Genomic DNA, 219,331 nt, shown 5'->3' on the forward strand with positions numbered 1-219,331 from the left:
GTTCCTTCCCCTCTCCTCCCCCCGCCAATCCTCACCAACTTTTGTTGTTGTTTATGTTCTTGCTGGTAGCCATTCTAACAGGAGTGGGGTGGAATCTTAACGTGGTTTTGATTGGTTTCTTAAGTATACTTTTAACAAGTCTTCCTTTTTTCTTCCCCTTTTGTTATTTTCAGTCTTTATTTTCTCCTTGTTTTTAGTTTCCCCTTCTCTTTTTTTGAAGGGGTATGGTTCTGCTATTTCCCATGCTTTTTTTTAATGGGGAGAGGATATATGAGATGAATCTGGTTGCTTCCCAGCTTTTCCATTGCCAGCATAGGATTCACTCTCTCTGATGAGTCACTTCCCTCTTTAACATCTTTCCCACTTCCATCTTTCATTCCCTTTGTCTTTTTGAAATTCCCTTCGTATCGTCCTGGCCCAGAAATCCAAGTGCTGTAATCTTAGTGGAGTTTCAAGAGGGAGTGAAGTTAAATTTATTTTAATAACCAGCAGGTGGCCTTACTTTTCAGCCACAGATAGACTGTCTGCTGAGATGTACCTCTGAGACTCAGTCTACAGCCTGTCTGCCTGTTCTCCATGTTTACATCTTTTCTTCTTAGTTCTCTTTTTTTTTTCTTTTTTTTGGACACCTGTGTCTCTTAGTCCCTGTGGTTCAAAGCACAGTGCTTGGACCACAGACAAAGATTGTGTATATTTAACCTTTTTTGCCTGGTGGCCATTTCCTTCACTTCTTGCTCTAAATTAGAGACTTTTGCCAACCAACCAGGTGTGCTATTTGTTCACCTTGAGAATGTTTTGATATTCAGAGAGGCATCTTTGAGTGTCTTAGTGTTTGGAGCACACTGTTGTCACATAATGAGCAGAGACTGGAGTTTCTGCAAGCTTTTCGGTACGTGGAATGGTTGTGTCTGGTAGACAGGGAATCCTGGGGTGTTTTGTTGGAATCCTGAGGCTAGACCCTGCCCTTGGTCCTCTCAGATGGTGTCTGTTTTCTTTTCCACCTCTCAAGCCCTTCGTCTGGAAGCATAAGATAAATGGCCTTGTGGGTCCTCATTTTCCAACAGTTTTATTCTTCACTCTGTACAAAAATAAAACAAAAACCAACAAAAGGAAAAATCCCACTGCACTTTGAATTTCATGCTTACCCATCTGTTTATATAGAGAGACCAGCTCACCAATATAAAAATAATCTCTTTTTCACTTTTTCTTATGTCATAGTCAATACACATGACTAATAATCTGTATAACTATGATTTATAATTTAATAAATATGCATTTCATTCAATTAATTGATAAACTTATTTGTAGACTTATTTTTGGACACTGAATATTGGTGTTATAATTTGCCTTCTCCCTATTAAAAGGTGCTTTAAAAATGCCTTTCGCTGCTTGTATACGTGCAACATTTTCTAAGGATTATTTGTTTATAGTGCAGCATGCTTAGTCATGTTACCACCATGTGATTAAATATAATTCTGTGCAAGTTGTTTAGCTGTATTTAGATATCGTATACTTTATCACACTGCAATTCTTAATACATTATTTTCGAAAACTGTGTCCCGTGCTAGGATTTTTTCATGCCTTATGAACTTGTGTATGTTCTTAAGTGTGTTGTGTCATCCTTAATTTAGTACACTGCTTTCGTACCCGTGTTTTACATGAAGCAATGACTTGCTGTATTGAATATCACCAGTGTATCTTTCTGGTTTTTAGGTTGTGGAAAATGCCCTTAAAGTCAATCCAGTATTAGGCCCACAAATGTTTCAACCAATTTTACCCTGTGTTTTCAGTGGTATTATGGAAGGAGAGGTGAGTTTTTCTCTTAAGCTCCTAAGGTTCTATTTTTAATTATTTTCCTTCATTGGAAAATAGTTTCTTCCTCATTGATACATGTGAAAAAGGAAGCTTTTCTTACCATTCGGATCATGTTAAATTATGTAAATTTTTAGGATACTTGTACACGTTTGACTTTCCTTCTGCACACACAAAAGTATAGAGTTCCTTTTTATATCTCATGTCTTTTACTCATACGCATGTGCATTTATAGACTTGTGATTTGTGGTAAAGCTTAGTGACTTCGTTCCAGTACCTGATTGCTGAGTGTACAGGGGAGTGGGGGTGGGTGGGGAGGGGGGCGCAATATAGTATTCTTGTGGACTGAATGTATGCAACCATGGCCAGTGGCTGTTTTCTACATCAGCTCTTAAGTAGATCCATGCAACTATGTATGTTAGGAGTAGTTAGAGTGATGTAAATATGCCACTGATGCATACACTTCCTTTCTCTTTATTGCTTATGTACACATGCAGTCCATATATAATCCACATAAATATATATGAACCAATGATCCACGCCTTACATGTATTTAGTAATTTGGCTAGAACTCAAACAATTGACAGTTCCTTCTAAAGAGAAGCAACATAAAGGAGAATGTTTTCATAATTCTGTTATTACTATATGAGTGTAGATTGTACTTGTATCTTAACACAATTTCACATGTGGTGTATTTTAATTGTACAGAGGTATCCTGAAGTGATGTCTACGTATCTTGGAGTTATCGGTCGAGTCCTGCTACAAAATGCTAGTTTCTTTTCTTCGCTTCTGAATGAGATGGCACATAAGTTTAATCAGGAGGTAAGAATCCACATGTTTAAGTTTAAAGAAATCTTTTAACACTGTGGTTGGGAAAATATATTTAAATTAGAAATAGTTGATGAAATAATGAGTCTTTACAAAAATTCTTTTGATGCATTTAAGGGTTTACATAATTTAGGTTGACCTGTTAGTAGGGATAGAAGAAAGAGGATTCTGTAAACCATAGTTGCAAATCTTCTTTTCTTTCTTGTTCTTCTTCCTCTTCCTCCTCCTCCTCTTCCATTTTCTCTTTTGCTCTCTTTTGTTTTTTCCTTTTTAAAATTTTTTTGTTTGTTTTGTTTTTGCTTTTTGACACAGGATCTTACTGTGTAGCGCAGGCCAGGCTTAAATTCTCAAGCTTCCTGCCTCTGGAGTGCTAGGATTATCGTTGTAATATTGAATATGATACTCAAATAGGCTTTCATATTTTCGTCCATTAATCTGCTAAGATTCATAAGATATAGAAAGTAAAATATTATTTGATTTATCTAGAGTGGAGACAATTTATGGAATCTTTCAATTTATTACCAAAACAAATATAACTAATTCTGGGAAATCCACAGTAAGCATGTATCAGGATTACAATGTGTATAGTTCTTATGGAACGTGAGTATTTAAATTAGGGATACCTTCCTTTGTTTTAACGAATAGCTAGGAGAATTCTTTTCATTATTTATTAATTTTAACTGCAATGATGTTAGATAGTTAAAAGAGTTTAATCAATTGTGTTTAGCAGATATTTTGAGTGATTCTAGTAATAGCAGTATACTCAATAATATAAATTTCATGTACTTTGCATGCATTATTTTAAATCTTTACAAAAATCCAGTGAGATACTAGTGTTTTTATTCCCATCTCATATGTGAGATATTTAGAGAGATTTGAGATTCAGTGACTTGGCTCAAGTTCATATGGGTCCTAAATAGTGGAGTTGGTACTCAAACCCTAGCAACCTAACTTCTGAGCCCAATACACCAGGGAACACATTTCACTGTCTCCCACCAGTCCTGGAACAGGCAGTTGTCCACTAGCCACTGGAGACACTTGATTTGACTAGCTCGTACTACTCTTTTAAGCGCAGAAATAATTTAAAAGGCAGTTTCATAATATTGTAAGCACTATGTTAGAGATGTGTCCAGTGTGCTCTGAAAACAAAGAAAAGCTGTCTACCACACTAACAAGGCTTTTTTGTGTTTTGGTGGTGGTGTGGCTTGCATTCAGGGTCGGGGACATGCCAGGCAAGTGCTTTCCAAGTTGACCCATGCTCCCTGACCCCAGGCATTTTTAATTATAGAACATACATTGCCATGTAGGTCCATGTCAGTATTGGGTCTGGTTAAATCTGAATGCTTTATTTATTAAATGACTTAAATGTAATTTACCCATTAATATTTCTGTTTGGGTTACTGTTAGCTTTAAAATACTATGTCATAATGTATTGAAATAATATTTCCTCTTGGGCAATTAAAATAGCCTAGCCTGGCTTATCATGTAATTCAAGTACTACATAAGGGCCGCTCCATTCACGCCTTAATAACTTTGAAGGCAGACAGATTTTAACATTTGAGTGACTTTGAGGATCACTACTGAGATCATTTACTAACTCACTGTTCTTTGCCCTAAACTTCCTCCCTCGCATGTTTTATTTTTGCTTTCTTTGCTCTCCTAATCTTAGACTTTTCTCTCCTTTTTAACTCAAATTGGTTTTGATTATTTACTTTGTAAATTTTAAAATTTTTTCTTTAATAAAGCTTCTTCCTGGGGGGGCTTAATCTTACCAGTTAGATTCATCAGATGTCCAGTCCATTCTAACATCTCTTGGCGCATAAGGATCGTGTCCCTTTGAGGGTCTTGGTTCTCTGCTCACTCGCTTACATCCCATTCAGACCCTTGCCCTCACTAGTTTGTGTTATATTCCCTCATTGTATTATCTAAGCACCGTGATCTTTACTGACTCTACCTCCGTGATATCAACTCTGGGCTGGTCATCAGCTCTGTCCTTAATTCGGAATATGAAATGTGCTCTTGTCCTCTTCTTTCATTTTAGCAAATGATTTGTTTGTACAGAGAGCCAGTAATAGAAATGTAAGGGAAATAATTTTATGCCTCCATCTTTAGGCTACTGGAGAAATTCAAATCCTGCCAAAGCTATTTCCCCTTCCTTCTGTTCCCACTATTTTATTGCTCCTGTGTTCATATTGCGTGGTGCTAGTGGCAAAAATGTGTTAATTTCTAGGCCGCTGCGCTCTTGTTCTGGATTAGCCGTTTGGTCTTCCAGATTGGACAGGTGGTTTCATGCCACATTCAACAAAGTTTGATAAGTTCTGAGTACGTTCCCTACCTTGGCCATACTCCAAAGTATAAGCGAAAAGAACTCTTAGTTCTCCCTTCTCTACCTTACTTTTTAGTCTCTGAGTGTACCTTTTATCATTCTCTTCATTTGCTGCTAGATTCATATTAAGTCAACTAGAACATTATACCAAGGCTCAGTGTACTGGAGAGTTTTTTGTTTGTTTCTTTGTCTGTTTTTGCACAACTGTGGAATGAAATCAGGGCCTCCCACTTAATAGTCAGGTGCTCTGCCAGTTGAAACACGCCACCAGTCCTTTTTTGTTTAGTTATTTTCCAGTTAGAGTGTCAAGGTTTTTTTTGTTTTTTTTAATCTCAAGGCCATCCTCAGATCGCGATCCTCCTACCTTCCACCTCCCAGGTTGCTAGAATTACTGACGCATGTCACCACACTTGGCTTTTTTTGATTGAGATGGGGGTCCGGCTGACTTTTGCTTGGGCTAGCCTTGAACCATGATCCCTGCCTCAAAAAAAAAAAAAAAAAAAAAAGGTAACTGGGATTATAGGGGTGAGCCACTGAGCACTGCCTGTATTGTAGTTTTGTGTAAGGATGGTCATGCCGGTTATTAAATGTAGGCATAAGTTCTGCTAATTAACAAACAATGTAAAAATAACCTTGCTAAGTGCTACGATTAATAGCATCAATTCTTCTATTAACAGTCATTTCAATTAAGTGCTGTAAAGAAATATTTTGTACAATGTAGAAATTCTATCAATTATAACTTGTAACTTAACATATCTTCTGATAGGCTGAAGAGTTTATAAACAGTCTGGAATACCTGTTTAAATACAGGAGTCAGTGCAAACTAAAATAATTTTTATTTCTAGAATGAGACAGCATTTATTATTTCAGCACAACCGCGGTGGTTGATTATTGCTAGTGATGTAAAGTTTGGACACAGAGGTGCTCAAGAGTTGAAACATTAAAAGTTGAAGGTTCTAAGTATATTTCATCAGAGTTTCAGCCAGTCATGGTCTAGTTAAGTTCCTGGCAAGAGTAAAGAATTTTTGCAAAATTGGTGAGAAGAAAAGTAAAACCACAACATGAATTCACAATGGACAGTTAAGTATCTCACCCAGTGTTCTGGAATTCAGAATGGAGCTTGTGGCATGAGCGTGTCTCCAGATTTTCATCTGTAAATGATCTGGTTTTAACTTGTTCCTTAAGCTTCCTTCCCCTGTTCCTGATGTGTTGAATTAGAGCTCCCTTGATGTCATTTTTCCAGATGCTATGCCTTTGGCCCTCTTCAGAAGTGGAGAAGAGGACCAAGAGGTTCTGATTTCTCCTTTATACCAATTTGGAGCCAGGTGTATTCTGAGCTCTGTGCCTCCTTTCTTCCTGGCTCAATGATTGCAGGGTAGTTAGTGAGATCCTGATCTTCTTGCACTGAATTGAGTCCCCTTGACAGGTACTTTGGCTTCAGAATTTTCTCTTCTTCCTAGTCACTTACCATTCTTTCTTCCACCTGCCATCTTCCAAAACCATGTTGCCATCTTTACCTTTTGGGAGTTTTTCTTTTTCTTATAGAGACTGTGAGAATTTTGCTTTTTATATTTTTCACGCTCATTGAGCGGAATTTCAGGAGAGAGCCAGCAATGCATATGTACGATACTGAAATGTTCTCCCACACTGTCAGTGTGATTCTAGGGTGATGACTTCCATTATAAATGTGCAAGAAGGTGTTTACAGCTGCATAATTTGAGTAATAATTACCCATTTCTAAGAAACTTGAGACTGAACTCAGCTAGTCCTTACTTATGTCCTTGTTTTCTAGAAGTATTGTTACCTTCTTTTCGACAATATCCTTTAACTTAATCTTTTTAAGTTGGAGTGGAAGGTAAGTGGGACATTTTGAGTTCACTGTGGCATCTCAGTGCAGCACATAGCTCAGGGAACTCAAGTATAAATAATGGTCTTGAACTAATACTCATTGCTTTCTTGACTGTTTATTAGAAATAATGTGCTGAAGCGTTTCTTGGAAAACGTGTGGGTACACTGCATAGAAAATAATGGGAATGGAAGGTTCACTGTATGTGATCAGATTTAAAAGGTACTACAGGTAGAAAAATGTTTTAAGCAAACCCATGAGATCTTTCAATCTACATGAGTAGTACGCTTGATCTGTTCACTCTGTAGATTCTGTGTCTGCAGGGAGAAAGACAAGAGGAAAGTAGGAAGGAAGGGGGTGGGGAGAGAAAGATCTCTTTTACTGGAAGTCATTTAATTGTAAATGTTCATCACATCTATAGAATACTTGGACAGCAATATCGAGCCTCGTGTTGGACTACAGAAATGAGCACCTTAGACTAGCCGAATGAACACATGAAATTAATCACCTCACTAATTCTGCATTATGTTGATTTGTTCTCACTTTATTTTTAATGTAGCAGATACACACATCATAGGCAATGATTCATTGAGGTTGCAACCTATCCTGTCTTTTGAGGGTGGTAGCAAATCAGTCCAACAAATTACAGGATATTGAACAATAGCCATTCCAACTGAATGAACCTGTAATCTAAGTACAGATTGACAGTTCTGAAAAATACACATACGTTTTCAATGTACCGGGAAGACTGCATTCATTGGTGATTTATTAAGTGAAGTTACTAAAATCACTCATTGGCTGCATACAGGTTTTCAGTAAGTCTCTTTGACTCTCATGATTAACTAGAGTCAGTTTTGGCCTTAGTCAGTTTAGTCCTGTACAGTTCAAGGTTTGCTGGAATTTCAGGTTTTCTATTGTTTGTGTCACTGTAATTGAACTTTAACCGTCACTTGGGAAGTCTCAGCCTTTGATGGTACTTACCTATGAGTAAATGGATTTCAAATACTTTGAGATGGCTCCTCCTCCTTTTTCAGATGGACCAGCTTTTGGGAAACATGATAGAAATGTGGGTAGATCGAATGGACCACATTACTCAGCCTGAAAGAAGAAAACTTTCAGCCTTGGCTTTGCTTTCTCTTCTGCCATCTGATAATAGGTGAGGAAGTGTTTTTTTCAAAATTGGTTTCTTTAAAGCATCAAAATGTAAACACAATTTTTAGGCATTGACAGTTGTGTGTTGCTGGACGGTATATATGGCTTCTATGCATGTGGATGCTGATTTTGTCAGTAGACAATGCTATGGCAGGTGTTGATCTGGATCTAGAAAGGAGTGTGTGGTATACTTACTCTTGAGTGGTGTGGGCTCCAGTTTCACTTGGTTGTATTGTGTTCGTTTTTAGAGTTACATTCATGTCTGAATTTCTATTTTTTTATAAGGACCATATTTAATTAGTCTTACTTTAGGTCTTCTTTTGTACGTAGATGTATTAAACAACTAATATTTCAAAGTCAATACCAATTCATAAAGTGCATTGTAAAGTATGGTAATCCAACAGTATTGTTAAATGAAGTTTTTAACCTTTTAATTGGATGATCTCTAATGATGCTTGCAAGTTTTTCTCTCCTTACACAGATGAAGTCAGTGACTATATTTTAGTGGTCTTGGGGTTTGAACTCAGTGCCTCACGCTTGCTAGGCTCGATAGGCAGCACTGTGCCTCTTGAGCCACTCCACCAGCCCTGTTTTGTGATGTTTTTTTTTTTTTTTTTTTTTTTTTTTCAAGATAGGGTCTCTCAAACTATTCACCCGGGCTGGCTTCGAACCTCCATCCTCCTTATCTTTACCTCCCAAGTAGCTAGGAGTACAGCTGTGAGCTACTGATGTCCGGCTCAGACCCTCTCTTATATGAATGCATTTCTAAGAATTTCAGATGTGAAAAAGTGTTCTTTGAGACAAAGCACTTTAAGAATTTTGGAATTTCACTTTTCTTCTTTTTTTCTCTCTTTAGATTCAATGAAGTCACTGGTGGGAAATATTTAACTTTAGTTGGCAGATTTAAAAAGGGATTAGGAAAACAGCTGGACGCTTATGTGTGATGGCTTGCTTTCTAGGAGAAATTGCCTCATGATAAAGTCTTTCGGGTATCAGATTTTCTTTTGGAAATTTAGTATGACTTAATAACTTTCTAATTCACTGTATACTTTTTATAATTTTTAAATGCTTAGACTAGTAGAATCAAAGTCAAAATTAGGTTCCAAAGAAGAGCAGTTGGGTATGGTTTGTAGTTAAGAAGAATGCAGAGGCAGTTGACAGTTACTGAATTATGGACTTGTTTTACTTGAATTCTGATTGGATAAAATTTTAGTTTCAGCTTTTAAAATAGAATGAGTCTTTTATGGTATTTTATTTGTGAATCCTTAACTCTTAAGATTTTAGTACCTTGTCTAGAGTAAAAATTAGTTCTCAAATTTTTATATGTAATCCACAAAAGAAAGCTGTTGATAACTTTTCTTGTAATACTTTTGTTGAATTCACTGACTGTACCAATTCCCACCCTTGAAAGGCAGTTCACTAGTTTTTAGTACATCTGAATAGTTGCAACCATCACCGCAATAAATTTTCGAACATTTCATCACCCCCCAAAAGAAGCTAGATGCTCTTTAGCAGTTACTCTTCACTTCATCCTTTCCTCCAGCCCCTGGGAACCTCTAATTTACTTTCTGTATGTACAGACTTGCCTGTCCTGGGCATTTCATATAAATGAAGTCGTACAATATGTGGTCTTTTGTGACTGGCTTCGTTGTCTTGGCCTCTTGTTCTCAAGGTTCGTGCATGTTGAAACATGTATTAGCACTTTCTCCTTTTGAGAGGAGAAATACTCCATCACAGAGAGATACCACATTTTGTTTAACCTTTCATCAAATGATGGGCCTTTTGAGCTGTTTATATTTGTTCACAGTTACTAACAAAATCTTATATGAATATCTGTGTACCTGGTTTTTTTTTAGGTAAGTGTTTCTGTGGTGTTGATGGGTCATGGTGACTGTGTTTAACCTTTTGAAGAACTGCCAGGCTTTTTCAGAGTGCCTGTACCATTTGATAATCCCAGCAGCATTGTATGAGGGTGTCAGTTTCTCTTTTGCCAATTGTTGTTGTTGTTGTTGTAATCTATAGTCATGCTTGTAGGTGTGAAGTGGTATCTCATTGTCTTAGTCCATTTTCTCTTTGACATACCAAAATACCTGAATATAAGGCCTTTGTAAGGCAGAGAGACTTTAAGTTGACAGTTTTGGAGGCTGAAGGTTCAAAATCTGTTGGCTCCCTCTATTTGGCCTCTGGTGAGGGCCTCATGGCACATTGCATCACAGTGCGGGGATTGTGTGCTGAAGAGACCATGTGGTGAGATAATAACCCAGACAGATTCAGGGGCCAGGGTTGCTGTTGGTGGGGGGGGGGGTTGTTGTTGTTTGTTTGTTTGTTGAGAGTTCAGCCCAGTGCCTTGTGAAATGTAGGCATGTGCACTGCCACTGAGATACATCTCTGGCCCATCAGAATTGCTCTGTTTTCAACTCATGATAGTGTTTTATAGCTTATGGGAACTAACTGGGGTTCCAGGAGAACTACATTGATCTGTTCCAAGGGCAGTACCCCAATGATCTCATCACCTTCCATTATACCCCCACCTCTTAAAAGTTCTACCACCTCTCAATATCACCCTGCTGAGGGCCAAACTTAACAGCTCATCAACCTTTGAGAGTAGACTTTTTTTTTTTTTTAACTTTTTGCGCTTTTATTTTATTCATATGTGCATACAATGTTTGGGTCATTTCTCACCCCTTCCCCCACCCCTTCCCTTCCCCCCCCCCCTTCCCCCCTACCCCATTGCTACCTGGCAGAAACTTTTGCCCTTATCTCTAATTTTGTTGAAGAGAGAAGTATAAGCAATAATAGGAAGGACCAGGGGTTTTTGCTAGTTGCGATAAGGATAGCTATACAGGGAGTTGACTCGCATTGATTTCCTGTGCATGTGTGTTACCTTCTAAGTTAGTTCTTCTTGAAGTAACCTTTTCTCTAGTTCCTGGTCCCCTTCTCCTATTGGCCTCAGTTGCTTTAAAGTATCGAGAGCAGACGTTTTAAACCATTTCTAAACCTTAGCACTCAACGGTGGTGGAATTATCTTTTAAAGTGGTTCTGCTGTCCCATTACTCAACTTTAGGAAGCTTACTTGGCACAAAGTCTTTTGCCTATTAGTTGATCGATTATTTTTTTTATCTGATTCTGAATAGGTTATCTGACTTCTTTGTATCTTTTTCTTTAACTGTAAAATGGGATTCATAATATTTTCATGGGTTTGTTGTTGGTGTTGATAATTCATGCTGAGAATTCAGGGAAGTTATATTCTTTGACATAGTGTTAACTGCTTTTATGCAGTTTATGTTAAGAGCTCAATAGATGTTTGTCGGTTTCACTGATGACATACTAGTTATTCAAGTTGACATTACTGTATCACTGTATTCCATGGAAAATACATACGTTTTACATTTGAAAAAACTCATGCATCTAATCAAAGGAAGTTTGTTCTTGAGTTAGTGCCCAAGGTTACTGTTGTGTTATCAGACTAGTTCTGCTGCATGGCGATGTCATTCTTATAGGGACATTGAAATTCTCTGCACATGTAGTGACAAATAGAGCTGGTTTCTTAGGATTTAACAGTTATAAAAATTAGTAAGTAATCTGTTTTGTGGGAGTTGAGTTTCTTGTATGTTGTTACCAGTTGTTCTGTTGTAGCTAAATCTGTGGTTTAAGTCAATTTGTGCACAGACAAGGGCAGAATTGTTTTCCTCCTGTGGTCATTTTGTTTAGTGTTTTCACTTAAGGATTATTTGTAAGGAATGTTGTCTGAAGGTTTTACTTATGAGGACTACTGCAGTATAAAAAGCTGGCTGGACATTTTAGGTCCAAGTATTTTAGCCTTTCATGGTAAGGAAAAACAGAAAGCAGAGAGGTTTGATGACAGAGACAGCAAAGGAAATTTCACCTTGGTATTTGGAAAGGATCCAGTTTTATGCCACCAGTATGAAAGGGAGATTGCCTGCTTATTCGGGTGATTTTGATGCAAATGTACTTCTTTTGCAGACCCGTTTTGTGTTTCATTTCTAATACAAAGTCACTGCATCCTGGAAACATGCAGCAGTACCAAAATACTCTCCTCTTCCTCTTCTGACATCGCCCCCAAGATACTAATAAAACAAATATGCATCAATAGCTTTAATTGCTGTTATGTGCCTCGTGTACCAACTATGCATTGAGGACTCCCCCCGCCTACCCACTTCACCTTTAGGATAGATTATTTGTTGTACCCTGGAATCTTATTTAAAAAAAAAGCAGGTTTTTGTCTTTGTCTCCTGTTCCAACTGTGTGGGATGGTTGCTGAATGTTTGTGCATTTGAGGTACATTCTCGTTTCTTTTCTCACATCTAGGAGCAATGCCCTGGAATTACGTTTTAGATTCTTTCAAAATCAGCAAATATTAGAATTTTTTTTATTATTATTTTCCATCATGTATAGGATTTTTGTTCTTAGGGAGGTGATTAAAACAGAAGTTAAAGTAGCTAATTTAAAGACACATGGTTCAGTTTTCAAGTTTCATTTCCTCAAGTTCCTAGGAACAATCAAGAAAATGTTACTTTGTACCATGAGTTACATTAGAACAAAAATTTTGTATATGGAAATGGAATAGGGTCTTGTGAGATATAAAGCTTCCCTCTTCATTTCTGTGTGGCTCATTTTTCTCACATATGAAATGGGTATAATAATAGTATCTTACCTCATAGGAACTGTGAATTACTATGCTTTGCAGTGTAGAACTGTGATGATTCTCCAGAAAGAATGTTGTTATCGGGTACTGCTTAAGAGTGTATGTAAAAATAGAATCTTCTTAAAATGACTGACATCAAGAAGTTAAAAATGTTCATGTAAAGTCACACAAGGGAGAATGATGGATTTCATTCCTTGAAAGTGTTCAAGTGTCAGGACATTGTTTGAAAGCTTCACGTTGTTCTTAAAGTTCAAAAGTCACAGGTATAGTTGAGAAATTTTAGGCTTCTTTTGCATAAAGTTCATTCTTTTCATTTTTATCAGTAACTTTGTAGCTAAAAATTTCTTAAGATCTTCTTGCTGACAGTTGAGCAAATAAGAGACTTTGATACCGTTTTGTGATTTTTACAAGAGCACCACGTCAGTTGTTTTTTATTTGAAAACATACCTTCAAACAGAAACTGGCATATTGACAGTAAGGCACATGAAGAAATTTTGTACAGAAATAATATTACTATAGTTTTCTTTAAAAATGATTTCAAACTTTCACAGACATTTCAAAAAACGGTACAGAAACACCCGTATATAACCTTTACCCAGAATCAACTGTTGTTAACTTTTGCTACGTTCATTTTATGATTTGCGTACACATGTGTCCTCTGCTGGAGAGAGTGTTCTTACCTGAACCATTTGTGTGTAAGTGTTTCACCCTTCGACATTTCATTTGTGTCTTTGTGGCCTCTTTACTCTGCAGTGTCATCTCAGTCTTTTCACTTCTCTTGTGATTAACCATTTTAAAGAATACAATTATGTTCTCTTTTCTTGTCTCTGTTTGGCCCTCTGTGTTGTTGCCTGACTCTTCCCCCAAGAGAATAGAATTGTTCTTCCTTTGGGATATGTTTGACATTTCCTTATGATTAGATTCAAGTTTTGCAGACTTAGTTCAAATATTGCTTAAATGATGTATCCTTCTTGAGAGATCACATCCAGAAGTATCCACCTGCTTCTCATTGATGATGATAATTATGATTAAGTTGATATGCAGTTTTTCCACTGTCTAGTTACTATATTTTTCCTTACAGTTGATAGGCATTCTATGTTGAGATGCTAATTGAAATGTGCCCCCTATATTGAAGAAGCTATGATTTTTAATTGTTTATTTTATCATTGTTTAAATTGTAAATTCCATTTCATGTTTTGATTTTCTTGATTTTAGGATTCATAAGTAACTTTTAAGATCCATAAGATCAACAACTGATAGTGTAAATCATTCTTTATGGGAATTAATCAAGATTGATTTATACACACATGCTGTATTAGTCAGCTTTCTGTTACAATAACCGAAAATCTGATAGAATGAATTTAAAAATAGCAAAGGTTTATCTCACATATATACAGCAAAGATTTATTTTGGCTCACAGTTTGAGTTTTCAGTTTATGGTTGGTGGCCCTATTGCTTTTGGGCCTGTGAAGAGGCAGTATGTATTGCTGTAGCACAGAGTGGAAAAAGCCCTCACCTGATGGCCCAAAGTGAAAGAGAGAGGAAGAGACCAGCATCTCACAGTTCCTTTCAAGGGCAGGCTTTCCCTAGGCCCCATCTTGTAAATGTTTCTACCATGTCCCAGTAGTGGCGTGCTGCGGATAATACTTTAGCACACGAGCCTCTGGAGACACTTACACAAACAATAGCAGATGCTGTTTATCTACATAGTTTTTGTTGCAGTGCTGGGGTTTGAACTCAGGGCCTCACGCTTTCTAGGCAGGCCCTCTACCATTTGAAGCACTCCGCCGGCCCTCTTTTGCCCGGGGTGTTTTCAAGATGGGGGCTCACGAACTATTTGCTCAGGCTCACGAACTATTTGCTCAGGCTGACCTTGAACCACAGTCCTCCTGATCTCTGTCTCCTGACTAGCTAGGAATACAAGTGTGAACCACCATCACCCAGCTAAGCTATTTACAAACATTTAAAAGACAACAATAGAGCAATTTTTCTTCTGTTTCTACAATTTCATTCTTACAAGAGCAGAATCTGAATTGAAAAGGAAGTAGGTGTGTTTCGATACCTGGAACATGAGATTATTTGAAGTCAAAGGCATGATAAAAGAAGGTTCATCACAAGGACAAGGAAGCAACAATCCATTGAATCCGTTTCCTGCAAAGAAATAGGGTAAAGCCCATTTAGGTGGGTGAAGATAGCGTTCAAAAATAGTTATAATGAGTGCTACAGTAGTTGTAATGAATAGTAGGAATCATTAAAGAGTTATGATAAACTGTTTTGGTATGTTATTACATTGCAAATCAGAATGTCAAAATTCCGACTGGAGATGGAGAAGATGTGAAGATTTAACAAAACACATGGCAGGATTTAACGCTCATGAGAAATGGGATGCTGTGAAGTGACAATACTTAGGCAAAGCTCAAGGAAATGTATGTTTCAGTCAGGGGAACAGGAAATTGGCAAACTCGAGTTCTAATCAAAACCTCCAGGTGCCATTTTTGCCACTAGTAAGTGGTGCCAGAATTCTCTACGTACTTCTACCCCTTTGATCTCTGAAGTCTTCCCTAGCAGTAATCACTTGTATCTTAAGAGCAGAAACCACCAGACGAACAGCAAAATTAAATGTTCTTTTGCTGGACATTGGAATTTTTACCACATCAACCTGGTAAGGTGTGCTGTTGAAAATTGGTGTGCTGTTTACAGTTACAGTTTTGAGTCTATTAATAGTTTCCAGTTACTGTTTAGAATATATTGTTCAGAGTTACTGTCTAGATAGTGTCGTATATAGCCTTACAGAGAACTGTTCAGAAGTAGTTGTTTTGATGCAGTCATTTTTAGTTTCCCTCATTTCTTACAACCTGAGAAAAACAGTATTCATTTTATTTTGTCATTTTTCCTTAGTATCGTTTCCTAAAAATTTTAGTTTTCCCCCTTAAATTTTATTTTGAATTTAATGGACTCTTTCCCTGACTTTTTCTTAATTCTTTACGCTGTATTATGCAGTTGAAGATTGCTTGGACCATGCTTTATTCCACTTTGTACATTTCTGAAAATAATAAACAAAGTGAACTTGAGAAACCTAGCCCCTACCTCTGATTAATGTCATTTCTGTCATTCGTTGCTTTCTGGTTTCTTTATCCGTAAAATACCAATAGTAGTAGTTAACCACAAAGGACAGTAGTGAGACTTTTATAAGTCATTTTAATAAAGATCTGCTATCTGGTATTCCCCCATGATGTTTTGTAGTCATAGAAGGATGGCTGGGGTATATGACATACTCAATATGGAAACAATTCATGTTATTATTATCTAAAGAAATTGTCTTGATGTAAAATAAAGCTGCATTAGTACAAAAGAGAGAGCCGGGCACCTGTGGCATCATAGCTACTCAGGACGCAGAGATCAGGAGGATCACAGTTCAAAGTCAGCCTGGGCAAGTATTCTGTGAGACCCTATCTCCAAAAAAACCCATCTCCCTCTCTCTCTCTCTCTCTCTCTCTCTCTCTCTCTCACACACACACACACACACACACACACACACACACACAATGCTGATGGAGTGGCTCAAGGTATAGGCCCTGAGTTCAACCCCAGTACTACAGAGAGAGAGAGAGAGAGAGACCGTTTATATAATTATATAAATGACCCCCCCATACTTTTAAGTTTATTCGGAGGGTGTTAGTATTTTCATTTATTTATTTGTTTGTTCGTTTTGTTTTGGCACTGCAGATTGAATCCAGGGCCTCACGCATGCTAAGCAAACACTCTGCAGCTGTGCTACACCAACAGTCCTGAGAGTAATAGTATTTGTGAAAGTCAGAATTAGAACACCTAAGTAGTCAGTCAGCCTTTCAAACAATACATAACATAAGCTATTTGTATTCAACGCTATAAAAAATTACATTAGACATGGGTTCATTTTTGTTGTAAAAGATTCCAACTCATGCATATGATTCAAGGACTTTTCCCACTCTTCCCAAGTTTGGATAACCTATGCTAGCAATAGGCCCTGTCACAATCCCAAGGCATACTGTATATGTTAAGTGCTAACTGGTAGTACTCAATATTTTTTATGCCCAAAAATACTTTGAAAAATTTTAAAAAGAGCACAGAGGATAATATAATAGCTGTTGTGTTCACTGGTTTAAGTTGTCGATTTTACCTGTTGTTTTTTAAAGGAGTAAGCAGTAAAGCTAAAGTGGCCAATATTCGCTCAAAACAAAATGAATATTTGTGACACTTAAAAATTCCTGGAAATTGTAGTACCTTATATTCTTATTTTATCTTGCTATTTGTACTCAAAAGTTCTCTGTTCTTGATGGCTAGAGCCTATTGATATTTAGATTTTGAGTATCTATTAATGTTTTCAAATATCCTTTTAAAGAGTTTTTAAAAAATTTTTGATTTGTAGGAAAAACTTTAGGTGTGTATACTAGGGGAATTCTAAATGCATTCTGAAAAAGAAGTTCCTGAGATTTCATTTTAACAATACTTTTGAAACAGATAAAATTACTTCCTGTCTCTCAGTTTCCTGTATCCATGGCAACCGTTGTTTTACACACTGACTGGAGAGGAACCAATGTGAAGAGTGGTGTTTCCTGAGCAAACTGTGACTTTCAAAAAAAAAAAAAGGAAAAGACGGAGTAGGGCTAGAGGTCAACAGTGACACAGAAAGTAATGGAGTTTAGCCATGTCGTTCTTCAGATTTAAAAAGAAAACCTTTACTCGAATCAGCCGAGTGTTAATATGAATTTCCTGTTCTTGGTAAGATTATTCATTTAAATACAGACACTTGACTGGAAGGAGAAATAGCTGAGTTTTATGAAAAACTGCAATTTAAAGAGAATTTGATTGTTGTGTAATGTGTTTGTAGTTTCATAAACTAATGTTATTTGGTATTAGACTTTAGGTTGATAAAGGAATAGATAGCCAAAGATTATCATCCATGCATCCTTTGTCACCTTTGTTCTAATGAATTGTAATAGTTTAATTTAGGAAACATTTTTAGTTCATTAAATTTGAATTATCATTTTGTCAGACAGTGGGGTAAATGGTCTAGAATGTATTCCAAAGGCTTATTGTTTTATACTGTCGCAAATAGTATGATTTATGATATTCGATTGGCTGGTCCTACTTTAAATGGACTACAGAAGTTTCATTGTAGGAACTTTCTGGTGATGTAAAGTTTTACTTTCCCTTTTTATAACCGATTCTGATAGGAACAGAAAAACCAAGAACAGGGCCTTTTGGATTACGATTTTCTCTACCTTGCTACCCCCCTTGTTATCTTGTATTTTTTATTCCATAAAGAGCTACTTGGCTGTTCCTCTGTTTGGCAGCGCTGCCCGGGGAGACAAATTCACTGTGTAACTTGGGCCTTTCACATATTCCTAAGAATTGTCCCAAACGTCCAGGATTTCTGTAGCTGACTAGAAATAGTATATTTCATATGAGTGAAACTGAGTTATCGGGGCTTAATTGTCTTTTAGCATTGTATTTGGATAATTCTAGTATTGTGTATGTACATCCAAAAGCCTTTGTTCAATTAGTACAATCCTGGAATACTGAAGGGACTTTCAAATCTTCCTAACTTATGTTTACATTCCAACTGTCTTTTGTTCCAAGGGGAGTGTTTAATCTAGTTTCGATTCAGTATTGAAAGCCACGAAAGTATCACCTCACCATCCTTGGGGTGTCTTAATTAGTATGATTGCTCTTCCATTCTTGATTTATCAGACAATAACATTTTGAGGATCTCAGACCCAGGCTTTCAACAACTCGGGAAATCTTGATTGTATGTAGAAAGTAATAATTTAACAAAAGTACCATCAAATGGTTTTGAAATACTTAAGACTCTTAAAAGACTTTCTTTGTCTTATAATCCTGTTGAAGCAATACAGTCCTTTGATTTTAAAGGATTGGTCAACTTGTGGTATGTCCTTCTGAAAAATGCAAGGATTAAAAATGTTGTTAGGGGCAGGTTTAGTGGAAGGAATAAAGCCTTGGGTCTTACATCATAATGATTTGGAAATTTTAAATTCTTGTTAAAAAATTTAATTTATCTTAAATTAGATAGTCGGCATTGAAAAACATGGGAGCATCTTTGAAGATCCTTAATCTGTCATTTCATAATCTTACAGACTTACATCCAAGGGTCCTTAAGCCATTGTCTTCATTGACTCATCTTCAGGCAAATTCTTATCCTTGGGAATGTAACTGCAAACTTTTGGGCCTTCGAGACTGGCTAGCATCTTCAGCCATTACTCTAAACATCTGTTGTCAGAATCCCCCATCCATGCGTGGCAGAGCATTACGTTATATTAAGTGAACTGACATAACAAATTGCATTACATCTTCGACAAATGTATCCAGAGCTTGGGCTGTAAAAATCTCTTCATGTTCATCACAAGACCACTGCGTTAATGATGGCCTGGCCTAAAGTAACCCCAGGTGGGAAAGATTTGGAAAACACTGAGACTGAGAGCGTTACCTTCTGGGATCGAATCCGTACTTCACCTGTCAGTAGATTTTTTCAAGAGAATACCTTTGGTAATCCGTTAGAGTCTACTGCAGTGCTACCTGTGCAAATACAGCTTACCTCTTCTGTTAACTTGAACTTGGAAAAAAACAGTGCTTTACCTATTGATGCTGCTTCAGTGCCAGGGAAAACATCTCTAATTTGTGCTCAAGAAGTTGAGAAGTTGAATGAGGCTTTTGACATTTTGCTAGCTTTTTTCATCTTAGCTTGTGTTTTCATCATTTTTTTGATCTACAAAGTCGTTCAATTTAAACAAAAACTAAAGACACCAGAAAACTCAGGGGAAAGTAGACTTGAGTATTACAGCTTTTATCAGTCAGCAAGGTATAATGTAACTGCCTCAGTTTGTAACACCTCTCCTAATTCTCTAGAAAGCCCTGCTTTGGAGCAGATTCAACTTCATAAACAAATCGTTCCTGAAAGCGCGGCACAGGTCATTCTCTTTGAGCATTCTGCTTTATAACACAAACTGTAGAACCAAGAGGAATAAATGAAATCGAAGCATTCTGATAGAATTATATACTTGACTTGGAAATGTGATGAATTATATGAGCTTCTCATTATTAAAATGTCTTTAGTAATTTGTGAAGTGTATTTATTGAGCAGATATTTTGTCTGAGTCTATAGTAAGTAATATTAGTGGCTAACATTTCTGTGTACCAAGCACTATGCTAAATATTTCAAATACCATGTTTAATAAACAGTCTTGTAAGGTAGTACTATCTACATTTAACAGATAAGGAAACATAGACCGAAGAGTTTAAGTAATTGTCCCAAATTCTCACAGCTTATGACATGTTGTAGGTCGGATTCTTTTCATTTCACACTCTGTTGCTGCCTTGGTGCCAGGATTATACTTGTGAAACAATGGATCTGCTTCATGTTCTCGGTAGAGCATGAAATCTACCAAGACACATGGTTACTGTACAGTGTGGTAAGTACTGTACTTGGTGGTGGTATTGTGTATTACTTGGAGGTGAGAGGTAGCCTTATGAATAAAGCAGCATCCGTTGGATTATGAGGGCTAACAGAGTGGCTCAAGTGATAGAGCGCCAGCCTAGCAAGTGTGAGGCCCTAAGTTCAAACCCCAGTACCGCACCCCCCCCCAGCAACTGGATTATGAAGAATAAATAATCCCAGTGAAGAGAGCTCAGTAACATCCTATCACGAGTTAGAGAAAAAGAATGTTGCTTTACAGGAAGTATAATTCAGTACAGGTAGAGCTGTGTGGGTTGTGATATGAGATTGGAATCTGGAGAGAGATATCAGCTGATGAAGGTTGTTATAATTTCATGCCTTACAGTGAATGGGTGGATCAAGAGCTACTTTGGGAGTGAAGCAAACTTCGTTAGTGACTGATGGAGGGTTGGAGGTGAGGGAGAAGTCAAAGATGTTTGGTTTTTGGCGTAGGCAGTTCTGTGCTGTTGTATTCACTGAGATAATTAAACATGGGCGGGGAAACATAATGAGTTCAGTTTTAGATAGATTGAATTTGAGATGCATATCAGATGTCCACATGGAAATATTAGCAAGCAGTAGCTCAAAAGAGAGCAGTCTTATCAGGTAAAGGCCAGTAATTATTCATCTTTTAGCATCCAGGACACTGGAAGTAAATGGTACCCTCTTTGCAGTTACCGCAAGCACTTAGGCCTTGCTTTTGAGAGACAGGCGAATGGGGAAGATTAAGACTTTGTAGAAGAGGGAAGAGATGTTGGTAGACTTGATTGAGAATATTTAATGTGTATGGTAATTGAAGTAAAGTGATATTTTTCCCTATTAGCATAAACTTATATTTACGTACCGACTGCAGAATATTAAGCGTATTGTAAAAGCGCATGAAGGTTAATAATGACCTGAACTACAAATGGGCACTTACAATTTCATGGTAAACATATGTATCATGTTTATATGTCTTCCCTCTTCCCCCAAATTTATATTTTTTTAGTAAAAGTTAATGCTATCCATATGAAATTAGTCTGAAGTAAGCTGAAGTGCTGTATCCAAGTGACAGTTTTAGTGTATAATGTGAAATGGAAATGCTTATGAGAAAGTGCCGTCTTGTCCATTATACCTAAAAAAAGACGGTGGTTCTCAAACTCAGAGTCACACCTTGTTAAAACACAGTTTAGGACCAGGTGTGAAAATACATGTCTATAATCCCAGCTACTTGGGAGGCAGAGGTAGGAGGCTCTCAGTCTGAGGCTGGCCAGGACAAACGCATAAGATCCCATCTGAAAAAGAAACTAAAACAACAAGAACTGGGAGCATGTATCAAGTGGTAGACTGCTTGCCTAGTAGCACAAGGCCTACAGTTTAATCCCCAGTACTGCCATAAACACAGAATTTATTATCCTGGTGCCCTCCGCTCCTCCATTCCAGAGTTCCTGTGGAGTAGATAGACCTGCTGAGAGTTTTCAGTTTAGCTTTCTGATGTCGCTGGTTTGGAGATCGTGTTGAGAAAAACAGAAAAGGAGCCAAGGAGTGACTTTGAGATGTATTGGGAAATTCTAAGCAAAAATCACACACACACTACAAGGAGTTTTCAAACAGAGGTGTATTAATTGTTTCATTAAGGAAGAAAATGTGGATCTTTTTTTTCACCTTTAGAGAACTCCCTTCCTTCCTTCCTCCCTCCCTCCCTCCCTCCCTTCCTTCCTTCCTTCCCTTTCTTTTTCTTTCTTCTTTTTTTTTAAGGGTATTGGGGTTTGAGCTCAGGGCCTTGCCCCTGCTAAGCAGGTGCTCTGCCACTTGAGCCATGATACAGCCCTTTTTGCTTTGGCTACTTTTGAGATAGGGTCTCACTTTATGTCTGGGCTGGCCTGGACCGTGATCCTCCTTATTTGTGCTTCCCAAATAGCCGGGATAAGAGGCTTACACTATCATGCCTAGCTGTTGATTGAGCTGGGGGGGAGGGTCTCACACATTTTTTGCTTGAGTTGGCCTCAAACTGGAGTCCTCCCGATGGCCACCTATTTAGTAGCTAGAAGTACAGGCATGAGCCACCATTCTAGTCAGAGATAGCTTGAGTAATATGTTTTGTTGTTAAGTCATCACAACTCTTACAGTCCTAATTGTTTTTCATTTAATTGGTTAAAGTAAATGTTTACTGGGAAAAAAAGCACATACAACACAAAAGTATATAAAGTAAAAGCCTCCCACCACCTAAATCATGTCCTGTTAAAGAATTTCATGTGGCTAGAACTGTGGTTAAAGAAGTAGAGCAGTTATCTAGCAAGCACAAGGCCCTTAGTTTAAATCTCAGTATGCTCCTCTCCCCCCCCCCCCCCCGCCACTGCAATAAATAAGTAAGTGAACAATACACAAACAAACAAATGAGATGTTCAGGAGCAACGTACCTTGCTGTAAGTTTGGAATACTCCATATAACACAGTATAATAGTCAATCATGGTATTTACCTTGATGTTAAAATGCCCAAATCCAAAGAAGGGCTTCGTAGGTAGTAGACAAACTTCAACAGAAATGAATGTTTTTATATATAACTTATATTGATTTAGACTCAGGTAGAAAACATCGGTCATATTAATATCAGTCTATATGTGGAGCTGTACTTGTACACAATAGTATCTATTAAGTGTTCATTTTCATATTTTATTAGGAGGTTTTGACTCTCAAAATTTTAGCCAACTCTCCTTTTACTGTTATATGGTATTTGCCCCATTGAAAAATGAAGGTATCATTGAAGTGATAGGTGCGTAGAATTTTTTGCTGTAATTTCTATATCCCATTCTTTTATTCTTTTTCTGTTTTTGTTAGTATATAATAATTGTAAAGGGGGTTTCATTGGAAGATTTCCATATACGCATACAATGTACCCCGGTTTGGTTCATCCACTCCGTTATTCTCCCTCTTCCCCCTCTCTTTTCTTAAAATTATTTCAGCCATGTTTCAGTGTTCCATATTCTAATACATAAACCATATTCGCTCTCTTTAACCTTCTTCATTTACCCTCCCCTCTCCTACTAGTACCCTCCTCTTCACACGAACCGTTTTACAAACATGGGGTCAGGGGAAGGGCTAAGGAAGAGTAATACAGGGGGTTATACTGATTGAAGTATAATATATTTACAGGTAAAATACCAAGGCAACACCCCACTGAACAATGAACAGCGACTTAAACAATGAAGGACAGGAATGTTTTCTATTTTGAACAGCCCAATCTTAAATGAGCTAAGTTAAAACCAAATAATATTGTAAATTAATATATCTAAAGAAGCTTACCTTTCTTTTGCTTTCTGTATTTCTCTTACCATTTATTACAAGTTATTCTCTGCCATTTATTAAAGATTCTTGATTAGAGCTCCTGCGAATAGACAGGCTCTAATTTGAAATGATTGTGTTTTTGAGAAAGATATTTTAACTACTGAATACATTTTTACCATTGAGCACTATAAGTAGTGGTTAAAATGCCAGGGAATTCCAGGAAAAGTCTTTTCCCCCTGTAGTAAAGGACAGATAGTGACCTGAACTGCCATTTATTTTTAGCATAAGGTGAAAGTGTTCAGCATTTATAATTCCAATGTGGGATTTCAAGAAGCATCTCTCTCTCTTCTGGAATAACTGGACATTTCTACCACTTTGCTATCAGAGATATTTTGGCATCAGTTACTAGTGAGGGCTTCAGTGGTAAGAAACAGAAGTTTCAACAGAAGTGACCAGGAAATAGAAGAAGGTCACAGGTGATGGAGGGGAAGGCCAGGCTAAAGAAGAGCAGGATTATATCATGGTCTTCTGGAAGAAAAGGATTGTCAGTGTTTTGACAGCTGGGGGCTAAATGGAGGGGAGTTAGGGTGGACACTTTGGGAGAGCGAGAGAATGTGTGGAACCTAGAAATAGTGAGGAAAGAGATTCTCTTAGACACCCTTTTTTGTTTTCTCTCAACTAGTTTGGACCTTTTCCATATATCATATTGTAGAGTTACTTTGTTGATCCATTCTGCTTTTATGGTGCTCTTTGCAGTCCACAATCTTGGACAGACTTTTATTTTCTTGGTTCCTATTTCCTGGTATAGTTTATTTTAGGAATCCTCCACATAGTAGAAGAATGTAGTTAGAACCAATCTCTACCAATGTTAATACATGACACATTATTTACAAACAACATTCAGAAAAACTGTTACTGATGTATAAATGGCCTATAAAAGTAGACACACCTGTGTATCCATCACTCAGGTCAAGAAATAGAGCATTCAAATATAACATGTATGTAGACATTTCCTGAATGTATGGAAGTATTTAAGCTTTGAAGCGAAGTTAGACCAACATGGAATTAGTACATTTTTATTCAGTTTTTTTTTTTTTTTAACCACAGCAACAGATAACAGTAAAATCTTCCCTGTGTATTTGTTTTTAGGTGGTGTAAAAGCAAGAGAAGAAAGCGAAGGGAATCTTTCACATGCTGCTGAGAAACAGCTTTAATGTTAGGCGTTTTCCTGAGTCCTGTTTGGACCTTGTTGCGGGCTCCAGCTCTTTTAATAGTCTTGTCTTCTGTCCCTGACCTACAGGCTGGAAAGACGTACATGTGGACTTGGAATGCCATGTGCTTCTTTGAGTAAGGCAGGAGAGTGGGCGTGTGAAACAAGACGGAAGGTGGTTCTGGTTGCTCTTCAACTTTATTTGTACCCGTCTCCCAAGAAAGTAACATTTTTTCCCCCAAAAAGCCCATTTCATTTCTCATTAAAATTCTTACATGGCTTCTCTGTCAGTGGACCTAGCTCTGAACCAGTAGGGTAGTAGGGAGGCACGTGAATCACTTTTCTCAGTTGTTTATCTACTTTCTTAATGATTTCACAGTTGTGGAAACCATAGTAATGAGGTCATAGTTCCATTGTTTTCTGTACTGATTTGTACTGTTTCAAGCATAATATTTTTAGTTTTTAAAAAAGTACCTTCTAACACCAGTCATCACTTTCTTGCTAGGCTTGTGTGGCTATATACTTTTAGCGTGGGAAGCCTTGTGGGTTAAAAGAGAAATAATCTTGGTCGAAGAAGCATCATTGAGAGGTAGATGGTACCATGTATCATGCCGCTGGCTGAGATGTGCCTTGTCGGTGTGCCTCTGACTCTTGAGGCATCACTGATGTAATAGAGGATATGGTATCTTAGTAGGAAGTAGTTTTCTTACCTGAATAATGTGGAGACCTATATATTGTCTTTCCTTTTTTCTGTTTGTCTCCGTTTCTTCCCATCTGTTGAGTTGGCAGTACATGTGCGTAAATTGTAGCCTGTTGTTAGCTTTAAAAAACTTAGTGCTTTTTGCCAGAAAATTTAGGCACTATTCATTTATCTAGCTTTAATGTGGAAGTTTACATTTTCTTTGAGGCACCGAGGTGCAGAAGATTTCATGTGCTGTTTTGCATGTGCTTTGTCTTTCAAAACCCCTTTTCCTCAATGACCTGCTTCTCACCCACAAAGACCTCTTGAACACCATCTTCTAGCGTCTGGGCCAAGCCAGCTCACTTATAGTTTTCTTCCTACTGTAAATACAACTAACAAGGTAAATGCAGGCAGGAGAATTCCCAGCAGATGGAAATCCCCAGGATAGAAAGTTTTTGAGGAAGAGAACTGGTGAAGTGGAGAGCAGTGAAGTTAGACAAGGCGAGAGACAGGCAGACAGATGGCCTGGTCACGCAGGACTGAATAGGCTAGGGTTGAGTGTTTGGATTTTGAAGTGTAGTGGAAAGTAATCAAAAGGATTAAACCTTTGTTTTAAAATGAGAAAGAAAGATATGTTCAGATTTTGCAAACGAGCACTGTTGTCTGCTTTATAGAGAATGGATTAGAGGAAGCTGTGAGTGGATGGCTCCCTGTTGGGAAAGTAATGAGGAGTTCCAACTAGAGACAGGGTTAATAGTACGAATATAGAGAAATAGCAGCAAGAATTTCCAAGCTAAATGTGGCAGAATTTGAAGATGAATTGGGTTTGGAAAGAGTAAATGAGGAGAAAGGTTAAAAACGGAATCCCAGGTTTTTGGCTTAATTCACTGGATCCAGCAGAGATGCTCTTACTCAGAAAAGGATAAATGGTAGTGAGCCTGAGTTTGGTTTTTTGATTTTGTTTTTGTTGGGAAGGCACTGCTAACTTTAATGTTGGCTGATTTAAGTTGAAGATGCTTGTAAGATTGCCAAGAGTAGATGAGAGAGGATGCAGGTGCAGTTAGGGTGCCTTGAGCCCAGAGAAAGGTTGTTCGGTGTGTAGGGGTGTGTAGGGGAAATTTGGCAGGGAGCCTGCGAAAGGAAAGCCTAAATTACCCATTTTTCCCTATAAGAAAGCTACCTGAGCCTTTTTCCTCAACTTGAATATATTATCCTACTACAGCTGTAACAAAGTAGTGAAATGTCTGTTTATATAAAGTTGTTAGTTTAATTACACATAATTTTTAAATAATCTAAAATGTTTCTTTACAAAACTATCTTTTTCTTCTCACTTCATGTTATAATTTTATTCAAATATTTCTTGCCAATATTTTTAAACTTTAATACTGTCTTTAGCTTTTAAACTTTAAAACTATTGTCTTCTGTTTTATTGACAGGTATCTTCTTACCAATTGCTGACATAAGTTTCTTCATCATTATCAGTCATGGTCCTCTATAATTATGTGCTATAGTTCGATAAGCACATTATCCTCATTTTGGTCTGAGCTGTGTGACATCGAGTTCCTTGCCAGGAACTTGCTTCTGAGCTACAAGAACTTTTTTATGTACCTTTAGTAACATTAGCACGGTTTGCTTTTTCATTTGTTCTGATGATACATTTATGGTTATCTATTATATAACTTTGTTCTCAACAACTTTCAACATTCACAATGGTGAAGTCATAATCACAACCTCGTAATTTTACCAAAACCTCTGTTAAATTTTTTTGTTATCCTTTTCAAAAAAAAAAAAAATAGAACTAGGTCTGGTGATGTGGTTCAAGTATACAGTGCCTGCCTAGCGAGTGCCGGGTCCTGAATTCAAACCCCAGTATCACTCTCACACACACACACACACAGACACACAGACACACACACACACACACACGAAGAACCAATTTTTCATGGGACTGTTACAGACATCCAAAATAAGTATTGGCTTTTGTGTTGCTGTTGTTTGTTTTGTTTTGTTTTGTCTTCCCCAGCCTAATGATTTTCCCAAACATTTCTGTATCAGTCAGTGATCACCTCCTTTTCATGAGCCTTAGGATGTCTTCACTGGGCAGTATTTCTTATAGCATGAATAAACTTTCTCTTGAAAATCACATAGGATGGCAGTTTCTGCTCATCCTAGTCCATATAGGCCATTTTAAATATCACTGATAGGTATGAAGATAATGCCTTTTTTTTCTTTTTGACAGAGGGAGGTTTATTATAAAACAAAATCTCAGGTAATTGGAGGACTGGTTTATTATATAAAAGCCTTTGTAAGGATCATTGTTGAGTTAAAAAAAAATCAACTTTCATTTTAAGATAGTGAATTTCCACTATGAATTTTTATCTTGTTTCCTTGTTATTTGTCAGGGGAACTTGATTTATGAAGGTACTTTCCCATGATTGTGGAAAGAATTGCTGTGTAGAAGATGCATGTTTCCATTTAAGTGAAAAAAAAATTTGCAGTCTTTGTCCTGGAAAATACCTAGAGTGGCGGGGGAGAGTAATTTGAGTATAAATGTCACTACTTTCATAGCTTCTGGTGCTGTGGAACTTCTGGAATAAGACTATAAATCAGCGTTTTCCCTCTTTTTTTGACTTTGAATAAACTACTCCTTTTAAAGAAGAGTAGAAGATTAAACAAAACTTAATTCTGTTAAGAAATACAAGCGGAGAAATATAGTTGGAGTATTTTATTTGATTGTGGCTTCTAGTGCCTAAAATATGTTTATTTTTTTTAACTTGCCCTAGCTTAGCTATTATAACTAAGGTATAATAATGCAAGAATGACTTCAAATATTGAAGTTGCGATTCTTTTTGTTTCTTCGGCCTACTACTCTGAAAAGCTGTTGCTTCATCAGCTTTCATTTTTATTCTGAAAAGTTAATTGAAAATTTTGTCTGTGTTTGGCCTGCCTATGTTCCTCCTAGAACCATGGACATGTAGACATTCTGTGAATGTGTGAGACCATCACTTATCGAGAGATAAGTGGGACTGCAGAACAGTCACTAGACAAATACCAATAAACTGGACATGGTGGCACCTGCCTGTAATCTCAGCACTTGGGGAGGTTGAGACTGGACAAGGCCAGCCAGGGGTACATACCCAAAAAAAGAAACTCAAAAAAGAAAAAGAAAAGAAATTAACAAAAAATTGGACAGATAGAAAGTGGAGACTAATTGACATTCCGTCTAATACTTATTATTTGGGCTAACCTAATAAGTATCAGAATAGTTCATTTACGTGTTTCTTTGTGGATTGATTATTTTGGCTTTCTGAGGGTGTTTAGTTCTCTAACCACCTGTGGTTTGGGTTCATAATGACGTAAGAGAAATAACTTTAAGCAAGTATTGTTTTTTAAATCAGGTGAGTAAACAGAAGAAAGACGGATCAGTTTTGTTTGTTACATGGCTTTGAAGAGAAAGGAAAAATTCACTGCATTGTTTTTGCAGTTCACATACTCTACAACTAAATTATTTTATACTCAGAAAATTCATAAAAGCCAGACCTTTAAGAAATACTAAGGCAAAATTTAAAACTGTAATTTTATTCATGTGCATTTGGCTGAAAAAGGAAAGTTAACTGAAAATTATGAAATTAGTTTAAATAGCCAAATGGTCTTTATTTGCAGGGTACGGAGGTGTTTCAAGCTCTTACTTGTTTAATGCTTGTAGATGTGTAAAATCACTTATCATGTAACAGGTGTCCCTTGGTATCCATTGGGATTGCTTCTAGGACCTGTGGATGCTCAAGTCCCTTATATAAAATGCTGTAGTATTTGCATTTAACCTATATACATCCTCCTCTGTACTTTAAATCCTCTCTAGACTATAAATATCTAGTGCAATAAATACTATAAAAAGTAAATGCTTTGTAAGTAGTTGTTATACTGTGTTGTTTAGAGAAGAATAACAATAAAAAAAAGTCTGCGTATTTGGTACAGATGCAACTTTTCCCCATATTTTCAATCTGCGCTTGGCTGAATCTATAGATGTGGAACCTGAAGGTGAAGAGAGCTGACTGAACATCAAGAACAAAGCAAGTCAGTGTTTAAAAAGACCTGCGTAGGGGCTTCGGGTATAGGTCAGTTGTAGAGCACTTGCCTAGCAGACCGAAGACCTTGTGTTTGTTCCTCAGCACTGATAAAAATGGCCCATGTTCTTTTTTGTGGCAGGTTGGTAATTCTTATCAATGGGAATAACATAAAATCAAACAAATGTATAAAACATCAAAAGTGAATGTGTGCAGAAAGAAGAAAATGTTTAGGTTACTAATGCTTTTCCTTCGGTTTTACTTTCATTCTCCAATCTTTTCTCCTCAATGTTAATCTTCCCTTGCCTTTTTTGAAATGAATATTTCAGAAATAGGCTTCCAATGTAGCCACCCACCTTCTGTTCCATTTTTGTGCCTCATGTCTACTGTAAAGCAATCAGTTTGTATCTACTATCTGTACACAACCCAGCTATCCATACCTGTAATTTAAAAAAGAAGTGAAAATAAAATTCTGGAAAGAAAACAAGAGAGGGTAGTTTTCCAGCTCTAGGGATAATTAATTTCTTTGATTACTTATTGATTGAGTTGTTCTCATTGTACATATACCTCATTATTATTATTCTCATTATCCTGTACCCTATATTATTGTTCTGCACACCCTGGATATACAGAGTATATATGTACATGCCCTGTATTATTATTATTTTTATCACTATATTTTCATTATCCTATCCCCTTGTAGGATATAGAAAACAAATGTAACACATGGTCTTTGCCTAAAGTTACTTATAATCCTAGGCAGAGCAAGCCTGAAAAAGGTAAAGATACTAGAAGAGAGTAACATGAAAGGCACCACATGAGTTTCATGTCAAGTGAGTAGTGCAGAGGTTTTATGCCACTGGAAATTCAGAGGATAGAGTGCTCTGGGATAGAGCATGGGATAGAGAGTGGTCAGGTCAGGCTTCGTGAGGGAAATGTGAATGAAGGAGAATACCGTGCAAAAGCACGTTGTGAGGAGCAGGGAATAAGCAGACACCTTGAGGCCAGGACCTGTTGTGTTCAGGAGGTAGAGACTTAACTGCTTGACACCAGTGAAAGAAAGAGTAATGTGTTATAACTTGGAAATGTAGGTTTATAAGAGCCTGCCAGGTCCAAGGTTCATGATAGCCCTTGAAAGTTCTCAAGGAGAGAGTGAAATTTAAAAGACTAAGGCAGGCATGCTATAATCCTAACACTCAGGAGGCTGAGGCAGAAGACTGTTCATTGCAGGCCCGACTGGACCACATAATGAGATCCTGTCTCAAAAACAGACACGGGGCTGGGGATTTAGATAAGAGGTAGAGCACTTGCTTAGCCTGCCCAAGGCCCTGGATACCAGAAAAACGAAATAAAACACACACACACACACAAACCTAAGAAAAACGAAAAAGAATTTTAAGAAACTGGAATAGTAAGCCTCCATTTACTTCCTTGAAGCCCTGAGTAAACAGGGTCCCATTTCTTTTGCATTGTGAAATGAAAAACTTTATATAAAAGTTGGGATTCCCTTATTTAGAAGGACAGTGAATCCTAGTACAATCAATGAACTATGAGTTAACTTGAAATTTTCAGCTTCTTAAGTGATAGAATGATGCTGTCCTTAGGGGCCAGTGATGAGAATTAGAACAAAAGGATTTGCCACTGCATTTCTAGGAGTGTCTAAGGAACAGGGTGTTCAGCTCTAATTGAGTGCCAGTTAATGAATCAGAAGCACAGCTACTGTTGAGAAAGATAGTTAAGATACTATAACTTGATTGAGAACAAAAACAATGAGCATCTGATTTTGTTGCTTAATTTCTTTGTCCTTCCCGCAGCGTTCTAGTCTGTAATGGGCTCCTGAAGTTACCCACAGTGTTTCTGTAGCTTTGTCCTTAGCCAAAGAACAGATAATGTTCACATCTGCAGCACACTTTTCTATGTGCATTCAAAGTTGTATGCAATAGACATTAAGCTACTTTAGTTTCTAAGTTCCCTCAGGTGACCATCTTTTTTTTTTTATCCCGCAGGGCCTGTCATGGTGTCTGACACATTTTCTGGGCCCACATAGTATTTACTAAAATGAATTAGTTCAACCAGTCATGTACTGACCAGACAGAGTTGGCATCAGTAATAGCTGGTATCCTGGTACAAGTGTTGGTGTCCCTGTTTATTGTTGGAGCGAGCTATTCTTCTGAAGTCTGCTCATGGGACCAAACCGAGATGGTAGCTTTTTTACCTGGAATAATTAGCAATCGATTGAATTTTTTTTTCCTTAAAATTTTATGTTGGTGTTTCTACTGGGTTGCTGTGTATGTAACTAGTATAGGGCCTAGCCCATCTTTTCAGGAACTCTAGATTCTGTGTCTTTCTAGTTACTGTGAATAGTCACCTCTTAGTAAGCAGTAGTTTGAGGGTTAAAGAGCTGAGTGAGCTCTAAGATTACGAGGCTGACCCTGGCTGCCCTCGGTTCTTCCACATTGTACGCTACATCAGATGTCAGTGGGAGAGTGGGAGTGGGGGAGGGACTACAGACCACAAGAAGATGACACACTGAGAAGAATTATAATAAAGTCCTGCTTGTGACTCCAACGTGTCATGCATTAAAAAGAAATAACCTGATGGTCTTCATCAAGAAGTAAAGTCAAAAAAATGTAAAGAAAATAATAGCTACTTCCTGGCTCATATTTCACGAGGTGATGTGTTTAAGGTTAGCTTTGAGCACAACATCTCTTCTTCCCTTTCTTCCTTTAAACCTGTGTCATTTAATTCTGGGTTTACAGCCCTCCTTAGGTTTTTGTTTTCCCTGCTATTTGGGAGGCACTTTCCCCAAACTGCTTAATGAGTAGTAATTAAGGTGCATCTCTTTGATGAGTGCGTTTTGAACTTGAGTGCTTTGAAGATTCTGTAATTCTCTGCTGATTGCAGAATATGGCATGGTTATTTCCCTTCCACTCATTGTCACTGATCGTCACTGATGCGCCTTCCTCCCTGGTGTCAGCTCTTCCCATTTCAAGCCAGTACGCATTCCTTTCTACTCTGGGCCATAGACTGTTCCCCCATCTCTTGAGCTTGAAATCTGTGTCATCCTTTCTGGCACTTACTAGATAACTCCAGGGTGAGGGTAGTTTTCCCTCTAATGGAGCCACTTCACTGTTAGCATTCATGCCACATAGTAAAACACAGCCACGCTTTGGTTGTCAAATAATCTGTTGGGAAAATCCATCATCAGTATTTTGAGAAAACACATAATACTTAACCATTCCATGGATTCCTTGTGAAGTTTCCAGTTTTCATAGAAGGTGTGAGATTTGTGCTTGGAGCCAAGGTGAGTAGAGAAGGCAGTGTATTGAGTGGATTGTCCCTAAATAATAGTAAAACAAACACCTAGTCAAGAGCCCTAGAAGTAAAAATGGAGAAGGCTTTTGTCTTCTGAGTCTAACTGATACCGGTGTTGACAGGCGGCAGACTGCTGTTAGGTTAAGAAGGAGTCCCGGGTCCTGCCAGCCTTAGCATGCTATGATGGCTTAATGGCGGCGAATCCTGCAGTGATGGGCAAATGGCTGCATCCCCTCTATGTGCCTGCCATCCCTGAGTCTAGCCGTCATTTACAGACGAGGAGACTGAGACCTACGGAAATGAACACAGGGATTACAGTTTGTGGCTGAACTTCTGGTGCAAAATTTTAACTTTCTGATGTTTCTAGTGTGTTTCTCACTGATCAAGAAAGATAGAGATGTATATGGGTTAGATGCTTTTTAGTTCTATGTAAAGGAAATTTAATGACATAAAAATAGATCTGTGTTACGCACAGATCGGAAGATACCGGAATGATATTTGCTGGTTATTATTAAGTCCATTTGATGATTTAGTTCTCTAAAACTTGATGATCACATTTCAATGTACAGACACAGAGTTTAGTCTTTACAAAGGAGGGAAGCGATCCAGGCTGTGCTGACCTTGGGAGTTACTTGACTGAACATTTTGAAAGTTAATGATGCATGTTAATGAAGTGTGAGAAACACAGTATGTCCCTTGCAGGAATGATGCCGTAAGTTCCCTGGAGGCAGTAGTTATAATTTATTCAGTTAGTTTTTGATTCATATGATATAATTTAGAGTGCCAGTCATGGGCTTTTACATTTTGAAAAGTCAGGCATATTAAGTTACAGTTTACACATACCAACGGTATACACTTTTGACAAATATCCACAACCATGTGACTACTGCCATGCTCAAGACATAGAACTTTATTTTTATATCACCCTAAAAATGTTCCCTTGTGTCCCTTGCCGGGATACCCCTATGAAATAATTTTGCCATTCACAAACATACGTGAGTCATACATATCCTTTTGAGTCTAGCGTACTTCTCTTACGGTAATGCTGTTGTTGAATGGGTAGTCGGTTCCTTTTTATTGCTGAGAGTATTCCACTCAGTAAAATGTTCCATGATTTCTTGATCCACTTACCAGTTGATGGACGTTTGGCTTGTAGCTCGGGACTATTATGAATAAAGCTACCATAAATATTCATACACAGATCTTAGAATACTTGTTTTGGTTTTAGGTAAATACCTAGGAGTAGGATTGTGTAGTTGTGTGGTGTGCATTCAACTTCATTTTAAAAATGGCAATATGTTTTCCAAAATGGATATTGCATTTTAAATTCTGTTAGTCACGTGTGAGAGTTCTTGTTGTTTCTCATCTTGCCCAGCAGTTGGTATAGTCAATCTTAATTTTACTTTCATTTAAAATCTCACTGTGATTGGAACTTGCACTTCCCTAGTGCCTAGTGATGTTGAACATCCTTTCAGGTTTGCATAGGATATCTGAATATCTCCTTTGGTGTAACGCCTATTCAAATTTTTGCCTGTTTCAAAGTGAGCTTACCTGTCTAACCAAGTTCTCAAGGTTCCTTGTATATCCAAGTCCTTTACAAAAAAATGTTTTTTTATAGACTATCACGCTTTTTTCTTTTTCTTGATAATATTTTCAGAAAAGCAAAGATTTTTTTATTAGCGCTTCTGTGTCTTTATTTTTGTGGTTATAAGATCAGTATAAGACTGTCCTAATAAACATTATTAAAATAATCTCTTTTCTGATCTACCCCTCTATGTTTAAACCTGCCAACAATCTTGTGAAAGACAAATTTGTAATATTGTGTCCAAAGGTAAAGTTTTTACCTTGAGAAATCTTTTTGTAAGTTTCTATTTCACAACTAAAATTTCTCTTCACGTTCAAAACACTACTTAGATTAAAGAAGGAGTTACTGCTTAAAAAAAATACCCCAGTTAACCTGTTTTGTTCTTCTTTTATTCTAGTGTTATCCAGGATAAATTCTGTGGGATTATAAATATCTCAGTGGAGGGCCTACATGATGTCATGACAGAAGACCCTGAAACAGGAACTTATAAGGAGTAAGTAGATCATATAATTGATCCTGTTTGGATTTGGAGAGTAATTAAATAAATGCTGCATGATTTTTGTTTACTATTACCATATAAATACAAGGTCCACACTTTGTAATTTTGTCTTGTACACCAAAAGTTTTTTTTATGATTATTTTGAATTTAAGATTTATTGTTTGATTTTTAGGGTCAGCTTTGTTATGTTGTGGTGATATTCTGAATGGGGCTTCTTTGATATAATCGTGGCTTTGTGATTTAACATTAGATTAAAAAGTATTTCAAGTGTATTTTAGCATATACGTTTCTTTTTTTAAAGATGTTTTGAGCATGTTTTTTGTTTCAACTTAAAAAGTGTACCTACCTATCTGAAGCTCTGAGGGAAATGGGATGAGTTGCTTTGTATTTTGGGGGTTGAAGCCTGTCTTACTGTATCTTTTAGGTGTTAGGGGGTCGTATGGTAATTCACTGATTCCAAGAATGATAGTTAAAATTATGTTCTTTGAGTAGATACTTAAGTCACGTTATCAGGAATACTGATAATCTCATCTTTATAGAACTATTAATTTGAACTTTCCTGTTTTGAAATTAATCATTGTGTGTGTTGATGGTTTGTAGAATTGCCAAACCTTTCCTTATTATTGCGGTTAATAAAGGGTATGTTTCATATAATGACATAACGATAAGCAAGGTTTCATGACATTCTAGACCACTTACCAAGCGGTCAACCAGCTAGGCAAGCAGTCAGCCTCTTGAATCACACCCCCAGCCCTTTTTTTGTTGTTGTTTTTTTATGTTTGAGAGAGAGTCTCCCCTGAGCTGGCCTGGGTCCTCCTGAGTAGCTGAGATTACAGGTGTAAGCTACCATCCCATTTACAGAAATGAATCAAAGGATTTCATGCTCCATGTGAATGAACACTTATTGGTTGATTATTAGCATGGAGGTGTTCGGTGACTTCTGCCCTGAATGTAGAGTACAGTAGTGGCTGTGTATAATCACATCTTTGTCCTTTCCGTTTTAAACTATTTATTGGTTACTCTTTGGTTAGCATTAATGTCATTATATTCACAGTACACACATTTTACCTTATTAGAAATCTATTAAGTCTCACTTGCCTTTTAATTAAAATGTGATTGCCTATCTTTAATATTTGGTAACAAAATGAGACTTGACTTTTACTTGGAGATTTTCCTGCAAGGGAGATTTTTAGCTTCGGACTCTTTAATCAATGTATTTGGGGGTAGTTAGGATCCAGCTCAGTGGTTGACAGCTTGCATACCCTGCTCAAGGCCCTGGGTTTGATCTCCAGCTCTGCCCCCGCCACAAAAAAAAAAAATTTTTTTTTTCATTATTATTTCCCTTTCTGAAACCCAAGTGAGTATAAACTACAGAATTGAAAAACAAAACAAAAAACTTGTTCTTTGAGTACTTTTTGGTCACTGTAAGAAAGAAGGGTTATATACATACCTATATATGTATATGTATAAACACACTACAAAATATACCCTGCACTGATGTGATTATCTTTTAACAAGGGAGGGCAGAACAAGGAAATTTTACTGTATAAGTACCTAACAGATTTTGCAGGGCAATGAAGAATCTGTGCAAATTGTAATGTGCTTTTATGGAGACCTGTGTTTATTGCAGTAAGACTTCAAGTCTGCGGCTGGTACAGAGGAGCCTGTTTTATTATCCAGTTCTGAAATACAAGCGGATCTAGACCTTTTCAGTACATTTCACTTTATTAGATAATCATTTGTGTTGATACGGGAATGCTGTATTTTCTTACTTTGCGCTAGAGCCCATTGGACAGCTACCTCCTTGTGGTATTGCTGCATTGTATGTCAAGGTAGATAAAAGCACTGTAGCTCTGAGATGTAGGCCATGTAGGGGTTAAGGTCTCTCTGATTTTCAGGACTTCTGATTTTCGGCCTAGGGTTCTTACGTGTTTGATTGCTGGGTCAGAAGCAGTTGCTCCCAAAACTGTTTTTTTTAATGGTGGGGAACTGGAGCGAAGGACACCCAAGTCTACTTAAAGAGTGAGCCTGATCTTGTTCCTCATATCAACACCTGTCCTTAATCCTAAATTAAAAGTTACTTAAATAGCTGAGTCAGGAATTGTCTTTCATCTATATTTGTTATGAAACATAAAGAAACCAAACTTTCTTTGCCATGGCTTATTAATTAGGAACCTCTGACTCTGATAGATTACTGAATTCTCCTGTTCTAAAGTAGGAGACAGTGGAGTTTGTTCCATCAGTGTTGATTCACTAGGCAGTATTCATTTCTTGCCTCGTTATAACCAGTGTTGACTGGATAGAAAGCTGTGTCTCTGTTATTTCTGCTCATATGGAGAGCAGTGGTGCAGATAATCAGTGCTATCGGGGACAAGTTCTTCGTAACACAGTAATGTCATTTGGAGCACAGATTATTACATAATTGTGGTTTAGTCATGCTACCGTTTGGATTATTCCATATGTAGTTCCAGGCATGGGAAGATTAGGGAAAAAGAAGTATTTTAAATTATTTGTAACATGATCCTTTCTAGAAAGATACAAATTATACACCTTGTTTTGTCAGTGATGTTTGGTTCAAAAGTTGCTGATAAATAAATTTCTTTTAGTTTACTATCTTAAATTACCAAGTAAGGTGCTCTAGAGTTTTGTTTCTTTGGGTTTTTTGGGTGTATTCCTCTTCAAAATGAGATGTCCTTTTATAATTAAGGAAGCTTTTTAAAACTATAAATCTAATGTATTTAGTCTATTCCTCACCTCTTAGTATAGAAGCATTCATATTTTCAGTGATGTTCAGGGCTTGTTTTTAGTACATTGTAGATACTTTTTATTTATTTAAAACATGGTTTTTTTTTTTAAATTGTAGTTGTATGTTGATGTCCCATCTTGAGTTACCAAAGGTAACAGATGATGAAGAACCACCCACAGAGCAAGATAAGAGGAAAAAGATGGTAAGTTGCAAAAGTAGCTTCTGAAGATTAAGAAAAACATGCACTGTCATTATTTTCTGTAGGTTTGAAAGTATTCAGTGATCTGTTTGTCTGTCCACCTCTATATCTATCCGTGCATCCTTTGTTGCAGAATTAATGTAAGGCATTTGGATTTTGAGCTTTGGAGTATACTCTGAAACAGGTAAGTTGTTTCCTTCCTAATATAGGAAGTTGATCTGAAATAACTGTCAGTTGTCTTAGCAGAGCAGAAGTTTTACTACCCTTTTTTTTTTTTTTTGGTGGTACTGGGGTTTTAGCTCAGAGTTTCTTACTGCTTGAGCCACTTAAGAAATACTGCTTATTTCTCTTCTCATTATTAAAAAAGAATACGACCCTGAAACTTCATTTAAGTTAAAATGCTTATTCTACTGTTTTGTGGGGATACACTGAAATTGCTTTCATTCCCTACTGCTTTATGGATCTCTTTGATGTCCTTTTCTGATCTTCATTAAGGCCATGATAAAACATGTCCTTAAGTTAATGGTTAGCTTGTTTTGAAAACCATTAATTCTCACTAGATCAAGCTAGTAAGAAAAAAAGAATAGGAAACATCTAAAATATCTGACCTTTCAAAATTATTTATAACCTGTAATTTTGCAGCACTTATTTTGACCGTGAATGCCAAATAGACACAGACTTTCTTCTCTTTTCTTTTGGAATCCTGTCTAGTCTCCTTGCTTTTGCACTTACTGCCTTCATTGTGCCTTCCTTCCTCATTTACAAAATGAAAACCGCAGTAGCATCTGCCTCGTAGACAGAGTACAGAAATGAATCTACAAAATGGTTTTGGAATAGTACTAGACACCTAGTAATTACTGTATGCTTTCATCATTTTTGTCTGGACAGTACATTCCGTTACTTGAATTATCTCGTGTTGACCCTCAGCATCTGGCTAATACTGCCCTGCTCTGATAGTCTTCTTCTGAACTAGATTTAATTCATTTCACATTATTTTTATGCCAGATATCATGTCCTAGCAACTAGCGTGGAGGAAAAGACTGTAGCAAATTAAACTGCCCAAATCTGATTTTCATGCTGCATATGATCTTCAGTATAGTAGATTGTTTTTCATCCTAGCTTTATTTTCAAGATGAGTGATATATCGTTGCAAAGACCAGTGTAAGAATAGTTTTATAAAAAGTTCCTGATGCAGTTTTGTGAGCCTAAATTTTATTTGAGAGCTGGTTATTTTATCCATACTGTTGTAGTATTGAATTGTAGAGCACCCATTATCATTTGAAATCATGCATTATAGTAGCTATTTGAAGTACATTGATCTTGTCAACTCTACTAAGATTTCTAGTGCCTTATTCTTAAGGACATGTTAAACATACCGCAGCAGTTTGTGAGGAAAGCTGAGTGCCTTAACCTTGAATAAATCTAATTATGAATATAGTGCTAATTTTCCAATGACCTTTAAACAAAAAAAAATTTATTTTCACTCATCTCTTCAGGGTAGTCAATATAAATCATATATTTTTTTGTTCAGTAGTCATATCATTCTTTTACTACAATGTCTTTAACATTAGATTCTTTTTTTATTTTTTCCAGAACTATATTGGCTATTTAGAAGGGAGGCAATTGCTGGTAGATGACGATGAACCACGGTTATTGATGATAACAGCAAAGATTTCTTTCTTACATTTTAAAAGGAAATTATTTACTAAGAAGAAAAACTGTAGCCATAGCTGCTTAATTCCAAGGTTAAATAAAGTGCCTGTTGTAATGAAGCTTACAGTCTAGTGTTTTGTTAGGCAATAAAGAAACATATATAGCCAAAACCAGTATCAAATAGTGTTAGGTTTATGAAGATTTAGATTTAAGTAGTAAACACTACTGTGCTTTTCTAACATGATTATAAAATTTGGAAGTTTTATGTGTTTCTTTTCCCTAGAATCATCTTTTACTGCCTAGTTTTGTTGTTTGTTTGTTTGTTTTGAGTACTTGGGTTTGAATTCAGGGCCTTGAGTCTGCTAGGCAAGTACTCTACCACTTGAGCCATGCCCTTATCCTTTTGTTTTTGCAATAGGGTCCCCTTAACTTTGCCTGCACAGGGCTCTAACCAGTGAGCCTCATGCTTACATCTCCCGAGTAGCTGGGATTATAAGTGTGTGCCACCACACATACCTTTAAAAAAAAAAAAAACCCTGCATTTTAATGAATCAACTAAATTGTGTAGTTGGGGTTTTGCCCCCATCTTAATTTATTGACATTAACTTTGCCTTTTTTTTTTATTAGACATACTTTTCTTTTTTCTTGCATCTTTGTTGAATGTCAGATGACTGTGCCTATGTGGACTTATTTCTGGATCTTATGTTCTTTTCCCTCGTTCTGTGTCTGTTTTTGTGCCAGTACCATGCTGCTTTAGTTACTATGACTTTGTATTTTAATTTGAAGTCCGGTTTTCTGATCTGTCCAACATTGCTCTTTTTACTCAGGACTGTTTTGGCTACTTGGAGTCTTTTGTGCTTCCGCGTGAACTTTAGGATTGATTTTTCTATTTCTGCGAAAAATGACATTGGAATTTTAAGGGGATTGCATTGATGTGTATGTAGATCACTTTGACTGACTCGTGAGCATGAGAGATCTTTCCATCTTCTAGTGTCTTCTTCACTTTCTTCAAGGTTTTATAGTTTTCATTGAAGAGGTCTTTCACCTCCTTTGTTAGGTTTATTCCTAGATATTTAATTCTGTTGAAGCATTTGTAAATGGGATTCTTTTCCTGCTTGCTTTCTCAACCTGTTTGTTGTCGGTATATAAAGAAAAGCTACTGATTTTTGTATATTGAATTTGTACCCTGCTAAATTTGTCAAAGGAGTTTATCAGATCTGGGAGGCTTGTTTCTGGTGGATTCTTTAGAGTCTTTTAGGGTCCTATCATCTGCGAATAGGGATAATTTCACTTCTCTCTTTCCTATGTGTATCCCACCCTGTTGGTTTTGTTTGTTTGTTTTGTTTTCTCTTACCATATTCTTCTGGCTAAGAATGTGAGCACTGTATTGAATAAGAGCAGAGAGCGTGAATACACTTGTTTTGTCCTGATTACAGAGGAAATACTTTCAGTTTTTCCCCTGTAGTCGGTGTTTGCTACAGGCTTATCACATGCAGCTACTATTTTGTTGAGATACATTCCTTCTATTCATGTGTTCTTCAGGGCTTTTAGCATGAAGGGATGTTGAATTCTGTCACAGGCCTTTTCTGCCTTTGTTGAGATGATCACGTCACTTTTGTCCTTTATTCTGTTTGCGTGGGGTGTTACATTTAGCGATTTCTGTATGTTGAACCATCTTTGCATCCCTGAAATGAGACCAAATAGACCATGGTGTATGATCGTTTTAATGTGTTGTTGAATTCGTTGTGCACACACTTAATTGATATTTTTCATCTGTGTTCATCAAGGATATTTTTTTTCTTTTATTATTCATATGTGCATACAAGGCTTGGGTCATTTCTCCCCCCTGCCCCCACCCCCTCCCTTACCACCCACTCCGCCCCCTCCCGCTCCCCCACCCCCTCAATACCCAGCAGAAACTATTTTGCCCTTATCTCTAATTTTGTTGTAGAGAGAGTATAAGCAATAATAGGAAGGAACAAGGGTTTTTGCTGGTTGAGATAAGGATAGCTATACAGGGCATTGACTCACATTGATTTCCTGTGCATGGGTGTTACCTTCTAGGTTAATTCTTTTTGATCTAACCTTTTCTCTAGTACCTGTTCCCCTTCTCCTATTGGCCTCAGTTGCTTTTAAGGTATCTGCTTTAGTTTCTCTGCGTTAAGGGCAACAAATGCTAGCTAGTTTTTTAGGTGTCTTACCTATCCTCACCCCTTCCTTGTGTGCTCTCGCTTTTATCATGTGCTCATAGTCCAATCCCCTTGTTGTGTTTGCCCTTGATCTAATGTCCACATATGAGGGAGAACATACGATTTTTGGTCTTTTGGGCCAGGCTAACCTCACTCAGAATGATGTTCTCCAATTCCATCCATTTACCAGCGAATGATAACATTTCGTTCTTCTTCATGGCTGCATAGAATTCCACTGTGTATAGATACCACATTTTCTTAATCCATTCGTCAGTGGTGGGGCATCTTGGCTGTTTCCATAACTTGGCTATTGTGAATAGTGCCGCAATAAACATGGATGTGCAGGTGCCTCTGGAGTAACCTGTGTCACAATCTTTTGGGCATATCCCCAAGAGTGGTATTGCTGGATCAAATGGTAGATCGATGTCCAGCTTTTTAAGTAGCCCCCAAATTTTTTTCCAGAGTGGTTGTACTAGTTTACATTCCCACCAACAGTGTAAGAGGGTTCCTTTTTCCCCGCATCCTCGCCAACACCTGTTGTTGGTGGTGTTGCTGATGATGGCTATTCTAACAGGGGTGAGGTGGAATCTTGAGTGTGGTTTTAATTTGCATTTCCTTTATTGCTAGAGATGGTGAGCATTTTTTCATGTGTTTTGTGGCCATTTGAATTTCTTCTTTTGAGAAAGTTCTGTTTAGTTCACATGCCCATTTCTTTATTGGTTCATTAGTTTTGGGAGAATTTAGTTTTTTAAGTTCCCTGTATATTCTGGTTATCAGTCCTTTGTCTGATGTATAGTTGGCAAATATTTTCTCCCACTCTGTGGGTGTTCTGTTCAGTTTAGAGACCATTTCTTTTGATGAACAGAAGCTTTTTAGCTTTATGTGGTCCCATTTATCTATGCTATCTCTTAGTTGCTGTGCTGCTGGGGTTTCATTGAGAAAGTTCTTTCCTATACCTACTAACTCCAGAGTATTTCCTACTCTTTCCTGTATCAACTTAAGAGTTTGTGGTCTGATATTAAGATCCTTGATCCATTTTGAGATAATCTTGGTATAGGGTGATATACATGGATCTAGTTTCAGTTTTTTGCAGACTGCTAACCAGTTTTCCCAGCAGTTTTTGTTGAAGAGGCTGCTATTTCTCCATCGTATATTTTTAGCTCCTTTGTCAAAGATAAGTTGCTTATCGTTGTGTGGCTTCATATCTGGATCCTCTGTTCTGTTCCACTGGTCTTCATGTCTGTTTTTGTGCCAGTACCGTGCTGTTTTTATTGTTATTGCTTTGTAATATAGTTTGAAGTCAGGTATTGTGATACCTCCTGCATTGTTCTTTTGACTGAGTATTGCCTTGGCTATTCGTGGCCTCTTGTGTTTCCATATAAATTTAACAGTAGATTTTTCAATCTCTTTAATGAATGTCATTGGAATTTTGATGGGAATTGCATTACACATGTAGATTACTTTGGGGAGTATCGACATTTTTACTATGTTGATTCTACCAATCCATGAGCATGGGAGATCTCTCCACTTTCTATAGTCTTCCTCAATCTCTTTCTTCAGAAGTGTATAGTTTTCCTAGTAGAGGTCTTTCACATCTTTTGTTAGGTTTACACCTAGGTATTTGATTTTTTGTTTGAGGCTATTGTAAATGGAATTGTTTTCATACATTCTTTTTCCGTTTGCTCATTGTTAGTGTATAGAAATGCTAATGATTTTTCTATGTTGATTTTATATCCTGCTACCTTACTGTAGCTATCGATGATGTCTAGAAGCTTCTGAGTAGAGTTTTTTGGGTCTTTAAGGTATAGGATCATGTCGTCTGCAAATAGGGATATTTTGACAGTTTCTTTACCTATTTGTATTCCTTTTATTCCTTCTTCTTGCCTAATTGCTCTGGCTAGGAATTCCAGTACTATGTTGAATAGGAGTGGAGATAGTGGGCATCCTTGTCTGGTTCCTGATTTTAGAGGGAATGGTTTCAGTTTTTCTCCGTTAAGTATAATGCTGGCTGTAGGTTTGTCATATATAGCTTTTATAATGTTGAGGAACTTTCCTTCTATTCCTACTTTTCTTAGAGCTTTTATCATGAAGTGATGTTGGATCTTATCAAAGGCTTTTTCTGCATCTATTGAGATGATCAAGTGGTTTTTGTCTTTGCTTCTGTTAATGTGGTTTATTACGTTTATTGATTTTCGTATGTTGAACCACCCCTGCATCCCTGGGATGAAGCCTACTTGGTCGCGGTGAATAATCTTTTTGAGGTGTTGCTGAATTCGGTTTGCCATTATTTTGTTGAGGATTTTTGCATCAATGTTCATTAAGGAGATTGGCCTATAGTTCTCCTTTTTGGAGGTGTCTTTGCCTGGTTTTGGGATAAGTGTAATACTGGCTTCATAAAATGTGTTTGGCAGTTTTCCTTCCCTTTCTATTTTGTGGAACAGTTTAAGGAGGGTTGGTATCAGTTCTTCTTTAAAGGTCTGATAGAATTCAGCAGGGAATCCATCAGGTCCTGAACTTTTCTTTTTGGGGAGACTCTTTCATCAAGGATATTGATATGTAATTTTCCTTGTTTTTGTCATGTCCTTATCCTGTTTTAGTGTCAGGGTAATACTGGCTTCATAGCATGAGTTGGGTAGTGTTCCTTGCGTTTCTATTTTAGGGAATAGTGTGAGGAACATTGTTGTTAGCTCTTCCTTAAAGGTCTGGTACAATTCAGCAGTGAATCCACCCGATCCCGGGCTTTTCTTTGTTTGGAGACTTTATTACTGTGTCATTTTATTACTTGTTATACAATCTCTTTAGATGGTTTACGAATTCTGGATTCAGTTTTAGTAGTCATATTCATCTGAAAATTTATTAGTATCTTCTCGATTTTCCATTCTATTAGAATGTGTGTGTTTTGTAAAGTATTCTCTAATGATCTTTGGAGTTTCTTCCACACCTTCCTTGCTTTTAAAGTTTCAGGACACTGGTTCTAATTCCCAGCAAAGTAAACTATGTGGTATCTCTTGTAGAGAGGTTGGTTGTCTGCTTCTGGGCTGCTTTCATTATAGAAGCTTCCATTCTTTGTTTACTGGGGAGCTTCTGCTGGCTGCAGGGAGCTCTATAGCCTGTGGGCTTGGCAGGTTCCCTCCTGCTCCTCAAGCCCCCCCCCAGTCTGTATCCCCCAGTCTGGCAGCAAGCATCCAAGCGTAGGGGTTATCCCCGAATGTGTCAGAGAGTGGAAAGAGCAAACAGAGCACTGAGTTCTGTACTGGCTATGGAAGAACTAAGGGATCTAGTCACTCTGCCTGCTGGCCTCAGTGCTGTCAGACCCTGCCCAGTATTTTACCTCCCTGTTGGGAAAAGGAAGCCGTGGAAATCACGTTTCACAATGCCTGGACGCCAGGTGCTCAGATTCACCTGGCAGCAAACACTGGGGGGAATGTAGTTCTTGGAGGCAGTTCTCAAGTGCTTTCAGACCCCACCCAACAGTTCACCTTGCTGTGTATGGGGAGTGAGGGGAATCTGTGGATATCAGGTGATTTGGAGGGTCTGGGCTCGGAGGCCCTCTGGCCCACCCTGACAACCAACACACAAGGCTAGGAGGCAGAACTTGGAAGCCAAATCTGTTACGTGTCATTGTTTCCTTTTTTTTTTGGTCAGAAATGTGATTTTGGGAACTTTTTTTTTTTTTTTTTAAGTAAGCCATTGTAGCTGTGTATTTCCAGGCAGAGTGTTTTTATTTATTTATATTGCAGTAGTAGGGGTTTGAACTCATACTCTAGGCAGGTGTCTGACTACTTGAGCATGCTTCCAATCCATTTTGCTTTAGATATTTTTCAGATAGGGCCTTGCACCTTGGGTTGGCCTCAAACTGCAATCCTCCTATCTCTGCTTCCCAAGTAGCTAGGATTATACATGTGAGCTACTGTGTCCAGCCCCTAAAGGCAGAAATCATGATAGAAAAATATCCTTTTGTGACACTGAGGATTGAATTCAGGGCCTCCTGCTTGCCAAGCACATCTCTACCACTTGACCCATGCCCTCAGGCTTATTTGGGGAATTTTTAATAAACAATTTCCATAATCATTTGTATTTGCTATGGGTTTGTTGAATCAGCTTTTTGGTTTTGGTAGATACATACCAGACTATATCATAATGTGTTTTAGGAGATGAACTATTTTCCCATTATCTGTCTCATGAGGTATATTCAAGTTGAAATACTGGTGTAATATTACAAACCAGTGAAAATAAAATATTGGGTGCATTATCATTTGAATGTGCTATCGCTTTGAAGTTACTGTTCACTTATGAGCTCTCCTGCTGGACTTTCAGTCATTTATAATGCATTCTTTAACTGTTGAGAAGCTCAAATATTCGTATCGCTAACAGTTTTAAATTTTAACTTAATCTTGTATATGGTCAACAGAATCTGCAGTCTCACTGAGCTTGGTTTTTAATGCAAGCACGTATGTGTAGGCCATGGCACCGGCAAACTTGGTGTCACAGACCAGTACTGGCTGTAGCATATCTAAGCACACTGGTGGTATGGTAGGTTAAGTTGAATTTTATTCAGTACATTCATAATCAGAGCGCTGGCAGAGTAGCTCAAGTGGTAGCGCTCCTGCCTAGCAAGTGTAAGGCCCTGAGATCAAATCCCAGTACTGCCAAACAAAGCACAAAAACAAAATTTATAATCAGTTCCTAAGTCTCATGCCAAATTAAAAAAATCTTGGAGCATGCCTTGTATAATGTTTAGTTTGGGTATTGTTTCCTGTTGTACCCTTGCCATATACAGCTCTAGGGAGATGGAGACAGGATGATCTTGAGTTCAAGGCCAGTCTGGAGGCTACATAGGAAGTTCAAGGTCAACCTGAAGTCCATAGCAAGACCCTGTCTCACAGAAATCCAAGGGAGAGGATGTAGCTCAGTGCTAAAGTACTTGCATACCATATGCCAGGGCCCAAGTTCAATCTCTAGCACTGCAAAAACCAGAGTAACTCAAAACCAGTGTCAAACTTACCCCCAATCTCAGAAAATACTGCCACAGTGGACAATTCAGTCTTAAAAATTGCAGAGTTGTGGGTGACATTAAAACAGCTCAAGAAGGTAGGAAATAATGAATTGAAATAATCCAACTGAGATGCAATAAAGACACAAATTGATAACCAGACATCCTCCTGAGATAGCAGTTCTTCCTGTGGTAGAGCTGAAACGTTAATCAAAAAATAGCTTGAGTTCTCAGAGGTTAAGAGCCTTCACAGCAGGTTACTTAATAGTATTAAAAAGATAGTGGAAAAGAAAATTCTATTGAAAATGCCTAGGGAACTAAGGAAAGTAATGGTCTCTGGGTTTTTGTTGAGAACTTCAAATTAGTTGCCGGCTGACATCAGTGTCGTCAGTTTGCATTGCAGAGCAGGCAGCCTCACCCTTGCCACTTATTTACTTGAATTCTTACTAATAAACACCTTAATCACAGAATTCAGCAACTCTGCCGGTGTTCACTTAGAAACTTTGGTAGTGTGGTATTGGCTGAATGTAAATAAAACCTTTAGGTCGATAGATGAAAAATCTGGCTCCACTTGGGTAACATGCTCAAGAACGTGAGACCACCTTCACAATGGCTTTTCCTCTTTTCGTTACTGCTTTTCTCTTTGGCTTAGTTTTCTCAGTAAATTCTCAGTAATGCTAATTGACTTTTTTTATTTTTTTGCTTTTTCTTTTTTTTTTTAATTATTCATTTATTCACATGTGCATACATTGTTCGGGTCATTTCTCCCTCCTGCCCACACCCCCCTTCCCTTTCAGGCAGAACCTGTTCCGTGCTTTTCTCCAGTTCCGTTGAAGAGTAGAAATAGCAATAATAAGAAAGACAGAGCATGTTTGCTAGTTGAGATAAGGACAGCTATGCAGAGAGATTCCTAGCATTGCTTCATGTACAAAATTCTCAATAATGCTGATTGTGACTTTTTAAACAAGGTATTTATGTTCCTGTGGAGGAAAAATTAAGTATCCTGTTTTGTACTGGCGGTTGAACTCAGGGCTTCCTGGTGACTAGACAGGTGCTCTACCACTTGAGCCGTGCCCCCACCCCATTTTGCTTTGTTGCCTTTGGGATAGGTTCTTATGTTTTTGTCTGGGATGATAGGTACACAACACCGCACCCAGCTATTGGTTGAGATGAGGTCTCACTAACTTTTTGTCCCAGCTGGCCCTAAACTGCCATCCTCCCTATCGTGAGGTTCCGTGCCGCACGATAAAAAAATTTGATGCTTTTCAAAAAATTGTTCTACATATGTAAGTTGCCATTCTGAAGACATTTAATAAAAATCAATAAATCATACAAGTAACCCATAGTAATTTAAAAAACACAAATAAATGATTTTGTAACATGAAATACCCTTTTGCCAAGGGAACTTTTACTAATATGGTACATATCCTTCCCAGTGTTTGATTTGCATATATATGATCTGGATGTATATCCAGAATTAGAAATACCATACATACCTTCTGTTCTCTTGCTCGATAGTTCTGAAATGTAGTAAATCTCTGAGCATATTTCCATGATCATCACTTTAGATTCACATTATTTCCTTAATTGGCTGCGTGTGATGACATTCCATTGAATGGATAGCCATCAGCCCTCTTTGTTGTTTGTTTGGGAGTACTGGGGTTTGAACTGAGGGCCTGGCACTTGCTAGGCGGTCACTCTACCACTTGAATCACTCCGCCAGCCCTTTTTCCTTGAGTTATGTTTTAGAAGGGGTCTAGCACTTTTTGTCCAGGCTTACCTAGACTGCAAGCCTCCCAATCTCTGCCACTCAGTAGCCAGGACTTGAGGTGCAAGTCACCGCAATCAGTTCCTTATGCCTTCCTTGAGCAGCAGTTCTTTTTTTTTTTTTGATGGCTTACAGAAATTTATTAAAATTGTTGACATTTAATGTTCTATCCCAGAGCGCCCATCCAACTCAAAGGGTAAGCTGCATGCTTGTTTGCAGCAGTTCCTAAAGTGTTGTTCAGAGACAACTGAGGGTTCCCACAACCCCTTCAAGACTATTAAATCAGGGCTGAATGCAGCTCAGAGGTAGAGCCCTTGTCTGTATGTGTGAGGCCTTGGATTTGATCACCAGCACCACAAAATAAATAAACCATACTCTTGAAATATGAAATAATGCCAAGATGATTTATTACTTTCATTGTGTGAGCATTTTGTACTGGTGGTGCAAATGCACTGTTGGGTGTCCAATGCTGGGTGTGGCTGCTGGCCCTTTAGAGTCATAATGGCGGTGACAGCACCTAGACTAGTAATCATCGTATTCTTCTTTGCCATACACTCGGGTTTTTTTTTTTTTAAAGCCAGTTTCATTTCACAATGTCCTTGATGAAATAGTGCAAATTGTTAGTTTTATTAATTCTCTACTTTTGAATACACACCTTTTAAATATTTTCTTGTCTCTGTGACAGTGGTTGTCTTGGGGAAAGTACTTTCATGGCTGAGTGGGGAGCTGAATTAACTGCCCTTTTCATGTAACTTCATTCAAATATGAAAGAAAGGCTGATTAAATTAATAAACATGACTATGTAGACATGGGTATTTGGCATTCTTTTTTTTCTTTTCTTTCTTTCTTTCTTTTTTTTTTTTTTTTAAACAAGCCCTGTTACTTTATGGAGAACAGTAATATCTGTTGCTAGTGTTAAAATTTGACCCTTCAAGTACAAATTAGAATTTTGGAAAAGTTCTGTCTTGTATCCCCATGAGTATTTTTCACATACAGTCAGCAGTGGTATTATGATTGTGATGTTTTGATAATGAAATGTCCCAGCATTTGGAAGAACTATGTAAATCAATGAACCCATATTTTCTGAGTGACCAGTATTGAATTCATGTTTTTTAAAAAAAAAAGTCATTCAAGGGTAAAAGATTTATTCAAAGGGTAAGATAGACTGACTGATGGATTTTAATGTAACAGAGAGAATGGAAATTTCATGATATGGTTTCAGATTCTTGTAACTGACCTTTAAGAAAATACTCCTTGTGAGTTGCAGAGCAGTTTCCAAGAAGAACATCCCAGCATGACTTACAAGTGCATTTAAAACATATAAGACAACGGTTTGAATGCTGAAATAGATTTGAGAATCCAGCTGTCTTATATGGATTCAAACATTACAGAGATCCTGGCGCAGGTGGCTCACACCAGTAATACTAGCTACTCAGGAGGCAGAGATCAGGTGGGTCAAGGTTCAAAGCCAGCCCAGGCAAACAGTTCATGAGACCCTATCTCCAAAAAAAACCCATCACAAAAAAGGGGCAGTGGAGCGGCTCAAGGTATAGGCCCTGAGTTCAAGCTTCAGTAATGCCAAAAAAAAAAAAAAAAAGAAAAGAAATCCATTACACACATTTGTAAAGCTGTAAAAACATTGCCGCTGTTCTCACCGCAGAGATAGTTTTGACTTATTTTTTTTCTGCAGAAATGCATTATTTTGATATGTAATGGTTTTACTGATAAAGTTTTCTGATTTCTAATCCAGTATATAGTGATAGATTTAACCCATATGAACAAATGTTTGCTGAAGTCACCAATAACTTTGAAGTGATATTTTTAAGGGTATTGAAGCTAAAATGTTTGAAAACTTCTGCTTGAGAACTTGTGCTATTAAGAGACATTGAGATTGTTCCCATTTGGAGGTTATAAGCAGCGTTGCAGTAAATATCATTGTGCATCTGTCTTTGTCCACTTCTAGTGTTTTGTCTGTAGGGAAAGTTCTTAGAAGTAGATACGATGGGCCGAAGAATATGGTTTTTTTCAATAGTGATAGATACCACCAAATTGCTTATTTATGTGCCTAGCAGTGTTAACATGCATTATTCCACATTCTGGTGAATAGGGTAAATAGAAAGTCGTATCTTATTCAGTGTACTTTCTTTTAATCATGAAGGAGGCTATAAGGCTTTTAGATGTTTGTAAGTTACCTGTGTTCCTTTGTTTGATAAATGGCTTGTTCATACCTCCCTCTCCCCATTTTTTTATTGGAAATTGTTGTTTGTTTGTTTGTGTTTTTAGTAAGAATTCTGTGGTAGATTTTATTTTCTAAGAATGGGCATAATAATCTCATCTATTCCCCATGATCTCAAAGTGTGACTTTGACACCCCTCCTCATTGACAAGTTCGGTCTAGTGTTCCTTTCCCTTGGTATTAGTCAGGCTTGCGAATACTTCATGACTTTCAAGTCTACATCGTGAGATAGAGTTTCCACTTGGCTCTCCAGGAACACCCGTTTTTTAGAAACCAGCCACCATACTGTAAGGACGCCCATGCATCCTCAAGGAGAAGTGGATCCTACTTTCCCCATTGAGGCTTCATGTCATAGCCAGCATTAGATGCTAGACACATGAGGTAATGACCCGTGGGATGGTTCCAGCCTCCAGAAGACTTGAATCACCTCCAGTTTTCAAGTCTTCCCAAGTGAAGCCCTAGCGGTCATGGAGCAGAGAGACAGTCCCATCTCACCCTGCCCTTAGGAAGTCCTGACCCATAGAATCCATGAGCATTAAGAAATGGTTATAATTTGAATGAGTGAATGAATAAAAAAGTATCAAACTAACCAGCCTGAGATTTAGAAGGCCACTAATTTTCAAGTGATGTGAGAAAGAGGGTGGAGTAGATTACTTTGCAGCAATGCGTCCACTTAGGGTGCTTTCATTTTTCACCTCTGTCATAGGAAAACAATGGATTTTCACCTTTGAATGATGAGGATGGTAAGGGAAGTCGGGAGGCCTCGTGGGGTTTCTGAGCTGAGTGATACTAACATGTTGTGCTATGCCCAAAGGCCAGTCTCAAGAGGAAAAGAAACACCAAAAAAGTATGAAAGAAGTCCATATTTCCTATATGCTTTCCCAAGTAAAAACACTTCGAGATAGAGAGGAGTTCTGATTTCATCAGCCTCTTATTTCTTTACATATATATTTATTTATATTAGCATGTAATTGTAGAGGAGGATACATTCTGATATTTACATACACGTTTACAATATATCTTAAATTTATGTCATTATGTGAGTTAGGGCTACTTTCTAAATACAAGCAATAGAGGAAAGATTGTGTGTGGGGGGCGGTGTGTGTGTGTGTAACTAGACTTTGAACTCAGGGCCCACACCTTCACCCATTCCACCAACCCTTTTTTGCATTGGGTGTTTTGGAGATAGGGTCTCGCAGAACTATCTGCCTGGGCTGGCTTCAAACTGTGATCCGCCTTTCTCTCCCTCTGAGTAGTTAGGATTACCGGCCTGAGCCAACTGTGTGGAAAATCTTTATTTAACAATGGTTCTCAACTGAGTGTTAGCTTGTCCCCCAACCCCTAGAACTTAGAAAATTGTGTGAAGTTTCTGTTTTTGTCACAGAGTAGGGGAGTGCTAGGGTTGTGAATGCGTAGAACCAAAGATGCATCTAAACATCCTACGGTATTTAAGACAGCGTCGCTCCCCGCCTCCCCCTAAGAATTATCCACACAAAATGTTTGATAATGCCAAGTTTGAGAAACTCTGAATTTAGTCAGTCATGTTTTATTAGTGTAATTTTGTTTGAACATAGATTTTTGTAAGTAGCTATTTGTTTTTTTTCACTGAGCAATGTCAGTAGTGTCGTCCAATAGCAGCTGGGCGGTAGAAGGGACTAGAAAACCATATGATAAGTGTAGTAGGCAGACTATAATCCTTTACATTCCCCAAGGATGTCTGTGTCCTCGTTCTTGGAACCTGTGGATGTGTTACATTACATGTGTCAAAGAACGAAATTTCAGCAAACTGACTTTTACTAAGTATCCTAAATCAGGTAGCATTCTGTCTATAAAATACACAGGTGCTCCTTTAGGAGTAGCAGAGCAGTTGTTTTTGTTTTTTTTCCCCGTAAGGTAGCTTCAGCAGGAACAATGAGACAGCATCGTATAAAAAACAGATTGGTTCATAGCAGATTACTTTCATTATGTGAGTTAATGGAGAGGAGGCTTCCTTATCCCACCATGTTGGGCTTACTGGGCCCCTTTTGATTGGTTGCTGTGAATCTTCTGCTTTTGGGAAAACCAGCCTGTTTTCAGTTCACGTAAGTAGCATGAGCGACTCCATTCTGGTTTGGTCTGATCTGTTGGAGCCTGGTGTAGGAACTCAGTCCAAAAGAGTGGTCTTTCTTAAACTGTCTTTAATAAACAAAAGAGTGGATTTAAACTTGTGGATCAGCTGATGGTAAAGGTCATTAGCCTAGATTGGGTACATTTGTAATCTGCCTTAGGAGGGAGGCAGAAGAGAGGAGGATCAGAGTTTTGCAATCTCAGAACTCACTTTTGCTGCTGTTCAAGATGGAGGAGAGTGGCTTCTAGAAGCTGGAGAAGAGAAGGAAATACTCTACTGTGTCCAGGAAAGCAGCCCTGCAACACCTTGATTTTATCCTCGTGAAACTGTAACCCATAGAATTGTAAGATAACAAATTTGTGTTGTTTTAAGCTTGTCGTGATGAGTTACAGCACCGAGGGGCAACTAGTACACTGGGGAATTTGGGTTTTATTTGTTAGGCATTAGGGAGTCATCAAAGAATTGTCATCAAAGGAGTGACATGGTCAGAATGATGGAAAGGATTCCACCATGAATTTGTTGACTTATCTACTATAACTGCATGAGTGACGATGGGCCACGAATCTTCAGATACCTAGCTATATGAATCTTCAAAACCTAGCTATATGAAGCTAGGTTTTGTATGAACCCTAAATCCCAAAATGTGAAGCACACATTTTTGTACTTGTATATACATTTCATGGCTAGAAGACTGTACCTTTTCTCTCTTGTCTTTCCCTTCATCCTAAAGTTACCTATTAAGAAAATCTTCATCTCATAAATCCTTAACCTACTTTATATGTGAATTTTATAGGGTGTGTGTGTGTGTGTGTGTGTGTGTGTGTGTGTGTGTGTGTGTGTCCTTTCAGAAAATGGCTACTAGGGAGCATGACAGATTGCTACACTGTAGGCTCTTTTGTTTCTTTTGTACATTTCCATAGATTCTAGAGTTGTGAACCATACAGGCTTTCTACTGGTCCTCAGCATCTGTCATCCCCACCAGTATATTCTTTCATAAAAGAGACAGATGTGAGTATTACATCTCTGAGGAGTGACAGAGTCAAGAGTATTTCTGGGTTTCAGTACTTGTCAGTTGAGTGTATTCGAGACTCACAAAGAAATCCTCTGACTTCCCGAAGTAGAAATAGTACAGGTTATTGTTATCTGACCACGTGAAAGAAAACTAGAAATTTAAGATTGAAAAACATATTCATCACCCAAAGATTGTTCTTTGTTTGGCGGTCCTGGGGTTTGAACTCAGGGCGCGGTGCTTCCTAGGCCAGCCCTCTACCACTTGAGCCACGCCCCTAGCCCTATCACATAAAGTTTTTAAACAACATTTTAAAGGGAAAACTTGCAGGTTTGAACCAGATGACATATGAAAATGAGATTATTATACATAAAACCATGTGGGCACAATTCAGTTATTCATAGCCTTAAGTCATTTTATTATCAAACAAGAAATGCAAATAATTGAACTCAGAAGGAGAGAAAAGAGTAAATCTTAGGAAAATAAAGAAAAGAGGATAATTTTTTAAAATGAGGCAGAAAAATCTAAAATCGACAAAAACACAGTTTTTCTTTTTGAAAGTATCAACAAAATAGGAAAGCATAATCAGTGTAATCAAGAGATAGGGAATGACTATAAATACGAAATCTTGTGGTTAGAATTATGTATTACATTTCAGCTTTGGGGGATTTTCTTGGGGATAAGATTATTTTATTAGATTTCAACTTATCAGAATGAACAGTTTTCTAATAAAATGTTAATTATCTCTCAATCAACTTAGGACCGGGTACAAATAGATTGATAACCATAGAAGAAATTTTTATACAGCCCCCCCATCCCAAAATAAAGCCCTCCCCCTCCCCCCATAATGTTTCTTGCTTGCCGATTACAAGCGGTTATATTGGAATACACAACAGTTTTGTAAATTTAATTTAATGCACTTAATTTGAAAAATAACCTTCTTCCAGCTTGCCTGCCTCCTCCCTTGCTTTCTTCCTTCCTTCCAAATTTTTAGGAGCAGATAATCCTAAACTAATTCAACTATGGTAGAACCTTAACAAAAAAAAAAAAAGGTAAAATAGAAAATTATAGATGGGTTTTCTTTATTTAAAAAAAAAAAGGCCGACTGTGCTTTGTGTGAAATGCTTAGGACCAAAAAGTGTTTCTGACTTCAGAATTTTTTTAATTTTATAATATTTGCATAGGCTTTACAGGTGGAGTGTTAGGAGTTTTGGGGTTGCGACTTTGAACTTATGGATACTGAGCCTATATTAGCAAAGTCATCCAGCATTCGAATGAAAACAGCCTTAGAGGAGTAAATTTTCAGCATGATAAAATAACTGTTTGAAACTAAGCACAAATATACCACTGGAGAGTCAGTGATCTAAGTGCCAGGGAATGCCATCCTCTGAAACAGACCCTCAGAAGAAGTACAGAAAGGGGAGGAGGGGTGGACATCTAAATCCACAGGCTTTAAGGAGTGATCTAGACAGATTGAAAGGTATGGCTTTAAACGTGGCTTCTGGAGAAGAGTAGGTAGGGATATGCCCTGTGTGTGTGTGTGAGCACTACATGGATACCATAGAACACTACTCAGACGTGAAGAAAAGTGAAATTCTGTCACTTTTAGGAAAGTAAAGTATTACTTCCTATAGTAAAGTATTTACCAAAGTAAAGTTTACTGACAGTGGGGATACTTTAAGAAACCCCTTTGAACAAATAGGTACAGTGCTTGTGGGACGGGGGAGAGTGACTGAAGGAGATGAAGGTGAGGGAATATGGTTGGTGGATTTCTTATACATGTGCCAGAGAGAGCAATAGAACCTCTTGCAGTTGTTTTAAGAGGGGTGGGGACGGGGACGAGGGGGGAGGGGAGATGATGGGGGCGATCTAACCAATGTAAAATCAGGAATTGTCACATTGAATCCCCCCTGTACAGCAAGTATATCCTAATACAAGTGAAGGGGGAAAAAAGAGTAGGATATGTCTTGCCTGTGTACTACATGCATACCATAGAATATTACTCAGCCACGAAAACACCTGAAATTCTGTGATTTTTTTGGATAATGGATGGAAGTGGAGATAATCATGCTCAGTGATGTAAATTCAGAAGTCAGATACTGCATCTTCTGACCTAAAGTGATGATGGTGATGACTAGTAATAATGATGATGATGATGATGACAATAATGATAACTGGATATGAATGTATATGGGGACTGTCTGTCTTGGGATCAGTAGGGGAAGAGGAAAGGACACTGAGGGGTGAAGAGGATGGAAGTAGGCTGCACACATACAAATGAAGCCAGCATAAAGGAACCCACCAACACTGCTTGAAAGAGTGGGGGAGAGGGAGAGAGGGAATGAGACTGTAACAGAGGGGGTGAACTTGTACGTGTGTATGGCATTACCACAATGACATCCCCTCGTGTTACTAATGCATGATAAAAAATAAAAGTGAGTTGGAGTGGTGTTCAGAGTCAGACTGAGAAGTGGACAGCAGATATCATTTCTGCTCGTATTCCATTGGCTGAGTATTGCGGTGTACCTGTGTGCCTAGGTAGAAGGGGAAAGTGAGCTGGTAAGCAGCTTGTAGCCTGTCACGTGAAGTTTCTGTTCAGCATGAGGAGACTGCGTGCAAGTGAACACAGGTGTAAGTATTGGCTTAAGAGACAAAAGTCATTAAGTCATTCAAACGATCGCTGAAGCCAGAAAAAGTCTAAGAAAATCAACAGATCAGCTGTGAAGAGAGCTTAATACATTACTCAATTAAATAATAACTGTATAAATGTGTTGCTGTTGTAGACCAGCAATGACGAGTCGGGAAAAGGAGACTACCTAAAGGACTCTTACAACTTTGGATCTTACTTACCCTGTGATCTGGAGAATCCTTTGGAATTCTGTAGACAAAAAAAATTCAGTCAAAAAGTAATAAACTTTTGGATAGTGGAGGAGCTGAACAATGATTTTAAAAAACAAAAACAAAGCAGACACGAACATTTTGTAGTGTGCATGCAGTAAAATAAAACTACCTTAAAAACGTCATGGTGAAACTAAAGAAAAAAGGAAGTCCCGAAAAGTTCCTAGCATGGTGTAAGTAATGATAAATAGGAATTAAGTTTATAGAGCTTAAAATTACCAGTCAGGTGTGGTGGTGAACACCTGTATGATCTCAGCACTCAGAGGTAGAGCTGGAGGATCTCAAGTTTGAGGTCAGCCTGGACACAAAGAGTCATCTGTTTTTTTTTTTTTACTTAGTCTGTTGTCTGTATATTTTTACGTCAATAAATGTGAATGAAAACACCTGTGGAGGTTTTATAGGTCTGCTTGAGACCGTAGTTCTCAAAAGTGTTCCACATTTTTTCTGTAGTAGTGTTTCTTATTGTTGGATGTGCATCAGAATCCCCTGGGGAACTAAATCAGTTAAAATCAGAATCTCACGGAGTGGGACTTAGGCTGATACAGTTTTTAAAAAGTTTCCCAAGTAGGAGGAGAACCACTGTAGGGGTGTGTGTGTGTGTGTGTGTGTGTGTGTGTGTGAGTGAGAGAGAGAGAGAGAGAGAGAGAGAGAGAGAGAGAGAGAGAGAGAGAGAGAGAGAGAGAGAGAGAGAGACATTGCTGCGGGGGATTCCCTTTCCTCTATCCTTGCTGTGAGTTTTAAATGAAATATACATGCAGGAGCTAGGCTATCTATCCTAGCACATGCCTTTTGTTTGGAGCTTAGTAGACGTGGGTACTGTATTTTAATTCTTAATTGCTCTGTGCAGATCACTGCATACTGAAACAAACATGAGGACGTTAAGCAAATGTTCTTTTGTTCATATCTGGGCTGCAAAGAATTATTTTAGCTAGTTGCTTACATTGTGTATTTTTATCAAGCTTGCTGTACAGAGATTTGAAGCACCTTGTAATGAAGGCGTAGTAAGAATAAAACTGAAACTAGAGTAAAAATATCCAGTAGTAATGATCTAAGACTCATGAGAAAATTTAATTCTGTCAGAAAACTCAGGTTCCAAGCTAATTGCTACATTGAAGTTTTAATTTTTGTCATTGAGACATGTGTATCTTTTTTATCTCATGAAGTCTGGGTCTTAGTGTTTCTAGACATAGCATGTAAACATGTTCCTTTACTTACAAGCTCATTGTGTACAAATTGTATTCCGCCCACCTAAAAGGACACCTCTGGTTTCACAGTGGGTGCTTGAACTCGTATTGTGTGCCCTGTTGATAAGGTGGAACCGGTTGGCATCGGCCAACCCACAATGCAACAAGTAGAGGTCAAAGAAGAGCATGTTTAAGTCAGAGAGATTTTATTCAAACTAAGGAACTTTTTGAAGACCACAGGGTTAAATACATTGTTCTAAGTAAATTTTCAGAGTTTTAGTCTGTTGACTATGTAGTATATTTATATTTAATCAGCCAAGTTTTGTACAAAGTTTATTATTTTGTTATTATTATTACTGGAATGATCTATATTTTTCTAGGTTAGAAAACACTAGTAAAACTCCTTCTGAAATAACTTTACAGTAAGTAATTTTTGAAAAGTTATCACAGGGTATATGAAGGTTTAAAAAATGACGAGTGACATGATAATGCCACATAACTTAAAGAACATGAAAGATGTTGAACTTCAGCTTCCCTGAGTTCCCCCTGGGTGAAACTGCTAATTAGTGCAGTGAAGTATAGTGCGAAACTTTGTTTCCAGGAACAGAAATCTCAAGGAAGAAGAAATACATATCCTGGTCCCTAATTACCACAGGAGTTAAAATCTTGGACCACCCTCAAAGACTGACGTTCCTGTGGGTCAAAAGCATTTGTCAAAAGGCTACAGTTACCGACAGAGGGAACTGATACACAGTTCACCAAAACCATTCTGGCTTAAAGTAACATTTTTTCAAACAAATAATAACCTTTGCACGTTAAAATCCAATATGTGGAGTTTTAAATTGAGTCGAGCTATTAAAACTTCATTTATCTGGCATTACCCTGAAGCTACAAAGTTTTGGATGATTACCTTTTGCAAGTGAGTGAAGCCTGGTAATATAAAGTTCCTAATTTTATCTAAACCATTCTATGTACATATTTTATAAATGACCATGTTCTTCCTTAGAGTGCAAGGGTCAGGGATAGCCATATGGAAATAATGGAAAGAGAACAAAACTAGGAATTTGGAGATCTGCATTCTAGTTCTGCTAGTGTCAGTAATTAACTTGAGAAAAACTTTGGATGCCACTTTAAAGTTTGGGGACATTAGATTTTCTCATTTCAAAAATTAACTTTCCAGGTTAGCTGCTTAGGAATTGTATAATTGAACATTTGTGTAAACTAATTGAGGGAAGCACTCGTATAATTCACGAGTCCATTTTGTAAAATAACCTTTTATTTTGGGATAATTTTAAGTTTAGAGAAAAGTAACAAAGATAGTAGAGCGTTTCCATAGGCCCTTCACCCAGTTTTCCCCTAATGTTAACATTTTATGTTACATTTATCAAACCTAAAAAACCGACGTTGGTATATATCTATCAACCAAATTCCAAATTTTAATTAGATTTCACCATTTTTTTTTTCACCAGTACCTTTATTCCAGGATGTGATCCAGAATACCACACATCGTGTTTAGCCTTGGTCCTTTTTTAATAGTTTTCTGTCTCTTCCCATTGGTGCTACAGTCTCAGTCGAGCCTATGCTGCCGTCCTTGTTTTTGTTTGTCACAGGTTTTTATCTCCTCCAATTTGTGCACCTAAGCACACGTAAGTGGAGATCGTCATACTTGTTAGAAACGTATGGGAAAGAAGAAACAATTTCTGGTTTCAAATTCTGTTATGAGTAATTTATTTGAATTTAGGCATACAGACGGCAGACAATTTTGATTCTTCACACACTTTTGCAAGCTAGTTCTCTGTAAGTCCCTCCTCCCAGCATATTCTTGTAGTTGAGGTTGCCAGATTACTGAGTTCTCTGGTTTGTGACCTGCTGTCCATGAAGAAGAATGGGGAAAAAAAACTTAAACAAAAGCGGATTAAAAATTGGCTTTGTCCTGTCTTGGCTATGATTGACGCATCTGCAAGCGGTGCCTACGTGTGTTATTTGATGACGCATTAGTGGTAGAGGACAAACCTTAGGCAAAATGCTGGATATGATGCAGTAGGCTCTAGAAATAATATAGAGTCACATTTAGTTGCTCAGTGAAAGGGAACACCATCCCCCAAAAGAGGGAAGATGATAATAAAGATGATGGGGGTTCAGACTCAGTTACAAAGGAGGTTTGTTGTTTCATTTCAGATGATGGAATTAACCTTTCTCTGAATCTTAAAAAAAAAATACACACACACACACATATACATATATATGTATGTATATATATGTATGTATATATATATATGTATGTATATATATATGTATGTATATATATATATGTATATATATATATATATATATATACATATATACACATTCATATGTATACATTAGGAGGGAAAACTCGGGAAGTCTTGTGTGTTAATGCAGTGGGTTCGAAGAGCCATTGCAGAATCACCGAGATTTTAAAAAACTACATGCAGTGCATCCCTTCTCTGGGAACGTAGCTTCTGAGTTGGGGACAAAGTACAATATATAGTTTGAAACTGATGAATAATTGCTGTTCTCCTGCTTGATTATGAACACTTCATAGTCATTGGTGTATTGTCAATATGTGAATATGTTCACAAGTTCATTGTAAAAAACAACAGATGTCCTCACTGCAAGTTAATAGCAGGGAAAAAAAAAAACAGGAGCAATTTTAGATCCCGTATAATGTACATTTTATGTACTATCACCAAAAGTACTTTGAATTGGTAAGTTTATTGAAAAAAATTTAAACTATATGTTTATCATCTTCCTGTCAAAATTACGTACTTATCTTTCTGCAATATAAATATCGTACTTACTGTCAAACTTAACACATGTATTAGTACCCTAGAGCTGCGTCACAATATACACAGACTAGTGGCTTCTCTAACAGAACTTTATTTCTCACGGTTCTGGAGGCTGGAAGTCTAAGGTGAAGGTGTTAGCAGGACTGGTTTCTCCTGACGCTTGCAGTTGGCCTCCTCCTTACTGTGTCCTCACAGTAAGGCCTTTTCTCTATGCATTCATCCCTGATGACTCTCTCTCCTTACTAAGGACATCAACTATATTGGATTAGGGACCTACCCTTGTGGCCACATTTAACCTTAATTGTCTCTTTTAAGGCAATTATCTGCAAATACAATCACTTTGGGGGTTAGGACTTCAGCAGATGAATTTACGGGGAATGCACAATTCAGTCCATAACACTGTAATTATGTAAAATTTGAGGGGTGGGGGATAGATAATTTCATTTAAAATAATTAAAAGCCAGGTGTGGTGGTACACATCTATAATCCTAGCAATGGGGAGACTAAGGCAGGAGAATCACACGTTCAAGTCCAGCCTTGGCTAACAATGAGACCCTGCCTCAGACAAGTAAGCAAAAAGAATCCCCCTCAACACCCATCCCCCCCCAAAAAGAGACATCATAAGGAAAACTATAGACCAATGTGCCTCCTGAATATAAATACAGAACTGTCTAGCAAAACCCTACCAAACTCAATCTAACAACATACAACCATATACCGTGACCAAGTGGGATTTATCCCAGGATTGCAAGACTGGTTTAATATCTGAAAATCCAACTTAATATGCCATATTCATAGAACCAGAGTACAACTTCATCAGCCATCGGTAGGGCATCTGTACAAAGTGTGGTAGAACCAATAAGCCACTACAGCAAGGTTGCACTACGTAAAAACGGTTAGGGAGAAGGCAAGGGTGTTGGGTACTTGGAGTCCATGATGCTGAAGAGTCCTATAACAGAATGTCAGGAGTCGAATGAAAATTAGGATAGGTGAGATAGCACTTAGTTGTTGAGTGAACTTTTGAGGCCGGTGGCGGTGATATAAAGACCACAGTGTCACTTGGGGGCTGTCTAATCTGGCTCTGTGAATCTGGCGCCCCAGTCCGGTGCTCGAGTGTAGGTTTATGTTGCTCTCTCATGTTCCAAATACTCAGGATTCAGGTGTTTGTGATGCCACAGTGGGTTGGTAGGTGACAGATCGCAAGTCACCTTTAATTTAAATTGAACTTTATACTTTGAGATAATCACGTGCAGTTATAAGAAATAACACAGAGAGATCCTGTGTGCCATTTACTCAGTTTCCCACAGAGCTAACGTAAGACCATGCTACAGTATTACAGCCGGGATCTTGGCATTAATAGAAGTCAAGATACAAAACATTTCCATCACGTCAAGAGTCCTTTATGTTGTTCTTGCCCTTTTGTGGTTGAACCCACTTCGCTCTCACCTCTGCTGTCTCCCCTTGGTATTTAAAATTGTTTTCTATCAATCAGCCGGACGAGGGTGCCTCATGCCGGTAATCCTGGCTTCTTTGGAAAGGCAGAGATCAGGAGGATTGTGGTTCGTGGCCTGCCTGGGCAAATAGTTTGTGAGCCCCTATCTCAAAAATACTCAACACAAAAAAGGGCTGGTGGAGTGACTTAAGTGGCAGCAGGACACCTGGCTCGCAAGCGTGAGGCCCTGAGTTCAAACGCCAGTATCACCAAATAAAAACCTAAAAAACTTGGACATTTCGGGTAGTGTGTATGAGACCAAATCTTACTCAGACCTGTTTTAGCTGATTCTGTCACTGCTCCAGCAAGGGAAGTGAGGGTGCCACATCATCACCAGCTGGGTGTACGTGACCAAGCTCCCCTCTCTGTCCAGACTGATTCCTCTCTCAGTTAGGGAGGAAAGCTCCCTGTTCCCGTCGTGGTCTACACCTACACTCTTAGGGGTGAGTGGGTTCAGTCAGTCCTTCCAACAGGCTGACGTGCGTGGGTGTTGGGCACAGCTGTCTCTTCCCTGGTCCTTTGGCTACTTTGTGGAAGCTTTTTTGTCATGCCCTCTGGCAGTTTCTGGTTGCTGGCTTCTTGAGCTTCAAGTCTAGGGTACGTGAGGCAAGAAGAAAGCCATGGAGCTCACCACCATGTTGTTCCCATGCTGAGGTCTCTATTATTTGCCACCTTCCCGCCTCTTTTGGGAGTCCTGTTGTATTTGTTTTAGATACAAGGCCCAGGGGTTGTGGTTGCCCTTAGCAAGATGAATTAGAATTTTACTCTGTTATTTAGGAGGTGAAAGAGCCTTAGCACATCCACCTTTGCGATATTTTTGTGCCAATAGAATTTACTCATTAGAAAACAAAGTATTTTGTCAAGAACATACCACCTGGTAATCCTAGTAGGCACTCTGTACTTTTTTTACACTAGCTCAGACAAAATTTATTATAAGTTAATGTGGTCACTGTTTATATAAAGGTAATAACAAAGTTCTTTGAAATGATTTCTGACTTCAGTGTCTCTTAATTCTGGTGACTGTAAGTACTGTTACGCCAGCTGTTCGCTAGTTAGAGGGAACTGGTGAACATCAGGTGTAAACTCACCTGCTTTTCACTCATATCATACATAGCAGATAGTTTCAGTTAAGATAATTCACGCTATTTCAACAAAGTCTATATTCTCTTTAGTAAGAGGTCTATTTTTAGTAATCGAAATAACAGTGAATCGTTGCTTCATGTTGTTTTTCAGTGTTCATCACAGTTTCTGTGCATGTGGTAGAATGATGCCTTCAGGCTTGTGGACATAGGCCTTTGTGTGTGTCTACAGACCTGCCTTGGTGGTCTTTCTCCTACCTGTCTCCCAGGGAAATGAGTACCGAAATTAATCCCTGCCTTGGTCATATGTGGGGCGTAATTTCAATTTCGTGGCACCTACATCTCTTTTTCTCAGTTGTGTTTTCCATTTGTGGTCATTGTTTTAAATGATGGTTAGATTGTTCCAGACAGCAGTTGTGATTATAATTCAGTGACGTTGGGCAAAACAAGCTCATGCACTTTAGTAAATAAAGCCTTGCAGATGTGCAGTATTATTACTAATGATACAAATAAACAGCTTACAGTAATGGTGTGTTAAATTTCAGTTATTAAATTACGAAGCATTGAAACAATGTTAGTGGTGACAACAGTGTCAGCAGCTAAAAACTGCTATGATCCTTTAAATTGGTCCAAAGCATGGGGAAAACAAGTTGACTGTATGTATGAGGAGGCATGAAATTGTCCATACCCTTTAGTCCAGTAGTAATTCTTCTGAAATAGAGAGAGCCAACCGAAGAAAATAAACTGAAATAGAGAAGAAAGGCTGTGCTGTGTGTTTCTGGTAGGCTGTTGGGCAAAATCATAGTTAAAATTGCATTTCAGCTTTACTGTGATCACTTTAACATGCCTGCAACAAAAATTATGGCATAGATTTAGAATTGTTAAAGCGTACTAAGATGGAATTTTTGTGATAATGTAAATGCGCTACTAATGTGTGGTGCGCGCAGGCCAAAAGCATAGGAAAGACTAAAAGATGCCAAAATGTTTTCTGTTGTTACTGTGTTACTGTTATCTTAGGGAGTAGAATTAACGTATTTTTGAAAATTTAATTGTAACTTTGTTTTCCCCGTACCCCAATGGGAAAGAAAAGGAAATTTAAAATTTTTTTCCAAAAGCATGTGGTAAACTCTTGGTTATCCACAGGTGTATGGTTCCATGGAGACCACCCTCGAGGAAAAATCACAAATGCTAAGGATGCTTAAAGTTCGGTACTCTAAAATTACTCAGATTTGCCTATACCATATGTACAGTAGGTCTGAGCATCCATAACTTGAAACTGCGTGGAGTAGGCTAAAGTAGTGCTGTACGGATTCATGCTGTGCACCAAAAACTTGATCTTATTTCATGCTCTTTATCTCAAATATTGCAGATGCTTGATTTTTCCCATGATGCCGCCCAACTTCCACTAAAGACATCCTGCTTTCAACAAATCTCAGATTTTCACTTTATCACTTCAGTTACATGCATGCGCTTTTTTGCCTTGGGAGGAGTTAACCTAACTTTTACCTGGCTTTTCGAGTGCTATTTGTTTTGTGGGGGTGGGGGCATATTTTCAGAAAATTAAAGGCAGGGAAACATCAACTTAAACACAGCTGAGGATGATGTGGGACCGACTGAGAGCGTCTCCGCATCAACTGAGCTGCGTAATGGGCGCACGGGAATTTAAAATTTTGTTTTTGAAATTTCTTTTGATTTTAATCTACTTTTTGACCATGCTTGGGCTTGGAAAACCACGCATAGTAACTCTGCGAATAAGGTGGGCTTAATGTATAAATCTAAATAGCGCAGCAGTCCAGGGAGGACAAACAGTGTCTCCTCTCTCGTCCCAAGAGCATCACTGGGTTGCTGCAGTAGGACCCCTGGTCTTCCTAAGGTGATTCGTGGACAGTTGAAGTGCTCTGTAGCATGTTCTCTTCCTCTGAGGATGCTTTCTACTAGATTTTCTTGCCTTAAACAGATGAGCCCTCAGAGCTTGACAAGCAGAACGTCTCCTGTTGAGAGGGCCCTAAGTCAGTCAGTCAGCTGACTGAAGCTTTCTACCAGGAGACTGTTTTAGAATCTGCTGTGAGGAGAGAGGCAGAAGTACTTTTGTTATTGTGGAGGATAACGAAAAAGAACCGTAGTCGGTCATATGTAGGAGGAACTTGTTTTGCTTCTCTGACACTGTTTGGCCCCTCTCTGTCCTGCAGCTGGCCCTGAAAGACCCTGTGCACACCGTGTCCCTGCAGCAGTTCACCTACGAGAAGCTGAAGGCGCAGCAAGAGGCTCTGGGAGAGCAAGGCTTCCAGTCCCTCATGGAGACCGTGGACACGGAGATTGTCACCCAGCTGCAGGAGTTTCTGCAAGGGTTCTAAGAGCGCATGCCGCGGGGCTGCCGCCCCGATCCGCAACCAGCTGCGTACCCCAGCCTGCTACCCCTATGTGAGAGCCTGCTGAGATGAAGGAGTCACTTGTGTATGAAGATGGAGAAGGAAAGACCACAGTTTTTTAGTACAGAATGTAAAGAGTAAATGTAAATCCCACATAACTAAAACTCACAGACCTATTCCTCAGAAGAATTTAATTTTATATCTGTGAGGGACCCCGTGTGTACTAGAGGAACACTTGCTGACAATAGCCGCTTGGCTTCCTGTCAAGAGAAGAAACTCTTGGATTACCTTTTAATCATGTACTCTTCACACTTGAGAAGATGAAGGTTAATGTCTGAGATGTTTTTCTGCAATCCAAATTATTAGAATTTGACTGCGTTATCGTTTTTTAAGCTAATGAAACAAGCTGAAAATGACAAAGCTGTTCAAATGATGCAATTAAAGGAACTTATGCATCGGGCAAAGTGTATAGCGACAGACCACATCACTGACACGATCTTGCAAGGGAGTTGTTTTCATCTGACATAGAAAGCACATTTTATCAGACAGATGCTTTTATTTTCATTCTAGCAATTTGGTAAGATGAACTAGTTAAAGGCACTTTTTTTTCTCACTTTATTTTCAGTGAATAAGTCCACAAATACACATTGTAAGGCTCCTCGTAGTGAACCTGAAGTACTGCAGTGCCAGGTGGGAGCCCTGTGGTCCTGGTTTGGTCCTCATTCCTTTGCCACTCCTAAAGGGCAGCAGCCCCGTGAGCACTGAGAAGAACCGGGAGCTCCCGGTCCCACCGTGCTGTGACAGCCCCACGTGGCTGAGACAGGCCTTTCACTACTTACCATCTCAGGTTCCTCAGTGCCGAGTGCCTCGGGGCCTCACTCACAGAATGACCTCAGAGGACCCAAGCAGAAGCCCCTAGGTGTGAACACCGATGTCACTTGTCTCCCTTCTTTTTCCCTCCATCGTGCAGTACGGAAAGGAAGAGGAGAGAATCAAGCCTTATCTTGTTTCACTTACCATTTACTGTAAGGAACCTTTTAAAGCATTTTTTAGGAAATACTCAAAAGCGAGATTGGGAAATGTCTCATCTTTCTGGGTAAATGTCTTATCACTAGGTAACTGCGGGAAACCCACTGCCCCTCTGTAAGCTGTGGAACTCAATGGGGTTATTTGACGTCTTCAGCAAGAGAAAGAAAATGCGGTTCAAATTAAATTTTCCAGAGATACCTCACCTTTCATCGACTCGTCTGATTATTTTTCTTGCTCCACAAAATAAAAAAATGAGTTCATAAAATTCGCCCAGTGAGTGGCTTTCTTTTATCCTCTAGCTGTGGTTCTGTGGTGGTAGGTGGCAGTACCGCAGGTAGGAACAGCTTAGTTACCCTTGTAATTATTCTTTGTTTAAAAACCGAACACTCCTTAGAAGTGCTAGTTCTTCACCACCACTACTGCTCGGTCCACAAGACCGACCTAAGAACAGTGTCTCCCTATCGACTTAATTATTTCCACTTGAAGTAGTCTCCCTACTGGCGAAATGAGAAATTCTCAGAGCTGGTCTAGTTCCTCAGTTATTATAGTAAAAAAAAAAATCACCTTTTTCAGTTCTTGACAGGTTTCATTATAGTGACACAGCAAATATTACTAGAACAGCTGCTTTGCAAGACATAAAAAGCTTATCTCAAGGGAAGAATGTGGGTCATCTTTTTAAACTCATAGGTTATAATAGGCTTTGTTAAAAGCGCAGAAGAATAATGCATGTATGTTGGGTTTTTATGTGCTCAGTTAAGACATACAATGTAATTATTGATGTGCGGGATTCGATTCATTAGCACAACTTTATAGCAAGCATATTAAGTTTTGGCCAAACAATTCAGCTCCCGCTACAAGGAATGCAAGGAATGATGGTTTCCATTCCGCGAGCATTCTCCTTTTCGGTTTGTTTTATATTCCAGAGGCTTCTCCCAACCTTCTGACAAAGGCCCGTGTGATGTCTCCCTTATGAACTGGCCCCTCCTCTCTCCTGTGAACTCTTACTAGATAAGCCACATCGTTACATGCTGAACACCTCTACAGTTTCTCCTGGAAACGTTTCACTTTTCGTCTTCATTTGACTTGCTCCTTTCTTCAACTAGTCTTTGTTAGTTCCTGTCTTTGCCATAGCGCTCGCCATCTCTGGGGTTAGAAACGGCACCTTCGTGAAGTCGTGCAGTGTAGTAGGAACTCGCCAACCTGCCAGCGCGGTGGAAGGAAACGGGTTCCAAGTGCAAGTGCAAGTGCGCGGTCAGAGCAGCGGGCAGGGAAGGAGGTTGGCTGCAAGATAAGTTGATGCCATCTGCGGATGACTTGTAGCCGTTTGAAGCCTGATCTCAAACCGCACGGTCCGGTACGGTTATTAAAACTAAATGGCACCGTACTGGAACTGGGCAGCCCCCTGACTCCAGACTTGTAGCTCTTTGAAATCAGTGACAAAATCCTCAGTGAGGTTTTGAAAATGTTGGCGCTCTAGCCTCACTACCAATTCCTAAATCCATGAGTTAAAATGGAAGCTCACCTACTTAGGGTGCAGGCTCCTCAGAACTTCTAAAGATCAAGCGAGTAGAAATTTAAGAGTTACTGGAGAGGAAGACAGATCCATGTCAGGAAAGAAATTTTTTCTTCCGCTAACTTTAGGGAAAAAGAACCCTACAGAAGCTTAGAACAGTAATACGTGACTCGCAGTATAGCTTCCATCTAGAGTCATCAGGCTGTTGACGTCTTGCCACGTTTACTTTCTCTGTGTATTTGTCTAAAGAGACATAAACACATGTATGGGCACAGGCATTTACTTTTGCTGAATCGTTTGGAAGTAATTTACAGACACTACGGAAGTTGTAACACTGCATTCATCCTCCAGTACTTCAGCATACATTTAAGAGTGACATTCCTTCTGCTTATCCCCTGATACCATACAGATATAGGCCCAAAAAGTAACATATAGCAGCAGTTCATATTCTGATTTTCTCAACTGCCCAAAAGATATCTTTTGTAAAAATTTTATTAGCATGAATTAATTGCACAAAATGATTAATTGTGGTATTTACATACATGTTGGATGAAATTCACCCATCTGTTTTACTCTAACACTCTGGTCTCCTTTGTAACAATTTTTAGGGGTTTCATTATGCTATTTTCATACATCTATCATGTTCACTCTCCATCACCCTCTCTCTCCCTCCTCCCCTCCCGATGGTTCCTCCCGTAAACAGTTCCCCTTTTACAATCTCTTTTTTTTTTTTTCTTCAGATGTGAAACGTGTTTTTCTTTTTTGGCAGTACTGGGGTTTGAACTCAGGGCTCCACACTTGCTTAGCAGGCAGTCTACCACTTGAGCCGCACAGCCAGTCCTACAGTTTTCTTTTTGTGTGATGCCCATTTGTTGTTAGATCCAGAGTCCCTTTAATGTTTATTAAATGCTGCATTGCATTGTTTAGGGTTTGGGGTTTTTTTTTTTTTTTTAGATATGACAGTTTATTTTTCTTCTTTTGTTGTAATGGTGTATGAACTGAGGACCTTTTGCTTGCTAAACAAGTGTTCTACCACTCGAGCCACATCTCAGCCCTCACTGGTTTTAAGTCTAAAATAGTCGTGTACGTGTGTGCGTGTGTGTATGTGTGTGTGTGTGTGTGTGTGTGTGTGTGTGCACGCGGGCTATGGCACTTGAATTCAGGACCTCAAGCACTCTACTACTTGAGCCATGCCCCCACCCCTTTTACTTTAGATTATTTTTCAGGTAGGGTCTTGTATTTTTGTGCAGGGTGGGTCTCAGATCACCATCCTCCTACAGTAGCCTGTGTAGCTGGGATGACAGGCACGAGCCACCCTACCTGGCTGTAATGTTCCTTATTGTGGAATTTCCTCACAATTCTATTCAGGAAAACCGTTTTGGCCCCAACACTACATCGGCAATGAGCACCATACTCAATGTGGCATCACACGAGGAAGCACATGTGAGGGGGTTTTTACCGAAGCTCCGATGGTTCAGCTCACCAGCGCCAGGCAGGCCTCCACTGTGAGGGTGCTTTTAAAAGAGAACGCCACAACGCGAGAAATTTCCAGCACTTTTTGGGTCAGAGCTCTTACCACCATCAGCTTCTGCATCTGTTCACTTATTACGGTTCTGCAGTTCTTCAAACCTAGAAAAAATAGGAAAACTGAGCTATTGCTGCAGGAGGATGCAGCTGTATTCTTGCTCACCTGACGTGGGTTCTTGTCACGTTGGAGACAGTAACCTAAAGGTGGGAATGAAAGCGAAAGTGAGCGAGGGCTGCATCGGGAAGTGTAATAAAGGCCTCTGGGTGGGGAAGCAGCAGCCCGGACCAAAACCGGTAGTGCAACGAGGCATGGAAATATTGGCCGGGATCATCAGTAAAACTTCCTAAATCTCGTTTAATTTCTTTAAATTCGCTTAATCTGAAGGGCACATGGACTCGCTCATGTCCAAATTCCCCACGGAGGTTCCTGTGCAGAGAACAGCCAAGGTCTGGGAGTCTAGTTTTCATTCCTCCAGCCATACTGGATGGTGCTTGGGGGGCCGGGAAGCTGGGGGGGGGGGGTGTCCGGGGCTGTGTGAAAGAAAAGCTGGACATAGGGAATCTTCGCCCATTTACCTTCCTTTGAAACAAGCCAAGCTGTAAGATGGCATTACAATTAATGCTTCCCCGTTCTGGCCATTTCTCCCGACCGGCACCCCCACCCTCCCCGGCAGAGGGTATAATGGGGCCAGGCCTGAGTGCGATAGAAGATGAGGATCTTCTTTCACAGACCTTCTGGGCCAGGGTCCTTCCGGTGTTTCCGCAGACAGGCAAGGTGGGATCCTTCGGTCACTCGGGCACCTTGGGCCCCCATCTAAAAGAGGGACAAGGAAGTTGGTCACCATGGGAATTTCCTTCTCTCGGGCATCCCCGGACAAGGAAAACCCCCCTACCTAGGAGAGGGCTTCCCACCCTCCATCGGCTTCTTTGTTGCCCACTGCGACTGAGTTCTAGGGAAAGACGTCTGGGTGTGTCCGGATTGAAGTTGCCTTTATCGGTGTGACTCGGACCATTCCTTTGCCTGTTCCCCTTTTGACGCGGGTATCTGGCTCTCTTCTAAGAGTGGAAGGCCCCTAATTCAAATACGACCCTATTTATAAAGGGCTGCCGGACGGCCAGAAGAGCCTGCACGGATAGAGGAAGGATCCTCAGGGGGCCTGTCGGTGGACTTTCCCTTCCCAGATAGTCTCGAAAAATGGGGGTCACTGCAAGGGACACACGAGTCATGTACTGGACAAAACGAGACAACGATAATGGTGGTTATTTCCACTGGGCAATCAGACTAGATCCCCCTCTTTCTCTGGGGGAAGACGGCAGGGACACGCTCAGCTCAATGCCGGGCATACGCGCAGTTCCAGGTCGGAGAGTCTCTCTGCCTGATGGGCCCAATCGGAAAGGGGACTGCACAAAGGGCGGGGGACTTCCCGGCGGCACAGTCGCGTGACGAGGCCTCACAGAGCAACGTGGAGGGACTCTTCCCAGGCCCGACTGAAAAAGGAAGCCCGTCGCTGTCTAGGACATGAGGGCGGCCACTCGTTCTGACCCACGGAAGGAGCGAGGAAAGGGGAACGGACGTGAACGCGCAGCCTCGGTGCTTCTCGGGGGTTCCAACCCCGCCCTCGTCGTGGCACACGGCCCTCGGGTGTAAAGCCCCGGCCGCCCCCATCTCTCGGCCTGCCGGCCTGCTAACCGTGGAGGGCTCGGGGGTCCCCCCACCCACCCCGGGTTCCCCAGGACAAGCCCTCCTTATCCAGAGAAAGCCAGGGAAGTGAGCAGCGGGGTGGGGGTTCTCCCCTGGGAGGAGAGTCCACAGGAGTGCCCGACGATCACGGTCACCTCCCAGGTGCTCTTCCCCGGTTTGGCGTGACTGATGCGGACCTTTCCACGTCCATCGGGGAGTCCCACGACTCAAGCCCCACGTCGGGCGCCAAGAATGATGCACAAGGGTGCAGCTAGTCTTGTTCTACAGAATTAAAGATAGGAAGGACAAGCAGCAGTAAAGGCTTTTGGGAGGAGCAGCAGAGGGGCGTGAGGGACACGGGCAGTCTGTCGAGGCCTCCGGGGGTTTTCCTTTTTATAGACGGGATGCTATCTTCCTCCTCTCCGCCTGTCTCCCCACTCGGCCCGAGGTGGTCGCTCAAGGTGTTGCCCAACTGCCAGCCATTGATGGGTTCCATCGTGAAGTCCGAGAGTTGCACAGTTTGGGGAGTTGCGTAGCCATTTGCGCAATGCTTTCTGGGCAGAAGACAATTCGTGGCAGTTCCTCAGTTGCCATCTTTTTTTTTTTTTCCTCAGTTGCCATCTTTAGGATGGTTTAAGCTGTCCCTTCCTTCACTATTGAAAGGTATGTTGAACCTGGTATGAGTTTCTTCAACCTTCTTAAGTCTCAAACTCCCTTCGAAAAACGTCTCTGTGTCTATATCGCCCTCTTTTTTTTTTTTAATTTAAAGTCAAAGAAGTTTTTGTAATACAATATAACCTGAATTTATTGAGGTTGTATACCTTTCTTATCACCAAAACGTCCTATTGTGATTTGGGAACTGCTGGCCAAGAGACAATGGAACAATGTTTTGTCATAGCTGGCTTGGGCCCAGAGGGTAGGAACATGCCAGACTTCTGTGCATTTTCTTTCAGTAGGGTTTAGGATGAGAAACAGTACATTATTAGCAGGCAAAATGAGAGCAAATAATCATTTCCTTAAATGTGAAGCTTTCATCTTGGTGTCTTGTTAGGACTGTGACTTCTGCTCAGAAAGCAGTTCTGCCCCAAACATAACCTGGTGTCCCATGAAGTGAGAAATGACTCATCTGGCTGCAGTCTCTGCTCCAGTTTTTCCCACCATGCTTGGCTGAGGTTGAGCTTCAGAGCCCTGGCAGTGAAGATCCTGCTACCCTGGATAGGGCTCCAGCCTCTGGTCTGTGTTTGTTGTTTTCTTCTCCTGGCATCAGGGACAACTTATGGTCTGAAGCACTTGGATACAACTCAATACTGCGTTATTGCTTACATTTTGTCTTGAAATCTTCCGTAGCCATAACAAATGGAGAGTCCCTGATTAGCCGAAGATCTTTAACGAGCTGGAAGATTTTGCTCTTTACTCCAGCTAATGCCAGCATCCAAGCCCTCTGGGCCCGTTAGAATTTAGTTAGGTGTGCTTTGAAGAATCCTCTGATCCAGGAAGGAAAGTATCAGTGTCTAGTCATACAGCCCTTTTCCCTTCAAAGTGAAACATTGATTTTTATGCCACTTTAATTTCCCAGCAGGGCGAAAATAGGATGCAAGGAACTGCAAAGAAAGCTATGAGTCCAGGGAGACTTAAAGCATTTCTGTCTGTTTGCCACTAGGCAGATAGCTTTAAAGTAGAAAGCAGGCCTTTTATCTAGATTTGTGTTTCGGGGTTTTTATTGCAAGGTGTTAGTGCAGGAAAGGCTGGAGAGGAGGCTGTGAGCAGAGCTGCAGTTTTTAGTTTTTCTCAATAGCTTTCACCCGAAGCCAGATCACCTTCTCATTTCAAAAGGAGTTAGGTCCTTTCCACAGTGCTCTCAGCTAGCCCCAGAGTGGTTTGGTTTTCTTTTGTAATGAAAGTTGCAGTTTAAGCTATGATATGGAAGAGCAAAACTTTTTGACTGACAGAGAAGTTGTAGCTCATAAAAATGTTCACTGAGCTCAGAAATGTATTGACAGCCAGCCAGGGAAGGAAGGTCTATGAACAAACCTGGCAGTAATCACAAACTGTGAGCTCTATTTAGTCAAGGAAGGCAGCTCTGTTTCTTTCTCTTTCAGATTGAAAACCACAAGTCTTGTGCTATATCTGGCAGTGAAATCAATACCCTCGTGCATCATTCTTGGCGCCCGACGTGGGGCTTGAGTCGTGGGACTCCCCGATGGACGTGGAAAGGTCCGCATCAGTCACGCCAAACCGGGGAAGAGCACCTGGGAGGTGACCGTGATCGTCGGGCACTCCTGTGGACTCTCCTCCCAGGGGAGACCCCCCACCCCGCTGCTCACTTCCCTGGCTTTCTCTGGATAAGGAGGGCTTGTCCTGGGGAACCCGGGGTGGGTGGGGGGACCCCCGAGCCCTCCACGGTTAGCAGGCCGGCAGGCCGAGAGATGGGGGCGGCTGGGGCTTTACACCCGAGGGCCGTGTGCCACGACGAGGGCGGGGTTGGAACCCCCGAGAAGCACCGAGGCTGCGCGTTCACGTCCGTTCCCCTTTCCTCGCTCCTTCCGTGGGTCAGAACGAGTGGCCGCCCTCATGTCCTAGACAGCGACGGGCTTCCTTTTTCAGTCGGGCCTGGGAAGAGTCCCTCCACGTTGCTCTGTGAGGCCTCGTCACGCGACTGTGCCGCCGGGAAGTCCCCCGCCCTTTGTGCAGTCCCCTTTCCGATTGGGCCCATCAGGCAGAGAGACTCTCCGACCTGGAACTGCGCGTATGCCCGGCATTGAGCTGAGCGTGTCCCTGCCGTCTTCCCCCAGAGAAAGAGGGGGATCTAGTCTGATTGCCCAGTGGAAATAACCACCATTATCGTTGTCTCGTTTTGTCCAGTACATGACTCGTGTGTCCCTTGCAGTGACCCCCATTTTTCGAGACTATCTGGGAAGGGAAAGTCCACCGACAGGCCCCCTGAGGATCCTTCCTCTATCCGTGCAGGCTCTTCTGGCCGTCCGGCAGCCCTTTATAAATAGGGTCGTATTTGAATTAGGGGCCTTCCACTCTTAGAAGAGAGCCAGATACCCGCGTCATAAGGGGAACAGGCAAAGGAATGGTCCGAGTCACACCGATAAAGGCAACTTCAATCCGGACACACCCAGACGTCTTTCCCTAGAACTCAGTCGCAGTGGGCAACAAAGAAGCCGATGGAGGGTGGGAAGCCCTCTCCTAGGTAGGGGGGTTTTCCTTGTCCGGAGATGCCCGAGAGAAGGAAATTCCCATGGTGACCAACTTCCTTGTCCCTCTTTTAGATGGGGGCCCAAGGTGCCCGAGTGACCGAAGGATCCCACCTTGCCTGTCTGCGGAAACACCGGAAGGACCCTGGCCCAGAAGGTCTGTGAAAGAAGATCCTCATCTTCTATCGCACTCAGGCCTGGCCCCATTATACCCTCTGCCGGGGAGGGTGGGGGTGCCGGTCGGGAGAAATGGCCAGAACGGGGAAGCATTAATTGTAATGCCATCTTACAGCTTGGCTTGTTTCAAAGGAAGGTAAATGGGCGAAGATTCCCTATGTCCAGCTTTTCTTTCACACAGCCCCGGACACCCCACCCCCCCCAGCTTCCCGGCCCCCCAAGCACCATCCAGTATGGCTGGAGGAATGAAAACTAGACTCCCAGACCTTGGCTGTTCTCTGCACAGGAACCTCCGTGGGGAATTTGGACATGAGCGAGTCCATGTGCCCTTCAGATTAAGCGAATTTAAAGAAATTAAACGAGATTTAGGAAGTTTTACTGATGATCCCGGCCAATATTTCCATGCCTCGTTGCACTACCGGTTTTGGTCCGGGCTGCTGCTTCCCCACCCAGAGGCCTTTATTACACTTCCCGATGCAGCCCTCGCTCACTTTCGCTTTCATTCCCACCTTTAGGTTACTGTCTCCAACGTGACAAGAACCCACGTCAGGTGAGCAAGAATACAGCTGCATCCTCCTGCAGCAATAGCTCAGTTTTCCTATTTTTTCTAGGTTTGAAGAACTGCAGAACCGTAATAAGTGAACAGATGCAGAAGCTGATGGTGGTAAGAGCTCTGACCCAAAAAGTGCTGGAAATTTCTCGCGTTGTGGCGTTCTCTTTTAAAAGCACCCTCACAGTGGAGGCCTGCCTGGCGCTGGTGAGCTGAACCATCGGAGCTTCGGTAAAAACCCCCTCACATGTGCTTCCTCGTGTGATGCCACATTGAGTATGGTGCTCATTGCCGATGTAGTGTTGGGGCCAAAACGGTTTTCCTGAATAGAATTGTGAGGAAATTCCACAATAAGGAACATTACAGCCAGGTAGGGTGGCTCGTGCCTGTCATCCCAGCTACACAGGCTACTGTAGGAGGATGGTGATCTGAGACCCACCCTGCACAAAAATACAAGACCCTACCTGAAAAATAATCTAAAGTAAAAGGGGTGGGGGCATGGCTCAAGTAGTAGAGTGCTTGAGGTCCTGAATTCAAGTGCCATAGCCCGCGTGCACACACACACACACACACACACACATACACACACGCACACACGTACACGACTATTTTAGACTTAAAACCAGTGAGGGCTGAGATGTGGCTCGAGTGGTAGAACACTTGTTTAGCAAGCAAAAGGTCCTCAGTTCATACACCATTACAACAAAAGAAGAAAAATAAACTGTCATATCTAAAAAAAAAAAAAAAACCCCAAACCCTAAACAATGCAATGCAGCATTTAATAAACATTAAAGGGACTCTGGATCTAACAACAAATGGGCATCACACAAAAAGAAAACTGTAGGACTGGCTGTGCGGCTCAAGTGGTAGACTGCCTGCTAAGCAAGTGTGGAGCCCTGAGTTCAAACCCCAGTACTGCCAAAAAAGAAAAACACGTTTCACATCTGAAGAAAAAAAAAAAAAGAGATTGTAAAAGGGGAACTGTTTACGGGAGGAACCATCGGGAGGGGAGGAGGGAGAGAGAGGGTGATGGAGAGTGAACATGATAGATGTATGAAAATAGCATAATGAAACCCCTAAAAATTGTTACAAAGGAGACCAGAGTGTTAGAGTAAAACAGATGGGTGAATTTCATCCAACATGTATGTAAATACCACAATTAATCATTTTGTGCAATTAATTCATGCTAATAAAATTTTTACAAAAGATATCTTTTGGGCAGTTGAGAAAATCAGAATATGAACTGCTGCTATATGTTACTTTTTGGGCCTATATCTGTATGGTATCAGGGGATAAGCAGAAGGAATGTCACTCTTAAATGTATGCTGAAGTACTGGAGGATGAATGCAGTGTTACAACTTCCGTAGTGTCTGTAAATTACTTCCAAACGATTCAGCAAAAGTAAATGCCTGTGCCCATACATGTGTTTATGTCTCTTTAGACAAATACACAGAGAAAGTAAACGTGGCAAGACGTCAACAGCCTGATGACTCTAGATGGAAGCTATACTGCGAGTCACGTATTACTGTTCTAAGCTTCTGTAGGGTTCTTTTTCCCTAAAGTTAGCGGAAGAAAAAATTTCTTTCCTGACATGGATCTGTCTTCCTCTCCAGTAACTCTTAAATTTCTACTCGCTTGATCTTTAGAAGTTCTGAGGAGCCTGCACCCTAAGTAGGTGAGCTTCCATTTTAACTCATGGATTTAGGAATTGGTAGTGAGGCTAGAGCGCCAACATTTTCAAAACCTCACTGAGGATTTTGTCACTGATTTCAAAGAGCTACAAGTCTGGAGTCAGGGGGCTGCCCAGTTCCAGTACGGTGCCATTTAGTTTTAATAACCGTACCGGACCGTGCGGTTTGAGATCAGGCTTCAAACGGCTACAAGTCATCCGCAGATGGCATCAACTTATCTTGCAGCCAACCTCCTTCCCTGCCCGCTGCTCTGACCGCGCACTTGCACTTGCACTTGGAACCCGTTTCCTTCCACCGCGCTGGCAGGTTGGCGAGTTCCTACTACACTGCACGACTTCACGAAGGTGCCGTTTCTAACCCCAGAGATGGCGAGCGCTATGGCAAAGACAGGAACTAACAAAGACTAGTTGAAGAAAGGAGCAAGTCAAATGAAGACGAAAAGTGAAACGTTTCCAGGAGAAACTGTAGAGGTGTTCAGCATGTAACGATGTGGCTTATCTAGTAAGAGTTCACAGGAGAGAGGAGGGGCCAGTTCATAAGGGAGACATCACACGGGCCTTTGTCAGAAGGTTGGGAGAAGCCTCTGGAATATAAAACAAACCGAAAAGGAGAATGCTCGCGGAATGGAAACCATCATTCCTTGCATTCCTTGTAGCGGGAGCTGAATTGTTTGGCCAAAACTTAATATGCTTGCTATAAAGTTGTGCTAATGAATCGAATCCCGCACATCAATAATTACATTGTATGTCTTAACTGAGCACATAAAAACCCAACATACATGCATTATTCTTCTGCGCTTTTAACAAAGCCTATTATAACCTATGAGTTTAAAAAGATGACCCACATTCTTCCCTTGAGATAAGCTTTTTATGTCTTGCAAAGCAGCTGTTCTAGTAATATTTGCTGTGTCACTATAATGAAACCTGTCAAGAACTGAAAAAGGTGATTTTTTTTTTTACTATAATAACTGAGGAACTAGACCAGCTCTGAGAATTTCTCATTTCGCCAGTAGGGAGACTACTTCAAGTGGAAATAATTAAGTCGATAGGGAGACACTGTTCTTAGGTCGGTCTTGTGGACCGAGCAGTAGTGGTGGTGAAGAACTAGCACTTCTAAGGAGTGTTCGGTTTTTAAACAAAGAATAATTACAAGGGTAACTAAGCTGTTCCTACCTGCGGTACTGCCACCTACCACCACAGAACCACAGCTAGAGGATAAAAGAAAGCCACTCACTGGGCGAATTTTATGAACTCATTTTTTTATTTTGTGGAGCAAGAAAAATAATCAGACGAGTCGATGAAAGGTGAGGTATCTCTGGAAAATTTAATTTGAACCGCATTTTCTTTCTCTTGCTGAAGACGTCAAATAACCCCATTGAGTTCCACAGCTTACAGAGGGGCAGTGGGTTTCCCGCAGTTACCTAGTGATAAGACATTTACCCAGAAAGATGAGACATTTCCCAATCTCGCTTTTGAGTATTTCCTAAAAAATGCTTTAAAAGGTTCCTTACAGTAAATGGTAAGTGAAACAAGATAAGGCTTGATTCTCTCCTCTTCCTTTCCGTACTGCACGATGGAGGGAAAAAGAAGGGAGACAAGTGACATCGGTGTTCACACCTAGGGGCTTCTGCTTGGGTCCTCTGAGGTCATTCTGTGAGTGAGGCCCCGAGGCACTCGGCACTGAGGAACCTGAGATGGTAAGTAGTGAAAGGCCTGTCTCAGCCACGTGGGGCTGTCACAGCACGGTGGGACCGGGAGCTCCCGGTTCTTCTCAGTGCTCACGGGGCTGCTGCCCTTTAGGAGTGGCAAAGGAATGAGGACCAAACCAGGACCACAGGGCTCCCACCTGGCACTGCAGTACTTCAGGTTCACTACGAGGAGCCTTACAATGTGTATTTGTGGACTTATTCACTGAAAATAAAGTGAGAAAAAAAAGTGCCTTTAACTAGTTCATCTTACCAAATTGCTAGAATGAAAATAAAAGCATCTGTCTGATAAAATGTGCTTTCTATGTCAGATGAAAACAACTCCCTTGCAAGATCGTGTCAGTGATGTGGTCTGTCGCTATACACTTTGCCCGATGCATAAGTTCCTTTAATTGCATCATTTGAACAGCTTTGTCATTTTCAGCTTGTTTCATTAGCTTAAAAAACGATAACGCAGTCAAATTCTAATAATTTGGATTGCAGAAAAACATCTCAGACATTAACCTTCATCTTCTCAAGTGTGAAGAGTACATGATTAAAAGGTAATCCAAGAGTTTCTTCTCTTGACAGGAAGCCAAGCGGCTATTGTCAGCAAGTGTTCCTCTAGTACACACGGGGTCCCTCACAGATATAAAATTAAATTCTTCTGAGGAATAGGTCTGTGAGTTTTAGTTATGTGGGATTTACATTTACTCTTTACATTCTGTACTAAAAAACTGTGGTCTTTCCTTCTCCATCTTCATACACAAGTGACTCCTTCATCTCAGCAGGCTCTCACATAGGGGTAGCAGGCTGGGGTACGCAGCTGGTTGCAGATCGGGGCGGCAGCCCCGCGGCATGCGCTCTTAGAACCCTTGCAGAAACTCCTGCAGCTGGGTGACAATCTCCGTGTCCACGGTCTCCATGAGGGACTGGAAGCCTTGCTCTCCCAGAGCCTCTTGCTGCGCCTTCAGCTTCTCGTAGGTGAACTGCTGCAGGGACACGGTGTGCACAGGGTCTTTCAGGGCCAGCTGCAGGACAGAGAGGGGCCAAACAGTGTCAGAGAAGCAAAACAAGTTCCTCCTACATATGACCGACTACGGTTCTTTTTCGTTATCCTCCACAATAACAAAAGTACTTCTGCCTCTCTCCTCACAGCAGATTCTAAAACAGTCTCCTGGTAGAAAGCTTCAGTCAGCTGACTGACTGACTTAGGGCCCTCTCAACAGGAGACGTTCTGCTTGTCAAGCTCTGAGGGCTCATCTGTTTAAGGCAAGAAAATCTAGTAGAAAGCATCCTCAGAGGAAGAGAACATGCTACAGAGCACTTCAACTGTCCACGAATCACCTTAGGAAGACCAGGGGTCCTACTGCAGCAACCCAGTGATGCTCTTGGGACGAGAGAGGAGACACTGTTTGTCCTCCCTGGACTGCTGCGCTATTTAGATTTATACATTAAGCCCACCTTATTCGCAGAGTTACTATGCGTGGTTTTCCAAGCCCAAGCATGGTCAAAAAGTAGATTAAAATCAAAAGAAATTTCAAAAACAAAATTTTAAATTCCCGTGCGCCCATTACGCAGCTCAGTTGATGCGGAGACGCTCTCAGTCGGTCCCACATCATCCTCAGCTGTGTTTAAGTTGATGTTTCCCTGCCTTTAATTTTCTGAAAATATGCCCCCACCCCCACAAAACAAATAGCACTCGAAAAGCCAGGTAAAAGTTAGGTTAACTCCTCCCAAGGCAAAAAAGCGCATGCATGTAACTGAAGTGATAAAGTGAAAATCTGAGATTTGTTGAAAGCAGGATGTCTTTAGTGGAAGTTGGGCGGCATCATGGGAAAAATCAAGCATCTGCAATATTTGAGATAAAGAGCATGAAATAAGATCAAGTTTTTGGTGCACAGCATGAATCCGTACAGCACTACTTTAGCCTACTCCACGCAGTTTCAAGTTATGGATGCTCAGACCTACTGTACATATGGTATAGGCAAATCTGAGTAATTTTAGAGTACCGAACTTTAAGCATCCTTAGCATTTGTGATTTTTCCTCGAGGGTGGTCTCCATGGAACCATACACCTGTGGATAACCAAGAGTTTACCACATGCTTTTGGAAAAAAATTTTAAATTTCCTTTTCTTTCCCATTGGGGTACGGGGAAAACAAAGTTACAATTAAATTTTCAAAAATACGTTAATTCTACTCCCTAAGATAACAGTAACACAGTAACAACAGAAAACATTTTGGCATCTTTTAGTCTTTCCTATGCTTTTGGCCTGCGCGCACCACACATTAGTAGCGCATTTACATTATCACAAAAATTCCATCTTAGTACGCTTTAACAATTCTAAATCTATGCCATAATTTTTGTTGCAGGCATGTTAAAGTGATCACAGTAAAGCTGAAATGCAATTTTAACTATGATTTTGCCCAACAGCCTACCAGAAACACACAGCACAGCCTTTCTTCTCTATTTCAGTTTATTTTCTTCGGTTGGCTCTCTCTATTTCAGAAGAATTACTACTGGACTAAAGGGTATGGACAATTTCATGCCTCCTCATACATACAGTCAACTTGTTTTCCCCATGCTTTGGACCAATTTAAAGGATCATAGCAGTTTTTAGCTGCTGACACTGTTGTCACCACTAACATTGTTTCAATGCTTCGTAATTTAATAACTGAAATTTAACACACCATTACTGTAAGCTGTTTATTTGTATCATTAGTAATAATACTGCACATCTGCAAGGCTTTATTTACTAAAGTGCATGAGCTTGTTTTGCCCAACGTCACTGAATTATAATCACAACTGCTGTCTGGAACAATCTAACCATCATTTAAAACAATGACCACAAATGGAAAACACAACTGAGAAAAAGAGATGTAGGTGCCACGAAATTGAAATTACGCCCCACATATGACCAAGGCAGGGATTAATTTCGGTACTCATTTCCCTGGGAGACAGGTAGGAGAAAGACCACCAAGGCAGGTCTGTAGACACACACAAAGGCCTATGTCCACAAGCCTGAAGGCATCATTCTACCACATGCACAGAAACTGTGATGAACACTGAAAAACAACATGAAGCAACGATTCACTGTTATTTCGATTACTAAAAATAGACCTCTTACTAAAGAGAATATAGACTTTGTTGAAATAGCGTGAATTATCTTAACTGAAACTATCTGCTATGTATGATATGAGTGAAAAGCAGGTGAGTTTACACCTGATGTTCACCAGTTCCCTCTAACTAGCGAACAGCTGGCGTAACAGTACTTACAGTCACCAGAATTAAGAGACACTGAAGTCAGAAATCATTTCAAAGAACTTTGTTATTACCTTTATATAAACAGTGACCACATTAACTTATAATAAATTTTGTCTGAGCTAGTGTAAAAAAAGTACAGAGTGCCTACTAGGATTACCAGGTGGTATGTTCTTGACAAAATACTTTGTTTTCTAATGAGTAAATTCTATTGGCACAAAAATATCGCAAAGGTGGATGTGCTAAGGCTCTTTCACCTCCTAAATAACAGAGTAAAATTCTAATTCATCTTGCTAAGGGCAACCACAACCCCTGGGCCTTGTATCTAAAACAAATACAACAGGACTCCCAAAAGAGGCGGGAAGGTGGCAAATAATAGAGACCTCAGCATGGGAACAACATGGTGGTGAGCTCCATGGCTTTCTTCTTGCCTCACGTACCCTAGACTTGAAGCTCAAGAAGCCAGCAACCAGAAACTGCCAGAGGGCATGACAAAAAAGCTTCCACAAAGTAGCCAAAGGACCAGGGAAGAGACAGCTGTGCCCAACACCCACGCACGTCAGCCTGTTGGAAGGACTGACTGAACCCACTCACCCCTAAGAGTGTAGGTGTAGACCACGACGGGAACAGGGAGCTTTCCTCCCTAACTGAGAGAGGAATCAGTCTGGACAGAGAGGGGAGCTTGGTCACGTACACCCAGCTGGTGATGATGTGGCACCCTCACTTCCCTTGCTGGAGCAGTGACAGAATCAGCTAAAACAGGTCTGAGTAAGATTTGGTCTCATACACACTACCCGAAATGTCCAAGTTTTTTAGGTTTTTATTTGGTGATACTGGCGTTTGAACTCAGGGCCTCACGCTTGCGAGCCAGGTGTCCTGCTGCCACTTAAGTCACTCCACCAGCCCTTTTTTGTGTTGAGTATTTTTGAGATAGGGGCTCACAAACTATTTGCCCAGGCAGGCCACGAACCACAATCCTCCTGATCTCTGCCTTTCCAAAGAAGCCAGGATTACCGGCATGAGGCACCCTCGTCCGGCTGATTGATAGAAAACAATTTTAAATACCAAGGGGAGACAGCAGAGGTGAGAGCGAAGTGGGTTCAACCACAAAAGGGCAAGAACAACATAAAGGACTCTTGACGTGATGGAAATGTTTTGTATCTTGACTTCTATTAATGCCAAGATCCCGGCTGTAATACTGTAGCATGGTCTTACGTTAGCTCTGTGGGAAACTGAGTAAATGGCACACAGGATCTCTCTGTGTTATTTCTTATAACTGCACGTGATTATCTCAAAGTATAAAGTTCAATTTAAATTAAAGGTGACTTGCGATCTGTCACCTACCAACCCACTGTGGCATCACAAACACCTGAATCCTGAGTATTTGGAACATGAGAGAGCAACATAAACCTACACTCGAGCACCGGACTGGGGCGCCAGATTCACAGAGCCAGATTAGACAGCCCCCAAGTGACACTGTGGTCTTTATATCACCGCCACCGGCCTCAAAAGTTCACTCAACAACTAAGTGCTATCTCACCTATCCTAATTTTCATTCGACTCCTGACATTCTGTTATAGGACTCTTCAGCATCATGGACTCCAAGTACCCAACACCCTTGCCTTCTCCCTAACCGTTTTTACGTAGTGCAACCTTGCTGTAGTGGCTTATTGGTTCTACCACACTTTGTACAGATGCCCTACCGATGGCTGATGAAGTTGTACTCTGGTTCTATGAATATGGCATATTAAGTTGGATTTTCAGATATTAAACCAGTCTTGCAATCCTGGGATAAATCCCACTTGGTCACGGTATATGGTTGTATGTTGTTAGATTGAGTTTGGTAGGGTTTTGCTAGACAGTTCTGTATTTATATTCAGGAGGCACATTGGTCTATAGTTTTCCTTATGATGTCTCTTTTTGGGGGGGGATGGGTGTTGAGGGGGATTCTTTTTGCTTACTTGTCTGAGGCAGGGTCTCATTGTTAGCCAAGGCTGGACTTGAACGTGTGATTCTCCTGCCTTAGTCTCCCCATTGCTAGGATTATAGATGTGTACCACCACACCTGGCTTTTAATTATTTTAAATGAAATTATCTATCCCCCACCCCTCAAATTTTACATAATTACAGTGTTATGGACTGAATTGTGCATTCCCCGTAAATTCATCTGCTGAAGTCCTAACCCCCAAAGTGATTGTATTTGCAGATAATTGCCTTAAAAGAGACAATTAAGGTTAAATGTGGCCACAAGGGTAGGTCCCTAATCCAATATAGTTGATGTCCTTAGTAAGGAGAGAGAGTCATCAGGGATGAATGCATAGAGAAAAGGCCTTACTGTGAGGACACAGTAAGGAGGAGGCCAACTGCAAGCGTCAGGAGAAACCAGTCCTGCTAACACCTTCACCTTAGACTTCCAGCCTCCAGAACCGTGAGAAATAAAGTTCTGTTAGAGAAGCCACTAGTCTGTGTATATTGTGACGCAGCTCTAGGGTACTAATACATGTGTTAAGTTTGACAGTAAGTACGATATTTATATTGCAGAAAGATAAGTACGTAATTTTGACAGGAAGATGATAAACATATAGTTTAAATTTTTTTCAATAAACTTACCAATTCAAAGTACTTTTGGTGATAGTACATAAAATGTACATTATACGGGATCTAAAATTGCTCCTGTTTTTTTTTTTCCCTGCTATTAACTTGCAGTGAGGACATCTGTTGTTTTTTACAATGAACTTGTGAACATATTCACATATTGACAATACACCAATGACTATGAAGTGTTCATAATCAAGCAGGAGAACAGCAATTATTCATCAGTTTCAAACTATATATTGTACTTTGTCCCCAACTCAGAAGCTACGTTCCCAGAGAAGGGATGCACTGCATGTAGTTTTTTAAAATCTCGGTGATTCTGCAATGGCTCTTCGAACCCACTGCATTAACACACAAGACTTCCCGAGTTTTCCCTCCTAATGTATACATATGAATGTGTATATATGTATATATATATATATATATATATACATATATATATATACATACATATATATATACATACATATATATATATACATACATATATATACATACATATATATGTATATGTGTGTGTGTGTGTATTTTTTTTTTAAGATTCAGAGAAAGGTTAATTCCATCATCTGAAATGAAACAACAAACCTCCTTTGTAACTGAGTCTGAACCCCCATCATCTTTATTATCATCTTCCCTCTTTTGGGGGATGGTGTTCCCTTTCACTGAGCAACTAAATGTGACTCTATATTATTTCTAGAGCCTACTGCATCATATCCAGCATTTTGCCTAAGGTTTGTCCTCTACCACTAATGCGTCATCAAATAACACACGTAGGCACCGCTTGCAGATGCGTCAATCATAGCCAAGACAGGACAAAGCCAATTTTTAATCCGCTTTTGTTTAAGTTTTTTTTCCCCATTCTTCTTCATGGACAGCAGGTCACAAACCAGAGAACTCAGTAATCTGGCAACCTCAACTACAAGAATATGCTGGGAGGAGGGACTTACAGAGAACTAGCTTGCAAAAGTGTGTGAAGAATCAAAATTGTCTGCCGTCTGTATGCCTAAATTCAAATAAATTACTCATAACAGAATTTGAAACCAGAAATTGTTTCTTCTTTCCCATACGTTTCTAACAAGTATGACGATCTCCACTTACGTGTGCTTAGGTGCACAAATTGGAGGAGATAAAAACCTGTGACAAACAAAAACAAGGACGGCAGCATAGGCTCGACTGAGACTGTAGCACCAATGGGAAGAGACAGAAAACTATTAAAAAAGGACCAAGGCTAAACACGATGTGTGGTATTCTGGATCACATCCTGGAATAAAGGTACTGGTGAAAAAAAAAATGGTGAAATCTAATTAAAATTTGGAATTTGGTTGATAGATATATACCAACGTCGGTTTTTTAGGTTTGATAAATGTAACATAAAATGTTAACATTAGGGGAAAACTGGGTGAAGGGCCTATGGAAACGCTCTACTATCTTTGTTACTTTTCTCTAAACTTAAAATTATCCCAAAATAAAAGGTTATTTTACAAAATGGACTCGTGAATTATACGAGTGCTTCCCTCAATTAGTTTACACAAATGTTCAATTATACAATTCCTAAGCAGCTAACCTGGAAAGTTAATTTTTGAAATGAGAAAATCTAATGTCCCCAAACTTTAAAGTGGCATCCAAAGTTTTTCTCAAGTTAATTACTGACACTAGCAGAACTAGAATGCAGATCTCCAAATTCCTAGTTTTGTTCTCTTTCCATTATTTCCATATGGCTATCCCTGACCCTTGCACTCTAAGGAAGAACATGGTCATTTATAAAATATGTACATAGAATGGTTTAGATAAAATTAGGAACTTTATATTACCAGGCTTCACTCACTTGCAAAAGGTAATCATCCAAAACTTTGTAGCTTCAGGGTAATGCCAGATAAATGAAGTTTTAATAGCTCGACTCAATTTAAAACTCCACATATTGGATTTTAACGTGCAAAGGTTATTATTTGTTTGAAAAAATGTTACTTTAAGCCAGAATGGTTTTGGTGAACTGTGTATCAGTTCCCTCTGTCGGTAACTGTAGCCTTTTGACAAATGCTTTTGACCCACAGGAACGTCAGTCTTTGAGGGTGGTCCAAGATTTTAACTCCTGTGGTAATTAGGGACCAGGATATGTATTTCTTCTTCCTTGAGATTTCTGTTCCTGGAAACAAAGTTTCGCACTATACTTCACTGCACTAATTAGCAGTTTCACCCAGGGGGAACTCAGGGAAGCTGAAGTTCAACATCTTTCATGTTCTTTAAGTTATGTGGCATTATCATGTCACTCGTCATTTTTTAAACCTTCATATACCCTGTGATAACTTTTCAAAAATTACTTACTGTAAAGTTATTTCAGAAGGAGTTTTACTAGTGTTTTCTAACCTAGAAAAATATAGATCATTCCAGTAATAATAATAACAAAATAATAAACTTTGTACAAAACTTGGCTGATTAAATATAAATATACTACATAGTCAACAGACTAAAACTCTGAAAATTTACTTAGAACAATGTATTTAACCCTGTGGTCTTCAAAAAGTTCCTTAGTTTGAATAAAATCTCTCTGACTTAAACATGCTCTTCTTTGACCTCTACTTGTTGCATTGTGGGTTGGCCGATGCCAACCGGTTCCACCTTATCAACAGGGCACACAATACGAGTTCAAGCACCCACTGTGAAACCAGAGGTGTCCTTTTAGGTGGGCGGAATACAATTTGTACACAATGAGCTTGTAAGTAAAGGAACATGTTTACATGCTATGTCTAGAAACACTAAGACCCAGACTTCATGAGATAAAAAAGATACACATGTCTCAATGACAAAAATTAAAACTTCAATGTAGCAATTAGCTTGGAACCTGAGTTTTCTGACAGAATTAAATTTTCTCATGAGTCTTAGATCATTACTACTGGATATTTTTACTCTAGTTTCAGTTTTATTCTTACTACGCCTTCATTACAAGGTGCTTCAAATCTCTGTACAGCAAGCTTGATAAAAATACACAATGTAAGCAACTAGCTAAAATAATTCTTTGCAGCCCAGATATGAACAAAAGAACATTTGCTTAACGTCCTCATGTTTGTTTCAGTATGCAGTGATCTGCACAGAGCAATTAAGAATTAAAATACAGTACCCACGTCTACTAAGCTCCAAACAAAAGGCATGTGCTAGGATAGATAGCCTAGCTCCTGCATGTATATTTCATTTAAAACTCACAGCAAGGATAGAGGAAAGGGAATCCCCCGCAGCAATGTCTCTCTCTCTCTCTCTCTCTCTCTCTCTCTCTCTCTCTCTCTCTCTCTCTCTCTCTCTCTCTCACTCACACACACACACACACACACACACACACACACCCCTACAGTGGTTCTCCTCCTACTTGGGAAACTTTTTAAAAACTGTATCAGCCTAAGTCCCACTCCGTGAGATTCTGATTTTAACTGATTTAGTTCCCCAGGGGATTCTGATGCACATCCAACAATAAGAAACACTACTACAGAAAAAATGTGGAACACTTTTGAGAACTACGGTCTCAAGCAGACCTATAAAACCTCCACAGGTGTTTTCATTCACATTTATTGACGTAAAAATATACAGACAACAGACTAAGTAAAAAAAAAAAAACAGATGACTCTTTGTGTCCAGGCTGACCTCAAACTTGAGATCCTCCAGCTCTACCTCTGAGTGCTGAGATCATACAGGTGTTCACCACCACACCTGACTGGTAATTTTAAGCTCTATAAACTTAATTCCTATTTATCATTACTTACACCATGCTAGGAACTTTTCGGGACTTCCTTTTTTCTTTAGTTTCACCATGACGTTTTTAAGGTAGTTTTATTTTACTGCATGCACACTACAAAATGTTCGTGTCTGCTTTGTTTTTGTTTTTTAAAATCATTGTTCAGCTCCTCCACTATCCAAAAGTTTATTACTTTTTGACTGAATTTTTTTTGTCTACAGAATTCCAAAGGATTCTCCAGATCACAGGGTAAGTAAGATCCAAAGTTGTAAGAGTCCTTTAGGTAGTCTCCTTTTCCCGACTCGTCATTGCTGGTCTACAACAGCAACACATTTATACAGTTATTATTTAATTGAGTAATGTATTAAGCTCTCTTCACAGCTGATCTGTTGATTTTCTTAGACTTTTTCTGGCTTCAGCGATCGTTTGAATGACTTAATGACTTTTGTCTCTTAAGCCAATACTTACACCTGTGTTCACTTGCACGCAGTCTCCTCATGCTGAACAGAAACTTCACGTGACAGGCTACAAGCTGCTTACCAGCTCACTTTCCCCTTCTACCTAGGCACACAGGTACACCGCAATACTCAGCCAATGGAATACGAGCAGAAATGATATCTGCTGTCCACTTCTCAGTCTGACTCTGAACACCACTCCAACTCACTTTTATTTTTTATCATGCATTAGTAACACGAGGGGATGTCATTGTGGTAATGCCATACACACGTACAAGTTCACCCCCTCTGTTACAGTCTCATTCCCTCTCTCCCTCTCCCCCACTCTTTCAAGCAGTGTTGGTGGGTTCCTTTATGCTGGCTTCATTTGTATGTGTGCAGCCTACTTCCATCCTCTTCACCCCTCAGTGTCCTTTCCTCTTCCCCTACTGATCCCAAGACAGACAGTCCCCATATACATTCATATCCAGTTATCATTATTGTCATCATCATCATCATCATTATTACTAGTCATCACCATCATCACTTTAGGTCAGAAGATGCAGTATCTGACTTCTGAATTTACATCACTGAGCATGATTATCTCCACTTCCATCCATTATCCAAAAAAATCACAGAATTTCAGGTGTTTTCGTGGCTGAGTAATATTCTATGGTATGCATGTAGTACACAGGCAAGACATATCCTACTCTTTTTTCCCCCTTCACTTGTATTAGGATATACTTGCTGTACAGGGGGGATTCAATGTGACAATTCCTGATTTTACATTGGTTAGATCGCCCCCATCATCTCCCCTCCCCCCTCGTCCCCGTCCCCACCCCTCTTAAAACAACTGCAAGAGGTTCTATTGCTCTCTCTGGCACATGTATAAGAAATCCACCAACCATATTCCCTCACCTTCATCTCCTTCAGTCACTCTCCCCCGTCCCACAAGCACTGTACCTATTTGTTCAAAGGGGTTTCTTAAAGTATCCCCACTGTCAGTAAACTTTACTTTGGTAAATACTTTACTATAGGAAGTAATACTTTACTTTCCTAAAAGTGACAGAATTTCACTTTTCTTCACGTCTGAGTAGTGTTCTATGGTATCCATGTAGTGCTCACACACACACACAGGGCATATCCCTACCTACTCTTCTCCAGAAGCCACGTTTAAAGCCATACCTTTCAATCTGTCTAGATCACTCCTTAAAGCCTGTGGATTTAGATGTCCACCCCTCCTCCCCTTTCTGTACTTCTTCTGAGGGTCTGTTTCAGAGGATGGCATTCCCTGGCACTTAGATCACTGACTCTCCAGTGGTATATTTGTGCTTAGTTTCAAACAGTTATTTTATCATGCTGAAAATTTACTCCTCTAAGGCTGTTTTCATTCGAATGCTGGATGACTTTGCTAATATAGGCTCAGTATCCATAAGTTCAAAGTCGCAACCCCAAAACTCCTAACACTCCACCTGTAAAGCCTATGCAAATATTATAAAATTAAAAAAATTCTGAAGTCAGAAACACTTTTTGGTCCTAAGCATTTCACACAAAGCACAGTCGGCCTTTTTTTTTTTAAATAAAGAAAACCCATCTATAATTTTCTATTTTACCTTTTTTTTTTTTTGTTAAGGTTCTACCATAGTTGAATTAGTTTAGGATTATCTGCTCCTAAAAATTTGGAAGGAAGGAAGAAAGCAAGGGAGGAGGCAGGCAAGCTGGAAGAAGGTTATTTTTCAAATTAAGTGCATTAAATTAAATTTACAAAACTGTTGTGTATTCCAATATAACCGCTTGTAATCGGCAAGCAAGAAACATTATGGGGGGAGGGGGAGGGCTTTATTTTGGGATGGGGGGGCTGTATAAAAATTTCTTCTATGGTTATCAATCTATTTGTACCCGGTCCTAAGTTGATTGAGAGATAATTAACATTTTATTAGAAAACTGTTCATTCTGATAAGTTGAAATCTAATAAAATAATCTTATCCCCAAGAAAATCCCCCAAAGCTGAAATGTAATACATAATTCTAACCACAAGATTTCGTATTTATAGTCATTCCCTATCTCTTGATTACACTGATTATGCTTTCCTATTTTGTTGATACTTTCAAAAAGAAAAACTGTGTTTTTGTCGATTTTAGATTTTTCTGCCTCATTTTAAAAAATTATCCTCTTTTCTTTATTTTCCTAAGATTTACTCTTTTCTCTCCTTCTGAGTTCAATTATTTGCATTTCTTGTTTGATAATAAAATGACTTAAGGCTATGAATAACTGAATTGTGCCCACATGGTTTTATGTATAATAATCTCATTTTCATATGTCATCTGGTTCAAACCTGCAAGTTTTCCCTTTAAAATGTTGTTTAAAAACTTTATGTGATAGGGCTAGGGGCGTGGCTCAAGTGGTAGAGGGCTGGCCTAGGAAGCACCGCGCCCTGAGTTCAAACCCCAGGACCGCCAAACAAAGAACAATCTTTGGGTGATGAATATGTTTTTCAATCTTAAATTTCTAGTTTTCTTTCACGTGGTCAGATAACAATAACCTGTACTATTTCTACTTCGGGAAGTCAGAGGATTTCTTTGTGAGTCTCGAATACACTCAACTGACAAGTACTGAAACCCAGAAATACTCTTGACTCTGTCACTCCTCAGAGATGTAATACTCACATCTGTCTCTTTTATGAAAGAATATACTGGTGGGGATGACAGATGCTGAGGACCAGTAGAAAGCCTGTATGGTTCACAACTCTAGAATCTATGGAAATGTACAAAAGAAACAAAAGAGCCTACAGTGTAGCAATCTGTCATGCTCCCTAGTAGCCATTTTCTGAAAGGACACACACACACACACACACACACACACACACACACACACACACACCCTATAAAATTCACATATAAAGTAGGTTAAGGATTTATGAGATGAAGATTTTCTTAATAGGTAACTTTAGGATGAAGGGAAAGACAAGAGAGAAAAGGTACAGTCTTCTAGCCATGAAATGTATATACAAGTACAAAAATGTGTGCTTCACATTTTGGGATTTAGGGTTCATACAAAACCTAGCTTCATATAGCTAGGTTTTGAAGATTCATATAGCTAGGTATCTGAAGATTCGTGGCCCATCGTCACTCATGCAGTTATAGTAGATAAGTCAACAAATTCATGGTGGAATCCTTTCCATCATTCTGACCATGTCACTCCTTTGATGACAATTCTTTGATGACTCCCTAATGCCTAACAAATAAAACCCAAATTCCCCAGTGTACTAGTTGCCCCTCGGTGCTGTAACTCATCACGACAAGCTTAAAACAACACAAATTTGTTATCTTACAATTCTATGGGTTACAGTTTCACGAGGATAAAATCAAGGTGTTGCAGGGCTGCTTTCCTGGACACAGTAGAGTATTTCCTTCTCTTCTCCAGCTTCTAGAAGCCACTCTCCTCCATCTTGAACAGCAGCAAAAGTGAGTTCTGAGATTGCAAAACTCTGATCCTCCTCTCTTCTGCCTCCCTCCTAAGGCAGATTACAAATGTACCCAATCTAGGCTAATGACCTTTACCATCAGCTGATCCACAAGTTTAAATCCACTCTTTTGTTTATTAAAGACAGTTTAAGAAAGACCACTCTTTTGGACTGAGTTCCTACACCAGGCTCCAACAGATCAGACCAAACCAGAATGGAGTCGCTCATGCTACTTACGTGAACTGAAAACAGGCTGGTTTTCCCAAAAGCAGAAGATTCACAGCAACCAATCAAAAGGGGCCCAGTAAGCCCAACATGGTGGGATAAGGAAGCCTCCTCTCCATTAACTCACATAATGAAAGTAATCTGCTATGAACCAATCTGTTTTTTATACGATGCTGTCTCATTGTTCCTGCTGAAGCTACCTTACGGGGAAAAAAAACAAAAACAACTGCTCTGCTACTCCTAAAGGAGCACCTGTGTATTTTATAGACAGAATGCTACCTGATTTAGGATACTTAGTAAAAGTCAGTTTGCTGAAATTTCGTTCTTTGACACATGTAATGTAACACATCCACAGGTTCCAAGAACGAGGACACAGACATCCTTGGGGAATGTAAAGGATTATAGTCTGCCTACTACACTTATCATATGGTTTTCTAGTCCCTTCTACCGCCCAGCTGCTATTGGACGACACTACTGACATTGCTCAGTGAAAAAAAACAAATAGCTACTTACAAAAATCTATGTTCAAACAAAATTACACTAATAAAACATGACTGACTAAATTCAGAGTTTCTCAAACTTGGCATTATCAAACATTTTGTGTGGATAATTCTTAGGGGGAGGCGGGGAGCGACGCTGTCTTAAATACCGTAGGATGTTTAGATGCATCTTTGGTTCTACGCATTCACAACCCTAGCACTCCCCTACTCTGTGACAAAAACAGAAACTTCACACAATTTTCTAAGTTCTAGGGGTTGGGGGACAAGCTAACACTCAGTTGAGAACCATTGTTAAATAAAGATTTTCCACACAGTTGGCTCAGGCCGGTAATCCTAACTACTCAGAGGGAGAGAAAGGCGGATCACAGTTTGAAGCCAGCCCAGGCAGATAGTTCTGCGAGACCCTATCTCCAAAACACCCAATGCAAAAAAGGGTTGGTGGAATGGGTGAAGGTGTGGGCCCTGAGTTCAAAGTCTAGTTACACACACACACACCGCCCCCCACACACAATCTTTCCTCTATTGCTTGTATTTAGAAAGTAGCCCTAACTCACATAATGACATAAATTTAAGATATATTGTAAACGTGTATGTAAATATCAGAATGTATCCTCCTCTACAATTACATGCTAATATAAATAAATATATATGTAAAGAAATAAGAGGCTGATGAAATCAGAACTCCTCTCTATCTCGAAGTGTTTTTACTTGGGAAAGCATATAGGAAATATGGACTTCTTTCATACTTTTTTGGTGTTTCTTTTCCTCTTGAGACTGGCCTTTGGGCATAGCACAACATGTTAGTATCACTCAGCTCAGAAACCCCACGAGGCCTCCCGACTTCCCTTACCATCCTCATCATTCAAAGGTGAAAATCCATTGTTTTCCTATGACAGAGGTGAAAAATGAAAGCACCCTAAGTGGACGCATTGCTGCAAAGTAATCTACTCCACCCTCTTTCTCACATCACTTGAAAATTAGTGGCCTTCTAAATCTCAGGCTGGTTAGTTTGATACTTTTTTATTCATTCACTCATTCAAATTATAACCATTTCTTAATGCTCATGGATTCTATGGGTCAGGACTTCCTAAGGGCAGGGTGAGATGGGACTGTCTCTCTGCTCCATGACCGCTAGGGCTTCACTTGGGAAGACTTGAAAACTGGAGGTGATTCAAGTCTTCTGGAGGCTGGAACCATCCCACGGGTCATTACCTCATGTGTCTAGCATCTAATGCTGGCTATGACATGAAGCCTCAATGGGGAAAGTAGGATCCACTTCTCCTTGAGGATGCATGGGCGTCCTTACAGTATGGTGGCTGGTTTCTAAAAAACGGGTGTTCCTGGAGAGCCAAGTGGAAACTCTATCTCACGATGTAGACTTGAAAGTCATGAAGTATTCGCAAGCCTGACTAATACCAAGGGAAAGGAACACTAGACCGAACTTGTCAATGAGGAGGGGTGTCAAAGTCACACTTTGAGATCATGGGGAATAGATGAGATTATTATGCCCATTCTTAGAAAATAAAATCTACCACAGAATTCTTACTAAAAACACAAACAAACAAACAACAATTTCCAATAAAAAAATGGGGAGAGGGAGGTATGAACAAGCCATTTATCAAACAAAGGAACACAGGTAACTTACAAACATCTAAAAGCCTTATAGCCTCCTTCATGATTAAAAGAAAGTACACTGAATAAGATACGACTTTCTATTTACCCTATTCACCAGAATGTGGAATAATGCATGTTAACACTGCTAGGCACATAAATAAGCAATTTGGTGGTATCTATCACTATTGAAAAAAACCATATTCTTCGGCCCATCGTATCTACTTCTAAGAACTTTCCCTACAGACAAAACACTAGAAGTGGACAAAGACAGATGCACAATGATATTTACTGCAACGCTGCTTATAACCTCCAAATGGGAACAATCTCAATGTCTCTTAATAGCACAAGTTCTCAAGCAGAAGTTTTCAAACATTTTAGCTTCAATACCCTTAAAAATATCACTTCAAAGTTATTGGTGACTTCAGCAAACATTTGTTCATATGGGTTAAATCTATCACTATATACTGGATTAGAAATCAGAAAACTTTATCAGTAAAACCATTACATATCAAAATAATGCATTTCTGCAGAAAAAAAATAAGTCAAAACTATCTCTGCGGTGAGAACAGCGGCAATGTTTTTACAGCTTTACAAATGTGTGTAATGGATTTCTTTTCTTTTTTTTTTTTTTTTTGGCATTACTGAAGCTTGAACTCAGGGCCTATACCTTGAGCCGCTCCACTGCCCCTTTTTTGTGATGGGTTTTTTTTGGAGATAGGGTCTCATGAACTGTTTGCCTGGGCTGGCTTTGAACCTTGACCCACCTGATCTCTGCCTCCTGAGTAGCTAGTATTACTGGTGTGAGCCACCTGCGCCAGGATCTCTGTAATGTTTGAATCCATATAAGACAGCTGGATTCTCAAATCTATTTCAGCATTCAAACCGTTGTCTTATATGTTTTAAATGCACTTGTAAGTCATGCTGGGATGTTCTTCTTGGAAACTGCTCTGCAACTCACAAGGAGTATTTTCTTAAAGGTCAGTTACAAGAATCTGAAACCATATCATGAAATTTCCATTCTCTCTGTTACATTAAAATCCATCAGTCAGTCTATCTTACCCTTTGAATAAATCTTTTACCCTTGAATGACTTTTTTTTTTAAAAAACATGAATTCAATACTGGTCACTCAGAAAATATGGGTTCATTGATTTACATAGTTCTTCCAAATGCTGGGACATTTCATTATCAAAACATCACAATCATAATACCACTGCTGACTGTATGTGAAAAATACTCATGGGGATACAAGACAGAACTTTTCCAAAATTCTAATTTGTACTTGAAGGGTCAAATTTTAACACTAGCAACAGATATTACTGTTCTCCATAAAGTAACAGGGCTTGTTTAAAAAAAAAAAAAAAAGAAAGAAAGAAAGAAAAGAAAAAAAAGAATGCCAAATACCCATGTCTACATAGTCATGTTTATTAATTTAATCAGCCTTTCTTTCATATTTGAATGAAGTTACATGAAAAGGGCAGTTAATTCAGCTCCCCACTCAGCCATGAAAGTACTTTCCCCAAGACAACCACTGTCACAGAGACAAGAAAATATTTAAAAGGTGTGTATTCAAAAGTAGAGAATTAATAAAACTAACAATTTGCACTATTTCATCAAGGACATTGTGAAATGAAACTGGCTTTAAAAAAAAAAAAACCCGAGTGTATGGCAAAGAAGAATACGATGATTACTAGTCTAGGTGCTGTCACCGCCATTATGACTCTAAAGGGCCAGCAGCCACACCCAGCATTGGACACCCAACAGTGCATTTGCACCACCAGTACAAAATGCTCACACAATGAAAGTAATAAATCATCTTGGCATTATTTCATATTTCAAGAGTATGGTTTATTTATTTTGTGGTGCTGGTGATCAAATCCAAGGCCTCACACATACAGACAAGGGCTCTACCTCTGAGCTGCATTCAGCCCTGATTTAATAGTCTTGAAGGGGTTGTGGGAACCCTCAGTTGTCTCTGAACAACACTTTAGGAACTGCTGCAAACAAGCATGCAGCTTACCCTTTGAGTTGGATGGGCGCTCTGGGATAGAACATTAAATGTCAACAATTTTAATAAATTTCTGTAAGCCATCAAAAAAAAAAAAAGAACTGCTGCTCAAGGAAGGCATAAGGAACTGATTGCGGTGACTTGCACCTCAAGTCCTGGCTACTGAGTGGCAGAGATTGGGAGGCTTGCAGTCTAGGTAAGCCTGGACAAAAAGTGCTAGACCCCTTCTAAAACATAACTCAAGGAAAAAGGGCTGGCGGAGTGATTCAAGTGGTAGAGTGACCGCCTAGCAAGTGCCAGGCCCTCAGTTCAAACCCCAGTACTCCCAAACAAACAACAAAGAGGGCTGATGGCTATCCATTCAATGGAATGTCATCACACGCAGCCAATTAAGGAAATAATGTGAATCTAAAGTGATGATCATGGAAATATGCTCAGAGATTTACTACATTTCAGAACTATCGAGCAAGAGAACAGAAGGTATGTATGGTATTTCTAATTCTGGATATACATCCAGATCATATATATGCAAATCAAACACTGGGAAGGATATGTACCATATTAGTAAAAGTTCCCTTGGCAAAAGGGTATTTCATGTTACAAAATCATTTATTTGTGTTTTTTAAATTACTATGGGTTACTTGTATGATTTATTGATTTTTATTAAATGTCTTCAGAATGGCAACTTACATATGTAGAACAATTTTTTGAAAAGCATCAAATTTTTTTATCGTGCGGCACGGAACCTCACGATAGGGAGGATGGCAGTTTAGGGCCAGCTGGGACAAAAAGTTAGTGAGACCTCATCTCAACCAATAGCTGGGTGCGGTGTTGTGTACCTATCATCCCAGACAAAAACATAAGAACCTATCCCAAAGGCAACAAAGCAAAATGGGGTGGGGGCACGGCTCAAGTGGTAGAGCACCTGTCTAGTCACCAGGAAGCCCTGAGTTCAACCGCCAGTACAAAACAGGATACTTAATTTTTCCTCCACAGGAACATAAATACCTTGTTTAAAAAGTCACAATCAGCATTATTGAGAATTTTGTACATGAAGCAATGCTAGGAATCTCTCTGCATAGCTGTCCTTATCTCAACTAGCAAACATGCTCTGTCTTTCTTATTATTGCTATTTCTACTCTTCAACGGAACTGGAGAAAAGCACGGAACAGGTTCTGCCTGAAAGGGAAGGGGGGTGTGGGCAGGAGGGAGAAATGACCCGAACAATGTATGCACATGTGAATAAATGAATAATTAAAAAAAAAAAGAAAAAGCAAAAAAATAAAAAAAGTCAATTAGCATTACTGAGAATTTACTGAGAAAACTAAGCCAAAGAGAAAAGCAGTAACGAAAAGAGGAAAAGCCATTGTGAAGGTGGTCTCACGTTCTTGAGCATGTTACCCAAGTGGAGCCAGATTTTTCATCTATCGACCTAAAGGTTTTATTTACATTCAGCCAATACCACACTACCAAAGTTTCTAAGTGAACACCGGCAGAGTTGCTGAATTCTGTGATTAAGGTGTTTATTAGTAAGAATTCAAGTAAATAAGTGGCAAGGGTGAGGCTGCCTGCTCTGCAATGCAAACTGACGACACTGATGTCAGCCGGCAACTAATTTGAAGTTCTCAACAAAAACCCAGAGACCATTACTTTCCTTAGTTCCCTAGGCATTTTCAATAGAATTTTCTTTTCCACTATCTTTTTAATACTATTAAGTAACCTGCTGTGAAGGCTCTTAACCTCTGAGAACTCAAGCTATTTTTTGATTAACGTTTCAGCTCTACCACAGGAAGAACTGCTATCTCAGGAGGATGTCTGGTTATCAATTTGTGTCTTTATTGCATCTCAGTTGGATTATTTCAATTCATTATTTCCTACCTTCTTGAGCTGTTTTAATGTCACCCACAACTCTGCAATTTTTAAGACTGAATTGTCCACTGTGGCAGTATTTTCTGAGATTGGGGGTAAGTTTGACACTGGTTTTGAGTTACTCTGGTTTTTGCAGTGCTAGAGATTGAACTTGGGCCCTGGCATATGGTATGCAAGTACTTTAGCACTGAGCTACATCCTCTCCCTTGGATTTCTGTGAGACAGGGTCTTGCTATGGACTTCAGGTTGACCTTGAACTTCCTATGTAGCCTCCAGACTGGCCTTGAACTCAAGATCATCCTGTCTCCATCTCCCTAGAGCTGTATATGGCAAGGGTACAACAGGAAACAATACCCAAACTAAACATTATACAAGGCATGCTCCAAGATTTTTTTAATTTGGCATGAGACTTAGGAACTGATTATAAATTTTGTTTTTGTGCTTTGTTTGGCAGTACTGGGATTTGATCTCAGGGCCTTACACTTGCTAGGCAGGAGCGCTACCACTTGAGCTACTCTGCCAGCGCTCTGATTATGAATGTACTGAATAAAATTCAACTTAACCTACCATACCACCAGTGTGCTTAGATATGCTACAGCCAGTACTGGTCTGTGACACCAAGTTTGCCGGTGCCATGGCCTACACATACGTGCTTGCATTAAAAACCAAGCTCAGTGAGACTGCAGATTCTGTTGACCATATACAAGATTAAGTTAAAATTTAAAACTGTTAGCGATACGAATATTTGAGCTTCTCAACAGTTAAAGAATGCATTATAAATGACTGAAAGTCCAGCAGGAGAGCTCATAAGTGAACAGTAACTTCAAAGCGATAGCACATTCAAATGATAATGCACCCAATATTTTATTTTCACTGGTTTGTAATATTACACCAGTATTTCAACTTGAATATACCTCATGAGACAGATAATGGGAAAATAGTTCATCTCCTAAAACACATTATGATATAGTCTGGTATGTATCTACCAAAACCAAAAAGCTGATTCAACAAACCCATAGCAAATACAAATGATTATGGAAATTGTTTATTAAAAATTCCCCAAATAAGCCTGAGGGCATGGGTCAAGTGGTAGAGATGTGCTTGGCAAGCAGGAGGCCCTGAATTCAATCCTCAGTGTCACAAAAGGATATTTTTCTATCATGATTTCTGCCTTTAGGGGCTGGACACAGTAGCTCACATGTATAATCCTAGCTACTTGGGAAGCAGAGATAGGAGGATTGCAGTTTGAGGCCAACCCAAGGTGCAAGGCCCTATCTGAAAAATATCTAAAGCAAAATGGATTGGAAGCATGCTCAAGTAGTCAGACACCTGCCTAGAGTATGAGTTCAAACCCCTACTACTGCAATATAAATAAATAAAAACACTCTGCCTGGAAATACACAGCTACAATGGCTTACTTAAAAAAAAAAAAAAAAAGTTCCCAAAATCACATTTCTGACCAAAAAAAAAAGGAAACAATGACACGTAACAGATTTGGCTTCCAAGTTCTGCCTCCTAGCCTTGTGTGTTGGTTGTCAGGGTGGGCCAGAGGGCCTCCGAGCCCAGACCCTCCAAATCACCTGATATCCACAGATTCCCCTCACTCCCCATACACAGCAAGGTGAACTGTTGGGTGGGGTCTGAAAGCACTTGAGAACTGCCTCCAAGAACTACATTCCCCCCAGTGTTTGCTGCCAGGTGAATCTGAGCACCTGGCGTCCAGGCATTGTGAAACGTGATTTCCACGGCTTCCTTTTCCCAACAGGGAGGTAAAATACTGGGCAGGGTCTGACAGCACTGAGGCCAGCAGGCAGAGTGACTAGATCCCTTAGTTCTTCCATAGCCAGTACAGAACTCAGTGCTCTGTTTGCTCTTTCCACTCTCTGACACATTCGGGGATAACCCCTACGCTTGGATGCTTGCTGCCAGACTGGGGGATACAGACTGGGGGGGGGCTTGAGGAGCAGGAGGGAACCTGCCAAGCCCACAGGCTATAGAGCTCCCTGCAGCCAGCAGAAGCTCCCCAGTAAACAAAGAATGGAAGCTTCTATAATGAAAGCAGCCCAGAAGCAGACAACCAACCTCTCTACAAGAGATACCACATAGTTTACTTTGCTGGGAATTAGAACCAGTGTCCTGAAACTTTAAAAGCAAGGAAGGTGTGGAAGAAACTCCAAAGATCATTAGAGAATACTTTACAAAACACACACATTCTAATAGAATGGAAAATCGAGAAGATACTAATAAATTTTCAGATGAATATGACTACTAAAACTGAATCCAGAATTCGTAAACCATCTAAAGAGATTGTATAACAAGTAATAAAATGACACAGTAATAAAGTCTCCAAACAAAGAAAAGCCCGGGATCGGGTGGATTCACTGCTGAATTGTACCAGACCTTTAAGGAAGAGCTAACAACAATGTTCCTCACACTATTCCCTAAAATAGAAACGCAAGGAACACTACCCAACTCATGCTATGAAGCCAGTATTACCCTGACACTAAAACAGGATAAGGACATGACAAAAACAAGGAAAATTACATATCAATATCCTTGATGAAAGAGTCTCCCCAAAAAGAAAAGTTCAGGACCTGATGGATTCCCTGCTGAATTCTATCAGACCTTTAAAGAAGAACTGATACCAACCCTCCTTAAACTGTTCCACAAAATAGAAAGGGAAGGAAAACTGCCAAACACATTTTATGAAGCCAGTATTACACTTATCCCAAAACCAGGCAAAGACACCTCCAAAAAGGAGAACTATAGGCCAATCTCCTTAATGAACATTGATGCAAAAATCCTCAACAAAATAATGGCAAACCGAATTCAGCAACACCTCAAAAAGATTATTCACCGCGACCAAGTAGGCTTCATCCCAGGGATGCAGGGGTGGTTCAACATACGAAAATCAATAAACGTAATAAACCACATTAACAGAAGCAAAGACAAAAACCACTTGATCATCTCAATAGATGCAGAAAAAGCCTTTGATAAGATCCAACATCACTTCATGATAAAAGCTCTAAGAAAAGTAGGAATAGAAGGAAAGTTCCTCAACATTATAAAAGCTATATATGACAAACCTACAGCCAGCATTATACTTAACGGAGAAAAACTGAAACCATTCCCTCTAAAATCAGGAACCAGACAAGGATGCCCACTATCTCCACTCCTATTCAACATAGTACTGGAATTCCTAGCCAGAGCAATTAGGCAAGAAGAAGGAATAAAAGGAATACAAATAGGTAAAGAAACTGTCAAAATATCCCTATTTGCAGACGACATGATCCTATACCTTAAAGACCCAAAAAACTCTACTCAGAAGCTTCTAGACATCATCGATAGCTACAGTAAGGTAGCAGGATATAAAATCAACATAGAAAAATCATTAGCATTTCTATACACTAACAATGAGCAAACGGAAAAAGAATGTATGAAAACAATTCCATTTACAATAGCCTCAAACAAAAAATCAAATACCTAGGTGTAAACCTAACAAAAGATGTGAAAGACCTCTACTAGGAAAACTATACACTTCTGAAGAAAGAGATTGAGGAAGACTATAGAAAGTGGAGAGATCTCCCATGCTCATGGATTGGTAGAATCAACATAGTAAAAATGTCGATACTCCCCAAAGTAATCTACATGTGTAATGCAATTCCCATCAAAATTCCAATGACATTCATTAAAGAGATTGAAAAATCTACTGTTAAATTTATATGGAAACACAAGAGGCCACGAATAGCCAAGGCAATACTCAGTCAAAAGAACAATGCAGGAGGTATCACAATACCTGACTTCAAACTATATTACAAAGCAATAACAATAAAAACAGCACGGTACTGGCACAAAAACAGACATGAAGACCAGTGGAACAGAACAGAGGATCCAGATATGAAGCCACACAACGATAAGCAACTTATCTTTGACAAAGGAGCTAAAAATATACGATGGAGAAATAGCAGCCTCTTCAACAAAAACTGCTGGGAAAACTGGTTAGCAGTCTGCAAAAAACTGAAACTAGATCCATGTATATCACCCTATACCAAGATTATCTCAAAATGGATCAAGGATCTTAATATCAGACCACAAACTCTTAAGTTGATACAGGAAAGAGTAGGAAATACTCTGGAGTTAGTAGGTATAGGAAAGAACTTTCTCAATGAAACCCCAGCAGCACAGCAACTAAGAGATAGCATAGATAAATGGGACCACATAAAGCTAAAAAGCTTCTGTTCATCAAAAGAAATGGTCTCTAAACTGAACAGAACACCCACAGAGTGGGAGAAAATATTTGCCAACTATACATCAGACAAAGGACTGATAACCAGAATATACAGGGAACTTAAAAAACTAAATTCTCCCAAAACTAATGAACCAATAAAGAAATGGGCATGTGAACTAAACAGAACTTTCTCAAAAGAAGAAATTCAAATGGCCACAAAACACATGAAAAAATGCTCACCATCTCTAGCAATAAAGGAAATGCAAATTAAAACCACACTCAAGATTCCACCTCACCCCTGTTAGAATAGCCATCATCAGCAACACCACCAACAACAGGTGTTGGCGAGGATGCGGGGAAAAAGGAACCCTCTTACACTGTTGGTGGGAATGTAAACTAGTACAACCACTCTGGAAAAAAATTTGGGGGCTACTTAAAAAGCTGGACATCGATCTACCATTTGATCCAGCAATACCACTCTTGGGGATATGCCCAAAAGATTGTGACACAGGTTACTCCAGAGGCACCTGCACATCCATGTTTATTGCGGCACTATTCACAATAGCCAAGTTATGGAAACAGCCAAGATGCCCCACCACTGACGAATGGATTAAGAAAATGTGGTATCTATACACAGTGGAATTCTATGCAGCCATGAAGAAGAACGAAATGTTATCATTCGCTGGTAAATGGATGGAATTGGAGAACATCATTCTGAGTGAGGTTAGCCTGGCCCAAAAGACCAAAAATCGTATGTTCTCCCTCATATGTGGACATTAGATCAAGGGCAAACACAACAAGGGGATTGGACTATGAGCACATGATAAAAGCGAGAGCACACAAGGAAGGGGTGAGGATAGGTAAGACACCTAAAAAACTAGCTAGCATTTGTTGCCCTTAACGCAGAGAAACTAAAGCAGATACCTTAAAAGCAACTGAGGCCAATAGGAGAAGGGGAACAGGTACTAGAGAAAAGGTTAGATCAAAAAGAATTAACCTAGAAGGTAACACCCATGCACAGGAAATCAATGTGAGTCAATGCCCTGTATAGCTATCCTTATCTCAACCAGCAAAAACCCTTGTTCCTTCCTATTATTGCTTATACTCTCTCTACAACAAAATTAGAGATAAGGGCAAAATAGTTTCTGCTGGGTATTGAGGGGGTGGGGGAGCGGGAGGGGGCGGAGTGGGTGGTAAGGGAGGGGGTGGGGGCAGGGGGGAGAAATGACCCAAGCCTTGTATGCACATATGAATAATAAAAGAAAAAAAATATCCTTGATGAACACAGATGAAAAATATCAATTAAGTGTGTGCACAACGAATTCAACAACACATTAAAACGATCATACACCATGGTCTATTTGGTCTCATTTCAGGGATGCAAAGATGGTTCAACATACAGAAATCGCTAAATGTAACACCCCACGCAAACAGAATAAAGGACAAAAGTGACGTGATCATCTCAACAAAGGCAGAAAAGGCCTGTGACAGAATTCAACATCCCTTCATGCTAAAAGCCCTGAAGAACACATGAATAGAAGGAATGTATCTCAACAAAATAGTAGCTGCATGTGATAAGCCTGTAGCAAACACCGACTACAGGGGAAAAACTGAAAGTATTTCCTCTGTAATCAGGACAAAACAAGTGTATTCACGCTCTCTGCTCTTATTCAATACAGTGCTCACATTCTTAGCCAGAAGAATATGGTAAGAGAAAACAAAACAAACAAACAAAACCAACAGGGTGGGATACACATAGGAAAGAGAGAAGTGAAATTATCCCTATTCGCAGATGATAGGACCCTAAAAGACTCTAAAGAATCCACCAGAAACAAGCCTCCCAGATCTGATAAACTCCTTTGACAAATTTAGCAGGGTACAAATTCAATATACAAAAATCAGTAGCTTTTCTTTATATACCGACAACAAACAGGTTGAGAAAGCAAGCAGGAAAAGAATCCCATTTACAAATGCTTCAACAGAATTAAATATCTAGGAATAAACCTAACAAAGGAGGTGAAAGACCTCTTCAATGAAAACTATAAAACCTTGAAGAAAGTGAAGAAGACACTAGAAGATGGAAAGATCTCTCATGCTCACGAGTCAGTCAAAGTGATCTACATACACATCAATGCAATCCCCTTAAAATTCCAATGTCATTTTTCGCAGAAATAGAAAAATCAATCCTAAAGTTCACGCGGAAGCACAAAAGACTCCAAGTAGCCAAAACAGTCCTGAGTAAAAAGAGCAATGTTGGACAGATCAGAAAACCGGACTTCAAATTAAAATACAAAGTCATAGTAACTAAAGCAGCATGGTACTGGCACAAAAACAGACACAGAACGAGGGAAAAGAACATAAGATCCAGAAATAAGTCCACATAGGCACAGTCATCTGACATTCAACAAAGATGCAAGAAAAAAGAAAAGTATGTCTAATAAAAAAAAAAGGCAAAGTTAATGTCAATAAATTAAGATGGGGGCAAAACCCCAACTACACAATTTAGTTGATTCATTAAAATGCAGGGTTTTTTTTTTTTTTAAAGGTATGTGTGGTGGCACACACTTATAATCCCAGCTACTCGGGAGATGTAAGCATGAGGCTCACTGGTTAGAGCCCTGTGCAGGCAAAGTTAAGGGGACCCTATTGCAAAAACAAAAGGATAAGGGCATGGCTCAAGTGGTAGAGTACTTGCCTAGCAGACTCAAGGCCCTGAATTCAAACCCAAGTACTCAAAACAAACAAACAAACAACAAAACTAGGCAGTAAAAGATGATTCTAGGGAAAAGAAACACATAAAACTTCCAAATTTTATAATCATGTTAGAAAAGCACAGTAGTGTTTACTACTTAAATCTAAATCTTCATAAACCTAACACTATTTGATACTGGTTTTGGCTATATATGTTTCTTTATTGCCTAACAAAACACTAGACTGTAAGCTTCATTACAACAGGCACTTTATTTAACCTTGGAATTAAGCAGCTATGGCTACAGTTTTTCTTCTTAGTAAATAATTTCCTTTTAAAATGTAAGAAAGAAATCTTTGCTGTTATCATCAATAACCGTGGTTCATCGTCATCTACCAGCAATTGCCTCCCTTCTAAATAGCCAATATAGTTCTGGAAAAAATAAAAAAAGAATCTAATGTTAAAGACATTGTAGTAAAAGAATGATATGACTACTGAACAAAAAAATATATGATTTATATTGACTACCCTGAAGAGATGAGTGAAAATAAATTTTTTTTTGTTTAAAGGTCATTGGAAAATTAGCACTATATTCATAATTAGATTTATTCAAGGTTAAGGCACTCAGCTTTCCTCACAAACTGCTGCGGTATGTTTAACATGTCCTTAAGAATAAGGCACTAGAAATCTTAGTAGAGTTGACAAGATCAATGTACTTCAAATAGCTACTATAATGCATGATTTCAAATGATAATGGGTGCTCTACAATTCAATACTACAACAGTATGGATAAAATAACCAGCTCTCAAATAAAATTTAGGCTCACAAAACTGCATCAGGAACTTTTTATAAAACTATTCTTACACTGGTCTTTGCAACGATATATCACTCATCTTGAAAATAAAGCTAGGATGAAAAACAATCTACTATACTGAAGATCATATGCAGCATGAAAATCAGATTTGGGCAGTTTAATTTGCTACAGTCTTTTCCTCCACGCTAGTTGCTAGGACATGATATCTGGCATAAAAATAATGTGAAATGAATTAAATCTAGTTCAGAAGAAGACTATCAGAGCAGGGCAGTATTAGCCAGATGCTGAGGGTCAACACGAGATAATTCAAGTAACGGAATGTACTGTCCAGACAAAAATGATGAAAGCATACAGTAATTACTAGGTGTCTAGTACTATTCCAAAACCATTTTGTAGATTCATTTCTGTACTCTGTCTACGAGGCAGATGCTACTGCGGTTTTCATTTTGTAAATGAGGAAGGAAGGCACAATGAAGGCAGTAAGTGCAAAAGCAAGGAGACTAGACAGGATTCCAAAAGAAAAGAGAAGAAAGTCTGTGTCTATTTGGCATTCACGGTCAAAATAAGTGCTGCAAAATTACAGGTTATAAATAATTTTGAAAGGTCAGATATTTTAGATGTTTCCTATTCTTTTTTTCTTACTAGCTTGATCTAGTGAGAATTAATGGTTTTCAAAACAAGCTAACCATTAACTTAAGGACATGTTTTATCATGGCCTTAATGAAGATCAGAAAAGGACATCAAAGAGATCCATAAAGCAGTAGGGAATGAAAGCAATTTCAGTGTATCCCCACAAAACAGTAGAATAAGCATTTTAACTTAAATGAAGTTTCAGGGTCGTATTCTTTTTTAATAATGAGAAGAGAAATAAGCAGTATTTCTTAAGTGGCTCAAGCAGTAAGAAACTCTGAGCTAAAACCCCAGTACCACCAAAAAAAAAAAAAAAGGGTAGTAAAACTTCTGCTCTGCTAAGACAACTGACAGTTATTTCAGATCAACTTCCTATATTAGGAAGGAAACAACTTACCTGTTTCAGAGTATACTCCAAAGCTCAAAATCCAAATGCCTTACATTAATTCTGCAACAAAGGATGCACGGATAGATATAGAGGTGGACAGACAAACAGATCACTGAATACTTTCAAACCTACAGAAAATAATGACAGTGCATGTTTTTCTTAATCTTCAGAAGCTACTTTTGCAACTTACCATCTTTTTCCTCTTATCTTGCTCTGTGGGTGGTTCTTCATCATCTGTTACCTTTGGTAACTCAAGATGGGACATCAACATACAACTACAATTTAAAAAAAAAAACCATGTTTTAAATAAATAAAAAGTATCTACAATGTACTAAAAACAAGCCCTGAACATCACTGAAAATATGAATGCTTCTATACTAAGAGGTGAGGAATAGACTAAATACATTAGATTTATAGTTTTAAAAAGCTTCCTTAATTATAAAAGGACATCTCATTTTGAAGAGGAATACACCCAAAAAACCCAAAGAAACAAAACTCTAGAGCACCTTACTTGGTAATTTAAGATAGTAAACTAAAAGAAATTTATTTATCAGCAACTTTTGAACCAAACATCACTGACAAAACAAGGTGTATAATTTGTATCTTTCTAGAAAGGATCATGTTACAAATAATTTAAAATACTTCTTTTTCCCTAATCTTCCCATGCCTGGAACTACATATGGAATAATCCAAACGGTAGCATGACTAAACCACAATTATGTAATAATCTGTGCTCCAAATGACATTACTGTGTTACGAAGAACTTGTCCCCGATAGCACTGATTATCTGCACCACTGCTCTCCATATGAGCAGAAATAACAGAGACACAGCTTTCTATCCAGTCAACACTGGTTATAACGAGGCAAGAAATGAATACTGCCTAGTGAATCAACACTGATGGAACAAACTCCACTGTCTCCTACTTTAGAACAGGAGAATTCAGTAATCTATCAGAGTCAGAGGTTCCTAATTAATAAGCCATGGCAAAGAAAGTTTGGTTTCTTTATGTTTCATAACAAATATAGATGAAAGACAATTCCTGACTCAGCTATTTAAGTAACTTTTAATTTAGGATTAAGGACAGGTGTTGATATGAGGAACAAGATCAGGCTCACTCTTTAAGTAGACTTGGGTGTCCTTCGCTCCAGTTCCCCACCATTAAAAAAAACAGTTTTGGGAGCAACTGCTTCTGACCCAGCAATCAAACACGTAAGAACCCTAGGCCGAAAATCAGAAGTCCTGAAAATCAGAGAGACCTTAACCCCTACATGGCCTACATCTCAGAGCTACAGTGCTTTTATCTACCTTGACATACAATGCAGCAATACCACAAGGAGGTAGCTGTCCAATGGGCTCTAGCGCAAAGTAAGAAAATACAGCATTCCCGTATCAACACAAATGATTATCTAATAAAGTGAAATGTACTGAAAAGGTCTAGATCCGCTTGTATTTCAGAACTGGATAATAAAACAGGCTCCTCTGTACCAGCCGCAGACTTGAAGTCTTACTGCAATAAACACAGGTCTCCATAAAAGCACATTACAATTTGCACAGATTCTTCATTGCCCTGCAAAATCTGTTAGGTACTTATACAGTAAAATTTCCTTGTTCTGCCCTCCCTTGTTAAAAGATAATCACATCAGTGCAGGGTATATTTTGTAGTGTGTTTATACATATACATATATAGGTATGTATATAACCCTTCTTTCTTACAGTGACCAAAAAGTACTCAAAGAACAAGTTTTTTGTTTTGTTTTTCAATTCTGTAGTTTATACTCACTTGGGTTTCAGAAAGGGAAATAATAATGAAAAAAAAAATTTTTTTTTTTTGTGGCGGGGGCAGAGCTGGAGATCAAACCCAGGGCCTTGAGCAGGGTATGCAAGCTGTCAACCACTGAGCTGGATCCTAACTACCCCCAAATACATTGATTAAAGAGTCCGAAGCTAAAAATCTCCCTTGCAGGAAAATCTCCAAGTAAAAGTCAAGTCTCATTTTGTTACCAAATATTAAAGATAGGCAATCACATTTTAATTAAAAGGCAAGTGAGACTTAATAGATTTCTAATAAGGTAAAATGTGTGTACTGTGAATATAATGACATTAATGCTAACCAAAGAGTAACCAATAAATAGTTTAAAACGGAAAGGACAAAGATGTGATTATACACAGCCACTACTGTACTCTACATTCAGGGCAGAAGTCACCGAACACCTCCATGCTAATAATCAACCAATAAGTGTTCATTCACATGGAGCATGAAATCCTTTGATTCATTTCTGTAAATGGGATGGTAGCTTACACCTGTAATCTCAGCTACTCAGGAGGACCCAGGCCAGCTCAGGGGAGACTCTCTCTCAAACATAAAAAAACAACAACAAAAAAAGGGCTGGGGGTGTGATTCAAGAGGCTGACTGCTTGCCTAGCTGGTTGACCGCTTGGTAAGTGGTCTAGAATGTCATGAAACCTTGCTTATCGTTATGTCATTATATGAAACATACCCTTTATTAACCGCAATAATAAGGAAAGGTTTGGCAATTCTACAAACCATCAACACACACAATGATTAATTTCAAAACAGGAAAGTTCAAATTAATAGTTCTATAAAGATGAGATTATCAGTATTCCTGATAACGTGACTTAAGTATCTACTCAAAGAACATAATTTTAACTATCATTCTTGGAATCAGTGAATTACCATACGACCCCCTAACACCTAAAAGATACAGTAAGACAGGCTTCAACCCCCAAAATACAAAGCAACTCATCCCATTTCCCTCAGAGCTTCAGATAGGTAGGTACACTTTTTAAGTTGAAACAAAAAACATGCTCAAAACATCTTTAAAAAAAGAAACGTATATGCTAAAATACACTTGAAATACTTTTTAATCTAATGTTAAATCACAAAGCCACGATTATATCAAAGAAGCCCCATTCAGAATATCACCACAACATAACAAAGCTGACCCTAAAAATCAAACAATAAATCTTAAATTCAAAATAATCATAAAAAAAACTTTTGGTGTACAAGACAAAATTACAAAGTGTGGACCTTGTATTTATATGGTAATAGTAAACAAAAATCATGCAGCATTTATTTAATTACTCTCCAAATCCAAACAGGATCAATTATATGATCTACTTACTCCTTATAAGTTCCTGTTTCAGGGTCTTCTGTCATGACATCATGTAGGCCCTCCACTGAGATATTTATAATCCCACAGAATTTATCCTGGATAACACTAGAATAAAAGAAGAACAAAACAGGTTAACTGGGGTATTTTTTTTAAGCAGTAACTCCTTCTTTAATCTAAGTAGTGTTTTGAACGTGAAGAGAAATTTTAGTTGTGAAATAGAAACTTACAAAAAGATTTCTCAAGGTAAAAACTTTACCTTTGGACACAATATTACAAATTTGTCTTTCACAAGATTGTTGGCAGGTTTAAACATAGAGGGGTAGATCAGAAAAGAGATTATTTTAATAATGTTTATTAGGACAGTCTTATACTGATCTTATAACCACAAAAATAAAGACACAGAAGCGCTAATAAAAAAATCTTTGCTTTTCTGAAAATATTATCAAGAAAAAGAAAAAAGCGTGATAGTCTATAAAAAAACATTTTTTTGTAAAGGACTTGGATATACAAGGAACCTTGAGAACTTGGTTAGACAGGTAAGCTCACTTTGAAACAGGCAAAAATTTGAATAGGCGTTACACCAAAGGAGATATTCAGATATCCTATGCAAACCTGAAAGGATGTTCAACATCACTAGGCACTAGGGAAGTGCAAGTTCCAATCACAGTGAGATTTTAAATGAAAGTAAAATTAAGATTGACTATACCAACTGCTGGGCAAGATGAGAAACAACAAGAACTCTCACACGTGACTAACAGAATTTAAAATGCAATATCCATTTTGGAAAACATATTGCCATTTTTAAAATGAAGTTGAATGCACACCACACAACTACACAATCCTACTCCTAGGTATTTACCTAAAACCAAAACAAGTATTCTAAGATCTGTGTATGAATATTTATGGTAGCTTTATTCATAATAGTCCCGAGCTACAAGCCAAACGTCCATCAACTGGTAAGTGGATCAAGAAATCATGGAACATTTTACTGAGTGGAATACTCTCAGCAATAAAAAGGAACCGACTACCCATTCAACAACAGCATTACCGTAAGAGAAGTACGCTAGACTCAAAAGGATATGTATGACTCACGTATGTTTGTGAATGGCAAAATTATTTCATAGGGGTATCCCGGCAAGGGACACAAGGGAACATTTTTAGGGTGATATAAAAATAAAGTTCTATGTCTTGAGCATGGCAGTAGTCACATGGTTGTGGATATTTGTCAAAAGTGTATACCGTTGGTATGTGTAAACTGTAACTTAATATGCCTGACTTTTCAAAATGTAAAAGCCCATGACTGGCACTCTAAATTATATCATATGAATCAAAAACTAACTGAATAAATTATAACTACTGCCTCCAGGGAACTTACGGCATCATTCCTGCAAGGGACATACTGTGTTTCTCACACTTCATTAACATGCATCATTAACTTTCAAAATGTTCAGTCAAGTAACTCCCAAGGTCAGCACAGCCTGGATCGCTTCCCTCCTTTGTAAAGACTAAACTCTGTGTCTGTACATTGAAATGTGATCATCAAGTTTTAGAGAACTAAATCATCAAATGGACTTAATAATAACCAGCAAATATCATTCCGGTATCTTCCGATCTGTGCGTAACACAGATCTATTTTTATGTCATTAAATTTCCTTTACATAGAACTAAAAAGCATCTAACCCATATACATCTCTATCTTTCTTGATCAGTGAGAAACACACTAGAAACATCAGAAAGTTAAAATTTTGCACCAGAAGTTCAGCCACAAACTGTAATCCCTGTGTTCATTTCCGTAGGTCTCAGTCTCCTCGTCTGTAAATGACGGCTAGACTCAGGGATGGCAGGCACATAGAGGGGATGCAGCCATTTGCCCATCACTGCAGGATTCGCCGCCATTAAGCCATCATAGCATGCTAAGGCTGGCAGGACCCGGGACTCCTTCTTAACCTAACAGCAGTCTGCCGCCTGTCAACACCGGTATCAGTTAGACTCAGAAGACAAAAGCCTTCTCCATTTTTACTTCTAGGGCTCTTGACTAGGTGTTTGTTTTACTATTATTTAGGGACAATCCACTCAATACACTGCCTTCTCTACTCACCTTGGCTCCAAGCACAAATCTCACACCTTCTATGAAAACTGGAAACTTCACAAGGAATCCATGGAATGGTTAAGTATTATGTGTTTTCTCAAAATACTGATGATGGATTTTCCCAACAGATTATTTGACAACCAAAGCGTGGCTGTGTTTTACTATGTGGCATGAATGCTAACAGTGAAGTGGCTCCATTAGAGGGAAAACTACCCTCACCCTGGAGTTATCTAGTAAGTGCCAGAAAGGATGACACAGATTTCAAGCTCAAGAGATGGGGGAACAGTCTATGGCCCAGAGTAGAAAGGAATGCGTACTGGCTTGAAATGGGAAGAGCTGACACCAGGGAGGAAGGCGCATCAGTGACGATCAGTGACAATGAGTGGAAGGGAAATAACCATGCCATATTCTGCAATCAGCAGAGAATTACAGAATCTTCAAAGCACTCAAGTTCAAAACGCACTCATCAAAGAGATGCACCTTAATTACTACTCATTAAGCAGTTTGGGGAAAGTGCCTCCCAAATAGCAGGGAAAACAAAAACCTAAGGAGGGCTGTAAACCCAGAATTAAATGACACAGGTTTAAAGGAAGAAAGGGAAGAAGAGATGTTGTGCTCAAAGCTAACCTTAAACACATCACCTCGTGAAATATGAGCCAGGAAGTAGCTATTATTTTCTTTACATTTTTTTGACTTTACTTCTTGATGAAGACCATCAGGTTATTTCTTTTTAATGCATGACACGTTGGAGTCACAAGCAGGACTTTATTATAATTCTTCTCAGTGTGTCATCTTCTTGTGGTCTGTAGTCCCTCCCCCACTCCCACTCTCCCACTGACATCTGATGTAGCGTACAATGTGGAAGAACCGAGGGCAGCCAGGGTCAGCCTCGTAATCTTAGAGCTCACTCAGCTCTTTAACCCTCAAACTACTGCTTACTAAGAGGTGACTATTCACAGTAACTAGAAAGACACAGAATCTAGAGTTCCTGAAAAGATGGGCTAGGCCCTATACTAGTTACATACACAGCAACCCAGTAGAAACACCAACATAAAATTTTAAGGAAAAAAAAATTCAATCGATTGCTAATTATTCCAGGTAAAAAAGCTACCATCTCGGTTTGGTCCCATGAGCAGACTTCAGAAGAATAGCTCGCTCCAACAATAAACAGGGACACCAACACTTGTACCAGGATACCAGCTATTACTGATGCCAACTCTGTCTGGTCAGTACATGACTGGTTGAACTAATTCATTTTAGTAAATACTATGTGGGCCCAGAAAATGTGTCAGACACCATGACAGGCCCTGCGGGATAAAAAAAAAAAGATGGTCACCTGAGGGAACTTAGAAACTAAAGTAGCTTAATGTCTATTGCATACAACTTTGAATGCACATAGAAAAGTGTGCTGCAGATGTGAACATTATCTGTTCTTTGGCTAAGGACAAAGCTACAGAAACACTGTGGGTAACTTCAGGAGCCCATTACAGACTAGAACGCTGCGGGAAGGACAAAGAAATTAAGCAACAAAATCAGATGCTCATTGTTTTTGTTCTCAATCAAGTTATAGTATCTTAACTATCTTTCTCAACAGTAGCTGTGCTTCTGATTCATTAACTGGCACTCAATTAGAGCTGAACACCCTGTTCCTTAGACACTCCTAGAAATGCAGTGGCAAATCCTTTTGTTCTAATTCTCATCACTGGCCCCTAAGGACAGCATCATTCTATCACTTAAGAAGCTGAAAATTTCAAGTTAACTCATAGTTCATTGATTGTACTAGGATTCACTGTCCTTCTAAATAAGGGAATCCCAACTTTTATATAAAGTTTTTCATTTCACAATGCAAAAGAAATGGGACCCTGTTTACTCAGGGCTTCAAGGAAGTAAATGGAGGCTTACTATTCCAGTTTCTTAAAATTCTTTTTCGTTTTTCTTAGGTTTGTGTGTGTGTGTGTGTTTTATTTCGTTTTTCTGGTATCCAGGGCCTTGGGCAGGCTAAGCAAGTGCTCTACCTCTTATCTAAATCCCCAGCCCCGTGTCTGTTTTTGAGACAGGATCTCATTATGTGGTCCAGTCGGGCCTGCAATGAACAGTCTTCTGCCTCAGCCTCCTGAGTGTTAGGATTATAGCATGCCTGCCTTAGTCTTTTAAATTTCACTCTCTCCTTGAGAACTTTCAAGGGCTATCATGAACCTTGGACCTGGCAGGCTCTTATAAACCTACATTTCCAAGTTATAACACATTACTCTTTCTTTCACTGGTGTCAAGCAGTTAAGTCTCTACCTCCTGAACACAACAGGTCCTGGCCTCAAGGTGTCTGCTTATTCCCTGCTCCTCACAACGTGCTTTTGCACGGTATTCTCCTTCATTCACATTTCCCTCACGAAGCCTGACCTGACCACTCTCTATCCCATGCTCTATCCCAGAGCACTCTATCCTCTGAATTTCCAGTGGCATAAAACCTCTGCACTACTCACTTGACATGAAACTCATGTGGTGCCTTTCATGTTACTCTCTTCTAGTATCTTTACCTTTTTCAGGCTTGCTCTGCCTAGGATTATAAGTAACTTTAGGCAAAGACCATGTGTTACATTTGTTTTCTATATCCTACAAGGGGATAGGATAATGAAAATATAGTGATAAAAATAATAATAATACAGGGCATGTACATATATACTCTGTATATCCAGGGTGTGCAGAACAATAATATAGGGTACAGGATAATGAGAATAATAATAATGAGGTATATGTACAATGAGAACAACTCAATCAATAAGTAATCAAAGAAATTAATTATCCCTAGAGCTGGAAAACTACCCTCTCTTGTTTTCTTTCCAGAATTTTATTTTCACTTCTTTTTTAAATTACAGGTATGGATAGCTGGGTTGTGTACAGATAGTAGATACAAACTGATTGCTTTACAGTAGACATGAGGCACAAAAATGGAACAGAAGGTGGGTGGCTACATTGGAAGCCTATTTCTGAAATATTCATTTCAAAAAAGGCAAGGGAAGATTAACATTGAGGAGAAAAGATTGGAGAATGAAAGTAAAACCGAAGGAAAAGCATTAGTAACCTAAACATTTTCTTCTTTCTGCACACATTCACTTTTGATGTTTTATACATTTGTTTGATTTTATGTTATTCCCATTGATAAGAATTACCAACCTGCCACAAAAAAGAACATGGGCCATTTTTATCAGTGCTGAGGAACAAACACAAGGTCTTCGGTCTGCTAGGCAAGTGCTCTACAACTGACCTATACCCGAAGCCCCTACGCAGGTCTTTTTAAACACTGACTTGCTTTGTTCTTGATGTTCAGTCAGCTCTCTTCACCTTCAGGTTCCACATCTATAGATTCAGCCAAGCGCAGATTGAAAATATGGGGAAAAGTTGCATCTGTACCAAATACGCAGACTTTTTTTTATTGTTATTCTTCTCTAAACAACACAGTATAACAACTACTTACAAAGCATTTACTTTTTATAGTATTTATTGCACTAGATATTTATAGTCTAGAGAGGATTTAAAGTACAGAGGAGGATGTATATAGGTTAAATGCAAATACTACAGCATTTTATATAAGGGACTTGAGCATCCACAGGTCCTAGAAGCAATCCCAATGGATACCAAGGGACACCTGTTACATGATAAGTGATTTTACACATCTACAAGCATTAAACAAGTAAGAGCTTGAAACACCTCCGTACCCTGCAAATAAAGACCATTTGGCTATTTAAACTAATTTCATAATTTTCAGTTAACTTTCCTTTTTCAGCCAAATGCACATGAATAAAATTACAGTTTTAAATTTTGCCTTAGTATTTCTTAAAGGTCTGGCTTTTATGAATTTTCTGAGTATAAAATAATTTAGTTGTAGAGTATGTGAACTGCAAAAACAATGCAGTGAATTTTTCCTTTCTCTTCAAAGCCATGTAACAAACAAAACTGATCCGTCTTTCTTCTGTTTACTCACCTGATTTAAAAAACAATACTTGCTTAAAGTTATTTCTCTTACGTCATTATGAACCCAAACCACAGGTGGTTAGAGAACTAAACACCCTCAGAAAGCCAAAATAATCAATCCACAAAGAAACACGTAAATGAACTATTCTGATACTTATTAGGTTAGCCCAAATAATAAGTATTAGACGGAATGTCAATTAGTCTCCACTTTCTATCTGTCCAATTTTTTGTTAATTTCTTTTCTTTTTCTTTTTTGAGTTTCTTTTTTTGGGTATGTACCCCTGGCTGGCCTTGTCCAGTCTCAACCTCCCCAAGTGCTGAGATTACAGGCAGGTGCCACCATGTCCAGTTTATTGGTATTTGTCTAGTGACTGTTCTGCAGTCCCACTTATCTCTCGATAAGTGATGGTCTCACACATTCACAGAATGTCTACATGTCCATGGTTCTAGGAGGAACATAGGCAGGCCAAACACAGACAAAATTTTCAATTAACTTTTCAGAATAAAAATGAAAGCTGATGAAGCAACAGCTTTTCAGAGTAGTAGGCCGAAGAAACAAAAAGAATCGCAACTTCAATATTTGAAGTCATTCTTGCATTATTATACCTTAGTTATAATAGCTAAGCTAGGGCAAGTTAAAAAAAATAAACATATTTTAGGCACTAGAAGCCACAATCAAATAAAATACTCCAACTATATTTCTCCGCTTGTATTTCTTAACAGAATTAAGTTTTGTTTAATCTTCTACTCTTCTTTAAAAGGAGTAGTTTATTCAAAGTCAAAAAAAGAGGGAAAACGCTGATTTATAGTCTTATTCCAGAAGTTCCACAGCACCAGAAGCTATGAAAGTAGTGACATTTATACTCAAATTACTCTCCCCCGCCACTCTAGGTATTTTCCAGGACAAAGACTGCAAATTTTTTTTTCACTTAAATGGAAACATGCATCTTCTACACAGCAATTCTTTCCACAATCATGGGAAAGTACCTTCATAAATCAAGTTCCCCTGACAAATAACAAGGAAACAAGATAAAAATTCATAGTGGAAATTCACTATCTTAAAATGAAAGTTGATTTTTTTTTAACTCAACAATGATCCTTACAAAGGCTTTTATATAATAAACCAGTCCTCCAATTACCTGAGATTTTGTTTTATAATAAACCTCCCTCTGTCAAAAAGAAAAAAAAGGCATTATCTTCATACCTATCAGTGATATTTAAAATGGCCTATATGGACTAGGATGAGCAGAAACTGCCATCCTATGTGATTTTCAAGAGAAAGTTTATTCATGCTATAAGAAATACTGCCCAGTGAAGACATCCTAAGGCTCATGAAAAGGAGGTGATCACTGACTGATACAGAAATGTTTGGGAAAATCATTAGGCTGGGGAAGACAAAACAAAACAAAACAAACAACAGCAACACAAAAGCCAATACTTATTTTGGATGTCTGTAACAGTCCCATGAAAAATTGGTTCTTCGTGTGTGTGTGTGTGTGTGTCTGTGTGTCTGTGTGTGTGTGTGTGTGAGAGTGATACTGGGGTTTGAATTCAGGACCCGGCACTCGCTAGGCAGGCACTGTATACTTGAACCACATCACCAGACCTAGTTCTATTTTTTTTTTTTTTGAAAAGGATAACAAAAAAATTTAACAGAGGTTTTGGTAAAATTACGAGGTTGTGATTATGACTTCACCATTGTGAATGTTGAAAGTTGTTGAGAACAAAGTTATATAATAGATAACCATAAATGTATCATCAGAACAAATGAAAAAGCAAACCGTGCTAATGTTACTAAAGGTACATAAAAAAGTTCTTGTAGCTCAGAAGCAAGTTCCTGGCAAGGAACTCGATGTCACACAGCTCAGACCAAAATGAGGATAATGTGCTTATCGAACTATAGCACATAATTATAGAGGACCATGACTGATAATGATGAAGAAACTTATGTCAGCAATTGGTAAGAAGATACCTGTCAATAAAACAGAAGACAATAGTTTTAAAGTTTAAAAGCTAAAGACAGTATTAAAGTTTAAAAATATTGGCAAGAAATATTTGAATAAAATTATAACATGAAGTGAGAAGAAAAAGATAGTTTTGTAAAGAAACATTTTAGATTATTTAAAAATTATGTGTAATTAAACTAACAACTTTATATAAACAGACATTTCACTACTTTGTTACAGCTGTAGTAGGATAATATATTCAAGTTGAGGAAAAAGGCTCAGGTAGCTTTCTTATAGGGAAAAATGGGTAATTTAGGCTTTCCTTTCGCAGGCTCCCTGCCAAATTTCCCCTACACACCCCTACACACCGAACAACCTTTCTCTGGGCTCAAGGCACCCTAACTGCACCTGCATCCTCTCTCATCTACTCTTGGCAATCTTACAAGCATCTTCAACTTAAATCAGCCAACATTAAAGTTAGCAGTGCCTTCCCAACAAAAACAAAATCAAAAAACCAAACTCAGGCTCACTACCATTTATCCTTTTCTGAGTAAGAGCATCTCTGCTGGATCCAGTGAATTAAGCCAAAAACCTGGGATTCCGTTTTTAACCTTTCTCCTCATTTACTCTTTCCAAACCCAATTCATCTTCAAATTCTGCCACATTTAGCTTGGAAATTCTTGCTGCTATTTCTCTATATTCGTACTATTAACCCTGTCTCTAGTTGGAACTCCTCATTACTTTCCCAACAGGGAGCCATCCACTCACAGCTTCCTCTAATCCATTCTCTATAAAGCAGACAACAGTGCTCGTTTGCAAAATCTGAACATATCTTTCTTTCTCATTTTAAAACAAAGGTTTAATCCTTTTGATTACTTTCCACTACACTTCAAAATCCAAACACTCAACCCTAGCCTATTCAGTCCTGCGTGACCAGGCCATCTGTCTGCCTGTCTCTCGCCTTGTCTAACTTCACTGCTCTCCACTTCACCAGTTCTCTTCCTCAAAAACTTTCTATCCTGGGGATTTCCATCTGCTGGGAATTCTCCTGCCTGCATTTACCTTGTTAGTTGTATTTACAGTAGGAAGAAAACTATAAGTGAGCTGGCTTGGCCCAGACGCTAGAAGATGGTGTTCAAGAGGTCTTTGTGGGTGAGAAGCAGGTCATTGAGGAAAAGGGGTTTTGAAAGACAAAGCACATGCAAAACAGCACATGAAATCTTCTGCACCTCGGTGCCTCAAAGAAAATGTAAACTTCCACATTAAAGCTAGATAAATGAATAGTGCCTAAATTTTCTGGCAAAAAGCACTAAGTTTTTTAAAGCTAACAACAGGCTACAATTTACGCACATGTACTGCCAACTCAACAGATGGGAAGAAACGGAGACAAACAGAAAAAAGGAAAGACAATATATAGGTCTCCACATTATTCAGGTAAGAAAACTACTTCCTACTAAGATACCATATCCTCTATTACATCAGTGATGCCTCAAGAGTCAGAGGCACACCGACAAGGCACATCTCAGCCAGCGGCATGATACATGGTACCATCTACCTCTCAATGATGCTTCTTCGACCAAGATTATTTCTCTTTTAACCCACAAGGCTTCCCACGCTAAAAGTATATAGCCACACAAGCCTAGCAAGAAAGTGATGACTGGTGTTAGAAGGTACTTTTTTAAAAACTAAAAATATTATGCTTGAAACAGTACAAATCAGTACAGAAAACAATGGAACTATGACCTCATTACTATGGTTTCCACAACTGTGAAATCATTAAGAAAGTAGATAAACAACTGAGAAAAGTGATTCACGTGCCTCCCTACTACCCTACTGGTTCAGAGCTAGGTCCACTGACAGAGAAGCCATGTAAGAATTTTAATGAGAAATGAAATGGGCTTTTTGGGGGAAAAAATGTTACTTTCTTGGGAGACGGGTACAAATAAAGTTGAAGAGCAACCAGAACCACCTTCCGTCTTGTTTCACACGCCCACTCTCCTGCCTTACTCAAAGAAGCACATGGCATTCCAAGTCCACATGTACGTCTTTCCAGCCTGTAGGTCAGGGACAGAAGACAAGACTATTAAAAGAGCTGGAGCCCGCAACAAGGTCCAAACAGGACTCAGGAAAACGCCTAACATTAAAGCTGTTTCTCAGCAGCATGTGAAAGATTCCCTTCGCTTTCTTCTCTTGCTTTTACACCACCTAAAAACAAATACACAGGGAAGATTTTACTGTTATCTGTTGCTGTGGTTAAAAAAAAAAAAAAACTGAATAAAAATGTACTAATTCCATGTTGGTCTAACTTCGCTTCAAAGCTTAAATACTTCCATACATTCAGGAAATGTCTACATACATGTTATATTTGAATGCTCTATTTCTTGACCTGAGTGATGGATACACAGGTGTGTCTACTTTTATAGGCCATTTATACATCAGTAACAGTTTTTCTGAATGTTGTTTGTAAATAATGTGTCATGTATTAACATTGGTAGAGATTGGTTCTAACTACATTCTTCTACTATGTGGAGGATTCCTAAAATAAACTATACCAGGAAATAGGAACCAAGAAAATAAAAGTCTGTCCAAGATTGTGGACTGCAAAGAGCACCATAAAAGCAGAATGGATCAACAAAGTAACTCTACAATATGATATATGGAAAAGGTCCAAACTAGTTGAGAGAAAACAAAAAAGGGTGTCTAAGAGAATCTCTTTCCTCACTATTTCTAGGTTCCACACATTCTCTCGCTCTCCCAAAGTGTCCACCCTAACTCCCCTCCATTTAGCCCCCAGCTGTCAAAACACTGACAATCCTTTTCTTCCAGAAGACCATGATATAATCCTGCTCTTCTTTAGCCTGGCCTTCCCCTCCATCACCTGTGACCTTCTTCTATTTCCTGGTCACTTCTGTTGAAACTTCTGTTTCTTACCACTGAAGCCCTCACTAGTAACTGATGCCAAAATATCTCTGATAGCAAAGTGGTAGAAATGTCCAGTTATTCCAGAAGAGAGAGAGATGCTTCTTGAAATCCCACATTGGAATTATAAATGCTGAACACTTTCACCTTATGCTAAAAATAAATGGCAGTTCAGGTCACTATCTGTCCTTTACTACAGGGGGAAAAGACTTTTCCTGGAATTCCCTGGCATTTTAACCACTACTTATAGTGCTCAATGGTAAAAATGTATTCAGTAGTTAAAATATCTTTCTCAAAAACACAATCATTTCAAATTAGAGCCTGTCTATTCGCAGGAGCTCTAATCAAGAATCTTTAATAAATGGCAGAGAATAACTTGTAATAAATGGTAAGAGAAATACAGAAAGCAAAAGAAAGGTAAGCTTCTTTAGATATATTAATTTACAATATTATTTGGTTTTAACTTAGCTCATTTAAGATTGGGCTGTTCAAAATAGAAAACATTCCTGTCCTTCATTGTTTAAGTCGCTGTTCATTGTTCAGTGGGGTGTTGCCTTGGTATTTTACCTGTAAATATATTATACTTCAATCAGTATAACCCCCTGTATTACTCTTCCTTAGCCCTTCCCCTGACCCCATGTTTGTAAAACGGTTCGTGTGAAGAGGAGGGTACTAGTAGGAGAGGGGAGGGTAAATGAAGAAGGTTAAAGAGAGCGAATATGGTTTATGTATTAGAATATGGAACACTGAAACATGGCTGAAATAATTTTAAGAAAAGAGAGGGGGAAGAGGGAGAATAACGGAGTGGATGAACCAAACCGGGGTACATTGTATGCGTATATGGAAATCTTCCAATGAAACCCCCTTTACAATTATTATATACTAACAAAAACAGAAAAAGAATAAAAGAATGGGATATAGAAATTACAGCAAAAAATTCTACGCACCTATCACTTCAATGATACCTTCATTTTTCAATGGGGCAAATACCATATAACAGTAAAAGGAGAGTTGGCTAAAATTTTGAGAGTCAAAACCTCCTAATAAAATATGAAAATGAACACTTAATAGATACTATTGTGTACAAGTACAGCTCCACATATAGACTGATATTAATATGACCGATGTTTTCTACCTGAGTCTAAATCAATATAAGTTATATATAAAAACATTCATTTCTGTTGAAGTTTGTCTACTACCTACGAAGCCCTTCTTTGGATTTGGGCATTTTAACATCAAGGTAAATACCATGATTGACTATTATACTGTGTTATATGGAGTATTCCAAACTTACAGCAAGGTACGTTGCTCCTGAACATCTCATTTGTTTGTTTGTGTATTGTTCACTTACTTATTTATTGCAGTGGCGGGGGGGGGGGGGGGAGAGGAGCATACTGAGATTTAAACTAAGGGCCTTGTGCTTGCTAGATAACTGCTCTACTTCTTTAACCACAGTTCTAGCCACATGAAATTCTTTAACAGGACATGATTTAGGTGGTGGGAGGCTTTTACTTTATATACTTTTGTGTTGTATGTGCTTTTTTTCCCAGTAAACATTTACTTTAACCAATTAAATGAAAAACAATTAGGACTGTAAGAGTTGTGATGACTTAACAACAAAACATATTACTCAAGCTATCTCTGACTAGAATGGTGGCTCATGCCTGTACTTCTAGCTACTAAATAGGTGGCCATCGGGAGGACTCCAGTTTGAGGCCAACTCAAGCAAAAAATGTGTGAGACCCTCCCCCCCAGCTCAATCAACAGCTAGGCATGATAGTGTAAGCCTCTTATCCCGGCTATTTGGGAAGCACAAATAAGGAGGATCACGGTCCAGGCCAGCCCAGACATAAAGTGAGACCCTATCTCAAAAGTAGCCAAAGCAAAAAGGGCTGTATCATGGCTCAAGTGGCAGAGCACCTGCTTAGCAGGGGCAAGGCCCTGAGCTCAAACCCCAATACCCTTAAAAAAAAAGAAGAAAGAAAAAGAAAGGGAAGGAAGGAAGGAAGGGAGGGAGGGAGGGAGGGAGGAAGGAAGGAAGGGAGTTCTCTAAAGGTGAAAAAAAAGATCCACATTTTCTTCCTTAATGAAACAATTAATACACCTCTGTTTGAAAACTCCTTGTAGTGTGTGTGTGATTTTTGCTTAGAATTTCCCAATACATCTCAAAGTCACTCCTTGGCTCCTTTTCTGTTTTTCTCAACACGATCTCCAAACCAGCGACATCAGAAAGCTAAACTGAAAACTCTCAGCAGGTCTATCTACTCCACAGGAACTCTGGAATGGAGGAGCGGAGGGCACCAGGATAATAAATTCTGTGTTTATGGCAGTACTGGGGATTAAACTGTAGGCCTTGTGCTACTAGGCAAGCAGTCTACCACTTGATACATGCTCCCAGTTCTTGTTGTTTTAGTTTCTTTTTCAGATGGGATCTTATGCGTTTGTCCTGGCCAGCCTCAGACTGAGAGCCTCCTACCTCTGCCTCCCAAGTAGCTGGGATTATAGACATGTATTTTCACACCTGGTCCTAAACTGTGTTTTAACAAGGTGTGACTCTGAGTTTGAGAACCACCGTCTTTTTTTAGGTATAATGGACAAGACGGCACTTTCTCATAAGCATTTCCATTTCACATTATACACTAAAACTGTCACTTGGATACAGCACTTCAGCTTACTTCAGACTAATTTCATATGGATAGCATTAACTTTTACTAAAAAAATATAAATTTGGGGGAAGAGGGAAGACATATAAACATGATACATATGTTTACCATGAAATTGTAAGTGCCCATTTGTAGTTCAGGTCATTATTAACCTTCATGCGCTTTTACAATACGCTTAATATTCTGCAGTCGGTACGTAAATATAAGTTTATGCTAATAGGGAAAAATATCACTTTACTTCAATTACCATACACATTAAATATTCTCAATCAAGTCTACCAACATCTCTTCCCTCTTCTACAAAGTCTTAATCTTCCCCATTCGCCTGTCTCTCAAAAGCAAGGCCTAAGTGCTTGCGGTAACTGCAAAGAGGGTACCATTTACTTCCAGTGTCCTGGATGCTAAAAGATGAATAATTACTGGCCTTTACCTGATAAGACTGCTCTCTTTTGAGCTACTGCTTGCTAATATTTCCATGTGGACATCTGATATGCATCTCAAATTCAATCTATCTAAAACTGAACTCATTATGTTTCCCCGCCCATGTTTAATTATCTCAGTGAATACAACAGCACAGAACTGCCTACGCCAAAAACCAAACATCTTTGACTTCTCCCTCACCTCCAACCCTCCATCAGTCACTAACGAAGTTTGCTTCACTCCCAAAGTAGCTCTTGATCCACCCATTCACTGTAAGGCATGAAATTATAACAACCTTCATCAGCTGATATCTCTCTCCAGATTCCAATCTCATATCACAACCCACACAGCTCTACCTGTACTGAATTATACTTCCTGTAAAGCAACATTCTTTTTCTCTAACTCGTGATAGGATGTTACTGAGCTCTCTTCACTGGGATTATTTATTCTTCATAATCCAGTTGCTGGGGGGGGGGTGCGGTACTGGGGTTTGAACTTAGGGCCTCACACTTGCTAGGCTGGCGCTCTATCACTTGAGCCACTCTGTTAGCCCTCATAATCCAACGGATGCTGCTTTATTCATAAGGCTACCTCTCACCTCCAAGTAATACACAATACCACCACCAAGCACAGTACTTACCACACTGTACAGTAACCATGTGTCTTGGTAGATTTCATGCTCTACCGAGAACATGAAGCAGATCCATTGTTTCACAAGTATAATCCTGGCACCAAGGCAGCAACAGAGTGTGAAATGAAAAGAATCCGACCTACAACATGTCATAAGCTGTGAGAATTTGGGACAATTACTTAAACTCTTCGGTCTATGTTTCCTTATCTGTTAAATGTAGATAGTACTACCTTACAAGACTGTTTATTAAACATGGTATTTGAAATATTTAGCATAGTGCTTGGTACACAGAAATGTTAGCCACTAATATTACTTACTATAGACTCAGACAAAATATCTGCTCAATAAATACACTTCACAAATTACTAAAGACATTTTAATAATGAGAAGCTCATATAATTCATCACATTTCCAAGTCAAGTATATAATTCTATCAGAATGCTTTGATTTCATTTATTCCTCTTGGTTCTACAGTTTGTGTTATAAAGCAGAATGCTCAAAGAGAATGACCTGTGCCGCGCTTTCAGGAACGATTTGTTTATGAAGTTGAATCTGCTCCAAAGCAGGGCTTTCTAGAGAATTAGGAGAGGTGTTACAAACTGAGGCAGTTACATTATACCTTGCTGACTGATAAAAGCTGTAATACTCAAGTCTACTTTCCCCTGAGTTTTCTGGTGTCTTTAGTTTTTGTTTAAATTGAACGACTTTGTAGATCAAAAAAATGATGAAAACACAAGCTAAGATGAAAAAAGCTAGCAAAATGTCAAAAGCCTCATTCAACTTCTCAACTTCTTGAGCACAAATTAGAGATGTTTTCCCTGGCACTGAAGCAGCATCAATAGGTAAAGCACTGTTTTTTTCCAAGTTCAAGTTAACAGAAGAGGTAAGCTGTATTTGCACAGGTAGCACTGCAGTAGACTCTAACGGATTACCAAAGGTATTCTCTTGAAAAAATCTACTGACAGGTGAAGTACGGATTCGATCCCAGAAGGTAACGCTCTCAGTCTCAGTGTTTTCCAAATCTTTCCCACCTGGGGTTACTTTAGGCCAGGCCATCATTAACGCAGTGGTCTTGTGATGAACATGAAGAGATTTTTACAGCCCAAGCTCTGGATACATTTGTCGAAGATGTAATGCAATTTGTTATGTCAGTTCACTTAATATAACGTAATGCTCTGCCACGCATGGATGGGGGATTCTGACAACAGATGTTTAGAGTAATGGCTGAAGATGCTAGCCAGTCTCGAAGGCCCAAAAGTTTGCAGTTACATTCCCAAGGATAAGAATTTGCCTGAAGATGAGTCAATGAAGACAATGGCTTAAGGACCCTTGGATGTAAGTCTGTAAGATTATGAAATGACAGATTAAGGATCTTCAAAGATGCTCCCATGTTTTTCAATGCCGACTATCTAATTTAAGATAAATTAAATTTTTTAACAAGAATTTAAAATTTCCAAATCATTATGATGTAAGACCCAAGGCTTTATTCCTTCCACTAAACCTGCCCCTAACAACATTTTTAATCCTTGCATTTTTCAGAAGGACATACCACAAGTTGACCAATCCTTTAAAATCAAAGGACTGTATTGCTTCAACAGGATTATAAGACAAAGAAAGTCTTTTAAGAGTCTTAAGTATTTCAAAACCATTTGATGGTACTTTTGTTAAATTATTACTTTCTACATACAATCAAGATTTCCCGAGTTGTTGAAAGCCTGGGTCTGAGATCCTCAAAATGTTATTGTCTGATAAATCAAGAATGGAAGAGCAATCATACTAATTAAGACACCCCAAGGATGGTGAGGTGATACTTTCGTGGCTTTCAATACTGAATCGAAACTAGATTAAACACTCCCCTTGGAACAAAAGACAGTTGGAATGTAAACATAAGTTAGGAAGATTTGAAAGTCCCTTCAGTATTCCAGGATTGTACTAATTGAACAAAGGCTTTTGGATGTACATACACAATACTAGAATTATCCAAATACAATGCTAAAAGACAATTAAGCCCCGATAACTCAGTTTCACTCATATGAAATATACTATTTCTAGTCAGCTACAGAAATCCTGGACGTTTGGGACAATTCTTAGGAATATGTGAAAGGCCCAAGTTACACAGTGAATTTGTCTCCCCGTGCAGCGCTGCCAAACAGAGGAACAGCCAAGTAGCTCTTTATGGAATAAAAAATACAAGATAACAAGGGGGGTAGCAAGGTAGAGAAAATCGTAATCCAAAAGGCCCTGTTCTTGGTTTTTCTGTTCCTATCAGAATCGGTTATAAAAAGGGAAAGTAAAACTTTACATCACCAGAAAGTTCCTACAATGAAACTTCTGTAGTCCATTTAAAGTAGGACCAGCCAATCGAATATCATAAATCATACTATTTGCGACAGTATAAAACAATAAGCCTTTGGAATACATTCTAGACCATTTACCCCACTGTCTGACAAAATGATAATTCAAATTTAATGAACTAAAAATGTTTCCTAAATTAAACTATTACAATTCATTAGAACAAAGGTGACAAAGGATGCATGGATGATAATCTTTGGCTATCTATTCCTTTATCAACCTAAAGTCTAATACCAAATAACATTAGTTTATGAAACTACAAACACATTACACAACAATCAAATTCTCTTTAAATTGCAGTTTTTCATAAAACTCAGCTATTTCTCCTTCCAGTCAAGTGTCTGTATTTAAATGAATAATCTTACCAAGAACAGGAAATTCATATTAACACTCGGCTGATTCGAGTAAAGGTTTTCTTTTTAAATCTGAAGAACGACATGGCTAAACTCCATTACTTTCTGTGTCACTGTTGACCTCTAGCCCTACTCCGTCTTTTCCTTTTTTTTTTTTTGAAAGTCACAGTTTGCTCAGGAAACACCACTCTTCACATTGGTTCCTCTCCAGTCAGTGTGTAAAACAACGGTTGCCATGGATACAGGAAACTGAGAGACAGGAAGTAATTTTATCTGTTTCAAAAGTATTGTTAAAATGAAATCTCAGGAACTTCTTTTTCAGAATGCATTTAGAATTCCCCTAGTATACACACCTAAAGTTTTTCCTACAAATCAAAAAATTTTTAAAAACTCTTTAAAAGGATATTTGAAAACATTAATAGATACTCAAAATCTAAATATCAATAGGCTCTAGCCATCAAGAACAGAGAACTTTTGAGTACAAATAGCAAGATAAAATAAGAATATAAGGTACTACAATTTCCAGGAATTTTTAAGTGTCACAAATATTCATTTTGTTTTGAGCGAATATTGGCCACTTTAGCTTTACTGCTTACTCCTTTAAAAAACAACAGGTAAAATCGACAACTTAAACCAGTGAACACAACAGCTATTATATTATCCTCTGTGCTCTTTTTAAAATTTTTCAAAGTATTTTTGGGCATAAAAAATATTGAGTACTACCAGTTAGCACTTAACATATACAGTATGCCTTGGGATTGTGACAGGGCCTATTGCTAGCATAGGTTATCCAAACTTGGGAAGAGTGGGAAAAGTCCTTGAATCATATGCATGAGTTGGAATCTTTTACAACAAAAATGAACCCATGTCTAATGTAATTTTTTATAGCGTTGAATACAAATAGCTTATGTTATGTATTGTTTGAAAGGCTGACTGACTACTTAGGTGTTCTAATTCTGACTTTCACAAATACTATTACTCTCAGGACTGTTGGTGTAGCACAGCTGCAGAGTGTTTGCTTAGCATGCGTGAGGCCCTGGATTCAATCTGCAGTGCCAAAACAAAACGAACAAACAAATAAATAAATGAAAATACTAACACCCTCCGAATAAACTTAAAAGTATGGGGGGGTCATTTATATAATTATATAAACGGTCTCTCTCTCTCTCTCTCTGTAGTACTGGGGTTGAACTCAGGGCCTATACCTTGAGCCACTCCATCAGCATTGTGTGTGTGTGTGTGTGTGTGTGTGTGTGTGTGTGAGAGAGAGAGAGAGAGAGAGAGAGAGAGAGAGAGAGAGAGAGAGGGAGATGGGTTTTTTTGGAGATAGGGTCTCACAGAATACTTGCCCGGGCTGACTTTGAACTGTGATCCTCCTGATCTCTGCGTCCTGAGTAGCTATGATGCCACAGGTGCCCGGCTCTCTCTTTTGTACTAATGCAGCTTTATTTTACATCAAGACAATTTCTTTAGATAATAATAACATGAATTGTTTCCATACTGAGTATGTCATATACCCCAGCCATCCTTCTATGACTACAAAACATCATGGGGGAATACCAGATAGCAGATCTTTATTAAAATGACTTATAAAAGTCTCACTACTGTCCTTTGTGGTTAACTACTACTATTGGTATTTTACGGATAAAGAAACCAGAAAGCAACGAATGACAGAAATGACATTAATCAGAGGTAGGGGCTAGGTTTCTCAAGTTCACTTTGTTTATTATTTTCAGAAATGTACTAAGTGGAATAAAGCATGGTCCAAGCAATCTTCAACTGCATAATACAGCGTAAAGAATTAAGAAAAAGTCAGGGAAAGAGTCCATTAAATTCAAAATAAAATTTAAGGGGGAAAACTAAAATTTTTAGGAAACGATACTAAGGAAAAATGACAAAATAAAATGAATACTGTTTTTCTCAGGTTGTAAGAAATGAGGGAAACTAAAAATGACTGCATCAAAACAACTACTTCTGAACAGTTCTCTGTAAGGCTATATACGACACTATCTAGACAGTAACTCTGAACAATATATTCTAAACAGTAACTGGAAACTATTAATAGACTCAAAACTGTAACTGTAAACAGCACACCAATTTTCAACAGCACACCTTACCAGGTTGATGTGGTAAAAATTCCAATGTCCAGCAAAAGAACGTTTAATTTTGCTGTTCGTCTGGTGGTTTCTGCTCTTAAGATACAAGTGATTACTGCTAGGGAAGACTTCAGAGATCAAAGGGGTAGAAGTACGTAGAGAATTCTGGCACCACTTACTAGTGGCAAAAATGGCACCTGGAGGTTTTGATTAGAACTCGAGTTTGCCAATTTCCTGTTCCCCTGACTGAAACATACATTTCCTTGAGCTTTGCCTAAGTATTGTCACTTCACAGCATCCCATTTCTCATGAGCGTTAAATCCTGCCATGTGTTTTGTTAAATCTTCACATCTTCTCCATCTCCAGTTGGAATTTTGACATTCTGATTTGCAATGTAATAACATACCAAAACAGTTTATCATAACTCTTTAATGATTCCTACTATTCATTACAACTACTGTAGCACTCATTATAACTATTTTTGAACGCTATCTTCACCCACCTAAATGGGCTTTACCCTATTTCTTTGCAGGAAACGGATTCAATGGATTGTTGCTTCCTTGTCCTTGTGATGAACCTTCTTTTATCATGCCTTTGACTTCAAATAATCTCATGTTCCAGGTATCGAAACACACCTACTTCCTTTTCAATTCAGATTCTGCTCTTGTAAGAATGAAATTGTAGAAACAGAAGAAAAATTGCTCTATTGTTGTCTTTTAAATGTTTGTAAATAGCTTAGCTGGGTGATGGTGGTTCACACTTGTATTCCTAGCTAGTCAGGAGACAGAGATCAGGAGGACTGTGGTTCAAGGTCAGCCTGAGCAAATAGTTCGTGAGCCTGAGCAAATAGTTCGTGAGCCCCCATCTTGAAAACACCCCGGGCAAAAGAGGGCCGGCGGAGTGCTTCAAATGGTAGAGGGCCTGCCTAGAAAGCGTGAGGCCCTGAGTTCAAACCCCAGCACTGCAACAAAAACTATGTAGATAAACAGCATCTGCTATTGTTTGTGTAAGTGTCTCCAGAGGCTCGTGTGCTAAAGTATTATCCGCAGCACGCCACTACTGGGACATGGTAGAAACATTTACAAGATGGGGCCTAGGGAAAGCCTGCCCTTGAAAGGAACTGTGAGATGCTGGTCTCTTCCTCTCTCTTTCACTTTGGGCCATCAGGTGAGGGCTTTTTCCACTCTGTGCTACAGCAATACATACTGCCTCTTCACAGGCCCAAAAGCAATAGGGCCACCAACCATAAACTGAAAACTCAAACTGTGAGCCAAAATAAATCTTTGCTGTATATATGTGAGATAAACCTTTGCTATTTTTAAATTCATTCTATCAGATTTTCGGTTATTGTAACAGAAAGCTGACTAATACAGCATGTGTGTATAAATCAATCTTGATTAATTCCCATAAAGAATGATTTACACTATCAGTTGTTGATCTTATGGATCTTAAAAGTTACTTATGAATCCTAAAATCAAGAAAATCAAAACATGAAATGGAATTTACAATTTAAACAATGATAAAATAAACAATTAAAAATCGTAGCTTCTTCAATATAGGGGGCACATTTCAATTAGCATCTCAACATAGAATGCCTATCAACTGTAAGGAAAAATATAGTAACTAGACAGTGGAAAAACTGCATATCAACTTAATCATAATTATCATCATCAATGAGAAGCAGGTGGATACTTCTGGATGTGATCTCTCAAGAAGGATACATCATTTAAGCAATATTTGAACTAAGTCTGCAAAACTTGAATCTAATCATAAGGAAATGTCAAACATATCCCAAAGGAAGAACAATTCTATTCTCTTGGGGGAAGAGTCAGGCAACAACACAGAGGGCCAAACAGAGACAAGAAAAGAGAACATAATTGTATTCTTTAAAATGGTTAATCACAAGAGAAGTGAAAAGACTGAGATGACACTGCAGAGTAAAGAGGCCACAAAGACACAAATGAAATGTCGAAGGGTGAAACACTTACACACAAATGGTTCAGGTAAGAACACTCTCTCCAGCAGAGGACACATGTGTACGCAAATCATAAAATGAACGTAGCAAAAGTTAACAACAGTTGATTCTGGGTAAAGGTTATATACGGGTGTTTCTGTACCGTTTTTTGAAATGTCTGTGAAAGTTTGAAATCATTTTTAAAGAAAACTATAGTAATATTATTTCTGTACAAAATTTCTTCATGTGCCTTACTGTCAATATGCCAGTTTCTGTTTGAAGGTATGTTTTCAAATAAAAAACAACTGACGTGGTGCTCTTGTAAAAATCACAAAACGGTATCAAAGTCTCTTATTTGCTCAACTGTCAGCAAGAAGATCTTAAGAAATTTTTAGCTACAAAGTTACTGATAAAAATGAAAAGAATGAACTTTATGCAAAAGAAGCCTAAAATTTCTCAACTATACCTGTGACTTTTGAACTTTAAGAACAACGTGAAGCTTTCAAACAATGTCCTGACACTTGAACACTTTCAAGGAATGAAATCCATCATTCTCCCTTGTGTGACTTTACATGAACATTTTTAACTTCTTGATGTCAGTCATTTTAAGAAGATTCTATTTTTACATACACTCTTAAGCAGTACCCGATAACAACATTCTTTCTGGAGAATCATCACAGTTCTACACTGCAAAGCATAGTAATTCACAGTTCCTATGAGGTAAGATACTATTATTATACCCATTTCATATGTGAGAAAAATGAGCCACACAGAAATGAAGAGGGAAGCTTTATATCTCACAAGACCCTATTCCATTTCCATATACAAAATTTTTGTTCTAATGTAACTCATGGTACAAAGTAACATTTTCTTGATTGTTCCTAGGAACTTGAGGAAATGAAACTTGAAAACTGAACCATGTGTCTTTAAATTAGCTACTTTAACTTCTGTTTTAATCACCTCCCTAAGAACAAAAATCCTATACATGATGGAAAATAATAATAAAAAAAATTCTAATATTTGCTGATTTTGAAAGAATCTAAAACGTAATTCCAGGGCATTGCTCCTAGATGTGAGAAAAGAAACGAGAATGTACCTCAAATGCACAAACATTCAGCAACCATCCCACACAGTTGGAACAGGAGACAAAGACAAAAACCTGCTTTTTTTTTAAATAAGATTCCAGGGTACAACAAATAATCTATCCTAAAGGTGAAGTGGGTAGGCGGGGGGAGTCCTCAATGCATAGTTGGTACACGAGGCACATAACAGCAATTAAAGCTATTGATGCATATTTGTTTTATTAGTATCTTGGGGGCGATGTCAGAAGAGGAAGAGGAGAGTATTTTGGTACTGCTGCATGTTTCCAGGATGCAGTGACTTTGTATTAGAAATGAAACACAAAACGGGTCTGCAAAAGAAGTACATTTGCATCAAAATCACCCGAATAAGCAGGCAATCTCCCTTTCATACTGGTGGCATAAAACTGGATCCTTTCCAAATACCAAGGTGAAATTTCCTTTGCTGTCTCTGTCATCAAACCTCTCTGCTTTCTGTTTTTCCTTACCATGAAAGGCTAAAATACTTGGACCTAAAATGTCCAGCCAGCTTTTTATACTGTAGTAGTCCTCATAAGTAAAACCTTCAGACAACATTCCTTACAAATAATCCTTAAGTGAAAACACTAAACAAAATGACCACAGGAGGAAAACAATTCTGCCCTTGTCTGTGCACAAATTGACTTAAACCACAGATTTAGCTACAACAGAACAACTGGTAACAACATACAAGAAACTCAACTCCCACAAAACAGATTACTTACTAATTTTTATAACTGTTAAATCCTAAGAAACCAGCTCTATTTGTCACTACATGTGCAGAGAATTTCAATGTCCCTATAAGAATGACATCGCCATGCAGCAGAACTAGTCTGATAACACAACAGTAACCTTGGGCACTAACTCAAGAACAAACTTCCTTTGATTAGATGCATGAGTTTTTTCAAATGTAAAACGTATGTATTTTCCATGGAATACAGTGATACAGTAATGTCAACTTGAATAACTAGTATGTCATCAGTGAAACCGACAAACATCTATTGAGCTCTTAACATAAACTGCATAAAAGCAGTTAACACTATGTCAAAGAATATAACTTCCCTGAATTCTCAGCATGAATTATCAACACCAACAACAAACCCATGAAAATATTATGAATCCCATTTTACAGTTAAAGAAAAAGATACAAAGAAGTCAGATAACCTATTCAGAATCAGATAAAAAAAATAATCGATCAACTAATAGGCAAAAGACTTTGTGCCAAGTAAGCTTCCTAAAGTTGAGTAATGGGACAGCAGAACCACTTTAAAAGATAATTCCACCACCGTTGAGTGCTAAGGTTTAGAAATGGTTTAAAACGTCTGCTCTCGATACTTTAAAGCAACTGAGGCCAATAGGAGAAGGGGACCAGGAACTAGAGAAAAGGTTACTTCAAGAAGAACTAACTTAGAAGGTAACACACATGCACAGGAAATCAATGCGAGTCAACTCCCTGTATAGCTATCCTTATCGCAACTAGCAAAAACCCCTGGTCCTTCCTATTATTGCTTATACTTCTCTCTTCAACAAAATTAGAGATAAGGGCAAAAGTTTCTGCCAGGTAGCAATGGGGTAGGGGGGAAGGGGGGGGGGGAAGGGAAGGGGTGGGGGAAGGGGTGAGAAATGACCCAAACATTGTATGCACATATGAATAAAATAAAAGCGCAAAAAGTTTAAAAAAAAAAAAAAAAAGTCTACTCTCAAAGGTTGATGAGCTGTTAAGTTTGGCCCTCAGCAGGGTGATATTGAGAGGTGGTAGAACTTTTAAGAGGTGGGGGTATAATGGAAGGTGATGAGATCATTGGGGTACTGCCCTTGGAACAGATCAATGTAGTTCTCCTGGAACCCCAGTTAGTTCCCATAAGCTATAAAACACTATCATGAGTTGAAAACAGAGCAATTCTGATGGGCCAGAGATGTATCTCAGTGGCAGTGCACATGCCTACATTTCACAAGGCACTGGGCTGAACTCTCAACAAACAAACAAACAACAACAACCCCCCCCCCCCACCAACAGCAACCCTGGCCCCTGAATCTGTCTGGGTTATTATCTCACCACATGGTCTCTTCAGCACACAATCCCCGCACTGTGATGCAATGTGCCATGAGGCCCTCACCAGAGGCCAAATAGAGGGAGCCAACAGATTTTGAACCTTCAGCCTCCAAAACTGTCAACTTAAAGTCTCTCTGCCTTACAAAGGCCTTATATTCAGGTATTTTGGTATGTCAAAGAGAAAATGGACTAAGACAATGAGATACCACTTCACACCTACAAGCATGACTATAGATTACAACAACAACAACAACAATTGGCAAAAGAGAAACTGACACCCTCATACAATGCTGCTGGGATTATCAAATGGTACAGGCACTCTGAAAAAGCCTGGCAGTTCTTCAAAAGGTTAAACACAGTCACCATGACCCATCAACACCACAGAAACACTTACCTAAAAAAAAACCAGGTACACAGATATTCATATAAGATTTTGTTAGTAACTGTGAACAAATATAAACAGCTCAAAAAGGCCCATCATTTGATGAAAGGTTAAACAAAATGTGGTATCTCTCTGTGATGGAGTATTTCTCCTCTCAAAAGGAGAAAGTGCTAATACATGTTTCAACATGCACGAACCTTGAGAACAAGAGGCCAAGACAACGAAGCCAGTCACAAAAGACCACATATTGTACGACTTCATTTATATGAAATGCCCAGGACAGGCAAGTCTGTACATACAGAAAGTAAATTAGAGGTTCCCAGGGGCTGGAGGAAAGGATGAAGTGAAGAGTAACTGCTAAAGAGCATCTAGCTTCTTTTGGGGGGTGATGAAATGTTCGAAAATTTATTGCGGTGATGGTTGCAACTATTCAGATGTACTAAAAACTAGTGAACTGCCTTTCAAGGGTGGGAATTGGTACAGTCAGTGAATTCAACAAAAGTATTACAAGAAAAGTTATCAACAGCTTTCTTTTGTGGATTGCATATAAAAATTTGAGAACTAATTTTTACTCTAGACAAGGTACTAAAATCTTAAGAGTTAAGGATTCACAAATAAAATACCATAAAAGACTCATTCTATTTTAAAAGCTGAAACTAAAATTTTATCCAATCAGAATTCAAGTAAAACAAGTCCATAATTCAGTAACTGTCAACTGCCTCTGCATTCTTCTTAACTACAAACCATACCCAACTGCTCTTCTTTGGAACCTAATTTTGACTTTGATTCTACTAGTCTAAGCATTTAAAAATTATAAAAAGTATACAGTGAATTAGAAAGTTATTAAGTCATACTAAATTTCCAAAAGAAAATCTGATACCCGAAAGACTTTATCATGAGGCAATTTCTCCTAGAAAGCAAGCCATCACACATAAGCGTCCAGCTGTTTTCCTAATCCCTTTTTAAATCTGCCAACTAAAGTTAAATATTTCCCACCAGTGACTTCATTGAATCTAAAGAGAGAAAAAAAGAAGAAAAGTGAAATTCCAAAATTCTTAAAGTGCTTTGTCTCAAAGAACACTTTTTCACATCTGAAATTCTTAGAAATGCATTCATATAAGAGAGGGTCTGAGCCGGACATCAGTAGCTCACAGCTGTACTCCTAGCTACTTGGGAGGTAAAGATAAGGAGGATGGAGGTTCGAAGCCAGCCCGGGTGAATAGTTTGAGAGACCCTATCTTGAAAAAAAAAAAAAAAAAAAATCACAAAACAGGGCTGGTGGAGTGGCTCAAGAGGCACAGTGCTGCCTATCGAGCCTAGCAAGCGTGAGGCACTGAGTTCAAACCCCAAGACCACTAAAATATAGTCACTGACTTCATCTGTGTAAGGAGAGAAAAACTTGCAAGCATCATTAGAGATCATCCAATTAAAAGGTTAAAAACTTCATTTAACAATACTGTTGGATTACCATACTTTACAATGCACTTTATGAATTGGTATTGACTTTGAAATATTAGTTGTTTAATACATCTACGTACAAAAGAAGACCTAAAGTAAGACTAATTAAATATGGTCCTTATAAAAAAATAGAAATTCAGACATGAATGTAACTCTAAAAACGAACACAATACAACCAAGTGAAACTGGAGCCCACACCACTCAAGAGTAAGTATACCACACACTCCTTTCTAGATCCAGATCAACACCTGCCATAGCATTGTCTACTGACAAAATCAGCATCCACATGCATAGAAGCCATATATACCGTCCAGCAACACACAACTGTCAATGCCTAAAAATTGTGTTTACATTTTGATGCTTTAAAGAAACCAATTTTGAAAAAAACACTTCCTCACCTATTATCAGATGGCAGAAGAGAAAGCAAAGCCAAGGCTGAAAGTTTTCTTCTTTCAGGCTGAGTAATGTGGTCCATTCGATCTACCCACATTTCTATCATGTTTCCCAAAAGCTGGTCCATCTGAAAAAGGAGGAGGAGCCATCTCAAAGTATTTGAAATCCATTTACTCATAGGTAAGTACCATCAAAGGCTGAGACTTCCCAAGTGACGGTTAAAGTTCAATTACAGTGACACAAACAATAGAAAACCTGAAATTCCAGCAAACCTTGAACTGTACAGGACTAAACTGACTAAGGCCAAAACTGACTCTAGTTAATCATGAGAGTCAAAGAGACTTACTGAAAACCTGTATGCAGCCAATGAGTGATTTTAGTAACTTCACTTAATAAATCACCAATGAATGCAGTCTTCCCGGTACATTGAAAACGTATGTGTATTTTTCAGAACTGTCAATCTGTACTTAGATTACAGGTTCATTCAGTTGGAATGGCTATTGTTCAATATCCTGTAATTTGTTGGACTGATTTGCTACCACCCTCAAAAGACAGGATAGGTTGCAACCTCAATGAATCATTGCCTATGATGTGTGTATCTGCTACATTAAAAATAAAGTGAGAACAAATCAACATAATGCAGAATTAGTGAGGTGATTAATTTCATGTGTTCATTCGGCTAGTCTAAGGTGCTCATTTCTGTAGTCCAACACGAGGCTCGATATTGCTGTCCAAGTATTCTATAGATGTGATGAACATTTACAATTAAATGACTTCCAGTAAAAGAGATCTTTCTCTCCCCACCCCCTTCCTTCCTACTTTCCTCTTGTCTTTCTCCCTGCAGACACAGAATCTACAGAGTGAACAGATCAAGCGTACTACTCATGTAGATTGAAAGATCTCATGGGTTTGCTTAAAACATTTTTCTACCTGTAGTACCTTTTAAATCTGATCACATACAGTGAACCTTCCATTCCCATTATTTTCTATGCAGTGTACCCACACGTTTTCCAAGAAACGCTTCAGCACATTATTTCTAATAAACAGTCAAGAAAGCAATGAGTATTAGTTCAAGACCATTATTTATACTTGAGTTCCCTGAGCTATGTGCTGCACTGAGATGCCACAGTGAACTCAAAATGTCCCACTTACCTTCCACTCCAACTTAAAAAGATTAAGTTAAAGGATATTGTCGAAAAGAAGGTAACAATACTTCTAGAAAACAAGGACATAAGTAAGGACTAGCTGAGTTCAGTCTCAAGTTTCTTAGAAATGGGTAATTATTACTCAAATTATGCAGCTGTAAACACCTTCTTGCACATTTATAATGGAAGTCATCACCCTAGAATCACACTGACAGTGTGGGAGAACATTTCAGTATCGTACATATGCATTGCTGGCTCTCTCCTGAAATTCCGCTCAATGAGCGTGAAAAATATAAAAAGCAAAATTCTCACAGTGTCTATAAGAAAAAGAAAAACTCCCAAAAGGTAAAGATGGCAACATGGTTTTGGAAGATGGCAGGTGGAAGAAAGAATGGTAAGTGACTAGGAAGAAGAGAAAATTCTGAAGCCAAAGTACCTGTCAAGGGGACTCAATTCAGTGCAAGAAGATCAGGATCTCACTAACTACCCTGCAATCATTGAGCCAGGAAGAAAGGAGGCACAGAGCTCAGAATACACCTGGCTCCAAATTGGTATAAAGGAGAAATCAGAACCTCTTGGTCCTCTTCTCCACTTCTGAAGAGGGCCAAAGGCATAGCATCTGGAAAAATGACATCAAGGGAGCTCTAATTCAACACATCAGGAACAGGGGAAGGAAGCTTAAAGAACAAGTTAAAACCAGATCATTTACAGATGAAAATCTGGAGACACGCTCATGCCACAAGCTCCATTCTGAATTCCAGAACACTGGGTGAGATACTTAACTGTCCATTGTGAATTCATGTTGTGATTTTGCAAAAATTCTTTACTCTTGCCAGGAACTTAACTAGACCATGACTGGCTGAAACTCTGATGAAATATACTTAGAACCTTCAACTTTTAATGTTTCAACTCTTGAGCACCTCTGTGTCCAAACTTTACATCACTAGCAATAATCAACCACCGCGGTTGTGCTGAAATAATAAATGCTGTCTCATTCTAGAAATAAAAATTATTTTAGTTTGCACGGACTCCTGTATTTAAACAGGTATTCCAGACTGTTTATAAACTCTTCAGCCTATCAGAAGATATGTTAAGTTACAAGTTATAATTGATAGAATTTCTACATTGTACAAAATATTTCTTTACAGCACTTAATTGAAATGACTGTTAATAGAAGAATTGATGCTATTAATCGTAGCACTTAGCAAGGTTATTTTTACATTGTTTGTTAATTAGCAGAACTTATGCCTACATTTAATAACCGGCATGACCATCCTTACACAAAACTACAATACAGGCAGTGCTCAGTGGCTCACCCCTATAATCCCAGTTACCTTTTTTTTTTTTTTTTTTGAGGCAGGGATCATGGTTCAAGGCTAGCCCAAGCAAAAGTCAGCCGGACCCCCATCTCAATCAAAAAAAAGCCAAGTGTGGTGACATGCGTCAGTAATTCTAGCAACCTGGGAGGTGGAAGGTAGGAGGATCGCGATCTGAGGATGGCCTTGAGATTAAAAAAAACAAAAAAAACCTTGACACTCTAACTGGAAAATAACTAAACAAAAAAGGACTGGAGGCGTGTTTCAACTGGCAGAGCACCTGACTATTAAGTGGGAGGCCCTGATTTCATTCCACAGTTGTGCAAAAACAGACAAAGAAACAAACAAAAAACTCTCCAGTACACTGAGCCTTGGTATAATGTTCTAGTTGACTTAATATGAATCTAGCAGCAAATGAAGAGAATGATAAAAGGTACACTCAGAGACTAAAAAGTAAGGTAGAGAAGGGAGAACTAAGAGTTCTTTTCGCTTATACTTTGGAGTATGGCCAAGGTAGGGAACGTACTCAGAACTTATCAAACTTTGTTGAATGTGGCATGAAACCACCTGTCCAATCTGGAAGACCAAACGGCTAATCCAGAACAAGAGCGCAGCGGCCTAGAAATTAACACATTTTTGCCACTAGCACCACGCAATATGAACTCAGGAGCAATAAAATAGTGGGAACAGAAGGAAGGGGAAATAGCTTTGGCAGGATTTGAATTTCTCCAGTAGCCTAAAGATGGAGGCATAAAATTATTTCCCTTACATTTCTATTACTGGCTCTCTGTACAAACAAATCATTTGCTAAAATGAAAGAAGAGGACAAGAGCACATTTCATATTCCGAATTAAGGACAGAGCTGATGACCAGCCCAGAGTTGATATCACGGAGGTAGAGTCAGTAAAGATCACGGTGCTTAGATAATACAATGAGGGAATATAACACAAACTAGTGAGGGCAAGGGTCTGAATGGGATGTAAGCGAGTGAGCAGAGAACCAAGACCCTCAAAGGGACACGATCCTTATGCGCCAAGAGATGTTAGAATGGACTGGACATCTGATGAATCTAACTGGTAAGATTAAGCCCCCCCAGGAAGAAGCTTTATTAAAGAAAAAATTTTAAAATTTACAAAGTAAATAATCAAAACCAATTTGAGTTAAAAAGGAGAGAAAAGTCTAAGATTAGGAGAGCAAAGAAAGCAAAAATAAAACATGCGAGGGAGGAAGTTTAGGGCAAAGAACAGTGAGTTAGTAAATGATCTCAGTAGTGATCCTCAAAGTCACTCAAATGTTAAAATCTGTCTGCCTTCAAAGTTATTAAGGCGTGAATGGAGCGGCCCTTATGTAGTACTTGAATTACATGATAAGCCAGGCTAGGCTATTTTAATTGCCCAAGAGGAAATATTATTTCAATACATTATGACATAGTATTTTAAAGCTAACAGTAACCCAAACAGAAATATTAATGGGTAAATTACATTTAAGTCATTTAATAAATAAAGCATTCAGATTTAACCAGACCCAATACTGACATGGACCTACATGGCAATGTATGTTCTATAATTAAAAATGCCTGGGGTCAGGGAGCATGGGTCAACTTGGAAAGCACTTGCCTGGCATGTCCCCGACCCTGAATGCAAGCCACACCACCACCAAAACACAAAAAAGCCTTGTTAGTGTGGTAGACAGCTTTTCTTTGTTTTCAGAGCACACTGGACACATCTCTAACATAGTGCTTACAATATTATGAAACTGCCTTTTAAATTATTTCTGCGCTTAAAAGAGTAGTACGAGCTAGTCAAATCAAGTGTCTCCAGTGGCTAGTGGACAACTGCCTGTTCCAGGACTGGTGGGAGACAGTGAAATGTGTTCCCTGGTGTATTGGGCTCAGAAGTTAGGTTGCTAGGGTTTGAGTACCAACTCCACTATTTAGGACCCATATGAACTTGAGCCAAGTCACTGAATCTCAAATCTCTCTAAATATCTCACATATGAGATGGGAATAAAAACACTAGTATCTCACTGGATTTTTGTAAAGATTTAAAATAATGCATGCAAAGTACATGAAATTTATATTATTGAGTATACTGCTATTACTAGAATCACTCAAAATATCTGCTAAACACAATTGATTAAACTCTTTTAACTATCTAACATCATTGCAGTTAAAATTAATAAATAATGAAAAGAATTCTCCTAGCTATTCGTTAAAACAAAGGAAGGTATCCCTAATTTAAATACTCACGTTCCATAAGAACTATACACATTGTAATCCTGATACATGCTTACTGTGGATTTCCCAGAATTAGTTGTATTTGTTTTGGTAATAAATTGAAAGATTCCATAAATTGTCTCCACTCTAGATAAATCAAATAATATTTTACTTTCTATATCTTATGAATCTTAGCAGATTAATGGACGAAAATATGAAAGCCTATTTGAGTATCATATTCAATATTACAACGATAATCCTAGCACTCCAGAGGCAGGAAGCTTGAGAATTTAAGCCTGGCCTGCGCTACACAGTAAGATCCTGTGTCAAAAAGCAAAAACAAAACAAACAAAAAGATTTTAAAAAGGAAAAAACAAAAGAGAGCAAAAGAGAAAATGGAAGAGGAGGAGGAGGAAGAGGAAGAAGAACAAGAAAGAAAAGAAGATTTGCAACTATGGTTTACAGAATCCTCTTTCTTCTATCCCTACTAACAGGTCAACCTAAATTATGTAAACCCTTAAATGCATCAAAAGAATTTTTGTAAAGACTCATTATTTCATCAACTATTTCTAATTTAAATATATTTTCCCAACCACAGTGTTAAAAGATTTCTTTAAACTTAAACATGTGGATTCTTACCTCCTGATTAAACTTATGTGCCATCTCATTCAGAAGCGAAGAAAAGAAACTAGCATTTTGTAGCAGGACTCGACCGATAACTCCAAGATACGTAGACATCACTTCAGGATACCTCTGTACAATTAAAATACACCACATGTGAAATTGTGTTAAGATACAAGTACAATCTACACTCATATAGTAATAACAGAATTATGAAAACATTCTCCTTCATGTTGCTTCTCTTTAGAAGGAACTGTCAATTGTTTGAGTTCTAGCCAAATTACTAAATACATGTAAGGCGTGGATCATTGGTTCATATATATTTATGTGGATTATATATGGACTGCATGTGTACATAAGCAATAAAGAGAAAGGAAGTGTATGCATCAGTGGCATATTTACATCACTCTAACTACTCCTAACATACATAGTTGCATGGATCTACTTAAGAGCTGATGTAGAAAACAGCCACTGGCCATGGTTGCATACATTCAGTCCACAAGAATACTATATTGCGCCCCCCTCCCCACCCACCCCCACTCCCCTGTACACTCAGCAATCAGGTACTGGAACGAAGTCACTAAGCTTTACCACAAATCACAAGTCTATAAATGCACATGCGTATGAGTAAAAGACATGAGATATAAAAAGGAACTCTATACTTTTGTGTGTGCAGAAGGAAAGTCAAACGTGTACAAGTATCCTAAAAATTTACATAATTTAACATGATCCGAATGGTAAGAAAAGCTTCCTTTTTCACATGTATCAATGAGGAAGAAACTATTTTCCAATGAAGGAAAATAATTAAAAATAGAACCTTAGGAGCTTAAGAGAAAAACTCACCTCTCCTTCCATAATACCACTGAAAACACAGGGTAAAATTGGTTGAAACATTTGTGGGCCTAATACTGGATTGACTTTAAGGGCATTTTCCACAACCTAAAAACCAGAAAGATACACTGGTGATATTCAATACAGCAAGTCATTGCTTCATGTAAAACACGGGTACGAAAGCAGTGTACTAAATTAAGGATGACACAACACACTTAAGAACATACACAAGTTCATAAGGCATGAAAAAATCCTAGCACGGGACACAGTTTTCAAAAATAATGTATTAAGAATTGCAGTGTGATAAAGTATACGATATCTAAATACAGCTAAACAACTTGCACAGAATTATATTTAATCACATGGTGGTAACATGACTAAGCATGCTGCACTATAAACAAATAATCCTTAGAAAATGTTGCACGTATACAAGCAGCGAAAGGCATTTTTAAAGCACCTTTTAATAGGGAGAAGGCAAATTATAACACCAATATTCAGTGTCCAAAAATAAGTCTACAAATAAGTTTATCAATTAATTGAATGAAATGCATATTTATTAAATTATAAATCATAGTTATACAGATTATTAGTCATGTGTATTGACTATGACATAAGAAAAAGTGAAAAAGAGATTATTTTTATATTGGTGAGCTGGTCTCTCTATATAAACAGATGGGTAAGCATGAAATTCAAAGTGCAGTGGGATTTTTCCTTTTGTTGGTTTTTGTTTTATTTTTGTACAGAGTGAAGAATAAAACTGTTGGAAAATGAGGACCCACAAGGCCATTTATCTTATGCTTCCAGACGAAGGGCTTGAGAGGTGGAAAAGAAAACAGACACCATCTGAGAGGACCAAGGGCAGGGTCTAGCCTCAGGATTCCAACAAAACACCCCAGGATTCCCTGTCTACCAGACACAACCATTCCACGTACCGAAAAGCTTGCAGAAACTCCAGTCTCTGCTCATTATGTGACAACAGTGTGCTCCAAACACTAAGACACTCAAAGATGCCTCTCTGAATATCAAAACATTCTCAAGGTGAACAAATAGCACACCTGGTTGGTTGGCAAAAGTCTCTAATTTAGAGCAAGAAGTGAAGGAAATGGCCACCAGGCAAAAAAGGTTAAATATACACAATCTTTGTCTGTGGTCCAAGCACTGTGCTTTGAACCACAGGGACTAAGAGACACAGGTGTCCAAAAAAAAGAAAAAAAAAGAGAGAACTAAGAAGAAAAGATGTAAACATGGAGAACAGGCAGACAGGCTGTAGACTGAGTCTCAGAGGTACATCTCAGCAGACAGTCTATCTGTGGCTGAAAAGTAAGGCCACCTGCTGGTTATTAAAATAAATTTAACTTCACTCCCTCTTGAAACTCCACTAAGATTACAGCACTTGGATTTCTGGGCCAGGACGATACGAAGGGAATTTCAAAAAGACAAAGGGAATGAAAGATGGAAGTGGGAAAGATGTTAAAGAGGGAAGTGACTCATCAGAGAGAGTGAATCCTATGCTGGCAATGGAAAAGCTGGGAAGCAACCAGATTCATCTCATATATCCTCTCCCCATTAAAAAAAAGCATGGGAAATAGCAGAACCATACCCCTTCAAAAAAAGAGAAGGGGAAACTAAAAACAAGGAGAAAATAAAGACTGAAAATAACAAAAGGGGAAGAAAAAAGGAAGACTTGTTAAAAGTATACTTAAGAAACCAATCAAAACCACGTTAAGATTCCACCCCACTCCTGTTAGAATGGCTACCAGCAAGAACATAAACAACAACAAAAGTTGGTGAGGATTGGCGGGGGGAGGAGAGGGGAAGGAACCCTCATACATTGCTGGTGGGAATGTAAATTAGTACAGTCACTCTGGAAAACAGTGTGGAGGCTCCTCAAAAAATTAAAAATAGAACTGCCATATGATCTAACATCATCGAAAGTGATGTTAGTCAGGCTCAGAAGGCCAAAAGCCACATGTTTTCTCTCATATGTGATAGACAGACCTAACACAAATACAGCAACATTATAAAAAACAGGTCTCCCTGAGGGGAGGTCATATACGACAGAGGGAGGGTAAAAGAAAGAAGATAATAAAGTGAATACGGTTGATGTTCTCTCTATACAAAAGTACAGAATTTTTAAACCTATTGAAATCACCATAAGCAGGGGACTAAAAAGTAGAAAGAAAAATAGAGCAGATGAACCAATTCGGGTTATAATACATTTATACACGGATATGTCACAAAGAAACTCCCTGTTATAGCTATATTAAACAAACAAAAATGTCATTTTTTTTTTCCTTTCACAAAATCAAAGAAAAAGAGGGTAGAACAGGTCCTGTCTGGGAGGGCTGGTACCAAAAGGAGGGGGAACATTGTGGGGAAAGGGTGTAGGAGGGTGAATATAGTGCAAATACTGTGTACACATGTATGTAAATGGAAACATGAGACCTGTCGAAACTATTCCAGGAATGGAATAGGGGGAATTAAAGGAGAATGATGGAGGGGCTGAATTCAAGTATGATATATTTGATATATTGTAAGAACATCTGTGAATGCCACAATGTACCCCAAGCACAAAAAGAAAAAAAAAGAAAAAAAATTCTTGCCAGAGGAAACCTGTTATAGGATAGGAAACGCAATAAACACAATGAATTACCAAATTTATTTAGGAGATGATCAGCACTGTTCAACCAATAAAAAAAAAAATGAGATAGGCTCTGGCACCAGTGGCTCACGCCTGTAATCCTAGCTGCTCAGCAGGCAGAGATCAGAAGGATCGAGGTTTGGGCAAATAGTTCGAGAGACCCTATCTTGAAAAAATTCCATCACAAAAAAGGGCTGTTATGGTGGCTCAAGGTGTAGGGTCCGAGTTCAAACCGCAGTACCGCAAAAAGAAAAAAAAGGATGAGATAGGTATATGTGTTATGGTCTCATATACTTTTTGCCCTCCAAATATTATGTGGAAATCTAATCCCTATTATGAGATTAGTAGCAGCTGAGACGAGGTAGAACCTCTAAGAGGTGATTAGGGCTCTTCATGAACGGATTCATCTATTAATATGATTAATAGGTTAATGGGGTTTTTCTGAGAGTGAGTCTAATGTAAAAGCCACATGGCTGGGTCTTTAGAGCTCCCTGTCTCTTGCCATGTGACAGACACCCTGTGTTGTGTAGGGACTCTGCCAGCAAGAAGACCATCACAAGATGTTGCCCCTGTACCTTGACTCAGAAACATGGGCCAAAGAAAACCTTTCCTCTTTATAAGGTACCCAGTTTGTTTCTTAGCAACAGAAAAGACAATGTGTTCTAACCTGTGTATTTTAAGTTTTGTACATATATATCAGAACATACACACACACACACATACACACACACTCACATCCACAATTATGTCTGTAAACTTAGGCAAACATCTACAAAGTCTTCCCCAAACTGTTCTCAGTGTGTGACAGGGTTGGGGGGAGTGCAAACACTCGTGACATATACACTGGGGGATTTATAAGTGGAATCTTTGTGCGGTTCTTAGCATTTTTTCCAATTAAAATTATTTTAACACTGTCCAGATAAATAGTTTTAGCACCTGAGAAATTGGTTTTTTTCAGTATTTGTTTAAACCTCTGCTGACAATAAAATAATCTGGTTCTAAAAAAAATTAAAAGAAATCCAAGTGCTAGGTATTTCCAAATCTTCCCATCTGCACAACTGATCCCTACTCTAAAGGAAGACAAGAGAATTTTCTATAAAGAAACTAAGAGATTACTTGTAAAACTGAAAAGGGCCCATCAATCTCAGACATAATGAATTAAAATAAAATAAGCCACATCAAGGCAAAACATTATAAAATTTCAGAATATTAGGGGTAAGAAAAGCCATAACTTGGAGACTAGGGACTGGGGGCGGGATCAACATGGTTTTGAAAGGGACTTCTACAAAAAAGAAAAAAAGTTAAAGTAACAGACTGCCTGATGTGTCTGAACATACTGAACTGACACATTTGTCACAGAACTCAGTGTATATAAAAATTTTATACCAAAAAGGTAATTGCTATTGCTTTTTCAGTGTTTTGTTTTTTCTTTTTCATTAGCATACATTAATTGTACAAGGGTTTCATTGTGATATTTCCACACACTCACGATGTACTTTGATCAAATTCACCATCTCTATTACTCTTTATCTTCCCTCTCCCTTTTTAAAACAATGGGTTTCATTATTTTATTCACATATGTGAATATGAATGACTTCAATCATAAAACTTAAAAAGTGGGAAGGGGAGTGGAGGAGAGGGGAGGAATCAAGAGCACCTGCCTAGCAAGGATGAGGCTTTGACTTCAAATCCTACTTCCATCAAAAAAAAAAAAATAATAATAATAATTTAAACAGTGGCTCAAAGCTAGAGATCTTGCCTTGTTACTAGTTTTGACATGTTGAATGTGAGATGCCTGTGGGAAATACCTATGGAATAGTTGTGTATTACTTCTCTTAAAATGAAAAAATCCCAGAGTCTATTCATCTCGTTTCTAGCTACCATATATATCCACAGTATACAAATACATGAATTTCATAATAACAATACCAATATTTATAATCACAATAGCATACTAGTAAGCTCAGTTAAATTTCTCTTTTTCTTTTGGTTATACTGCTCTGTTCTATCAGGGATGTACAAGTAAAACACTACATATTAAGTATCTTGAAATATTTTTTTCATAAGCCTGCCATAATAGCATATAGTTAAGTTCAAATGTTATAATCTGACTTATTCTTTAAAAGCTCATTTTCTTTGTCTTTATTATTTTCTCTTAAATATATTGCAATCTTGGGGATTGGACACAGAGGGCAATCAAGAAGCTGGGCAGTGCTCCAAGTGCCTGTGATCCCAGTTACACAGGAGAATGTAAGAACGAGGTTCATCGGTCTTAAGGCGGCCCAGGACAGAAACATTAAGACCCTACCTGAAAAGTAACTAAACGTACAGCTCAAGTGGTAGACTGCCTGCCTACCAAGCACGAGGTCCTGAGTTCGAACCCCACGGACACCAAAAAAAGAAAAGAAAAGAAAACATTAAGTACCGGTCTTTATTTGTACTCTCAAAATCACTCTAAAGCTGTACTTAGAGATCATTCCTTTTTAATAGTAATCCATTGTAGGGTTGAATATGCTACCTAATCAGTTGTTATTAATTTTTTTATCAGCATTGTGTCATGACATATAGAACTTTTTGTACTTTAGTTTGTTCATCCCTTTTCTGAACACACCTGCAATAGGTTGTTTTTTAGTTATTTTACTTTATTTTGGAATTATCATACATTAACAATATAGGGGAATTTCACTGTGATAATTCCACACATGCACAGGATGTACCTTGAACAAGATTGTGTTTTTAAACACCAGCAAAAAAGAGGTATTTTGCTTGTGCCAAACATACAAAAATTTTCTTCATGTAGGTTACACTGCAAAGTATAACCTGGATGCTAAAGTCACAATACCTACGTTTATGTCATAGTTTCAAAACTTACTATCTGTGTGACCTTGGACAAATCACTTACCTCTTTGTCATTTAATTTCTCATCTATAAAAATGGGCAAAAGAACAGGACTATTATATTTATTATGAGTAGTAAATGAGCTCTACACGTTATTAATGAGCTTAAAAACATGTAGCATGTAATAAATGATGGTATTAGTTATTACTATTACCACAGAACAAATTAGACCTTAAAAATATTTGTTGGGATAAATTCAACTACGATAAATTGTAAGAAATCTTTTAAATGTCACAATGAACCTCCAGTCAGTACAAATAAAAATAAAGTATAAAAGAATACCCAACTCCTTGCTTACAAATAAAACCCATCTTTGTGTTGCCAATATATATAGATATATATATGTAGATATCTCCATATAGGTAACTACATACACATATCTATATATTTGTGTTATTGAAAGCCATTCATCACAGCCAATGAAAGGAACTTGGCTTAACAATGAATGTTTGTATGACCATGAGAGAAATGAGAACTTAAAGTAGTATGTATAAGGATGTATACACGAAAATATTTCAAATTAGTGTTGACAATTTAAATTCGAGTATTTTTAGAATACAATTGTATTCATTTAGATAACTTGTTCCAAGTTACAGAATAAAGCAGGGGTTTTTTTTGTTCCAAAACAAAAAAATGGTCCTAAGGCAGGCATACTGATCACTCCATTCAATTTTCCTAACACTGTAATTTCTTTTTTATCTCAAAGAACAAAGAATTTACTTGCAGGAGCTGTCAGGAATTGGTGTAATAGTGACAGTCAGTCAAACATATACTAAGAATGCTATATACCATACTGTATTGCAAAACAGCATCTGAGCAATATTGAAAATGAAAACTATGAGCTAATATTACAAACTATTAAATCACACTAGAATTCGGAGAGCAGGAAAACACCTAAAACTTTGACAATTGTCTCAGCCTTCGAATATAGTCATAAAGCAAAAGGACCATTGCCCTAAAATATTCCTTTATATAAAAGCACAAGAAATTTACTCACAGTAACTAGAATTCCTAGTATTCAACATCCATTGATTAAATAATAAAATCCATTTTCTGAGATATCAATTTGAACATGTGAATGTTTATACAAAAATACTGCCTCAAACACATCAGATCCTCAATTTTTAAACGAAATAGCTGTATCCTGTTAATGATCTACTGCTGGCATGCTTACAGAGAAACTAACTAAATCTGCAAGCCGAGTTAAATGTTACAAATACGTTATTACGTATTTGGATGGTGACCGATCTGTCCTGAATCATTCAACCCAAAAAAGTTAGATACAACTGAGGGAGATACATGACATCACTCTTTTCACTTCAAAGAAAAATGGGAAAAGAAACAGTTTTTTGACACTAAAATTATAAGGATAGGGTATAGTATGTAAGTTTGGAATTTTCCATAATAACTTTCTTCAAAAAAATATTATTGTGAAGAGCAAGAAATAAATATAATTAATTTTACCTAGCTAAATCATCATCAATCATCATCATCATCATCATCATGGGACTTGATTGTGAAAGGATGAATGGGGGAGTGGATCAGCAGAAGGGGGGCGGAAGGAGAGGATACTGGCGGGGTGAAGAAGAGCAAGTGTGTTTTACGTATATACACACACATACGAAAACGGCATAATGAAACACTGAAAAAAGGGGAGAAGGGACTAAGGGAATATAAAGGGGGTAATCTTATGCAAAGTGTACAGTGTGCATCTATGGAATTATCACAATGCGTCCTAGTACTAGAAATGCATTCTAATTTTAAAAACTGGAAAAAAGAGCCAAGTGAGATACCTAGTTCATGATAACGATAGACTGCCATCTTATAAATAGCCTGTTTAATTTTTTAAAAGTACTTATTTAGAAGAAACAGTGTAGGAGTTAGAACAACTTAGTTCAGTTTGTTTTCCTACAGCCAAAGATCTAGAAACCAAATAAATTCGTCTACAAGGTATAGGCCTGTTTCTCCCAAAGGTACCCTGTAAAATGAGATAGATAGATTAATTAGATAAAAACAGCCAACTCTTAGCTTATTACATGCTAATTACTTTGTTATGTGTCAAATGGTCCTCATATCAACCCTAGTAAGTTGGTAAAGTTTAGATCTTTTTTTTACAGATGGAAAGTGAGAAGGAGAATAGCACGCTCACATTACACAGGTATGAAGTAGCCAAGCCAGTCTTCTAACCTGGCATCTCGCTTCAGTTCATAGTCTTACCTGCTACGTTTATATTCCCTCCATTTTGTGAGAGTACAAATAAAAGCAAGTAGCAAGAAAGAAGCAAATTATTCTTCTCAGAACATCACTGCCCCCTGTTTGATGGAAGTTTCAGAATGCCTACTATAAATAATTCACAATAAGTCATCTTTACTAGTAAAAGCACAGGAACACTTTTTATTAAAAAAAAAAAGGTTCTATTCAAATTTGGTCTGGAAAGTGTTTGAACGGGAGAAATAACATTTTTTTAAATTACTTAAATATATGGAATGTAATTAACACAGAGGATATCAAATATTGCATAGTCACAGATTCTTAAAGATCATTAAACAGAACTCCTTTGTATAATAAATGAGGGGACTAAAAAAGCCCAGAATACACTCAAGAACTTTTATAAGCAGCAGAGCTGGGAGTGCAAGCCAAGACACAGGGCAAGGAGAGACTAGCAAATAAAGGTATCAGTATGCTTCATATGGCATTTCTACGGGAAGTACAACCTTTAACATAAAAACTATGGGTTCCCTGCCTTTCAAATTACTACGTATTTATTCACAGACAACTGAGGACACATTACCTGCACTCTGGATCATGGAGAAACTTATAGGCTAGTAGAAGAGTCTAGTAAGAGGAAGACTTAAAAGTCTATACAGAGAACAACAAAATGGCATGACAATTTTCTCCAATATTAGTATTTCATACTATAGTGGTAATGCTGAATAGTTGAGGCAAAGACTATAATGGCCCACAGACATTAAATATTTACTATCGAATCCTTTATAGGAAAAGGGCCTGAGCCACTGGGCAAATGACTGGAAAATCAGCAGACAGTATCAAATACAACCAGTGTAAAAGTCTGACCAATCACATGCATGTTCATGAATATTTATTATTATATGTTCCATGTGTTTATGTCTTTGAAAACAGCACATTAAATCTGACACACCAGAGCAAGTTAATGACTTGCTGATTAATGACTACTCTTTAGTTGCATTAACACCTATTGTATTGCTTAATATGAAAAAAGGCTTCTACCGAATGCACAAACTTATACCCACTTACTCCCCAAAGTATACTTTGGGTTTCCCAAAAAGTTACTGTTACTCAAATAACATTTTTTATATGAACTTGTTCTTGTAACCACCTTTTCATTTTACTGGTAGAAAATCAATTTCGAGGATCTGAGATAATTACAGTTTTCACATTAGAAATGTAAGTTTGTTATGACAGTAACATTTAGCTGAACCAGAATTCAATTCGTTTATCTGAATCATAACACAACTAAGTCGAGCACTGGTGGCTCATGCCTGTAATCCCAGCTACTCAGGAGGCAGAAATCAAGGAGGACCGCAGTTCGAAGCCAGCCGGGGCAAACAGTTTGAGAGAACATATCTTGAAAAAAACACATCGCAAAAAAAAGTGCTGCTGGAGTGGCTCAAGGTGTGGGCCCTAAGTTCAAGCCCCAGCACCGCACCACAAAAACTAAGAAATTAGAAATTTAACAACTATGCCTGACAAAGCCCATACATAATATATATATATATATATATATATATATATATATATATATATATATGTATATACATATAGAGGTAATAATATATTTTTATATTCAAATATACATTTATAATTGTATGTAAATTATTATATGCATATAATACAACTTCTATCATTAACTTATAGATATAATACAAAAAGATACTGTAAAACTATAGGCTGTTGGTTTTTAATTATAGGCAGATGAAGTTTCAGATGTCACTAGTTTGGAGACAATTTGTTAAAAAAGTTTTTAAACCCTTGCTATAAAGTGAGGCATCAGGACAGGAAAGATTCCAACCAGGTGAGACTTTGTTAGAAATCCAGAACTGCATTCTAACAAGAATGCGTATGCACATTCAAATTTGAAAACTCTGGTGCAGAGGTATTAAGCCAATTGAACGCTGCTAAAACTACATATTCTCCAGAACTGTATCAACTCTTCTCTTCGCCAACCATCAGCCCAAAAGGAAGGTCCCTCTCTACAAAAAACTCAAAGATATTCAATTTCACCAGTGGGTTTTTAATCATTTGTTGATCATAAAAAGATGACAATACCTTGAGCACTTGAATTTGACCTTCTGTAGTAATTTCCTGTAACAGCTCACAGAAGGACTGACAAAGACCTACTGCATATGTCTGAAAGTCAATCAAAAGACAATGTACAGATAAGAATTAAATCTGTAATATCAAAAAAGTATAAAAAGCCTAATTTCGGACTTACTATATTCTACACGATAAGTATATACTGAAGATCTAGGCAAACAGTTTCAATTAGAATTCTTAGGAAGAGTTAAGGAAACAGACTCTATCTAATAAAAATAAGAGTTACTGATATATTGGATTTTATGGGACTGTAAGAATATATGTATTTACATAGTCATTTTCTGTATTAAATAACAATGGGATTGCATGCTCATCACATCTTCCCTGCAGTGGGGGATGCTCACAATAAAGTTCTTGTGCGTACACACACACACACACACACACACACACACACTTAAAGTAACAGCCCAATCTTAAAATTTTAAAAAGACATCTTCCGATTTCAAACAAAAACTAAAATAACTACGTGATTTCTCACAATGCAAAAACAACTCCAACATACCTGTAAAAACTCTGTTGATGATAAAAATATATAACCATTGATGATCTTAAAGCAGGTTCTGAGATTTTCTGAACTTAGTTCTGTCAAAACAATAATTTTGCTTTTTTAAAAAGGACAAATTCATTCACTGTTCAAAATTCATTCTTTGTTTCCTTCCTTTGATAAGATTTTGCCATGTAGCCCAGGCTGTCCTCAAACTGGGGAATCCTCCTGCCTTGGCCTCCCAACTGCTGGAATTATACATGTACGCCACCACACCCAGTCATACCTTGCTTTACAAACCTTTTCTGAGACCTATTTAGATTATAATTACCTATGAATATCTACCTAAAAACTGTAACCTAACACTATCCCATTTATCTTTCACTAGTTAAAACAACTTAGGAAAAAGACATCAAGCCCCTCCCTTTTTTTCCATTCCAAAAAATACCTAGATAACCATTTCACCCAAGTTTGCATTTCAAAGTAAGTTTTTAGTGCTAATAGGGCAAAAAACATGTGACTGAACCATTTCATCATTATATTTTTCTGCCACCCGCATAGATGTGTTCACTCAACGACAATTTACTGTGTGTGATTGCACTGGCACTACACGTGCTATCTTACTATGAAAAACAGTCTCTTTAAGGCCCTCCAAAATTGTACCACGTTTAAACATTCTCAGTCCTTGGGATTTGTGTTTCAAATAACTCTTCCATCTCATAAAAACCTATACACACACACACACACGCACATACGCACACACACGCACACGCACACACACACGCACAGAAAAATGTTCTTAAGTATGTCATTACCAGAATAGCATAAGAAAAAGAGTATCTGTCAGCTATTCCTTCTCAAGTTCCAAGAAGAAGCCAGTGTTCAAGTTAAGTGGGACCGACACTGATGCAATGCAATTTTACACATCTCATTTCATGGCTCATACGGCAATATGATACAACACAAAACAGATTATATATTATACAGATCAGAACACATCAAAAGGTCATCTATGTCTAAAACCTGAAACTCCTTGTTGAGAGTAGCTTAGAAATTCTTTTCACTTGCAATAAAACAGATTAAAAAAACTTTTTTCTGGCAAAATATATTGGCTTTGCTCTTGTATTCTTAAAAAACTAAATAGATATGCAAATCAGATGTGAATTTCCATTTATAGTCAATACTGATATTAAAGAAGCCACACAATTAAACACCCCACAAAGCACAGGAAAGCACCTTACAACAAAGGTCCAAAATGTCTACAGACCCAAGAACGAAAACCTCTAACTTAAGCGATTCACTTTTTCTTCTCACATACTGCAACGTGCTCTGTGCTGAACCCTTGGCCAACAAGTATCTAAGTCACGGTCCGTGTATTTATGAGTTCTATGTATCAACCTGACTAGGTTGTATAAGCTGCTCCTCTTTGTTTTTTTTTTAATTGTTTTTATTACTATTTTTAATTTGTATTTTCATTTTCGTATTGCTTTAAATCTGTATAAAGGGGTAAGGAATAAGTTATTGAATTACATGTATAAGGTAACTAGCCCCTTCCAAAGCAGACAGGATATTACCAGCAGAAAAATTTTTACTATTCAATGAATATTTATTGAGCTCAGCATTCAGAAAACTGATAAGAGCCAATCAGATGTACTTCTTTTAATTAATAACAATACTAAGTAAATTAACATCATGAAGCAGATTTGAATGAAAAATAAGCCATAAACACTGAACTAATAGGAACTGGTGGACTGGCTCAAGTGATAGAGGGCCTACCCAGCAAGTGCAGTGCCCTGAGTTTAAATCCCAGAGGCCCCCACCACACCAAAAAATAAAAATAAATCAATAGAATTTCGTTTAGTTATAGTCTCTATTTCTACTTATCCTAAAAATCATTAATGTAAGCATCTTAAAGTGTTCAATAAGGTTGGGTTTCACGTATTTTAAAACTAAAATGGGAATGTTCTTGCCAATAGCTTCACCTCTACTTATCACTGATGTATTATGAATATGTTTTAACTGATGGCAAAACTGAGTGCTATTTTTGATTTATACTCTTAAAAGAAGAAAACAAACATTCTGGTTGTATTTTAACATGAATTTTAAAATATCTGAAAGACTGCATAGGCAAAAAGCTACGTGTCAAAGACTACATATGCAAAAGGCTACGTGTCAAACATCATCAATTAGTGGTACAATACTGAAACAAAAATAAAGGTCATAGTGCTATTAAGATATACAAAATATGCATAGATGTGATTTGTAGTTTCTTTATATTATTGAGGCAAATACACATATCATACTGGACAGAATAAATGATACATATTTTTGTTTTGAAAAATCAACAGTGGGAAGCATCAGCTCTTAATTCGGCTGGGTAACAAATCCTACAGAGACAGTTGGATATTTTTCCTTTGAAAATAACAGTAATGTTAATAGTTGTTAACAGTATTAGCAGGAATAAACATAATAAACATAAACTGCTGACTAGATGCCAGACATTGTTTTAAACGCATGGACATTCTTATTAATTTGATAAGGGCTATGCATCAACTATAAAGCTTTCTTTATAAAAAGCTTTTTTCTGTGGTGAAACTATACTATACTAGAGTCACAGTAGCTACGGCTACTCTAAAAAATAGTGTCATATGATTACAGTAGGGTTAGTAATATGCTTTTTTTTTTTTTGCTTAAATGTCCAGCTACCAATCCCCTAAAAAGGCCGTCACCAGAAAGTAAAGGGAAACAAAACAGGCGTTTCCTCACCTTTCTCGCTGATGACTGAAAGACAAAAAATTTTCCTAGGACATCAGCAATAAGTGACTAGCCTATTGCCACGGGCATTACCTTTGGGAGTATTTCTCTTTGTGGTGAAGGTAGATGAAAACTAGCACATGGCTTTTATTAGAAAACAAATAGTTAATTTAGTTATCATCTGAGAGTTCATCTCTTCTAAGGAGGAATGGAAAACCTATAAACTCAAGAAGGCTCAGTGTGGTGGCCCATGCCCATAATGTCAGAACTTGGTGGGATGAGACAGAAGGATGGGAGTTAAAGAGGAGAGACAAGAGGGGAGGGGAGTGGAGAAAGAAAAACAGAAAACAAAGAGGAAAGAAAAACAGCAAGGGCGGGAGAGGGAGGAAGACAGAGAAAGAGGAAGGAATTGGGTGGGGGGGGTAGAAAAGAAAATATAAAGGACTAATCACATTAGCTAGCCAGCATGGTCATCCAACAAATGAGGAGACAAAATGTTTTCTAGTCAGTTACAACTGTGTTTTAGTTCACATTTGTTGATAGTTTCAACGGGTGGCTCTACTTTTCCAGTATGTCTTTATATCTCAGAAGTATTTTTGCTTCGGATAAAATTTCTCAGTACCAAGTTCTCAGGCAACAAGTATTCAAACTGAAAATGAATCAGAGGACCAGTAAGTTGCACTGTGTATAAATCTTAAATACAATATGAGTTTAGATGTGTAACTGCACTGGTAAACTCCCACACAAACAACTGTGTAACCAGAGTGAAGGGACTGGCAGAGTAGCTCAAATGGTAGAGAGCCTGTGTAGGAAGAATGAGGCCCTGATTCAACCCCAGTACACGCCGTCCCCCAAAATAAGATCTACCAAAAACAAAACAAACCGGAACAAAACAAAAGAAACTGCAAATCCGGGGTTGTAGCTCAGTGGGAGAACCTAGTAATATGCAAGGCCCTAGGGTCAATCCCCAGCAGCACAAAAAAACGTTTTTTAATCTATTACATAATTGAGAATGGTAGCTAATAAGGAACAGACAAGCACTGATTTTATTATTATTTATCATCAGAATACATGTTCAGAGTTGGGAAAAGATTCTAAGTTAGAGCTCCAAAAAGACTAAAAGAGACTAAGTGCCCATTCCTAGCATAGTAACCAGTTCTCCAGTTTCATACATCAAAACTATTACTTAAAGACTGCTTAGGGAGTCCAAGCATAGTGGTGTATGTCTATAATCCCAGCTATTTGGGAGGCAGAGGTAGGAAGACCACAGTTCAAAGACAGCTCCAGGCAAAAAATGCAAGACCCTGTCTGAAAAATAAAGTGAAAAGGCTTGGGGAGATGGCTCAAATGGTAGAGCAATTGGCTGGCAAACTAGAATCCTGGGTTCAATCCCTAACACTTCACAAGTACGTACATAGCACATTCGGACAGCAGTTATAACTCACTGGAGGAGCACTTGCCTAAAATGCAAGAGACCCTACTTTTCATCCCCAGCACCACAAGGGGGCTGTGGGGGGGGGCGTGGGGGAGGGGAGAGAGGTCATTAAGGTTCATGATTATTATAGGTCATTCATAAGTAATACATGAACTATGCATCTATCTCTAGAAAATATATACAACTTCCTAACATTTAATTTCAGTGGTTCTTTAGCAAAGACACAGATATATGTACAAAACTCTTCTTGAGCAACTAGTGCACAAAATCTGTAAAAGAAGCTGGAAAAAGCCATGGTATACAAAATCAGTTTTATAATACAGTTTTCTAAATAGCATACAGAGCCGCTATCAAACAGAAACTTTATCAGATCTGTAATTAGTTTCCTAAGAATATATTATGCTTTTATTACAAAATTATCCACAAGGCAATGTGTTCAATTTTAAATGAACAGAAATTATGATTCCAAAGATACACAGGAAATTCTAGAAACTATAAAAACACTATTCAAACTATTTGTCAATAATAGGGACAGTACTAAACATGATGGTATAATTTTAAGTCAGCTATAATATCCCCAAATTGTTGTTGCATTAAAAACAAAATCAGTGAGTTGATGTTTTCATACATACCTAGAAGTGGTGACATATTCTGGAATATACGAAGCAACTCTGGTGTAATACATGGGCTGTTTTCCAATGTTACTAACCTAGGAAGGAGAAGCAGATGATTGAATCACTTTCAATATGCTTAATGCCATTAACACACCTAAAATATTAAAAAGTCTCATGAAAAGGAAGAACAGGGCGATTATACCAAATTATAAAAATTACCTTTCTAAGAGAAAAAATTTTAAATGCCTCAACCCAAAAGAACCCATGTACCAAAAAAAAGTGTAATAATATTTCTATATACTTAAGTATTATTAGTAAAGTATAATAATGACATCATAATTTTAAATAACAAGCATGATTATCATGAATTGGTAAAAGGGATAAAATTACTTGGTTGTTCTGATATTCCTGATAAATTCTTCATCTTGTCATTGATGTGTCCCTTCAACGAGACACTGGGTTAATAAATTGTTTTCTATATATGAACTTAGTACTATGAAGGTCAATTACAAGCCGCTTTCACAGTGTTAGCATGTGAAACAACCACCGTATAAAACATATCATCCACCCATCTATCGATCGATCAACCGATTGATCTATCTATCCATCTATCTCCATAGATATAGTGGTTTATCACAGAATTATACAGTTAGCATAACTACTCTCTTCCCATCAGCCCCAAAGAAGTTAAAGGACAAAAGAACACCCATGACTATCACAATAGCAGCAAGGAGGGGAAAAAACCTGTTTAAAATCTAAGGTCTGGGATTGCTATAGTGGGATCTGGAATGTCTCCAAGGCCCCCTTGCCAAAGCTTGGTCCTGACCTTAGTGCTTTTGGAAGGTGGTGAAAACCTTTAAGAGATGGGGTCCACGGGGATGTTTTAGGTCACTGCAGACTTGGCCTCGAAGGGCACTGTATGTGGGATGCAGTACCTGCCTCTTTCTTTCACATCTGTCTGAGCAATAAGCAGGTTTCCTCTGCCACACACTCTGCCATGACGGATTGTGCCACCACACGCCAACAGCAATGGGATCACACAGTCATGGACTGAAACCTCCAAAACTGTGAACCAAAATAAGTCTTTTCTCTTTAGAAGGTGCTTATCTCAGCTACTTGCTACCATAACAAAACACTGACACAGGTACAAAAACTCTCATCTGATCATAAATAGAAAGGAACCTCCTCAATCTGACTGAAGAAACTACCACTCACAGAAATACACTGAGTGATGACTCACCTAAGTTATTCTCTCAAAACACAGAAGGAAGCCATTAAGAATACCTACTGCCTTGTCCACTTACACATTTATTGAGGATATACATGGAGGATCGCTCATATACCAAGTTAAGTTAAAAGATAAAATCAGTAAGAGAGGAAAAAGTGAAGTTCCTTATTATTAAAAGACATGACTATAGAAAAGGAAAAAAAATCATGACCAAATAAATTCCTGAGAGTTTGGCAAGACTGCTGAATGTATCCGTATACAAAAATCAAATGACTTTCTATATAACAAAAATGCTGTATGGAAGGAAGTTATCAGTTATAGATATAAAAACCCAACATCACAAGGATGTGAATTCTCTCTAAATTGTTAAACACATTTGACAGTCTAAATAAAAATACTTACAAGGCTTTACCTGAAAATTAGGCAAACTGATTATAAAACAATTTGGAGGACAAATGGCAAAGTACAAAACAAACATTTTTTCAAGAAAATAAAAATTATAGCAGAGCACAGTATCTCACACCTGTAATCCTTGGCTACTTGGAGGGGGGGCGGCGGGGAGAGATCAGGAGGACCTTGCTTGGAGGACAGCCCGGGCAAAAAATTGGCAAGACCCCCATCTCAACAAATGAACTGGGTGTGGTGGTACGTACTCGTCATCCCGGCTACATAGGGTGTATAAGTAGTCCAGCGAGGGCCCTGGCAAAACTGTAAGACCTACTCTGAAAAAATAACTAACGCCAAAAGGGTGAGAACATGACTCAAGTGGCAGAGTGCTTGCCTAGAAAGCGCAAGGTTCTCAGTCTAAACCATACTATTGCCAAAAAAAAAAAAAAAAAAAAAAAAATGTGTTATTTATGGGGTGGGGACTGAAGAGAGATGCTTGCTTACCAGATATTATGAGTGACAACAACATTGTAGTAATCAATTTAAGTTAATAAAGAAAATAGAAAACAAAATAAAGACTCTACTTGTCAATGGGTCCCAATGAAGATTTTACATGAAGCCTGTTGTTTGCTTCCTACTTTGTCATATTGTCACCTTATTTCCTAGGCTAGCCTTAACAGGATAAACCATGCAGTATTCAAAAGAAGGACCAAACTTGAATTCAAACTACTTAAAAATAAAAGGACAAGGTATGTAACTTTACATGAAGCTACTAAAGATGGAGGAAAGAGAAGTGAGGCAAGCAAAATCACAGCACTAGCCCTCACCGTTAAAAAATAAAAAAGGTTATTGTTGTTATTAATAATTAACAGAGTTAAATGAAAAATTAATGGTATTCTTCCACGAAAAAAAAGAGAGAAATGATAATATAAACAGCCAGATTCTCGATTCATCAGACAAATGTAAGACATAATTCTACTGAATTAAAGCAGCTTGGGTGAAGCTAAAAAAATGTATAAAACTTTGTTTTTTTACAGAAAACTAAACATCAAACAAGCTAAAATGTAAAAGATGAGTTTAAACACTTAAGTCAAATCTAAAATAAACCATAAGATGATACTGACATCAGATAAAATGTAAACGCAAAAGAATTTAAACAATGGAAAGCAAATTGCTACATACAGTTAATAGATAATATCGCTCATGAAAACGTACCAGTAGGACTGGGGATAAGGCTCAAGTGGTAGAGCACTTGCCTAACGAACGAACACAAGGTCCTGAGTTCAAGTGCAGTGATGCATTAAAAAAAAAAAAAAAAAACCTTAAATGCTAAATTTTTTATGTCCTTTCTACAGTGCTAGGGATTACATTCAGGGCTTCAGAAATGAGCAAGCACTTTATTACCACTGGGCTCCACCCCCAGAACTAAATTAATTAAATAAACAACGTAAGAAAGTACCAAAACACCAAAATGTTCTATAGTGAGGTTATTTTTTTAAAACGTATAAATTAAAAAAAAAAAAAAAAAAGAACTAAAAAGACACACTGACACACAGAAAACTGAATGGGATTATTTTAGTAAATCAGTGTCAAGGAGAGCAACATAATAAATGTGAACTATACAACTGATAATTTTAAAAGAACAAATGCATATAAAAGCCTACGTCTTTCATATAATCACTGCACTGGTGTGTAAATGTATTACCAAAATGGTGCTAGTGCCCTGAAAATTCATACTAAATTTAAAGAAAATATTTTATAAGCCACATATTATAAAGGTAACATAATAAATCTAGACCTGAATCATATGCTCTAATAACTGCGAAAATAAACAATAATGGCACAAAGATGTCATTAAAAAAACCTGTAATGCTATCACCAAAATAAAAAGTAGGACACTGTGTATCAAAGCCTGTGGGAAATAGGCAATTATACTCCAAAACAACGTCAGAGCCCTAAATGTTTTGGCACCTAGTAAGAAAAAGAAAGGTAATAAATTAGACTCTTCTCTTACAGGTCTATAGAAAAACATACCTACAATTAAATGTAGGAAGTAAAAAGTATGAAGCAGAAATAAATTATGAAAAGGACAGAAACACAGAATTTATAAATCTAAGAGAAAGTTTTGTCTTGATAATGAAAAAGTCCTAATAAATGTACTTTAAAAAGAAGTAAAGTAAGAATGAAAGTATGAATAGCAGAGAGACAACAAGCATACACAAGTTTTTTTATCAGTACTTTTAAGGGACCAAGTGTCAAAATCAAAAGCCACGCTGGGACATGGCCAAAGTGTAGAGCAACTGCCCAGCAAGCACAAGACTTTGAGTTCAAACACCCAGTACCACCTTTCCCCCCAAAAAATCAAAAGCAAAATAAATAGGTACAAATTAGTATCTGAGGAACAAACTCTGAACATGTTATCAAAATCATAAATAAACCCCTAGCACACATCATGGGTCCATTTCCAGTTATTACTTAGTTCTTTAAATGTACAAAGAATACCTTATAAAAATAATTCTAGTATAAGGAAAATTACTTTAAATTGTGAAACTGCCCAAAATATCAAACAGTATCACAAAGTGTAGATCATAGATCCAACTCACTTAAAAAGAGAGGAACATATAAAATTAGACAAAGTTACCAAAATAAATTTTAATAATATTTAAAAGTACTAAAAGTGTAATTCAGATTAGGGGTGTGGCCAAAGTGATACAGAGTATTTTCCCAAATACGGTCTGCAAGTTTTTATTGGGCGTGGGGTGGGGGGAGAGAGCGCTGGCCTTAGACCCTGATCCTCCTACCTATGCTTTCCCATGTAGCTGGATGACAGGAGCCACCACCACATCCAGCTTATCTTTTGATGTGGGGTCTCGATAACTTTTTGCCCGTGCCGTCTTTGAACCTTGATCCTCCTCATCTCTACCTCCTGAGTAGCTGGAAATACAGGCACGGACCACTATACCCGGTGTAAACGAGGATCATACTAAATTTAATGGTATACCTGATACTGCTTACTGCCTACAGTATTCATTCCCTCATCGTATATGAGAGCAGAAATTAAACAGAAAAGAGTCAAACACAAAACTGTTTCTTTCACAAATCTCTAGTGAAATGGCTCAAGAGGAAAATTGCCAAGAAAAAAAAAAAATCATATAATTGGGCTGAAAGTTTTACTTCACATCCATGACCACACATCAACTGGTAAGTTCAAATTTTCATTCTTTGTAACTTCTCTCCTGCACAGACCTATTGCATCTTGCATGCACTCCTATTTCAACGCCTAACTACCAGCTGATGAACGTGCTTCAAAACTTACTGAGAAAACATAAGGCATTAGACGAAATTCCTTCCTATCTCATCACACTACAAAGTTCAGAAATCCACCCTCCTACATAGCTCCTGTTAATATGAAGTATCCTTAGTGTTATCAAAAGTCAACCTGTGCGCCTGAGCTCTCAATCCCACCCCTGCTTGTCTCCTTCCATTATCCTACTCTCTCAATTCAGCCTTACTCATTCCTCTACATCAGCCTTACAGTCTATATCCCTCTTTCCAGTAAAGGCCCACTAGTTACTGATGCTCAGTCTGCACTTACTTATCTCCAACTCATTCTTTGCTCTGCTCTAATGCTAATTTCTGTTCTCACCACCCCACTGAAAACCCTCCCATCCTCTCCTTGTGAAAGAATTCACTTCTCTATACTACCTTACTAGGACAATCAACAACACTTGACACAGAGGTGCCACTCCCTCTTCCAGGAAGTAAATCTCTCTTGGCTTGGTTTTCCTACTAGTCCAGTAGACAGCTCTTTTCTATCTTCTTAGATGTTTCCTCGCCTGCCCACAAAATGTTTTAAATCATTAGGATTCTGTCCTGGGCAGATTATTCTCTAGCTGCCTTTCTCTTCCTAGGAAATATTATATATTCAAGACTTTAAATAGCATCTATGAAGTGCTAATCACATTAGCAAACCCTCTCTCATCCTCATGACGACCACAGGAGGTGGGAATTACTTTTTCTAATTTTACACATAAAGAAACCAAGGCTCACCGATGATGAACAACTTATGTGAATCATAAATGGAACGCAGTGGTATTAAGTGGAATTGGCACCTGTATCTGTGTAATTACAAATATGAGTTTAGCCCCCTCAGAAAAATATATTATGAAATTTATAGCCTGATTCATTCACTTAGAGAAACTTAACTATTAATATATTTGATTTTTTTTTTAAACAGTGCTCTACAACTTTTTCTTGTACAAATAACTTAATGCTAAGAAAAAACTAATTATCATTAACAGGACAATGCATTTTTATTATTACACTGTTTACATAATCCTTTGAAAACTTACATATCTTTCACAAACACATTAATTGGTTAAATGTGCAATACTGATAAATCTGCCAAATTCCCCAAGAAGAAATGCAGCAGAGTTCCTACTACAATTTCCCTCTTAAACTTTGTCTATCGTAAGCCTACACTTAGCGGCAGCTGCCAAAAGGAGGCGCTGTTAGGTTAACAAGTTGGGAAAACCAATTTCACACACTTAGTTTTACATGCTGAATAGCTAAAGCCCTGTTACGTGACCATTACTTGGTTGGCATAAAAGTAGGGAAGGCCAGGAAAAAAAAAAAAAATGATCCATGGTATCAAGATTTTCCTCTTACCATAATTCTAAACCATCTTCCAGAAGATAGACATGTGGAGGCTGGGAAAGATCTGTACTCAGTTGGATAACTGGGAGCAGGAAAGGGTACAGGTTCTTGCTGTCTGCTCCTAATCCCTATGGGAAGTAAAAATACAACTTATGATAAGGCACTGTAAGGTCCCTCCCCCCGCATCAAAAAATTACCAATCATCAAAAAGGCCCTGAAGCCAATTTATAAAAAATAAATTGAGTCATTTAGCGAGTCCTAATTATAGGCACTAGTAACACAATGCTACTTCTGTTTATTATTAGAAAGCAAGAATAAAAAAATACTATTCAACTGCATAATGGCAATTTAAGAATATATCCATATGCCAAGGTGACACACATCTGCTCATTTCAAGAGATTCCGCGTACAGGTTGAATATTCTTTCTCTGAAATAATCAGAACTAGAAATGATTCTGATCTCACAGGGTTTGTTTTTTTTTTAAATGTTTGCATATACATAATATAACTTGGGAATAAGAACCAAGTCTAAACACAAAATGTTTTTATGTTTCACATACAACATATATATATATCCTGAAGGAAGTTTTATGCCATATTTTTAGTGTGTCTGCATTCTGGACTCTGACCCATCCCATGAGGTCAGAGATGGACTATTCCACAAGTAGTATCATGTTGGTGTCCCCACAGTCTCAGATTTTGGAGCAATATGAATTTCACATTAGGAATGCTCAACCTGTTTAACAAATACTTATTTTCCCTTCCTTGTGACTACAGAAAAGGTATCAACATCGGCATTTTGTTGTTGTTCCTGTTTTGGTGGTCCTGGAGTTTGAACTCTGAGGACTCTACGCTTGCTACGCAGCCGCTCTACCACTTGAGTGACAACACCAGCCCTTTTGCGTACTGGGTATTTTCAAGATAGGGGCTCTCGAACTGTCTGCCCAGGCTGGCTTTGAACCATGATCCTCCTGATCTCTGCGCCTCCTGAATGGCTAGGGTTACAAGTGTGAGCCACTAGCGCCCAGATAACATTGGCATTTTAAATTATATAAACATTCTCACCTAAGTAACTAATGTAAAATGAACCTAAACTAAATGTTCATCAATAAAACAAATTATGGTACATCCATATTTTAGAATACTGAATGGTCATGGAAAAAAGTGACATGGAATGAAAAAAATCTAAAAAATTATTACAGCCCAGCACGAGTAGTTCACACCTATAATCCTAGCAGCTTGGGAGGTTGAGAGCTGGAGGATGGTGGTTTGAGGCCAGCCTGCTCAAACAGTTCACAAGACCCCACCCGCAAAATAACCAGGGCAAAATGGACTGGAGGTGTGGCTCAAGCCAAAGAGTGCCTGCTTTGCAAGTTCAAAGGCCCGAGTTCAAACCCCAGTCCCACCAAAATATAATAAAAATAATAATTACAAATTGGGCCTAAAAGGTACAAACGTGTATATACCAACAGTACATGCCAAAGAATATTTAAATATACATATACATTGAGTATGTGAGCAACAATAGTTCTGAAAGCAAAGAGAAAAAAACTATTAGTAATAGTTAGATATGGGAAAGAGAAAAAAGACACTGGACAGAGAGCAAAAAGGTTTTTTTTTTTTTTTTCACTGTTTTTATCTTTAAAAAAATACATGCATACTATTTTAAGTGGAGAATTTTTGTTATATTTTTAATGAATCAAGAACACAAAGACCGAGGAAAAGAGAGTCTAGCTGGTCTTTTGAGAGGTGGACTTGGTGTATCACAGTAAAGGTACTTCAGAAGGAAACAGAAGAATTAAAACTCAATCTCTAAGCTATAATGAATTCCATAATCTAATAAGCATGGAAAGAAAACAAAATAAACTATCAAATATCTTCTCACTTAAGAGATGTTTAAAATGTCAATACAGTTTATAGCCAATTACAAGGCTGCAAAATATATACATATGTTTTTTTGCTAACATATTTTTATTTTTTTATTGTACTTTGAGTGAATAATACATTGCATTTCACTATAGGCACCATGTCAACAATAAATCTCCAGAATTTCTTCCTTCTGCCTAATGGAAATGTTGTGTCTGTCACCCAAATCATTTCCCTGTTTTACCTGCTAGCAATCACCTTTCTACTGTTGAGCTCAACTTTTTTTTTTTTATCCACATATGAGCTCATGCAGTATTTGTCTTTCAGTTGATCATTATCTGTGGAGCATAAACACTTCAGATAAAGTTTATTCTTAAATATGGTAAGGGGAAATTTGACCCTCTTTCTAAGAAAAAATAATTTCAAACACCTTATAGAGTTTTGCAAAGGCAGACAACTATTAAAATGCACATTATTTCATTAAGTAGTGTATTGGGCCGTAAAATTCAGTTAAATTCCACTCACCATAGATCAGACTTTTCACAAAAAGAGGAATTAGACCACGACAGAGAGGGAGGGAGGGAGAAAAAGGGAGAGAGAGGGAGAGAGAGAGATACAGAGAGAGAGAGAGAGAGAGAGAGAGAGAGAGAGAGAGAGAGAATATGGTAAAACTGGTCATGTTCACATACATTATCAAGTAGACTGAAAATTCCCTAGAAAGGTTAGAATTTACCTACTCCCACCTCACCCCTGTTAGAATAGCCATCATCAGCAACACCACCAACAACAGGTGTTGGCGAGGATGCGGGGAAAAAGGAACCCTCTTACACTGTTGGTGGGAATGTAGACTAGTACAACCACTCTGGAAAAAAATTTGGAGGCTACTTAAAAAGCTGGACATCGATCTACCATTTGATCCAGCAATACCACTCTTGGGGATATACCCAAAAGACTGTTACTCCAGAGGCACCTGCACGCCCATGTATATTGCGGCACTATTCACAATAGCCAAGTTATGGAAACAGCCAAGATGCCCCACCACTGACGAATGGATTAAGAAAATGTGGTATCTATACACAATGGAATTTTATGCAGCCATGAAGAAGAACGAAATGTTATCATTCGCTGGTAAATGGATGGAATTGGAGAACATCATTCTGAGTGAGGTTAGCCTGGCCCAAAAGACCAAAAATCGTATGTTCTCCCTCATATGTGGACATTAGATCAAGGGCAAACACAACAAGGGGATTGGACTGTGAGCACATGATAAAAGCGAGAGCACACAAGGGAGGGGTGAGGATAGGTAAGACACCTAAAAAACTAGCTAGCATTTGTTGCCCTTAACGCAGAAAAACTAAAGCAGATACCTTAAAGCAACTGAGGCCAATAGGAGAAGGGGAACAGGTACTAGAGAAAAGGTTAGATCAAAAAGAATTAACCTAGAAGGTAACACCCACGCACAGGAAATCAATGTGAGTCAATGCCCTGTATAGCTATCCTTATCTCAACCGGCAAAAACCCTTGTTCCTTCCTATTATTGCTTATATTCTCTCTACAACAAAATTAGAGATAAGGGCAAAATAGTTTCTGCTGGGTATTGAGGGGGGGGAGCTGGGTGGTAAGGGATGGGGTGGGGGCAGGGGGGAGAAATGACCCAAGCCTTGTATGCACATATGAATAATGAAAGAAAAATGGAAAAAAAAAAGAATTTACCTACTCAAGTACCTATTCAAAGAAGCAAAATAAACTAGCATTAGCAAAACTAAAACCAGTAACTGCTAAACACACAAAGTCTCTCTTAGTCAAAGCCTACGGAAGGAAATTCAATGCCTTGTAATCTAGTGGCTGAAGAAATGGGCCAATCCCTGACATGGAGATTTAAGTAAATTTGCGTGCAATCTGGGCCCTCAGTAAAGCTAAGACATTGCCTATGATACTATGAAAACTCACAAATAAAACCCATTAGTTATTAAGAAAACTATTGGAGGATATGAATCCAGGCAGCTATACCCACCTGATTGTTGACAAAGGTGCCCAAAATCTATGCTGGACAAAAGACAGCCTGTTCAACAAATGTTGCTGGGAAAACTGGATATCCATTTGTAGAAGACTGAACTAGATCCCTGTCTCTCAACCTATACCATTATCAACTCAAAGTAGACCAAAGTCCTAAATGTAAGGCCTGAAACCTTGAAGCTAGTGCAGGGAAGAGTAGGAAATACACTGGAACATATAGGCATAGGCAAGAACTTCCTAAACAGAACTCTAATGGCTCAGCATCTAAGAGAAAGCGTCTCTGTACAACAAAACTGGAAAGCGTCTCTGTACAACAAAACTAAAAAGTTTCTCTGTACAACAAAAGAAATGGTCACCACACAAAAGAGGAAACCCACAGAATAGGAGAAAAATCTTTGCCAGCTGTAAGTATGTCAAAGGAGTAATAACCAGTACAGGGAGCTCAAAAAACGAAACTCCCAAAATATCAAAGACCCAATGAAGAAATGGGCAAATGAACTAAACAGAACTTTTCAAAGGAATTAAGTTCAAGTGGCCAAAAAGCAAATGAAGAAATGCTCAACGTCCCTTGTCATAAAGAAAATGAAAAACAAAACCATGTTAAGACCTCACTCTTGTCAGAATGGCTATGGTCAAGAACACAAACAACAAATGTTGACAAGGAAGTAGGGAATAAGGAACCCTCATACATTGTTGGTGGGAATGTAAATTAGTACTACCACTCTGGAAAAAAAGTATGGAGGCTCCTCAACACACTAAAACTAGAACTACCACATGATCCAGCAATACCACCGCTAGGGACATACCGGAAGAAATGTAAGTAGATTACAATAAAGGCACCTGTACACCCATATTTACTGCAGCATTATTCACAATAGCCAAGCTATGAAAATAGCCAAGATATGAAAATAGCCAAGATGCCCTACAATTGAAGAATGGGTTAAGAAAATATGATATTTATATACAACGGGATTTTATTCAGCCATAAAGAAGAATAAAATTTGGTCATTTGAAGGTAAAGGGATGGAACTGGAGAACACTATCTTAAGTGAAGTTCAGGCCCAGAAAGCCAAAGGTCAAATGTCTTCTCTCATATGTGGAATACAGGCCCGGTACAAATACAAGCAATATAATAAATACAGAACATGTATCCAAAAGTGAGATTGGTAGGGGAGACCAAGGGAGGAGGAAAAGAAGGAAAAAAAGATATAAATAATAAATGAAATACATCACATCTGCACAGGAACAAGACACAAGGCAACATGCTGATAAGGGAATGGGGGGAAAATGAGGAAGTGCATGGGAGGGGTGGTTACATCAACTTAAGCACAATTATACAAGGGGAAACTGAACTGTCATGGTACTTGCCTATGAATGTATAGCTATTTTTTTTAATTTAAGAAAAAAAACAGGACTAGCACCCTCTAGATTTTAGCTTTCTTTTCATGTTTCATTAACATGTAAATAAAAGTCTAGTACTGAACCAACTCATTGTCTTCCAAAACAACTGTTCCTTTTTAATATATTTCCATACACAATTGACACAAACCACTGTCTGTCTACCTAGTGAGAAATTATACCCCAGCCACCCTCTGGTTCCAAGTATTTTGAGAAATATGACAGTGTATGTTTGGGGGGAAGGGGCCTGTCCAGTGAAGAAGTGTTAATAATAAAGAGAACTTGTAGACGGTGTTTAAAAACACAATTTGATTCCAAAATCTCATACACACCCACAAGCAGGTGCACAACTGGCCCTCTGAACTAGCCAAGAAAGTGGCTGTTTATTTTCTGGTAAGGTAAAAGCAGATGGCTTCAAGACAAGGAAACACCAAGTAATGAAGACTAGGGGTATGTTATAAAACAAGAAAATTGTATTAACCTGCAATAGGCAGGAGCTTGAAGGATGCTTCATTAAGAAAAGGTATCAAAATGTTAATATGGAATGTTTTCCCACATAACCTAGCTAATTCATCTTTAAGGGGAAAGTTACAAATCAGTATGTGCCCACACACACAGTCCTTCCACTCAGCTCTTTGGTGCCCACTCCTAAATTTATAGACAAAATGTTGATTGTTCTTGAAGTTTAGAGGTGCTTACAAATGTACCTGTCTTCTTTTGTGTATACTTCAAATTTTTCATAATAGAGGTAAACAAATAAAATAGCCAACCAAATAGCAACACCTATGAAAATATCTAACATGAAAAATAGATAACAAAACAAACAGAAAGTATCTGGAAGGAAACAGAGACCACGCAGAGATGAAAGTTTGAAAAAAATCAATCACTAATCATGGTAAAATAAAACACTGAATTCACTAAACAAAAATAAAATGTACTAAAGGATTATTCATGTAAAAAACTGGCTCATAGACATTAAAACATCACAGCAGGAAAGAAAACCCCACAAAAATCTGAAAGATAACACTGAGGAAATCTCCCAGAAAGCAGAGCAAAAGTACACAGACAAAACAAAGCTGGAAAGAAACAGAAAGAAAATTACAGGACTTGTTCAGAATATCCACCATCTACGTAACAAAAAGTACAGAAAGAGGAAAAGAAAAACATGAAGGGTAAGAACTAATCAATAAAATGTAACAGTTCCCTAAAATCCAAGAACATGAGTTTTTAATGTCTGCATGTCCAGAACAATGGGATGAAAACTTCCCCACATCATCATGAAAATGAAAACAGAAACACAGAGATAATCATACAAGTTGCCATACAGGGCAAGAAGAGATGACTCAATCAAGAATGAGAATGACTTTAGGATTCCTAGAGCAACTCTGGAAGCTATTAAGACAAAGGAAAAATGTCTCTAAAATTCTGTGGAGCTAAACTACTAATTTACATGAAAGTAGAATAAAGACGTTTTAGCATATGCAAAATCTCAGAAAGATTTGCCACCCATGTACCTTTTGCAGAAAGGTACATCAGAAAGAGAGAACAGGACAATAAAATGACACACAGGAAACAGGCAAGAAGAATCCTTTTCACAGCAGCGAAAGGGGATCCAGTTACAACAGCTGTGCACAAGCATAAAGTACAGCCAGTCCAAACTAAAATGCATAAGAAGATTTCGTATTTCTTCAAGACAATAAAACTCACCAACTACCTGGTGTGTCTGGCCATAATGAAGGAATGTTTAAACAACAGGTGAAAAGTAAGGGTTTAATTACACACAAAACTAAGGGCAGTAGGCAGAAATCTAAGATGACTGGTTAAGATTCTTTACCCTGGAATACACAGACCATTCCCCTGCTTATGCAAGCAAACGTTAATCTAGATAATACTATTGTGAAGAGATCTTACAGATACAAGGAAGGTCTCAAATCAACTGACCTTAAGAAAGATTATCCATGTGGGCCTGACTGACTTATGTGAGCCCTTTTTAAAAAGAGTTTTCTCTGGCTAGTAGCATAAGGGGAAGTCCCAGATTCATGGCATGAGGAGATTTGACATGCTCACTGGAGACTTGTCAAGGAATCTGGGTGGGACTCTAAGGAGTGAGAGGTGCCCGCAACTGACAGTTATCAAATAAAGTGGGACCTCAGTCCAAGTGATTTCCAGCTGAATTCTGACAAAAAGCTGAATCAGTGTAGAAACAGATTCCTCCTCAAAACCTCACGGAAGAACCTGGTATACACCTCAATTTCAGCCTGTTAGACACTGATCAGAGAATTCAGAAATGGCATGTCAGACTTCAGACCTAAAAATCTATGAGCTACTACATGGACAGGCTGTTGACTGGTTGGTTGGTTTGTACCGGAGATTGAACTCAGGGCCTCATCCTTGCGAGGCAAACCTCTACCACTTTATCCTCTACCTCTACTGCCTATCCTTTTGCTTTTCGTTTGTTTATCAGATAGGATCTCACGCTTCTGCCTGGATGACCTAGGCTTCCAGAGTAGCGGGGACCCCCAAGTGTGTGCCACCACCTCCAGCTTGTGTTTGAGATTGGATCTTCCTACTTTTTCCCTAGATGGCCTCAAACTAAGGCCTTCTAGCTCCACCTGAGTAGCTGAAATTAAAGACCTTAGCCACCCCAACCAGCCTAAATGGTCGTTTTTTTAAACCACCAAGCTTACAGCAATTTGTTGCGAGGCAATAGAAACTCAAACACTAAGCAAACGAAATTATTAATACAGGGATAAAGAGCACGAAGATGGTGTACAAAAAACAAAATAATGAAGCAATGATGCCATCAACACCTTTTTCTAATCTCATAAAAAATGAACCAATGAAGGACTGAAGGACAGACCTCAGGAGGTCAAGGAGACACTTCTCCTCCCTAGGAAATGCCTGTTTGCATCTGAAAGGCATCTCCTGCCATCAGGCAATGCAAACTAGGCTATAAAACCCACTCCCACGGGATCACCGGTTTCCGGGTCCTCCTGCATTCTCCAATATGCAGTCTTTCTCTTCTCTTTTCTCCAACTAAATCCTCTGCAAATAAAATCCTTCCGACCTCTGCTGTTAGAGTCTGTCTGTGCTTTCATTCTCAGAGCAGGCTCAAGAACCCTGAGCATCTGAAATTCCTGTGCATGTCATCCGTCCATCATATTTGGCGACCTCAAAGGGACCAGCCTTCACCTGAGGTCGGTATAGGTTGTGCCAAATGGGAAAGACTGCCTAGGAATGTGACCGTGAGCGTCCGGCACTCCGGTGGAGTCTGTTTTCCAGGAGAGACCCCCCCACCACGGCCTAGCTACGGTGGAACTCTCAGGTCCACCTTTTCTCCCTCTCTCTCTGTCTTGTTAGGGAGGGTTTCTTCCTTGGGAAACCGAGGAAAAGGTCCAAGCCCACTACAGCTGTACGGCAGGCAATCTGAGGAAACTCAGAGGCCGGGCAGGGGTTTGTACTGCACTGCCAGTGCTACTTGGGTGGAACTCGACTTCAGTGCTTTTTCTTTTTTCCTCTCCTTAAACGCTAACACTCTCTTTCAAGATCTGACCAGCTTAAGGGGAGGTCCAAGAACAGCCGGTGGAAAGGAAAGTTTGTCTTCAAGCCACAAAAGGTGTTCTGGCCGGGGCACTCCCCGGTGTCACCCAAAGGCTGGAGACGCAACTCTCTGACCCGCCCTGAGGCCCCAAAGGCGGCTAAGTCTTGGACTTCCCCAGTCATGTCCCAGCAAACAGACAATCAGATCTCTCATGCTTTCTTCACGGTTTATGTGGCTCGAGAGTGGAGGTCACCTCTTGCTTCCAGTGCTCCAGTACTGCCTTTGGGCAGGATCGACCTGGACAGCAGGGATGATCAATAATCCGTCACGCGTTGAGCCTGGAAACTCTCTTTTTCCTCAACCCTCAGCCTCTCCTTCCCCTTTCCCAGGCAGTTCAGGATGAGTGTCCCCCTCCCCACCTTTGCTGTAAATAGCAGTGACCTTCTTTCTTCAGGGAGTTTGGGAAAAATACCTACAGGCATCAGAAAGTGCTAGTCTTCAATTTAGGCTTAACTGTCTTTGTCAAGCATCAGATTAACTGGTTAAACAGGTTCCGCAGCCTGCCCTCAGGGAAAGACAAAAAAAAAAAAAAAAAAAAAAAAAAACAGTTAAAAGGCAAAAACCTCAGGTCTCCGTTTTTTGCCCCTTACCAGAGCAAAAGCCTCCAGATGCTCTCTCTCTCTCTCTCTCCTTTCACAGAAAGCATATATGCCTCACAGGATATATAGGGGGAACAAAAGTCTACTTCATCAAGAGTCCCCATCCATGCCTCTAAAGGGGTCCTCCTTCTGGCTATGCAAGCCCTCTTGGTTACTTTGATAGAGTTACTTTTTAATTACAAGCGTTCAGCTGATAGAGGAGAACTAGGCCTACTTGTGTCGCAGGGCAAACAGGCAAGTCAAAATAGATGGGAGGTTGGTCAAAGATCATCTCAGGGGGGTGGGTGCAACTGAGATATCTATTTGTAAATCCTCCACGACTCTACCCACGAGTGGCAGTGGAAAGGAGCAAGGGAGAGCGGGACGCCCTCTCCCACTACAGTTTCTCCTTATCTGGGGACGCTTAGATAAAAGGAGAAACCTCTGTTAAGGTGACCAATTTTCCCTTGTTTCCCTTTTTAGATGGGAAATCAAGCCTCAAGGATCCAGGAAGGATCCCCCCTTGCCTGCTTATTAAAACATTAGAAAGATCTTGATCCAGAAAGTCTTCAGCAAAAGCAACTCAAGTTTTACTGCACCCAGGCTTGGCCACAGTATCCTCTGGGAGATGAGGAAAGATGGCCAGAAGGAGGGAGCATTAATTATAATACCATTCTTCAATTAGATATGTTCTGTAAAAAGGAGGGAAAATGGACCGAAGTTCCGTACGTTCAATTGTTCTTTTTCCTAAGAAACCACCCAGAATGGCTAAACAAATGCAGGCTAGATACCCAGACCATGGTAACCCTTTGCAAAAAGCCCCCAAACTCCCTTGAGCAAAAAAACCCATCTAATGCTCCATCAGCTCCCCCTCTTCCCCCTTACCCAGCTACCTCACACCCTGGATGCTGTCCCACAGGACTCTACCCCCTCCAGTTAATTCCTGGAGGGCACAGAGCTCATGTTCCTTTTAGAGTGAGTGAACTTAAAGAAATAAAAAAGGATTTAGGAAATTACACAGAAAATCCAGATCAGTACATCCAGGCATTAACAGAGAAGTCAGCCAAAACTTTGAACTGAGCTGGAAAGATGTAATGCTATTACTATCGAAGACACTCACTTCTCTGGAGAAACAGCGGGTTCTAGATCAGGCAGTCACAGCTGGAGACAATTATCACTTAGATAAAAGCGGCCCTACAGGCCTGTCTCCTACTGGGCCCTCACAGGAGGAGGAGGGGGAGGGAGAAGAAAGACAAAGACATTGGATACCTAGAAGGGAGCCTCGATTCCCAATTCCAACAGGAGATCAGGCAGTGCCTAGGTATGACCCTAAGTGGGACCCTGAAAATGACAAGGATAAATGAAAGTCATAACCACTTCACCCACTGCATTCTTGAGGGACTAAGGAGAGCCAAGGTAAAACCTCTTAATTACTCCCAAGTCACAGCTGTACAGCAAGGACCCTTAGAAACTCCAGTAGCTTTCCTACAGAGGCTTAAAGATGCTTTACAAAAGCATACCAACATTATACCAGAGTCACAGGAAGAGGAAATCGTCCTAAAAGATAAATTTCTAACATAGTCAGCACTAGATATCCGTAAAAAGCTTCAGAAAGTGGTGGCTGAAGGGAGCAGAGATATGGACCAATTGGTCCGTGTAGCCACGTCTGTATACTATTACAGGGACTTAGAAAAAGAAAGGAAGGACCTGGAAAGGGAAAAGAGAAAGGATAAGCGGCAGGAGGCTCTGATCACAGCCCTCAGAGGCTCCCCTGGGGCGAAGTCCAAACCCAAGGACATGCTTTCAATGTGGACAGGCCGGACATTTTAGGAGGGAGTGGCCACGGAGAAAGCTACCTCCCGGACCCTGCCCCATTTGTTGGGGAAAACATTGGAAGGCACACTGTCCCCGGTTCTCAGGGGAACCGAGGTCAGAGCCTCCCACCCAATGACGGGTCCTGGGGCCTCCCATACAGGCTTCTGTAACCACTGTAAAAGCAGAAGAGCCCCAAATTAAGCACAAGGTCAGCCTCCTTATCGATACTGGAGCCAGCATCTCAGCTATTCCTTTCTCTTCCCGGACCCAGGTCCTCCAAGAAAATTACTGTTCAAGGCATATCAGGCCAGCCTCTAGAATGTTATTTCACTCAGCCTTTAGCCTGCTCCTGGGGAGATTTCCATTTCTGTCACTCCTTTTTAATTGTCCCAGAAACCCCTACTCCTCTGCTAGGGCGAGACCTTCTATCCAAATTGGGGGTACAGCTACTTTTACCCCCAGGGCAGTACTTTTGCTTGCCCCTAATAGAGGAACAAGTAGACCCCATGGTGTGGATGGATGGACACACTGTGGGACAGGCACGAACAGCTGCCCCAGTCCTAATTCATCTCAAGGACCCCTCCTGGTTTCCCCATCAAAAACAATATCCTTTAAAGCCAGAAGTTAAGGAGGGGCTAATTCCCATAATCAAAGACTTAAAGAGACAGGGACTGCTAACAGAATGCTCCAGCCCATACAATACTCCTATTCTCGGTGTCAGGAAGGGACCTAACAAATGGAGGCTAGTCCAGGATCTCCGCCTGATCAACGAAGCAGTAGTGCCTCTCCATCCTGTAGTTCCAAATCCCTATACACTTTTAGCCCAAATACCTCCGGGTACTACTTACTACTCTGTCCTGGATTTAAAAGATGCCTTCTTTTGCATTCCCTTACACCCTAAAAGTCAACCTATCTTTGCCTTTGAGGACCCCACAAGAAAGTCTGGACAGGTCACTTGGACTGTCCTCTCCCAGGGATTCAGAGACAGCCCCCACCTCTTTGGGTTAGCTCTAACCCAAGACTTGGCAGAGTGGCAACATCCACAAGCTACTCTGCTACAATATGTACATGACCTCCTGCTCTGTGGACCAAATGAGCCTGTCATTTCACGAGCCACTTAGTCCTTACTAGACTTCTTAGCAGATAGAGGTTATAAGACCTCTAAAGAAAAAGCCCAATTGTGTCAGTCTAGGGTTACATATTTAGGTCTTGTCCTGGAGAAAGAAATGAGGTCTCTAGGAGAAGACAGAATCTGTCCAATCCTGACGTTTCCTCTACCTAAAACTCTAAAACAATTGAGGGCCTTTTTGGGTGTCACAGGATACTGTAGAATTTGGATCCTGGGATATGCAGATCTAGCCAGGCCTTTATATCAAACCCTTAAGGAAGCACAGAAGGATACCCAGCCCTTTATTGAATGGGATGACAAGCCAGAAAATGCATTCCACGGGTTAAAAAAGGCTCTGATGACAGCTCCCGCCCTGGGTCTCCCAGTACAAGACAAGTTTCAATTATATGTCTATGAAAAGGGAGAACTGGCCTTGGGCATGGTAACTCAGCTCCGGAGCATCACTCCCAGCCAGTAGGCTACTTAAGCAAAGAGTTAGATCAGGTAGCCAAGGGATGGCCAGGATGCCTCAGAGCAATGCTGCAGTAAGCCTTCTAGTGCTTGAAGCTCAGAAACTTATCCTAAACCGCCCCCTAACTGTTTATACCCCACACGACCTAGGGGGAATTTTAAACTCAAAAAGAGAACTTTGGCTATCTGACAGCCGTCTACTTAAATATCAGGCCCAGCTTCTGGGAGGGACAGAAATAACTTTAAGGAACTGTCAGAGCCTAAATCCTGCATCCCTTTTACCAGAGGCAGAGGGAAATCCTGAGCACTCATGTGAGGAGGTACTTATGGAAAATTATGCTGCCCAACGTGACTTAACTGATCAGCCCTTAAAAAACCCAGATCTAGAATTATACACTGATGGCGGTTCCTTTGTCAGGAATGGTGTCAGACATGCAGGGTTTGCAGTTGTGACAAAATTTGGCACCTTCAAATCAGGTCCTCTTCCTCCTAATACAAGTGCTCAATTGGCAGAATTAGTGGCCCTAACAGAAGCCCTAAGACTGTCAAAAGAACGAGAGTCAACATCTATACAGATTCTAAGTATACCTTCCTGATCCTGCATGCTCATGCAGCCATTTGGAAGAAAAGAGAAATGCTAACTACAATAGGAACAGCTTCCCACAGAAATAAGAGAGGTTACTTTAATAGTTTTAGGGGTAACAGCATTAGTTGCAGCCCTTGCTGGAATCAGCTATGGGGTAACTGCCAATCATGTAACTGCAAAAAACCTAACCAAAGTGGTAGAGGACACCTCAGACCAGGCAGGCCTTGCCATTAAGGACACGCAAAAGCCTTTGTCGTCCCTTGCCTGTATGGTAACGGACCACCGCCTGGCCCTAGATTTTCTTTTGGCCAAGCAAGCGGGGGTATGTGCCATTGCCAATACTTCCTGTTGCACATATATAAACACTTCAGGCATTGTAGAGGAACGTGCAGATTACATTCTCCAACAGGCTAAATGGCTCCGGGAGCAATCTCCTGAAACTCAGGTTTCTACTCAGGTATGGGAACAAATAAAATCCTGGCTTCCCTCCAGGACTTGGTTCCTACACTTTCTGGGGCCTATAGTTGCCCTTATTCTCTTGCTTGTGTTCGGGCCTTGCATTTTAAACTTACTTGTCAAGTTTGTTTCTTCTCGCCTAGAATCCATCAAACTACAAAGGCCTCTGGTGGAGATGAAAACGACATACTACTGTGGTCCCCTTGACAACCTCTCTTGTGGTCAGCCCTGATGCTGCGGACCCCTTCGTCACCCCCTGTCAGCAGGAAGCAGTTACTGAACAGACTTCGTGGTCCCTATTCCTAACAGCAGTCAGGGCGACCACTGAGAGGGGGGAATGAAGGACTGAAGGACAGACCTCAGGAGGTCAAGGAGACACTTCTCCTCCCTAGGAAATGCCTGTTTGCATCTGAAAGGCATCTCCTGCCATCAGGCAATGCAAACTAGGCTATAAAACCCACTCCCCACCCTGACCCACAGGATCACCAGGTTTCCGGGTCTCCCTGCATTCTCCAATATGCAGTCTTTCTCTTCTCTTTTCTCCAACTAAATTCTCTGCAAATAAAATCTTTCTGACCTCTGCTGTTAGAGTCTGTCTGTGCTTTCATTCTCAGAGCAGGCTCAAGAACCCTGAGCATCTGAAATTCCTGCGCATGTCATCCATGCATCACCAAAAGGTACCCAACTTAAATTACACTATAACTACATTTGGGATATACAGGGATAGGAGAGACACAGATGGATAAGGGTTAAATCTTCATCTTGTATGTAAGAAAGTCAAGAGATAACGCAAAAACGTTTAAACTGAAAATAAACAAGTTATGGGCACGTTTTGAATGGTACAGTGCCTACCTAGCAAGTACAACATCCTGAGTTCAAAACCCAATACTACAGGATAAAAAAAAACAAAAACAAAAACAAATAAAGCATGCTATATATTAGAACTAGAAAGATTTTAAAAACCTAAAAGATCCAATTAACAGAGCTGAATGGAGATTCTGCAACAAAACAGAAAATAGCCAAGAACTAAGCAGTTACTTTTCATTTAAAAAAAGAAATCTTATAAGCTCATGCTTTCATCAATCTAAACCTGATTAACATAAGCCTTTAAAGAAAAAAAAAAAAAACCGTATTCTCTCATTCCTAGGATACGGACATGGTTTCAAATGTCCCCCACAGCTCACTGTTAAAAGTCTTGGTCCAGCCGGTGGTGCTATTTTGGGAGATTCTGAAAACTTTAGAACAAAGAGCCTAGCTGGAGAAAGTGGATCACTGGGGGCATGTCCTTGGGAGCTATACTTTATCCATAGACTCTATCTGCTTCCTGTCCTCCTAGAGGTTACTTAAGTAGCTTCTGTTGCTTGCTCCTACTGCCATAATGCTCTGCTTCAACATAGCCCCAAAATCAATGGAGCCAAGGAATATGCAGATAATACAAAAGAGCTGGGGTCACTCTTTGTTTTGTGACTTACAAATGTAACTGCAGGTTAGTCACTTAGATCTTGTTATGCTACTCTACAAAGGGAGCATAATCTTTATAGGATAATCATGAGAATTAAATGACAGACAAGAAGAGACTGATGTTTAAAGAGTACTTTAGCACAGGGTTAGGGAGTATTATTACTTAAAGATATACTTTCACTTTTATAACAGGAAAAATTTACTGAGGTAGATGTCTTGATGGTTGCAGAATATGAATAAATTTAGTGCCAGAACTGCACACTTACATTGGCTAAGATTGCAAAACTCATTTTCTGTGAGTCTTACCAGAATAAAAAAAAAAAAAAATGGAGGGAAAAGGGCTTTAAAAATACTGTGTGGGGTCCAGCTTGCTGGCACACTCCTGCAATCCCAGCTACTTGACAGGCAAGAGAAAGGAGCACTGTCGTCCAATGACAAAAGCACCAGACCCTATATAAAAAACAAACTGAAAGCGAAAGGACTAACGGTGTGGCTAACATGGTAAAACCCTTGAGTTCTGAGGTCCCGACTTGTGGGTTCGTGTGTGTGTTTAACCATCTGTCTAAAATTGTGTTTAGAGTTTGTAATGGTAAAACTCACCCATAAACATTTACAGAAAGAATATGTTCACATCCAAAACAGTGTCAAGGTACCGAATAAAGTTTCACAGTATCAGTTGTTAGTTTAGAGGGACATCTCCCCAAAGGAAAATTTCTCAAACATGAACTTGAGTTCAGTAAAATTCTTGAGCATCCTCATACTCAGATATTTTAATCCTTGGCCTTAAGTTCATCCCGCTCAATAATGTCACTGCAAGACTACAGTTCACTTTTAATAGTTCAAATGAGAACGAAGGTCCAGTTCATCCTGAAGTTTTGGGTTTCTCCCTAACTACTGCATGTATCAGCCCTTCAAAGTCACAATACTGAAATCAAATTCACTCCTCTCTCTTAAAACCAGCTCACCTGCTTTTCTACCTTCCCACATTATGAAAGGGAATGATTTTTTAAATTAAATCAAGGAAAAAGTACAAATAAAGAGTGTGGAACAAGGGACAGCACAAATCATGAGTTTATGATTCCCGGAGACTAGTATATTCGATGGGAGAAATCTGCATTAGAAACGTAGAGAATAGTTTTCAAACGTCCTACAAAAGATGTTCAAAATAAACACACAAAAATTGTTTCTAAAACTGTTTGGTTCACATAAAAAAAAATAAAGTAAAATGTGAAACTTTTCACCACCATTAAATCACAAGCAAACAAAGAAACAGTTTAGAAAAGACCAGAACTAAGAAACTCTATGGAGAAGTGACTTACCTGAACAAGATGAATAAGGGTTGTCAGAATAGCACATCTCAACATATTGTGTTCTTCACTCTGCTTCCAAAGAAGAGGCAAATATTGTACTAAACGTCCTACATACGGTCGTATCTGCCAAAACAGAAGAAGGGGAAGCGGTAGAACTCCACTAATGAAGAAAGCAATTTACTTTGAGAAACACTTACAGAGAAGAATTCAATCTCGGGCAACAAGTTATTTAATATTCACTTGCTAAATGCAACAAATTAAGCATATGTGCTTTTAATAATAAATCAGATAGTACACAGAGACCCAGAGCTCTACGGAGGATATTTTTAAGAATTTTAATAATTAATTTTATTTTTGCTAACTTTAAACAAGTATCAAATTTACCGAATGAAAAAAAATTAGGAATACAAAGCAACATTCTTTAGAGGTTAATAGAAAATACTGTTGCACCCTGAGTCTTCAATAAAACACCTCATCTATGTAGAAATTACACTATATTTTAAAAAGAGTCAGCATTTATTCATTCATTCAAAAACTTCCTGATGACACTGTCCCAAGTGTCAAGCCATGAGGGCAAGGCATTGCAAAGGAAAGGGTGCAAAGAAGCTATAGCAGCCATCACAATGAAAAAGGACAGTGCAATGATGAGGGTGTACACAGGGTATGACAGAAGCACAAAGGAAGAAAACCACATTCAGAGGACAAAACTGTTAATGCCCACTACGAATTAGCTTACTCCACTTAATAAAGTAGCCCTGAAACACAGCATAGCTTGACAGTGACTGTCTTGAAAAATAAAACAGACCTACACTGAAGACCTACCACTCCGGCTCCAGGTACAGGATCATAATATTTAAAATTGCTCTGAATGTAAGATCATAGTATTTGAAATTGCCCTGAGTAGTGTATCACTGGTGATGAAACAGAAATATTAGCCCAAAATACAGCTTCGGAATTATTTGAATCTCATGGATTTAAATTAAAATTTACTCCGAGAAAGGGCTTCTCTGTTCTGTGCATTCAACATCATACTCTACAACAGTTTAGCAAACAGCTGTATGATTTATTCCCTGTTGGTGGTAATGGTGGAAATAAGAAGTATTTCTCCACATATTGCAGTGAAATAGAACTGAATACTAAGAAACGTGTACTATCTTATTATCACACATTTATTTGCCTGGTGTTACATTACTTTAAATACTTAAGTTGCGCTATTATAATACATAGTTAATATTTATTGAGCACTGCCTCTATTTCGCTAAATGTTCTATCTCAAGACCTCTCCAATTAGCTTAAAAAGTACGACAATTAATTTGCAAAACACAGGTTTTAAAGTACCTCATCTCGTTCATACTCAACTAAAAGTGGTATGTAACAGCACAATCTACTGGTAAGGAAAAGAAGCCTGATTTGGCTTTGAACGAATGGAGGAAACACATTCCAAGGAACAGCACAGGGAAAGTATATGCTATGAATTATAAGAGGATTAAAGAAGACAGAGTGGGGACACAAAAGTCAAACATATTCCAATGGAGTGGAAAGTGGGAGACTAAAAAGTGCATTATTGGACATCTGAACACTGACTTAGATTAGCTCAGAATTATCTTTTTTCCATTTTGTACATTAGAACACAAGAAAGAGTAGACACGAAGTCTGTGAAATTAGATATCTTTTCCTAACACCTCGCAGTTATGTCAGCATCTGTGTTTCATTTTGTTCTATTTTGTTTTGTTTTGTTTTGCAGTACTGGGGTATATACTCAGAGCCTTGCGTTTGCTAGGCGAGTGCTCTTCCCTTTGAACCATGTCTTCTGTCCTACCTGAAATGTACTTCCCTCTTTTGTTTTTGTTTTTGTGATGCTGGAGACTGAACCCTTGTATATGCTAGGAAAGTGCTCTACCACTGAGCTACATCCCCAGCACTTCAGTGCTTTTCACATAGTGGTGAGCTAGGGCATAAAAAGCCACATGGTGTAATGCAGCTTCCTGGATTATCAATTTCTTTACAGATCGCAGATGATAAGGGAAAGCTGAATAATTCAGATATTAAGAACTTTATCATCATTTGACATGAAGTGTGGATATAACGTGGTTAGAAAGGAGAACATTTAATTTTTAAAAAGTAAAAACCGTAAGTTGGTCGCTAGTGGCTCACGCCTGTAATCCTACCTACTCAGGAGGCAGTGAGCAGGAGGATCTAGGTTTGAAGCCACCCCGGGCAAAGAGTTCATAAGACTCTCTCTCGAAAACACCCATCATGAGAAAGGGCTGGCGGAGTGGCTCAAGGTGAAGGCCCTGAGTTCAAGCTTAAGTACCACAAAAAAAAAAAAAAAAGTAAAAAATATAGACTACCAAAGAAATTTGTATTTGTAAGATACTTTCGCTATTCCCTCAAGCACACTGAATTTCAATGTTATTAAGCATAAATTTGATCTTCTAAGCCACTGAATATTCTACTTTTTAAACACCTCAACATTGTTTGTTGTTTTGTTTTGCAGTACTGGGGCTTGAACTCAGGGCCTTCACCTTGAGCCACTCCACCAGCCCAATTTTTGTGAAGGGTTTTTTTGAGATAGGGTCTTGCAAACTATTTGCCCAGGGGGCTGGCTTTGAACCGTGATCCTTCTGATCGATCTCTGCCTCCTGAGGAGCTAGGATTACAGGCGTGAGCTGCTGGCACCCGGCACTTCCACACTGTTGACACAATTTTATTATTTCAATTTTCTTAGTCATTTTTTAAAATTCACATATTTCAATTTTGAATATAGAACTGAAGTCACAACCCACGTTTCTCCACATCCTACTTACCTCTCTGACATTTATTTTCATGTTTTACAACAAAATTACCTGCACATTGACTCTTTCAATCACACAGGAAAGGACATGCAAAACGTGCATCTTTGTGTCACATTCTGTAACTTGCTGCAGTAACTGAAAAAGTTGTGTGAACATGGTCTCCAAATACTGCAAGTCAAAGAAAAGCCAAGGTTCAGAAGAGAAATGTAAAGATCTCTTCCATACACCGATGGAAATGAGAAACAAATCCCAATGTAAACGCAATAAAGGGTAAACAGCAAAACATTAGCAACACTTAAACAAGCTGCCAATGTGGAAGACAGAATTCTTTTTATTACTATTAAATGCGTCCGTTTAAGAATCTTCATCTTCCACAAAAGGAATGATGTTTAAAGACTGCCTAAGCTGTGTATGTTTAAATTTTATTCTGTCAACTAAGCTGTTAACAGTGACCAGTCACTATTCTTCCACGTATGTCTGTCGCCAATCACAAAATGCAGGACCTATGTGGTTAGGCAAAAGGACACTAATTATTGCACTCAAACGGCCAACTATCTGGCTTTGACGTATAATATGAAAATTATATGTTGGGAAACTGACAATCACAGGGACTTTTACAAAAAATAACACTTGTTCAATCAGGTAATTGGTGCATTTTTGTGATTCTTTTTGGGGTTTAGTTATGTTCCGGGAGAATTTAATTTCCCTCATTTTTACACAAATTTCTAAAATACATTTCTTTCATCTAAAAATACCCAGTGATTGTTTTTCTGGAGAATGAGACTGGGGTTTGAACCCAGGGCTTCGAGCTTTCAAAGCAGGAACTCTACCTCTTGAGTCACACCTCCAAGCCCATTTGCTCTGACTATTTTGGAGATGGGGGTCTCGTTAACCATTTCTCTAGGTTGGCCGTGAACTGTGAGCCTTCTGATCTCAACCTCCCAACAAGCTATGATTACAGGTGTGAGCTACTGGTGCCCAGCTCAGTGATCATTTTCCTAAAGAAAAAAAATTACTGCTCTACAAGTTCCCACATCTCTGATGGCCACAGGCGTATACAGATATTTTATTATATAACTTTCTGTTCACCTAGTCCTCGTAAGAACAAACACTGCCAGCCCAATCTTACCGACATATTTAACGAGTACTTACTGAACACCAACTATGTGAAAACACCATGCTAGGTGCTGGAGACTGAATAAAGACTACAAAGATGAACTGGGTGCCAGCAGCTCACGTCTCTAATCCTAGCTACTGGGGAGGCTGAGACTGGGAGGCCTGCCCGGGCAAATAGTTCACAAGACCCTATCTCCAAAATACTCAGGACAAAATGAACTAGAGGTGTGGCTCAAGGAGTAGAGCGCTTGCTCTGCAAGCAAAAAGCCCAGAGTTCAACTCCAGTTCCACCAAAAAAAAGAAAGAAAGAAAAACAGTACAAAGATGAGCCTGACTTGGTGGTCGGATCTTCCAAGTATTTTGCAATTTAGTATAAGATACAGACAGACATATGTACACAAATAATATAGGGAAATAACATATGGAATAAAAGTAACAGGCATACATAAAATGAAAATAATATATTTAATAATTGTGAGAAAAATGTGGAAGTCATGACCTGCTATGAATAAAGAAAGTCAAATGAATAGTTACAAATAAAATTACGTCCCCTAAAATAATTCAGTCTACTTTAAAATTCAACATTAATAAGCAGCACGCATACATACACATAAGCATATATAAAATCCCAGCTACAAAGCAATATTCGTATTCAAAAGCTATAAGTAGAAGTTGTTATAAATCTTGGCGATGGCTATTCTTACCGGTAAAAACTGATCTGTTCTGAATTCAAAATCATCAACAGGTAAAAAGCAGTTAAGGACCTGAGAACTAATACATGAAGTTTATCAAGAGAAAAACCGATATAAAAATACAGCAAATCATTCAAAACTACATTTTGAGGTCTCACGAATCACTGCCACAAAATAATGCAAAAGTGTTGACAGGGTTAGGGATGTAGCACGGCGGCAGAGTACTTGCTTACCATGCACAAGGCCCTAGGTTCAACCACTGCACACATGCATTCATGAATAAGGGAACAGAGTGAATAAATAAAAAAATAAGTAAGTTAACAAGCTTCTTTGCATTGAAGTACGTTTAGATTTTTAAAAGGATATTTAGCTTCAGAGTTGTAGCTGTTTCAATCCGGACCTAAAACAAAGTATACTATGAGTTTTTAAGTATTCTAGAATCATTCTAGAACATGAGTTAGCATTTAATGAAAAAGAAACTGTATTCCATATCACTTCCTTTATTGTTGTTACTATTAAAGACATGAAGCATTATGATATGTGGAAATAATAGGTCCCTTTAGTTTCTCCCAAGATAAAAAGAAAAAATAAAGTATCGTTTATTCCTGCCCTTTATACTTTTCTATAATTTGCTTAAGGAACCTTTATTCCAGTGGCTGCTCCCGGGAAGAAAATTAGTTAGCCAGTAAGTACATGGAGAACATAGGACTGAGGGAGATTAACACGTGGGAGATGCCAAGGGAAAAAGAGAAGACTGAGAAGGAAGAAAAACAGGGTGGGGCTGAGAGAGCGGGAAGATGCCTAAGTAAGGTATAGGAGCAGACAAGGAGGAAAAAGCGGGAAAGGAGAAGGAACACAAACTCCCCTCCCTAAACTTCATTTTCAGCAAACCCTTGGAATACCCAAAGGATATATCTGAGATTTTCTAAATTCCAAAATTTACAAATACAGAAAGGTTTTACGCAAGACCCTGACCTCCGTAATTCTACTTCCTTTGTGTACCAGCATATATCTCGGGAAATCGTATCATTACAACATAACCTTCTTATTCTCTCAAGTTTTACCTCTGACTTTATCAGCTAAGTTGTTCCAGATAAAACAGCATGAACTCAAACCATGACAAATTCTACCTTCTCCTCTGTAAAAGAGTCCATTACTGTCTTAGGTGCTATACTTTCCATACCTGTAATAGCAACTAGCTTCCCCTTTGAACCCATTATTCAGAAAGAAAAGAGTTCTGGAGTAGCTTCTGAGGCAGAGTGACATACCACTAAATCTTGATCTTGAAGCAAGTTACAGATTGCCTCATATAGCATGGGTTTTAAGTCGGACTTCACTTTCACAGAAATCCACTGACCGATGAGCCAAATCACCCTGCGCCGCAATGGCTTATACCTAGGTGGGGAAAAATCATGAAATTGCAATGTTCAATATCTTAAGAAGTCTATCTCACTCATTAATTTCATCATTTAAACTGAAATGTAGTAATAAATGCAATCTGCATTTACATGAAAGCTTAAAAGCTACTTCTCAATGTTTCACAGTATAAAATAAAAATAAAATCCTCATCTAAAAAAATGAAATTTCTTAGTCACATACATAGTATCCCTGATTCTGTTGCACTAAAGAATAGCCTGTAATCTCAGCTCTCAGGAGGTAGAGGCAGGAGGATCTAGAGCTGAAGGCCAGCTTGGGTTACACACAGAATTCAAGACCAGTCTTGAGTTATAAAGTGAGACCTTCTCTCAAAATACCAAGGGCTGGTGATACAGCTCAGTGGTAGAGCCCTTCCCCTGCATTTGACCCCCGGCACTGATGATGATGATAATTATAATAATAATAATAATGATGATGATGATGATGATAAAAGCTTATTGATGTCAAATGGTCTGATTTTGAAAGAGGTACCCAAGTATAGAATGTGACTCAGATTATAAACATAATGGCTTTCAGTTTTAAATTGTAAAGTATAAGCAATAACATGTACACACATTTATTTTTATGTGATAGTCTTTGCTAAAGGAAATGAAAGTTCCTTAAGATTTTTCTTAGGCAAGAAGAAAAATTACAAAGTTCAAAACATTTGTATCCAAGAATTCTATTCATACGGTATCTTTTAGTGGCACTGTGATAAATACTTACTTTTGAGTGTAAATAGAAGAAGGTAATGAACAAGCTATGTTCTTAAAGGAAACTACAATCTTAAAAGATCATCATCAAACACACAGAAAAACTCCTCCCTAACATTGCAAAAAATATATATAAATATTTCCCACCCTCAAAAGCTGTATAACTCACCTCAAGGAATTCAAGAATATAAAGCAGTATATTCAAATGTCAGAAAAGGAAGAGTTGGCAAAGGGAGACAGAATTTGATAAATGTTACTTGGGCAGAAAAATGGAAAAATGCCATTTAAAGAACTAGGAACTGTTTGAACAAAGTCACAGAGGCAGACCTAACAAGGTTTGTACAGACTGAAGTGAATTGCCATCAATTTTTGACCTGAGATCTTGGAGATTACCATATTCAACTCTGTTCCAGATAAAAAGAACAAAGCTCAGGAAGGGCAAATTACAAGATCCAAGAACCTTCCAGGCAGACTTTTGTTCCTTAAAGTATGGTACCTGAACCAGCAGCATCACGATTCTGGGATTGAGAGAATTGGCCTACTAAAACGAACCTGCATTTTTAACAATATTATCCACCAGGTGAGTCGTGTGTACATTAAAGTATGAGCAACACTAGTCTACTTTAGCACTCTAACAAATATAATTCATGTCAACTATGTAACTTAAAATATATTAGGAGCCGGGCGCCAGTGTGTCACACCTGCAATCCTAGCTATTCAAGAGGCAGAGATCATGAGGATTGTGGTTCGAAGCCAGCCAGGGCAAATGGTTCAAGAAACCCTATCTGGAGAAAACCATTCACCAAAGGAAAAAAAAAAAAGGGTTGGTGGAGTGGCTCGAGGCATAGGATCTGTGTTCAAACACCAATACCGTAAAACAACAACAACAACAAAAAAAGAAAAAAATTGACATCTGGGGAGGTGACAAAGCTCAAGTAGCAGACTGCCTGCCTAGCAAGCATGAGGCCCTGTGTTCGAACCTCAGTACCACCTCTCCACCCCCTAAAAAATTAGTATCTGTATTAAAGAACAAATGGATGAATGAAATTCTAATATTTTTACTTATCCCAACACACCTAAAATACTCTCACTTCACCATGTAATCAGTACATATTTGGTAAAAGCTTTGATTTTTAAATTTAAATAAACTCAAACTGAAACGTTATTTCTTCAGTTTCACTAAACACATCTTAAGTGTTTAATAGTCACATGAGAGGAACTACTGTACCATGCAGCGAAAGTCTTAAACTAAATCACTTCCATGCTTTAAGGACAATTAGGCCTCACATTGGTCTCTCCAATGGAGGCTTTCTCTCTTATCAAAGGCTTACTAGCTCCCAGAGGACACAGCCAAAGGTAATTTGACTCTGTAAGAGGTAGCAAATTCTAGTTGATGAAAACATGGTGACAGACTAAATGACTGAAAAACTAAAGAGATAAATCACTATTTACTAGTCAAAATTACTTTCAAAGCATCTCCCATGTTATAACTCTAGGCTCTAAATGTTTGTAAAATGATCCATAACTGGGTGGCCTTCTATTCATTCAATAATTTAGTCAACAAGTATTTCCTAATCTATGACTATAAACTATATATTCTAATAGGCACTAGATAAGAGTCTCTAATTTGAAACAAAGAAACTTTAAAAAAATTATGAAAGACTTTTTCCCTTCCATTCTTTTCATTCAACACAGAAAAATAAAATAGGCAGGTTCGTAAACACAAATAAAATGAAAGAAATGGGCAAGAGTGCTAAATGCAAATCAAAGGGATTTACACTATGGAGTTAGACACCTTAGTAAGAATCTGAAGTACATTCGAGTGCTTTTTGTCATGGTTTCTCTACATCTCTACATCTCTCTGCAAAACTTGGTGGTATGGCTTTATGTGATCCCCAAGACGGTCACCATGCATGGGCGTTACCTTGGTGAGGCTACTTCTGACATCAGGCTGAGCACCTGTCAACTGTTCCTCTTTTGTGTATAGTTCGTATCTGGAACTCACAGACCTTTTATCTTCTCACATCTCTACATAAAGTCCTCCTTCTTTTTTTCTACAAACTATCATATACAATGTCAAATACTTCCTTAATGTGATGGTTCACTTTTGCAGTAAAATAACATAAAAGCCAACTCTTTGTGAAGTTTCAGTTATAAGAGTCACAAGTCTTACAGTCTTTTCTATACTAGCTATTGCTGACTAAGTCGTACTGTGGCTTTCTAAAAACTATAAGCAATTTTAATGTCTCCTTTCTTCCATTAGAAAATCAATTAAGTCAAAAGAAGTGTATAATAAACATAAAATGTTATACTTGCCTATTGTGAGTGACTTGTAATTCCGGAAGAAGTTGGTTTTTAAACCACTGATCAAAATCAACACTGTCAAACAGCTCAAAAGCAGCTAATCCAACAGCATTATACACTGAGAAGAAAATTTAATAAAGAAAATTAAAGATTTCAGATATTTGGCCTTATGTAAAACACTAAACATACTACCAGTCACACCTGTAGTCCCAGCACTTAAGACAGGAAAGTAGCAAGTTCGAGGCCAGCGTGGGATCCACAGCAAGTTCCAAGACAGTCCAAGTTACCCACTCGAGACAAAGAGACAGAACGAGAGAGAGAGAGAGAGAGAGAGAGAGAGAGAGAGAGAAACTAAACCTATTTTGAAACATGTAATATGTTAATTAAGGAAAATATATATATTCTGTTAGATGGGGAGATGACTGAAATCAACATTTTAGAGACATGGTTTAAATTACTTTCTCCATGTTTTCCCCAAATACTTCTCAGAAATTTCAAGTAGAAAATTAAATTAATTCTAGTATTATGGTCAAATCATAAAATGGGGCTGGTAGAGTACCTCAAGCCCCAGTAACAAAAAATATTAAATAAAATAGTATCTGAACAGCCAGGTGTAATGGCACATGCCCTGCAATCCCAACACTTTGGAGGCCTGCCTGGGTTACCTGCCAAGTTCATGGCCAGCCTTGGGTACATAATGAAATCTCGTCTCAAAAAACAAAAAAGTTCAGTATCTGCTTCTAAATGGAGGCAGTATTTTGTGATATGGTCTTTGCTCATCTTTCTCCAGTATCATCACTCGCCACAAGCACTTACCTTCCATGTTCCAGTTAATGCAAAACAAGTCACACTCCAGCCTCTACAAGGGCTTGCTCCTCTCACCTGCAAGTCTTTCTACATACTGTTCAGTCACCCCTTGTACAGCTAACTTCTACTTACTCTTGAGTTCTCACATTGTGGTTCTTTAGGAATCTTTCCCTAAGTATAGAAAACTACCTTGTGCTTACCACACACTTACCTACCATTAACTGTCCTGTACAGTGTTATAATTGCCTGCTTACTTGGTAATCTCCCTCACCAGACAGTCCCTGTGTTTTAACTACTCATGTATTGCAACACAGCCTGCACAAAATCTACCACAAAACAGACCCTTTGTCCACTGAGTTAATACATATTTCTAAATCACATAAGAATAACATACCAGCATCTTTGATTAACAATGCATGCATATCTTCCACACTGGTGGGCTCTAAAATTAAAAAAAAAAAAAAAAAACAGTGAAGGTAAATAATATTTTTTTTAATTTAAGGTTTAGCTAATACATAAAAACATAAACATTATACATGTTAACAGGACAGCGTGTGATATTTTGATATCTGTGTATAGTGTAACGTTTAAATCAGATTAAACATCTTTCTTCAAAGGTTTAACATTTGTAGAAACATTCAAAATCCTTTCTTCTTTCTATTTTTCTAAAATGCACAGTACTTTGTTGTCAGATACAGTCATACAAAAATGTGCAACAGCATGCCAGAGCTACTTTCTCCTATCTGTCTGTACCTTAGCACCCGCTCATCAAACTTTGCTCACCTCTTACCCCTCCCAATTCTCCCCAGCCTCTGGAAACCACCATTCTACCTGCATCTTCTGTAAGATCAACTTTTTGTATTTTATGTGGGAGTAAGTTTAGGCAGTACCTGCCTTTCTATAGAAAATTATATTTTAAATAACATTTTATTGTTTTACTGATATTGTAATTAACAATTTATAATTATCTAAAACTATGAGGTAGAAAAAAGATGCTCTGACTTATTAATACAGTGTGGAATAATTAAATCAAAACTAGGGTTAATATTACTTATCATTTCAAATACTTAACAGCTTTGTGGTGATATTTCAAATGTTCTCTTAGAAATTTTGAAATGTGTAAGAACTATATGCACAATGGAGTATTAATCAGCCACAAAGAACGAAATTATATCATTCAGAAAAATACATGTCACTAGAGATCATCATGTTAAGCAAAATAAGCCAGACTGAGAAGACAAACATTAAATGTTCCCTCTCATATGTGGAATCTACTCCTTAAAAATGAATGACAACAATGTGAAACAGGTTCTTTGGAAGTGGGAACCAGTGGGATCGGGAAGGATGAAGGGGGATAAATATGGTTGCAGTGCTCTATACGCATATACGAAAATGGCCCAGCGAAACCTGTGAAATTCTTTTAAGAAGTGAGGGGAGAGGAATAAGGAGGTGAATTTAATCAGGGTACATCGTACGCCCATATGGAAATACAAGAATGAATAAAACCACTGAGCTTAATAAAACTGTGCTAACTATATTTGCCACGGTGTGTAATGGAAGTTTTAAGAAAGAAAAACTATCTCTCCCTCAACTTTGTACCGTTTGACCATCATCTCCTCATTCTCCCCATCCCCAAACGCCATTCTGCTCTCTGCTTCTGTAAGTTAGACTGTTTTCGATTTCACATGGAAGTGAGAACATGTGCTATATTTCACTGGACATAATCTCCAATTCCATCCATGTTGTCATAAAACACAGCTTCCCTCTTTGTTAAGACTAAGTAGTATTCCATGCTGTATATTAAATAAAGAGTGACAATAAAATGAAAAGTACAAACCGAAAGTGACAGTCACTATGAAATGTGACCACTTTAGAATAAGAAGTTTGACGGCCTAGGCTACTATTCATGAAGGAAACTAGCAGCTGACATGGAAAACAATTTACTTAGGAAATATTATCTCTTTAGAAAACCTTCTGAAAAGTTTTTTTCAAAGCACTCTGCTGCTGCCAAACATAAATCTTTAATCTTAATGTTCCAATCAGCTAGAATAAGCACAGTCCTAAACATGCAAATTGCTACAGAGCTAAAAGAAAACTGAACTCAGAAGTCAGCAGACAACAACCAATCACAATGTAATCTAAATAGCTTATCCTTCCTGCAGTGAATTAAGAAAACTAAACTGTGAAGAAAACACAAATAATATTAAAAAAATTCACAAAGTAACATAGACAGTATAAATACTATCAAATTTAAGAATCTGTAATTACACATATGTACATGGAAGCAATGCTAGGAATCTCCCTATATAGCTATCCTTACGTCAACTAGCAAAAACCCTTGGTCTGGGGAGTAATGACCAAAACATTGTATCCACAAAGGAATAAAATAAATAAATAAATAAATCAATCAATCAATCAGTAGCAGGGCCAAGCAGCTCTTTCTGTAATCCCAGCCACCCGGGGTAGAGTTCAGGAGGATCAAAATTTGAGCAGGGAGTGTTCAACACACCCCATCTCAGCCAATAAAATGGTGAGTATAGTGTATAGTGGTATGTGCCTGTCATCTCAGCTATGCAGGAAGGGTGAGTAGGATATCAATCACTGTCCAAGCCAGCCCAGACAGAAAATGGAAGGCCCTAGTCAAAAAAAATACCTAAAGCAAAAAGGCCTGCAAGCATGGCTCAAGTGGTAGATGGTAGAGAGCCTGTCTAGCAAGAACCAAGGCTCTGAGTTCAAGGCCCTGTGTTCAAGCCCCAGTACTACCAAAAAAGAAGAAGAATAGAAAAAAAAGAAATCAGTAACTTGTACCCTACAAGTTAACCCGTAAGTACAAAAATGCTCAAATTATCTTTAAAACAAAATGGGCAGATAGCTCATTTTCCCTCCTTGGCTTATTTTAAGTAGAATATTGAGCTTCTCAAAGAACAAAAGCTTACTCTTACCACAAACAAGATCAGGAATCTCCTTCCCTACAAGAGATTCTCTTGCTGTGTGTCCTTGCATTTCTGCTACTCAGCTCTTGATCCTATACAGCATGATTCCTGTCCCAACTAAATGGGTAATCTATTCTCTCAAAAAGATTCGACTGCCTTCCACCTCATTAAAGCATTTCACACACTTCCCACTTCCGACAACATGCTCTTCACCAGGATACACTTATACTTCCCTTCACACTTCTGGGATATTTTCTGACCTCACTTTTTTGAAGGACCTTTCACCTCTTCCTCTACGTATGCATAAAAACCTTAGATTCTGTCTTTGAATCTCTTTTCTCTCCTAAGCTTCCTGATGCGCATGCACAAAAAGTCTATTTCTGTCTTCCCTGTCATGACGACTCAAAGGTCAGGAGCACTTTTGGCCCCTTTCCCTTTCCCCACATGTTTCATCAGTCACCAAAGTCAATCCACCATCAAATAGTAAGTAAGTATGTCAGGCACTGGAAATAAAGAATGAATAAAACAGGCATGAACAACGTGCCCTGGAACTTACAGTCTAGCAGAAAAGTCAAAAACATAAATCAATGTTCATTAATGGTTAATCAATTAATTACTTATGTATAAAATGCAATGATCAGATATCTAAAATTTGCCTCATCCTCCTCGTGTAAATCCATCACCTTCTTCCCATTCCCCCTAGCACTGCTCTGAGGTAGTACTTTAACTTTTCCGCTATTCCCTCAACCTGCTCTAGAGAGACAATTTCCCCAAGCAACATGACTGGCATTCTGCATGATGTTGTTGTCATGTTTACAACAGCAAAATCTAACTATCACATTCCAAATAATAATTCAAGGCCTATCTCAAACACCATCCTTGCAGGAAAAAAAGACATTCAGTCATTGTCAAAGTCATACTCATTATATGACCTACGAGATAACACATTGCACACAGGCTATTTCAGCTGACCATTAGTTAAATGGATCAATAAAATTATCACAAAACATACCTTACCTTCAAGTGTTTTCATCATTTCTAGAAGTACAGGAGTAAGAGTTTGATTATATTCACGGAATATATCTATAAATAGGACTTCAGTGCAAGGCTGGAGGGAGGAAATGACAAATTTCTAATAAAGAGAATCGTATATTGTATTGATTATTACAATAGAAGCAAAAAGCACTCATTCTCCTAACCCTACAATTCTGAAACATTTCCAGTTTTTTATTTCATTTTATTTTTGTTAATGTAAGACTCCCGAGGCTGAGGGTGTAGCTCAGTGAAAAGAGTACTTCCCTAGTATGTATGAGGCCCTGAGTTCCATCCCCAATACAGCAAAGAGAAAAGAAAAGGATCACTACTTTTTTTGTGGCACAATGGAAAACAAGGGCAAGTTATAATAATTTAATTCATAACAAGCAGAAGCCTTATTTCATTATTTTAATCACTTGGCATCAAGCACTCAAAAATAATTTTTCTGTGGGCCAAGTGTGCTGGCTCCTTTTGTAGCCACACTCTTTTATAGTTCAGCACTATAAATGATAATCTGTACAATGACTTTAAAGAACTCATGAATTCACTCCACTATCAAAAGAACCATTTCTTTTAACAAACACAAACACCAACAGAAATCAGTTAGCTACATTAAAAAAGCAATCACTATTTGATTCTTAAAAGTGTTAAGAACATTATAATTAATCGTTTACAGTATTTTGCTTTACGCTTAGAAAGGAATCGTATAGCCATACATGCCGAAATATATAAGGGTTAAATGACAGTGAGATAAGTTTGCTTAAAACACTGGGGTGGAGGACAAGATAATCCATGCAAAACTAGATTATCGTGAAAGGCTCATTAGATATCACTCTGTTTTCTTTTTCTTTTCTTTTTTTTTTTTAATGAAAAATTACAATTTTATTGAAATACAAACTCTGTTTTCTCATATGATTGTTCTTACCCATAAAGAAAGAGAGAGTTTTTAAAAATCACATTACATGTTTAGAAGTTGTGGTCATTTCTCAGGTTTCTAATCCTAAACTTCTGAACACTATCAGATAGTTCTAAAACACTATCATAGATTTATAGAAAACCAGTAACACGATATGTAAAAACAGGTTTTAACAAAAACACACCTCAATACCAACATTTTATAAATCTTCCTAAAAGTAAAACATGTCATATAAATAGGATGCTTTTAAAACATTCTCTAACTGATAGCAATGTGCTGGTCTCTGAGAATCATGCTACTTGGTAAGAGAAATAAGGTATGGAAAATAGTTTTATTAAGGAAATATTTAGAATGGGGTGGGGGCGGGGGTGAAGAGAGGTCTTTCTAGCCAAAAAGTGGTAGCTTTCACTTGCAAAAACACTGTCCATTTGTGCAATGACGATTATTTCCCAAACAACCTCACTAACAAATGAGGATGGTTTCAGTTTGGAAATGCTGATAATTTAGTTAAATAATTTTTTATTAGGTACACAGTTTCTTCCAATTATAAAGTTTCCTACCTGTCTAACTAAATGTTTGGAATCTTCAACACAGTGTCATTCTCCACTAAGAGTTTTTGAAGGACTAAGCTTTTCTCTGTAGAGTTTTCTTTCAATTAATACTTACCCTCAAACTGTATTTCCAAGAATCCCCTCCTATTTCTTCCACTGCTGCAACTAAAAACATGACAGATGATGCTCTCCAGAAATGTGATAATGATGCTTTCAAACATTTCATTTTGGGAAACAAAGATTTCAATAACAACGATATAATATTTCTGTGAAGACCTTTCAGCACTAAACGCAAATACTTGAGAAAACAGGTCTTACACAGATGTCTTTTCTGTGAGCTCCAAATCGCACATACGTATCTTATGACCACCTATCACCTGCTTATCAAATCCATAGGCATTCTCACTTTGACCAACAATTCTTTATGGAAGAGAGCTCTAAGCACCTATGTTTCCAGAGTACCTATTACAGCATCACTACCACTCTGAGAATCATTTCATTTCAATACAGTAATCTTGTTTTTCAAGATAACATGATTAGTCATACTTTCCATAAATGTCCTCTATGTATTTGTATTTAAAGTAAAATATGTCAGGACTCTCAATAACCGAGAGACTCAGTGCAAGTGAAAAAGCAAATTGAAACATAAGATTCTAGCTAGGAAAAAGCAAACAAAAAAGAGGGATATGTCGTGCAGTGTTATTTATTTTCTGAATAAAAAGAGAAGGAAGATAAGCATCCCCAAAGTTTCATCCCCCTGTACAACTATTATATGAGGATAACATTTTTTTAGTTTTTTTTTAAAATATGGAATGAATCAAGAAATAGAAACTGACTGACAACACAGATGAATTTATTTTCTATTTTTGTTTTAAACTGTATTTATGAGGAAATCTAAAAATTAAAGGGTGTCTTTCTAGGCAAAATTTTCCATCATATTTGAAGGAAGTCACTCACTTTCTGCTTCTCAATTTATTCTAATGCGTAAGACAAAAGGTTAATTTTGAAAACCCAAGATTCCCTGATTAAAACTCTCACATTAAAATACAGTATTATTATACCTATCATTCAAAGAATTATCTGTTTCTGGAGGAGAGAGGCAAGCCACGCAAAAACTGAAAAAAAACTAATTCTTACTGAAGCCTTCTGGATCTTCTTCCCACATTGTCAGCTCTTCCTCAGTTAATAAAAAATAATGAGAAACTAATCTTCTACATATCTCTGTCAATGTGGGATATGTGAAGAATGCCATCTTAATCTTATGGGCTTCAAGCGTTTCGGGGCTGCTGTCTAGAAAAATAAAATTTCCCAGTTACTGGTACAGGCAAACATTCTAAGTTAGATTATATAACCAAAATGAAAAATACACTCTCACGGGAAAACGATATAATTGGTTATCTTTTTAATGTGAGCAAATTTCAAAGATACCCTTTCCTTTATAATACACCTACATCAATCCAGCTGTCTTACCACTACAGCTTGCACATTACTGTGCTATACTATCACAATATTTCAAAGTGACCTCTCACTCTCACGCTCTCCCCACCCTTACCCAACAAGACCTCCTCATTCATCTTGGTTCATATACACATAAATGAATTCTCAATAAAATAGCAAACAATTTAGCCTGTCTTCAAGCAACCGGACTTTATAGAAAATCAGAGAAAACTTCTGATTATTCAACTGAGTACAACACTAGCTGCAGTGGTTATTGGGGAGTATATAATTCTTAAAAATCTCGAAGCTTCAGCCAATCTTCTATTGTACTAAAAAAAGACAGCTTACGAAACACACTGTGTAGTTTCTTAAAAGTTGATATTCACATATTAAAGACTGTGATCCTTTTCTCTATTTCTGTCACGTCAACAGTTTATTTTTCAGACTAAAATAGACAAATTTCAAGAAAAATTCATAGAAAATAGTAATTACTTCAAGGATTAGAATAAATAAATGAAAAGGGGAGAAAAAACTAATAGAATATTACCTTCAAAATATTTGGATGGCTTATAAGCAAAATTTTTGACAATCAGTTTAATAAGATTCATGCATTGGACAATGAATCGTTCAAATGTAACACCTTCACCAACTTCTGTAAAAACATAGCTCACAGAAAATTCCAGTGATCTCTGAATTAGAGGAGTAAATGAAAAGGGATGTTGATCCAAGAAGTCCAAAAGCTATGAAGAAAAAAATTAAAACATAGTTTTTCCAAATCCAAACTGGAAGATAATCACTTGAATCATAGATTTACCAATGCATAATTCCAAGCTTCAAGCCTTGCTGGGGACTCTCTCTGTATGCAGGTTTGACTGTACCTCAGAATGTGGATTTTCCCACTTTATATCACAGAAAAAGAATTTACTATTATTTCCAATAAAGGAACCAAAACAGACCCACTTCATGTTTAATTTGATAACAATGGGGGAGTGTAAAACAAAAAGCATTAAGTATACAAAGGTAGACTTTTTCAAAGTAATAAGGGGAACAGTAAAAAATAATTCTGCCTTTCCTGTATGAACTGTATTTCAACGTATCAAACACTTGCTGAAGGAGATTTCCCCTTTACAGAAGAATTCCAGCTAATAAATACAAAAGGAACAAGAGAGAGAGAATGTAATCATTTTGTAACCTGTAACTAGATAATGGATCTCGAGAATGATCATGGAGAGGGGAAAGGCTGCTGAAGAGTTCCCACAGCTCACCCCTCATGTAAGTCCAGCCAAGTGTCATGTTCCTCCCTGTGACGCAACGTGAGATACACAGCACCACCTATGGAATGCTCGTCATTCCTAGCCTCTCCCACAGTAAAAAAACCTGGATGACCAAGCCCCTAGATCTAACTATAAATTGATAAGATACACAGGAGGAGGAGTGTGGAGACAAAAGAAAATGTTAAATAATACATGAGAAAACACTACAGGAAGTTACCTGTTACTTCAACAAATAAAAAGCCAGGGGAAAAAACATGAGAAGATAACTGACACCGTTTGAGCCAAATCAAATAAACCAACCCGAAAATTTTGTAAGACAGAAAAATCTGAAAACTAAGTAGATATTTAAAACATATGAACAAGTCATTTCTATTTTTAAATGTGATTCAGTGTGTTAAGTTCATGTTTTTAAAGAAAAATCTTACCACTTTAATGATACATACTCAAATATTTACCAAAAACATGATATAAGGGCTGGTGGAGTAGCTCGAGCGCTAAGATCGCCTGTCTAGCAAGCGTGAGGCCCCGAGATCAAGCCCCAGTGTCGTAAAAAAACCAAAAAAACCAAAACAAAACCAATGATATACTTTGGATTTGCTCCACAATAATCAGCGAGAGTGAAGAGAGGGAGGAAGCATGCAGATAAAACAGAACTGACCATGCTGATAATTGCAGAAGCTGAGTGATTACTTCACGGACACTCAAAGTTATTCAGTTCTATTTGGATCCGTGTTTAAAGTGTCCCAATTAAGGGTTCCCCATCCCCCTGGGTTTTTGAGATAGGATCTCCCTATATAGTTCAAGCTACTCTTCAATTTGTGCACTTTCTGCCTCCACCTCCTGAATGCGGGGATGGGAGGCATGTTCCACCATGCACAGCTTTAAAAGTTTTAATAAAGTCCTACAGATCGTGAATACAAATTTCTCAACTGAAATTATTGCTGTCAACATTTTCTTTAAAAATACATAAATAAATAAATAAACTAGAGTTAAGAGACAGAACTGGAAAACCCAGTAGGTTAGTAATCAATCAATATGTTTTCTAAAACAAACCATCTAAATAATACCTTTAAATTTTTTACGTATATAATTAACATATGGATTGGGACTGTTGGTAGGAGAGATGCAAGAAAGTGTCAGTGAGACACACTGCCCAGCCCTACAGATTAACTTCCTCAACCCATTTTGCTTTGCTTTGCTTTGCTTTGCGTCAAGGATCTAGGTTAACTTTACACTGGACCTTAGAAACTTAAGTCGGCTTTTGCTGCTGGGACCACTTGGAATGTAATAAATACAGACAACTAAAGCCGGGTACCGGTGGCTCACACCTGAAGTCCTAGATACTCAGGAGGCAGAGATCAGGATGTCTAAATCTGAGCATGGGTATTATATTTAGGAAAACATACTTAAGATAAAAAGAAAACTTACCACTTTAGTAAAAAGGATGATGGCCTTTTCCAGTCTATTTCTACATACATTATCTGTACCTATACTTCTGCCTGGTAAAAATACATTTCAATCATTAGAACACGATTTTAATTAAATTCTATAAATTCACAAGGTACCAAAACATTTACAAAGTAACACTGAGATACATTTTTGCATATTTTGCATTATGAATTAATTATTTAAAAAGCAGTAACAAGATTGCACTTAATAATAGACCCTGGGATCAATAGTGCCACATTGCACAAGATTAACCATAACTGAAACCATTTTAAAGTAAATGGACAATTTTAACAACGAGTCATGAATCACCTTCTCAAAGACTCAATCACTTGTGGTTGATGTATTTTTCAAGTCACATTAAGCATTCAAAGACTAACATACTTAGTATCATTTTCCCCAACTTAGAACAAATTTCTTCTGACAATTCCTCTGCTATAATTTTGTACTTTCAGAATAACACCCATCAGCCCATCAACTTGCTTGCTCTCTAATCATAATCTCCACAACTGCTTTGTCATTTATCTCATCTTGCATTCTTCCTTCTGCTACTCCTGTAGTGATAGCCACAGAAAAATGATCTTTCTTTCTTTTCAAATTTACTACATAATACAAACTGTCTTATTTATCTCTGCATGTACAGTGCCCAGGAGAGCACCAGGCAACAGGTTCAATAATGTTTTTTACTAAACTGAAAACAACTGACTGAAAACAATCATAAAAAGTGAGATTAAGACTCTCCTCAACGTAACAAATCTCCAAACACACAAACCCCCAGGATATGCACGCACGTGTGTGGGTCCTAAGGAAAGGTTTTTACAATCACACAGGAGAGGATAACGCACAGATCACCAATAAAATGTAATATAACACAAATATAGACCGTCAATAAAATGTAACACAGAAACAAATGCTAAATTCTCTGCATGGGGGTTGGGGAATAGAGGATTACAAAGCATTCCAAAGATAAATGAGCGGGTTCATGAATAAGGAATATACACAAAAGTAACTGAAAGAAATTTATTATCTCAGAGATAAGTGAACCATACTGAAAGAAATAGAGTCTACAAGAAATCTAAATACCATCTGAGATATAGCGTACGCTTAATATTGTTCAACATATAATTGTTGTGGATGTTTGCCTGAACAGGGGGAGTAGATGGATAGTGACAGTAGAAATTAATGAAAGGAATGAACATCCAAAATAGGTCTTTTAAAGAAAAATCCTTTTCTCTACATTCAGGATAAGGCAGGTATATGAAGACAAAGCTAACCTTCTCATCTAACTTCAAAAAATTAATTATCAAGATATCAGATAGCAATTTTAGCTATATATAAGATCTGCCTGCCACAAAGAGCTCACTCAGACTGTTCAATGAATGGGAGACTCAGACAAAACAGTCTCCAGATTTGCATATTGGAGAGCAGAAACTGTTAACAAATGAGGACTCCTCATTAATCTTTATTAATCCTTCATTAATCCTAGCCTTTAATCAATAACGAATAACCTCTAATGAATAACATTTCTATAGTAAGAGTTCTTACTCCAAGGGAAATACTTACTGCATTCCAAAAACTGTTTCAGACGTTCAAATATTCCATGTAAAAAGCCCTAGAAAAGAATAAGGTACCTCATTTATTCTGTTACAAACGTTTACCTTGTACTTTTTTTCAGGGATACTAAAACGTATCTAGCATATCATGGTAGCACAGATTTGTAATCCCAGGACTAGGGAGGCTGAGGCAGGATCGAAGTCAGGCTTGGGCTACACAGCAAGACCCAGTCTCGAAGAGAAAAAAAAAAAAAAAAATCCAAAACCTAATAAAGTAATAACATTGGTGGAGCTGGGGCAGTACTAGGGACCAAACCCAGGGCCTCACACTAGAGTGTTGCTAGGCAAACACTCTACCACTGAGCTACATTTCCGGGCCTTTTCATTTTGAGATAGGCTCTCAATAAGTTATCCAGGCTGGCCTAGAACTTTCAATACTGCTGCCTCAGCATCCCAAGCATCTATGATTACAGGTGTGCACCATCACACCCAACAATAATTCATTATTATAAACCCATCTTCCACAAGAAAATAACTATAGATACTATACTTATATGAAAAGTATACTTTACTCTTCAGTATCTCATTTCAATTACATAAATCACAGTGCAATAATTTTAAATTATTCATTAATTATTCTATGATGCCACTAAGCACTCTCAATTCTTCAATCTGTTTAATTTTTTTTCACGGCCTTACCTTTTGACATACTGTTTGTCTATATATTATCTGGCTCCACACACTAGAATGTAAGCTCCTTAACAGCTACAACTTTGTTAACTACTCTAATCCAGAATCCAGGAAGAACATTTAATAATAAGAAGTACTCAGTAAATGAGTAATTGGTACCACTTATTTATTTTGCAGCACTAGGGTTAGAACTCAGGGCCTCCTGATTCCTAGGCTCTACCACTTGAGCCATATCCCCAGCCTTCTGTACTTTAGCTGTTTTTCTGATACTACTTGCTGTTGTTCCCTGGGTTGACCTGGACTCTGATCCTCCTACTTGCACCTCCTACGTAGCTAGAATTACAAACCTGCACTATCATGCCTAGTTTTTTGTTGAGAAGGATCTAACTTTTTGTATGGGCCAACCTAGAACCACCATCTTCACAATCTCTTCCACCTCTCAAATAGCTGGAGTTACACACATGATACAGGGTGCCCAGCCCTTGGCACCAGCCGTTTAAACCACAGGTTCTTAAACTTCAAGCATTAGACACATTGGCCCTTACATACCAGGAACCAGCTTGGTCTAATAGATCCTTTTTTTTTTAAAATATGTGTTAAGACATGTTATGAGTAATTTACAGAAGTAAGTAAATATGAAGGGACAATAGAAAACAAAAACTTAGTAAGAACATATACATAGCAACTTTTTTGGGTAAATAAGTTTACCTTGGGTGTATAAACATCCTAAAAGATGTTACATGCTCTTTCAGCAAATGGGATACGGTGGATTTGTAAAAAAGTATTGGACGATAAAGGTCCTTTCTAAGGAACGATTAACTCTAGAATGCCTCATCTCCTCTTTGTCCTTAGAAATACACTGTTAATTCATCACTCCTTGAGTTTGAGAAAATTCAACTAGGATATCATCATCTGAAGACTTATGATCTGGGATTTTACATAGACGATCAATTTCACTATCATCTGTCTAGGGCGCTGCTCTCAGTCTGGAACATCCAACCTCTGAGTCATCTAAAATGTAGGGAACAGTTCCTCTGTCAATTTTCTTCTCTTTGCCATTTCAGCGAGGAAACGAAAAATTCTGAATTCTCAACTATGTTAAATAAAAGCTAAGAGTAGATTAAAGGAATGGTGTTTTCCATCTGTGTTAAAACAGCCAAGATGCCCCACCACTGACGAATGGATTAAGAAAATGTGGTATCTATACACAATGGAATTTTATGCAGCCATGAAGAAGAACGAAATGCTATCATTCGCTGGTAAATGGATGGAATTGGAGAACATCATTCTGAGTGAGGTTAACCTGGCCCAAAAGACCAAAAATCGTATGTTCTCCCTCATATGTGGACATTAGATCAAGGGCAAACACAACAAGGGGACTGGACTTTGAGCACATGATAAAAGCGAGAGCACACAAGGCAGGGGTGAGGATAGGTAGGACACCTAAAAAATTAGCTAGCATTTGTTGCCCTTAACACAGAGAAACTAAAGCAGATACCTTAAAAGCAACTGAGGCCAATAGGAAAAGGGGACCAGGAACTAGAGAAAAGGTTAGATCAAAAAGAATTAACCTAGAAGGTAACACCCACGCACAGGAAATCAATGTGAGTCAATGCCCTGTATAGCTATCCTTATCTCAACCAGCAAAAACCCTTGTTCCTTCCTATTATTACTTATACTCTCTCTACAACAAAATTAGAGATAAGGGCAAAATAGTTTCTGCTGGGTATTGAGGGGGTGGGCGGGAGAGGGAGGGGGCGGAGTGGGTGGTAAGGGAGGGGGTGGGGGCAGAGGGGAGAAATGAACCAAGCCTTGTATGCACATATGAATAATAAAAGAAAAAAAAAAAACTTCTTGGAACACGATGCAATACAATGGGCAGCACAAGTAAACTACAAAAAACAATTAATTTCACTATTGATTGCATCATGCTTTTGGCAATTCCATCATTCTCCCACTTTCCTATTATTTTTGTCTTTGGAGGAATAATTGACAATAACATCGTGATAATTTCTAGAATAATGAAACAGCAAAAAGGTTCAAAAACATAAGATCACTAAGGTCCCAATATGCATCTTAAATCTATAGAGGGGTCCAATGGTCCCCTATGGTAACCATAAGCCAGAAGAATGTTACTGGGTGGTCTTTTTTTTCAAAATAGAACAACTGTATCAGTCAGCACTCTCCAAACAAAGTAAAAAATCATAGAGACCATCAATTTTAATAAGTCCATCCAGAGAATGTATAGAATTATAGACTGCTGACTAATCTGTAGTCCAAACAAAGTAATTTAACTAAGGCTTCACAGTAATAATAGAACAAAAACTCAAATTAAAATAACCATTAAACTGTAATTCCCAGAGCGCTTTACTTGCCAAGCTCATTATAAAAATCATTATCTCTCTTAATCCTCACAACATACCATGAGGTTGGACTATTATCTCACCTCCATATTGCCAAAAAGGAAAATGAGTATCAAACAGGATAAGTAAATAACCCAAGTCCACACTATCAGAGAACGGCCATCTTTAAGATGCAAATGGGACTGCCTCCTGAGCGAAAAATCTCAATACTATATAAGCTCTGCAGCAGCTTTTAAATTCTGTTATTTTTAAGATCTTTATATTACTTGAAAAGTACTTAACTTCTACTGGTCAATGTATCTTTACTAATACAATAAGACATATACAACAGCAAAGGCTGGCATATAATTTCAGAGACAGAGAACAGACTCAAAACAGAATTCAAGAAAAAGAAAATAGCTTACAAGATTGTGAAAGTATCCACTGAAAACCACTATTCTACCTTATAAGAATATAATTCAAATCAATCTGCTTTCTCTGGGGGAAAAAAAGACAAACACAATCTCCTAATGTCACTTTAGGAGAAAGTCATATTACACATGCTACATGTACTTTCTGACATATACGCGTTCATTCCGTAGATAACTCCTAAGCCTATTATGTAGGAAAGATTGTTCCAAGCTCTGGAGTGAACAATGAATAAAGCAAAGTCCCTGCCTTCATGGAACTTACGTTGTAGTGAGGATATGCCCAATTGGTTTCTAGAAAATCTTTGCCAGCAGTAGAGCCATTAAAATGTATCAATGTTTAAAACTGAGGCTGATGTATCTTTTTTACATATCTTCCAGCAGCTTCGTTATCTGTATCAATTTTGTAATTGTGGGTATACATTAAGTCAACATTTACATTTCTAGGAATGTATCCTAAACATATAACTTGCTAAGTATCTGACACAGGCACTAAATATTGGTTCCAGTACCTTTTCTCAATGATTAAAAACTGAAAACATACTAATGTATCAATAGAGAATTAGCCAACAAAATTATAAGAATACTATGTTAATTTATCAATTAAAAAGAGTCTGACAGTAATCATACAAACATACCATACAATCATTAAAAAACATGACATAACAATATTAACATGCTTAATTAAAAAAAAAAACTACTTTTTTCAAGTGGGTAAGGAAGCAGCATGTAAATATGGTCCCATTTATATAAAACTGAGGAAAAGAGAATACATGGGGAAAATGTCTTAAAGGATACTTATAAATTTTAGAAATACCTCTGAGTAGTAAAATTATAAATGTTTTTGAATTCTTTTTTGTAAACTTTTAAAAAATAAGCATGTACATTCTTATGAAACAAATGATTTTATATATATCTATATATATAGATATAGATATATATACACACACATACATATATACATATATATATAATTTATTAGTGGGTTTAAAACACAACCATCACTTTAATTGAAATTCTACCAATACATAAAATATGTTAAATATTTCTTTTAAAAAAAGTGGCTCTGGTCAAATCTCCCTTAAGGGATGTCAAAAGATGCAATTAGATGTATTTTTCTTTGATTCTTACAGTCTCCAAAGTAAATTCATGGGAAGCAGTATCTCAGCTGAAAGAAATTCATTATGAAGATACACATCAGAATATGTACAAATCTCACTTCTTTTAAGGGGGGAAATGCATCTTGGAATAGTAGATCATCATATAACAACAGTGTATACATCACAACTTGTACGGGTTTATCTAAGGTTTTTTCCTCCTATGTGTCTGTGATTTTTTTTTTTCTGTTTTCTTCTTTTTTTCCTTTTTGCTGTTATTGTTGTGCTGGAGGTCAAACCCAGGGCCTCACACAGCCTAGAGGAAGCACCCTATACTGAGCTACATCCCCAGCCCCTATATTTATTCTTCAAATTCATTGTAAACAAGATATATTAATGTCATGATCAAAGGGAAATTTTCACTTTTAAATAGGGAAAACATTTAGGCTATAAATACTAATACAATGTTTAGATAATGTTAAAATAGCATTCAATTCACAGGAATTCATTTTCATTTCAATTCAAATTAACATTATAAATGTAACAAGGCATGTTGAGAACTATCCTGGGCCTATTTCCTCTCCTTTGTACAAAAGTCACTTTGATGTAGTCAAAACATCAGAAATCTAAAAATTGATTATAACACAGGCAAAATGGTAAAAAACTAGACGGTCACTTACCAAGAACTGTTTTAAACAAATTCACGATAAAAAGAATACAGTTTAAAACATTCAGGAGAATATCAAACACTGTCCCCAAGTCACAAGGAAGAAATTACTTCTATCACTTACCATCACCTCCATATTCTTATGAGGTTCCACAAATCCATAAACAGTTAACTTACGCAGCACTGAAAAGTAAAAGGAAGCTTTATGTGAATCTTATCTTTCAGCTTTTATCCCACTAAAATCACCATTATAATAGACTCTGAATCACAAAATCTAATCAAGTTTCAAGGTTAATTTGACTTCCTACTCTCTCATTTAATTAAAAAAAAAAAAAAAAAAAAAAGAACTGACCCCTGGCCATTTGGTTGGGCACTTAGTGGGAAAGATGGAACAAAGGCCAGTTCTTGTGACTCACAAAAGCTTAATTTCATTAACTGTTAGTACTTCTTACTTGCAATAACTGAAATTGAGGTAATCTCTTCTACAAGCCTTAAGATATGATTTAAATTAAAAAAAAAAAAAAAACTTTCATTCGGTTTTAGGCTACATAGAAACATAGTATCTCCCTAAAAAGGATATAAGAATTAAACTCTATTTCCAAATCTGTAATAGACTACAGTGCTCAACTATAAGCATCACATCTTATAAGTAACTCTGAGAAACTAGTGTGCACAGAGAGACAAGTGGACTAACACATCTAAAGTCAGATGTGTTAGATTTAAATCCTTTCTTCAATGTCTATTCTATAACCATATAAATTGTGCAAATTTTCTAGATTTCACTTTCTTTATCTATAAATGTGGTTAACAATCCTATCTCATAGACTTTACTAAAGGACTGAATAATATAAATACATATAACACTACAATTTTGCAATGATAAGGATAAGAACAGGAGCCAAGGATTTAAAGCCACTTTATTAAATAAGCATTGCTATCTATATAGCTAAAGAATTATCCTTTAGATAATGTTCATGAGGTGAAGCCTAAAGACTGCATTAAAATGAAGTTTAGAATATGACTATCTACAAGACCTTCTACCAATATAAAAAACATCAATTATATGCAACTCAGGTGTTACTATGTCCATACTACCTGGAAGGTCCTTTCTTTCTCCTTCATTGCTAGTTAATGTCTACTTTTCCTTTAAGATTGTAGCTGAAATATCACTTTCTCTGACAAGTCTTTTCTGACCCTGTCATCAGTTACCATAAGCCTGTAAAGCTGCTATCATGGATGTCATTATACATGTATGTGTGTCCATTTTATTACATGTGTCTCCTCAGGATCAAATACCTACAAAGTTGTTGAATGAAATAATGAATGCATGATGTCTAAAAGATACTAAATGCACTTATTGTAAATTCAGACAGAGATCACATGTAACAAGAATCGTGGTCCCACTTATTTCTTCATTTAAGACAGAAATTTACAAGAATAATATTTTCTATGACGGTTTGCTTTATAAAGCTCATGTATGCTCAAGGCCTTGAGATGAGGAGGTAGTGAAAAGCATAAAGCAGGCTAAGAAAGAGTTAGAGCTACATTCCTCTGGCTCAAAAGTTCGATTTTGAAATCAGGAGGGCAAGAAAACCCTCTAATCAAAAGAACTCCAAAAATCATTAAATACTGTATAATCTACAAAGTCATCTATACCCAGACTTATGTTAACTTCTCCTAATTCTTTCTGTGAAACCATTTCACTCCAAGGCCTTTTAATTCCTTCCTCAAAAGATGGTGACAAGCCAGCTGTGGTAATACATACCTGTAACCCCAGCTATTTGGTAGGCAAGGCAGGTGGCTTGTGAGTTCAAGGTCAGCCTGGGCAAAGTTAACAAGGCTCTCTCTCAAAAAAAAAAAAAAAAAAAAAGGTGGGGGCTGAGGGAATGGCTCAAGTGTTAGAGCACTGGCCTTGCATGTGGGAGGCCTGGGTTCAATCCACGCCCCATCCAAAAAAGGTGGTGACAACATCATCTCTGCTCACTTGTATAGCCACCAGTGTAATGAATTTTATTTATCAACAGTCAGTTAAAATCATTCCGTATTTGTTTACAGACTTTGCCAAAATGTGCTCAAAGTTTGGGGGTTGTACCTCCCTCTGTCTGGTCAATCCAAGTGATAGGGTTGTGCCAAGAGTACATGGTAGGATTCCAAGGTATGAAGGTGAGCACGATAAAACAGTTTATAAATGAAACTGAGAAGAATGCACAGTGAGTTGTACTAAGAAACAGGTCCTATGAGATAAAACAGTAACAACAAAATAACTACAAAAACAACAAAAGAAAAAACTAAGAGTCTTAGCAACCAGAACTGGTGCCAGGAGAGAGACTGGAAGACAAGGAGAATGAGACAAACGGGTGTTGTAGGAGGTCAAGGAACCTCAGAATATATTCATCAAGATAATTGACTCAGCTCATGGAAAGTGAAATGGAAATTATACTTCAGGAATGCTCATAAGCAGAGTGTAAGAAGGCAAAGGCTAAGATTATCATCCCTCTAAGCATCTCCTAAAAGCCAGGTAAACCCGAGGCACAAATGTGAAAGATTAACTTTCCTAGGGAAAAGAGGACTAGAAACCCAAACTCAACCAAGCCTCAAGACTTTAGGGAAGTTAGCAAGACAAATGATAAGTTTAAGGGCCAGAATAATAAAACGTACAAACAAATATTGAAGGTACATGCAAGGAATATATTCAGAGGCAAGAGGCCACAGTAACATGAATGTAAGTTATCTACTTCAACTGACTAGATGCTTTCATAAGTTAGGTCAGGGTAGAGGAAAAGTTATTTTCACAAAAGAAAACCAAAGACCAATAAGCCTTTGTATTCCTGGGAGAAATTAGGTGCTTATTTTTCCACTGCAGTCAGGAAAAGGAATCCATCCAGAAGATGGTGACTTTTCTGAGGTATGCCATTTCAAACATCAATATATCAAACTTAATAGTACCTTTTAATGATAGTAGAGTTCGTTCTAGTGAACTTAGAAATGCAGCTTCATTGCCAGAAGAAAATTGTTGCAGGAATGTGTCTGTATGGTGATTCCACAGAGAGCAGGCAAACGTATAAATTCCAGAAGCTAACTGCAAAGAAATGTGTTCAACTACAAATCAGAACTACAAAACAAAACATTTTAAGCACACATTTTCTGTGAGATCTGAAATAGTCACAATATCTATGGCATAGTAGCAAATATTTTTAGCCAAAATGCACAATTACCAAGTATAGTTTACACTTGCTATCACTTTAACACACACACACACACACACACACACACACACCCCTAAAGTATTAGTTTCTTTCTACAGGTTTGGAAGTTTACATACATGTCATAGGAAGTATTAGTTTCTTAAAACAACACTTACCCTAATGTCTGCATTGCAGTCTGGTATGTTCTATTTTTACTTTTTTTGCCCCCACTAATAGACTGCAATCCAATTTTTAAAAAAAAAAAATGATTTATGGATGTCACGCAGTATGTCAGATCAACCAATACGCTATACTGTGCTATAAAAAGTAGTCAAACTCTCTGTGTTCCTCCAGTTCTGTCTATATGACCTTTGGGTATTTAAGGCTAAGAACAGGCAAACACATATGGTTTCTGAGGCTGTGGTCCTAATGTGTACCAGTGTTTAAAAACCTGACTCTTGGACTGGGGTGTGCTCAAGTGGTTATAGCACTCGCCTGGAATGCATGAGGCCCTCGGTTTAATCCCTAGAATCACAAAAGTACACCTGACTCTCACACTGAGAATGTAGCAAGCCTGTGCCTCCAAATGTAAAGCAAAAACCCACGGTATCTTCAGTGTTTTTTCAAAAGATCTTGTCGCAATCCAGCTGAACCTACTGGCCACGTACTTTCAATAAAAATTGGACAAAAGTATATTGGAGTGGTAATGATTACAGTACTTTAGAATAGTTTTCCTTATTCAAGACTATGTAAGTATATCATTTTGACTAAACAATGTATTTGTAGATTAGGCATCAGAAATCAGTCAGAGATGTAATCCAGTCAACATAAATTTTTCTATGAAAAACTCAAATTTCATTTTTGTTACTTTAATTTAGTATTTTCGATGGCCTGTGCTATAAGTTTAGAGAAGCAGCTTCTCTACTTCCCTCTGTAACCTTACATATCACCACATAGGACACAGAGACAAAGGCTTTCACCTTAGCTACTCAAGAGTTTTGGAAAACACAAAAGAATGGAAGGCTGGTAAGACACTACCACAAAACTACCTCCATTCACCTCCACATCTCTTCTGTTAAGACAGTAATCAGATAACTTCTCAGCAGCTCTTACATAATCAGAAGGTATAAAGGTTTCTGCTTCGCTCCCCTTAAAAACACAGCTGCAGAATATAAAACTATTTAGCTGCATTCTAGAATTAGCTTCTCAACAATGGGGTATCCCATAACTACATTGGAAAAATCCATCTCTTTTGTTTCAGTGTCATTCTTTCTGAATAGAAAACAAGGACCACAGGAAGCTGGTACCTCTGGCTACCTTCCTTTCTCTGTGCAAATTAAGTAAAAAACTACCTGAATCTAAAAGCGGCTCACTGGAGCTTTACCAGCTAATTCAGCCAGGACTAGGCTTGGCCCTCCTTTGCCTTGTGTGCATACTTGACGACTGGGCCAATGACTACTTATTAAGCCACTGTTGTATATTCTCAAATATACATGCATAATTTTAAAGAGTAATTACAGCCAAAATATCATCATGATCATTCTATCAATACAGTATTATAGCACAAGTGACAGTATAAAAAGTTATAGGCTAAAAGTGACATCTTCTCTGGAACTAATGCAAAGTAATGAGAATCATATATTCCACCTAATCAGAAGGGAATAATCTAAAGAAGAAAAAAAAAGGCATTACTTCATAAAATGTGTAAGCTAAAACTTCAAACAAAATTAATATTTTTCTTAGTAAACCAAGCCCTTTAAGTGGCTAAAGTGTGTCCAGAATTGGAAAAGCCCATCATTGTATCTTTATTACACTTACTATATAACATATATTATCCTATACTTTCTCAAACATGAATTATTACAAAAACATTTTGTCAGCCAGAAGAACCTGAACAAAATAGGAACAGTAGGATTGAGAGGGAAAAAAGAGGTGAGAATTCTACTAAAGCTCTAAAGTTAAATTTTAAACCAAAGTATCATTTATTATTAAAGCAAACAATTCAACCAAAAATCAGTGAAATCTATAGCACTGGCTGTAATTTTTAGATCCATTTTGTATTTGCCTTTATGCAGTAAGTAAAATATAACCCAAAGGATGCCATGTCCAAATTTCAAGACCACAAAAAAAGGTTTTATTCTAAAATCAGTCCCTTGCTTCCAACAAATGACAACTTGAATCATTTCTAGCCCTTCTTTGCGTCTCCTCCTCCTCATGACTGCTTGTTTAACATTAATTTTTACACTCTGATTCTATTAAAACTGCTCAAAAGGTTTGTTTTAGAAACAACAGAAATGGTGTCAGTGTTATATGAAGTCACTCGAATTCTTTTAAAAGGTATTTTATTTTTGGAGGCCTGGAGGCATGGCTCAAGTGGTAGAGTGCCTACTTAGCAAGCATGAGACCCTGAGTTCAATCTCCAGTACACCAAAAAAAAAAAAAAAAAAGGTATTTTTACTCTTGGAATGTAGCTCACCAATAGAGCAGTTGCCTAGCATACTATAGGTTCCAGGTTGACCTCCAAAAACACAAAAATGTAAAATAAAATAAAAAGTATTTACGTAAAGATGACATACAATAAATAACATTAACAGAGTAATAGTAGACATTTATTGAACCGTACTCTGTATAACACTACTCTTAGTCTTTACCCAAATCAGTTTATTCAATCATCACAATCTGAAAAAAAAAAGTAAGTATTATTATTGTTTCCCTTTTACATTAAGAAAGCTGAGGGACTGCCAGGAATAATGAATGACACATGCCTGTAGTTCTACCATTTGAGAGGTGGAAGCAAGAGGACTGAAAATGGAAGGCCAGCCTTGGAAATACAGCTAAGACCCTGCCTCAAAAAAGAAAACTGAGCTGGACAAGGTAGTGCATGTGCATAATCCCAGCACTGGGAAGGCAGAAGCAGGAGATCATGAGTTTCAAGCCAGCCTGGATTACATAGTGAAATTCTACTCAAAAGAAAAAAACAAACCAAAAAAGAAAAGAAAAGAAAATTGAGGCATAAAGAGGTTAAGTCACTTGTCCAAGAGCAAACAGCACAATTAATAAGAGGAAAGACAAGGGTTGAACACAGGAAAGGCGCTCAGAACCAGAACCTGCATTACTGCCCTCTTTATTCAAATGCCTCTTAATTCAGTAACTAGCAAATAAAGTTTAGTTACATGCTTCTAAATAGGATTCCTAACTGGCCTGCGACTCACAGACTTCCCTGACTATTGCCGTATCACCCGATTTTAGAAAGAACCTTAATATGTGAGTATAGACACTCACACACCACACCTCCCCCCACACCCTGCCACCCCACTGCCGCCATCACCACCATCACAGACATCTGATCAGGTTCCTCACCTCCACAATCTCCCAGAGATGTCTGATCATACTGGCCTGCCTTCAGCAAGAATTCTGTTAGGTTGATTTGGCCAGAAACTGGCTCTTTCCACCTCTGATGTTTCCTCTTAGTTACTTTCCAGCTACTAACACCTCCCACAACTCACAACTCCCACATCCTCAGCTCCTTGGCTATAAATTGCCACATTTCATTGTATTCAGAGTTGTGCCCAATCTCTCTCCCCTACTACAAAACCCCACTGTAGTAGTATCTTCTAAATGCAGCCTATCTTTGACAAGTGTTTGAATAAGTTTTTTCTTTAACACCTTTCAGTCCAACTGAAAAAGGAGGGAGACAGATATAAAGGAAAAAACCACTGGCAACTACTGCATATCCACAAGCTATGCATAACCTTTCTCTGTTCCACAAAACATCAACTGATGTATGCTTATAAAAGGTTCAGGTGGAGAAGAGAAAATAATGAAGAAAGCAAGTAGGAGGAATAAACGTATTTTCCACATCTTGTTCTAAAAATGTGGGGGAAAAAGAAATATTCAGTGAGACAATACGCAAATAAGCTTTTTAATAAAACACTCTAAGTACTGCCTCATGAAAACCTCAAATGCTTGCAGCTTTTTCTATTTCTAAACAAGAAGAAACAGTGCCACCCAGTGACTGCTTAGTGACTTTAACTAAGAAGCACAGACTTAACGCCTTGTGTAAAAAGCAAACCATTAGATTAAGTTTCATTTCTTTTAGCATTTCAAATGTTTCAAAGATTTTTAGCCTCAGGACTACTACCCTTACAATTTCCCTTTAAGAAAAGTTAGCATCCAAAACGTTTTAAGTCAAAGTCACGTAACTCATCACTAATAACCCAGCAAATTATAGATACTGAAACCTATTTTAGCCTCACTCTAATCAGTAAGCTACATGAGCAACAAGTATAGAAGGTGGGACACTCTACAAGACAACTGACCTAGTTTCTTCAAGTCAATGGCATGAAAAAGGAAGAAAGAAAAAAAGGGATAGGGAAGAATATTACTCCAAATTAAAAGATTTTTGAGACACACAACCCAAATGCAATGTAACCACCTTATTAATTTTCCTGGCTCAAGCAAACCACTTTAAAAATTTATTTAAGAATAACACAGCAAGTTGAATTCAAGAATTAAATGATATTAAGTCACTATTTTTACTATTCTTAGGTAAACAATAAAAATTAAACAATTATTTAAACAAACTTTTTGGCAACAAAAAAAGAGAATTACTAGCCAATCTCATTATTGAACATAGATGGAAAAATCCTCAATAAAATAATGGCACACCGATTTCAAAAGCATATAAAAAAGATCATAGACCATGGCCAAGTCAGCTTCCTTCCAGAGATGCAAGGATGGCTCAAATAAGAAAATCATTAAATGTGAAATACACCTTATTAACAGAAGCAAAGACAAAAACCACTTGATCATCTCAACAGATTCAGAAAAAGCCTTCGATAAAAGTTCTGTTGAAACTAGGAATAGAAGGAACGTACATCAACATAATAAAGGCTATATATGACAAACCTATAGCCAACATCATACTTAATGGGGAAAAACTCTAAAGTCAGGAATGCCCCAAGGGTTCCCACCCTCTCCATTCCTAGTCAACATAGTCTCGGAATTCCTACCCAGAGCAATAAGACAGGAAGAAGAAATAAAACGAATACAAATAGGTAAGGAAGAAGTCAAACTATCTCTTTTCACACATGACATGATCTTATACTTAAAAGACCCAAAAAACTCCGCCAAAAAACTTCTAGATGCCATAAACAGCTTCAGCAAAGTAGAAGAATACAAAATCAACTTACAAAAATCAGTAGCCTTTCTATACGCCAACAATGAACAGATCGAGAAAAAATACAGGAAAACAATCCCATTTACAATAGTCTCCAAAAAAAATCTCAAATACCTAGGAATAACCATAACAAAGGATGTAAATGACCTCTATAAAGAGTACTACAAACCACTGAAGAAACAGATCGAGGATGACTACAGAAAATTGAAAGACCTCCCATGCTCATGGATTGGAAGAGTCAACATAGTAAAAATGGCTATGCTACAGAAAGCAATCTACACGTTCAACGCAATTCCCATCAACGTCCCAATGACATACATCACGGAGATTCAAAAATCAACCCTAAAGTTCATTTGGAAGCACAAAAGATCACAAATAGCCAAGATAATACAGAGCAAAAAGAGCAAGGCCGGAGGTATCACAATACCTGACTTCAAACTATACAAAGCGCCATACCAATAAAAACAGCATGATCCTGGCATAAAAACAGATTGAAGACAAGTGGAACAGAATAGAAGACCCAGATATGAATCCACACAGCTACGCCTGCCCACCTAATTTTTGACAAAGACATCATAAACATACAAAGAAGACAAGACACCCTCTTCAACAAATGTTACTGGGAAAATTGGATATCTGCCTGCAAAAAACTGAAACTAGATTCATGTTTGTCACCCTTACAAGTGTCAACTCAAGAGGATTAGGGACCTTAATGTGAGACCTGAAACCTTGAAGCCAGGACAGGAAAGAGCAGAGAACACACTGAAAACAATAGGCACAGGCGATAACTTCCTTGGTAGAACTCAGGCTCAGAACTAAGAGAAAGAACTGACAAATGGGACTACATGAAATTAAAAAGCTCCTGCATAACAAAAGAAATGGCTTCTAAATTGAAGAAGCCACCCAGAGAATGGGAGAAAATCTTTGCCAGCTATACATCAGACAAGGGACTAATAACCAGAATATACAGGGAGCTCAAATAATTAAAGTCCCAAAGAATCAATGACACAATAAAGAAATGGGCAAATGAACTGAACACAGCCTTTTCAAAGGAAGATGCTCAAATGGCTAAAGAACACATGAAAAAAACACACAACATCCTGGCCATAACAGAAATGCAAATCAAAACCACATTAAGATTCCCGCTCACCCCTGTCAGAATGGCTACCATCAAGAACACAAACAACAAATGTTGGCAAGGATGTGGGGAAAATGGAACCCTCATAAACTGCTAGTGAGAACGTAAGCTAGTGCAACCACTATGGAAAATAGTATGCCGGCTCCTTAAACAGACTAAAAATAGATGTGCCATATGACCCAGGAATACCACTCTTAGGGATATACCCAAAGGAATGTGAGTCAGCTTACAACAAAGACATCTGCACACCCATGTTTACTGTAGTGCTATTCACAATAGCTAAGCAATGGAAACAGCCAAGATGCCCCACCACTGATTAGGAAAATGTGGTATTTATATACAATGGGATTTACTCAGTCACAAAGAAGAATGCAATGTTGTCATCTGCAGGTAAACAGTTGGAACTGGAGAACAGCATCTTAAGTTAGACTCAGAAGGCCAAAAGCTGCCTGTTCTCTCCCATGTAGAATACAGACCTAATACAAACACAGAAATAATATGAAACACTGGGCACACTAAGGGGAGGTCATGCACAGGAGGGTAAGGTAAAAGAAGGAAACTATGAACTTGAATATGGGTGATATACTCTCTATACAAGAAAGAATACAGAAATCTTAAACCAGCTGAAACCACCATAAGAAAGGGACTAAAGTAGAATGTAGATAATAAGAACGATAAACCAATTGGGGGCATAACACATATATACGTGGAAATACCACAAGGAAACTCCCTGTACAGCTACCCTTTTTGCAAACAAACAAAAATGTCATGTTTTTCTTTTTCTCTTTTCTCTTCTGCAAAGTCAGAGAACAGCAGGACAGAACACGTCTGGGGCGAAGGCAGGGTGTTGGTTTGCACCAATGCAGAGGTAAGTGTAAAACCTACAGCTCAGATTGTATGACTCACTACAGCACACTCTCCAGGTCTCTAAAGTCCTTTAATCTTAGCAGCAGAAAAAAAAAATAATAATGTTTATACATTTCTTCAGAAAGGTCTTCCATAAGTTGTTACATTTTCTAAACAAATAAATAAAAATCAGATAGCTACTGTATGGGTATAAAATAAGTCAGCCTCAAAGGAGAGCTGACTTATTTTATAAGTTATTTTCAGGCTTCTTCTCTTTCCTTAAAGTATTTCCTATTAAAAGGTTCTACTTTCCTTTATGGAATTAATACAGCAAAAAGGTATACTCCTCTCCCCCCACAGTCAAATCCCCACACATGTTCATAGCACAAATGACCCTTTATAAATTATAGGAGTCACTCTTTGAATAATGCAATGCAATCTTTTTATTTTTTTGAGACAGGGACTTGCTTAATTGCTTAGGTTGACCTTAAACCAAGATGCCTCATGTCCCAGTCTCCCAAGTTCTGGGGTTATAGGCATGGACCAACACGCTCAGTTCAAATAACGTATGTAAAAAGCCAGTATCAAATCTGGTAGAGCAAAAGAGAAGATTAAGAATCAACACGTTCTGCCTGGAAGCAAGGGAGGTGGCAGGAAGAGCGAGGGGGCCAAGGGCAGGAGGGAGAAGTGGCCCAAACAATGTATGCACATGAGTAAATGAATAAAAATGAATATTTTATAAAGAAGAAAAAGAATCAACATGACACGCAGTGTGGTAAAGTCAACCAAACAAAACTGAAATCAAGATTTAACCTACTTAATGATTTGGTTATAAAGACACATTTGCCTTTAAAATAAAATTTTGCTACACTGTAAATATCTTAAAGACTGGGGCTATATGATGTAAATCCCACCTTGTTATTCTCAAACTTAACATTCATAATTTCAACTATCTGGAAGTTTTCCTTAAGAAGCATATCATGAAGTTATAAGCATACAAGGAGGAAGCCTAAATGCCTCTCCTTTGAGACTGATTTATTTTATACAAACCCATCTCCAAGTAGGTAGCTGATTCTTTTTTGTTTGTTTAGAAAATATAACAACTTATTAGGAAGACTTTTCTTAAGAAGCATTTTTATTTATTTTAATTTATATTTATTAAAATTTATATTTATTTTAATAAGTATTTTTATTTCTGAGGGCACTGGTGTTTAAACTCAGGGCCTCACACTTGGTAGGCTGGCACTCCTACCACTTGAGCTACTCAGCCTCTGCCAGCCCATTTTTTCTTATAAGCTTTTGTGAGATAGGTCTTGCAAACTATTTCTCCGGGCCGGCTTCAAGCTAGAAATTTCCTGAACTCTGCCTCCTGAGTACCTAGGAGTACTGGTGCCAGGCTCAGTACTCTTTTCTTTTTCTTTATCATCCAAATAATGCATAGCCCATTTGCTGAAAATGTGATTCGTTATAAACCCTCATCTTTTCAAGGTCTGCTATATTTTACTCTTGAACATAATACCAATGCAATGTATGTTTTGTTTTCTTCTGTGGTAGATTTTAGTAGCTTCTTAATGACTTTTGGGTTTTACTATTTTTATGACTTTCCCCATGAACTACATCTTTGTGCCTTCTGTCATCCTGAATACTGT

At 38.3% G+C, this 219,331-nt stretch overlaps 4 protein-coding genes and 1 long non-coding RNA gene across 13 annotated transcripts; 3 read left to right on the forward strand and 2 right to left on the reverse strand.

Moving 5' to 3' along the window:
* The first annotated feature begins 2,616 nt into the window (after window positions 1-2,616).
* LOC141420310 (leucine-rich repeat-containing protein 70-like) lies at window positions 2,617-19,746 on the forward strand. Of its 2 annotated transcripts, XM_074064581.1 has the most exons (3): window positions 2,617-2,634; window positions 7,847-7,968; window positions 18,768-19,746. In XM_074064581.1, exon 3 carries the CDS (start codon window positions 19,050-19,052, stop codon window positions 19,626-19,628), a length of 579 nt encoding a protein of 192 aa, XP_073920682.1. In that variant the 5' UTR covers window positions 2,617-2,634; window positions 7,847-7,968; window positions 18,768-19,049; the 3' UTR covers window positions 19,629-19,746. The 2 variants fall into 2 exon arrangements, with proteins under 2 accessions (XP_073920682.1, XP_073920681.1); XM_074064580.1 differs by lacking the exons at window positions 2,617-2,634; window positions 7,847-7,968 and adding an exon at window positions 17,023-17,391.
* Window positions 19,747-19,874: 128 nt separating this feature from the next.
* On the forward strand, window positions 19,875-66,769 carry LOC141420311 (importin-11-like). Its single transcript, XM_074064583.1, has 4 exons — window positions 19,875-20,099; window positions 34,640-34,735; window positions 37,605-37,689; window positions 65,293-66,769. The coding sequence occupies exons 1-4, from the start codon at window positions 20,062-20,064 to the stop codon at window positions 65,455-65,457; spliced, it is 384 nt and encodes a 127-aa protein (XP_073920684.1). The 5' UTR covers window positions 19,875-20,061; the 3' UTR covers window positions 65,458-66,769.
* Window positions 66,770-73,320: 6,551 nt separating this feature from the next.
* Window positions 73,321-76,776, forward strand: LOC141420313 (uncharacterized). The gene is made up of 3 exons (XR_012444928.1): window positions 73,321-73,436; window positions 74,501-74,582; window positions 75,214-76,776. It is a non-coding gene; the product is annotated as an uncharacterized lncRNA (long non-coding RNA).
* A 1,305-nt stretch (window positions 76,777-78,081) lies between these two features.
* Window positions 78,082-210,413, reverse strand: LOC109676084 (importin-11; the record flags this gene model as incomplete). 8 transcript variants are annotated; one of them, XM_074064585.1, is given in 25 exon segments in its annotated part: window positions 78,082-79,558; window positions 107,156-107,240; window positions 110,110-110,205; window positions 136,881-137,002; window positions 142,191-142,304; window positions 143,016-143,111; window positions 152,851-152,931; window positions 153,401-153,480; window positions 158,204-158,280; window positions 164,469-164,584; window positions 181,132-181,245; window positions 183,969-184,085; window positions 185,738-185,778; window positions 186,092-186,125; window positions 186,994-187,120; window positions 190,171-190,276; window positions 191,360-191,407; window positions 194,916-195,006; window positions 196,516-196,565; window positions 197,538-197,690; window positions 198,385-198,577; window positions 200,540-200,610; window positions 202,121-202,169; window positions 207,459-207,517; window positions 210,281-210,413. In XM_074064585.1, coding segments are annotated over 25 exon segments (2,418 nt in total), but the record flags the coding sequence as incomplete, so codon positions are not given.
* LOC141420312 (leucine-rich repeat-containing protein 70-like) lies at window positions 125,145-125,810 on the reverse strand. Its single transcript, XM_074064590.1, has one exon. The coding sequence runs from the start codon at window positions 125,794-125,796 to the stop codon at window positions 125,218-125,220; it is 579 nt and encodes a 192-aa protein (XP_073920691.1). The 5' UTR covers window positions 125,797-125,810; the 3' UTR covers window positions 125,145-125,217.
* Window positions 210,414-219,331: the final 8,918 nt, after the last annotated feature.

Source organism: Castor canadensis, unplaced genomic scaffold, assembly GCF_047511655.1.
Source record: "Castor canadensis unplaced genomic scaffold, mCasCan1.hap1v2 HAP1_SCAFFOLD_114, whole genome shotgun sequence".
NCBI classification, from domain to species: domain Eukaryota; kingdom Metazoa; phylum Chordata; class Mammalia; order Rodentia; family Castoridae; genus Castor; species Castor canadensis.

Bases quoted from the DNA above. Each gene is read 5' to 3' on its own strand.
- LOC141420310 (XM_074064581.1), top strand. From the start codon at position 19,050: ATGATGGCCTGGCCTAAAGTAACCCCAGGTGGGAAAGATTTGGAAAAC.
- LOC141420311 (XM_074064583.1), top strand. From the start codon at position 20,062: ATGAAATCTACCAAGACACATGGTTACTGTACAGTGTG. The intron at 20,100-34,639 runs GTAAGTACTGTA...CTTTTATTCTAG, and splicing joins CATGGTTACTGTACAGTGTG to TGTTATCCAGGATAAATTCT. The intron at 37,690-65,292 runs GTAAGTTGCAAA...TCTGTCCTGCAG, and splicing joins AAGATAAGAGGAAAAAGATG to CTGGCCCTGAAAGACCCTGT.
- LOC141420312 (XM_074064590.1), bottom strand. From the start codon at position 125,796: ATGATGGCCTGGCCTAAAGTAACCCCAGGTGGGAAAGATTTGGAAAAC.